The following is a 288,358-nucleotide window of genomic DNA, read 5'->3' as shown; positions in this document are numbered from 1 at the left end:
GACTTTCCCAAACCCCTCTAAACACCTCAAAATAATGACGTGAAACAATTCTTGGAGAACAGAACCAATACAAGGAAGGGATGAAATAATTTTCCAGCCAAAGACCAGTTGGAAGATCAGTGTAACTGTATATCATGACTGAGTGAGAGTGGAGCCCAGTCCAGATCAGCACAGTCCTGGCCCCCGCAAACGAAGAGCAAATCTTGGAAGTCACTGAATTTGCAAAGGCATCTGTGGCTTCCAGAGCTCACAGCCCACAAACAATAAGGGTTTGAACAGTTGGTCAGAAGGAGATTACAGGGGTCTCTTTACTGGCACTAGGAACAAGATTCTGGTGCTTTGCCCATACACATATATGGGTCATAGGTTTGAGTGGTAGTCCCAGGACAAAGAGAAGCCCACTAGAGCAGGGACTTCCTCACAATTCCAGGGCACAAAATAATGCTTGTGGACACTCACAAGCCAGAACACAGACTGGGTGAGTAATAAACACACCTTTCTTTAGATCATACCACCTTGGAAAAACTGAAAATTTACAAGTATCTAGAATTATCTTTGAAAACAGCTATACAAAATCCCTGAAATTTGAGACAGTGTTCCTTCTACCTGAAGGAGAGGTCTATTTTGTTAATAGAGTTAAAAGTAGAGAAATTGACTGGGAAAATGAGCAAATAACTGAAAAAAATCCAGTCAGAGAAAGCTACTATGATGTCAAAAAAAGATCAAAATGCACATTTAGAAAATAACACAATCAAAGCTCCTACTTCCAGAGCTTTCAAGAAAAATATAAATTGGTCTCAGGCCATGCAAGAACTCAAATAGGATTTTAAAAATCAAGTAAGAGAGATAAAGAAATATTGGAAAGAGCAATGAGAGGGATAAAATAAAATCATGAAAAAAGAGTCAACAGTTTGGTAAAGAACACACATATATCTACCTAAAGAAAATAAAAATGGAAAAAGCACAAAAATTCACTGAAGGAAAAAAAATCTACTTAGTGCTAGCTAAGAAACAGAAGGATAGATCAGTAGGAAAAGTTAAGCATACAACACAGAATAGTCAGTGACTAGACTACAATGTTCGATAAATCCAAATACTCCACTTTCTTGGATAAGAGCTCACTATTTGACAAAAACTGCTAGAAAAACTGTAAAATAGAGAGATAGAAACTAGGCATTGGCCAATGTCTATACCAGGATAAGGTCAAAATGGGCACATGATGGAGACATAAACAAATTAGGAGAGCAAGGAATAGTTATAGCTGTCTACTTATGGAGAAGAGAAGAATTTATGACCAAACAGAATATAGAAGACATTGTAAAATACAAAATGGTTAATTTTGATCACATTAAATGTAAAAGTTTTTTTTTTTCATAAAATCAATGAAATCAAGATTCAAAGGGTAGCAAAGGGGTAGGAAAACAACTGTTACAATCAGTGTTTTTGATAAAAGTCTCATTTCTAAAATATATAGAGAACTGACCGAAATTTATAAGAATGCGAGCCCTTCCCCAATTGATAAATGGTCAAAGGAAAAGAACAGGCAGTTTTCAGATGAAGTTAAAGCAATCTCTAGCTATATTTTTAAATGCTCTAAATCACTATTAATTAGAGAAATGCAAATTAAATAACTCTGAGCTACCTTTTCACAAACATCAGATTGGCCAAGGTAACAAAAAAGAATTATGATAAATGTTGGAAAAGATATGGGAAAATTGGAACAATATTGTACTATTGGTGGAGTTATAAACACTGATCCAACCATTCTGGAGAGCAATTTGGAACTATACCCAAAAGGCAAGCAAACCATATGTAGCCTTTGATCCAGCAATATCATTACTAGCTCTATATCCCAAAGAAGTCATAAAAAGGAAGAAGGACCCACATATACAAAAAATGTTTCTAGTAGTTCTTTTCTGTGGTGACAAAAAATTGGAAATTGAAGGGATGACATCAATTGGATAATGGATGAACAAATTGTGAGACATGAATGTAATGGAATAGTATTGTGTTATAAGAAATAATGAGCAGGCACATTTCAGAAAAAGCTGGATACACTTATATGAACTCATGCTGAGTAAGGTGAGCAGAATCAGGACATTGTACAAAGTAATAGCAATATTGTGTGATGATCAGCAATACAATGATCTAATACAGTTCCAAAAGACTCCTCATAAAAATTGCTATCCATATAGAAAGGAAGAACTATAGAATCTGAATGCAGAACAAAAAAACATACCATTTTTACTTTTTGGTTGTTTTTTTCTTTTTTTCCCTTTTGTTCTGATTCTTCTTTCACAAAATGACTAATATATAAATATGTTTAATATAAATGTACATTATTAACCTATATCAGATTGCTTACTATCTTTGGGAGGGAGGAAGTGGAAGAAGAAAGGGAAAATTTTTGGAACTTAAAATCTTATATAAATATGAACGTTGAAGACTATCTTTACATGGAATTGGGAAAAAAATAAAACTATTAAATGAGAAAGAAAAAAGGGGGAAAACTACTTTAAAAGGGGAATTGGCCAAATGGAAAAGAAAATAATTCCTTAAAAATTAGAACTGAGCAAATGGAAACTAAGGACTTTATGAAAAACCAAGAAGCAATAAAACAAACCAAAAGAATTTTTAACAAAATATCTTACTGGAAAAACAACTGATCTGTAAAGTAGATCTAGAAGAGATCATTTAAAAATCATTGGACTATGTGAATATCATGATCAAAAAAGAGCCTATATATCATCTTTCAAAAATTATCAAGGAAAATGTCTCTGATATTTTAGAACCAAAGGGTCAAATGGAAATTGAAAGAATCCACTGATCACCTCCTGAAGGAAATACCAAAATGAAAACTCTCAGGGTTATTACAGCCAAACTTCTAGGTCAAATAGAAAACAGTGCAAGCAATCAGAAAGAAATAATTTAAGTACAGTCAGGATATCACAAGATTTAGCAGCTTTTACATTAAAGGATGGAAGGCGGAGATTCCAGAGGACAAGGGAGTTGGGATTAAAACCAAGAATAACCTCCTCAGTAAAAAGGAAAAATTAATATAATTCTTCGAGGGGAGAGGGAGAAATGAATTGTCAATGAAATAAAGGATTTTCAGGCATTCTCCATGAAAACACCAGAGCTGAACAGGAATTTTGACTTACAAATACTAGACTCAAAAGAAGCATCAAAAGGTAAATAAATATACAAAGGAAATCAAAATGGACAATAAATTTAAACATGGATAGATGATGATTTATGAGTTAAACATTTTCTTATTATTAGGGCAGTTAGTAATAAATAAAGACAAAGGCACAGGTGTGAATTGACTATGAAGAGATGATAGCCCAAAATTTTTTAATTAAATTAAGGAGTAAGAAAGAGGAATGCACTGGGAGGAGTAGACTGGGGTTAATTATCTCACATAAAAGAAGCAAGAAAAAGCTATTACTATGGAGGAAAAGATGAAGGAAGTAAAGACAAGGGAGTGAACTTTAATCCAATCAGAAATGTCTCAAGGAGGGTGTAACATACACACTTAATTGGATATAGATATCTATCTTATCCTATAGAAAAGTAGGAGGGGAAGGAAGGGAAGATTGGGGAAGGTGGTAGTGAGAATTAAAACATTTTTGAGGAGGAAAGGCTGAAACAAGAGTAAGAATAGAGCAAACAATGAATTGGAGTGGAATAAAATAGAGAGAAATATAGTTAGCAATTGTAATTGTGAAAAAAAATTGAAGAGATTTTCTCTGATATGGGACTCATTTCTCAAATACATAAGAGAACCGAGTCAAATTTATAAAACTAGGAGCCATTCCCTAATTGATGGATGATCAAAAGATACGAACAGTTTTCAGATGAAGTAATTAAAGCTAATCATAACCTTAGAGAAGGTGCTTTAAATCATCATTGATTGGAAGAATGCAAATTGAAACAATTGTGAGGTTCTACCTCATAACTACTAGATTGGCTAATAGGGCAGAAAAAGAAAATGACAAATGGTAGAGGGGATATGGAAAAAATTATACATTAATGCACTGCTGGGAGAGATTTGAATTGATTCAGCCATTTTGTAAAGCAATTTGGAGCTATGCCCAGAGGGCTATAGAACTGTGCATACCTTTTGACCTAGCAATGCCATTAACTAGGTCTGTATCCAAAAAGACATAAAAAACACAGGGGCAAAGGCCTTAGATGGTTGGACATATTTACGGCAACTGTTCTGTTGGTAAGGAGTCGAAAATTGGGGGATGCCCATCAATTAGGGAATGACTGAATAAATTGTACTGTGTGTGATGGAACACTATTATGCTATAAGAAATGATGAGCAGGATGTTCTCAGAAAAATCTGCAAAGACTTTCATGAGCTGATGCCAAATAAAATGTATTGTGTACAAAGAAACAGCAATATTGCAAGATAATTAGCGATGACTGATTTAGCTATTCTCAGCCATACAATGATCCAAGACAACTCTGAAGGACGTAGGTTGAAAAATGGTATCCATCCCCAGATACAAAACTGAGAGTATCTTTTTCTTTTTTTTTTTTACATTTTAGTTACTTAATATTTTTCTTCAGTTACATTGAAAACAAACTTTTTTTACATTTTTTTTTTTTTTAATTTTTGAGTTCTAGGTTCTTTCCCTTATCCCTACCCACACTTAAGAAACCACATGTGAAGTTAGGCAAAATATTTCCATAAAAGTCAAGCTGTGAAAGCAAACATAGATCTCCCACACTAATGAAAATAAAAATCCTCAAGAAAAATTAAGTTAGACAAAAAGAGAGAGAAACAGAGAGAGAAAAAAGAGAGAAGTGGAGAAAAGAGAGAGAGGAAAGGAAAGGAAAGGAAAGGAAAGGAGAAGAGAGAAGAGAGAAGAGGAGAGGAGAGGAAGGGAGGGAGGGAGGAAGAGAAGGAAAAAAGAAGAGAAGAGGAGAGAGGGAAAGAGAAAGGAGAGAGGGAGAGAGATAATACTTCAATCTGTATTCAGACACAATTAATTCCTTCTCGGGGTATGGGTAAGATTGATAGTATCTCAATACAGATTGAACCATACTTTTTAAATTTTTTTTTTCTTAAGGGGTTTTCTGGTTCATTTTTTTCTTTCACAACAGGACTAATATGAAAATATGTTTCGCGTGACTATACATGCATAATGTATATGGAATTTCTTGCCTTTTCAATGATGGGAGTGGGGAAGGAGGAAGGGAGAGAATTTGGAACTCAGCATTTTATAAACAAATGCTAAAATTATTTTTACTCATAAAAAATAAAAATCTAAGAATTCAAAAAAAAGAATATTGAAAAAAACAATATATATATAATAACATTATAAAACCAAATAACTGAAAGATTTAAGAATTCTGATGAATGAATTAACAATGCATGATTGTAGAGTACTGATGATGAAGTAGGCTACCTATCTCCTAATAGAGAGGTAATGGATTCAAAATATAGATTGAGAGAAGCATTTTTGGACATGGTTAATGCCCAAGGCAGCAATTTATTTTGATTGACTATGCATTTTTGCTACAAGAGTTTCCTTTTTATTTTTCCATAAGGAGAGAGGTAATGGACAAAAAGTAATGCTAGTTAATTGAAAAGAAAAAAAAAAATCAGGAAACATATCAACTAGGTTCAGGGTATTACTTAAATTACTACATCTTTCCACTATAACTACACATTGGCTATTAATTCAGCAATTCACCAAATAGCTAACTAATAGCAATTCACCAAATAGCTAGAGATTTCTAGAATTAAAAAAAAAAACAACTCTCTATGGCTCCCCCTTTGTTAAACAAATCTTCATTTCTGCACCATGAAACATGTCATTTCTTCAAAGGTGGCATAAAAATTCTAAACTTTTCTTCTATTATAAAGACCAGGTCATCCGTGGATCTTTAAAACGTTGTGAAGAATTTCTCTTTGGTATTTCTGCTGGTAAATCTACATAATGAAAGTGGCAAGATGCTCAAAAAATAATATGCTAACACTGTATAAAAATTTGAAAAGGGACCAAGCAAGTTTTCCCAACAGATTTAGGTTAGAAATTATACTGTTGTGCAAGGCAGTGCAATTATTTCTGATATATTTTCTTGAGAAACAGCAGGCCCCAACAAATCTCTGTACTATCCCTGCTAGAGAACGCAGCATGTTGTTTGAAAGTCTCAGTTTCCTCAAACAGCTGATTTTCTTAGCTGACTGCCTAAATGGGCAGATTATATGCAGGAAGGTTCTGTAGTGACCTTCTTTAATTGATGTTAAGCCACTCTATTATTATCTAACTGCCATGTTACCATTCGTGCAACTGTAATTAAAGTCCCAGGATTCCCATTTCCATCCCCAGGTTTTTAGGGCTTTTGACCTGTTTGTAAATGTCTGCTCCAGGCTGAAACCCATATTACAAGGTTGTATTAATAATAGATTTGGGATATAATTGTGATAGAGGCTTGATGGTCCTACAAAAGGTGGCAGCTTTCCCTTTATAAGATTCAGCTTCCCTCCTAAAGGTAAAGTCTGGGTCTAGATGTTGAATCAAACCATTTGGCTGATGTCATTCAACTTTATGATTGATCCTGGTAAGAATGTAGGAAAGCACTGTCACTCAAGAGAGCCCCAGGAAGATGAAACAATGAAAAATCTGAGATCCTGCCTCAGGATGATCTGAACGATTTGCCCAACTAATCAATATGCATTTATTTACTAAGCACCTACTGTGTGCCAGGTCCACTGTTAAGTATTCTGGGTACAAGACAAAAATGAAGCAGTCCTTGGTTCCAAAAGAGTACATTCTTGCCAATGTGCACTTACATACACAAAATAAATACAAGATAATTTGGGGGAGATTGGTACTAGTAATTGGGAGGGATGCTTTCCTTCAAAGATACACCCTAACACTATCTTCTACAGGAAACACAAAAGACAGATAGTGCAGGCACTCAGTAATTATTGTGGATGGACTGATTAATATTTTCCAAGAATTAAAATGTGATTAAATGCTCAATATTAAAATTATACCCAAAGACATGCAAAATTATCCACATGCACATAGGGTATCCTGGATGAGATGTGAGGAAGGAACAGCTGGGTATCTATAAGCAATATATTATAGTCAACCACATCTTTATATTCACAAAACTGACCAAAAGCTATAAAGCTTTTGTGTTCATGGATTCTTGATTATTTAAGTAAAACAAATAAAAATAGTCAAGCAAAATGCTGGCTTTCCTCCAAGAAGCAGATTCTTTCTATGACAATCATCTAAGAGACTGCCTAAAAGATCTCACAAGAGAAATAATCTGAACATTCTTCTAATGCTTTACGTGAAGAAAGGAAAAACATGCAAAAGACATAGGTTAATGCTTGCTAATGGTATTTATCCCCTTTGTGGAATATAAGAGAATAACATTGTCATAGAAAATGCCCATGACATTTAGGAATATCCTATATATGGTGATATTCTCCATGTTTTCTACTTTTTGAAGATGGCATTGTGTTCATTACATCCAGCCCCAGAAACATGGCAGGCTTATTAAATAACATCTATAATTAATGGATATCCACAAAAGAAAAACATGCAAATGAAGAAAATGCATTGTCCAGAGAATGCATAAAATCATACACACTATTCTTGGAGTCAATCCTTGATCAACTTGAGCATTCACCACAAATAGACAATGAAGTAGGATCAGAGTTGAAAAGAAAGAACAAAGTAGACTAGAATGATTTTTGGAAATTGTGCATTTTTTTAAATGATCCCAAGTATTTCTCGGAAATAAAAATATATATATTTTAAATATTCTCTTAAAAATCTGTTTGCTTTAAGTCATGGAATACCTTAGTCTCTGAAAAACTAAAGCTGATGGCTGCCCAAAGGGCAATGGAAAGGGGCCCAATGGGGGTGAACAGGTTGTAAGAGTACAAATGAAGAATTACACAGCAAGTATGGCATGAAGAAAGTCACTGGAGAGATTTATGATGGAGGTGGGGAGGTAGAAAATATTGGCCAGACACATAGCGAGAGTGAGGGATAACAGATGAACTGCTTATGTGATTCATAGGTATCCATATAAGTTAAGAGATCTAAAGAAAGACCTTCAGCATGCTGAGTTGGATCCCCGGGAAGGATTTATGGGACAACACTAATAAAAGACATACAAGTTCAATAGGCATGAATCCATTGCAATCTGCATTACTAAAAGAAAAGTCTGTATTGATTAAATCACAGATCTATCAAAGTATAGAAATTAATAACAAGAAAACTCTCCTAAATTTACTTGAAGTATCTAGTGACTCAAAAATACTTTAGGATAGGTCTGGAAGCCAATGCCTCAGATTTTATTATATCAACTCTCTCTGTATTTCTTAGTTTGGAGGTACAGTTAAGACGGAGGTCCAATGAAAAGTGTCAAATGCCAGAGAGTTTACTGTACTATATAATTTCCAGATGAAGGCACTGTGATGGACTCTTTCTGTAGTACAACATTATCAAGTAAAATAATATCTCAATAATTACTCTATTCCCTGGTTATCATTAAGTATTTTATTTAATTTGATTAATAAATCATCCACATTTGAAACTTTTGAATATATTTACAATCTAAACTCATTATATTTTGACTCAAAGATTTTATGGGTGTGACCTATATTGTCATTCATAAATGATTGTTTGAAATTAGAAATATAGTTAAAGTTTCCAATGGTGGAAGATTTTACTAATTAAATCCCTCCCTTTAAAAAAAAAAAAGCTCATTGATCAGTTCTTATTCTGAATCATTTACCGACATTCATTAAGATCCCTTAGTTTCCTATTCTTGAGGATATTTCATTCTAAAATAAAACTAGTATTTAGTGAACTACAGACAGACAAATGTTTTAGCGTTATGGATTGTTGCATCTGATGAGATCCAATACATGTCCCAGTGTCTCCCCACCCCCATCACGCTTAAAAATTCTTCTCCAGTAGTATTAATGTTTGTGCATAAGTAACATAATTACATGATGGAACTCTGATGAGAAACAGAATACAAAGCATTTTTGTTTAACAAGAAAAAATTGTGACGGGATATTATTCCTGTTTCAAGAAAGATTCCATTTAGAGAACATTCATCCAGATGGGAAATACTCATTAGTAAAAGACCACATAATAGAAGTGAACAGGATGCCAATCAAGGGAATGACTACCATGATAATGTTAATTAGGAAAGGAAATACTATAGATGAATAGTTAATTGTGAAGTCATGCAGCCAGAACACAGCTTTTCAAGTGAATATAAATGAACGGTAATATTAGACTCTCTGGAAAGGCAGTTTGGCAGAGTGGATGGAGGGCTGCCTTCAAAGTGAAGAAGACCTGCCCCTGAGACATGCTCATTGTATGATAATATAACCAAGTCCCTCATTTTCTCAGGGCCCCAAGAAGCATCTAAAACCAAGATGCAGAATAAGTGCACAAGTGGAGAGGATTTTCTCACTAGGAGTTGCTCATATCAAGGAAATTTTGTACTGATTCCCCAAAATTGAGGGAGTTTGAGGATCGGGAACCTTATTCTACCTTTCTGACTTAAGGATACTAATGATCTTGGAGGAATGGCATCCCCATCCCTGGTACCTTTTACTTTGTACAATATTTTACATCCTTGATAACATGTAGGAATTTACCTCATAGGTGGTCAACATGCCGGAGATTCCAGTTAGCATCATTACATAATTGACACAAATCACTTGAGAAAATAATTGCTAATTTCTGAATACTCATGGGGGAGAAAGGCTTATAAATAAAATTAACACAACTAATATGTATTAGGTAAATCTATTAAATAGATAACATGGATCTATTAAAGAAGAATCGGAATAAAAGTAATTTTTGAATGAAATTTTGAATTTGAATGAAAAAACATTTTAAATAGCATGCTTTAATTTCCATTCAAACTCCATAATTCTTTCTCTGAATGATAGTATTTTCTATCATGAATCTTTTGGAGTTGTCTGGGTTCAATATATTTTTGTATGTCATTGGAGTAGTGTCTTGAACCTGAATGCTAGGTCTGCAATTCCTGACTTCGCAACTGCGAGTGTCATTTAAAGTCTATAAATCTCAGTCTCCTCATCTATAAAACAGAGTTAATAGTATACCATTCACCTCACAGGGTTGTTATTAGGAAAAATAAATTTATAGACATCAAAGTTCCATAGAAATGTAATGTTAATTTTCTAAACAACTTTCCCTGCCCTGCCATTTCATGTTCCATATGATAATCCCCTATTAGATCATAAATTTCTTGAAAATAGAGCCTGTTTTTTGCTTCTTTTTGCAACCACAGGTACTTAATAAAAGTTTTCCTGATTGAGTGATTGAGTACACTCCTGAATCCAACCTTCTTGTCTCTATTGAAGCTGGAAGGAGGGCAGCTACAGCAGATCTGGATCTCAGAGCAGCAGAGAGAGCAGAACCAGATATATCTAGGTTGATATATCTAACGTCAGGATTGGAGAGACACTTTACAAAACTTAGCATTGTCTAAAGTTTGGAGCCATCTTGTTGAAAATCCTGTTTTAAATGATTTATTTTATTCAATGCAGGAGAATGCTAGTGCTGGAGCTCCCTTTACCAAATCAATCACAATCTCTCTATAAATTTAAGAAATATATCCTAGAGAACTATATAAGAAGCAGAGAAAGATTAAATGATGTATCCACAGCTACAAAGATAATGTGTCTGGATTCAGAGATGAGTTTTGATGGGGAAAGCTCTGGATTTGAAAGGAAACCTAAGTTCATATTCTAATTCTATCACTTACTGGCTATATGACCTTGGACTTCACTTCAGTATTTATACATTGAAGGAATTTAACTCAATGAAAGCTAAGAAGCATTCCAGCTCTAAGTAGATAGTCTCTCTCATAAATCTGAGACCCCAACTAAGATCTGATCATCCCATTATCTGAATAACAACCCAATCAGATCGATTGGGTCCAAGGGCACAGCTACACAGCCTAAATATTCACAATAATCACAACTTACAGCAGAACCTATATTCTTTTTTTTAATAGCTTTTTATTTACAGGTTATATGTATGGGTAACTTTACAGCATTAACAATTGCCAAACCTCTTGTTCCAATTTTTCACCTCTTACCCCCCACCCACTCCCCAGATGGCAGGATGACCAGTAGATGTTAAATATATTAAAATATAAATTAGATACACAATAAGTATACATGACCAAACTGTTATTTTGCTGTACAAAAAGAATCAGACTCTAAAATATTGTACAATTAGCCTGTGAAGGAAATCAAAAATGCAGGTGGGCATGAATATAGGGATTGGGAATTCAATGTAATGGTTTTTAGTCATCTCCCAGAGTTATTTCTCTGGGCGTAGCTGGTTCAGTTCATTACTGCTCCATTGGAAATGATTTGGTTGATCTCGTTGCTGAGGATGGCCTGGTCCATCAGAACTGGTCATCATATAGTATTGTTGTTGAAGTATATAATGATCTCCTGGTCCTGCTCGTTTCACTCAGCATCAGTTCGTGTAAGTCTCTCCTGGCCTTTCTGAAATCACCCTGTTGGTCATTTCTTACAAAACAATAATATTCCATAATATTCATATACCACAATTTATTCAGCCATTCTCCAACTGATGGGCATCCACTCAGTTTCCAGTTTCTGGCCACTACTAAGAGGGCTGCCACAAACATTTGTGCACATACAGGTCCCTTTCCCTTTTTTAGTATCTCTTTGGGATATAAGCCCAGTAGTAACACTGCTGGATCAAAGGGTATGCAGTTTGATAACTTTTTGAGCATAGTTCCAAACTACTCTCCAGAATGGTTGGATTCGTTCACAACTTCACCAACAATGCATCAATGTCCCAGTTTTCCCACATCCCCTCCAACAATCATCATTATTTTTTCCTGTCATCTTAGCCAATCTGACAGATGTGTAGTGAGAACCTATATTCTTATCTATTACTTCTATATTATCACAAGCAAATTTTGTTCTAATATTAGTGATTTGGAAGAAGTGATTGCTTCTTCACACACACACACACACACACACACACACACCCCTTCAGTTTAAACAAAAAAAACCTAATTTTTTATATAACAATCAGCACTGACACCCAAGGTAACTCATTCTCTGAATTTTAAATTTTCCCTGCTTTTGGTTTCCCTTGTGGAACAATGCTTCAAAGCCCAGCAGGCTAGAAATAACTGACATATTATTAATAAATTTAAAAAAGGCTGTAAAAATGAGTCACATTTCCATAGCTCTGTAAGCTTTCCCCCCTATTAATATCTTCTGCAATCTTTATCTGAAAAGTAACTCTTCTCATGCTTACAATGGCATTTCTCTAAATGACAATAAGAAAACGTAAGCAGCCAGGTAGAAATGCTCAGAGAAGGCCTTCAAAAAATGTCACACCCATAAAACTGCTGAGCCAATACCTGTTCCCAAAGGTAATAGTTTTGTTGTGTGTGTTGTTTCTTTTTTAAGATGTGGAATTCTTTACTGACACCTTATTGTGAGTACTCAATATATCTGGGGATGAGCCTGCATGCTTGAAGGCCATGCAATGGAACACAAACTTAGAAATACCCTCCCAAACCAGAAAGGCTTTGTGATCAGACCGGGCCATGGACCATTTTTATTTCTGCTCTGGGGCTCCTGCTCTGGCTACTACAGTTCCTCTATAAGATATATCATAAACATATAAGATATATCAAAAGACATGTCTTTTCTCTCTCACAACAATCTTAAATCCTGATCTAATGCCAAATCATTAGATTTGAAGATTTCCATTAGATTAGATAACCAGATTTTTCCCAGTTAGCAATGAAAACGAATCAAAGCAGTGTAAGGAGTTTGCTTCAAAGTCAAGAAAACCTGGATTCAAGTTTTACCTTAAACATAAAAGTTGTAGGACCCCAGGAGAGTTATATAAACTCTCATTGACTTAAGGCAACATTCATCAAAATGCAATCTGGGGCCTGATCTAGCTTGCAATTTGTTTTGGTACTAACATCCAACTATGTATGATTTTTATATTTTTTAAATAATGTTTAAGTAATTTTACTGTATTTTAAAAACTGTAACATCATTCTTAACTCATGACAGCTAAGTAGCACAATGCCTGGAGCCAGGTAGTGACCCTGGGCAAATCACTTAGCCTAGATTGCCCCAGTTTCCTCATCTATAAAATGTTCATATATGTGTGTGTGTGTATACATATGTATGTGTGTGTGTGTGTGTGTGTGTGTATATATATATATATATATGAATTTATAAAATGAGCTGGAGAAGAAAAGGGCAAACCACACCAGTATCTTTGCCAAGAAAACCTTCAATGGGATCACCAAAAGTCAGACACAATTAAGTGGCCCAGTGTGTACAAAAAACAGGAGAGGACTGAATTTTTACCTTCCACAACAGTTTGTGAATCCCTGACCCAAATAATTCTTTAAGACTACACATTTGTGGAGGGGGGAAGAAATAGAAAGAAAAACGTACAAATCTATATCATTAGAATCTATATTATGGATTAGAATCTATATTATAATATTATTATTATTATTAGCTCACTTTATCAGGAGTTTTCTGGACCACAATCTAATCCCTTTCCCTAGTGATAAAAAAAAATTAGTATTTCTTATGCTTCCTTAACTTTAGTAGCTTCCCTCTATCAAACATCCCCAGTTTAGTCTATTTATGTCTTGCATGCACATAGTTGTTTAAATGTTGTTTCTCCCATTAGACTAGGAGTTCCTCGAGAGTAAGAACTGTCTCTTGTTTTTCTTTTTATTCCACAACTGATTAATTTTTCACAGCATTTTTATAGGAGCATTCATAGGAAAACAATAAATTCATATTGTCTCTGAACCAGGCTACATACATTTCCATGGGATCCAAATGTTAGCATTATTTTGCAAGTTTCTTGAACCATTATAAGCATGGAAAGTCCTCAATATAATTAATAAAATTCAAATTCAACCATTTTTAACAGTTTCTCTCATCTGGGCATTCATGCCACTAAAAGGATCAGGGAGAAAAGTATAAATGTCTAGCTACAGGATTTTTAGAGCAGGAATGAATTTCAAAGAGTATTTAGTCACAAACATATTTTACAAAGAAGGAAATTGTGGCCCAGAGAAGCTGTCACTTACCTAAGGTGACAAAGATGCCCAATTAGCAGAGCTAATCATTCAGTTTTATTGGCCTCCATATCAGAAATCTAATTGAGATTATAATTTACTAATATAAACTAGGCTTTTTTATTTTTCAGATGAACTACTATTTAGTCATCCTTCCATCATTTGTGATATGAACTTGATTTGTTGTACTCAAATTTAAAACTTTCTATTTTTTTCCTCCAATAAAATTTATTTTAGATTTAACCTAATATTCTAGCCTAGTGAAAACACTTAAGATTCAGAATCAGTTATTCTTTGTGTTAGCTATACCTCCTGGATTTCATGAAAACTCAGTTAAAGTATCTCTTTGCACTTATTTAACTTATTGATAAAAATGTTAAACAGCACAAAGTCAAAGAGAGACCCTTAGGGTACTTCACAAGAATACTCTTTCCTCTATTTGAGAACTCTTTCTACATTTAGAATTCACAGTTTTTTTTTTTGTTTTTTTTTTTTGTTTTTTTTTTTTTTTGCATTTCTTACCCAAGTCTTTCCATAAGTAGTCCAAAAAGTATCTACCCAATAATATGGAAACCTTATCCTTATTTCTGTATACCAGTACAAAACCTGGACTGGTCTTCTGTCATTTGTTATTCTCTTTTATATGACTAGTCACCTTCCTTTTCTGATTATATAAGTTCTCAATGAGATGCTACTTTTTTATTTTCAATAGTATTTTATATTTCCAAATACAAGTAAAGACAGTTTTCAAAATTCATTTTTATAAGACTGTGTTCCAAATTTTTCTCCCTCCATTACTTCCTCCCTCCCCAATGAATATGTGTAATTCTTTTAAACATATTTATATGTTTGTATACAAGAAAAATCAGACCAAAAGGGGAAAAAACACGAGGAGAAAAAAAACAAAAAAGGTGAAAATACTATTTTTTTGATCCATGTTTAGTCTCCATAGTCTCTCTCTAGATATGGATGGCATTTTCCATCCTAAGTATAATGAAATTTCCTTGAATCACTGCATTGTTGGAAAAATGAAGTCCATCACAATTGATGGAGATGTTTCTTTCTGCACATAAATCATCACTGTCAATCCACAAAACTTTGTCCTTTCCGTGATTTTTTTTGAGACTAGTCACAGTATTTCATCCAAATTGGAATTATAAACTTCATTTCTTATCACTTCTTCATATACTCCACTGGGTAGCAAGATGGAGAAGTTCCATTGTGGTGGTCCAACTACCACTAAAGCTAAGAAAGGATAAATATAGAAACACTGATCAATCTGTTTCTTTTTTGCAACTTTTTGTTCCTCTTCTACTGTTATTGATAAATTATCTTGAGATTATCTGGCTCATGCTAAATTTTCATTTGTGTTTTTTTATATACCTTCTAATGGTTATGATTTGTGTAAAGGCAAATTATAGTATACTTTGGTGTATTTTGTAGATGAGCTTATAGTTGAATTATATATTGCTTTAGATTGCTCTTCTCTCTGCTTTACAAAATTAAAAGTTTGCTAAAATATATATGTATATATGCATGTATATATGCACATATATGTGACTATATTGTGTATAAGTATATAAGATTTGGGGAACTTTTGCTCGCCTATTCGTATTGATTTATATAGATATATACATTCATTATTTTTTTCTAAGAAATATTATTAATCAATAATTTAATATTTCCCACATTTCAGAGTAGGTTCTTTAAATAGGGTTACATAGAAGCTGTTCTAACCTTCTACAACATTTCATCTTTTATCCTTTATTTTTTTCTAATTTTGATTTGGACCTTTGTCCAAAGCAGACAATTATCTGAGTACATTTAGATCTCTGATTCCAAAATAACCACTACTTGGCAAGCATAAGTTTATCTTTCAATATATAATTCCAATATATTTTTGTGTGTATTAATCAGTATACTTCATAAATAACTTTTCCTGGCTTTCTTCTTGAAAAAATTCAATGTTAGAAGAATTGTAGTTTTTAACCTACATCAGATTGTTTGCTGTCTTGGGGAGGGCACTGGAAAGGGGGGGATTGAAAAATTTGGAACACAGGTTTTGCAAAGGTGAGTGTTGAAAATTATCTCTCCATGTATTTGGAAAAATAAAATATTATTAAAAGAAAAAAATTATCCAAATTTTGTATTTTTCTCCCCAGCATGTAAGCACAATATCTGACATATAATTGGCACTTAATAAATGCTTTGGTGAGTGATTAGCATAAAAATTTGAGGTTACTCATGGTCTATGAATTTTTTATTGTTTTTCATCTCATAATCCCCAGAAACATTCTCCTGCATATTTTCTATCACTCTTTCTTTTTTGCTTGAGTATCAAAATGGAGGATTTTACTCATTTTTTCATAGACTGAAATAGAAAAATTTCTAAATGTCCAAGAATGCATGTGATAAACACTCATCAATCATTTCTTTAAAACAAAAACCCAATCCAGGGGAAACATTGATAAAATTTTGACTAGACTGATCTTTTAAAATACTTCTTCCTGATCATTGTGAAGCCCAAAGCAAAGAGATGTGAAAATGTCATCACTGTAGACAGCTGAACTGAGTAATTCAGTATATAAAATATATTCTCGATATAAATTGAGTATTCTGTAACACCCAATTTAATTTGGTTTATAGAAGTCCTATAAAAATAAGTAATTATTTTATTTTTCTGCCTAGCTCTATCTGAGCAAAATGATTAAAGCAAATCATATGAATTAATTACTAGAAATGTCAGTGAGCATAATAGAGGTTGTCTAACCATTTCAGTTAATGAAATATCAGATGAACCTTCCCCAAACAGCAGGGGCATATTAGTTAAGAATGACTTTAATGGGCATGATCAAAAACTCCAACTGAATTAAAATGATTGCAATCAATAGCATAACTGAATATGTTATTAAGCTAATAGTTATATGAATTTTGAGATATATTTTACTACAATACAATAAAATAACTATTTTCCCCTCTGTCAAACAAGAATACTCTAAGAGTCTATAACTAGATATTGAGAGGCTATGGTGATTAATAAAATACAAATTCTTTATACTCAAAAAGAATGGGAAACAATGAACCAGAGCTCAATTTATAATCCTGAGCATTATTCTGAAATATTTTACAAAAGCAAATCAATACATGAAAATCAAAAGATGTCCCTTAGAACCATATACTCAAAGGTCTAGATCTGGAAGTCTTGAAGTTGATGTAGTCCAAAACCATCATTTTATAGAAGTGGAAACTTGGGCTTAGAGATAGTAAGAATTATATGTTTCCCCTGGGCTCCAATGACTTTGGAGGAGAGAATGAGGCTGATGATTGTTTAGTTCTGCCTCATTGAAATCCAGTTCACTCACAAGTCAAGTTGTCACCCTCCTGATGTCACTGGTGCTCTTTGAGAATGAAGAATCAATAATGTGCCCATGGGAGACGGTTAGTTTGTATTATAGTTCATATTTGAACTCAGGGTCTCTGTCTCCAAATGATAAAATTCTATTTCTTGTCATTGAGCATTTATTAAGTATTATGCTATGGTTACTATGGGAATTTATGTTTTTACATATTTTTTTTTCCTTGGAGATCTTGCTTATACCTTGTATCACTGTAGGATGATGTGACCCTTTTATATTTATTGATTTAAAACTGCCATAACTAAGTTGTTGGGATGTTAGAGGAGAACCTTTTATTATAGAACAGAACTCAGCAGGTTCAACAATGGTTTTTAAATATTTTAAAATTTATGGATTTTAAATTATAAATATGATTTGAGTAGAAATTATTTTTAATGTGGTAGCAGGAAATACTTCCTAGATTGTGTTTTCTTTTAATTTCTTTTTTTTTGCAGAGACAATTAGGGTTAAGTGACTTGCCCAGGGTCTCACAGCCAGGAAGTATTAAGTGTCTGAGATCACATTTGAACTCAGGTCCTCCCGACTTCAGGGCTGGTACTCTATCCACTGTACCACCTAGGTGCCACTAGATTGTGTTTTCATTGATTTTCTGAACTTAAGAGAAAACAGATAGTCAATGTAAAGAAACGCAAAGCTACCTTTCCATTCATACTATACATCGTAGGACTTTGTGCACTTCTTGGTCCAGCCAGACTGGCCCTCCATGACAAGTCTCCTCCTATCTCCAGAACTTTTCTCCAGCTGTCCCCCATTCCGGGAATGTACCTTAGAACTTCCAATGGCCTTTAAGGTTCAGCTTGTGTCCCCCTCTGCATGGAGTCTTTCCTGCTCTCCTCCCCCAGATGCTAGTACCTCTTAATACCATCTCCTTTGCTCCCCTCCATCTAAGAAATTATTATTGAATTATATTTAAATTCTAAAATATGACATAAAGATACCTGGCCACTGGGTAACACAAGTTTGAAAAATAATCCTGTGAAAGAAAATTAAAAAAAAAAAATGACCTTCTTAGGTATATAGGGCTGCCCAGTGAAGAAAGCACTATTATATATGGAGATAAGAAACATAACTTTAAATCTGACACTTGCTAGTTGGGTGACCTTGGCAAGGTGCTTACCACTTTAGCCTTAGTAATGCCATTTTTGAATTCATGATGGGATTTATAGCACTTTACCACAATGTGGCTGTAAGGCTCGAATAAGATAAAACATACTATTACAGGATAGCCCAAACCTTAAGGCAGTTTAAAATAGATTGATATCGTGTTAAGATTTTCTGAGATACCCTGTATTCTCTATAAATGGTTGAAGCCAAATTAAATCTTAATTTTTTTGTTGTTCAGTCATGTCTGACTCTGATCCACTCCATTTGGAGGTTTTCTTGGCAGAGATGTTGAAATAATTTGGGATTTCCTTCTCCAACTCACCTTATAGATGAGGAAACTGAGGCAAACAGGATTGTGGGACTTTACCAAGGTCACACAGCTAGTAAGTGTCTGAGGCTGAATTTAAAAATCAGATATTCCTGACTTCAAGCCCAGCACTACATTACTACTGCACCTTAAGGGAAACCTCAAAACCAAGGGTTGCTTAAAGATTCACATTCAATGAAGTACTTTCTAAATTAAAAAGAATTATATGGATAAAAGTCAACTCTTATTACTAAGTGTAAACAAAATTAAGAAAGATGGATTAATCTTCATGGTTCTTCATGATAGTGCATATATGTATGACAATAGAATTAAAAGAAACAGAATTTAAAGGCATCAGTCAGTATTTAGGTTGGAAATTTGGAGAACTTCCTTGATTGTCAAGATTGCGAAAATTCACATCAGGCTCCTAAAAACAGTGATGGAGTACATTGGAGATTTTATGAATCAAATAGAATTTGGCATTTAACAGATAGAAGAAACCTCATCCACAGCAGAGCTTCTTAACCTTGAGTCAGGGATCTTTTCCTTCTCAGAATGTTCTTAAGTGCAGAAAAAGCATAGGAATAAAAAAGAAAACAATCATATTGAAATGTACTTGTTAAAATGTTAGATGCAAGTTCACAGTATCTAGAACAAGAACTGCAGGTCAAGGCCAATTCACTCAAAATAACAGATAAGAATGTTTTAGAAATGTTTAAGTGAAAGAAAAGAAACTAGATGATATCACAGCGCATAAAAGTGAAGGCCTGGAGTCAGGAAGACTCATCTTCCTGGGTTCAAAACTGCCCCTTGACAAGTTACTTAACCCTGTTTGCCTCAGTTTCTTCATCTGTAAAATGAGGAGAAAGGAAAAGAAAATAGCAAACCACTCTAGTAGTGCCAAAAGAGTTGAACACATCAAAAAAAGAAAAAAACTAAATGAAATTTGCCTAGAAATGTTAGCTTATAATTTTATTTTGGGTTTTTTTCATTTCCCTTTGCAAATTTTGGATTGGGAAGGTGAAATTGGAAAGAAGAGGACTGGATTCTGTCATTGAAGAGGAGTTTAGATATCTAACACCTGGAAAAGTAAATTGGATTTCTCAATCCTCCATAAAAATAATTCAGATAATACCAAGGAACCATAGAGCTAAAATCTCTAATCAGATCTATTTCAAAGTAGCCTAAAACAATTGTGATTAGGTTTTCTCTGTTCTTGGAACCCAAAGTCTTCAGTTTATACTATTGCCTACTAGAGAGAATTTTATTCTCCAGGGATTCTTTATAAAATGACCATCAACAAGTAGGGAAAGTTTTGTTTTTTTTTTTAATTAAAGCTTTTTATTTTTCAAAACACATGCATGGACAATTCTTCAACATTAGCCCTTGCAAACCCTGTATCCCAATTTCCCCCCTTTCCCTCATGCCCTCCCCTAGATGGCAAGTAGCCCAATATATATTAAACATGGTAGAAATATGTTAAATCCAATATATTCATACACATTTATACAGTTATGCTACATAAGAAAAAAAGAGAAGCAAAATAAAATGCAAGCAAACAACAAAAAGAGTGAGAATGCTATGTTGTGGTCCACACTCAGTTCCCACAGTCTTCTCTTTGGGTGTTGATGGCTCTCTTCATCACTGAACAATTGGAACTGGTTTGAATCATCTCATTGTTGAACAGAGCCACGTCCATCAGAATTGATCATCATATAATCTTGCTGTTGCCATGTATAATGATCTCCTAGTTCTGCTCATTTCATTTAGCGTCAGTTCATGTAAGCCTCTCCAAGCCTTTTTGTAACATCCTGCTGGTCATTTTTTACAGAACAATAATATTCCATAACAATCATATACCATAACTGTTTCTTAAGTATCCTACATGTTTACCCTTTTTTCTCTCTGTTGCAAATCTTATGTAACATGGTGTCCACTCAAAATGTGGTAAGTTAAAGATGAAATGGGGAAAATCCACACTTAGGGGTAAAATGACTCCATGTATAATGGCTAGGGAAATATGAACGAACAAGAGTTCATTATCTAACTGGGATTTTTTGTACCACATACTCAGAATTTCCAGCATGTTGGAGAAAACACACATATGGACATATATGGTGAAAGATATGAAAACAGAAAATAAGTGTTTAACAATCATTTTTTCCAAATCCGAAGACATTTAATTCTATTTCATTAACCCTTATTCAATTCATTTCCTGAGTCTTGATCATCAAGACAGAAATAAATCAGGCCCCATTTGTAGCCTTTGCTATAATCTTCTGAGCTATCAATACTTACAATGAATATTTTATAATTCAGTAATTCTATTGTGCCCCTGATCAGACCATTGTATATCTGAAAGCAAGAGAGGAAGAGAAAATAATACTTTTTCTCTGTGTTTTCCCCATCCCTTTGACTCAGTTTCTACTAACTAGTGAAAACAAGTGAAGCAAACAATGAGCTTGAATTCTACTAAAATAAAATATTAGGGTTGTGTAAATGACTTTAGAAATCCCACCCCAACTCCTTCACTCTAAAGAGAAGGAACCTGAAGCCTGGTCTTCTTAAATACAAGAACTCTGGAGTTAAGAATCAAAGATCCAAGGTTTGAATTTTAGTTCTAACACATAAAAATGGGTGATGTTGGATGACTCAATTAGTGCTTCCAGAGCTAAGTTCCCTTATGCAAAAATGACCAGATAATATCGAGAAAAACAAAGCAGTAGGCTTACTACTAATAATAATAATACAGAAAGCTCCACTTATATTGAACCTTTTGGTTTGCAAAGCACTTCATAAATATTATCTTATTTAATTCTCACAACTACTCTCAATGGTACCTGCTTTCTTCATCCCCGTTTCACAAATGAGAAAACTGAATCTAAAAGAAGTTAAGTGATTTATCCAAGATCTCAAAGCTAGTAATAATTCAAGCCAAGATTTGAAGTGAGATGTTGCTGATTCTAACTCAAAAGCTTCATCTACCATGTTACTTAACTAATATATTATCAGGCTCTGAATCTAGAGGGATTAACTTCAAATCTTGCTTTATGACACTAATCCTGTGACCATGAGTCATTTAAACTCCATAAGACTATGAGCTTCAAGTTTCTCATCTATAGAATGGGAATATTTTGGTTATTATATGGTTCATAATGAGAATACATCAAAAGTACTCTAAAAATTGTTCTATAAATATCAGCCACATGGAAAGTTGGTGGAAGAGCCAGAAATTGGATCCTTGTCTCCCAAATGCACTTCAAACCTAATATACTGTTTGCTACACCAAGGAATGGGATAATCAAGTCAGTCAATAAATGGGCATTAGATGCCTACTATGTGCCAAGCACTGGTCTAAGCTCTGGGAATACAAAAAGAAATAAAGAAAGACCAGATTCTCAAGCATAGTGATATCTCTGTGATTTCATTGGAATAATGAATTCCCAGGTGAGGAAAATCTCTCCTCCCATACAGGTCAATAGATTCTCTGCTACCCATACTATTAGAGGAGAGCTTCTTAACCTTTTTATATAATGGACCTTTATAGTAGTCTGGTGATATCTATGTACCCCTTCTCAGAGTTATGTTTTTAAAGGTATAAGATAATAATAAATATTACAAAGGAAACCAGTTATATTAAAATATCATCTATTATCTATCTATGAGTGTGTAAGTATATTTGTCTCAGAAAAACAAGGGGGCTAGTTTCACTGGGTTGAAAAGTAATGAAAAAAATTGTAAGAAAACTGAAAATGGGCAGGGGGTAGCTAAGTTATGAAAGATTATGAATACCAAACAGAGAATTTTGTATTTCATCCCGGATTTTTGTTGAGAAAGGGATTGTGTGTGTATGTCACAATCCCTCTCTCAACAAAATAGGTACAAATAATTGTATAAAGATACATGTATGCACACATCTGTGTATACTTGTACATATATGCATCTGAGTGTGCATATATATATATATATATATACACACACAGAGACATATATCAGATAATAATATGGCAAATATATGTATAAACCACAAGCTTAGTTTGCTCATTTTTAAGTGCAAGACTTCTTATTCCATTATCCAAATGTGACCTAACTCTAAAAGAGAATGGCAAATTTCTACCACTTAAGGCAAAATTAATAAGTGAAGTAATAATCACAGCTTCCAGTAGTTGTTTAAAGCAAGACTTAGAGAATATACTGATGCCACAGATACACTGAATAGAAATTCTATAGAAAAATATGTGTATATCTGTGTATATACTTGTATAGAATAAATTTATATATTTATAAATATATATACTTGTGTATAATGAATTTATATATGTTTATGCATGTTTGTGCATACATATGCACATATATTTGTTCTACATAAGTGTGTATTTATATATGTGTATATATTATATATATATATGTATGTGCATCTACATTACACACACACAGATGAATGTGTCTGTATTTTTACATACACATAATTCACAGATCCCAGGTTAGTAACCCTGTCTTGCTCAAGGCTGGCTCCCAATCCCCTGCATCATGCTGCCCTCTGTCTCATAATAACACTGTCACTAAATGGCTTTCCCTTCCCTCTCACCAGTCAGCCCAGGACTCCTTATAACCCTATATAAACCTTATAATCTGGACATAAGAGGAGAAAAGGATGTATTGGGGTACAAAGCTTCAGCAAAGGCATGGGACTGGTGACATCCTTGGCCGTTCACATATGTGGCCAGTCACATCCGTGGCCAGTCACTGCCCCAAGCCTGCAGAGGATTCTAAGAATAAACAAATTCTGCAGAGCAGATAGGAGGGTGAGTTCTGACTTCAGGGGTACATCTCTCCCTTGTAATTTCCATGAACTTCTGTAAAGCTCAGAAAGGAGGAGGAAAAGAGAGTTTCTCCTTCATTTGGGAGGAAACATTTCCTTACTCCCTTCCTTAGGTCTGAAGAGCAAACTGACCTCGGTGGTCCCGATGCTTTTACCCTGAACCCAATCATTAGCCAACTTCAGGATCTTACAGGATGTAGAACAGGTAGAGAAAGCAGTTAATTTTCCACCAAGATTTAGACTGTGCGTCCCCCTATATTTTACAGCTCTCACTAACACAAGAGAACTCCAGTTTTATCTACAGCACGAATACAAAGGCATTGGCATCCAGCACCAGGATATCATCTGCCTACTCAGAAAATGATTAATTTAAGATAAATAGGCGCTGGTTTCAGACACCCTGATTGTATTCCCCATCCTGCTGCCGCAGCAACAGTATTTCCAACATGATGTTATAAAACATATGCAGAAATCATTCTTTCCCACTCACACACCACAATGCATCACAGATTTAATCTAACTCCAGCACTCTATATTGGGACTTAATTTTACTTTGCCATCTCCCTAGTATACAAAACACTTCCTATTTAATTTTAACACATAAGCCATAAACTTAGCTTGCTCTTTTTTTATTGCCCAACTTTATATTTTATTATCCAAACATGGTCTAATTCTAAAAGAGGGTAGCAAAATTCTACCACTTAAGACAAATTAATAAGTGAAACAAAGAATAGCAATCACAGCTTCCAAGAGTTGTTTAAAAAAAAAAACCAGGCATAGAGAACATGATATTGTGATTCTGATGAACAGAAACTACAGAAAATGTTATTTTTCTCCTTGAAGATCAAAATTTTAGCAAGATAAGGGAAGAGGGAAGAATGAATTGATGGCTCTTTTAAGTCTAAAAAGATCATTGATTTTGTGTTTTTAATTCACAAAGAAATTGAGAACCAAAAGAAGCAGACAAGCATGGACTAGAATGGAAATGTTCACTTATATATCTACATCATAAAGCAAAAAAAATTGACCAAGGAGAATTTTTTCCCTCCTTTCACGAGGCATAGAGGATCTTATAAAATATTTATGAATGACCCTGCTCTCAAATAGATCACTAGAGGCAAATTTCTAACAACTAGGAATGAGTCAGGAACAAGTCTTACACCGTTGACCTCTCTCTAGAAATTTCAAAGGTCTTGCCTTCTGAAACACTTCAACTAAGGAACTGAAACTGAGCTCTCAGATTGGTTAAGAAAAAGGGAAGATATGCAATGGATAGAAGCTGACCCCACAGGCAGGAAAATCTGTGTTCAAATTGTGCCCTCAGACAATCGCTGATTAATTAATTAGCTGTTTAATTAATGCTGATTTATTATCTATTTGAGTCACTTCACCTTCATCCATTTCCTAGTCAAATTGGGATAACGATACCTACTTAATTAGAAGGCACTAGAATGAAGAGGTTTTTGGAAGGCTTTGTATAGAGCAAAGTTTCTTAAACTGTAAGTCATGACACCACATGGGATCTTGTAACTGAATATGAAGGAGTGCAAAATTATGATGTATTATTAGTAAATGTTTGATTTGTATATCTATTTTATATACCATAATATCTATATTTTATATATTCAGGGTCATGTAAATGTTTCTCTGGCGAAAAGGAGTCATAAGTGGAAAAAATGTTAAAACCCTGTATAGTAAAAGGGTGAGGGGTGCAGAGACTTGAGGGGAGAAAAATGAGTTCATTTTGGATATGTTGATTTTAAGATGTTTAATAGACATTCAGTGACCTATATGGGCATGTCTTATATTTCTCAGCCAAAACCATATCCTCTCTGAAATTCTGCCCTCTGATCACAATTTCCAGTTCTTTTTTCTTGCTCTCCTCTTTGAATATACCGGAACCTGTTTTTTACATACTGACCTTTGCTGCTTCAGCCTCTCTTTATTCTACCAGTCTTTTTGTTCAGTTATTCAGTTGTATCCGATTCTTTGTGACTGCATGGTCATTTGACCATGAGATTTTTCCTAGGAAAGATACTAAAATGGTTTGCCATTTCCTTTTCCAGTGGATCACCTTTTTATCAAAATGATCCATGAGCCATAGATAAAATGACTTTCCTAGAGTCACACAATTAGGAAGTGTCTGAAGCTGGATTTGAACTCAGGTTCAAATGGTCTATCCATCGTGTTACTTAACTTCCTTTTATAGCTTTATTTATCTCCTTGTGTAGTGTGAATCCATGATCAACTTCTTTAATGATTTAATTGCTGCCACCTTCAAACTCATTAGTTGGAGCCTTCTGTTATATTTGCTCTCAAACCAAATCATTAAATTGATCTGCCCCTGTTGCCAAACTGTTGGAGGAAATCACTAACCATAGCCAATTGGCCCATTACAAAGCTGTACCATGCACCCTCTGTTCTTTCTAGCCCGTTGTATCTAAACCTCCCTGTAATTGATATCCTATTATATTCTACCACACTGGAGATTTCACACATTCTCTTTCCTCAAGCCCCAACACCATAAGTACTCAATAGATGAATCATCATCCTAAATTTCTTTAAAAATAATAATAATAGTTAAAAAATAATAATTTAACTTCTTTGCAATTGAATCTCATATTTCCATCTCTAATTCCCATGACTTTTCTTGGACTCAAGTCTACCTTTCCAACTCTCCATTAGATAGCTAACATCTCTACCTAATTATACTATCACCACTTCAAATGTAAAAGACCTTTCAAACATGAATTCATCTTTCTCTTCAAATCTATTTCATTGATTCCTCTCATTATTTTAAAAGCATCACTATTCTCCCTTGTGCTTGAAAATTCAGGGGTATTAATTTCTTATCAAGCTCCTGTACACATGACATGCTGCTAGCCCCATTGATGTCTCTTTCAAGTGTCCCTTACTGTCTGTCTCTCCTATTTCCATCTAGTCTAAGATTTCCATTTTCTCTTGCCAAAATTCTAGCAATAATTTTTATTTTTGCTTATATTTTTAAAAGAACCTCTGATCCAGGGATTCTTAGGTAGAATCCAACTTAATTCCATTCCCTTCCACCATGGGTGTCTACATTGATTTTATAGGTTCATGAAACTGGGTGTTTAAAAAAACGACAACTTTACTTTCATTAACTTTGAGATGGTATTGCCTTGTTTTACCTATTAGACTGTAAGCACTTTGTGGGCAAGAATTATATTCTGGCTACTTTGTATCTCAATATCTCATTTGCATATAGCAAATATTTATTCAATCAATGACTTTGTTAATTTCTAAACAATAGATGTATTTAGTTTTTTTCTCTCAATATTTCACTATCCATACTCTTAGAAAATTCTCAAAATAGCTAACCTCCAAGACTACTTTGACATTGCCACCTATGTTAAAAGTCCAAGCTGATATGGTTTTATTCATTACTGTTTCCAATACAGTTCCTTCAATCAATGATTCTACTGATAATCATTATATTTATATCATAAAGAAATAAATAAGAAAAACTTTGGTAAGACATGAAAGAAGTTTAAATTTAAGGAGTGCTAAACTGGTATAAATATGAATGAAATAGACCCAATAAAGATTTTCACATGTAGATAATTTGGATTCTCTTGCTAAGATTTTTGGGGAATGGGTCAAAATTAGGAAGTCCCTATGCCTCTTTATTCAAAATTCCATCATAGTAAGAAATGTCAAAATCATTCATTTGTTTTATCTAAAAGAAAGTTTATACTTGAGCAAAATCTGCAGCTTTCATGTGTTTTGGGGAAGAAAGGGCGAGGATCTATTTTTCTGGGTATCTTAATGATTTTCCCATCAAGGATCTGACAGGATAAATGAGGAGAATTCACTTCCAGGAAGAGAAAGTTGTCAATTTTGGGGGGTGGGGGTGAGCAAGGGGTATTTTTTTTATTTTGTAAAAGAGTTTAATAATTTTTAATTTATTTTTATTAAACCTTGTTATTTTCAAAATACATGCATGGATAATTTTTCATCATTAACCCTTGCAAAACCTTGTGTTCCAATTTTCCCCCTTGCCCCCTCCCCCCTCCCCTAGATGGCAAGAAATCCAATATATATTAAACATGATGAAATCATATGTTAAATACAATATATGCATACATATTTATACAATTATTGTACTGCACAAGAAAAATCAGACCAAAAAGGAAAAAATGAGAAAGAAAATAAAATGCAGGGAAACAACAACAAAAAGAGTGAAAATACTATGTTGTGGTGCACATTCAGTTCCCACAGATCTCTCTCTGGGTGCAGATGGTTCTCTTCATCATGTACATTGGAATTGGCCTGAATCATCTCATTGTTGAAGAGAGCCACGTCTATCAGAATTGATCATCAAGTAATCTTGTTGTTGCCATGTATAATGATCTCCTGGTGATTTCTGCTCACTTCACTTAGCATCAGTTCCTGTATCTCCAGGCTTTTCTGAAATCATCCTGCTGGTCATTTCTTACAGAACGATAATATTCCATAACATTCATATACCATAACTTATTCAACCATTCTCCAATGGATGGGCATCCACTCAGTTTCCAGTTTCTAACCATTACAAAAAGGGCTGCCACAAACATTTTTGCAGATGTGGGTCCCTTTCCCTCCTTTAAGATCTCTTTGGGATATAATCCTAGTAGAAATATTGCTGGATCAAAGGGTATGCACAGTTTGACAACTTTTTGGGCATTGTTCCAAGTTGTTCCAGAATAGTTGAATCAGTTCACAATTCCACAATGTACTAGTGTCCCACTTTTCTCATATCCCCTCCAACATTCATCATTATCTTTTCCTGTCATCTTAGCTAATCTGACAGATGTGTATTGGTACCTCAGAGTTGTCTTAATTTGCATTTCTCTGATCAATAGTAATTTAGAGCCCCTTTTCATATGACTAGAAATAGTTTCAATTTCTTCATCTGAAAATTATCTGTTCAGATCCTTTGACCATTTATCAATTCAAGAATGGCTTGAACTATTATAAATTTGAGTCAATTCTCTATATATTTTAGAAATGAGGCTTTTATCAGAACCCTTGAATATAAAAATATTTTTTCTAGTTTATTGCTTCCCTTCTAATGTTGTCTGCTTTAGTTTTGTTTGTACAAAACTTTTTAAGTTAATATAATCAAAATTATCTATTTTGTGTTCAATAATGAACTCCGGCTCTTTTTTACTCACAAATTCCTTCCTTCTCCACACATCTGAGAGGTAAACTATCCTATGTTCTTCTAATTTGCTTATCATATCACTTTTTATGTCTAAATCATGAACTCATCTCTGCTTTATCTTAGTATACTATGTTAGGTGTGAGTCAGTCAATGACTAGGTTTCTGCCATACTAGTTTTCAATTTTCCCAGCAGTTTTTGTAAAAGAGTGAGTTCTTATCCCAAAAGCGAGGGTCTTTGGGTTTGTCAAACACTAGATTATTACAATCACTATTTTGTCCTGTGAACCTAACCTATTTCACTGATCAACTACTCTATTTCTTAGCCAGTACCAAATGGTTTTGAAGACTACTGCTTTGTAATATAGTTTTAGGTCTGGCATAGCTAGCCACCTTAACTTGCATTTTTTTCATTAATTCCCTTGAAATTCTTGATCTTTTGTTCTTCCATATGAAATTTGTTATTTTTTCTAGATCTGTAAAATAATTTCTTGGGAGTTTGATTAGTATGGCATTAAATAAGTAGATTAATTTGGATAGTATTGTCATTTTTATTATATTTGCATGGCCTACCCATGAATACTTGAAATTTTTCCAATTGAATTGATTTTATTTTATTTGTGTGGAAAGTGTTTTGTAGTTGTATTTATATAGTTTCTGACTTTGCCTTGACAGGTAGACTCCCAAATATTTTATATTATTGAATTATTTTAAATAGAATTTCTCTTTTATTTTTTGCTGTTGGATTTTGTTGATAATAATGTAATGATTTCTGTGGATTTATTTTTTAACCTGCAACTTTGCTAAAGTTGTGAATTATTTCTAGTAGTTTTTTAAGTTGATTCTCTAGGGTTCTCTAAGTATGCCATCATATCATCTGCGAAGAGTGATAATTTTATTTCCTCATTACTTACTCTAATTCCTTTCATCTCTTTTTCTTCTCTTATTGCCAAAGTTAGTATTTCTAATATAATATTGAATAGTAATGATCATAGTAGGCAACCTTTTTTCATCCCTGATCTTATTGGGAATGGTTCTACTATGTCCCCATTATATATGATGCTTGCTAATCATTTTAAATAGATGCTACTGGTCATTTTAAAGAAAACTCCATTTCTTTATATACTCTCTAGTGTTTTTAATAGGAATGAGTGTTGGATTTTATCAAATGCTTTTTCTGCATCTATTGAGATAAGCATATGATTTTTGTTAGTTTGGCTACTGATATAGTCAATTATGCTAATAGTTTTCCTAATATTAAACCCAGGGAAGTGTTCTTAGCAGAGTCATGAATTGCATTTCTATCACTGTATAAACTTTATATTGATGTAAAGATATATAGATGAACATACACATATATATGAATAGGCACATATAAGTACATTTTTTCTCAACATCATAGTTTTTCAAGACAACAAGAGTATTAAAATTCGACATAATATAAAGCAGAGGTGTCAAATTAAAATAAAAAAAGAGGGCACTAAACCACACATCAAGATTCTTATAGACCCCTTATTGACTTAGTTTTAAAATGTAATCAGTCCTATTCTACTGTATTTTATTTATTCTGTTAAATATTTCTCAATTCCATTTGAATTTTATTTCTTCTGCATTCAGGGGTATTGTGGAACACATACTTGATAGCTTTAGCATAATGAAAGAGTGTCAGCTTGGAAGTTGAGAAAGTCAAGTCTGCATTTCACCACTGAAACACCCTGCCCATGTGACCATGGATACTTAAGCCCACTTAAATCCTACAAGACCTCCTTATCTGTGGGGAAAAAAAACCAAGAATAAAGAGACTCATATCACAGAGAGGATAACTATAGAGAAGTGATCTTAAATGTTTTAAAGTGCTAAAGAAAGATGAGTTTTATCCAACATTCAGGAATCAATTTGTTAAGTTTATTTATTAGGGGTATGCTTTTAGAGTATTATTATTCAATGCAATAAAGCAATGAGGCTGTATAACTGAACTAGACTGACTTGTCTACTACTGTTAATGTCAGAAAAATGAGCTAATTCTAGAAGTATGGAAAATTTGAGTGATACAAGGAATTGTGGCTCAAAGCATGGCTAAAAATATCTGTGATCATTTAGAGCACAGACTCTTAACCTAGGGACCATGAACTTGATTTTAAAAATAATTTGAGAACTATATTTCTTTATAATTGGTTTCTCCTGGAATCATATTTATTTTATTTTATTCATTTAAAAAAGATTATTCTGAGAAGAGGTCTACGGGTCTCAGACTGCTAAAAAATAACTTCCATGGCACAAGTAAAGGTTAAGAACCTCTTTCTTAAAAGAAGGTTGTTAAGAATACTTTAAAAAATGTACAAGCTTTCCCAACTTAAAAGTTTGCTTATCTTACTCTATTTCCCTCACCAGCTTCTGCCTTATTATTCTCCTTTTCACTGACAATATTTCATGAAAGAGTTTGGAACTAGAATAGAATTTGCCTCCATTTCCTCATGTGATCTTCTTCCTTAATTCTTAAAAGTTCAACTCACACTTTTACTGAAACTATAATTTTAAAAATCATCAAAAAATTTCTCCTTCTTTCAAAAATTCAATGACTCAGGTAGCTAGGTGGTGCAGGATAGAGCACCAGCCCTAAAGTCAGGAGGACCTGAGTTCAAATGTGGTCTCAGACACTTAACACGTCCTGGTTATGTGACTGGGAATGTCACTTAACCCCAATTGCCTCAGGAAAAAAAAAATCCAATAACTTTTTTTCCTCATTCTCATTTCTATTGATATCTTTACTATAATTTAGAATATTCTTGAGCAGATGAGTCAGGCAGGACCAAAAATCTTCCTTTATTTCACCTGGAAATGGATATTGTTGATACTGAAATGTTTCCAATAAGACATTTCTACTTCGATATTTTTCTGTCTCTTTATATCTAAAAGATGTCACCGCTTTGCTTTACAAAACAAGCCTTCCTCAGTTATTTTCAGTCTCTGTGTTAAAAATACCATTCTCAAAAGTTAACAGCTTATAATCATAATTATAAATATTTCTTATGTAACCCTCTCCTTCATTTCAGCCATGGCTCTTTAAGGGCACATGATTTAAACCCAAAAACTATGTTATCAACAACTGGAGAATATGAAGATGATTTGCATCTTACCCTACTCCCATAATAGTCAATCATGGACTTGCACTGAAGAAAACTATTCCCTTTGCTAATTTCTTGACTCCATCCATTTACAGCCCTTGTCTCCTTAGTAATTTAACTACAATCCAGGTAGCTGAAGCAGCTGCAGAGATAAACAGCTCTAAATACAACCATACTAATCCCTTTACTCTTTCCTTCACTCCCTCCATTCACAGCCCTCGGCTCTTTAGTAATCTATAAACTATAATAAAGGTCCCTGAATCAGCTGCAAAATTCCTCACCCTTCTCCCCACATTCTAACTTCTTGACTCCCTTGCCTACATCACCCAGTGGACTCCACAGATGACTTTAGCTAACTACCCTCTAGAATAATTTTAGGTAAGACACTGTCCCACATCTACCACTTTTCTTAGAAGGAATGTAGGTATTAGACATGGTAGATATATAGGTAGATGTTAGGTATGGATGGATTGGGATCTCCATTGTAACTATTCTAACAGTATTCCCCCCCCACAACTAATTCCTCTTCCTAACTTCCCTATTTGTCAAAGTACCACCAATGCTTCCAATTTCTCTAGTTCTCAACCTTTATTTTTAACTCCTCTCCCAAGTGAAATTGCCTTCTTGACAGTTGCCAGTGATCTCCAAATTGTCAAATCTGACGGCCTTTTTTTCAAAGCTCACTCTTCTTATCCTCTTTTCAACAATTACACTATTGTTTATCCTCTCTTCCTGGCTGCTCACCCTATCTCTCAAAATGCTTCATACATTAATCCCTTCTCCAGTTTTGCTGTCACCTGCAGGCCCAGAACCTCATCACCTTATTCCTGAACCAAAGACATTCTTAGCCAGCATTCCGTTCTCCATCCTTTCTCCATTCCAATCCTTTCCATTCTCTCCCAGCAGGATAATTTTCCTGAAATATTATTTTTCTCATGTCATTCACAAATTTTCAAGGGCTCTTCATTGCCAAGAAGATATCTCAACCATTACAAGTGACTGTCTATGACCTCCATTATATACCCTCTTCTAACTCATTTAACCTCATTTCCTAACCCTTTACAACATAATGAGGATCATCTCTTCACTGTCCCTTTGGCAAAAATATTCACTCTCTCCCTTCTGCTTTGATTCATTGATATTCCCCTTCCTATAATATCAGTGTCCTATACCATCTATGCAAAATTTATGTTCCTTTCATGACACGTCAAGTCAAAAAGTAAATAAATAAATAATAGTCACATTTGTATTCAGGGGACCTGAATGTCAAACATGTCTCTGATATTTTTTGTGTAACCTTGGTAAATCACAAGGACTCCCCAGCACTTAATTTCTTCATCTACAAAATTAAAGAATTGAATTAAGTGATCTCCAAGGTTCCGACTATCCTGAGATCTCCACTAAATACTGCCTAATTACTCTAGCCTACATCAATTTTTCTTCTTTAAAGTTTTATTATACTTTCTATAGGAAACACTTAATAAAGAACTTGATTAAATAACAATTTGTATTGTTATTTAGAGCAACTAGGTGACTCAGTGAATTGAGCTCTGGGCCTAAGGGCCTGATTTTAAATCTGGCCTCAGATACATATGACTTTGTGTGTGACTCTGGGCAAGTCATTTAATCCTATTTGTCTCACTTTTCTCATCTATAAAATGAACTGGAGAAGGAAATGGCAAATCACTTTAGTATCTTTGCCAAGAAAACTCCAAATGAAATCACAAATAATCAGAAAAACTCAACAACAACAAAGTATTACTTATATCTGTATTTGATTTATTTAAATCCACATAAATCTTAACTGAAAATGTGTATATATATATATATATATATATTATATATGCCTGTGTATATGTCTAAATATGCAGATATATGTGCATAGTATTGCACACATGTATACACACATGTATATATATATATGTATTTTCAACTCATGTATGTATTTGTATGTGTGCCCATACACAGATATATATATATATATATACACATTTTTATACACACACACACACACATATATATACACATACAAAACTAGAATATATAAAGGACTAAATCTCATAATTTTCCATTTCCCACAGTATTTAACCCAGTGTTTTATTTCACCATAGTAAGCTTTAGGCCACACTAAAATCTGTACATAGAAAATCCAATAGCATTCTATCATGAGGTCAACAAGGGACTGCCATGTACAAAGAAGGAAAAGAGGGACCCAATAACCACAGGGGTTAAAAGGCAAAGAGTCATCACTGAACCACAATTCAAAGCTATCATCAACCAATTAAGAAAAATGAGGGCTCTCTAACCTTAGCCAAGAATCTAAATAGAAGCAATGAGTGTCAAAAGACATTAGCCAAGTGGGATGCGGGCAAATGTCTAGCAATAAACTTTCAGAGGAAAAAAATGTTTGTATGACAAATTTTTAATTTAACCTGAAATGGTAACATTTTCTTCATCACTGTCTTAAATCCAGACCATCAACAAAACAATAATAAATTAAGTCCCAAGTTGTAGCATTTGCCCATTTCTGAGGTCAAAATGCTCATACTGAAAATTTAAATCAATCAAATTCACAAAATTAGAATTAATTCCAACACACTCCTGATTTAGGGCAAATCAAGGTCCATGTGCAAAGTCACAACATATCAACATCATGATGATCGGAGTCGAGGACTGAAGGGTAATGATGATAAAGGATAAGGCACCATATATATTCCCTTTATTTCCAAGGAGAAACAGGGACTTTTTTTTGTCAGTGATAATGGCTGCAAGCTCCTTCCTGCTCAATTTAACAGCTAGCATATGCAAGTGTAGACAGAGTTCTGAGCCCATCCAGAGCAATATTCAATATGTATTTAATTGAATTTCATCTTAATAGAGTGGTGTCTTCCAATTACTTAGTGAACTTATCTCATATGGGAAACAACCTCTTCTAAAATTACCATATGATACATTTTTTTTCTTCAAGTAAATTAAACCTTACAGATATTATAAAAACTAAATTCAAGAATATCATTAATATAACAGTTTGTTGTGATATTTTTAAATTAAAGCAATATACTGGGAATAGGAGGAGGATAATTAAGAGTATCTATATATATGCCATATATGAATTAGCAATTTTCAAAGAGTGAGAAGACAATTTAAAAACTAAAACGGGGCAGCTAGATGGTACAGCAGATAGAGTATCAGCCCTAAAGAAGGAGGACCTGAGTTCCAAAACAGCCTCAGACACTTAATACTTCCTAGCTGTGTGACCCCAACAAGTCACAACACCAATTGCCTCACAAGAAAACAAACAAAAAAAAACCCCTAAAACTACACTGAAAAAAAAAATAGGATTTTTCTTTTGAGGATTCAGAAGGCACTTCAGATTCTGGTATTGCCAAAGTTTGTTTGCTTATTGACTGATTGGATGAAAGAGGAACGAAATGAGAAAAGTTCAAACCTAAGATTTCATTATCACATATCATTCCTAGCCTGGGAACTTCCTACCACTGAGGCAGACCAACAACCCACTTATAACTTAAAGTCTTAAAGATTTGGTTGGAGCACTGAAAGATTAAGTCATTTGCCCATAGTTCTACAACCAGTATACCTCAGAGATAAACCATGAACCTGATTATAGGGCTAGCTATATGTAATGAAAATGCTATTCTGCTCCTCAAAGTTTATATTCATTTTAAATATAAATCATCACTATATAAAAAAATGGATGGGGAGGAAAGTAGTACAAAATATATGTGCTGGGCCTGAAGCCAGGAAATCTCATGCTCAATCAGGCCTTAGATACTTAGTAGTTGCAGGATCTTGGGCAAGTCACTTAACCCTGTTTGTCTCAGTTTCCTCATCTGTAAAATGAGTTGAAGAAGCAAATGGCAAATCATTCATTTTCCTTACCAAGAAAACCCCAAATGGGATCACAAACAATTGGAAACTACTGAAATGATTAAATAATCAATAGTATATGTAGCAAGTTTAAGAAATTAGGGATCTCTCTAAATTTATTTGAAATAAATCTTCAATTATTATCTGAAATATATTTATTATTCAAATGTATCAGTTAAATACTATTCTCTTTTTAGTGAAAAAAAAAGACTGCTGAAAGAAAAACAGTTATTTAAGCATTCTGATTATTTAGATTCTTAGTAACTGGGGATTTACTTTGTAGATTTTCATGATCTGCCTTCTTTTGGAACTATGGGACTATTTAATGCATTATTTAGTAATAGGAACTGCCAAGCTTTCTAGGCACTGTTACTACTGACAACAGGTGACGAATACTAGCTTCCTTCAGGGTTCACAGAAAAAAAGCAGAACATGTTTTCTTGAAGAATAGACAAGTATACAATGACATGAGTGGGTGATTTCTTATCTACAAAACAAGATTGTTGGATGTGAGGCAGGTTGAAGCATGCATCAATGCCCTCATGTAGCTTACAGACAAGAAGGGAATTAAGACACTCCTAAATAGCTATGATATGATAGATGGTAAGTAAACAGGTGAAACACAAACCCAGTTTTATGTAAGGTCTAATGAGGTAAAAGCCTGCTGGTATCGAAAATGGCTTCTTAGAAGAGACAGGATTTGAGGGAATCTTTAAAGGTGGATAGACATCCAATAGAAAAAAATAGATCGAGATGGGGAGGACAGGAATGATCAGAACATCTGAGCCTAAAGGGACAAATGCTGGAGTAACAAAAGGCTTATCTATAGGAAGTGGGGGACATAGAATAATTTGGTTAGGACAGAGAGGATGAAATATAACCATTAAATAATCCACTGATGTATCATTCAAATTTTTTCACCAAATGCTTATTAAGCACTCACTGTCTATGAAGATTAATGAACTAGACATAGAGAGATAAACAAATTTCAGTCACAGAATAGTCCCTTACTTAGAACTTTCAGTTTAAGGTGAGGATTAGATTAAAAAAAAAAAAAACATTCACCTTTAACCCCAGTTTCCTTCAAAGCTTTTGTTTGAAACCTTTCCTAATCCTCCTAACTATGACTTCCTATAACCACCCTCTTCTCACTTTGTTTCATGGATGTACTTTTTTATAATATACACATTGGGGCAGGAAGGGAACACTGAACTAGGAATCAAGATGACTTCTCTTCCTGAGTTCAAATCTAACCTCAGACACTTAATAGCTGGGCGACCCTGGACAAGACATTTAACCCTGCTTATCTTAGTTCCTCCTCTATAAAATGAGCTGGAAAAGGAAATGGCAAACCGCTCTAGTATCTTTGCCAAGAAATCCCAAAATGGCATCAAAAAAGTCGGACATCATTGAAATGATAGAAAAACAACATGGGATACACATTATCTCCCTTGACTAGACTAATCTTCATAAGGGTAGGGATTGTTTTACTTGGTATTCAAATATTTTTTTCCCTCCAGCACTTAGTACAGTACCTGGCACATAGCAGCCATATTATCATGAAGTAAATAGTGAGATACAAAATAAAGCACTATGCCAAAAGCACTAAGTCCTGAAGAGTTGTTCAGTTGGGTTTTGTAGGATGAGCTGGAAATTAAGAGGCAAAGATAAAAATTAGGAAAGCAATTCCAAGGATAGGAAAATATATGAGTAATGTATTTGGGGAGTGAGGGAGGACCGAGGGCATTCTTCTTTGGCTGGAGAATAATATTCATGGAAGAAAATATATATGGATCAAAGTTGGAAAGAAATAGCAGCACAAGCTTATAAGGGACCTTGAATGCCTGGCTAAAAAACTTTATCACTTTGGCAGTAGAAAGCCATTATAAATATTCCATATTCTCTGAATTTTATCTAGAATTCTAGTTCATATAAAGACAATCTCTTTTAGTGACAAGTTTATCCTTATGGAATACAGTTTCTCTAGTTCCCCTTAAAGATTTGGGATTATATGTTGTATTGGAGGACCATATATACTCATCTTTAAGACTTTAAAGTTCTTAGAAACTGAGTGGATGCCCATTAATTGGAGAGTGACTGAATAAGTGACGGTATATGAATGTTATGGAATATTATTGATCTATAAGAAATGATCAGGAGGAGAATTTCAGAAAGACCTGGAGAGACTTTCATGAACTGATGCTGAGTGAAATGAGCAGGATCAGGAGATCATTATACACAGCAACAAGATTATATGATGATCAATTCTGATGGATGTGGCTCTTTTCAACAGTGAGGTGATTTCAGCCCCTTCCAATGATCTTGTGATAAAGAGAGCCATCTGCACACAGAGGAAAGACTGTGGGGACTGAGTGTGGATCCCAATATAGTATTTTCACTATTTTTTGTTATTTTCTCATTTTTTTTTCCTTTTGGATCTGATTTTTCTTGTGCAGCATGGTAAATGTGGAAATATATATGGAATTATTGCTCATGTTTAACATATATTAGATTACTTGCTGTCTAGGGGAAAGAGTGAGTGGGACAGAGGGAGGGAGAAAACTTTAGAAAACAAGGTTTCACAGGGGTAAATGTTGAAAACTTTTTTGCATATGTTTTGAAAATAAAAAGTTATTATTGAAAAAAAATCTTTATGGGAAAAAAGACCTAAAGTTTTTATATGTCCAAGGAGACCCTACTCTTTTTCTTACTAAATTCATTCTCTGAAGTCCCACTTTGGTCAAAAGAAAATTAGGGGCTTTTTCCCTACCTTTATAAACTCAAGAATCTATAATTCCAAAATTCCAATGAGAAAGTTAGAAAAAACAGAACTACTAATGATAATAGTTTGTAGGGCGGATTCTATTTTCCTCCCTTTCTTTTTAGACACAGAAAAACATTGGTGAAGTTTGCTCTCCTTCTAGTTCCTGACATTGATACTTTCTATAACTAAGAATGGAGGCTAGTAAATGTTTTTTAATATATTATAGATCCTTTTGGCAGGTCAGTAGAGCCCTAGGCAGTCCTGGTTTTTTTAATGTATAAAACAAAATACATAAGATTAAAAGGAAAACCAATTATACTGAAATTTAGTTATCAAAAAGTATTTTTTAAAAGTAAGTTCAAATGAGAATTTCCAAAGAAAATCTCATCACAATTTCCCAGGATTCAGAAATGAAGGCACATTACAAACCCCTGAATATAGCCCTTTCATTTTATAGATGACGAAAATAAGACCCAGAGCAGTTAATTGACTTGATGTTCAAATGCAAAAATATATAAAAAATACTTTACAAATCATAAAATATTATATTTCTGTGTAGCCCCAAGTTTAAAAATGATTGTTGATTTATTATCATCATTATCATTACAGGATCATACAGTTAATAAATGTCTGGGGTAGGATTTGAACATATCTTTTTTAATTCCTGATCAAATTCCCTTTCCACAATTCTATATTCCTTTTTATTACCATTAGGCGAAGGAAAATATGCACTTAAATGTCCCCAATTTCTTCTATAATTTGAGGATTTATTTCAAAGCATGAGGTTTGTCCTAAATTTCATAAATTTAGTAAATACCTTCTCTTAATACAATTTTATGTAAGGAGAGAGAAGCTTAAATATTTACACTAAATGTTATGTGGCGTGTAGACATTCCCACATAGTATGTTTATAATCTGAATGTGAAAAGATTGGGATGTAGTTTTCAAGGCCAACAACCTTGAGAGTGTGGCAAAGCTGCACTGTTTCGGCCGTAAAAAAAAAAAAAAATTAAAGGTCATTTAAAAACAATCTGAGAGTCTCTTTCCAGCCACCATCACTGTTTCATGTCTGGACCACAATAACAGGATCCTACCTCACATTCCAAATTCTAGACTCTTTTGCTCAAACATCCAGAGGGACTCTTTCTTTTTTTAAAAACCAGGTCAATAAGCAAGTCAAAAATGTATGATTGCATAAACATAAATTTAGCATTGGATGAGACCATTAAGTTATCCAGGCTAACTGCTTCATTTTTCCAATAGGGATACTGATGCAGAGAGGCACTATAATTTGTCAATGTCACCTAGATATTAAGCAGGATAGCTAAAATGAGAATAATAAAATGGATTTATTTGATGAGAATCAATCCAATGAGAATAAATAAATAACAAAATGAGAATAAATGAGTTAGGTTTTCTAACTCCAAATCCAGTAACTTTTACTTTCTCCCATGCTACCTGCCACTCTTGTGCATGATTTTCTAAGACCTCCCAAAATGGCTTCATTCCTACTGTTTATTTTTATTTTGGTTCACTCCATCTGGAATGTCCTCTTCTCTTTACTGAACCTAACCAAATGTTCTTCATCTTTCAAAGTCTGAATTAAGTCCTAACAGTTCCATGAAAGCTTTCCTAAGACTTTTGGCCCTCACTGATTCATTATATCAAAACCTAGTTTCCAGAGATTCTCAGGGATCTTTGTTTTACCTGTACTCTATACCATTTCAATCAAAAAACATACACAAACATCAAAGAACTTAGCAAGGTTTCGCCTAAATAATAGGAGACTTTCAAAAAAGGGTATGAAGAGATTGAGAACTTTATGCTGATCAATAAAGAACTGCTATATATAAGAGAGTTTAAATTTGTTGTTCTTGCTCCCAATGAGTAGATACTGAAAAAGAAGCAAGTTTAGCCAACTTAGCCAAATAGAAGAAAGACCAAGCTAGAAACTCAAAGATATTCAAATGAGAAATGGGCTACTTTAGTCATAATAAGAAAAAAAGGAAATGGCACACCCTCCAATATCTTTGCCAAGAAAACCCCATGGATACTATGGTCCATGGGATCACAAGGAGTTAGACATAAATTTATGACTGAAGAACACAACAACAAAGTTCTTCCTGCTGGATTTTTCTTTTTCATTATTTGAAAGTTCAAACCTTTGTCATTTAAGGTATAGCAGAAATACTTTCCTAGAATAATTTAGACTAAGTGGTTTCCAATTTGAAATCCTATAAAATATCTGTGATTCTCCCCCTTTATCTTTTTCTGAATCAGTTCAGCATTCATTGTTTGAGCCACATAAGTTAGCCAATAATAATTATATAAGAAATAGAGACTTGAAAGGGACTTCGCAAATCATCTCTAGTTCAACCCCTTTATTTTACATACAAGGAAAAGGCACAACTAAATTGGATAACTTTCTTGAAGTCATGAAGATAATAAATCACAGATTCACATGTCTAGAGTAAAGAATGATACGAGGCCATCTAGTTCAATACTTTTTTACAAATTTAGGAAAGATTAGGGACCATTAAGTTACTTGCCAAAGATCATGCAGGTAGTGAATCATATCCCATGACAAATTCAACTCTTTCCATTATACAATCCTTTTGCTGTTCTTGTTCAGTCTCTGAGACTCCATTTGGGGAGATTTTCTTAACAAAGATAACTGGAGTGGATGGTCATTTCCTTCTCTAATTATACCATTCTACTTCTTCTATAATTATAGAAAATATTGTCATTTATATTTAAAGTTTCTAAGATATTATGAATTTATGTATATGCATGTATATATATATATATACACACACACACACACGTATATACATATATATTATCTTCTTTGCTCCTTCCAGAAATCTCTTATTACTGTGTAATAGGGATTATTCTTATCTTTCTTACTCTAATATAAGCCCCTTGAGGACAGAAAATCCATCTTTTCCAATTAACCTTCCTAGACCTCAGGAGAATGAAAAAAACTATGTTTATTAACTAACTGATTATATTACATAGCATCATAGATATAATCTGGACTATTTACATGCACTAATTGGAATTTTTAGAATAGTACATAATCTTATTTACATAGCAGATTAAGTTTTAGCACTTCGCATTTACAGAGTGTTTTCCCCACACTGACCTTATGAAGAAATTAGGATAAATATTGTTTTTCCTACATTATGGACCAGGAAACTGAGGCCTAGAGTAATGAAACTAATAGTGACATAGAAGATGGATTTTAAAGCTGTCTCAAAATTTAGCAATCTTATCAAGGATTTTTTACATGGTAAAGATATTTTACTGAGCTGATTTGTGTGTATAAGTATGTGAAAGTACTTTCTCTATCAAAGAAAAGGAAAAAAAAAGCCATCCAAAATTAAATTAATGTGTGTGAATGTCACCTGACAGAGCACATGCCAAGTGTGTTAAGAAGTCATATCTCCTTATAGCAATGCCGTCTGTCCAAAAGGCAGAAAATAGACTTGGTAACAAAGTAAAAATAAACATAATTAGGAGCTCAGCAGTTATTTTGTATTTTTCAAAACTCCTTTTATACTTTTGCTGAAGCATTTGAAGTTTGCAAGGGTTTGTTTTTTTTATTTTTTATAGCACACAATGAAAAATTCTAAAACTAGGCTTCAAACCAGCTACCCAGGGGAATCCAAATTCTTGGCAACAAAAGCAATTGAGAAAACAAACAGAAAAACACGATGTGTCTGTGTTCAAGTGGGGAAATTAAGATTCCCTAGCTCAGGCCCCCATCACCTGCTGCCAATTGAGCTTCTGGCTTCCATACTGCCCCCTCTCTCCAATCCTCAGCTCAAGCACTTTAAATGCTCAGGTGGTTCCCAATTTTCACTAGGGTGAAAGATCAGACTTTTCTGCACATTGTGTTTGACTCTAGAACCTTTCATAGTAAGGTCTTGACTCCCCCCAACTCCCTCTAGAAACTGTTTTGCATTATTTTACATAGACTTTGTTTTGACTTGTGTCCATTTTAAAATTAGCAAAGGACATTATACACATTATCTCAATACCCACCTTCAAACCTTATAGATAGGTTTCTTTACTCCCATTTTACAGATAAGGAAAAAAAGAGTATATTAAAGCAAGGGAGACATCTCTAATATATGGAGATATATCCATATTATATAGAGATATTTATCCATATTAATACTGCTTTAGATGTATTTGTATATATGTATATATATATATATATATATATACACACACATATACACACACATAGATATAGATATAGATATGTCTCTATCTCTCTCTTTCTGTGGCTATCTATCTGTTTCTCTGTCTGTCTCTCTCTATCTAGGTCTGGTCTATAGTAACCAGAGATAACCAGATTATTGAGCTTTTAGTTTCTCTTCTTTAAACTGAACTACTCTCTAAATTAAGAGTGACTCAACCTCCTCTTAAGGATGATTGCAAATTTAATTTATAAATCAGTGTTGCTCTTACAGATGAGGCTCCATGCTATTACTGGGTCTGTATCCAAAAGAGATTACTAAAAGAAAGAAAAGAACCCGCATGTACAAAATGTTTATGCCAGGGTTTGATTTTTTGGTTTTGTTTTTGTTTTTTGGTGGCAAGGAATTGAAAACTGAGTGGATGCCCATTAGTTGAGGAATGGCTGAACATGTACAATCATTTTAAACATATTTCCATATTAGTCAAGTTGTGAAAGAAATTTTGTTTTAATAGTATTTTAAACATATTATCTATACAAATACCCTCACACAAGAAATTTAGAGTAAACAGACTCATAAAATATAACTAAATGGTAAAATAAGTTATTATTATTAATAAGCAAAAGAGAGCGGAGAGGGAGGGAAGGGGTAGGAAAAGGTAAAAGGAGAGGGAGAGAGAAAGGGAAGGGGGAAGTAATGCTATCTTATTTGCAGGAAAAACAATGAAGACAATCTGCTTGTCTAGAAGCAATGATTCATGTTTTCCTATAGTTCATCTTGCTGTCTCCAAACATACAAAGGAGCTAAGTGGTGCAATGGGGAGAAAACTAGCTTTGGAGTCAGGAAACTGACTCAGTCACTTATCAAGCTATGTGATTCTGAGCAAGTCACTAATTTCTCTTGGACTCAGTTTTCTTATGTGTAAAATGGATTCAATGGCCTGTCAGGAGAATTTTAGATCTAATTCTATGAATCTATTGAGTAAAGCCTTACTTTGACATGGTAATGATAGATGGTATATTAACCCTCGAAAGCTGGTATAGCTTATCATAACAATATTTACTCTCTCTTTTCACAAAAAGCTGTTGCTTCTAAAGTTGTGTTTAGTCCTGAAGCAAAAGTCTTTCCTTTTAAAAATACCTAGACAGGTGGCTGAACATAAGGCAAGCATAATGACCAAGCTTGCTTAGCAACTTAGAAGAGATGTGAGAATGTACCTTCCTTCCTTCTTTGAAGTTGTGACTATGGAAATGGAGCATAGTCTTAAGTGATGTATTGGCTAATTTTCTTACACAATTTTTCCTTAATTAAGATGATGTAAAAGCAAAAGACATGAATAAAAATCTTTCTAAAATCGACTAGAGAGACAGAGACACAGAGGAAGAGAGGAAAAAGGAGACAGAGACAGAGACAGAGAGAAGAGAGAGAAGAGACAGATAGAGACAGAGAGAGAAGAGAAGAGAAAAGAATCTAAGAGAAGAGAGAGAAGAGAAAGAGAGAGGGGCAGAGAGAGAAGTGAGGTTCTGTTGAGCTGAGAAGAGAATAAAAGAAAACAAGTAGACAATCAACAAGCCAATGAGGAGCTTTGTGTTGTACAAATATTCCCAAATGGACCAATAACATTCAAGAGTATTATCCAAATATAAACAAAGCATATGGGTTTTCCTCCTTTTGGGGCTTCTCTGTCAAATTTCTATGTGTGCCCATTTTTACCCACACATACTAAGTGTATGCATTAGAGAGAGTATAACTCTCTCCCCAAAGTTTTATATATAAATTTTAATACATTTATTATTCCTGAATTTACTTTAACATGGGAGTACTAGTAATGTTACTAGACTCTCAACTTGTTGCTAATTATATGATTATGTTTCAGATCTAAAAGTGTAATCATTATGGATGGTTGGTTTATATAAATGGCAACACGCTGGGTCAGGGGTGGAGATGGTAGCAAATGGGTTGAGTCACAATAGTGAGTAGCAAGAGGTACATATATCTTCTACAACAGAGTTATTCTAAGGACCCTGAGACAATTTGAGTGTACCCTTCTCTATTAATCTAGACTTAGGTGAAAGCATTTGGAGTAGAGAAGTCAGCCCAGAGAGTAAATAGGTAATGTACACATCCAGGTGAGAAACATGAAGAAATATAGTGCGGGCATAGAGACACCATCCATGCGTTAAATTAAGTAGAATTTGAACATAGCATGCTGCCTATAGCACCACCCTCTTCATTTTGCTCTAAAACATACCTTAGATGATTGTGAAAAATAAATATATTTTCTAAAGTCTGTTTCTTTTTCATCATAACTTTAACAAGTCCACCTTTTCTGACAGTCTGTTTAAATCTATAATTTCTTTGTTATTTATCCTTTTGTGCATTTTGTCAAGTTCTAAAAGAGGAATATTAAATTCCCCTCCTATTAATACATTACTGTCTCGGAATATTTTACATTTCCATTAGTCTTTCACATATGTATTTGCTATAATATTTCTTTTACAAATGTATAAAACCAATACTGTTTCAATACTTGTGAGGCTTTTAGAAGAATATGATTTTCCCATTTGCCTTTTTTGATGTGGTTTGAACTTCTATTTTATCCAAAATTATGAATGAACTAATGATTTCTTAGATTCACTTCTAGGTCCTCACTAAGTCTGCATATACCCTTTGTGCATTCCATCTCGCTAGTTATGTTTTCTAATCCATCCCACAACATCCTTTGTTCTTTACAAGATAGTCTCAATTAACATCTGTAGTTATATTAAGCTTTGCTTTCATTCCAACATTATCATTTTGTTTTTGTCAGCATAAGGTATAGTAAAGCTTCTACCAAACTAAATCTAGTCTCATAAATAGATATAATTTTTTTCTCTCTTACTCATATCACACAGCTTCCAGGATTCTGCCTATTGATGATACATTTTCTAAACTTTCCTAGTTTTAACTTAATAGCCGAGAGGAATATGCTCTAGGAACCACCTTATCTCTACTATACCCTAACCCCCACATCACTATTCTTCAGTTGTAGAACCTAAATTCTAAATATGATAATTCTGTCTACCTTCCATCTTTTCTACTTATATGAAATTTTACCTACTTAATGTTTCTTCAATGTCTGTTTTAAAAGGTAGGAAGGACATCAAAAATATTTTCATCCATTGTAGCATACAAAATACTTTGAATCATTATTGATTCCTGAATTTGGTCTTGCTTACCCTGTTATACATCAGATTTGTGGTCAGTTTACAAATCCAGAAGTACAACATTGAGTTTTTTAATATTTTTTTTAATTTTACTTTGGCGGGAAGCTGTTGAATTATATGTTTAAATTCTCCCACCTTTTTCTCATAGAATAATATTTTCAATTTTCTTGGAAAGGCAAATCTGCAGCGATGGCCAATTTTCCTTGATTTTCTTTTTTGGCTTAGTGTTTTTCAGGTCTTCCTTTTATTTCTGGTCATGAATTCATAATCAAGGACAGCTTGAATTAACTCCTTTTGATGTGTAACTTGTATCTTCGCGTCTGCTACTCCCTTTTTCACTGAAGCTCTGGAGATTGTCAACTATATTTTTTCAGGATGTTATAGTAGGGTTTCTCTCTGAAGTCGCCTTGTGGATACTATTGATATCCAAGGTGCCCTCTGAATTCAATATTCCAGGGATATTTATTTTGTGTGATTGCCTGAAATATTGCATTCATTTTATCTGATTTTTCAGCTGAGGCAGCAATAGTCTTCAAATAATTCGGTCTTTGAGATTTCTTCTTTTCCTCTATAGGAAATCTAAGCTTTTCATGTATACTTTTTTTGTCAACTTCATTTTCTTTTGCTATTTGATCTAGCACATTCTGGTTTTCTATTTGGGAGAGTTTCTTCCTTAAAATAACTGATGACTTGTTTAAAAAGACCACTGATCGCGCCAAACTGCCAAGTTTCGTGTTCAACTTTTTCTGCTCTCCTTTTAATGTCTTTACATTCATTCTTATGCATATTAGTTGTTCTTTCATTTCAGCTATTGGACTGAATAGCAAGTCAGAAGCTAACTGATGTGGGCTCAGAATTGATTCAGAGCATCTTTTGGTAAATGGTGTTGGATGAAATTTTACTTCTGGAGACTCATTACTTTCCTTAATAGTAGCATGTTTATAGGATGTATTAAAGCTCTCCCCTTTCTTTAGCTTACTCATTTCTTCTTTTGCTTTCCCCCCCAATTTTCTAAGAAATGATTTTTATCAACTAGGATTTTGCTCCTTTCCTTCTTGTTTCCTTGTTGCTCCCTTGTCTCATATTGCCTTGGTTATGATTTTGAGGTGACAAAAGGGAACTGGGCCGTACATGATCACTCAACAATTTTGTGAGAATTTCCCCTTGCTCTTGGGTTGTTTCTATGGGTACGTCATTCATTATTTTCCAAGGGCTTGGAATAGAGGGAACCTAATAATGAGCCCCACCCCCTATTATGCTTTAGTCATAATAATCAGTCTTGAAAAAGGGAGTAGTTTGAAGTGTGGACTTTCTGTTAAAATGATTGAATCTCCTTGACTCAAACCTGGGGCTTTCCATACAACTGCAATGACCTTCAGATCTGGCACAGAAGTCAAAATTCAGAAGGAAGCGTTTTTTAATTTAGCAGTCAGGAAACTTGAAAATAGCTGACAAAGGTCTCGAAAGAAGGAAAATGATAGGACCTGAAAAGATCTGAAAGAGTGAGAATGGCACACAGAAAGGTTCTCCTGTCTACAGGGATTACTTTATTTTCCTTTCTGTCCTCTATCACTTCTTTTTGGGGTCTTACAATAAATGACCTTCTGTTCCTCTCTTTAACTCTACAGAACACTCTTCCAATCACAAAGGCTCACATCCCCAAGAAATTTGTCATCTCCTCAGTGCTATATTGTTAGTGCTATACAGTGTTAGTGCTTTTGTATGAAGTGCCATATAGACGATCCATTGTCAAATATTGTTAATACCTTCAGATATGTTTCCTTCTCTCCACTAACAGAATTGCCATCTTTGCTAGATCCTCATAATCCTTTATCTGAATTATTGCAACCTCAAGTCTCCTTCCCCATCTCTATTTGGGAAGAATTTCTTCCTTAAAATAATTGATAACTTATTTAGAAAGATCACTGATTGTTCCAAACTCTCAAATGCAAAAGACAAAAGATTTTTCTAAAGTTTAGATTTTCCCATATCATCCCAAAATTCTAGTCTCTCACTATTATCTCCAGGATCAAATATCAAATCACCTGACAGGTAAAAGAAACTCTTCTCTTTATACTCTTTGATACAGCTATAATGGCCTACCTGTTAATCCTTTCACATGGCATTACATGTGCTGAATCTGTACCTTTTTTTCTGTCCCCCACATGTGGAATGTTCAGTTCTGATTCTTGGCTTTGCTGCTTTCAAGACTCAAAACCTACCTTTCTTGCCTTTCTTGATTCTCCTAATTACCTTTCTCTCCCAGATTGTTTTATATATAAAGAGTAGATGGGAAGAAATGTTGTTTTCCCCATTAGAATCTGAGTTTCTAAGGACTATCAAACTGTGCATATCTCTTGATCCAGAAGTGTTACTACTGGTCCTGTATCCCAAAGATATCATAAAAATGGGAAAAGGACCCACATGTGCAAAAATGTTTATAGCAGCCCTTTCTGTGGTGGCAAAGAACTGGAAACTTAGTGGATAACCATCAGTTGGGGAATGGCTGAATAAGTTACAGTATATAAATGTAATGGAATATTATTGTTCTATAAGAAATGATCAGCAGGATGATTTCAGAAAGGCCTGGAGAGACTTACATGAACTGATGTTAGATGAAGTGAGCAGAACCAAGAGAATATTGTATATACCAGCAACAAGAATATGTGATGATCAATTCTGATAGAGATGGATGTTTTCAACAATGAGGTGATTCAGGTCAGTTCATACTCTGTATACAGTGTTGTCTTCCAAATTTGTATCTTCTGCTATTTTGTGATAAGGAAAAGGGCATGGTACAGAATATGAACTCTGAAAGAACTGGTAATCAGATCAATGGACAGTTATAGTCTGACATTCCTGACACAATCTCCCTTTTCTTCTAAAGTTTTAGAGAAAATAAGTAGGCTCCCTAGCCTTTCATCATTACAGAACTCTTAAAAGGAGGAAGCGCCTGCTTCCAGATTAAATGAAATAATATTTGTAAAGTGCTTAATACAATTCTGGCATGCAGTAGTCACTATACAAATGCTTGTCCCCTTCCCTGCCTACCCCTTCTTCTTCAGACATATTTCAGATTGGGATATTTCCCATCCTATCTTAAAAAGTTCCCTTTTTTTAAACCTCATTCACTATTGCTTATCCCCTTCTCTTTTTTTCCTCTTTACTGTACATACACTCCTTCCCTTGGGTCTTCTAGGGAACTTCTCTTCCATTTCTTCACTTCTCCATATGCTTAAACACATGAAAATCTGGATCTCTTAAGAACACACCATCCCAAGCAAAACCTGCTTTGTAATTACTGTCCCTTCCTTCATGTCTCCTACACAATAGATCGGGGAAAAAAATTAGTTAATCTTTGAAGCTTATCTCCATTTCTAGGTTCTTCGACTTCTGCCATGACAGTAGAACAGCTTCTCTTTTAAAATTCATGATAAATATATCACTGTCCTCGGTTTTCATTAAACATATCTACCAGACCTGAGAGAGGACATTCTTAACATTTCTCTTAAGACATTCGGTATTGGTCCTCAGCTCATTACTGGAAGTTAGGATATTAATATAATATGGACTAAATTACTTATCTGTTGACATGTTCTATCTCCTAGTTTAGCATCTTGAGGACAGGGGCTATTTTTCATCTTGTCTTTGTATTTTTAAGATTAGGCACAAAGCCTCGCACAATAGAAGATGATTAATAAATGCTTGTTGTTTAATGTAAATAACCTAGATAGCAGGAATCAAAAAAAATCAAACTAAGGAAATCCAGATATAAAAGAGGAAATTTTGACAATAATTGGGTTAAAGTATTTCATCAGAGTTCATCTAAGGAACAGAAATAAAATAAAAACTAATAATATGAGACATATAAATAACAATTTTAAACAAATGTGTAGTCAGAACAAGAGGAAAAAGAAGAAATGTTTTGGAGTGTCTTTAACAAAGGAAAAGTTATTGTAATCAGGATCTTGGATGAGGCAATAATAAAAAACTGATAATGTCAAAAGATAAATGTGAAATTTACATTATGCTCACAGACAACATAAACAATGAAAATATTAGCTGTACGTACTTAATTTCATAAAACCTAGGTGAATTTTTTTAAAAACTACATAGCTACTAATTCAAAAGATAAGTTGGCAGACTTTAGTAATCCTGTCTAAGAACTGGATAACTCCCTCAAAAAAGAGCTTAAAGAGAAGAAAAATTTGGAATTGAACAAAATGTTGAAAAAAATTATATAGTCTGGATGGGAATCTTATTTTTCAGCATCATATTGTATTGTTGCCAAAGCTGCTTCTGAGACAAAGCATAAAGGCATCAAAAAATATAAAATGACAAATATGGTAAACATTTTTTATAGGCCATAAAATAATATTAACAAAAAAATACGTGAAATATGAGGAAAAGACAATTCTAAATGATGATTAAATGATGATTTCCTGAATGGGTGAGTTGAGGAAAATATCATAGAAACGATAAACAATTATATTAGATTTAATAATAACAATTAAAAAGAAAAGTAGACCAAATTTAGGGGAGCTTAACTAAAGCAGTTTTCAGAAAAAAATGTCTTAGAAAACATAAAATTTCAGAAGCGCATCAGTGAACTGAGAATACAATTTAAAAGTCTAGAAAACAAATTAGTGACCCTAAACATCAGATAGAAAAAAATCTTGAAAATTAGTACAGAAATAGACTATTAAATTAAAAATTAAAACCTATTGAATTTAGAAATAAAATTGTTTTTTAAAGACTTTCAAAATTGATAAACCATCAGCCTATCTGATCATGGGAGAGGAAAGTAAAACTATAGAAATAAAAAATGAATAATATAAATTCACAACAGAGAGGAAATAAAGAGATTCATCAGCAATTACTATTTTCCCAAGAAAAACTGATCATTACAAAGAAATTAATGAATGAAACTTTAAAAAATAATAATACAACTCCCAAACAACCCAATAGATATCTTAAGCTACCTAATCTTAGAAGAAGAATGCAAACCATAAATTAATTCTCAAAGAAAACAACTGTGGAATGCATGGATTTATAAAAGAGTGTCATATGAAACATTTAAAAAATAGTTAACTCCTGTTACAAAAACCATTTGTCAAAACACAAAGTACTCTGCACAAAAACTCTTTGTGAAAAAAATATGCATTTGATACTCAAAAAGGATAAAGAGCACACAAGTAATTTTCAATACTGAATAGTGCAGTAAAATCTTTAAATTCTCACAAAACTAAAAAGAAACATATACAAAAAAATAACACACAATGACAAAATTATAGCCATACTGGAAGTGATAATAACTCAATATTAAGAAAATCATTCATTAGCAGATTAATCATATAAATTATAAGGATTACCAAAAAAAAATCATAGTTTTATTTTTTAATAGGAGCAGTTACCCTAGGAAAAAATACACTACTCATTTATCTTATCCAAATGACAACAACATTTAATGGTTTAAGCACTGAATTATCCTTTGTGTTCTAAAATATTTTGCAATAAAGAGATACCAAAAACTTTCCCAGTACCAGCACAAACGGAGAATATTACAAACTGTATCATGATGTCTAAGCCCTCAAAACTACTTTACATCAAAGAAAAGAAATTCTTGCTTCCCTACCCCAACTGAGCATGAAACTATGTTTGTATATTTGTGTGCACATGTGTACACATTCATGGAAATTCTGATGCTGTCACTTCAGTACTAGCCCTTTAAAACTAACTAGAATTTCTGATCAACTGAAGATCTGTCTATATTTGGAATGGAATCTAAGATCAACCAACAATACTTTGAAATGTTGGCAGTTGGTGGTTAGTGGAAGGGTAAGTTGAATCTAAGAAAAATATATAGAGGAAATGAAGAAGCCTGCCTGAAAGTATATGAGAACAAACACAAGAAATGAAAGTATAAACAAGGGGAAGATGGGAAGTTTTTTTTTTTTCAGAAGAATAAATAAGGATGTAACAAACACCCCTAGGTATTTAGAAGGGGAAAAATAGATGAAATTAATTACTTCAGAAATTACAGGGATAGTGACCAGTAACAAAAGTTAGTGTCTGAATTATTCTATCATTTAGTTTTTAATATTCTAAACTAAAAATTAGACATCAGAGGGCATACTATCATCAGCAAAGATAGGTCTACTGAAAAGCATCTATTTGCAAAAGTAGGCATTCTGTCTCTTTGAGATATAGTCTACAACTCACATTCTTCTTTATTTGATATCAAATTCTGAGAGAATTTTGTAAGTTAACTAGGAAAGATGATTATAGAGGAAAAAGGAAAAAGGTCAAGTTAATATTGCTCTTGATTGTGGCCATGTTTGTAGCTCTTTCATTCTTTCAATAACTTTTCCCTTCAATTTATTCCTGAACTCCTATACAGAGTAGAATAGTTTATCAAACTATTATTCTTTGTATTGATGAACTAGCATGTATTAAGTGCCTACTATGTGCCAGGCACTATGCCAAACACTTAGAACACAAAGAAAGGCAAAGAAGAAAAAGAAAAACTAGGTGCAAGAAAGACATATGCAGGATAAATTGAGAGTTATCACAGAAGGAAGCCATTAAAATTGAAGAGGACTGAGCAAGGCTTTTTACAGAAATCACATCTATTTTAGTTTCCTCTCATTTATCAAGTAATCAATTGTCAGTCATTACAGTTAAAATCCTTACCATGTAACGATTTTGATAAAACATCTGGAGTTCTGTGATTCCTTATTTTTTTTGTCAGACCGTGACAAACTTGAGTTCCTAACTGAGAAGGTAACCTGATGAGATGAGTATTCAAAGGAAAAGCTACTCAAAACCACAGCGTGGATCCCAATGGGAATACAGTGATGCCTTTGGAACACCTCATGACACCCTCCAAGACTTCCGACGACGGTCAACACACCCCCATGCAAAGCATGGAGGACGACAGGATCAGAAAATAGTAGTTCCCCAAGTTCCACGAAAAAGTTACCTACATATTCTGGAAGAGAAACGAAGACTACAATTTAAAAAATTCCTCCTCCACAGATTATTTCTTGTGGGCAAGATATCAGGAGAAGTGGATAAGAAAATGATTACTGAATACTATGAGCAGCTATATCAATGTATACTCAAGGTTCACCTGGGAGAACATGTTACTGGGATCTTCCTTATGTACCCTACCACCATTCTACACATCCTTGAAAGTTCCACTGGGACACTTTACCGAATTCTTCAAGACTATGTTTCTCATGAAGAAAATAAAGAAGAGTTTTTTCTCCAAGATCTTAAAATTATAGTTATCTCTCATAACATTCCAACGAGACTCTTCATGCAATGGTACACCTCTGTGGTCACTGTACCAGTGATGTACCTGGAAGATATCACACAATCACAATCTAAAACAGAGGTGATCACAGAATGCCTCACTCTGGTGCTCAAGCTGGGCATGTACCTTTTAAAGAATGTTAAAGTGGGCACTAAAGGACCAGGAGACAACCTTCACAATCTTGTGCCTGAACTTCTGCTTCCTGAAGAAATCATAAAGTATCTGTGCAAAGATGAAGACTTCTTGACCCCAGCAGAGTTTTTAAGTATGTATAATAAGCCTATTCATGTAACGCTAGATTCAGAAATTGTGTGGCCTGCCCCCGTACCTCTTTAGGATGAAGATGGATTTCTTTAGATCCTTTTACTCACATTGACATAGTAAAGTAATATAACCAGAGCATTTTTAATTATTTGATATAGAATAATAACTTATAACAGTCACTTTGTTTGCTGATATGAGTAAATAAATTCATACAACACAGAAAATTATATTTATTTCCTTTTTACTAACTGTATAATTGCTATGAAAATTTTTTTCAAAATATGTTAAATCAGTAATTTTCCATTTATTCACAGCCTCAGACTTAGACAATAAAGATGAGACAGATTGTTATTGTTCAGTTGTTTTGGTCTCTTGGTGACAGAGATAGTGGAGGTGTTTGCCATTTCCTTTTCCAGATCATTTTACAGAGAAAGAACCTGAGGCAAGCTGGATTAATGAACTTGTCCAAGGTGACATAGCAAGGAAATTTGAGAACAGATTTGAACTCACAAAGATTAATCTTTCTGACTCTAGACCTCATATTCTAACCACTGTATCACTTAAACTGCCCAAGAATTAGATTATGTCAGATTTAATGTTTGTTGAGTAAGGTTGTGGAAGAACAACTATACTTAGCCTATATTATAGGGGGTATTGTAAACTTTTGAAGTTCCTTGGGAGGCAATCTGGCAATACTTTATTGGAAATATGCTCAAATAGTTATGCATACAATGGGTTTTATAGTTTAAATTTACATAATCATCAAAAAATGCCAATAGCCTAAATGCCTAATAAAGATAATTGTTGAGTGAATCCAATAATTTGGAAATGTAATGGGATATTCTAAATTTCAAGGATTGTTAATGAGGAGTCCACAGAGCCAGAAGGGGTCCACAGATAGTTGTTAATAGGTCTCTAGCTATATTTCAACATAATTAATTTTCTTTGTAATCTTACATATTTTATTTTATGCATTTTAAAATATTATTCTGAGAAAGTTATCTTAGGCTTCAACAGCCTGCAAAAGGAATCCATAATACAAAAAGAACCCCTCTTCCAAATCAATTAAAGCCAACAATTATGACTAATGCAAATAGAGTTTAATGAAATAATGTAATAATCAAAATGAAAAACCAGGAAAAAATACATTAACTTGAAGGCAAGTACTCTCTGCCTCCTTTAGTATCCTTAGTATTTTATATAATGTCTGACATACAGTAAAAATTTAAAGATTTTTGTTGTTTTGATTGAAGAGTGAATGAGAAATGAAGGAGCAATGGAATACTCATGAAGACTTAGAACAGATATCATAAAAACCGCTGAGGTGCTTATTGGAAATAATTGAAATATCAACAACAAAAGCTACTAAATTGGTATTATTGATGTTAAATGTTGATATAAAATATAAAAAATAAATCATTGACACTATAACTCAACAAACGCACAACTGATCCAGGATTTTTAGCTTTCAAAATTTAAACATTCTTTTGATGATGCCAGTAGTCTCAGAATCATGAAATAGTACAGCTTTTGAAGAATTAAAGACATGGGAACTGGGAGAATAATTTACACAATATTTTTTAAAAAGAAAATGAAACAAAGATTTCAGAACTGTTATCAATACGGTGACCATTACTTCAGTAGACTGATAGTGAATTTTATCGCCTCTTTGTAGAGAGGGGGGTACACCACAGACGTGGTAAAAGGCATATTTTTCTAGTATAATCAATATGTTCATTTGTCTTACCTTGTTACAATTATTTGTATCAAGGCAAGATTCTTTTTTGTTGTTATTGAGGGAGAGACTATTCAAAAATGATAGTAACAGAAAAAACAAAAAGCAACAAAACATTTTTAAAGTTGTGGGTCACTCAAAGAATAACTGTCAGCACAGTTCATTACATTTCCAAGAAAGAATTGTACAATATAAAAAAAACAGAGACATATACTTGGAAAAGATGTACCCAAAACAGTCATGTAGGAAGAGTAAGGAAGAATGAAATAAAAGCATTAGTGATCTTTTGTCATCTACCTACTGTCAAGAGATCTAGAGTAAGGACCCCAGCACTTTTTAGTATCATCAGCCTAGAAATAAATGATTGTGAAGAAATCCTCCAAAAGCAGGTTACATATTCCTTCATGCTTTGATTAGTTTGAATACCACATACGTAGTTACACTCTGATGACAGGGGTGACATTTTCCCCTTTATTTTATCTCCCACAGAGCCAAGCTAGGATATTAATTTTACCCCTCACTTCCACTCCTCCTCCTTGCAAGGCAGCTGAGCAAAGCTGGAGAAAATATTCTAACTGTGCAGACTGAGGACAATACAATTTTTTAAATATTTAAAATTATTTTTAATGTAATAGGAAAAAAAACTTCATTAAGCTCTTCTACACTTTAAGGTACCATCTTCTATCTCTTCTTTCTTTCTCAACCAAACTACTTGAAGTGTATCTATACTCACTGCCTGAACTTCTTTTCAAGGTTATCAGTGACTTCTTAAATTATAAATTTGACAGTTTTTTCTCAGTCCTAATCTTTTTCAACTTTATGCTGCATCTGACTCTACTGACCATCCTCTCCAGCTAGATACTCTTTCCTTTCTGTGTTTCTGTAACATAGTCTTCCAGTTCATCTTCTACCTTTAAAACTTCTTTAATGAAATAATGTAATTCTACCTTTAAAACCTTTAAAACTAAATCTTTCTTGTTGGATCATCCACATTATATCCCTAACTATGGGTAATCCTTATGGTCCTGTCTTATATTCTTTTTCTCACCTTTCCCTTTACTTTATCTTAACCTCATCAGATTTCATTGGGTTAATTATCATCTCTGTGTAAATGACTCCCTAATTTATATGCCCAATTGAAATATGGTTAGAGACACTGGCAATCTTGTACCACCAAATGCCTACTGGACATTTTGGAGACAACTCAACTTCAAAAATAGTGCTCATCTTTCCCCAAATTCCTTGCCTCTTACATACATATCCTCATTTCTATAGAAATAACACCATCCTTACATCACCCTAAGTGAGTATTTTTGTCATTATCTTGGACTCCTTTCTATGTTCTTCATTTCACATAGACAATCATAGTTGCCAGATCTTGCTATTTTTAACTTTAAGCCACCTCTCTTCAATCACCCCTCTAAGCATACAAATAAAAACATATTTATTCTGGCTTTCATCATTTCTTACCTAGAGAATTGCAATAGCCAGTTGTTTGTCAGATTCATCATCCTGCTTGTTCTACACAATGCTTCCCAAGTACTTTTTCTTAAGCACATATCCAACCATATGAACTCTCCTACAGTGGTTTCCTGTTGCTTCTAGAAAAGAATATAAATTGCTCTATTTAGCTTTCAAAATTATACAGCCTAACCCCAACCTATTCTTCTAATCTCACTAGATACTACTTTCTGAACTCTGTGATCCAGCCATATCTATATCTCACAGAAGAAATCCCAACTCTCATTTCTAAATCTTTGCATCCTGCATGTCTATTATGTACTCCTTCCTTCCTTCCACCTTCCATCTCTCTCTTCCTTAAAATGAAGCCAAAGTACCATTTTCTCCATGTTTACCATCATCCATCTATGTATCTGTGTGTACATATATGCATGTACATACATATATACATTATACATGAGTATGTGACATGTGTGTAATTTTTGTCTCCCTTATCAGAATGTAAGTTCATTGTAAGTATGGATTGTTATTATTAAACTTTTAATAAATACAAATTGATTTATTACACATAGAAGATACTCAATAATTGGTCATTTATGAAAATGATCATTGAAAGGTAGAAGATGATGAAAAACAATCATTGATAGCTAAAATCAGATTAATCAGCAAGATAATGAGAGAACAATTTTCTCTGTCAGCAAAGTCAGTAAGATTCTGTTGTCAAAAGCCTATTTAAAGTAGACATGATATGGTCTAAAGAACCTCTGTATTAACATTTCTAAAGTTATTCACTCTCAAAATCAAATGAACTAAAGACATTTTTATTTAACTGATTAATCACACACAAAATACAACCTATAAAATAAAATACTACCTACATGGTCAGTTATCAATACTACAATTATATAACTCCTCATGTAAGGAAAAATTCATTGTTGGAGCAAAACTGGGCAAATGTGGTTTTTGCTGTCATTTGTTAGGAAAATCTTAAGTGTGAAAGAAAAAACTAGGAAGCCAAGGATAGGAAACCAAGACAAAAATAATTGAGACATGAGAGAAAAAGTACAAGTCTTGTGAAGAAATATACTATGATTAAAGATAATGGATCTTGAAAGGAAAAATAGATAAAATAATGAGTATAACTTTGAAGACAGAATCAAGCTATGTTTTAAATTTTGTTTTGCTTAGTTTGTTAATTAAATCCTAATTTTCCTGGGATGTAAATAAAATAATTGAGAAAATAATTATTTTATTTATCTGATTTTTATAGACTTAATAATGAGTATCTTTTCTCTGCCCTAGTCAAAATATTTCAGAAAATATCTTCTCTTATCTTTTAGGATATGAAGAAGGAAAAGGAAATTTCTCAAATTTTTTTTTGTTCATTGCTTGCTTTTTATTAACTTGAATTAGAAAGAGAAATTAAATTTTTAATGAGTTTTGTTGCCTTCTTGACATTCCCAAAATTGATTCACATAAGTATATTCTGTATTCATCAACCAAAGAGGAGGGAGGGGGAAGCTTGCTTTTATGTACTCATTTCATTTCTATCACAATTCTTCACCAATTTCCATGGAGATTTGAATGTGAAAAATCCATACTAAGTTCCCTGCATTCAGACCACAACCATATAACCTTTGCAAATAAGTCTCAAGACTGCATAAATAAGCATTATTTGGGAATGTTTATCTAGAAATGTAATGAGACAAATGGTTTATTGCAAAACCAAGGGACACAATAGCTCATTGAAAGCTACCAGAAGGTAGGCTGTCAGCTAGTTATTTAGCTTCTTGCTGACGTTATTTCTAACTGGACATAGTCAAATAATATGGAAATTAGTCATTGTTTACCAGCTTCCATTTACTACTTTTTGAAGCAATTAATCAAATATTGGTTCTGCCTGACCACTTTTCAAACCCAAACTATTCTTTAACAAAAGTCGACATTTATTTGCAAATTTTATCATATTTCTCAGATCTGCTTATATAATTTTAATGAAAGCAGCACTTTTGTCAACTTCAATGATTATCTCTAAAAGCACCTGAATAGCTTACTGGATAAAATTAGTTCTTAATGGAAATATATTATTTTTCCTTTGACACTAATTTCTGTAGAAAGGCATCATTGAGCATTATATTTGGGGGTCAGCATACCTAGAGCTTCAAGTCTCCGCATTGATACTCTAAGGTAAATAACCATGGAAAAAAATTTACTGTCTTTGATCTTGTTTCACCATCCTTGAGGATAATATTTTACTACAAATAAATGAAAATTATTTCATACACATCTATATCAGTTAAAATAATTTCTTTGCCCATTAGTTGCTTAATTTACTTCCAAATCTCAGGAAAAGTTACCAGTTTGCATCTAAATTTCTTCACCTGCCCTTAGTTCTCTATTATTCTGTGTTAAAATGACTCCTTTTAATAAAAAAAAAACCTTTTACTTTTCACAACCTACTGTCTTGCGAGTATCTGGGGATCATGCAGAGATTTCTTTCCACCTCTTTTGTGATAACATCAACGAGATAAAGACAGAATATTTCTCAAAGTCCTACAAAAAATGAAGGAGAGGAGTAACAACTCATCTTTTATTTCATCAACATCTTCTTCAATGAAACTCAGAAAGAGTACTGGTACTATTCTTTCATGTTTAGTATTCATTGCACAGAAAGATAGATATACTTATTGATCTTTTGTAACTAAATGAAAATCCTGACATTCAAACTCATCGAGTAGAAAAATACTCAAAGCATGTTTGTGATAACTGCAATAATAGACTCAACAGTGGGGATCAGGTTGATAATTATTACTTGTAGGATGATGGAGATAAGAAAGGAAATGATGAGCAGAAGTCTGGACTTGGGACTTCATCAGGATAGAGATCTCCTGGCCTAGAAACTCCATTGTTACAGAGAAAAAACTTCCTTGGTACGTAATAAGTTTATAAATTTACCTGGGACATTAATTTTAGTAATTTATCCAGAGTCACACTGCTAGTATTTGTCACAGGTAATATTTGAATCCCATTCTTCTTGACCCCAAGGCTTGACCTTATCAACTCTCAATTCAACTGTAGCTCCTATACCATTATGTAACTTATGCAGCATAATACCCATAATTGAGTGGAGGAGAAAAGAGGTTATCCAGGAAAAGGATTTCGACTGGTTGTGCAGGATAACAATTAATACTGGTACCCACAGAAAGTTAAGACATAGAAGTGGGATTCTAGATAATTCATACTGTTATCCAAAGAAAATTAAGACATAGAAATGGGATGCTACATCACTTTGTAGAATTTCTATACAGAATTTATTAGTCAAGGGGGAAAGACAAGTCATACTGGTACCCACAAAGTTAAGATATAGAAATGGGGTTCTAAATAATTCTGTAGACTTTCTATACAGAATTTATGAAGGGGAAAGCACATAGACAATCACATAAGATGAGAATGAATGACAACTAGCATCTGTTTAAAAAAAAACTTTGAGGTTTACAAAGTGTTTTAAAGATATCTTTTTTCCTCATAGCACCCTGGGAAGTTGGCACTATCATATTTCCACTTTACAGATGAAGAAATTGAGACATAAAGAGGTGAAGTGACTAGCTCAGAGACATATAGCTAATACAAGTGTTATGCCAGATTTCATTTGGATGCTGAAAGTAAATTTTTAATCAGTCATATGATTATTTCAGCATAATAGAATAGAAAATATGACATGTCCGAAAACCTTGGTTGAAGTTCTGGTTATCCAATAATCAAAAGTGATGTTAAGAAACACTTACAAGTCCAAACGTGAGATGGGCTATCTCAAAGACAGTGAGTTTCCCTTCCTTGGAGGTCTTTAAGCAGAAGCTTATGCAAACACTATGTTTGGTTATGCTATAGTGAGGATTCCTTTCATATGTGGATTGGACTGTGTAACCACTGAGGTCCTCCCAGCTCTCCAATTCAGGGATTCTGAAACCTTTCTCTGCAATTCACTGCTTGCATGAGTCTTGCTAAGTCTCAACTTTTCTCCATCCCATTTCCCCATTAACAAATTTGAGAGTATTGGTAAGGGTCAGATGAGGAACATGAGAGCTCTTTGTAGAGTCTAAAGAACTATACAAATCCATAATATTATTGGTATTAATGTTAATACTATTGTGTAGCATAACAGAGAGCTTGCTCCCAATTCATCAAGATTTGAGATTCAAGTCCTCCATCTGAAACATATGAAGACAAGTCATTTAATCTCTCAATGTCCCAGGTAATTCCTTAAGAATCTACATTGCAGAGGAGACTCTGACTTAGATTGGTAGAGTTTTCTATAGCTGTGAGGTCATCAATGCCCCTATAATTGTGGCACAGCCAAATGTAAGCTAGGTCTGGAATAAGAAGGAGTTCAAATCTCATTTTTTTTTTTTTTGCTTTGTACTCTGTGACCATGAACAAGCAACTTTTCTTCTATTTGTCTCAGATTGTTTGTACACAAAAGGGTCAGACCACATGATCTCCCATTTCTCTTTCCATTCTATGAGTATGATCCTCATTTAGCATTTCACATGACATAAGAATGAAATACCAAGAAATATTAAAATTCAGAAAGTTTCATGTAAAAATTTTAGAGGAACATTATGTCTCTAAACACTGTTACCAGAACCCAAGTACTAGAGCAAATAATGGTCAAGCCAAAAAAAAAAAAAAACCACCAAAAAACCCAACTTTTTAGCATTATGAACATATATTATTGATATTCATTGTCATCATTAAAAATTGGAATCAAAAAAAATGGAATTCCTACTTAATAAAGTTGATTTTGCTGTTGAAAAACATTTATTTGATTCAAGGAAGGTCAAAGTGATTTGTTTTCATCTCACATTCAGGAAAGTTTTAGAAGTGTTTTAGTTTTTTTCTGTAAATGACATATTAATTTTCTTTGAAAGGGGAAAAGATACCTTGTTGAATCAAAAAATTCTATTGTCTTCACTGGTATGACATCAATATCCTTCCATGAACATGACATAACAGACGTAATTTTTATTTCCATGGAACCACAAGAACTTCCCAACATTTCTACTCAAATAGTTAAGTCTGTTTTCATCAGTAAGATCTGCCTGTCTTCCACAAGGAAAGGGAAATAAAGCAGCATATTACAAAATTCAAACTTACTCATTCCTTTCAGGTTTTACACATGGTATTAAAAGTGTGCATGGAGAATTAGAGTTCTCCCCCTTGTGGTCAATTATGAAAAACTTGCAATTCCCAGCTTCAGGTTCTGACCAAGACAGAAAATTCACGTATTATTAAAATTTTCAACCTCCTCCATTCAGACAATTTTTGGACAATTGCTTCATTAAATGATTGTGTCCCTCATTTATGATTTGTGGACTTGTAGTCCACAATGCATTTTACATGCACATATAGAAACCACCTAGGGAAAGCTGAGATTGGCCTTTTTCTTTTCTCTGTTGCTACAATTTCTTTTGCTCACTAAGATGTCAAGCTGAATGACTGTGGCTATTTAGGTTAATACAGTCTCTAACAGGACAAGGCAAGCTAAAATTCTGTTCTGTATGCCTGCATGAGTAGTACAGAAAGGCACTATACAGTTTAAAAAAAAACCCAAAAACATACCTACTAACTGACCATAAGACAATTTCAACAAAAGACCCTGTTTGGACGGTATTTTCCTATTTAATATCCTCTATTCTCTCTTATTAAACTACTTCCTGAAGAGGGGAGGAAGGTGGGATAAAGGGAAGGAGGGAGGGAAGGAAAAGAAAGGAGGGAAAGGAAGAAAGAGAGGGGAGGGGAGGGAAAGAAGGAAGAAAAGGAAAGGAAGGAAGGGAAGGAAAGGAGAGAAGGGAAGGAGGGAGGGAAGGAGGAAAGGAAAGGAGGGAAGGAAAGGAAGGAGGGAGAGGAGGGAGGAAGAGAAGAGAAAGGAAGGGAGGGAGGGAAGGAGGAGGAAGGAAGGGAAGAAGGAAGGAGAGAAGAAAGGAAGAAGGGGGAAAGAGGGAGGGAACGAAAAGAAAGGAGGGAAGGGAAGGAAGGGAAGGAAGGAAAGGGAAGGAAGAGAGGGAGGGAGGAAAAGAAGGGAGAGAGGGAATGAAGGAAGGGAAGGAGTGAAGGGAAGAGGAAGGAAAAAATAAAAGGAAGAATGACAGGAAGGAGACAGAGGGGGAGGAAAGGGAAAGAGGGAAGAAAAGAGAGACTGTTGAATCCATAATTTCCTCCAAGACACATGTCAAGTACTGTTGGGTATATAAGGCTTTTCTTGTTATACCTAGATTCCACTCCATTCCTTCCTAAAACTACTTTGTATTCATGTTTGAATCTAATTTCAAAAGCATACTTATATGAACAAGCTATCTTCAGAAAAATATGGTTTCCTATAGAATAGGGATTGTTTCATTTTCATATTTTTTTAAATCTTCCATGTTTATGACAGTTCTAGGTATATAGTAAATGTTTACTAAAAGCTTGTCAACTGATGACACAGTGGATAAAGGGATATCCTCAGAGTCAAGTCCTGGCCTAAGCACATACCTGCTGTATAGCAGTAAACCAAGCAAAAAATCCCTCAGTCTTTAATTCCTTAAGCAAAAATTTAAAGCGATTTGGAAGGGGGTTCTATACCAGAAGTTCCCCATACTAGTGAAATCATGGGTCCAGAACAAAGGTCATCTATGTCTAGGGGCATAATAACCCTCTTATGGGAAACTTCTGGTAGAGAAGACCTCTCTATTGGTACAAACTGATCACCTGGGTCAGAGGCAGGAGTGACACATTCTGGCCATGTGTGTATGTGTGTAACTGCAAAGTATAGCATGCAGGGAATACCTGTACTAAAGTCAGAAAGACCCAAGTTTGAAATCTGAGACAGTTTTAAAAATCTCTGCCTGAAACTCTGTGTGATCTAGCCTTGGTATAATGGGGATAATACCACTTACCTCTCATAGCTTTTATAAGGATCAAATGAAACAATTTGTGTATAGATGCATATGTGCATTCATGCATATATATATTGTCTATCTGTGAATGTATATGTGTATACAAATATATATATATCCATGTGTATGTGTACCTGTCCTGTATTGTGTGTATATGTGTGCATACACATGCATATATATATATATATGCATTTGTATATGTGTATACATGCATTTATGTGTGCATATGTGTATACATACAGTGTTTTGCAAACCTTAAAGTACAAGACAAATGCTAGTTTGCCATTATACATACTTATGCCCAGAAGGGTTTATTATTTATTCCTTTTGTATCCCCTTCAACTCTATTTTATAAATATTTTTTCCCTCCTTTTTTAATCAATATAGACACATTTCATTATAGGCAGTGCTTGTATTCCTAAAGTCTGGAAGCATTTCTCTATAAGACATATTTTGCCTTACAATTCCTTAATGTGGGTGCTAGTATATAGAGGCATCTGGATGGCTGCACAGGGCACAGAGTGATGTCCTGGGGATAGGAAGACTCAACTTCCTGAGTTCAAACCCAGTTTTAGACACTTACTAGTTGTGTGACAGTGGGCAAATCATAACTCTGATTGCCTCAATTTCCTCATCTGTAAAATTAATTGGAAAAGGAAATGGTAAATTACTCCAGTATTTTTGCCAACACAATCACCCAAACGGGATTACAAATTGCTGAATGCAGCTGAATTGTCTGGAATGGGATACCTCTGGCATCCACATCTCAGGTGATAAACCAGGTGCACAAAGATTAAACCGGAGGACTGACATTGGGCAAGGAAATTTACCTTTCTGAAACTCAGTTTCCTTATTTATAAAATGAGGAGTTTAGATAAAAAGTTACATAATGTTCCAGATTTAAATCTATCATTATGTAACTAAAAAGCTCAATCAACAGCAAGGCAGTATGTGGGGGAAATGTATATGATCAAAAGAAGAATCAGCCTCTGGCTCCCATCCCCTCCACGAGACCATGAGCAGAAAATTAAATGGGGCCATTTCTTGCTCATTGCACTACTGGAGGCATTCGCCAGCTCCACACAGAAGTGACCACAGGCAGTAGGTTTGGAAGATAGAGCCTATGAACACTCAAACTGTGTATATTCCTAAACTCCTTGTTTGGGGCCATGTCTGTAGACTGATAGGGACTGCCTACATTTATTGGAGAGGAGCTACAGTCAGCCAGTCTGTGTAACGATTGTGTATCTGATTTATTACTTTTGTTTCTGTGGTCACAAATAAAAACTACAGACAGTCCACATTTGTGTGAGTGACTATATGATACAATGTGTCCTATGCTGCTTGATTAGTGTCAATTGAAAAACAGCAAATGAGTGTAGGGTAAGTTTCCCTGTGGGTAGAAACCTTGGTCAGACCAGACTAATTAGACCAATTCACATAGATCATATCCTTAGTATAATGAAGCCAGTATTATCATGGGGAAAGAATAAAGATAAGGGATAGAGGTCATCCCCTCTAGGCTAATCACAGAAGGATGAGGATTTCCCCAGTGCTCTCTGGGATCAGGGGAATGTCCATCAGAGTGAGCATGAGAAATGTTCTAAAATTTATTGCTGAGTGGGATCATTCTAGTAACTAACAGTAGTCCCTGGTGGTTTTTTTATTTAGCATGATTCCCTTCACATTTGAATGTAGCCATATGAAAAGTTGATCATTTTTTAAAAGATTTTTTACTGTGAACTTTTGGTTTTATGTCACTTAAATTTTTCTGTCCCTCTCCTTCACAGAGAACTATTTATTTATTTTTAAGTCAATTAATCAATAAACATTTATTAAGTTTCTACTGTGTCAGGCACTATGCTAAGCCCTGGGGATGCAAAAAGAGATAAAAAACAGTTTTTAAATAAAAAAAGTTTACACTCTAATGGGGGAGACAACATGCAAACAAATATATATATAATATATGTAAAATATATTATATATAAATATATATATATAATATATGTAAAATATATTATATATATATATATATATAACTATTTACAAAGTAAATAGGAAATAACAGAATTAAGAATTCAGAGGAATTGGGAAAGACTTCCTGTAAAAGATCACAGAACTGAGAAGGGAGAATGTTCCAAGTATGAGGGAAAGCCAAAGAAAATGTCATTTAGTATGCTTTAGTCCAGAGATGTCAAAAACATAGCCCAAGGCCAAAAATACTCTGGAGAACATCATTTTAAAAAAGAAAGGAAGAAGAAGAGAAGGAGGAGGAGAATATAGAGGAGGAGAAAGAAGGAAGAAGAGGAGGAGAAGGGAGAAAAGAAGAAATTAGCAAAATCAATCAATACATCAAAAATGGAAATTTAAAAAGAATATCAAACCCATGTAATTAAAATTCTAAAAGTAATATACTCAGAACTAACCATTCTACAACTACTCGGGCCATTTATGTTGTATAATTTTTGTAAATATTATTTATAATACAGCACAGTATAATACAGTAAAAAATCTGTTGCAATAATGTTGTATAAAATAGATTATGAGATATTTCTAGTAAAAAAAAATAGCCTTTTAAGTTAGATAAAAGTCCAAGTTAAATCTTCATGTATTTGTTTATTTCTTCCTTAATCCCATACTCTGGAATTATTCCCATACACAATCAATACTAAAATGTTCCAAGATCACTACCCAGTTTGTGTGAATCTTGTTTGTGTCCTCTGATAAGTTACTAAGGGGATCCACCCATCATCCAGGTACTCCTTTGCTTTCTCTTAGCAGTATGAGAATGAATACTACATGTTCTATCCATTTCTTAGTCCAGGGGTCCTCAAACTTTTTAAATAGGGGGCCAGTTCACTGTCTCTCAGACTGTTGGAGAGCCAGACTATAGTAAAAACAAAAACTTCGTTTTGTGGGCCTTTAAATAAAGAAACTTCATAGCCCTGGATGAGGGGGATGATCATCCTCAACTGCCGCATCTGGACCGCAGACCATAGTTTAAGGACCCCTATTAGACCTTGTTCATGATCAACCATCTTTATCTTTCAAAATCTTTTTTTTTACTCTAATTATTTTTCATAGTTCCTGATCTGTTTTCTGTTGCCACCTATCCATTCCCTCCATTGCCCTCCAAGTGATACTTATTTTAATTTTTTGGAGTCATGTATATTCCATAACTAATTGGTATTCAAAATATGAGCCTTTGTAGGCTCTCTCAGGTAAAGAAAATATGGAGATATTTGCAAGTAAAGATTTATTTTCTGATTCTTAATTATATTTTATCAAAAGGAAAATTCTTAAAAATAAAATAAGCTAAAATAAACCAAAATTAAAGGTGAGTGAAATAAATTAATAAAATGATACAAATTCTCATCTTCATTTTTTCATTCAGTGGAAACTAAAACTCAAGTCAATAGCATCTGGTAGATAGAATAATCCTATACATTTAAGCCAAATTCTCCTTGGCTATAAATTTTTAAATTCCCTCATTATGTCAACTGATTAGCTAATGAGCCAAAATAACCATTCGTCAGCATATTATAACATGCCCTGGAAGTTTAAATGAAAAGGTATCAATCTCTTGGAACCAAAACACACTTGCTCATCCAATGGTTCTCCCAAACAGTAATCGGGAAGATTTCTAGTGTAAGTCATTGTGTCAATCCCTTAATGTGGCCAATTAGTGGTGATACAAGAACATTGAGCAGGATGGGCAGATTTGGAAGTGATTTTTTATAATCATTTATTTAAATGCTATCAAATCCTTAATCATGTGCTCCATTCAGCACAATTCAACATTTATTAGGCTTCTACTCAATTGCAAAGCACATACTGAAAGACATACAAAATTTAGATGAGATGAAGACACTGGCCTAAGGATATAAGGTCACTTAATAAGTCACATGATAAATCAATGATTGAGCCATGAAGAAACCCTAAGTTTTTTGACTCCTAATATATTTCCATTACAATGCTCCCCCAAATATATGGTATTCTTCATTACATAAGGAAGCCCTTTCAAGGCAAGGATTGTGTTTGCTTTTGGTTTTGCATCCCAGCACCTAGCTTTGAGAGGGTTTCAAACATACTAAGGGATCCATAAACACTTTTTCATTCAAGCACTCATTCATAAAACCAAAAATGAGAGTCTGTTGACTTAACAAATGAAGAGCTAGTCTTACCATCAACTCAAACTGAGTTCTGAAGTCTTAGTTCTGGTACATATTGTATGGTGTTGGATCAGTCACTTAAACTGTCCAGACTCCAGGCAATATAACTGTCAGATGTGAGAGAAGAGAAGATTTACATGGCAAGTGAAACCACAGCGAAACCGCAAATGTAGCCCATCCCAACAACACTACCCCTAAGATCCTTTATGACAAGAATTCTATTTTCTATTTGTTTCTATTCTCTATGTCTACTACATTGCTGCAGTTAAATACTCAGAAAATGTGTCTTCATTGTGTTCAGGGTTCAAAAGCTCTTTATTTCATTGTCAAAGTACAAAGACCTCCCCTGAAGTTTTTCTTAAATTTTCACATCATATCACAGTTCCTAGGCAAAGTCAATGCATAAAGCTCCTCTACCATCTAACAGAATTCCAATGCATACCCTTCTAATGCCAATCAAATGATTAACTTTGATTGCTGGAATAAAAATGGACTCTTGAGAAATAATAAGGACCAAGGCTTTCCATGCCTACCAAATAATGAACTATGTTTATCTCACCAATCAAGTGTCTTAATGATTACTGCATAGTGCCATAAGCCCAGTACAATAACACTTTCCAATTTTCTTTTGCCAGGTCAGCCTGTGTGGTTAACATCATGCAATTATGTGTGCAAATTAAAAAGAGAAATCATATGTAGCATAAAACCTTTGTAACCAAAAAAGTGTTGGAAACTGTCATCAAAATTCAACGTAGACAGGAATATGTACTTTTGCTTCACTATTTCCTTCCATTCAAAAACTTCCACATGGGGCTTCTAGGAAGGTCTTTCATCCCATCTTTCCTGCTCTCAAATGTCAATATAGATCTAAAACCAAGCCTGACAATATCAAAGCTTCTTAATTTTACATATAGGAGTAGTCTATGGATAACAGCTCTCTTCTCTCTAAAGGTAACTTGTTCCTTGCCTACATTATTAGCTTGAGGCTGGCAGTTTAACAAAATGAGAAGAGTTTACAAGAAATGCAAACAATAAAGGCACTTCCTCCTACTTCTATATGACCTGAGAAGCATAAGACTATTTCTTTGATTGCCTGAGGACAGCTATCCATGAATTAACATGTTTAAAATGCCCATGTGTAGGACCATAATTGCTTAAGTAGTTATCACTCAACTCACTGCTAGAGAAACCAATTAAGATTCATACGCCTGTCCCCAGTCAAGTGGAATGACAAGGGTTTTAGCTGTCAAGAACATTAAAAAAAAAAAAAAAAAAAAGTTTGTCACATCCCTATTTTTCTTTTACTAACCTTCTTAATATAAGCTGATTAGAATACTTTGAAAGAGAACCATTCAATTAAAAGAAATGTGTGGACAATATTTTTAATGTATCCTGTTCAGAATATCAAAATGTAAACAGTAAAGTGAAAACTTTTAACTTTTTTTTGGCCTAAAACTAACAAGCAAATGACTATACATTATAGATAACTTTCCTTCACACCAGAGATACAACTAAGGATTCTTTCAACTAGGTCAAAAATAATTGGAATATAAAACACAATTTACTTGTTGGCACTGAGAGACATATCAGTTTGGCCCCAAGAGAGCGTGGACTGTACCCCCATAAGGGTTGGGGGAATTAATCATTAAACGTTTAGTAAGCATCTACTATGTAACAGACACCGTACTAAGCATTGGGAATTTTTAAAAAGAGGCAAAAGATAATCCCTACCCTCAAAGATTTTATAGTCAAGTGGGAGAAGAGACATGTTGATTTAGGAGCAACAAGATGACAGGGAGTGATGGCCCATGGATATGAATAATAGAGTCAAAATGATTGTGATATTTAGGGACCAAAGGGAGAAAGTTTACCCCCACCGGATGAAATCTTGTGCCCTTGGATGATGACATTCATCCTTGACAAAGCCTTATTCCTACCATACTATCTCTGCTTAATATATGAGGAATGCCATCAAATACACACATATTAGCCAAAATATAAGCAAACTTTGGTATGACTTTCTGTGAGTCATAAAAATTGTACCTAATCATACTAATTTTCCAGCCCATTATGTCTAAATTATTATCTGGGTATTACCTTCACAACACCAGTTAATATTTCTTTTATTGTCAGATGCTCTTATTTACTAAAGAGTATGAACATAATAAATAATTTGTGAATTTCAGACAAGAAAGAATAATAAGAAAGAAATTTTTGAGATACAAAAGTTTTTTCAGCATCTACTAAGGTCTACATAGAGTAACACCTACCTAATGAAGGAAGCACCCGACTAACAAAATTACAAATCCTCTAAACATTCTAAAATTCAGTCATTTCTGACTCTCTGTAATGCCATGTATGATATTGTCCATGAGGTTTTCTTGGAAAAGACATAAAATGATTAGCCATTTCCTTCTCCAGTGGATTAAGGCAAGCAGAGATTAAGTGACTAGCTCAGGGTCACACAGTAAGCACCTAGCATTAAGCTGATTTGAGCTTAGGTTTTTATATCTCCAGGCTCAGCATTCTATCCACTTTGCCCCCACTTTAGCGTGGCATTTTTCTTCAGGTTCATATGATTAAGGTATACTTTTTTTTTACCAGAATAAAATAGTACAGATAAAAAGTCTACTGTACTTTTAGAATTTGAACTTCTTGATTTTTCTTAACTAAACCAAAAACTCAATTCCTTTCCATGTAGAAGAAGCAAAACAATCACAATGGTAAGGTCAATCTCTTAATCAGCTGAATTAGTAATGAATGTATAATGGCCAATTTGCTATAGATATTTAAAAACTAAACACATTAAAAATACTGGCTCAGGGTTAAATGACCTAAACTAGCATGTTTTAAATAAATGACATATTTAACCTGAGTCTCCTGAAAGATTACCCATACTCTACTAGGGGAGAAAGCAGTGGCAATAGTCAAATGACAAATCAGCAAGCTTTCTACATAGAATAATTGTATCCAATTATGGAAGCCATGGAGGTTCTATCTCACTGAAATTCTATTTAATAACCAGCCCAAATTGAAATCTGTCTAGGTTCTTGGTCAGAATTCATGAAATCTAGTATACTATATACCAAAGGATGGTCATCTCTTTACTTTGAGAGGAAGCCAGATTTAGTAGAAATCTGTGGTATCGGGCAATCAAAAAGTGCTTTTTGCCTCTAACCGTTACTCATTGCATGAGTTTAGATAAATCATTTAATGCCTCTGAACTTCTGTTTCCTCATTTGCAAAAGGAGGCAGCAAGATGTAGAAGCCAGAGCACTAGACCAAATCTAGACTTTAAATCCCAATGTAAACGCTAATGGGACAGTTGGCAGTTACCATAGCACATAGATTGTTGAGCAGGAATCAGGAAGACTCATCTTGCTGAGGTCAAAACTGACATCAGATACTTAATAGCTATGTGACCTTGGACAAATCACTTAACCCTGTTTGCCTCAGTTTCCTCATTTGTAAAATAAGCTGGAGAAGGAAATGGCAACTACTCCAGTATCTTTGCCAATAAAACCCCAAATGGAGTCACAAAATGATTGAACAACAAAATAAACACTAATTAGCCATGTGACTCCAGGATAAATCTGTGCCTCAGTTTCCTCATTTAAAAAGTGGTGGAGTTGAACCTGATGCTCTCCAAGGCCCCCTCCCAGCTCTAAATTCATCATCCTCTCCCTAATATCCAAAATTACCTTAACCTCAAAATTCTATTCTAACCTTAAAATTTAATTAAAAGAAAGAAAAGTTATCAGGTTTGTAAGCCAACTGCATAATCTCAGTTATATTATTTCAGTGTCTGACCAGGGATAAGGGCATGGCAAATCAGGCTAAAAAATAAAGGGGAGAAATTGTGCAAGACTATATAAATGGGACAGATAATCTGTGGCTTCTAATAAATTTTAACCAAGATTGTAAAAGAATTCTTCCATATTATTATGGGATCCCAACACATCATTATTTTTTAATAGATGTTTATAGGAGAAATTAAGAATAGAAGAGTTCCAGTATGTCTATCTTTTATAAAGGGAAAAGAAGTGAATCTAAAATTGCTTTTAGATTTAACTTTTTAAAATTTATATTAACCGAATTTATAAAGCTTTTGAAAAATTCTGGGATCTGGGTACCATTTAGTATGAACCAATGCTGTTAATCATCCTCAAGGGCAGATTGAAGATTTGGATTGGCAAGAAGTAATAGATATTATCCATTTTGACATTTTTCCAAGGTTTTTGATTCAGTCTCCCTTGGCATATTACTCAATAAACAAAGAAAACAGAGTCTAAAGGACAACTTAAGGGCGATACAACCGCTAAAATAAAATGTTTCTCTGTGTCACTTGTTGATATGACAAGCCTAAAGCATAAAAAGTTTCCACAACCTTAGAATTTCTCCTCATCTCAAGAGTGGCAAGTCATACCCAACTTAAATGAAGAAAAAGACCTTGTCATACTGGGACTTTCAATCAAGTAGTCTATGTCCAACATCATTCCCCAAGGCCATGAAATAGAATTGTTGCCATGACAATCTTAAAAGTGAGGCAAATGCCATCTTTGTAACGTAAAATAAAAGAATAAAACGTGCACGCCTGTCATTCATAAACTTCAATGAACTCTTTTTTTAAAAGGCTTACTGTTTTTTCTGCATTTGAATAGTTCTAATTTTAAATTTTTTGTCATCTTCGTCAAGATTCTGGATGAAGTAAAAAGAAAAAAAAATACAGAAGTCCTATACATTTGTGGAAGAATGAACTAAATAACATACTTTGTTTTGTAATTAACTTGTTTTTGAGAGAAATGCAACTGCAACTCACTAATGATTTCATGTTCTGCTATATCGAAACCAAAAAAAAAAATCTACCTTAAAGCACACAGAAACACAGTAAATACATAAAGCAGAAGTTCATTAAAAAGTTAAATCTTGATATAAGAAAAAGTCTTATTCTGTTGATTTTACATTATAAAGATCTGTAGGTTATTTCCACTTTGTGAGAGGTCTTGTGTGACAAAGTAAATAAGCAAAACTAATAATATGCAGGGTAAATGCATTGTTCCATATTTTTGCTATCCCAAATGTCTTTTTTTTTATTAACTTAAATTCTTTTCCTTCCACCTCTCATCCCATGCCTTAGAAAAGAAAAACAAAAATTTATAGGAAACAATGTGCATAGTCAAGCAAAACAAATTCCTCCAATGGCTGTACATGAGAGTTGGGGGATGTGTGTGTGTATGTGTGTGTGTGTGTGTGTGTGTAAATATATATTTACACATATATTGTACACATAGATACAGATGTACACACACATATACATATACATATATATTTTTCATTCTGTATGCTCCAAATCAGTGGTTCTCAAAGTCTGGTCCACAGCATCCTGAAGAATCTCTGAAATCCTTTCAGAGAGTCTACAAATTCATAATTGGTTTTTATTTTTAATGTGATCAATATTTATAACTATAACCCACATAAACAAAAACTCTTTAGACAGATCCTCAATCGTTTTTAGTAAGATAAAGATATTGAGAACAAAAGTTTGAGGACCACTGCTCCAAATTATCACTTCTGAATTGAAAATTTTTTTTTCAAAAAGCATGTTAAGATTTATATAAAGTAATAGAGTAAAGGAAGCAGAAGTATAAAAATTTATCCTACAGCATCAATATAAAAAATAAAACATTTTAAAGGCTTTGGTAAACTAGTGAAAAATGAATGAAGAAATAGACTATGTATATTCATACACATATGTACACAAGCATATGTGTGTATATAGATATACACATGCATATGTATACATTATCATACCTATGTGTGTATATACAAAAATATATAGCATATAGCAATGTATACATACATACATACTGCACACAAACATGCATAGGAAATTTCCCACAACCCTGCCTCCTCTGATCATCATCATCATCATGCTCCAGGACCTTGTTCATTCTGGAATATCACTTCAGCCCTGGAACTCGCACCTTGTCAATACATCTCTGACCTAAAGCCCTTCTCAGATCCTCCATTTAAGGAGCGTGATCAGATTAGTCTTCTGGGCTGTACTCCTCTGAACTTCTCATGTCTCCATCATATCTTCTCCTCCCTCTGCTTCCTTTTGGATATTTTGTTCTCTATTCAAATATAAACTCTTAGGGCAGGAAATACCTTTCCTTTTGCTTGTAATCATATTTCCAGCCTTTAGCATAGGTCCTGGCACATAGTAAATGCTTAATAAATGATCAACTGACACCACCATTATAGAAACAAAAAAAAATATAAATGTAACTAATCAATACAATGACCAATTGTGCTGATGATGTATGAACTTTTTTAAATAATAACTCTTTATTTCTAAAATATATGCAAAGATAGATTCATCCTTGCAAAACCTTGTGTTCCAAATTTTTCTCCAATATATGTTAAACAGGTACAATTCTATTGAACATATTTCCTATTTATCATGCTAGTCAAGAAAAATCAGATCAAAGAGGGAAATAAATGATAAACAAAAAGCAAGCAAACAACAACAAAAAAGGTGAAAACATCATTTGTGATCCACATTCAGTCCCAACAGTCCCCTCTCTGAGGGCAGATGGCTCTGTTCAGCACGAATCATTTGGAATTGGCTGAATCATCTCATTGAAAAGAGCCACATCTATCAGAATTGATCATCTTATGATCTTGTTATTGCTGTGTATAATGTTCTCTTGGTTCTAAACACTTCACTTAGCATCAGTTCATGTAAGTCTGTCCAGACCTTCATGAACTCTTTTAGAACTGATCTCTATTTTCTGCCGATATTCCCCTTGGAATAATAATTTCCATAAGTTTATTATCTGGTTATAAGAAATAATACTTCCTCTTATTTATATTAAAATTAACTTCAGTTTGCAAAAATGTCTTGTCCAAGGTATCTTTTAATAAGGCTTCATTCACCTCACCTTTGAGACTTAATGCAACTTCAGTCATGTCCCTACCTAAATTTCATCTCTTCAGGAGAAAGAATCTTTTTTTTAGCCCATTCACATATGCCTATAAATATTTTGGTAGTCAACTGTGCTAGAGAAATCTAGTTTTATTCAAATATTCAGCATGCAACTATTTCCCCTTCTTATCTCATTCTCCCCAGTTCCTTTCCTTTCTCTCCTTCCCCTCTTTCTCAATTCTTTCTCTCCTCCTTCCCATCTCTCTTCTCTCTTTTCTTCCATATCATTTCTTCCCCTCTTCACTCTATTTTCCTTCTATGTGTAGAAGGAATGTAGGAGCTGGAAAAATAAGTGGAATCATAATGATTCCACTTCACTTTAGAAATACCTGAAAGTAAGGTATGTATGAATCTAATAAACTATTGTTATAAGAAATACTGAATATCAAGAATTTAGAGAAACTTACATGAACTAAAAGAAAAGTCAGCAAAAATGTAAAATTAATGCAATAACATAAAAAAAGAATCAGAACACAAATGTATGCAGTAACCAATTCTATTATCAGATGACTGATGGTCAAAGCTCTCTGCTCCTTCTTGATGAAGAGTTGATATATTAGAGAGATACAGAGAACAAAACAAGTGTCAACAATAGTCAATTTGTTTCGCTTAACTATGTTTTTATATTACAAATGAGGCTTCTAAAATAAGATTTGGGAGAAAAAGGAGAATCATTAGAAATTTATCATGTTGACAAAATTATTTTAAAGGATTAGAGCTAGAAGAAATCACCCTCTGATCCATTCTTTCCTTTTACAAAAGAGGAAACCAATGAGGAAATCTGAAGATTAATGGCAAATTGAGAATAAAAATCCAGATTTTGACTAATGCCTAGCAAGATATCTCTACCATAATAAGTGCTCAATAAATATCTACTTATTGATTTTTATACCCAGTCTTTTCAACTACATTACACTGAACCTCCAAGATAACTTTTGGGCAAAAAAGAAGGAAAGGTATTTATTATATATGTCATTCTAATCAAAATTACAAGTTTAAACATTATGGATATTTTCTTCAACAACCTACAGATTTAAAAAAAAATAAAATAAAATAATGCCCTTTTCCAAAACACTTAATAGGTATTTAATAAGTACATGTTTTAAACCAAGTATTTATTTGTCCACTTGAAACATAGGCTTTAAAAAAACAACAACAAAGTTTTAAATTAGTCAAAACTTAAAATCCTAGGTCTTAAAGGTAGCTGTAGCTCCTTTCTCTTTCTGCTTATAAATTTTTGTTTCAAAGAATCCAAGCTTTTATTTGTGAAGGTGAACTTATCAGCAAAGGAGATAACTCATGAAGCAAACTTTTTTTTATCCTTGTTCTCCCAAAAATCCTCCATAAAGGATCCACTCAATGTGCTGAAGACCTTCCTCTTTATTATACTTTATGGTTACGTGTATAGTACTTTCTATCCATGTACTCATCTCAACACATTACCACTTTTCTGAAAATACCAGATAACATTTTATACTACTTTTGCAATATCATTGTCAGTTACATGCAAGTCTGTTTTTGCTAACTCTATATCTCTCCCTTGCCGTTTAGGTAACCTACAGTTTTGATTCTTTAAAATTTCCATGACTTGCATACATATAGATATCAAGATACTGCTGGTGTTAAAAAAAAAAATGCATTGTTTAGAACCTAGCTTCTTAAATTGTGGAACATGATCCCATAACAAGTCTCATCACTGAATGTGGAAATCACGAAATTATGATTTGTTATCAGTAAGTGTTGGATTTCTACAACTATATTTTGGGCTCATATAAAAAATTTTCAGGTGGAAAGGGGTCATTAGTAGAAAAAGTTTAAAAAGCCCTGGCTTAGAGGAGCAGTTTGGGATGACTGAATGGACCATATAATTTCCCAAGTGTAATCCAAACTACTCTCTTCTCTCTGTTAAGGTTTATATATTATTTCAGTGTCCAGCCTTAGTCTATATTCTTTAAGGATGACTTCAGTGGATAGGCAGTCCATCTATCTACACAGATACACACACAAATTGTGATCACATTATTGAGACTCAATAATGTTCTGAGACTTCAATCAACACAATGCCATTTACAAAAAGAACGATCTCAATTCTGCAGGACAAACTCCATTACAAGGCCAAACACCTCTGACAAAGGTATAAATCCTCATCTAATGCTTCACTTGATTTTTATAATCAGAGCATCACTGAACAAAGTTCTCTATTGAGGAACATCATATGACCTTAAAAAGAAGACATCTTGTAGAAGAAGAGCCCTTAAGGCTATGTTTTGCTCTAGTAAGTCAAATGAATTTTATAATCAAACAACAAACCCAGTGGGATCTTGTATTCTTTTCATCTCTCAATCAACTGTGAAGACTATGAAGATATAGTTCCTGCTATAGAAAATAATTAATATTTTAAAGGTCTAAGAAATAGGTGGAATTGTTTTTGCATCTTCTTGCTCCTTTTGTGTTATTCCAGCACCAACTATCTTTACCTAATTGTTCAATTATCTTTTGACTAAGCTCTTGGCTCCTATAGGTATATCTTAAAAGATGTATCTATGGGTATAATCTTGGCTCATCTAATCTCTCCTTTTTCTCCCACCCTTCCACAGGTATGCTACTGATAACTACAATTTTTGTTTTATAGTATGGAGAGGGAGGAAATTATAAAGCAATCTTGCTTTGGGAGTGTCAACTGTGGCAAATGTAACTAATGCAGGGAGGTGGGAAAAGACAGATTGAGATCAGTAGCTGTAACGGGTCCTCCAGAAAAGCAAGATAATCAAGCAGATGAACATCACCTGCATTTCCCTGGTTAATTAGAATTTCCGAAGACTGGGGCAGTCAGGCATACTTGCTAGAATTACAGCTGAAACTACTGTGTGAAGTATTTTTACCTTTTTTATCTTTATAATAATTAGGGAAAAGGACTACACCTGTGATTTCATGTATACAGGGAACTCCCAGGTGATAAAAATCCTTCCCCCAATGTAGGTTAGTACTTTCTTTTCAAGTCACAGTATGAAGCAAAAGTACTCAGGGTTGGTTGGGGGAAGATTTGAATACAGATCTTCCTATCTCTGATGCTAGCTCTCTTCCCATAGCCCAATTCTCTCAGTCTTATATCAAAGACAAACAATATTTTTAAGTTTAATTCTGAAAATGAAAGGAGAAGAGCAAAGAGAGGGGATAGATGGGGGGGGGGGTGAGAAGGAGAGAATGAATTCTCTTCAGGCTGTATTAGGATCACAAAGGTCCCCAACTCTTTGCTTTCATTGCATAAAGTGAAAAACTGAAGAAAGGAATTGTGCAGGTGGAGAAAATGTAAGTAAATATTTATTGGAACACCAGACATTGTATAAATTTCATTTTAAGTATAAAAAAAAAGTAGCTCTTTTGTTTTTGTCTAGGTTGCTTTAACAAAGGCTCATTCATTAGTAAACATATGCACATATCTCTGAGAGCTTAACAGCTTTTTTTAACTGATTTGTCCTTACCCTAGGTATCATTATTGATCTAATGATGTAACTGTCTTCACTTTTTAGAAATTAGACAATTATTCTCTAGAACCAACATCATTTATCAAAATGAATTTTGTGATCTTTTTCAATAAATGACATGCTATGCAATTTCTCCTAGAAGTCTGTTATTTGTTCTTCATCTGAATGATTTCCAAAAGTAAAAAAAAACAAACAAAAAATGATTCTCCTTAAGTTTTCTATTCATAAGTTCAATCAAATGTGTATACCACCTTCCTTAGATGTTAAGTCTTTTGAGGGCAGGGACTGTTCCGAGTCTCTCCCCCTCACCATCTTTGTATCCCAAGTTCCAAGCACCAAATAAATCGTACCTAATGAATGTGACTATGTGACTTTTCAATACCTAAAAGATGAGTTTAATTTATTATAAACCCTAACATTCAACAATCAAGAGATTTATAGTTATTTTTTCTTACAGGGAAAAAATCAAAAATGAGTACTGTAATTATTGCTCATATAATTGAGATTAATGATAATCTGACTATAGCACTTGTTTAATAGTGACATGCTTATGAATAATTTTCTGGTTTGTGTTTGTATTAGAAAAGTAATGGTTTCATGATTTTTCAATATGATTAACAAAAATTGACTAGGTGAACTTTCATCCTAAGCAAAGAGAAAAACTAGAGGAAGACAAAAACCAAATGTCTAAATATGGAATATTTAGCAAGTGTTTTTTGCTTTTTTCTATGTTTTACTAGACCTATAAGATTATCAGTATAAAAAGCTCCTAGTGAAGAATTATTTGTTCCTATCCAGATTTGTTCCTCTTGAGCTATTTTTAGTCTTAAAGAGTTGCCTGTGGGACTGAGAGGTTAAGTGACTTGTTGGGGATTATCTAGCCAGTATGTCAGAAATGGGAGTTAAATTTAGGGACCTCTTCCCAACTATATGCAACTCGATACTCCATCTCCAATGGACCACCACTAACACAAAAGACTTGTTTTGATGTATAATTGTGACATCTAATAATTAGATGACCTTGGTCCTCTGTTTTATCTACAGATTTGGTCTCTGGTCATTCTGCTGACCGGGGACCAGTCTAGTTAAGGAGAGAAAAACATCACTAAGAAACTGTTTTCTGAGTAATGAATTCTTTGGTCATGGCATCCCATAGAACAGGAAAAAAACTATCCTTATTCCTGTATTGCCATTTCCAATTTCTGCTGTAATAGTGCAAGAATGATCAAGTCTGGAAGATGGCTGGAATCACAGTTTTTAGACATTAAATAAATAATCATTCATCTGTTGGCACCCTCACTAATCTTGAATTCCTCTGTATCTGCTGCCTGTTTCTCAACTCCCTAAAAACAGATTCATGTCCTTTTTTTAAAATTTTTATTTATTTATTTATTTAGCTGAGGCAATTGAGATTAAGTGACTTGCCCAGGGTCACACAGCTGGAAGTGTTAAGTATCTGAGGCCAAATTTGAACTCAGAGCTCCTGACTTCCAGGCTGGTGCTCTATCCACTAAGCCACCTAGCTGCCATGTCTTTCCTTTAAAAAAAAAAAAAAAAAAGTCCCCTTTATGGCCCCCAATGACTATTATTCCATATTTCTCCTCCATTTCAAGAGTAAACTCCTTGAGAAAGCTATCTACCCTAGGTGTTTCTACTTTTCTTTTATTAATTTTTTTTGTCATTTATCAAACATTTCAAGTTAAATCAACATAAATGTGTCAATCATACTCGCCAAATTACATTAACACACACCTTAATTTGTGCATTACTTTGGTGCAAAAGAGGGAACATGGAGGAGAGTAAAAAATTAAACCTCATTCCTACACATCATACTTCTTGAAGTAGAGAATTAAGCGATAAACTTGCTACATCCTGTACTGCTATATGAAAATGAAAATAACTGTCTCAATAATAAGGAAATAATTAGTCACCCACTTTGGACTTATTTCCACATCACCTGCTTCTCTAAGGCAGACCATTGACACACAGAATCAACATCAAAAACACCACCAAATTATGAGGGAAAGGATGTAAAGATACAAAGTGAAACTAAAATAAAGCACAAGTTATTTCTTAAAGTGATTTGCACCAAAAATTATGGAATGTATAAAGGAGTAGACATGGACTTGATCACCAGTTTCTATTTAAATTTAAATGATGTAAGGCAATTGCCACAACAATGAAAGCAAAAGAACCAAGAAATTGCTTCAACCAATAAATATGTGATTTTGCCAAACGGAGGAATGTGACAGCCAAGAGCAATGCCATTAGAATATAAACTATTTAGTAAAAACTGACAGAGGAGAATGACATTAGATTATGGACAGTGTTGCCACATTAAAAATAACGTAAAATAAAACCAGAAGTGTTGCTAGCGCCTCTGCTGAAATACCTCCAGAGAGGGCAAAGCTACAAATTCCTAAGTTAGTATATTCCACTTTTCTAATTCTCTAGTTGTTAAGAATTTTTTTATTATTTCAAAATTAAATTTGCCCCTTCTCCCCTCCACATGACTTTTATCCATTGTTCCTAGCTGAGTTCTCTGAGGGTTAAGCAGAATGATTTATCTTTCTTATAGTCTTTCAATTTTTTTTTTTTTTTTTTGCTGAGGCAATTGGGGTTAAGAGTCTCTCAAATTCTTGACAAGAACAATCAGATTCTCCTTAAATCTTCTCTTTAGAATAAACTTTCCCAATTTCTTCATTTGAGCTAAGAAAAACCTGAAACCATTAACTAACTAGAGTGTTCTCATCTAGATGTTCTTTAGCTTGCCAATCCTATTCCTCAAATCTGAAATATGGTCCTACCAGAAAAAAATTATAGGGCTATCAATCTTCTTAAGTAATTATCACCTGCACACTATTTATTGTAGCCCAAAATTATATCAATTTCTCTGGCTGCCATATCTCCCAACTGACTCACTGAGTTTGCTGTATATTTAAGGCTACATTTATCCTAACAATTTTATATCATAAAATTTGTGTTTTGTTTTGTTTCTTTTAATGAAAGAATGATTAATTTGCAGAAAGCTTGGCTTGAGATCCAGTGAAGCCAGCTCATCCCAAAAGCACACAAAGATGAAACTTGAAGGATGGAAAAATGGAAAATATCTGTGAATATTTCTATAACTAATTTTATTTCTAATCAATGGTAGTGAAGGTCCTGCATTTGGACTGTAACCTTCTAGTTCAAGAGAGTTGAAGAAGTATAAATGACATCAATGGGAGCATGAAGAACAAATGAACCAGATAGAGAAGGTTCATGCAAGAGATGACAGAATTCCAAGGACATTAAGGAATCAATTCTCAAAATGTATGAAAGAGAAAAAGGTAATGAATAATGGGGCCAAATAATTGGTAACAATACTATAAAAAAAAATCCCTGGGACAACAATAATTATTAATTTCCATATCCTTTTTCTTACCTTTACAAAATCTATAACATTTCTCTACAATGGGAATCCATGATAAAATATGAAGAAATAGGCTTGTTTTCACAAAAGATACAATATTCTAAAAAAATTCATCTTTAGAGTCACAAATCTAACTGAAAAGTGCAAAGAATACAAAATTCCACTGAGATTTTTATAGACCAAAAAAATAACTTTTGGCTTGGTTAAGCAAAATTCAGCCTTCAAGTCTCTTCTTCAACAACCTCTGTCCCACACATGACACGAAAACTACATAAGATTTCTTAATGCAATAGTGTTAACTTTATTTAGTATGATTACCAATAATAAATAAAGCCCAAAATAAGAAAAGTATATCTTTGCCAGATGTTCATCACTTCCATGAGTGGTTAATAACCAGTGTAGAGTCCAAATAAAGGAATATTTCCCAGAAAAGAAAAGACCCTTTAAATGATCCTGTTTGCACATGACATCGTGCTAAGTGCATTAAACACAAGAATATTAACTATGAAGACTCCTAAATGATATTTACAAGCACTCAAGATTTCAGTTTAACACGGAAAAATCAAGTTTAAGAATGTCTGCATGCCAGATGGATTTTTGCTTAAATGGAGAGCCCACTGAATTGGTCACCAGCATAGATATGCTGAACAGAAATACAAAATGAATAAGGAGTTTGGCCCAGAATTGAATAAGAAGGGGAAAAAAAACATATTTGAGATACTGTGGAGTGTTTTCTATAATCCTAAACCTCTCTCAAAACAAATTCCCTATTTTTCATGCCAAATCCTATAAGTTATGGTATATGGCAAAAAAATTACATCATTTCACAATCACTGAAAAATCAAAATTGCAGATTACCCAAAGGGGAATAGGTAGAAGTGGTAGGTAAAAATGGGCTGCAAATTATTACTAATGATGTTACAAGTTGTAGAAACAAAAAATATCATCAAATACTCTCAACCACACCTACCCATAAACCATAGATATGTGTGTATAAAAATTTGTGTGTGTGTGTGTGTGTATATATATATGTGTGTGTGTGTATAAAATGTATATATGTGTATATGATGTGTGTATGTGTTTTTATGATTTACATATATATGTGTATGTATACAGATATAGATTTAAATATAGATATATCAGTCAGAAAAGAAGGTAAACTGGAGATAGATATAGAGATCTCAAGAGAAAGAGATAATAGATGGATAGACTGCATGCAGCACTAGTACCCAAGCAACGTTAGGATACCTAGACCAAGGCCTCTAACATGTCAGACAGACTCAATGGAGATTTAGAGAACAGGAACAGGAATTACTTAGCATAAGAAAAAAAAAAATGTATTATTATCTCCACCACCAGAGGGAGAACTAATGAGATCAGAGATCGATTAAAATACATGAAACAGAAAAGAGCTCCCATTCAACTTAAATTCAGCTGCCTTGCACATAGGTATTTATTTTAAAATCAGCATAGCATAGTATGGAGTTATCTTCTCACAGCTAGAGTGGACGGAAAAGGATTAAAAGCAGGAAATGCTTAACAAAATTTAAGTGAAACACATAATATTTTTTCTGTTTAAGTCTTTTGAGATAATTGTTTTTGTGGATTTTAGGGATCTGTTTCTATTTGAATTGAAAGCTAGCCTTGAAGCATGGAGGATCTGAGATATACATATATACATACAGATATATATAGCCTGAACTTGAAAAAATATGTCATTCCAATCTGATCTTAATCTTGATGTATTAATAAAATGTATACACATGCATATATATTTGTGCATGTGTAATATGTATGTGTATGTATATTTACATGTATATGTACACATATGTAAACATGTGGTTTTCCAAGTCAATATTCCTAAGGAAATATGGAACTGCTTACATTTTATCTTTATCAACTTTTCCTTCCTTTTTCTGCTCCCTTTAAAATCCTTCTCTTTTGATTAATTACCCCAAGAAGTCCACTAGCCTAGGCCTATTCTCCAGGGCTGCCCATAAATATAACTGTAAAACAGATAAAATTTGCCTTGGGAGCTCCAATATTCCCCAGTCTTCACCCTTTCCCTATGACTACCACCGTCATCTCCTCCAGACATGAAGTGCCTTCGTGGTCTCTCTTTCCCTTATAAATGCTATCAGATACTTCATTCCCATTTCCTGGGAATTTCCTCCAAAACTGTCAGTCCCTAAGAATAGGGAAGTTGTCTTACTTGCCATTGAATTATCCTGAATTTTGACCTTAGTAATTTTCACAAGCCTTTGGAATTAGAATCCCTCAAGATCTATTCCATGTCCAATAAATAAAATGATGGAAAAAAATTTCAAATGGTACCTCTCTGGACTACCAAGAGCCAACAAATAGATAAAAAAAAATACATAAAGATAATGGCATATCACTATATTATAAACAACAAGTAAAATGATAAATATAGAGAAGGGTGGGAAGAAATAAGAGCTGAAGCAAAGTGAAGTACACACATGTACCAATGACTACAGACATGTAAATGGGAAAAATTAGCCAAAATTAAATACTGCAAAATCATAAACAACCAAGTTTATTCTTGAAGAATATATATGAGGAGGTCCCTCTTTCTAGTTTTGCAGAAGCAGGGAATTATGGGTGTGGAATATTGCAAAATAAAATTAGGCCTCTTTGCATATTGGAAAGTTTTGTGGAACTGATTTTCCTCTATTTAAGAAACTCTCTATTACACATCAACCTTGGTTGCAGTAGCAGGGAAAGAATATATTGGGAAATTGAGATTATATAAAAAGAAAAGATAGGATGGTTAGGTGGAACAGTGGATAATGTTTGGCCTGAAATCAAGAAGATTCATCTTCCTGAGTTCAAATAGGGCCTCAGATACCTACGGGCTGTGTGACTCTGGAAAGTCAATTAATCCTGTTTACCTCAGTTTCTTCAACTATAAAATAAGCTGGAGAGGTAAATGGAAAATCACTGCAGTATCTTTGCTGCAGACAATCACAGAAAGTGTCACTAAGAGTCAGACACAACTGAAATGACTAAACAACAGCAAAAAGAAAACTTTTTTATTTTTCAATTTAAACAAATATAAATATAAATTAAAGGGCTACTACTGCATTTAATACTACCCTCAATAGTATTTGAATTATAACAGGGAAAACTATTTTAATTTGTGTTAAGATAGTTCCATCCCAAAGTTTCACCTACTTTAATCTCCTGCCATCATTCAGTGAGGAATATGAGGGAAATGTGCAGAGAAATAACCACAGAATCTGACTGGGAGATATCTCAGCAACCATTGAGTCCAACTCATAAATGAAAAACAATTCTTTCTGCAAATGTGTCTGAGAAATCCCTCCAACCTTTTTTGAGATCTCAAAGTGAGGGAAAATCCACACATTTGAGAAGAAGCTCAAAAGATTTCGGGACAAATCCTATTATTAAGAGATTTTCTCTTCTGTAAAGCTCAAATTGATTTTTGCAACTTCTACTCATTGCTACTATTTCTGCCATTCCTAGTCAAAGCAAGGAAAGCTGATCTTTTTTCTACACAATAGGTCTTCAGATATTCATAGGTTCAAAAAGCTAGAACTGGAAGGAAAGCAGAAACCCACTTGTCCAAACTCCCTTTTACAAATCAGAAAGTTGAAATGCATGGATATTAATCGCTACACACATCTCTCCCCCCCAAAAAAAAATCATAGAAGTAGTAATCAGCCATTTGAAAATAATTATACATATTCCCTACCTAACTCTTTCTTCTCTAAACTAAACATCATTAGTTCATTTCAAATGGTCCACTTGAACATGACCTTGAGGCTTTCCACCATCTTGGTAGCCCAGCTGTAGAAACCCTTCAAACTTTCCGAATCCTTCCTCAAATGTGACTCATAGAATAGAACTCCTAATGATATCTGGCTAGAGCAGAAGGTATCAGGAATATTACTCCTTTATTCTAATAAGTCATATGTCCCACATACACAATGCTTACTTATAGCTAATGGCTATTATATGGCTTATATAGCCATCACAATGGCTAAATAATTTTTTTTAAAAAAGTTTTGGTTTACTTATAACCAAAACTTTTTTTTATTATTTAGCCATTGTTCAATTGTGTCTGACTCTTTGTGATCCCTTTTGAAGTTTTCTTAGTAAAGATTCTGGACTGGCTTACCATTTCCCTCCAGCTCATTTTACAGATGAAGAAACTGAGGCAAATAGGAATAAGTGTCTTGCCCAGGATCACACAGCTGATAAACATCTAAGGCAGAATTTGAATTTTAGTCTTCCTGCCAGATCCAGAGTTCTATGCACTACGGTTTTACTTGCCTAGTTTTTTAGAACTCTTTCATTATGCATTAATATAAAACTTTTATAATCAAGTTTATATTTTGTTGAAACAAAGTTCACCTTTTGTAAAAAGTCTAAATAACTAGTTTGGTATTGAAACTAGCAGATTATCTGCTCCTAAGTATGGAACTTATTTCTCTTCTTAAGGAAGGAAGATGCAACAGACTCACTCATTACTACATGAGATCTGACTTCTTAATATACATGATTGTTGGATCTCTGAATTTCAACTACATATTAAAAAGAAGATAATGAAATACTCACAGATAGAACCATATATTAACATATATCTACTCATTATCAACTTAGTTGGTATAATATTTTACATATGTTTCAAATGGTTAACAGCATAACTTAGACCAACTGAAGTGAAATAGAAAGTTGAATAATTACCTTTTACAGATGGTCAATTTAGATAGAATCCAGTCCAAAAAATGACCTTAATTCAGAAGACCTCCAGTTAAGAGGCAGATATATGTCTCTAATTCAAAAGCACCATTAAACCTGAATGGGCAGAGATGGTAACAATGGAAATTTATCATGGAACTGAATACAAAACTGGCTGATTGTTCATACTGCTACCACACCTTTAAAAAATACTTCAAGTCCTCTTGCCTGAGGATAATAAAGGAACTAAATCAAAAATAAAATATCTTTCAGTCTAGGTCACATATCTTTTTAAACTACCAAGGGAGTTTGTCTACCCTTTGGGGCATTTGTCTGAACTTCCCCATCTAAGGAGAATTTATGAAAAATGTATATGATATTAAAAGAAGCTGAACTCTAATTGGAATAGGTAGAGATAATGACATAGATCTCCCTCCTCGGAGCAAAGGAAGGTGCAATTTCAGGGGCAGAATTTCCATATGCTGTCAAACAGTCACAGTACTGTTTTTAACAGCTTTTATTTACACTTTTTTTAAAAAAAGTAGTAGGATTGGACAATAGAATACTACAGGTTAGAACAGCAAGGGGTCCCAAGGCTCTGACAAACTGGACAGTGTCCTTTCTCTCCCCTTACCTTCTCCTTCTCCATCACAACTGTTTGGAAGCAGCTTTAGTGCCTTTGCTTTGGGAAGGCCATTGAGGCTTTCCCTTTCTATTTGTGTACAAGGTATCAAGCAGTGATAACCAAAGGATATTTTTTTCTGCCCTCCACGCCAACCAAGACAAGAAAAGGAAGAGCAGATTCAGTAATTCCTAATGTTCATTTCCTGTCTTTGACAGTTATGAAATATGAGCCGGTGGGCAACACAATGGAACTAATCTGTGTGGGGACTTCATCAGCTTATGCACAACACATTTTCATTCTCTTCTGGTGTTTTCCACAAGATGTTCAGAAACAGTGAAATGCAATAAAATACATTGTGGTTTCGATTAGTAAGAGGCATTAAATTATACTCGAAGCAATTCACTAAATGAATCTTTGTAGGTATTAAAGTGAAAAACATAATCATGATGAAAGGACTGTTCCCCCCCATTCCTACCCTAGCTCCCACCCCACCAGACTTCAAGCGGCTGCACAAAATTACCCATGGAAAGTGTTTTCTTCACATACCATAGAAATAGAGCTGCCACAGGGGCAGAATAGAACATATTTGTAACAATCAACAGATGCACAGGAGAAATAGTTTGTCCTATTGAAACTATAGAGTTAATTTCATTAGACATAATGAAATTACCCAAATGGGAATCTAGCCAGAATGGTGAAACTCCCTTTTCCCCTCCCCTATATTCCATTAGGTAGAAAAATATATAGAAAGACAAACAATAGATTCATTGCTTTAGAATTGGAAGAGCCAAAAGGGGTAGCCTCTTGCTTTTTAGATGAGAAAACTGAGGCCCAAAGACATTAGACAGTTTGCTCAAGGTTACAGAGGTAATTAGGGATAAATCCAATTTGAGAGAAAGGAGAGGGTTTTGTAGGTATTAAAGCACTATATACCATCATTACTATTTGTGCTTTAAAAAAATAAACCATCCTCCAAAGAGTGCTCTCTCAGAGAGTTTTCAAAATTACTCTCCTTTTAATTATGCATTTAATGCAAGGGTATTGTAAATTATGGGTAGTATAGTGATAGAAGGTCAGATTTTGAGTTAGGAATATCTATGTTCACATTCAGTCTCAGATGGTTATGAGCTATGTTACTCTGAGCAAGTCATTTAGCTTCTGTTTGCCTCAGTTTCCTCATCTGTAAAGTAAACCCAAGAAGGAAAGGCAAACCATCAAGAAAATCCCAAAAGGGGTTACAAAGATGTGTATGTGACTGGAATGGCTGTATAACAATAGTATATAAATATTATTTAGTATGTAAATAGCATATAAAGTGGATGAATTATTCCTATCCTTCGAGCTATGAGCCCAACACCTTTAGCTAGCATCCATTCCATGAGTAACACTGAGTTAGGCTGAGTTCTGGAATTAAAACCATAGTATCATTAAACTGGAAGGGACCTCATTTATCAGTTCCTTCTTTATAGAGATGGGGCAACTGAAACCCAGGAAAGTTAAATAAATCTGTCATTTTTTAAAATGAAAGTCTCCTTTAATCCAGATGGATAAATAAATAGATGATAGATGTGTATATAAAGCCTTAAAGTTATATTTATATATTATAAATATGTGTGCTTATTATCATTAATTTATTTTTATTATTATCACTATCTTGGGTAGTGAAATGGTTTGAGGGACAGGCCCAGATTTGGTTTCAAATCTAGCCTCAGACATTTGCTAGCTGACTGATTCTGGACAAGTTACTTATACTCTGTTTGCCTCAATTTCTTCAACTGTTAAAATGGGAAAAGATTAACATTGAGTTCCCAGAGTGGCTAAAAGGATCAAATGAGCTAATAATTTTAAAGTACTTAGCACAATATTTGGCATATATTAAAAACTATAAATTATTAAATAGCATTATTGTTATCATTAGTCTTAGAACTTGGGTTAGAAAGGATCTTTGAGATCATATAATCCTACTCTCACTTTACAAATGAGTAAAACAAGACTGAGAAGGTTTAAGTGATTTAGCTAAGCTCATACATGGAATAAGTAGAACTTGAATGTCCACCCAGGTTCTTTGGCCCCAAATGCTCTTTCTGCAGGACGGAGCAAGGGATGGAGCAAGTCTTCCAATTTACCAATTTCAGACCACTAAAGTCAGTTCTGGAAGAGGACTATGGAATGCTATGACATGCAAGTGAATTGGATTTAAGTGAGGAACGACTGGACAAGATCACCTGCCTCACCTTCTCCTCCAGAACCATCTGGGACCAGTGGCCAGACATAGATAAAGATGGCATGAGATGGCCCTGGATGCAGTGGGAGACCTTGGCCTTTTTAAATTAAGGTTTTAGGTCTCAGTTTGACTTGAAGCAAAGTCTAATAATCAGTGATTAAGACAATTGAGACAAAGAATCTCCTTTGTGACAAAGAAATATTGTCATAAACATATGAGTAGCCAATGTTCTGCTATGTGAGGAGTCACACAATCAGTTTCTCTGGGGCTCTGAAACAAAGAATAAAGTCACTTAGGCTTAAGTGTGCAAACATAGAGTCTATACAACAATAGAAGCTATACTTTTTTATTACTTCTTAATCCAAGTACAATGATAACAAACCCTGAACCTTAGAAGGCAAAAAAAAAAAAAAAAAATCTCACTCCCTAATTTGGATGTTCCATAGAAATTTCCTTCTTATGTGGTTCCTTTGATTCACTAGAGTTTGAGCGAAAGGAAGAAACTTTTGGTTAATAAACCAAAGGGGAGGCAACAGAATCATTCATAAGATAGTAAGAAACTGAATAGCATGAGCATGTATATGCATTTCTTGGGGGGCAATTTGAGAGATATTAAGTAATACTTTTGGGAAAAGGAATGAGTACAGCTGTGAAAGAAGCTTTCTATGAATTTGGAAGAAGATTTGTGGGTTTGGAGGGAATTCAGAGAGCATAGCTACAGTAACAGTGGGTCCATAAGTTCGTTGAAGAGGATGTCTTTGGAAAGGGCCATGGATATAACTGTTAGCATTTCATCTACAAATTCATTTGCCTTAAGGGAAATTGGGATAAAGGTACAGAAGGTACAGGAAACAAGAGTGGAGGGATATAACTATTTTAAAAAAAAAGCCTAACAATTGCCATTTATAACTAATGTATCTTTGAATTCCTTCACCCACACAGAAACGAAGTGGAATTTGCCCAAAAGAATTTGCCAATCTTCAAATAAAAATTTTGGCAGCCCTAATTATAACTGAACACAATGAATGTACAGCATAAATCATCTCAATGTTGTCCAGTATACCATTCCAGGTCAATGCCCCCATAGCTAAAGCTTGAATGTAGGTTTCCAAGCAATGAAGGATTTTCAGAGTTGAAAAACTTAGAGGTCATTTGGTCTAATCATTTGCAGAAGCCCCTTTTAAGACATTTCTAACAGAAGGTCATTCTTTCACTACTTAAATGTTTCCAGTAATAGGGAGACTCATCACAGTTATTCTTTTCACATCACCAGGATTAGGGGCATGGAGCCTTCTCAATCTGGAAAATTTCCATAAAATATTTTGGTCTTCCTTTTATACCAGAGAAAAAGTCTGTTTTTTTTCTTTTATGGGATGTTTAAAGCAGCTTATTGTATAATTTGTGTTGATATCATACAATATTATGCATAAAATGTATGTATTTTTGACTTTCTAAGTTTTTATGTCATTTGCTGACTTTTGTGTATCATTTGCAGCATTTATAAAGCTCCCCCCAAATTCCCATTTACTTTCTTATGCCTACCTGTCATATATGGAAACCATGATGAGGATTTGCAGCACCTACAAAACTCTCCTGAAATCCCCATTTATCTTCTTATGCCTACCTGTAATATATGGAAACCATGATGGGGAAAGTAGCAAAGGGGAAGGGATAACTGTACTTCTTAAAGGAGCACATTCCATTTCTGAACAGTTCTAATTGTTAAAGACTCTTCATATGGAGTTAAAATCTATACCCCTGTTATTTCACCATCACTGCCATTTGTCCTAGTTACATTATCTGAACAATAAAGACTAAGTCTAGTATTTCTTACAGATGCTATTCCTTCAGTGATCTGAAGATAATGATATAAACTGTAACACTCTCCCCAAGCATTCTTTTTTTTTTTTTTACTGGCTAAACATTAAAAGTTCCTTTAAACATTGTTCATAAGGCTTGATTTTCAGTGTCATCAACATCCTGGTAACTTTCTTTTAGAGCTATGGAGTTTTCAGTGTCACTCTAAAATGGGATGTCTAGAACAGAATATATTTATCTGACTAGGACTGAACATAGTGTGATTCCTAGTTCCCTTCTTCTAGAATGAAAAGAAATGGTTTAAGATTTCCCTATCAGTGATGCAATTCAGATGGCTCAAAATTGTTAGTGAGCACAGTAGGAATGAAATAAATGAGACTTTTCCATTGGAAAGTTTGACATAGATAATATCATATATATTGAATTTTTCCTTGAAGAGAACAACAAAACAAATGATTTAGTGAACACCCATTTTGCATTACATTATTCTTAAAAGTGCAATAAATCCTACTTTCCAAGATATTCTTAAAAGTGCAATAGACAATAGTATTTTTCTAACTTGAATAAAACCTAAAATAACAATGGTTCACTACTTTTCTATTCCTGCCTTAGTTTATGAAAATATCTGCCAGTTTCAAAAGATTTTCTTCCTAAACCCATCTACAACATCATTTGAGTAAAATTAGTTTAAAATGGAAGGCTAAGTGGTATCTAGTTCAACACGTGTCATTTTGTAACTTTTTTCTACAAAGAAATATGTTTTATTGGAAATCAAAAAAATTAAAGCAAAGGAACATTTTATAACCCAAATCCAAGTCATTTTGTTTAATCTAATACTCGATGAACACACAAATACAAAACAAATTCTACGAAAGAGGCTGCTCTGAATAAAACAGACTCATACTGAATTAAATGTGATAACGTTATTTAAACATTCACTATTCTCCTTGTTCTTGACATAGCCTTAAGCCTACTGGCATTTCCAGCTCTGTTAATACAGAACACACATTATTCATCAAAGACTACATAGTCATTCATGAGGCCATGCTATTTAAGGGTAGGACTGCTTAATGCTACAAATGATCAAATCCAACATTTAATGCTATTCCATATTTAGCATATAAATTAACTCAGCATGTGATTTTGTTAGTTTTATTTTATTTCCAAATTATAAGGGCAGAATCATAGAGCAGAGCACTTATTTTAATTGAGAACCTAAGAGTAACAAACCCAAGCACATTATTGCATCAGATTTCTTTGTCATAAGGAACAACACAGTGTAGTTCATTAAAAATTCACAAATTGCACCACTGAAACATAGTTTTCATTCTTTCTATAGCAAAAACTTCTTTAAACTAGCAGGATGCAAAGTCTGAAAGTCAAGGAAATTCTTCGAGTAGACATTTAAATGCCTATTATGACTTTCCAAAAGTAGAAATCTTTTAAAACCAGGGTTTCATGCCTGGTCTGGGGGGCATGAAGAGGTTTTGCAGTGATGTGGTTGGAAAAAATAAATAGTATAATATTTATCATAAGGCAAAAGAATAGACTTCTAACCAATTGCAACCACGGACACTGCACTGAAAATATAAGCTTATAGAGTTATTTAGAGATCTCAGGAGCCATCTAATCCAGCACATTCATTTTACAAATTAGGAAATAAGAAGAAAAGGAGGTTAAATAATTTTTCCCAGGGTCACAAGGTAATAATGAATGGAGCAGGATTTGATTTAAGTCCTATAACTCTAGAAATAGTGATTATAGCTCTTCTATTGAAAGTATTGGTTGAAGAATACCTTGTTTGTTCCTTTTTGTTGTTATTATTTTTTTTTGGCAATTGGGGTTAAGTAATTCGCCCCAGGACTACAGAGCTAGGAAGTGTTAAGTGTCTGAGATTGGCTTCAAACTAAGATACTCCTGAATTCAGGGCTGGTATTCTACATACTGCACCATATATCTACCCATTATTTATTCCTGTATCCAAATAAAGAAGATGCACTAAAGCAGTTTGGCATAGTGGATAGATCATTATGCTTAGACTCATAAAGAGCTAGAATCAAATCTTGTCTTCAGCACTTACCTACCCTAGTCAAGTCCCTATGCTGCTTCTAAGTTTCAGTTCCCTCTTTGTTCCAATATAAATAGAGAGAATAATAGTGCCCACTTCAGATGATTGTCGTCATTCTCATGAAATAAAGGCAAACTTCTTTGCAAATTTTAAAGTGCCATCTAAGAGTGAGATATTTTTATAATAATGACTGGTGTAGAGAAGTGTCTATCTTTAAAGTTACATTTAGCACATTCAAGTTTGTGTCAATTTGAGAACATTTTGGAAATGTCTTGATAAGATGTTTGTTCACACTAAAGAACATGTCTATAATTCAGACCAGGCATTAGAAACATGGAGAACATTGTCAAAGTCCTGACATGAAGGCATATATGTGAGATGGATGCAACCTCAAGTAATCATAATGTTTTTATTCTATAATTTTACACATATTTGATATTAAACATCTGAATTATTCTGAAACAAGATTTCGCATATTTACAAAACCTAAAGATGTGCAACAATCAAAAGATGCTAAGTTTCTGATTTAAGAGAAAGAATTCCCTTTTAAGTTACAAACTGGAAATCTGAATTTGAAGATTACATTGAGAATCTCTCACATCTGGCTAAGAGAAACCCAAAGTTGACAACAAGAGGTGGAGGCTCCCCACTTGTGATTAGAAGCACATCAGAGCTCCTGAAATATCTTGATTTGTGTAATGATTCAATACAGACACATTTCTTAAGTACTCACTATCTGCAAATACTGTGCTGAGTCCTGGGAATAAAAATAAAGAGTAAAGCCTGTCTTCAAGAAGCTCTCATTCTACGAAGTAAGAGACAGTACATCAGTTGAAAACACTTTCAGTGAAGATGTTCATGTAAGGACATGTGGAAGAGATGGCACTCAGTGTGGGTCATTTAGCACCTCTAAAAGGCGATATTGATGCCCAAATTCCATCAGTCCCAACTAGGAACTTAGGGATGCATGCTCCCAAAAGCCCCCTCTCTCAGTGTTGAGCCATGATGTTGTAGAATTCTTCAAATGAAGATACCCAATTTTACTTCCAAACTTAGAGTTAAAAAGCACAAAAAGATAGAATCAAGTTACAGTGACAATTATATAACAGTTTGTCACATACAGATTTTGTTTCAATAGCATCACTCCTTTTAACTCTTCATGGATCAAGTAAACTAAATCCAACCTCAATCTAGTAAATATAATATTTCACTTGACCTGTGACTTCATAGATTTAGAGAATTTCTCTCCTGTAACAATGCAATTCATCATCTACTTAGCAATTTATAATATTAATGAATTACCTGGGAATATTGACATTAGCCCAACATCTCTTAATCCTCCAAACCATTGCCTCTTGTTGATCATTAATTTGAAAATAAAGTTGGTTTTTTTCACATCAAAAGATTACCATTACAAATTAGCTGAAATAATGCATTTTTCTCTCTAAATTTCCTAAGGTGGAGAAAAGTGTTTGGTTTTCTGAATCCTGACATATTAGGGAGGGAGTTTTCTTGGTCTGCAATGGTAGGTTTTATCTCAGAATGGATTATTTTCCTTAGAAATTATCTTTTGCTGCCTTTCTAAAACTAAGAGGAGGACGCATTCTTAGTATATATAATGCTAAACAAATGATTTCCCCATACATATCTTTTGACAATTTTTAATAATAATACAACAAATGTATGTTTTGTTTCTTTTTAGGGTGTGTGAGTGGACATAATTTTAAAGGTTGATAACAATTCTTGAGAATTTGTGGGAGTTGTTTTTCTCTTACTTGTTGATTCTTCTAAGACAGTTATTTTTTCAGGTTTATTGGCAATCAGAAATAAGAAATATATGTGAGCTAGTTGTTACTATGGTTGAGAGGATGGAATTAGGCATCTACAAAGGAAGAAGGGAAGAGAGAATTCCAGTTTTCTCTCAAAACAATGAAAAAATTTCATAGATAGTATCCCCTAACTTCTTTCTTTTCCTTCTCTTTATACTATGGCAGAATTTCAAGCAACATGTTTATATTAGAAATAAACAGAATATGCCGTACTTTCTACACATACTTCCCAACAAGTAGTAAAGTTCAACCTTCAAAGAATATCTTTGCAGTTATACCCTTGGATGAGAAGAGCCATCTTTTACTTTAACTTTGGGAATATAGCTTGATAACTTCCAAATATTTTATTATCCCTGCAATTCTCACTAAAAATACAAAGTAAATGTCCTCTGAAGTAAATACTCTGAAATAAACAGCATAGAAAGAAAAAAATGCTGCGCACAGTAGTTTTGACTATAATAACCCACACCAGCAAACACTAGGGGCAAATGGAAAACTGTGAAAGTACATTTTTAAGAGAGTGACATTTTATACCTGGAGCATTTCCAGATATTTCTTTTTAAAATAACCATCCAAGAAACACATTTTTATGTCCACATTTGATTGTGGCTCTGTTATTCTCTCTGGTAAAGTAAGTTGGTATATATTTTAGTTCTGAGATTCTATTATAGGGGATTTTATAGGTATTTCCCTTTTTTATATCATCTCTAATTTTCAGGGAAACAAAGTTATGAATTTGAATAGGAATGGAAAGCACAAGTAGGATAGAGTGAGAAGCCAGCTGTGGCCATATAACTAGACTCTGTTGAACAGCCATGAAAAGAGGTTAATATTTACTGAGGTTAAAAGGTATACCTGCCATTCCTGAGAATTTACTGAAGGTTAGGAAAGTACTTCAATTTGGAAAAAATAAGAGCAGTACAGTGTTCATATTTTTTTGAAGAGAAAAAGGATGACATGGCAATTCCAAATCTGAAAATTTAATATCTATATCAAGAAAAACACTAGGGGGAGGAAAGGGGGAAAGGCTTAAAGGAGGGGGGGTTCATTAAATCAATATGAAAATACCTTTAAAAATGAGACACAGAAAAACAAAGTTTGACTTGAGGAAAACTTCTAATTCCATCTCTCACAATGAACTTACTAACAAACTAGAAAAAACAATCTAGATCACAAAACAATTGCACAAGGAGAACAAGGGGAGCTAGAAGACCAGTTTCAAAGTAAGGATACACACCATTATGTGATGATCTGTACGGGTCAATGCTGGACCACATGCTACATAATTTTTCAGTGAATGACTTGAACCATAAAATGCATAATATACCCTTTACAACATTTTCAGATATCATCCAGTTGAGGAGCAAATGTCCTGAACCTCCCAAGATCTGTTCAAATTAACAGCAACATTGACAAATTGGAGTGGTGATCTATAGTAAGCAGAATAGAATTCATTGTCATTAACTGAAGGATTGTGGTCTGGGGAGTAAAAGTAAACTAAAAATAAGTTTAGGAAAGACTAATTTATACAGCTGGGACAAAGAGGTCATAGCATGATAGTCAATAGGATTGTTAAACTAGCATTTTCAGTTTAAAAACAAGCCAATAATGGATAAAACTATAATTCTTTATATGGGATAATGCTATTTGGCCGCCCATCATCAGTAGAGTTTCTATTTTGATGAGACATTACCTTAATACTCTTGCATCCTCCTGCCCAAGATTCCCCTTACTCAAAGATATGCATTTGAGAAATAACTAGAGAAGGTTCAGAATCCAATCTGTGGCCAAAGACCAGGATCCCCCCCCACACACACACACACACACAGTGGTCCAGACTCCAGGAACCCATAACTAACAGCATGCACCAACCCTCTGAGGGAACCCACTCAAGCTGAAACAGGATGTACCAGTGAGGTATCCCTGCCTCCATACAAAGAACCACTCAAGGCTTTATTGGAATTACATGTCCAGCTCAAGGTTCCCCCAATTAAAAGCAATGTTTGGAAGAGAACCATTAGAATGGCTGAAGACTGGGAAAATCCCACAAATGGTCTTCATTTACAATATGACAGACTGGAGTTTAATACAAGAATGATTTTGCTGACACTGGAAATAGTTAAACATGTAAGCAGCTTACTAAGGAAGCTTCTGGGATCTCTAATTCTCAAAGACTTTAAAAATGAGAGGAAGTCAAAGAGTTTGAAAATAAAAACTCAAGTACCAAAAGCATCATCCAACCTTAAGCTCCTGTGACTCAAAGCTTTGATTCATATCATGATATCCTATATCTAACTTCTCTTGTTCAAATGAATGAGGAGGTTTGCAAAATTAAACTTTTTATAGTGGATAAGCACCTTATAAGGCAAAACTTTCCTTTATAACTTACATTTCTGTTCTTTTTTTGCACAAATATATTTTAAGTTTCATGAGTATAGTCTATATCCAACATAATCACAGCTTTCTCAATATAACTTTACTAAAAATTAATTCACCCACACGAAGCATTAAAGTTCATACTGGAAATTGCATACAAAGAAAAATGAGACTAATGTGGAAAACTAGTTCTCTCTGTTTCATTGTATATTAACTTGGCTTTCTCTACCCTGAACCCAAAGTGTATTGTTACTCGAGTTCATTTACTTCCTAAGAATGCAGGTATAATATTTCTGCATGATTCATACTTACATTTTCTTGGAATATATTTGCAGCCTAAAATATCATTAGGGTATAGCATCTTCCAAGGATATAATTAGCATTTAAATCAGAGCCCCCAAGCAAGCTCTGTTTCAACTTAACCAGAAGTATAGTTTCTTAAATGTTCATTCCACTTAGAAATTATTAAATCTCTATCATGGCAAGCTAAAAACATCAAACAAATGCATGTTTATTTTTCCACCCTTTAATGCTACCTCATGGTAAAACACTAGGTGAAATCATGTTACAAGTCTAGCACCTTTCACTGCCTGAGACCTGATGCATCCATACTCTTTCCAAAGCACCTTTTCTTTTTTTTTTTTTTTTTCCTTCCCCATAGAGTAAATCTTCCCAAGGCACAACATGAAGTGTCACCCAAACTTTCCGAACTGGTCCAAACTGGCAGAATCCAAATCTGAGGCTCCATTTAGAATGAATCCTAAGCAAACCTATACCTCCGGGTTCCTGCAGCAAACTGCATTCCGTTATTATTTACACATTGAGAAATCAAGCTCCTGGCAACCATATGGTGCGAGTACAAATGTAAACAGTCGCATGCCCCTATCTGTGCGTGGCAGATTTCTAAACTCCATAAACAGACAGTATGGACTATTGTTAAGAGATGCTGTAGGTGCTCATCCCCCGAGTCCCATGTTTGTATACACAGCCACCCACATTACACTCTTCCCCCTCTGTTTATTTTGACGGTGGCTACGAGTGTGTGCGTGTTAGGGGGTTCGGGGGAGAGTTACCGGTGAGGGAGAGCCATTCTTGCACAGGGGTCCCCGGAAGACTCCTTTAATACCACGGTAATGGCCATTCCTGAGGTGTCTGGAACTGATGACCAGGTAACAAGCCATGTGTGTCCGAGCGTCCTGGAGGGAGGCGCAGAGGCTCAACTCCTTACTAGACTACGGGCTGGGGGAATGAATGCGGGCCGGCTCCAGAGGTAGCAGCATCAGTAGCAGACGGAGAAGGAGGAGGAGGAGGAGCAGCGGCGGCGGCGGCGGCGGCGACTGCTCCCCCCCCACCCAGAAGACACCATATAGCCGAGAAGGCGGCAGCGGTAGTCCGTCCCCTCTCTCCAGCCAGTGCCCGGGAGACGGCTGCCGACAGCAGGCTATACGGAAGGCGGCGGCGGCGGTGGTGGCGGACGCAGGAGCAGCAGCGGACGCAGCTGCAAACACAGAGCATTGAAGAAACAGGGGAAGCCAGTCCACATGCTGTTCTGACTGTGTTTCTGCTCACCAGCCTCTCCGCTATTCCACCCCCACCTCCCCCCACCCCTTAAAGGACAACTTCCTGCAGCTGGGAGGAATTTGGTAATCCCCCCCTCCACCCCTCTTTCCTCCAACCTTCCCACCGAGTGCCAACCCCAGGAGCTAAAGACAAGGATGCTCCGAGATCAGCGCAGGGTCCCCGGGACCAGGACGTTCGGGAAGGGTCGTCCCCTGCCCTTCGCTGCCTCTCTGGTGCTGAGCTGGGCTGGGGGGCAGTGGCGCCCGGGAATCCAGCTGTGCTGGCAGCGGCAGCTGCCTGAGATGTGAGTAGTCAGGAGTCCTTGAGAGAGCTTTTTTTTTTTTGGTCACATCCTGCAGACGGTCCCTGTCACCTTAGCTAATTTCAGGACTAGGGAGGAGGAGGGTTAGGGTGCAGGGAGGCGGCGGTTGGAAAGCAGTCAGAAGAGGAAGAAGGTGGAAGGGGAGAGCAGAATTAGGGCGGAGGGATAAAGACTCCAGTTGGGGTCGGGTACTACTCCCCAACTGGTTTGGTAAGTTCACGTCGTAGCTGAATCCTACTCGGCTGGAGCCCTGCGCGGGGCTCAGACTTGCCCACTGGACACGCCCGGGGGGGGGAGTAGTTGGGGTGCTGGGGGGAGGCAGGAAAGGGAGGGATCGGCTGCTGGCAAGACAGCGATTGCCCGAACGTATCCCGACTGCCAAAAGTCTGGCTTTCGGGTCCTGGAAGCGGATGCGCGCTTCCCGGGAACCATCCTACCCTTCTGCCCTTCATTCTGGCCAACTTTTCACCCTTTTGTAACTGGGGGGGCGGAGCGGGTGAAAGAGGGAAGACTGAGAGGAGGAGGAGTTTCCCCTTAACTCTGTCTCTTTCCTCTAGCATCGCTTAGATGCATCAGCCAGAGGAAGCAACAGCTCCCCAGCTGGCTGCAAAAGTGAGCTATACAGTCCTAAATAGGGCAGATAGATGTGGTATATGGGTAGCCTGTGTGTGTGTGTGTGTGTGTACACAGAGCTAAGTAATTTTATTTGTTGTTTTATAAGAGAGTTTCCCAGAGGATAGAGAATACACCTGTGTACTATATTCCATATCTCTGTAGATATAGATCGCTAGATCGCTATGTCCCCAAATATTTATAAAAAGCTGCAAAATGTTATCTGTCCGCATTTGCATACATCCTTCAGGTTGAATGTGTGCATTCATTCACACACAGATATTTCTTCGCAGACAGCCTTAGCTTCTCTCTGCAATGGGCCCACAGTTAAGTGGCATTTAAGTGAGATTATCTCATTTACTGGAAAGAAAACCACTAGGGAGCAGACTGAGCTGAGAAAAGACTCTGAGAATAGATCTTCCCAGACAGGCGAGGAAAAGCTTTCCCTAGAGTTGTTGTCCTGCTCCCCAACACCTCCTGTAGCCCAAGGCTGATTGGAGAGTGGAGGTACCTGTTCCACTTGACCCTGATTGTGCTGCTGGGAAAAAAGATGGAGGAACCCTATTATTTCTCCTCCTGCCCTCAGCTCGAGGACTAATAGAAAAGAAATTCTTTTTAAGGTTCCCATTCCTCTTTTCCTGTCCTTTCCCTGATTCTTCCCTTTCTTTCCCTTCCTTTTCCTTCTCTCCCCTCCCCCCTTTTCATTGCTGCGTGAAAATCCTAGTTAAATTTCGGGCATGAAAATTGTCCCTCTTTATAATGCGCCCTGGTCCTTTAAACCGTGTCTAAGAGAAAAAAAATCAGGTGTAAATAAAATGACTTGCACGTTGAACCAAAAGCAAACAACAATGAAAAACAGGTGACAATTTAGACCCTCTAGCGCTTCAGAACTTACATGATTACACTCCGCCTCCTCTCCCTCCCCGCCATCGATTTCATTTGTCAGTTACTGTGACTTCTTCAGTAATACTGTAAATACCATGTCTATTCCATTTTATACTTTTAACCGTTTTCCCCAAAAGTGGTATCATAGATATTAACTGGATGCTTCTAGTTCAAACAACATTAGCAATTTACACTCTTTCTTACAAGCCGTAGGAGTCATTTCACAGCACATAAACACCCAACAGACTGTCTGAACTCTAATAAATGAAAATTACTCAAACCTGAAACATTAATTGTAGGACTTTTAAATATTGTGAATCAGATATTTCAGCCCCAAAACATTTTTAAAAGAAAAAATAGAATGGGGATTTATTTGAAAAATACTCTCTGATCTCTATTGAAATGTGGGGTTTTTTTTTTTTAATGCTGTTTCTATAGAGCTTGGAAATAAGAACTAACTCATATAGGTACATTATTTACTAGAGACAGTTCTTAGGGTCTGTAACTTAAAAATGAATTGTCCAACAGGATTGGGAATATCCATACCGAGGATAATGCACAAAAAATGAGATCACAATTCTTGAAAACCACACACACATCAACGTGAATGAATGTGTTATAGGTTAAGGGCTACAAGAGAACTTAGAAGTCATCAGTCCCAGTGTCTCATTTTGCAGAAAAAGAAAATGAGATCCTGAGACTTGGGATTTGTCCTCAGTCACTTACACAGCAAATTCAGAATTTGAATCTAGAACCTTTGGATCCAAATCCAAAGTGCTGTTTTCCCTCCCATATTAAGATATTAAAAATCATTAAAACCAAGGATTTGTTAAATACTTATACAATCCCTAAGGCTTAAGAAACAATGTAAAATTATAGGTGGGGGAGGGAAGAGAGGGTGAAATATGTGTGTGTAGTAAGATTTAAAGACATATAGCCTTGGGCTTTACTTGATTAACCATTATTCTGCCCTTTGGGGAACCAAGGGAAGAGAGAACATTGTTCCTGGGTGTGTTTTACAGGCATAAACTACAGGCAATGACCAGAGTCTAAAATTAAACAGTCCTCAACTCAAACAATTAGGAATATTAATTATATCATAACTTCTAATAGCATGTCAAGGATACAGTTCCTTTCCATTAATCAAAAATATCCAAATTAGGAAACTGAATTATTTTTAAAGATTACTTCTATTGTCCCTAAAACGTGTTGGATTAGAATGATCAAAAGCTTCTTTAAAATATTCAAATATACAATCTTAGTGTTCTGTATTTGGTCCCCAAAACCTGAAGATTTTGAAAGCTTCCACAGAATTCATGTTCTTTTGTTCAATTAAACTCGTATCTAGTACATTTAGATTTTCCACCATGGACAGTCATTTACCTTAAAATCCTTCTAGAGATGAAAAGAGTTATTAAGTCATTCCTTGATCACTTTTCTTGATAACTCAATAGCCTTTACTACTTTAACCTATTTTTGTACCATCTGTCATTGTTAATCCTGTCAGGGATTTCTCATTTCCCAACTTTATCTGAAAATACTTCTTTCTTTTTATAGATCTCATATTTTATTCAATTTGGATATTCCCTGTTAGTGGGATCAACAAATCAGCAACCATTGACTAAACTCCTATTCTATGTCTGGCACTTTTAGGTGCTAGGTATACAAATATAAAGAATTAGAGCTGTTTATATTATGATGGGGATACAAGTATATATATTTTTATATGCACAATACATATCAGAATAATAAATCCAAGGTAGATCTATAAAAGATATTTAGGGAAAGAGAGCCCCAGTAAATGAGAGGATAGTTTAAGAAAGGTCTAGTCTAGAAAATGTTTTTCTCCAGCTGTCTTGAAGGAAGTGACTTCATGAAGTGAAAATCAGGAGACAGTATTTGAAGCATGGGGCACAGCCAATATATTTTAGTATATCTTAGATCTTCAATCGGACTATAAGCTTGTTAAGAGCAGCAAACTATTATTCCCCTTTCTATCCCCATGATCCAGCACAATGTCTCATGCTGTCTCTCGTTTTATGTTATGACAAATAAAAAGTCCAAGAGACATAATTTCTGGTTAATTAATAATTATATTATTACTTATGGCTAGCAAATAATTAATAATGAAGTCAGTAGCATTCTTAGAAGCCAAAAACAAATCTTGAGTCCTCTGGATCTTTAAATACTGTTGGAAAAATAGGTGTTCCTGACAGAAATCACGTCTGATTAATTAACAATTAATGAGAGGATGAATATTATAATAAGAAGTAAGCATATTCTAATGAGGAGCTGGAGAATGACTTTTGACTGAAAGAGACTCACCTCAACCCAGAACACTCCTATCTCAGGCTAGAAAAAAAGGAGCTATTTCCCCCCCAGTCTTAGCTAAGTAGAAAAATAGTAGCATTACTAAGAACTTTCCCCAGATTTAATCAGAACTAAGTTTTCCCAGTTGTGCGGGAAAGATTGCACCCAATTTTATCATCAGTCCAGTCCTTCAAATGTTGTCTTGACCCAGTAGTTAAAAGAAGAAATAGAAAGAGTGGAAAGACCTGGATCCCCCATGTTAGTAATTGGTTATTAATAATTATTTCTCTCAATGTATTTGTTGAAGATGGCTAATGACAACTCATATTCCTAGAGCATTTTACAGTTTATAAAACAGCGTCCTCTTAGAACTCCTTTGAGTAAATAAATCTAACTTTCATTGTTTCATTTTCATAGTCAAAGAAATTTGCCCATAATTGACCAACTATTGTTAGAGGCAAAATTCAAACTCAAGGCTTTACTAGCTTTAACTCTAGAGCTTCCTCCTCCTTTCACCAACTACACAATGCTACATCACCAATGATCATACTTTTTAAGTGCCTACTATGTGTGAGGCACTGAGCTACAGTTACTACTGATGGTCTCCATGTGAATTCCTTAATATGCATCTTACAAATTCACCTTATTGAATACTCTTGCTGAGTCTCCTTCAGCCTTAATCTTTTTATTCATAAAATGTCTAATATCAGCTCTGACTATGTAAATGTGCTTTAGAAAGTTGTATCATGTGACACATATAAAATATTTTTATTATATTCAAAAGACTCTAAAGTATTTCTGTGAAACCTTTGAATATGACCTACTGAATCATCCTAATGCACAAAATTGTCATAAACTCATCTTGGCCAACAATTTGGCCAACATTTAAGTATTTTTCCTCTTTTTGCCAGGTTCTATTTCAGTCTGAAACTGTCATAATGATGATTCTATGTGGTTCAGAACCAGCTGCTTTAGGATATGTGTACAATTGTGCACTAAAATCTGGGTTATCTGATACAAAGAGGTCTGGCATCCAAGCTGTGGCTTTTCGTGTCATTGAAATGTATTCACAGAATTAGAGTTGGATGAGATTCGGTTATGTGCCACAATTGAAATGCCAGAAGGAAAATGTGAGCCAGACAGTCCCTCATCCCCAAGGCTGAGGTACTATCCCATTTCCTATTTGTATGAGTTGATGCTGCTCCCTCTAAGGCTGTCCATTTGCATCTGGGTATAGGAAGCCACCATCTTATCAATATTCTTGGGAGAATAAAGATTCTTTGGAATAGAATCAACCTAATTGTCTGTATGGATACAACAACAACAATAGTAGTGGGGATACTAGTAATACTAGTAGTAATAATAAGAGCAATAGTAGTAGTTGTAGTTGTTAGTAAAAAGAAAGGGGAGGAAGTGGAGGAGAAGGAAAAGTAGTATCAGTGATATCAATCAGGAATTATTTATTAAGTTCCTACCATGTGCCTGGCACTGTTAGGTGCTAAGTGTATAAATATAAAGAAGTAGTAGTAGTAATACTTGTGGTTGCTTTACTAGTAGCAGTTTTTGTAATATTAGTAGTAATTGTAATAATAGTAGTACTAGTAATAGATTAGTAATAATAGCAGTAGCAGCTGTAGTAGTAGTAGTAGTAGTAGTAGTAGTAAAAGAAAAAGCAATACTAATAGTAGAAGTAGTATCAGTCCTATCAGTCAATCAAAAATCATTTATTAAGTTCCTACCATATACCTGGCACTATGTTAGGTTCTAGGTATAAAAATATAAAGAATTAAAATGATCCTCTGATCTCAGAATGTTTACATTATGATAGTTGTAATAGTAGTAGTAGTCTTAGTGGTAGTATTACTAGTATTAGTTCATTCTTACAAATTCAGGACTGTACTAGAACCAGTTCATACCTGGTTATTAAGAAATTATTAAATTTTCAATGCTGGAACCAGTTCATATCTGGCTATTAAGAAATTATTAAATTTTCAGTGTGGACATTTATACCTCAAAAATAGTCAGATGTTACAAGTCAGGGTTTGATCATTTTGTTGATTGTCTAAACTTAAAGTGATAGAGAAAATATTAATAATATAAATTAACTTGAACATGTATTTGGAATACATTCCTTCCTGCCCTCCAGAGCCAGATATAAACATTTACCTGAAGGTACTAAAATTCCTGAATACAGCAGAAATCTTTTAAAATTCATAGAGGGAAAACTAACCCCTCATGGCTTCTTTTTCTGATGGTTCCATTTGTCCTGAAACCCCCATTTTTAGGAAAGTGTCCTGAGAACATGTTCCTTCTTGTTCCTTTCTAGGATTCTCTCTGGACTTCTCCAATAGGGAGGGAAGGCATCTTCCCTGGTACTTTTTCATCTCCTCCTCCTCCTCACATTCAGGCCTTTAGTGGCTCTCTTTTAGGTGTGTCTTCCCACATTGGTATGGAAGTACTTGAAGGGGAGGAACTGTCTTTCTTTTTTGCTTGTGAATTGTATTTTCAGCCCTTAACACACTACCTGGCACATTGTAAGTGGGTGAAAGCTTTTTTATGTGACCTGAAGGATCCTGAGAAGACATCACATCTATTACAGATGAGGACATTGAGACCAAGATAATGGAAGTGACTTGTTTACTAAAGATCACACACATCTTAACTGCCAAAGATAGACTTTGAAGTCACCTTCCCTCCCTCTCGAGTTTATGCTATTTCTACCAATCTGTATTGCCTACATGTTGGAGCATCTCGGAATAAATAAAAAGATAACAATGTAAAAATTCCATTTATATCTTTGGTTATTTAAAAAAAGTCCATGGTTTAAAAGTTCTCTATTAATATCCTAAGAAGCAAAACAACAACAACAATAAAAAACAAACAAAAAAACCAACACCAGCCAGGTCTCAGTTTACCATCTGTAAAATGAAAAGCTTAGATAAAGATGACCTTTACTTCCAGTATTAAATCTGTGATCTTGTGATATAATCATGTTGTCCTGTGAAATTAATGCAAGTGATATTCAGAGTGTGTTGAAACTGACCTAAAGGTTGAAGTGACAACTGATGCTGAAATAATAGGATGCTTTGAATGCCACTGAAGTCAAAGGGACTACTAAAGACAATGCTGATAAGGGTATTTTTAAGGGCAAGAAAAGTTAGGAAAAGCCTTTTTGAACATTGCCTCAATAATTAATTTTGCAAAGAGGCATCTAAGGTCATGCTGCTGCACATTCTGTACTCCACTCTTATGAGAAAGAGATAAATAACAAAAATAAAACGTTTATTGGGGATTTATTGGAGAAATCGGTGCAGAGGTCAGTGCAGATTCAGCCCAATGTCCCAAATTGCCTACATCTTCCTCTCAGTAAAACCACTGGGGTTTTAAATTATGACCCTGAATCATCGTGAAAGGATTGAATTATGTTCCAAATGCTGTTTAAATCAAGCACAATGATTCACACAAAACCCAAGAGCCCCCAGGAAATGATAGAACCCATAGCTTTGCCGTGACACCACCCTGCCTCCCACTCTGCCGTGCTCCCTTTCCCAGAATCACAAACTCTTAAAGTTGGAAGAGGTCTCAGAGGCCTTATAATTCGACCTGTAATTAACTAAGAATCCCCTTTAAAATATCTATAACTAGTGGTCATCTAGCCTTAGCCAGAAGAGCTCTCATGAGGTCTCTCTAGAGGGAGCCCATTTCACTCTTAGAGAGCTCTCGTTGTTGGAAAATCCATCTCCACATGGATCCAAAAGCTGCCTCTCTTCAATTTCCACTTATGGCTTTAGTTCTTAAATTAATTAATTCACTTCTTAGTTGGCTGAGGTTTCCATTGAGGAGGTAAGCACCAATAAATGTCTATTATGAAGCTGTGCTCTCATCAGCACTTATTCTAACCTAAAATTCAGGCTCAGTTCCTTACAAATGGAAAGTTGCCATCCTTATCCCTAACCTATTTCCTCCCTATTATCATGGAAGGGACTCCCATAGAACCAATTAGCTAGCTTTATAACCTGGGAATCATATTTGGCGCTTCCCTCTTTCTCCTCTCCTGCCTTCGATCGGTCGCCAAGTCTTGTTGGTTCCACATACTTGGCATTTCTGACATTCGTCACCTACTCCACCATCCTTCTAATTTGTTCTTTCATTCCTTCTTGCTTGTTTGATTGTAACAGCTTCCTTGGATGCTCTCCTTCCAGGATCTTATCAATCCTCTATGTAACTGCTAGAATGATCTTTCCAAGGCACAGGTTAGAACACATTTCTCTGACCAAAAACTTCCAGTGGCTTTCTATAACAATAGGAAAATATCTATATCTATACAATCTATCTATATCTATATAATATCTATATATAATACATAAAATATCTATAACAATCGTGGATAAGATTTGAACTATTTAGTCTACTATTCAAAGCATATAGTTGTTCAGTCATTTTCAGTCATGTCCAATTCTTTGCAGTGCTATTTTCTTGACAAAGATCCTGTAGTGACCTACCATTTCCTTCTTCAGCTCATTTTACAGATGAGGAAACTGAGACAAACAGGGTTAAGTGACTTGTCCAGGATCACACAGCTAATATGTGTCTGAAGCTGAATTTGAACTCAAGAAATGAGTCTTCTTGACTCCAGGTCTGGCCGTTTTATACACTGCACCATCTACCTGCACATATATACATATATATGTATGTATATGTGTGCATGTATACAACACATGCATATATATGTATATGTACCCACAGATATACATGTACATACATATATTCATATATATGTATATAAATATATATTCATATATACATATATATATACACCCATGTACATATTGGTGTACCTAGTAAAATATATGCTCCCTGAAGACAGAAATTGCTTCATTTTTATATTTGTATCCACAGAAATCAGGGGTATACTTGATCTGGCTTTATTTAATTGAACTCAATGATAAGAGGCTCTTCATAAAATTGTTAAGGATCCTTTAAGTAAGTACTCAACATATGGTCATTGAAGTTCATTCATTTACCCAAAGTCACATAGATCAAGTGCTAAATTTAAAATCTGATTCTTTGACTTGATGTTCTTTTCAGTGTATCATGTTTTCAGCAAAATAATTTATATATATACCACTAATCCTAGTACTTTACAATTTGCAAAAAAAACTGTATAGAGATGTATATAGATATATATCTCATTTGATCCTCATAACAACCTTGTGAAGTAAGAGTAATTATCCCCATTATACAGATGAGGAAACAAGAGTTAAAAGTTTTGGCTCTTCTGCTTTCTAGATCCCCTCTTTTCTTGCCATATTGGATAATCAAGAAACCACCATGGGCAAAATTAGAGAATCAATGAGCCTTAAATGTTTTCAACTCTAAAAGTAAACACTACCTTAGAATGGAAACCAACTTAAATAGCTACAGTCATTTCAACGTTGTTCCCCAGTCATAAAGCCCAAGAAACTCCCCAGCTGATATCTGAGGTTTTATTCAGTTGTCTATGACTAATAAATCCATATGGGGAAGGGGGAATGCTGCTCTCAGCTCTCATTCAACGGCATCTTTCTCCTTGTCCTCATTTGGAGAGACTTTGCATGAGCAGAATTTGTTCAAGAGCTGTCTTGTTAATGTGAATTTTTGGAATGACCATTCCAAAGTCCGGATGCTAAAATTTAATGGAAAAACAAAAAACAAAAACCATACACAGCAAGGATCTGAAAATGGAGTTGTCAGTGTCACTAGCAAAAGTATAGCATCCAGTGAATCTCATAGCCCATCAGAGCTAGCATACCCTAATCTTTTCATTTCAGCTCTTCTTAGAGCACTGCATTGGTATGTTGGAGGGCAGGTACTGCTCTCACCTCACGAACAGGTCACTGCAGAACATTCTATGTCTCTTCTTCCACCTCCTCCACTCAATTTCTTTTAATCTGGATGGGTTTGATTCCTCCCATAACACTGGGGAAGGCACTGGCCCCGTGAATGAAATGAAATATTGCTATTTCCCTAGTTTCAAAGTCTTTCTACCCCACCTTAAGCGCCAACATGCATGATGGACAAACTATCAGGGAATAGTATTTGAGCACCCCCTTATGTTCAAGGTCCTGGGAGAGGTGTCAGGTATCGTCTTCTCAACCAAAGTTGCTTATGAGCTAATTAGGAAAATAATCGTAATAATAATAATAACAACAATAATAACTAGCATTTGTATAGATCCTTAAGGTTTACAAAGCATTCAATATATATCTAATTATCTTTATAATATACCTGTATGAGAGATATAATTATTATCCCCATTTTATAATTGAGGCAAGTGAAGCAAACTGAAATTAAGCGACGTGCCCATGTTCATACAGTTAATAAGTGACTGAGGAAGAATTCAAATCCAGTACTTCTGATTCCAAGTCAGATGTGTCTAATCTGCCACCTGACTAATAAGGAAAAAGAAGAGAGGCATTTGAATTTTTTAGAAAGATCATTCTTAATAGCAGGCAATGCTGTTTGTAGTAGGTAGCTTCTGTGCTGCTTCCATGGCATTTTAACAGCATTTTTTTTTCTAAAAACTATTTCAGAAGCAATATAGAACACAGATAGGTAGGGAGAACAAGGCCCCATGAGGTGCCTGTATCCTGGAACATAATCCATTACACAGAGAGGGAGAGGGAGAGGGAGAGGAGAGAGAGGGAGAGGGAGGGGGAGAGGAGGAGGGGAAGGGAGAAAGGGAAAGGGGGAGGGGGAGAGGGAGAGAGTGAGGGAGAGGGGAAGGGAGGGAGAGAGAGAGGGAGGGAGGGAGAGAGGGAGGGAGAAGGAGAAGGAGAAGGAGAAGGAGGGAGGAAGGGACGGAGAGAGAGAGGGAGGAAGGGACGGAGAGAGAGAGGGAGGGAGGGAGGTCTCCTTTTAGACCCTTCATTCAGTCTGGGGCCCTCAAATAGGGGAGAAGAAATATGGCCTCCCAGCTGTGTTAACAGAGAGATTTTCCTGCTTTGGGCTGAGAGCAGACAGATTTCTTTTGCTGAAGTGAGGGAAGAATCAATTGAACTATTAAATTTACTAATATAGTTCCTTTTTTATAGTCTGGCAGGATCATTTTGAATTACTACTGGAGACACTTTCAACTGCCTATTCCTTATGTTTCCATGCCATATACAAATTGATATTTCAATTATATTTATTACATGATCAGATCAGGTCATATTTTATTCTACATGCAAAACATACGAAGGTCAATCAGTCACTGAAATGTAATTTGTGCATGTGGTATAAACTGGAAAGATTAACAAATTTATCCTCGTGTGCTATGCACATTCAGGTACAATTTCTGTTAGGCTGTCTTGTCATACTAAAATTATGTTTAACCAGCCCTAGGTACAGGTAGATAAATGAATGATTTTTAGATAGGGATACCATGACTGGATTCAGAATATGATTTCCTGTTGAAGGCATTTGGATAGCCTTCTCCCTGCTCCCCTCTGTCCCCTTTTTTCCCATGTATCCATAAGATTCTTTCTTTACCAGCCTGTCATGTTGGGAAGCTATCCATCTTGCCATGAAATAGTGGTATTTCCCTAGGGACATATTTCAAGTTTATGGAAGGGAGGGAGGAAGGGAAGGAGGGAGGAGGAAGGGAGGGAGGAAAGGAAGAAGAGAGGGAGAGAGGGAGGGAGAAAGGAAGGAAGAAAAGATGGAAGGAGGAAAGGAGGGAAGGGAGGGAGGGAGGGGAAAGAGGAAGGAAGGAAGGATAGATGAATGAATAACAAATATTGGATGAAAAAGCATTCAGTGTTTAGTATGTGTCAAGAACTGTGCTAAGCACTGAGAAAGGAAGGAAATAAGAATAAATAGAGAAGGTAGAAAAGTGGCATTTATTAAAATCCTACAACGTGTCAGGTACTTTTGGATCCTTACAAGGATTCTGGGAAGTAGATTCTATTATTAGTCCTAGTTTAGAATTGAGGAAATTGAAGTAAACAGAGATCAAATTATTTGCCCAGGATTACTCGGTCTGAGGGCAGATTTGAATTCAGGTCTCTCTGACTCCAAATCCAATACCTCTTTCCAAGAAATCTCTCTAATTGAGTGAGACAACACATAGAAGAAAATTCAGCTGTTGAATATATAGAAAAACCTAGAATTCCTAAGAACTAAGCAAAGGTGACTAGGGTTTCTTAAGTTATATAATTAGATCTGAGAGAAAGTCAGGGGTTATCTGACTGTAGAGAAAATGCATATGGTTAATGCTTAGGTGACCTTAGGAGGCAATGGCAAGGAAAATGTTAAGTTGTGATGGTTCTGTATCTCACCAGAAGAAATAAAGATGGTGAATCCCACCCAATTCAAACCATATGAGCAATCTGGATGATTTCAGGGTAATAATAGAAAAAGGGAAAGGCAAGTTGAGAGAGAAGCTTCTGGAGGTGATGGATTTTTCCTACCATGTGCTCTCTAGTATAGATCTCTGGGACACCCCAGAGAAGGGAGTAAAAGTAAAAGAAAAGGGAGATCACTCAGGCTTCTCTCCATTTAGTGAAGACTAGCTCTAAAGTATTTGCTGCATTACTAAATTTTATATTTAGCTTATGTTCCCAAATTTAAAGACCAAAGCTCTTTTAAAATGTAGAAGTTGTTTGTATATTTTAGCGTAGGATCATTTTTTATATCCTTCTAGCTGTAGGCCTCGTTCTTTAGTAACCATTCATTAATCATGCATGGGAAAATGGCCAGGAAAATATTCCTAATAAAAATAATAATAATTACTTGTTTAAAAAATGTTTGTAATACAGTAACTCACCTTGGGTAAAAGGCATAATATCAAATGAAGTCTTAGGAATGTATAAAGTTGTAGGGATATATGTGTATAGGGAAGTGGTGGGGATTATTGCATTTTCTCTTCTCAAAACATCCAAAACTTTAATACCCATTTCTTTCAAACAAGAAAATGCTGAACATCAAACCAATTAAATTATAAGAGTCAAGGATGTAAGTTTGATTTTACCCAGTGTTCTAGGAGAAGTAATGCTATGTAAGGAACAGACACAAGCTTCCAATTCCAAGAACCCATGTTCACCCGACACATAGGTGTGAAATCCAGGACAAATCACTTCAACCCCAGTCCAGTCTATTGCCCATTGTTGACATTTTATCTTCACAATATGTCTCCTGACCTCTTCTCTCCACTCGTATAGCCACCACTTTAGTACATCCCTTTTTTTATTTCCAAATTGGATGACTTCCATAGCCTTCTATGATCTTATGATATCTTTTATGATCTTTCTAAGATCAAAATCTTCCTACCACAATTCTCTTTCCATTCCACTCCATCTTCCTTACTCCTGCCATGATAATTTTTTAAGCAAAGATTCCTTCATGCATTGTACCCTTCAAACCAATGAATCCCAAATATTTCCCTAATATCTTCAGGTTCCCATATAAGGAGAATCATTTAAAGCTCTTCACAACATGATCCCTTTTTACCCTCCCAATCTTTTTACATTCCCTCCCCTCCTCCCTCTACAATCCAGCTACACAGGCCTCTCACATGACACTTTATCTCTGCTGGGTCTCCCCCAGGCCTAAAGTACTATGCCCCCTCATTTTTTCCTCTTGATTTCCTTTTATGACCCAGCTCAAACCTTACCTTCTAAAGGAATCCTTTTGTAATCCCCCATTTCTAGTCCCTTCCCCTCTCTGATTACTTCCCAATTATTTTGTATGTATCTTTCCTGTACCTAGTTATTTCATGGTTTTCTCCTCTACTAGAATGTGAATTCCTTGAATTTGCCTTTCTTTGTATCCCCAGCATTTAGGCCAATCCCTGGCACATTGTAAATGCTTAAATAAATGCTTATTCATTGACTAACTGTAACTAAGACAGCAATTCTAAAACTGGCATCCATGAACTATTTTTGTACTCAAAACATTTGGTTTCCTTTGTAATCATATGTACCTTATTTTATTTTGTTCACCTTAAAACATTATGCTGAGAAGTAATTTATGACACAAAAATCATTAAAAACCCTGGCTGAAAGACTCTAAATTGCAGAGAGGGTGCTAACCTGCATCAGGAGAGGGGATTTCCCCCTCAAGAAGTTTCTTATATCAATAAAAGCAAGACTTAGCTCCTATACCTTTCCAAATGTCCTAAACTCCACACTTAGACTCCTCAAAGTCAAGGGTCATAATTTTTTGGTTTTTCATTCCTAATCAAAGTAAGTGCTTAATTCTTATTTGTTTAATTAAATTGCTTGGTTCAAAAATAAGACAAAATGATTTGATATGAAGGATTTAGAAGACAAAAACAAAAAAAAAGATAACAAGGGAAACAAAAAAAATATGGAAAGAAAGGGTATTTCAAAAATCATCCCCTCAGTAAAATGTAGGGCCCCTAAGGGCAGAGATTTTTTCATTTCTTTTTGTCCCTAGGTTCTAGCTCAGTTTCTAATATATAGTAAGTTCTTAATAATTACTGGGTGAATAGAACTTTTGAATCTACCTCAATTCCCTAATCCTATACAAACAAAATAAAAAACAAACCAGAAACTGAACTCAAGAAAGTACTTGGTTTTTAAAATTGTAGTACTCTGGAGATTCTTTTAAGCAAAAACAAAAACATTCAAAAAGAGCCAAAGATTGTTTTTGGTTTTAGTTTGATTTCTAGCAGCTCTATTTTGTCCAGAGTAAGATTCCAAGTTTTTTTTTTTTACACTTAAGTTTCCTGAAATGGACTTGTGATGTAGAGAGCCATCTCCTTTCAGAAAGAAGCCTATAGGGACTGAATGTGGATCACAACAGAGTATTTGCACCTTGTTTGTTGTTGTTTGCTTGCTTTTTTTCTTTCTCCTTTTTTCCCCTTTTGGACCTGTTTTTCTTGTGCAGCATGATAAATGTGGAAATAGGTTTAGAAGAATTGCATATATTTAATATATATTGGATTACTTGCTTTCTAGAAAATGGGTCGGGGGAAGGGAGGGAGAAAAACTCGGAATGCAGAGTTTTGCCAGGGCGAATGTTGCATGTATTTTGAAAATTAAAAACTATTATTAAAAATAAAGTTGGAAAGTAAAAAACAAGACTATGGTGCATCTCATTTTCCTCAGGTAAATTTAAATGGGTTGAAATGATACAAAAGGTAGAAAGGCAAGGAAAATAAAGAAAAAAGTTTAAACTTTACATTTATATAGCATAGATACTTGCTTATCACCTTCCTTGAAAAGTAAGTAGAAAGGCCATTAGTCTCACTGTACAGAAAAGGAAACTGAGTTACATAGAAAGTAAGTGATTTACTTACAGTGACAAATCCAAGTCTTATAACTACTGAGTTTACTGTTCTTTTTTAGCCCTGTATGTCTCAAATCTTTAAGAGGAAAGAGCGAAAGGAGGGGATGTCAAGGGATGAAACAGAAGGAAAACAAGAAAGAAAATAAGAGAAAACAAAAGTACCGTGGAAGCCAATCCTACATCATACTCAGGTGGTCCCTGGGTCATTGGCTCCCACCTATAAAAGCCCATTGATTGGGTAGCTTGAGTCCTTATTCCTACAGAAAGAGAGCATGTCATTGTATCAAGTATCATTTAAGGAAGTGCAAAATCTGAATTGCCCATGGATTGCACTCTCTTTGAGTTATGAGACCACCTGGCTTAATTATTTAATCTCTCCAATCAATAAGTGAAATAACCTTATCTTAAGAAGCTGCAGGATCACTATTAACCAGAAGAGGGCATTAAGCCTAAAAATGTCTAGAGTTATGGAGATATCGCCAGTGATACTAAATAGCTTCAATAATCCTTTCATTAGCCAAGCCTGAAATTCAGCTAGGAAATGAAACAATGTTACTCAAATTTTAAAGTATTAAATCTACTTTTAGCTCATGAGCCCCCCGGCCTATCTGAGTTTCTCTCTCAGTTTACTACCCAGTAATGGTACACATCCCAAGATTTAGCAAGATACAATTGCAGTTTATTGTGAGTAGAAGAAAGTAAAAAGGGAAAGATCTCAACTATTCCTATGTGGAGAAATTCAGCTTAGCTCATGAGCCCCCGGCCTATCTGAGTTTCTCTCTCAGTTTACTACCCAGTAATGGTACAGATCCCAACATTTAGCAAGATACAATTGCAGTTTATTGTGAGTAGAAGAAAGTAAAAAGGGAAAGATCTCAACTATTCCTATGTGGAGAAATTCAGCTCTAACCATCTCTTGGAACGCTTCCTGATTTCCTTTACAAATTCCAGGTATAGCTTCAAGGAATTCTAACCACAGCCCCTTTAGGCTCCTGGGCAAACACAGAGGGAAGTAAAAATGGGAATGATTGAGTGAGGAAACTCAACTCTCTTCTAGCTTACCATTCCAAGGGGAATTCACAAAAGATGGCAGCCTTTGAAACTCTAAGTCTTTGCTTCACATGGCTTCTAGGTCCTATTTCTACCCCAGGATAATATCCTTTCTTTCTTTCTTTCTTTCTTTTTAATAGCTTTTTATTTACAAGTTATATGCATGGGTAATTTTACAGCATTAACAATTGCCAAACCTTTTGTTCCAATTTTTCTCCTCCTTCCCCCCATTCCTTCCCCCCAATGGCAGGTTGACCAATACATGTTAAATATGTTAAAGTATAAATTAGATACACAATAAGTATACATGACCAAACAGTTATTTTGCTGTACAAAAAGAATCAGACTTTGAAATAGTGTACAATTAGCCTGTGAAGGAAATCAAAAATGCAGGCAGACAAAAATATAGGGATTGGGAATTCTATGTAATGGTTTATAGTCATTTCCCAGAGTTCTTTCGCTGGGTGTAGCTGGTTCAGTTCATTATTGCTCTATTGGAACTGATTTGGTTTATCTCATTGTTGAAAAGATCCTTTCTTATCATTTTGTTTTTCTTTCCTGTCTCAGAAGTACTGGATTCTAGCCACTTCATTCTCCTGATGCTGTATCTTCTGACCAGAAGTAGTCACATAAGCACATTTCTCCAGGAGCTCTAACCTCAGGCCATTCCCCTACTTTTGCTAGAAGTCAAAATGGATAGGTCAACTAATATAATGTAATCTATAAATTCTAAGACAGTGTAGTCCTACCCTATCTGTGACTTCTGATTCCAGATTATGTTTAAGGCAAACTAATTTCTGATTCAGGGGATTTTTGTCCCCAACTTTTACAGATAAAGGAACTAAGGTTCAAAGAAGTCACATATATTCCACATCAAAACTGATTTATTTCTAGGAAGTAACCTTTCTTTCTAATAGGAAGGATCTGGATTAATATTTATTTTGCATAGAATATTTTGGAGAGAGGCCAAATTACTCTGTTTTTATTTTTGACAAATTATCTGTGTTTTCCATCACCATTAATTTTGTTTGTGTGAATTAAGAAAACCTACAAATATCTCTCCTTCTAATATGGGAGAAATTAGAGAGTGTGACTTTGTAAACCTTATAGCCATCCATTCTATTTTTAAGAAGAAGGATTTTTGTGTGTTTTTTTCTGGATGATGAGATGTGAAGGTGATGAATATGTAATAATGTTTTCATACACTTGCCAATTTAATGTGTTTGCATAAATATTTAATACATCAATCTTTTCATGAAGAAAAAAAACATGATCTGCATTTTAATTTTTAAGCACGTGTGCCTCTTGCTATATTCCCCTGAGGACACTGTACTACTTGATGCCTGATGGAAAGACAGGTAATCCAGGTGCCCTAATTTGAATCTTTAAAGATGTGGTGAGAGGCCTCTTACCAGAGTGAAGAAATAGATGACCTTGGAATCAGTAAATCTTTGTTCAAGAGCTTTTTCTGCCACATACTAGTAAAGTACAAGTCACACAATTTTTCAGGACTCTAAAATTCAAACAACACAGAAGAGTGGCTTGTAGGCATCTGGAGAAGGACTTTCCAGACTAGGAGTCCCCTACATTGATGATATCATAGATCTACATTCTTTCTCCCCTTCTATCAACAAAGTGAGAGAGACAGCGAAATATAATCTTCAATTGAATGGTATCATACATTTGTTCTGTATTCATCATCTATAACACTAACATAAGAATCATGTTGTTTGTTAATGCCCAAGTAAAAGAATAACTTTATCCAACTTCTAAATACAGGATGGGAAAACCCAATATAGACACAAGAAAACCGGAGGTAAAGATAAGTCAAATCTACGACTTCACCTCAACCATCACCTCCATTCAGACTCTGAGAAGGTTACTCATGGTCATCATTCCAAGAGCCTTGGAGTGTTCCATATGCCACTGGTTCTGCTTCCAATCCAGCCCTACTCCCCATATATTTTGCTGTTTCTTGCTATAATTATTTGTGAACATACCATTCTCACTAGACTTTAAGCTTCATGAGGATATGAATCATACCTAATTGATAATTTTTTAAAATCCCTCAGGACATACCCATTACGTTGTCCATAGCCACCATTCAAAAATGTTTGTTACTATTTTCACTCTTTCTGCTAATTGTTTACTTACATTTTTGTTTTCCTTCTCAAGTTTTTTTCTTTCTAGATCTGATATTTCTTGTGCAGCAAGATAACTATAAATATGTATACATATATTAAATTTAACATATACTTTAACATATTTAACATGTATTGGGCTATCTGCCATCTAGGGGAGGGGATGGGGGGAAGGAGGAGAAAATTTGGAACAGAAGATTTTGCAAGGGTCAATGTTGGAAAAATTATCCATACATGTATTTTGTAAATAAAAAGCTATAATAATAATAATGTTGGCTACTATGAGCAGAAAAGAAATACTGCTTGTTAATTTTGCCACCATGTCTTAAACTAGGTGGAAAACTAGCAGACAAAGCACACAAACTTTTATTGAGATATTCTAAATACCAAAAGACTCATGATGGAAAATGCTATCTATCTTTAGTGGAAGAACTGATAGAGTCTGAATGCAGATCAAAGCATATTATATTCAGTTTTTTATAGGTTTTTTCCCTTTCATTTTGCCTCTTCTTTCACAACATGATTAATATGGAACTATATTTTATGGTTATACATATATAATCTATATAAAATCACTTACTGTCCTAGAGAGGAAGGAGGGAGGGAGAAAAATTTAAAACTCAAAATCCTATTTAAAAAGTTTAAAATTAATTAATTGGTTAATTAATTTTTTAAAAAAGAAATTCTATAGTCTAGCCATAATTTGAAGTTCTGATCAGCTTAACAACATTCCCCCTTGAGCTGCTTCATTTTAAACCTAATTCAAATTCAATAACTATTCCACTGCTCAGAATGCCCCCTGACTAATCACAAGTCTGCACACTCCATTCATGCCAGCATCCCATCAGCACCATGTACACAGCTCCTTATAGAATTCACAAAAACACTGAACCACAGAATTTTAGAGTTTGAAGATATCTCGGTGACTGTTGAGTTCAACACATACTCCCTCAAAAAATCCACACTATATATAGAATAATTAACAAGTCATCATTCAGAATTCACTTAAAAACTTCCAGTAAAGAAGAACTTGCTAATTCACTGGAAATTGCTGATAATTCTTTGAGATGATCCTTTTGATCTTTTTCTCAGGGATGATTTGGCCAGTCTCACATTCAATTGCAAGCTTTTTCCTTTGGCATGTTAATGTAATAATTTGGCATAATGATGTAAATGACATAAAAGATACAAATCACTTTATGTACATAATCTCATTGACTGTCACAGGTTTATTTAGTAATAAAGTTAATAATAACTAATGCATATTTATACTAATGATATTTATATTTACATATACTTATAAAAATTAGTATTTATATTGCTCTTTAAGGTTTACAAAGCATTTTTATGTACATTATTTCTTTTGATCCTCAGAACAACCCTATGGTGTTGGCCATCACCACTTTACAGATGAAGAAACTGAGATATAAAGATGTTAAGAAACTGGTAGCCCTATTGACTAAATGTCAGAATTTCTACCTTGATTCCTTCAGAAGTTTGATACAGCTTCCTCCCCATTACATCAGACCCCTTTTTAACATTTTGTAATTCCTCTTATAAGTCACTACTTGCTATATATACTCAAGCAATCCCATTGATTATTGGATTCATGGATCCAATCTAGGAAGTTAGACAATGCAATGGATAAAATGGTAAAGTTGGAATTGAGAAGACCTGAATTCAAATCTTGCCTCAATTACTGGACAGATCACAATTTTTTTGATGGTCCTCTGTCCTCATCTGTAAAAAGAAAAAAAATGGGTTTTTATAAAGGTACAATCAAAATAATTTTTATATCAATAGAGGAATAACTAAAGAAACAGAGAGATATTCCAAGTTTATAGATGGCCATACCAACATAATAAAAATGGCATTGCTACATAAATTAATATGCACTCTTTTACTATGATAATAAAATTAATGATAGTGTTTTATTTTAAAATTATAAAACATATTTTTAATTCTAGAATTGCTTCTATAAGAAAGAAGCAATAAGGAATACTAGATAGAGAGTTTGAAGTCAAGAAAACCTGGGTTCGGTTCCTACCTTCTGACCCATACTGAATCAATGACCCTGGAGAAAATTGCCCCCAGACAACTCTCCAAGGTGATGTCTTGGAGAAAATATACTGATTTGTGTTGATGGCAGGAGTTTCTTCACAGGGCATTCCCTTTGCCAGTGAAATAATAAGTTCAGTTTCTCACCTTTCCTCTTTCCACTGCTCTCCCAAGATAGATGTCCAAAAGGTCAAGAAGAGAAAGGAACCTATTTTTTTAAAGGAATAAAAAGGAGCTTAGTAAATCTCAAATTACATTACAAAGAAAGAATTGTCACATTTGGTACTAAATTTTAAGATAAATCATTAGATCAGTGAAGTAGATTACAAAAGCAAGACTTAGAAACAAATGGGTAGAGTGGTTTAGCATTCAATAAAATCAAGAATGCAATTCATTAGGGGAGGAATTCTTTCTTAAACAAGAATAGCTAAAAACAGTGGGAAATGGTTCAGTAGAAAACATGTTTTCTTAACACCATGTACTGCAAAAAAATCCCAAGTTGACAAATGAGCTAAATATAAAAGTCACACTATAGGTAAAGGGACATATATATATATATATATATGCACATATATATGTACATATCATACATAAATACATATATACGTACAAATATATGTGTTTCTATATTTATATCTATATTATATATTGATATATAGATATTATGAATGGAAAATAATTTCACGGCTATGGATATATGGGAAATTGATAAGCAGATACTTTTTTTAAAGATCATTAAAAAACAAAATAGACAATATAGATTATTTTTTAAAAATAGTTTTTACTTTAAAAAAAGTTTCACACAAAATCAGTGCATATTGATTTAAAAGAAAAAAATACAGATTACATAAGCATAGCATATTATTTTATGGTCCAAATGAAACAGAACAAACTTGTGGAATTTTTCTTGATCATATGATCATATTTGAATGAGAAATTCTTTGTCAATTAGAGATCTCTAAGAATACATCTACTTCTTAGTTACTTTTTTTGGTATAATATTCATGGTGGGAAATCTTGCATTTGCTACTGTATTCAGTTAAAACTGTAACTATGAATATGTGACCCCTTCATAGAAAATCATTTAAGAAAATCTGGTTAATTCCTTCTTATTTTTTGAATATTCTCTCCATTCTCTCCCCCTTTCTCTCTTTCTCTCACACACATATACATATATAGGTTGCATGTATGTATGTGTGTATGTGTAGACTATATTGTGTGTATATATATATATAGATTGTACATGTTATATATATACATACATGCTTTACATGTGTCCGTTGTATCTATGTATATACAGATTATTTACTTGTTGGACTAGATGATGTCTGAAGTCCTTTGCAGCTCTAAATTTTTTTTAGTAAAAGCCTGGAAAGATAGCTGTTAAGTGATTGACATCCACAACCACTGTCCTCGCTCTCTTCTCTTAATTCTTAACTTTACTTTCCCACATATTTTCTACCCTTATCTGAACCCACTTTTGCCTCTAGTCATCAACTCTCAATGCATATGGTTTACTCGTTTTTGAGGATCTTGTTGGATTCTTGGTCACACATCCCCATACAGACCTTAAGAGAGAGAAGCAAGAATAATGACTATCTCAGGACATTTTCAGCTCTTTTGTTAGAAAGATCTTACCATAATATACTCTGTGTTGCCCTAGGACAATCTCAGGAGAGTAACAACTCTACCAACTATCCTGGGGGAGAAAAAGCTCCTACAAAATCACATGACTTTTCTTGCAGATGGCCGCATCAGGGACCATACCAAGGGATCTGTAATAATTAGAGCTGAAAATCAAAGGAAAACAGCTATTTCCTGAGTGACAGATCCATAAAAGATAGTTCAAGCCATAATATTATTTAACATTCTAGAGAGCATTAGTTGGTTTGGGGGAATGTTACCTTCTATACCAGCATGGGAGTCCTTAGGAGATTATACACCTTCATGTATTAGGGAAAGAACAATACTATTGCTTGGCTTTCTCTGTTTACTTTTCTATTTTGCCTCAATTAAATGCTTTGCTGTTGGACTTATAGATCTTATTTGGTAGAGAATGCACTAAATGGGGTTAGAAACATAATACCTAAAGCAACTCACAGAAAACCCGAGACAGTAAGGGTGTACTGATTCCCATGGGACCCATGGTATATATGTCATGGATTAAGGGGAAAGAGATAAGAAAGAGTAGATCTGTGATTCCACTGGTATATTAAATAAGATTTAATGGGCACACTTTCTTTTCCAATGCAAATAACTAAGTCTTCACCAATGCATAATCTCAGTAAATTGCCTAGACCATTGAGTGATATTTTGCCCAAGATCATACAATACAGAACAGAGGCACAATTTGAACTCAAGTCCCTCAAGCTAAAATTGGCTTTCTATCCATTAAATTACCCTGCTTCCTAAGGCCCACATTCTACATATAAATTATTTCCTTTAACCTCACAACAACCCTCCAGTATACATATGGAAAGTAATATTAGCCCCATTTTTCACAGGAGAAATTGAGGTTCAAAATGACTTATTCATTAGCACATAGATAAAAAAATTGGCAGACTCAAGTCTTCTAATTACATGTGTAGTACTCTTTTTACAGTGACATCCTGCCTCCCCAAAACCACTCCCTATCACTCCCCTACCATCCTTGATCAGCTCTTTATTAAACAGAGCAAGAAACAGACCTTCTATTTTGAAGCACTAAAAAGTCTGCCTTGACAAAAATCTCTCTCCTTCTGGTCGCATCAACTTGTCATTTAAAACAAAAAGATATTTTAGTTTCATTAATACTTTGGGTCCTAGGCTAAAAGTCCTATTCCCTTATCTCATCATGTCTTCTTGAAAGTGATACCTATAAAACATACACATTGGCAGGTTTTTCTAGACTGAAAAGACTCCCAGACTATCTAAGTAAAGACTTTTTCTATTAACTGGGGTCTGTCCTAAGTTCAAAGTTCATTACCCAAAGCTGACTACAATAAAATGATTTATTTCTGCCACAGGAAATCCTGAAGACAATAAACTAAGGCACAGGAGGACTGCAATCTGCAAAGGATGATGAACTTTTGTGTTAACTAATAGAATTCTATTTTAACTTAAATATAAACTTATTTAATCTTCTGATTTAACTTACTTTCTCTTCTAGCAAAATAAAAGGGCACTGGAGGAATTAAACTCAGGACAGGTAAGTTAGATATCTAGGAAGGAAGGGGAGAGTTGTGTTGCCCATTGAAAAGATGGGGTTGGGGAGGACAGGATGAGGCAGGGCAGTACACTTGACATCCTGGGCAAGCAGGACACAACATGAAGCCCTGAGACCCTTCTTAGGTGGTAGAAGTATTAGAGGACTTAAACAAGCCAGTAGGTCCACCAAAAGGAAGAATGCTGAAGATACAATGATAAATTTTACTAATTCTGATTCAGGAATGGGAATATTGAGGGATGGAAACTATTCTGGAGGCTTGGCCCCCTCCCAAGCTTTTTTTATATTGGATAGTTGAATAGAATAATATCCAAGGGCAGGAGACCAAATGAAGCATATAATCTTTCATTCATGTGTAAAAATGGTAGAATCAGAGGTTATTTCTTATCTTGTTCTGGGTACCACTTCTGCATACACATTGATATCAACCAAGCATCACTGAAAAATGTTTGAAAGGGTCTGTACAATTGTTTTGGCAATAAATCATATAGTGCCTCATGGCATTTCTTCCATTCTCACAGTCAGCTCTTATTTAAATCTTTTATTGTTAGTTAATTCATCATATTTCGTGTCTCTTATCCCCAGGGTACTTGTGGTAAGGACTGTATTACTTATTTGTATCCCATGCAAGACCAGCACAGCAAAGAATCTTGAATTTTTCAGGCATTCAATAAATATTACATAAGGATAGAGAAGTTGGGGCTGGATAACTGAATCTGAGAATCTTCTACCTAGTGAGAGCTATTATATGTGAGAGCTGATGGAATTATCTTGGAGGATAGAAGAGGGACAAGAATGAGAACACCTCTGTTTAATGAGCAGCATTTGGATGAATATCCAGCAATGACTGAAAAGTGGTCCTAAAGCAAAGAAGAGGATCAGGAGAGAATAATATCAAGAAAATCTAGAAGGAAGAGCATAAGATGGAGAAGAGAGTAACAAATAATAACGAAGTTTGTAAAGAGGTTTGTTCCAAGGACATTGTTAGGATGTACATGGAAAACCCAAATAGTCTGAACTTTGGAAGTTCACAAGGATGCTTTCTGGTTAAGGACTTAGGGGAAGGGCAGATTAAGGGAGAAGTTTGCCCTGCCCTGTCCTCCCCTCCACTCAGTGATTTCCTTTTGTAGCTAGATTTGAACCCAGAAAGATGAGTCTCCCTGATTCCAAGCCCATATGCCACCTAGTTGCCTCCCTTCTTGTACTTTGTTTAATGGCTTTGATTAATTCAATAAAGTTGTTCTCATCTCATAAAAAGCATCAGAGTATAGAAAAGTTCTGTTAGTTATTTTAATAGGGTGAAATGATTTATTTATAGACATGAATCCCATATCCTTCTCTCTGTCTTTCCCCTATCTCCTATATGTGTATATATACACACAATAGTTACACATACATACATATGTATGTATTCTGAATATATAATTCCATTGTAGTGCAAAATTCATGGAAACACTCTCCATTGATACATTTTCCAACTCATAGATACTATAGCCTAAGAGAGTACTCTGGGCCACTTATAGGTTGTTGGTCTTTTGTTTTTGCTGAGGCACTTGGGGTTGTGACTTGCCCAGGGTCACACAGCTAGGAAGTGTCTGAGACCAGATTTGAACTCAGGTTCTCCTGAATTCAGGGCTGGTGCTCTATCCACTGTGCTACCTAGTTGCCCCCCCCCCCACACACACACACACATACATTTATAGGTTAATGACCTTTGCCAATGGTCATACAAAAAATGAGTATGAGGGGGACTTGAACTCGGGTCTTCCTAACTCCAAAACTGGCTCTCTATCCCTTACACTACAAGATGTCATATGAATATATAAAAAGCAGAAAGTAGTGATACAAAGAAAGAGCCTCTAATACCAGATCAAATGTCTGACATGAAAATTCTGGCTTTCAAATTCAAGGAAAGTGTGACCTTGGGAAAATCATTTAATAATGTCTCTGAGCCCCAGTTTTTGTAAATCAGGCGGCTGGACCAAATGACCTCTCAGATTCCTCCCAGATCTAGATCTATGAATCTATAAATTTATACTTTTTCCTTCTATAACTCTATGACTCTCTATATATGAATGGGGTTCTGGGTACTTTGTATAAATAATAAATAAATAATACATTGTAACTATAAAATGATCAGAGGATGAAACTTCTGTTGCTCAAGTGGAACATTTTTTCTATGCTCAACTTCCTGAAGATGACAGGAAACTAGGGCTATTTTTGATTATGTAAAGGTTTTGAAAATATATGCTTTCATGAGCCACTACAGTGAAATCACAAGGCTTGCTATATTATGCCCATCAAAATTTTATTCAGAGACTATAAATTTCCTGCAAACTACACCCCATATTCAAATATGGAACTGTACTTCAAAATTAAATTTTGATATACACATGGCCATTACATCACATGTGCGTGAGCTAATATAATATTCTGTCTTCTACCTAGATACTGATTTGTTTGAATTCAGCCTTTATGTCATTATAGAAAGTGTGTTAAGGAGTCTATAAATTAACAGAATTTCTGACAGCTTATATCATTTGAAATTCTAATATAAATTGTATGTGGAAGCTATTGTACTACGCTACATTTTCTTTCCTAAAACAATAGTTCCCAAAGCCAAATTTAAAATAATTTGGTTTTTTTAAGTCTTATTGGTGCCTTTTCATATACTATATTTATTTTCTAATTCTAGGCCACACCATATAACAACAAGTTAAGCAAAAATGGCACACAAGACGACTAGATTTGCATATACAACATTCTGTCCTTCTGGTTCTCCCAAATCTCTTATCAACCAACTTCTACATAAAGGGCAGGGAGAACAGCCAGGGATAAGGGGGGAGGAGGGCAGGGGAGGAGGAGCAGCAGATACCCTAAGCAGGGGTCCTCAAACTACACGGGCCAGATGTAGCAGCTGAGGACGATTATCCCCCTCACCCAGGGCTATGAAGTTTCTTTATTTAAAGGCCCACAAAACAAAGTTTTTGTTTTTACTATAGTCCGACCCTCCCACAGTCTGAAGGACAGTGAACTGGCCCCCTATTTAAAAAGTTTGAGGACCCCTGCAAGGGAAGGGTATGAGGCAGCTTGTGCCAGGCAAGTCTAATTACCATCACTATTTTGATCATTATCTTTTCTCAGATCCTGAACCCAATAGCCTTGGGAAGAGTCACATCTTCAACCATCATTCTAGGAAACCTTCCCCTCTGGAGGCAGCCTGACAACTGCTCCTACAGGTGCAAAAGCCCCAATTCCTGAAGATCCAGAAAGGAAAGTTCTAGTCACCAAACTCAACACTGTTAAGCAATTCAACATCAGAAAGTGATATGATCAGAAATATGATATGATATGATTACCACCTGCTTTGCCATTGCCTACTAAGGATCAGGAAAGTTTTCCAATCAATTTGCATCTGAAAATGTCCTTATTTGCTTTCTCCCTCATGAGACTATGAGCTCCTTAAGAGTAGGGACTGTCTTACATTTCTATTTATAATACATGCAATTAGCACAATTTTTTTGCACAAAGTAAATACTTAGTAAAAATAAATGCCACTGAATCATGATTAATGCACATTCAAATGATGCAGAATTTCATTTAGTGTAAATAATAAAATAATACCAGATCACATTAAATTTGAAAAAAAATTCAACAAATGCTTCATGCACCAGCCAGTCAAAGGTGTTATCATGTCATTAGGTCTTAAATCTATACTTGCCTAATTCTTGTATTTGGATGTGATGTGCTACCATGTAACATATTATCAACAGTTGTATTGTTTTTTAAAGAGTCCTTAACAAGACTGACAAAAGGAAAAAAAAATACTTCAATAGAAATATTGCCAAAGAAAGAAGAAGAGAAAGAGAAAGAGGAGGTAGAAGGGAGATAGAAGGGGACAGAAGAGGGATAAGGAAGGAGAAAGAGGAGGAAGAAAAGGAGGAGGGAGGGAGTTTGAAAGGCAGAAAAGAGATAAGGAAGAAAAAAAGATAAGGAGAAGGAGGTGGAAAAGGAGGGGAAGGAGAGGAAGAAGAAAGAAGAAGAAAAAGGGAAGAAGAAAGAAGCAGCAGCTTATCACTAAAACAAAAATTTTATGTAATTGAAATAGCCTGAACAGTGGTCATAGTAAGTCAAAAATAAGATATGATATTGGTCTACCTAAGTCTAAGTTATAAAACTCACAGAGCAATGATATAAACAGATTTTTTTAAGCTGTATGGCTTTGAACATATTTCTAGTAATCCCTTCAGACTTAGGAGTTACTTTCTTTCATTCCCCATATCCAGACTGTTACCAAAGACCTGCTGAATTCACCTTTGCAATATTCTCCAAATCCTCCCCCTTTTTCTCTTTCATGACTACCCTCTCCCCACCTGGATAGGTCTCATTACTGCACACCTGGATTGTTACAATAGCTGCTGATGGGTCTTTCTGCTTCATCTCTCCCCACTCCAAGTCATCTTCCAATTAGCCACTAAAATGATTTTCCTAAAGTGCAGGTCACACCATTTCACATACATATGCCCGCTCAATAATCTCCAGTGACTCCTTATCATGTCCAGAATAAAATACAAAATCCTCTGTACGGTATGCAAAGCCCTCCCTAACCTAGCCTTCCTTTCCAGTCTTCTTATATCTTACTCCCTCCATAACTGCTTTGAGCACTTTTTCTGACTGTCCCAGTTCTGGGAAAGCTCTTCTTGTTCACCTCCACTTCTGGGTTTTTCTATCTTTCTTCAAGTCTCAACTAAAATCTTACTTTCTACAAGAAACCTTTCTTAAGTCTTCTTAATTCCAGTGCCTTCTTTTGGTTAATTATCTCCTATTCATCCTGCATATAGCTTATGTATACATATTGTTAGTTGGTGTCTCTTCCATTAGATGGTGACCTCCTCATATTCAGACAGTGTCTTTTGCCTCTTTTTGTATCCTCAACACTTATCACAGTGCCTGGCACATAGTAGTCACTTACTAAAAAATGTTTATTGACTGGCCGACTGTGTTTAGAAAATCCATTCCTCTTAGCAGAGTGGCCATGGGGACAAAATCCCCAAACTTATTTAAAGTAGTGAAAAAAGATGGAAATGAAATATAGAGTGAAGATACTCTTACTGCCAACAGAGAGGAAGTCAGTTCAGAAGACTATGCGTGGGACAATTAAATATATCGACGCTTTAAAGAAAATAAAAGAAGAAAAAGGATTAGGTTTATACACTGATCAAAACAAATTTTAACATAGATGAAATAGACTTAGTCTAGAAAAGGAGGCCTTCTCAAACTCCCAAATATGAGGAAGAAAAGCCTCAACTTGGATGTAAAATGTTTAAAGATCATTTAATATATTTATAGGAATGTAATGCAGAAGGTGCCTCAAGGGCAGGTAGGTGGAGCCTCAAGTCAGGAAAACTCCCGGGTTCAAATCTGATTTCAGATTCTTACTAGCTCTGTGATCTTGGGCAAGTCAGTAAATCCTGTTTGCCTCACTTTCCTCATCTGTAAAGTGAATTGAAGAAGGAAATAGTAAACCACTCCCATGTCTCTTCCAAGAAAATCCCAAATGTAGTTATAAAGAGTCAGACAAAACTGAATGCAACTGAACAAACAACAATGCAAAAGAGAATTTTAAATAAAAACAAATGCTTATTTATCAGTTTCAAAATTTGTTCTGAGAAACTACAACCATTCAGTTTTTAGTTCTTTGGTTGTCAAATAAGAAAGTGTCTGAAGACCAAGTTTTAAATTATTTTAGTCCAATTGTTGAAAAATATTGTAAGAGTGTTTCTACTGGGCTTATATCCCAAAGAGATATTAAAGGAGGGAAAAGGACCCACATGTGCAAAAATGTTTGTAAGCCCTTTGTGTAGGGGAAAGGAACTAGAAATTGAGTGGATGCCCATGGTTGGAGAACGGCTGAATAAATATGGTATATGAAGGTTATGGAATACTATTGTTCTATAAGAAATGATCAGCAGGATGTTTTCAGAGAGTCCTGGAGTGACTTAAATGAACTCATGCTTAGTGAAATGAGCAGGACCAGGAGATCACTGTACACAACCACTATAAGATTATGCAATGGTCAATTCTGATGGACATGGCCTAATAATAAGATATTAAGGCCATTTCCAATCATTTTCACTCTTTTTGTTGTTGTTTGCTAGCATTTTATTTTCTTTTTCATTTTTTCCCTTTTTGATCTGACTTTTTTGTGCAGCAAGATTATTGTATAAATATGTATACATATATTGGATTTAGCATATATTTTAACATATTTAACATATATTGGATTAGTTGTCATCTGTGGGAGGGAGTGGGGGGAAGGAGGGGAAAATTTGGAACATAAGGTTTTGTAAGGGTCAATGTTGAAAAATTATCCATGCTTATAATTTGAAAATAAAAAGCTTTAATAAAAATATTGCAAGAACAACAATATCACATTAACAGCCTTACTGGTTTTTTTTTTATGTGTCTTAAGTCATCTAACTACAACTAGGTCATCACATAAGAATGTAAAAGTCTTATTTTTGCCACCAAATGGCACAACATTATTATTGTCCATAGGCCAAGGAACCATTGCAACCTTTAAGACTCTCTATCAAAGAAAAACTTTTGAACAGTCATTTTCTAAAACTACAGGACATGATACAATTTCCTTAAGTGATTTTTGGAAAAAAATTACAACTTTTAAGATTCAATCATAAATACCCAATATGCTTCACAATAGCTAACTACAAGCAACACATATGTGACATAGAAGCATAGTTTGCCATATTGTGCAAATAGTAATTTTCAAAGTTTGACCTCTCAAAAGCAAATGGTCAAAAGCAGAAGGAGAATAAGAAACCTTGTGGAAAAGCTTGGTTTTCATGACCTATAATAACATCCAGGGTTTTCTCAATTCTCACTCCAAAAAAATAAATAATAATGAGCCTTTTCATTTAAATCAACACTATAATGCATGTTTGAAGAAATCAACAATGATACCAAAGAGGCAATAATGTACAGACATAAAGAACTTCAGTTTCAAAAGATGTGAAGATATCATTTGAGGTATGGAAGACATGAAGCAAAAAATTATGGCTGCTGAGCCTAAAACCTAATCTTTGCAAAGTTCATAAGATGTAGATAAAGCTCTCTATACCTATCCTCATATTTATGTAAGATTTAAAGAAAAACAGTACAGGTTAATCTAACTACTAAAGTATTTTAAGCAGTAGTAACAATGTTTTTATGATATCATCATTGTAGGCTTACAGAAAGAATATTCAGTAATTTTTACCTTCTAAAACTACTTTGTAATATAATCAGGAAAACATTTTTTCTATTATGTTTCATTAAGAAACAGATAAAACTTGTTTTTATTTTTTCCATTTTTCATTTCCATTGGTTTGGAATCAATTACCATATTTTACAATGGTGGGGGCAGAGTTGGGGAAGGGTTAGCTGCTTCATGTAAATATTAAATTGTCTAATAAAATGTTTCATGAAGAATATTTGTTACTACCTATTATAACTTCTTGCCAAACTGCTTAATTAAGGTCTAATCAAAATAGTCCAAATTATGAATAAAAATAGAATATATTTACATAGCAGTCTATAGTTTAATAAAGTTATTGTCAAAAATAACCTTGAGGGTATTTAAGGATAGCAATATGGCACAGTAGGTAGAGTCCTCAGCCTGGAATCAAGAACCTGAATTCAAATCCAGTCTCAGACTCTTACTGCCTATGTAATCCTGGGAAAATCATTTCATCATTTTCTGCCTCAGTTTCCTCCTCTGTAAAATGAGGATAATAATAGTACTTCCCTTCCAGACTTCTTGTGAAGATCAAATGAGATAATAATTGTTAAGTACTTAGCACAATACTTTGCATATAGTAAGCACTATATAAATGCTCCCTAGTAACTATAATTAATATTATCACTACCACTTTAGAGATAAAGGCCCCCAAATCTTAAGTGTTTGTAGGGATAATAAGTACAGGCTCTGGGATTCAAATATGGGTCTCCTGAAATCTCATTTTGTTTTTTCCTACTATATTCTGCTTTCTCTAATAGTCACTGTTATTGGTGTGAACAGTTATGATGACTAAATCATGACAGATGTAGGGAGGATGAATTGTATTATACTGAGTATACTGAGAAGCATGGACAGAACCCGAGAGTCCGGTTTCAGTAGAAAATACCAATAATGAGATCCAGCCTCTGATGTTTCTAGTTGGGACTATGACCATAAGAAAGACAGCTGAAGGTATGATAACTATGGTTGACGGTCCACATTCTTCTGCAAAGAAAATACCCCCAAACTATCTTTTCGTGAAAGTGGGACATCTTTAGGTGTTAAACACTACACATGTTTTCATTGTTATAAATCAATTGTGCTGATACCTTTCTCTCTCAAAATCCTGTGTCCTATAGGATGACTCTTTGAATAGGATAGGGGAAGGGATGAAATAAGAATTTGGATTCACTGTAAATATATCATATCATACATAGTCTCTGGATTATTTGGTTGTAGGTTATTGTAGAACCTATAAGTGATGTATAAGGCCAAATCTCCTATTCATAAATCCTTAAAAAAAGGGGGGGGGCACATTGTGTATATAGGTATGTACATTTGTTATATATATATATATATATATATATATATGGCAAATTGTATCACTGAGGAAAACAAAAAAAATTATCTCCCCACACTAATTATTTGTTCATTTTTTATCTCTTGCCGCCCCTTTTTTGTTTTTGTTTTTGTTTTGTTTTTTTTTTTTGTTTTTTTTTTGCTGTGTAGACAAGTGAGAATAAAGGAGCTCCCAATTATTTGAAAAAGAAATAGAAAAAGAGAGTAGAATATTTGAGCCTTCTGCAAATTGACAAAAAATTACCCAAAATGGCAATAGTCAGTGCCAGAGAGGTTGTGGAATGATAGGCATATTAATATATTGTTTGTGGAGCTGTGAAATGGTACAACTATTTTGGGAAGCAATTTGGAATTGTGCAAATAAAGCTTACTAAAATGTCCATATTATTTGAGCCAGAGACTTCATTACTGGTCTTATACCAAAAGAAAGCCATCAAAAAGAAGAAAGTTCCCAGAAATAGAAAGAGAGATAGAGACAGACAGGGGGAGAGAGAGGAAGAGAGAGACAGAGATAGAGATAGAAAGAGGCACAGAGGCAGAGACAGCCAAAGAGACACACAGAGAGAGACAAAGAGAGAGAGAGAGACACCCACACAAAGAAAGATTAATATGTTTTGTGCTCACTAAGAACTGGAAGGAAAGTAGATGTCCCCCAACTGGTGAATGGCTAAACAAGTTGTATTACATGAATATAATGGCATATTAGTGAAAAGCAAGGAAAGAACTACCTGAACTAATGCAGAATGAAGTAAGCAGACACAAACAATCTACATAATATCTCTAAAAATGAAAATGGAATAAACACTTGCACACCAAAAAATAAAAAATATAATAAAATTATAGAGATCAAACAGTACTCAAATGAAGAAATATGAGAAAATACCTACTTTGGTATGGAATTGGGAAGTCCTTGGGTGTTAAACACTGCACATGTTTTCACTGTTATAAATCAGTTGTGCTGATACCGTTCTCTCTAAAAATCCTGTTATCATATGGGATGGTTCTCTGAATAAGATAGGAGAAGGGATGAAATGAGAAACCAAAGATATTAATAAGAACATTTTAAAAGAAAAAATTGAATATCAACTATACATGTTTTTACACACTTTCCATATAGAAAAATGATCTTATATTTTGAAGGTGTCCACATTTGATATCAATTTTATTCACATTTCTTTATCATTCTGTAGCACTGGATGTTTCAGAAGAAAGGGATCATTTTTACAAAGACATAAACTTTTTTCAAAAGGGGCCATTTAAGTCTAAAATATGAACAGCAGTGAGATTCAAGTATGCCATTGAGTAGCAGCAAACTGCTTTGTGGTTCGGATGTTATAGCAGTCATTTTTTATGAGCAGAAATAAAATATATGTTAGAATATAAATTCTGCCTGGCTTTCTGCAGTCATTGTGGGGTCTAATTATAACAATCTAATTTATAAACAACACATGAGAAGGTTCTGACAGTGAAATTCTGATGAAACCCAGGGTACAGATTTTAATTACCTACAGTTCTAATACAGTGAACACTACAGCATTTCTGTCATCTTTGAAATGGTAACAAAATGAGGAAGAAAGTTTTTTGAAATATGAGCATGAAGGTAATGAGATCAATAAATGTCAACTAGAAAAAGTAATCACAACTCCTGAGACTCACTGACCTTTCCACAAATTCCAGAAATAATAGAGTAGCTTGGGATGAGGAATTCTTTAACAATGAGAAACTGATACAATTATAAGAGAAAAAAAGGTGGGAGGGGAATAAAAATTACCCCGTGACATCCAAAACATTGCCTTTCCAGGTAATTTTGACAAAATAATTTATTCCCTTGATTTTCCTTCGAAGGTCACTATCAATGGAGATTACAAATCTTCCAATACAGACAAAATTCCCATTGAAGTCTTTTGAGTATTGGGAGGCCTAAGCCACACACTTTAATCCACATCTGTGCTTTTTCAACATCCTAATAAGTTTTAATCACAAAGATGGAGAATTTAGATGTCAAAAGTGAAAAATGTGCTACATTTGCTCTTAAATCACTGAGTTTTTATGCAGTCACTCTACTGGAACCTGTGTATAATTTAAGCAAATTCAGCATTTGAAAGGGAATGGAATACAAACTTGAAAGTTGATACCATGTTTTACAGGCCTATGGAAAGATTTTGTGATTACCAAATATTTAATATGCAGAGCCTATAATTAAATTACATTATAATGGTCAGAGAAGCATCAAGGCATAATAGATAGATTAGATTGTGAAGTCAGGGAAACCAGGATGGAAGTTTCATTTCAGAATGGAGACATAACTCTGGTCAAATAACACATATATTTCTGTGTGAGTTGAGAGAGAGAGAGAAACAGAGACAGAGACAGAGACACAGAGACACAGAGACACAGAGACAGAGACAGAGAAACAGAGACAGAGACAGAGACCGAAATAGAGAGACAGATAGAGACAAAGAATCAGAGAGACAGACAAAGAGAGGAAGAAAGAGACACAGAGAAATTAATATCTTTATGATGTCTACTACTAATAATATTACTTCTACTACTATTAATACTGCTGCTGTACTACAGCTGTTGCTGCTGCTGCTGTTACTATTGCTAATGCTGCTAGTGCTGCTGTTGATAGTGCTGCTCCTGCTGCTGCTTCTGCTGCTGCTCCTGCTCCTGCTTGCTGCTCCTGCTCCTGCTGCTGCTCCTTTTGCTGCTACTATTACTGTTGCTGCTGCTCCTGCTCCTGCTTGCTGCTCCTGCTCCTGCTGCTGCTCCTATTGCTGCTACTATTACTGTTGTTGCTGCTCCTGCTCCTGCTGCTGCTGCTCCTGCTCCTGCTGCTGCTGCTCCTGTTGCTGCTCCTCCTGCTGCTGCTGCTGCTGCTCCTGCTCCTGCTTGCTGCTCCTGCTCCTGCTGCTGCTCCTATTGCTGCTACTATTACTGTTGCTGCTGCTCCTGCTCCTGTTGCTGCTGCTGCTACTGCTGCTGCTCCTGTTGGTGCTGCTGCTGCTCCTGCTCCTGCTCCTGCACCTGCTCCTGCTGCTGCTGCTGCTGCTACTGCTGCTGCTGCTACTTCTGCTGCTCTTGCTGCTACTTCTACTAGTAGTACAACTACTATCATATATATAACAAACACCAAGTTCCAGTCACTATACTAATCACTTTACAAATATTATTTCATTTTATTCTGACAATAACCTATAAGGTAGTTGCAATTTTTATCCTTATTCTACAGATCAGAAAATTGAAGAAAATAGAGATTAAGTGATTTTCCAGGGGCTAGTAAGTTTTAGGCTAGATTTGAAATCGTCTTCCTGAGTTCATTGTCTTACCTAACTAGTCGAATCTAATGTTAAAAACCCACCTTTGGACCCAGGAAGGCTGTGATAATCTCTCTCTACCTTTATACTCATGTATATCTGGTCCTAGAATATAGTGCCAGAATTAAGTGTATATTTAATCAGATAATTAATAATAATTAAAGAAATTTTCACTTGTCTATCACTCCATGCTCTCCTCAAAGCAGCTCTGTAAAGTAGACAGTGTGAAGATTATCTTTAATTTTCACATAAGGAAACTGAGTCTCATAGAGATTAGATGACTTGTTAAGATCATATATCTATTAATTGTTATTTGCAAGCTTAAAATCCCAATATTCTGCTTCAAATAGGTCTCATAGTGCTATGGCGCACTGCCTCTTTAGCAGAGCTTCATTCAGTGGTGGCAGAAGCCATGTAGCCAAACACCTTCATTTTATAAATGAGAAAACTGAGACCCAAAGAAATTGTCACTTACCCAAGTCATGTGGCTACTTCCCGATTCTAAGTCCAATATGCCAGGCTACTCCTTCACCAAGATATCATTGTGGAATGGTACTAGATAAATACTATGAGAAGAGAATTATTCTCTTTTGAGGATCTGGCTATATATCTTCTCCACTAAAATCCTGCTATATTGTCTTATCTTGGTGTGGAGATTTATGAAAGTTATTCTAGGAGAATAAAACAACTATTGGGCCAAACTAAGGCATAGTGGCTTTGTGTAGGCCAAGAATAAGCCTAGCTAAATTCACGAAAGGAAGGAAGGAAGGAAGGAAGGAAGGAAGGAAGGAAGGAAGGAAGGAAGGGAGGGAGGGAGGAAGGACAACATCCAGGTATCTCAAAAAATTAAGGATATAAATGATAAATGATCTGTACTGATAAAAGACTCATTCACACTAAGAATTTTTCTACTGTTAGGAAATTATATCATCCTCCTTCCTTTCTTCCCCTTCCCCCCAAAATCCATTTTGATGAAAGATCCCATTTCTTCTATCACTAATTGTGTACAAACTAAGTAACATGAAATAAATTTTGTTTGTTTTGGGTTTTGTCCTAGAAAAGTTATCACTTAATAACAATTTTTTTATTCGAAATCTATTTCTGAGTTTTCACCAATGATGAAAATAAGTTATCTTTCACAGTAATGATAGAATATCAAGGCTTGCATGTGTGCCAAGTTTGCCTGGGAATTCTGGTCATTTAAAATCCTACTTTGCTAAGTAGGGATAATTGCCTGACACACATACAACCTCTAAAGGACCTCTGGAAAGAACCACATACATCAATCTGTCACACTTTGGTTTCTTGATAGGTCAAACTTCACTCCCAATGGCTGGGGAAGTGCTGAGCATATCACCACCTGCTCTCTAAGTGTAAAATAATATTAACATTGATAATAATCCAGCCTCTGTCCTTCACTTGGAGAGATTTCATGGTAAATCACAACTCTTTTTTATCTGTCTTGGTTTGTCCTTCTCCAAAGTGGTGACAGTGACTTATTTCCTATAATATCCATAATTAACAAAGGTTTAGAGATGACTTCAAATTGACAAGCAATTGTGCCAAGAATGACCCAGCGCTATGCTTTGTCCTTCCCTTGTGACCTCCACATGTTGAATATCCTAAAATATCCTGGAGTTATGTTTAGTGAATTTCCATCTACACTTATATCCCAGATTGTACTGGACTCCGTTCTTACAGGCTCCAGAGAGTTAATTGTTAAATTGTCAGAGTGATTATACTATGGAAACAGGTAAAAACTTTATACAAATCAAAGCTTGATCTATTATTCTATTGGTTGTCTAAATTTAAAGTGATGAAGTAAATGTTATTAATGAAAAATATTAATTAAAAGTATCTTATGGGGCAGCCACCATCCCTGAAGTCAGGAGGACCTGAGTTCAAATCTGCCCTCAGACATCTAACACTTACTAGCTGTGTGACCCTGGGCAAGTTATTTAACCCCAGTTGCCTCAACAGCAAAAAAAGAAAAAAAATTATGTTGGACTCATAGATAATTATACATATATATATATATATACATAATATATATATATATATGTATATATGTAGAAAGAGAAACAGATAAAAATAGATATTAAAAGCCAGTTGTTAAATATCTACTAAAATAAGGATTTAAAATTGCAAGTCATCTTCTTTTGGAGGTAAAATGTGTAGGGCAGAATTCAACATATGATTATATTACTGACAGATTAGTGAATAAAGTAGATCCACCAAAAATATCATGGATTCATGGAATGATTATACTACTCAGTGGAGATTAATAAATGTTTAGAGTCACAGTCACTAAACATATATTAAGTTTCTACTATGTGGCCAGCTCTGTGCTAAGCTCTGAGAATATAAAGAAAAGCACAAAAAAATCCCTATCTTTGAGGAGCTCACAATCTAATAGAAGCTAATAGGTAAAGGAAACTAAAAAGTGCAAGGGGAAGAGATTATGAAGATGATGAATCCTACATCCAGACCAGATCATGAGATCTCAATGACTTACTTAAATGTAGCAATGCTAGACCATAATAGTGCTCCATCATTAGAAATAGTAAGGCACAAACATGATAATTATGGAAATATGTATAGAAGAATTGTATATGTTTAACATATATTGGATTACCTGACGTGTAGGGGAGAGTGAAGCAAGAGAGAGAAAAAATTTGGAATACAAGGTTTTATAAGAGTGAATGTTGAAAATTACCTATGCATATGTTTTGAAAATAAAAAGCTTTAATAATACTAAAGAAATAGTAAGGCCCAGTGGACCTGTGAAACCAAGAAACAAACATGTATTGATGACAGCCATTAATTATAAGCATCTGCTAACTTGAGGGGGAGAAGAAGCAAAGAGGAGAGGGGTTGACCATAAATAATATGCCAGGTAATTTAGCCATACCTAACAGTTTATAACATCATCAAAATTGGTATTTTCAAATACAAATGACAAGTTTTAAACACACACACACACACACACACACACACACACACACCCCTAGAGCTGGAAGAGATCATAGAAATCACCCCTTCATTTTGTAGATGAAGAATTGATTCCTAGAAAGGTTGTTACCAATCCAAGATCACACAGCTCTTAACCCCTAACAGCAAGATTTTAACAAACTAAAATGAGGCTCCCTGGTCATACTAGTTTGTCTCTGTTTCAGATCATCAAAATGACTAAAATATTTTTATGATCTTTTTTAAGAAAAATGTAAAAAAAATACATTATGTCTAATAATGTATGTATGTACATGTATACATAAATATGTATGTGTAAATAATCAGACATATGTGCAGATTGTATATAAATATATACATAATATATTATTCAGTATATTTCTATTTTTACATAGAATAAGATAGCATAAAGAAATTAAGAGGCTTATCTAGTTAACAAAGCAAGACAGTCACGTAGTTGAAACTGAAACTTATAAGACAAGGAATATATGGCTTTCTTATAACTGAAATATGTCTGATACACTGTATAATAATAATTTCATGCTGAGCTACCATTTTATTCTCATTGTGGGACAGTAAAAAATTCACATGCATTACAGCTTTAAGATTTTCTCAAGTTTAGAACCATTGAAAATTTACACTAGGAAAGTTAATATGATACTTTACCCATTGTTTACCTTGCTTTAAAAAAAAGCCTGATTCTTTCGAATAGAAATGATCCCATAAATGATAGAAAATTCATATTTTAATACCTTAATTCAAATGGCAGATAGTATATAATTATTCCAAATATACTGGGTGTTAGGAAGGAGGGAATTTAAATACTATACTCTCTTATGAATATTTGCCTAAAAGATTTAAAAAGCCTGGAAGATCAAAATATATAAAAGCATTTTGTATTATAAAGCTTTTTATTTAGTTTTCAAGTGCTCAATTTTTTATAATACTGAATAAACCATGGCTGCCTCTTCCGTGTTATTATTAGACTTCTGTCTTAATTTATTTCTATAATATGAGAGACAATCTGGCACAGTATATAGGAGCCAATTTTGAAGTCAGGAAGAACTGGTTTCAAATTTTGCTTTGGATATGATACACATTGTGTGTGATCTTGGCCAAGTCACTTAACTCTTCATACCTCAGGCTCTCTAACACTTCAAGTTATAGAACAATTGCTAGTCCTCATGAACAGAGGGAATTTCTTCATTGGAAGATCCTTTCACCAGTGAAAATCATAGATCTAGATCTAAGACAAAACACAGAACTAGAGCTGCAAGAGATCTCAGAAGTCACTTAGTCCAACTCCTTAATTTTACAGATGAGGAAACTGAGTCCCTGAGAGGTTGTGACTGGCCCAAGATTACACAGCTCTTAACTCCCAATAGCAAAATTTTAACAAACAAAAAAGGGGCTCTCTAGTCATACTAGTTTGTCCCTGTTTCATGTCATCAAAATGGCTACAATATTTTCAATTATCCTTTTTAAGAAAAAATATTTTTAAAATGCTATTCCTTAAAAATACCTCCATTGTTCACACAAAAATTAGTATTTGAAATGACAGATTAGCTCAATAATAGATCTGGCACAACTCAGTCTTTCTGCCCCATCCCCTAAAAACACTGAAGAAATAATGATTTTCCATGACTCCCTCACCTTCTTCTACCCTTCAGATTTGTATGTGGAATAAAAGAGAAAGAGCACTGGGGAAATTGGAGCATGAAAAAGCCAGGGAGCTTGCTTTGGCCATTCTTGACTTACTCTCCATCCATACAACTGTGATCCCCATACCAGGACACAAAGATCTGAGCAATCCAGAGGAGGGAGAAAGGAGAGGGGGGCGGGAAACAAGGGGAAGAAAGGGGAGGGGAAAGAGGAGGTGTTAAAGAGGGGAGGAAGAGGAGGGAAGAGAGGAAGAGGAAGGGAGTAAGAGGATGAAGAGGAGGGAAAAAAAGGAGGAGGAGGGGGAAGAATGGGGAAGAGGAAGAAGAATGAGGAAGACAGGAAAGAGTCGGGGGAAAGAGAAGTAGGGGAAAAAAGGAAGAGAAAGAAGGGGGGAAGAAGAAGAGGAAGAGGAGAAGAAATGAAGGGGAAAGACTAAGCATCCTCAACAAAACCAAAAGCATTTACAAAGCGTTTTAAGACTTTCTAAGTTTTTTATAAATGTTAACTTATTTGATCCTTACTATGAGAAAGAGGACTGTATAAAAAACTGTGAACTTCTGTTATATAAATATAAAACTCCCCAAGATTTTAACTGTATGACTTTATTTGCTTGTATCTCCTGAATTGTTTTTTTCTGTGTCTCTTTCATAAAATATTTCATTGATGTTCTTTTTTGTATATCTATCATGGCCCACTCATGCAATTCATCCCCATAGAAGTCTAACTGTGAAACAGGTATCTGTTCTATCTTTTCTCCAAAGCTATTTTATGAAACATGAAAGGGAGTGTGTATTGTCAGAAAGAACCCCAGATTTTGGTTCAAAAGACTAAGTTTTGAACTCTATACTCCCCCCCATCTCCGACCCATGTTACTTTGAACAAATCATTTAACATAGCTGGACCTCAATTTCTTTACCTACAAAATAAATGAGTCAGGACTGGACCAGAAAGTTTCTGAGATCCCTTTCCATCTTTAAAACAATGAGCCTATAAAAAACAGCATGGTATCTTTGGGTGTGTAGACAATGTCACATACACCTTACTAAGTATATATTTCCCACAGTGATATAAAACCTTCATCACTAATGCCCTCGTGCTCCAAGGTCCCTTCCAGCTAGAAAATTCTATTAGCCTGTAATTCTGTGACATTTTTGCATTGTAGAGCCTCTATCACTAGTTTACCAGAGATGTGTGGGAGACAGACTGAAGTCGTATTAGGTCTAATGACTCATAGGTAACTTCCCCACTAGGTGACAGTATAGCAATACACTCAATTATACTTATTCCTGTGAAAAAGGATCTTTGGAGTACTTCCCAGGCATGTACATTTCTGAATGAATTGTTTTTATTTGTATTTTTTATTTTTATTTTATAATATAAACAACTTATTTTAAATAACATATGTATAACACATAATATAAATATTCATTTAAAATAATATATAATATAAATGATTAATTTTAAATAATATATAATATAAATAATTTATTTTATGATATGTAGGACAAAGAGTTCTAGATTTGGAGGACCAGAAATCCAATCCTGATTCTCTTACTTTCTGTGAGACTTGAATAAGTCACTTCATCTTTGTATTTTTTTTTTCTAATTTTTTCTTTTGTAAAATGAGGGGATTGAACTGAATGGTCTCTAAGCTGACCAACTGGTAATTATGGCTCTAGATAGTAAATGGCAGAGTCATGTATAATTTGGACTAGCTCTAATCCCAACTCTAATATTAAATCCAAAGGTCTCTGAATCTCAGAACTCCATTAACAATAAAATATTGATTAGAATTATGAAGACTTTCCATGTTGTTTTTTCTTTATGTGATTTTGGTCATTATGCAAATTGCTTTCCTTGTTCTGATTACTTAGTTCTGCCTAAGTTCATATGAGCCTTTCTAAGTTTCTTTGAATTCTTGTTATTTGTCATTTCTTACTGTGCAATAACATTATTCTTTACAGAGCACTCTCATAAGCATTACCTCTTTTGATGTTCATAACAACCCAGGAGGTAAGTAGGGCAGCATTATTATTTGCATTTTATAGATGAAGAAACAGAGTTAGGAGGGATTTGCCAACCATGTACAACCAATTAATGATCGTCACAGAATCCCAGACTCTCAAGAGTGGGAAGAGCACTGAGTGGCCATCTATTCCAGCCCAAATAAATGCCCGCTCCAACATGCATGACAAGTGGTCATTCTGCCTCTGTTTGAAGACCTCCAAGGAAGAGAATCTCATCATCTTAAGCAGTTAATTCCACTAGATTGTAAGGAAGATTTTCCTGGTATAAAGCTCATCTGGATCCTTTCTTTGCCACTCTTGGCTCCTACTACTGACTTCTGATGTCAAAGGGGAAAAGTCTAAAATCTCCCCTGTATGACAACATTCACATGTATTTGAACACAGTGATCCATATCCTTAAATTTTTTTTGCGAGCAAAAAAAGCCTCTAGTACCTTCAGTGCATCCAACTAATGCACTTAAGACCTGGCCTTTCACCATGCTAGCGGTCCTCTGGACACCAGTGTCCTTAAAGAATGGCATCCAGGACTGAGCAGGATATTCCAGATGAATTCTGACAGGAGCAAAATAGAGTGCAACTAACACCTCTTTGTTTCCAGAAGCCAGGCCTTTCATAATACTGTCTAAAGTCCCATTAAGGTTTTTTGATTGCCACATAACATTGCTGAGTCATTTGAACTTGCAATCCATTTATACCCTTAGAACTTATTCAGACAATTTGCTTCCTTGCACGCCTCCCCCATCTTGTACCTGTGAAGTCAGTATTTTTTTAACTCTACTGAAAGACTTTATATTTATTTTGATAGATATCATATTTCTTGCTTCCTCAATGCCTAGAAGATGGGGGTGGAGAAAGAGAATCTGAAATTGAAAACAAAAATTAAACAATATATATATACATATATATGTTTGTATGTATTTGTGTGTATGTATATGTCTTTTTTGAAATTCATCTCATTAAGTTCAGCCAAGTACTCAAAAATGCTGTTTTTTTAGATCCTAACATATCATCCAATATATTAATTCTCTCTCACCTTTATTTCATCTACAAATTTGATGACTGTGCTAGTTATCCTTTTAAACAAGTGACAAATACAAATAAATGTAAAATGGTACAGGGACAAGGGAAGAAGATTTCTAGATACTCAAATAGAGGTCTATAATTTTGACATAGGACTACTAATGACTGATTCCAGCCATTCAACTAGTTCTGAACCCATCAAAACTGTTTTATTAGATCCATCTTCTGAACAAGAATAGTATAAAATACTTCATCAAGAGATTTGCTAATTCAATAGATTTGGGATGGAAGATGCTATCTGCAACCCAGAAAGACAACTATGGAGAATGAATTTGTATCAAAGCACAGTATTTTTATCTCTTTTTTGTTCTTGTTTGTTTGCTTGTGTTTTTTTTTTTCTTTCTCATGGTTTTTATCTTTTTGATCGGACTTTTGTTGCATAACATGCCAAAAATGGGAATATGTTTAAAAGAATTGCTCATATTTAACCCATATTGATTGCTTGCTGTCTTGGAGAAGGGAGAGATAAGAGGAGGGAGAAAAATTTGAAACACCAAAAATGAATGTTGAAAACTGTCTTTACATACACCTGGAAAAATAAATACTATTGCAAAAAAAGATATTAAAATTTAAAAAAAAAAAGGGATTTGTTAGCATCCTGGCAGATTTATCTATAATTCACCATTTATTTACCAGTTTAAAATCCTGTTCAAAGAGAAAAAGGAAATAGCTTAATTTGGTATGTTTCATTCTCTTTCTGGATGTTTATCAACCATATTTTAAATCATTTATTCCAGAATGTTTCTCAGGTATCAAAGTCAAGCTCAATGGCTTCTAATTTGCCCAGTCTGTACTTTTTTGAAAAGTAAGACATTTTCCTTCTTCCCTCTCAAAGTTCCTCTTTCATTTTTCATGACTTTCCAAATATCATTTACAACAGCACAGCAATAACAGCAACCAGTTCTTCCAGTAACAAAGTATAAAAGTTCATTTGTACCAACTGGCTCTAATTCACCATGGGCTAACTAGCTGCTCTCTTATAATCTCTTTCCTTTTTTCAAGATAATAACTCTCTTTCAGCTACTTTTGTTCTTTCATTTTCAATGCAAAGGCTATTCTCCTTCATAGAGAAAACAAAGCAGATGTAATAGCAGCAAATACAAGTAGCATTCAATAAGTTATTACTCTGTGCAAGGTACTGTGCTAAGCACTAGGAATACAAATACAAGTAGAAATACAGCCTTTCTCCCCCTCCCCCCAAGAAGCTTACAGTCTAAGAAGGACAACACATAAAAAGAAGCTGAAAAGGTAAAAGTTGGACAGATTTACCTTCAGTTCTCTGCCATTTATTATTATTCCAATCAGGACAAAGATCCTACCCCTCTTTGAGCTTCTATTTTCTCTCAATATAGCTTAAAAACAAACTCATTTTGTTGTACTTAGATTCCTTCACAAGCCTCAATTCATAGTGAGATTTAGCCACCTTTATAGGATTTTTTACAAGACTGAGCTACACTCATATTCAATTTCTTTTGGGATTAGGTAGGTGGGCTGACTCTTAGTTCAATGCTTCTTCTAATACTGAATTGATCTTACTTAAATCTGGCATGAAAACCGAAATGCAATCAATAATTGTACTTTTAATAAGGTAATTATCATAAAAGTGCCAAGGATGGAAGAAAGAGAGAATAATGATGATAAAAATGAGTAAAACAGCTTTATGTGAATTTAAATGAATGTAAAGTATTATACATATATATTTATTTTCAGTGTATATATACATATATATATATGACTTTTCAACATATACCTTCCCCCCCTTTCAAGCAGTGCTCATTTGAGAGAGAAGTCTATTCAAAAGAGTGCCATATCAAAAATACAGCACATGGGAGTTCTTGGAGCAAAGCCCTACCAAAAAATTCCCTCCTGAGAATAGAGCCGGAGTAAAGATTGGATAGAAAAGTCTGAGTCAGTAAGTACTGCAGGCAGGTTTACCCCTCAGGACACATACGTGCACAGATGATGTGGGGGAGTATGGAGGCTGGGGAGAATGGGTCACCACTGCGGGTGAAAACAGCTGCTTTCTATATCCTAGCAATGATGATAATAATACCATATTTGTATAGCGCTTTTAGGTTTATAATACACTTTTCTCACAGTAATCCTGTGAGGCTTGTGATATAATATAGTTATCTCTTATACAGATGAGGAAAATGATGATGATGAGGGTTTAAATGATTTCTCTAAGATCATTGAGCAAGTATGTTTGGGAGACAAGACTCAACCTCACTGGACTATAAATCCAGTGTGAGTTTCTTTTCCCCAGAAAACGAAGTGAAGTGACAAGAGCAGGGATAATCAATGATAGGCTGGGCACAATGAAAAGAAGGGTCTAACTAGAGCAGAAAGGTATGTGTTGGGAAGTAGTGGGGAATGAGCTCAGGTCAGTATTTGGGCCAGAATGGGGCTGAGGTCCTGAAAAGCATGGAAAAATTCAGACTTGATGGTCTGAAGCAGAAAATCACTGAAGGCTTCCGGGTTGAGGAGAGACATGATTATAGATATATATTCAGAAGATTAGTTTGGAAATAGGATGCATGTTGGCTTGATTGAGGAGAAACTGGCTTCACAGTGGCCAATAGAAACAATTACCGTGGTCCAAGCAAGAGTTGATAAAGACCTGGAATGAAGTGGTGACAGCAGGAAAAGAGATGCAGGGATAGAATGAGTGACATTTCAAAAGTAAAATCAAGAGAACCTGGTGACTGTCCCCACCCACTTCTGCTATCTTTGCCCAGAAAGGATTACTCATCTGTGACAGAAATGGCTTGGCAAATTATGCCTGATTCATCTGGGTAAAATATGTATGAGTAAAAGTATCCTACTTCACATAAATCCACCAGTGTTTTCCAGTTCACAGAATCCAGGTAGAAGCTATAATCAATAAGAGTGGTTTCATTTTGTTTCATTTATGGAAAAAAAATTAAAGTTGTGGTCCTTATCATCAGAACCCTAAAATTTTCCTCAGTAGGAACTCCTGCAAACCATGATTGAAATAGGAACTTATACATTTTTGGAGATTCACTCTAGCTGGTTATGAATCTGGAGGTAAGAATATCTGAGTTCTAATCCTGGATCAGTCACTATCCCTATGATTTTGGATGAAATATTTATTCCCACTAGAGAATCTAGAAAATCATCTAGAAAATGATACATAGTTTGTGCAGTAGAGTCAGGAAAACAAAAGTTCATGTATGACCTCTGAAAGATGATCACTGTAAAACTCTAGACAAGGCACTTAAGTTTCAGGTTCCTCAAGAAAATGACTAAAACTATAAGCTTCAGAATGGTATCGTGTGCACTGATATAGGGAGATTTCTTACTGGGGGATTTCCTACAAGGAATTCATATATCTGATCCTTTCAAAAATCAGAGTTAGATTCATTGACCTCTAAGGTCCCTTTCTTCTCTAATTCCATCATAATATGAACTGTCTGGCTGATATAGTATTTTCCACAATCTTCCTACCACACTGCTGGTAGAGCTATGGTAGACCTATTCATGAAAGGAATTCAGGGAATATTTACATACATGAGTTTCTCTTTAGCACAGAAAGGTGTTGAAGTTTGTTTTTTCCCTTTGTAGTTTCAAAACTTGATGAAAATCAATTGTAGCCACAGTTACACACAGTTATAGAAGTCTATAGTAGGGATGAAAAGATTTTGTATTGTGATTATTAATAGTAATTATTATTATTATCAATATTAATATGCCTGAGTACTTTGAAAATCATAGGGAAGCATTATCAATTTTCATCTTAATATTTAAGAGCTATTTCCCCCTTAATTTTCAAAATCTTCCATTTCCAAAGAAAATAGGAGCCTTGTGATTGTGATTCTATTACTTGTAACAATCTATTTTAAACTCAAATAAATGTCCCATAGCCATTTCATATAGATCTTGGAGGTGGTGAGCTGTAGATGGTGAGAGGTGAAATAAGGTAGCAGGGGATATTCTGATAGAACTTGAATATTTAATGCCAGTTGAGAGGTAACTCTCAAAGCCAGGTCAATGAGGTAACATCTTGGGAATGAGAGGGAGGATGAGATAGAACTTAGTATAATCCAGGGGTTTATCTTCTGTTTGAATATTAACCAGTGAGTGAAAAATATTATTGGTAGCAACTGCAATGATATTAATCTCCAAACCTGATCAAATCTTTTTCTCTTACTTTCATGTTCAATGGTAACATAGCTACAAACTATCCGACACGCTGGTCTCACAACCTGATACCCCATCATTAATAATTGAGTTCCAATTTGTCTGGTGAATATAGAACCAGGTACTCTTGACACGAAGGTGACAGATGTGTGACTGTGATGATAGTCAACATCAGATGCTAATAAGACAGTAGCTGGTGCCCCCAGCCCATTCTAACTTACCTAGGTTGTCAATAGTAGTTGACAATAGTAATAGTAGTGTAGAATAATAGAATAATAATAGTAGTGTAGAAATTGGCAATATCATGGCAAACTCTTACTAAAACCCTAGAATAGTTGTAGTGGACATCAGACAATCAAACTCCCCAAGAACCCAAGCCACAAGCATGCACTGTGATAAGGGGAAGGTTGAGTGGTCAGCAAATTCTGATGGCAACACAGCCTGGTCTTCAAAAAACTCCAATTATCCTCTTTGCAGATTATATTCCCACTCTTTCTGGTCCCACTTTTGTTGATCTGTCTGGTTACTTTAGCACTACTTTGACTTTAGTCCCACCCAATACATGGAGCTGGTAGAATAGAACAAAATCAACCAAGTAAGAAAGGAGCTGTACTGTAATGAGGGGACTTTAATTATCCTGACTCCTATTCTATTGAAATGCACTATGAAAGGATATAGTTCTAAAATCTCTATTGTAATAAAAAAAAATTAAATAATATTAGAATGAAATACTGGTCCATGAGGGTCGGTAATATTCTTTCTTATTGTTCACAGTCATGTGTAACTCTTCCTCATCCCATGTGAGGTTTCCTTGGGAAAGATGCCATTTCCTTCTCCAGCTAATTTTACAGATGAGGAAAATGAGATAATGGGATTAAGTGACTTGCCTAAGATTACACAGCTAATAAGCATCTGAGACTGGATTTGAACTCAGGAACTTGAGTCAGTGACTTCAGGCCCAGTACTCTATCCACTCAGCTACCTGGTTGCTTCATAATATTCTTTGCTTTGTTTCAACTCAGCATTTGGAGACTTGATGAAGTTGTTTAAAGCATGAGTAAAGAAAGGGCCTTTTACCTGAATTTCAGAGCATAGGTAGGTAGCTTCTGGTTGTTTCCTTTCTGGGAATAACTGCTGAATCAGGACTGAATGTACATAACCAATCGTTTGTTGATAATCCCTCATTCTCTCACCTGGCATTTTTTTTTTTTTAATTGGGAGGATTGTTGAGAGCTTGTAGATAAGGGGAGTAACCAGATCGCCCTACCAGACTACCTTGACTCCCTCAGCTTGTAGTGTTTGGTTTTTGTGTGTGTGTTAATTCTTTCTTGACATAAGTGAAGCAAAGGACCAGGTTATGATTCTGAAATTCTCTATAAATTGGAGGAGCCATTGGAACTCCACTCAATAAAAGCAAGTAAGTTAAGTCCAGTAAAGAGTCATCCCTAGGATGTGAACTATTTGGTCCAGCCAGAAATAGGACTGGCTGGACAGCTGAACTATTATTTCCTCCTTACCCTATAAAATAGGTCCTATTATCATTAAATTTTACAATTGAAGAAAGGGAGACTGGGGGAGATTAACTGGTTTGTCCACAATTCCACAGCTACTAAACTCTAAGGTTGAATTTGAATTCAGTCCTTTCTTTTGATCTCCCTTCTCCCCTTTCCAGTCCTGCCTGCTTTCTAGATGTCTAGCTCATTCTGTCTCATCCTGGAACTTCTTTCAGCATCTGAAGTCTCCCCAAGTCATCCCCCAGAGTCTTCTCAATTTGAAGCATCCTTCTATAAAACCTATCCCCTTCTCCCATTGGTGAGTTCCTTCTGGAGCCTCCTCCCTTTTGCGGAGGGTCCCACAGCAGACTTCATTCCCCTCTTCACCTTCTTCCTGGTTTGGACTTCAGAATCTGCTGTCAGAACAATTACTTCCCCCAGCATCTGCCTTTTTATCTCTTTTTTCTGTAGTCTCTTCCCCCTTAAAACAAAATCTGTTTAAAGGCAGGAACTATTTTCTTTTTGCTTGTATTTGTATATCCAGCATCTATCACACAGTGGCTGGCACCTAAGTGCTTCATAAATGCTTGTTTCCTTCCTCTGTCCTGACTCCAAGTCTAATTCCATCAGCTGTTCCACTTAACTGTCTCTAAAACATCAAACATGTGACCTAAACAATCTCCAGACCATGCTGCCTGCTCTCCAGCCCATCTCTGTCTCACATTGGAATTCAGATATTTACCTGCCCCTGGAACGTTTGGCTCTTCTGAGATAAGAGCATGCACCTTATCCTGCCCAGAGCAAACCACCATGCTACCTTCTAGTCATCTTTAAACCTTGCTGGACAATCCTCCTCCCAATTTGCCTTCGCCTAGTCAAATACAAGTTCTGTAAGGTCAAGGACTTATCTTGCTTTTCTATTTGTATCCCCAGCACTTAGCACAGTTCTGGACTCATAGTAAACACTTAGTAAATGCTTTTTCATTCATTTATTCATCCCAGGATGACAAATTAAGGAAGCTTTTTAAAATGCCCAGAGACAGACAGAATTAGAAGTTAATTATATCCTGCCTTTAAGGAGAATAATCTCTGTGGTGCATCTCCTATTTTTAAAAATAGAGAAAGAAAATGCTCATCTAAATTCCTCCTATAATTTTAACATGATACTAATTCTAAAGCCAGGTAAGGATAAGTCAGAGAAATAGAAAGGCAGGCAAATATGTTTGGAGGCAACATTAAATAAGTATTGATAAAGGGATTACAACCAAAAAGAGAAAATATATTCCTTATGATCAAGTTGGATGGAAGAAAGATTTCATATTAGAAACATTATTGGCAAAATAAATCATCACAATAATTATAATTATAATTAGAAATAATGAAACAAATGATCATATAGATACAGAAAAAAAAAACCTTTGATAAGATATAACACTCATTTATGTATAAAAGAAAAACTAAAAAATAGGAGTGAAACTATCTTCCATTAATATGTTCAAAAATAGTTATCTAAATTAAGAGCTAGTGCAGCTTAAAATGGAGAAATCCTAGAAACTTTCCCACTAAAATCAGGACTGAAGCAAGGCTTCAGTTAACTATTATGATTCGAAAGAGTGGTGTAGGTGTAGGGGTGTAGATATCTATCCAATTTACATGCACAATTACAAAGACTGTAAAAAAAAAACCGACATGCTTCGTTCCTGAATCACCCAAGACAAAATGTGAGTCAAGAAGGCTTCAATTTTTGCTTGTTTCCCATCTGGAAAAAAAAAAAGAAAGAAAGAAAGAAAGAAAGAAAGAAAGAAAGAAAGCACTCCTCCTGGTTACCAGTCCACTAGGGAAAAATAGAAGAATGAAAAAAAGAATGACTTTAGAAATTCTGTGTCTTTAAACTGTCTACTGACTCATGATCCTAGTGGGTTTTTTTTTTTCCTTCATAAGATCTAGCCCTACTCAACTTTACCCTTTTGAGGAGTGGAGGAAAGAGTATACCTTCTACTTTTCCACTTGATAGAGCAAAAGGTCACTGGAAAAGCATCTTTTCTAAAGAAGGAGTCAGTTTTGAATCAAAAACATTTTGCCCTTTTTACAACAGAAATTTGCTTCTTTACCTTCTGCAAATGGATGTTGACCAATTAAACTGGTAGAAATGGTCAGAGAGGGAGGTGGATAAGGCCTTATACTTTGTACTCAAAACAGGTAAGAAACAATTGATGTCATTTGAAAACTACTCCTTAATCAAGGATAATGAAGCAAAAATTTTTTTTAACTCTGGAAAGCTCCTGATGTATGATTGATATGATGACCTTGAAAATGCAGCAGGCTCCAAGTTGTTTTGTCTTAGGAATGATATATTTCTTTCTACCTTTAGATTATCTCGTCCTAGTTTACATTTTATGGACAGGCTCCAAAAAAATATTGGTTCTCCCTATCTTGTCTTAATTTACATTTTATGGCCTGGAGTGAGATGCCTAACGTAACCACTTCCCAACTCTACCTCTAAGATCAATGAAATCCCTAGTTTTCTATCACTCCTTTCCTATAAAAATATCTTCTACTTTTTCATTAGTTCCATTTTGGAACTTAGCCCCACCACAATAGCATTATAATAATAAAATCTTTACCTCCTGATTTGGAGATGGACTGAGCCTAAAAATTCTTTTGAGACACCCATGACATCAGTCCAGAATCCCAATATTTTAAGGGTTCAATCCCTGAATCCCAACATGGTAACCATACTTATTACTAATACTTTCCTCAAGCCTGACACAAAATACCATTAACTCCATCCCTATTATCTCCAATTGCCACTTTAAGTGTAAACTCTTTCCTTTTTTTTTTTCTGTTTCCCATTCCTATGCCTAATCAGATCAACTTGAATCCTTTTAAAGTTCACACTTCTCTAAATTGTTCCTCCAATAGCTCTTGTAGCTATGTGCTCTGATGCTCTACAATCCACATTCCTACATACTCCATTCTTTTCACAAGTATTTGTTCTAATTCCTTGACTTGACTGAATGCTACCTTTTCCCTGACCATGCCATTCCTTTAAAAAAAAAAAATACCTTTTTCAAAGGTGGTCAGGACTTGTCCAACATTTCTCCTCATTTTCTATTGATATATCAAGACCATTTTCGATAACTATCTCTTCAAAAGGTTTCTTCTTTTGACCTTTCAGACATCCCTTCATATCACTGGATAAATTCCAGTTTTATTTTTCATGCTATCCCAGTTTCTAATGGTCAAAACTAACCCTTACAAGAGTCTGTGTTCACAGTTCCTTTACATTGACTCCCAAAGCCTTCTTTGAAGACAAAAGCATTGCAATACCTACTCCCATATCCACTATCAAAGGCTCTAAATCAAAAATAACAAACTCTGAAATTTCCCTCTTTGAACATGATCTGTTTTCCTCTCACCTAATTCTCTTTATCATTCTTACTAATGCTTTTCTTTCTCATCACTGAAATCACGACCAATTAGGTATACCTTTTGCTCTCTTGCTCTATCTCTGGCTTCACTTGCTTTCCCACATCCCATAGTCAACCATTTCAAATCTGCTCTGTAAAATCTCTTATCCTTTTTCTTTCCAATGTATCTGCTTTACCATTGCCTAACCCTGGATATATCCTCCTTCCTGTTTTCTGTTCTCTTGCTCCTAATCTGCAGTTTTGTTGGAGAAAAATCATGAAACAAGGCCAACTGGCTCCATGGCAAATCCATGCAATCTAACCTCAGCTGGTCTCTCAGAATTGTTTAGCAATTCTTTTATTCATCACAGGTTGACTCCCTATTCCAGTCCTCATAGCATCTGTTCTAAACTTTTTTTTCCACCCTCTTCAAATTCCTCACCAACATCACTGCCCACACTCTCAACAAAAGACTTTGATTCCTATTTTATTGGAGGGAGGGAACAAGGGAGGGAGGGAAAGAGAGAGAGGGAGGGAGAGAGAGAGAGAGAGAGAGAGAGAGAGAGAGAGAGAGAGAGAGAGAGAGATTCTCCAACATGAGTTTCTTTTCTATTTAAATTTTTCTGTCTTCAGTCATCCTCTCTTCTTCCCTCCTGTCTCACTGACTTATGGCTTCCAAAAGAGGAGGCACATATAAACTACTGGATTCCTAAGTATCATTCTTTCCTACTTGTTTAAATATCATATTCTTTCAATTTCCCTTGTATTTTTCAGAATCTGTAATTCATTCTTCTCCACTAAATCTCTCCTCTCTGAATTACAAATGAGCAAAAGTTCACTAATATAAAAAGTAAAATCTTGATCCTGTTTTCTCCTTAAGAAGCTAAACTATCATATTCCTTTTTTTCACTATTAAACTTCTTAAAAAGTATCTACACTCCCTACCTCAACTTTCTCAAAACTTTTCAAATTGGAATCCCTTATATTCTATTAAAACTGTTCCCCCAAAGTCTATCAATTGTATCCTATTTGACCTCTTCTATCCAATGACCTTTTCTAAGTGCTCATTCACCTTCATAATTAGGTTTCCTTTGGTATCATTGAATCCCCATTACTTCTTGAAATGTCTCACATGATTTTTCATAGTAATGTTATCTTATGGTTCTTCTTTACATCTTTAACTATTTCTTTTGTCATCATTTTTATTGATTTTCTCTTTTCTTCCTATCTACTAAATTTGACCCTCCTCTTCTGTCTCTACACTTTTTCCCTTAAGGATTTAGATAAAATCTTCATCCCTGACCTCTGACTCACACATCTTTACCTTCAGCATAAATCTTTTTTTCTAAAAATTGGATTTATACTTATAATTATCTGCTAGACTTTTCCCCTTAGACTGTCCCGCAAGAACTTCAAATACAGCCAAAAAATAACATCAGAAAAAATAAGAGAAATACATTTCTGGTAAAGTGGAAAGAATATCAAGTTTGGAGGTGAGAGCTGGGTTTAAATTCTGGCTTTATTCCCATTATCTGTGTCACACTTTGAGGAGGATTGCTTAAGGATCTGTGTAGGAGGACAAGGAAGCAAGTAATATCACTCAGTTGAAAAGAGTTTAGGAATCTAGATCAATATTCAGAGCCTGACTCTCCCACTTCCGAACTGTGTGAACTCCAACAAGTCACTCAAACTTTTCTGGATCTCATTTTCTTCACCAAAAAAAATGAAGGGGTTAAACTAGATAACCTCTAAAATTCCACCCAAATCTAAATCTATGTTCCTATGATTTATCACAATAAAAGTATTGTCCCAACTTAAAAGACTGAATTTACTTTCCTCAGAAGGAAATTACCCTACCCCACACATATCTGTTTTTGGGTTTTCTACATATGTTTATGGATTCTATGTATCCTTTGGGTACCTTTTATATTTCTGTAACTATTGATGGGCTTTTATGAATCTTTTGCATCTTTTGAAATTTCTGTGAGATAAATTTCTATACTCAGTGTTCAATACATAATATATACCTCCCATACTAAATATGCAATGTATACCATAGGTGCTTGTATGAAATATGAACCCCTTTGTGAAAATTTGTGGAATTATATATAATATACATAATACTTGTGTGTATATATATATATATATATTTACAGAGAGAGACAGAGAGAGACAGAGAGAGAGAGAGAGAGACAGAGAGAGACAGAGAGAGACAGAGAGAGAGAGACAGAGAGAGAGAGAGAGAGAGCGCGCTTTTTAAGAGCAACTTTTAGCAAATATATGATGATCCAAAAAGTATCTGATCATTTGGGGCTAATCAACCCAATCCAAAGCCTGGGAATGTCCTGAGCCATGGGTTACATTTATTTTTGTTTTTAAAATGCACACAAACATAAATGTCAGATTGCTATATTTGTAACTGGCATTTGATGAATATCTACTACTACACATTGGCATATAACCATGGTTCATTCACCCACACTCTGCCCCTCTCCTACTTCTGTTACTATTTACTGCATGGAAGGCAGCCAAGAGTGTCATCCATTACTGTTTGAAAAAGCAGCTATCAGCAAGAAAGTTGACTACAAATTACTAAAATCAGATGTTAAAGAGAAGATATAAGAAGGCTGGTTATCAAAGAACTTCAAGAAATAGCTCTATTAGATGTCTTTAGTTAAATAGCAAAATGCTTCTTCCTCACCCCCTTTTTCCATTTCCCAGCTCTGACAGCCATAGAATCATTAAGCATTAGAGGTGAGAAGAACTCAGAGATCACAGCAGCTACATCCTTCTTCATTTCTTCTACTTTACCTATGCAGATACTGATGCTCAGAGAATCATCAATTAACCAGGATCACACAGTTATTCAGTGGCACTTCCAGGGCTTTAGGGGTTGAACTCAAGTCTCTTGACTCCTATGTCAATGGTCTTTACATTGCACCATATTTGCTTTCCCCTATATTCCCTGTGGACATGTTGTCTTCTCTCAGATTAGCATCATGTTTCCCCCAGTAGCATTGTGGCTTCTTCAAGTGATGAGGAGTCCCACAGACTATTTCTGTAACTCCCAGCAGAAGCTGTGGTGATGTGGGGACCTACTGCCAAAGATAATTTCTTGGAGAAACTTCTCAGCCCTATACCAGATTTTTGTGCCAGCTCACTGGCATTTTGTCCCAACTTCATCTGTGTGGATTGCCTCCTGGGATTCATTTTCAAGGAGGGCAGATGGAAGGGTGGTTATCTTGATAGGAAAGCACAAGGGATTTTTGAAAGTGAAGAGGGGGAGAGCTAGAAAATGAGAGTCAGTCAAATGGTGCCCTCTAGCTGTTTATCCATGTTAAAATTTTAATAGCAAAGACATACTAACTTTGGGACATGAACCTGTGTCATAAGCAAAGTGTATAGTAATCCAAGGCAGAAATAAAATGGACTCAGGAGTTGTGTCACAAAAGTGGAACTCAGTCTGACACAAGGAGAGATGGACCAGAGGCAGCGGCAGTCACACAGATTCCTGCTCCATCCACCTATCCCTATACATGGTCTAATTGGTTGGCATGAGAGCTGAGAAAGGGAAAAAACGTAGTTAAGACTTGGGAGAATGACTTGATTCCCTTCACGGGAAACAGTATTTGCATAATAAGGGAAGCTATTTTGCTTTGTGGGAAGGATTTAAGGCAGGTGGATTAATGAGCAGACTTCTGGATTAATTGGCAGGTCATTGAAATAGTCCAGGTGAGTGGTGATGAGAACCTGGTAGTAACTGTATGAGTAGAAATTAGGGGTCAGATGGGAGAGATGTTGTAAAGATAGAAATAGCTAGATTTGCAATTAACTGGATATGTAGGATGAGGGAGAGTGAAAAGTCAATTATGGCATTTAGATTAAGAATGTAAGAAACAGGAAAAATGTTTCAGAAATGACAGTCTGGAAGAGAACTGGGATCCAGGAGAAAAATAAGTTCTGTTTTGGATAAACTAAATTTGAAATTTCCAATAGATACAGATACTGTGGAAAAACTGGAGCTGCATAGATATGTCTGATAGGGATAAATATGTCTGGATAGAGATTGTAATTAAATCAGTGGGAGCTAATGAAGTCACCAAGAAAGAAAACATGCAGGGGAAAAAAAAAAATGAAGGACTAAAACAGAGCTTAGGAAAACTTCTACTCCATGAGGGTTCAATTCAAAAAACAATAGCTGTTCTTAAGGAATTTACAATTCCAGATATCTACATGGATGGAATTACTGAATAAAAGATATGATGTATTCAAGGATGAGCTGAAACCACTAGAAACTGATTGTGAAAATTTCACTGTGAATAGTTATATCTCAGAAATCATCAAAAGCTATAAAAGTTATAGAGAAAATAATAATATGGATCAAATCTGCAAGGGTCCCATGCATGCATTTTTTTTTTCAAAGAACCATTTGTAAAACATCTACACCCCTGGCTATAATTAATAGTTGGAATCAAAAGTTAGGAGAGATTAATGCAGTTAAGAAGACTTTTTAATAGTGCTCTATACCATTCATTGCTATCCCTGATTTGGGAAGATTAGAGGAAATGTCTTGAATGATCCCAATTTTCTTGTGTTTGCTGCTCCCATTTTGTTGCGAATTCCATAGCTGTCCAAAAGAAAATGGACTTTTTGTTCTCACCATATAAAGGGACATCTAAAGAATATATAGAAAGGAAGAGATGTTTCAAAGACCAACAGGTGTACCTGTTCTATCTTTTTTTTCCTTGTCCTCTGACTGCTCAACAGTTCTCTCTCACCTCTTACCTCCTTAACTCAAAACTGATCCACCTACAAAACTCTGAACAGTGTAGAAGATATGAATGGGTAGCTAGGGCTATGGAAATGTATAAGTTGGAAAAGCTCATAAGCTGTCTGGATCTAAAATTGAGTCTGACTTAAAGCCCCAGGCATAATAAATGTGGAAGGTGACAGACATGGGGCTGATAACAAAAAAGGTATCCCAAAGGAATTGGGAACTGCCGCACTTGGGAGAAAATGAAAGGGATCATTTTAATAGAATCATTTCATCTTGATGAAGAAATAGTGGCAGTGACAGATATACTGTAGGGAAAAGAAATAAAGGTTGAAAAATCCTGTTAAAATGTAGGGATTATTCAGTTATGAGATATTAATTTCTATTTTCTTATGACAGAAGACTTCTATTTTAGAGAGAGGAAAAGTTATAAGTCCTAAGGCTTTTAAATCCATTGTATTTGAAATTCAATCTCTCTGAAACTCCTTCTTATCAAGATGCTCAATTCAGAATCAGAGAACCTAACCTCTTGTCCCATCTGCATTATTTAGTAAATGTGTATGGTCAAATCAATTAACCTGTTTACTTGGATTGGATTATCTCGAAAATTTTTCTTTGCTCTAACTCCAATGACTTGATGATAAAGAGAAAAACTTTCCAGTCTAGGAAAAGAAAAACAAGTAATAAATTAAGAAGTATGAATGGTGCATGGTTCAGAACAGGGTTTGAGCCTAAAATGAGCATAAGCCACAGAGAAAGTCTGACTCACACCTGTCTTCATGTTCCATCCTTGATTGACACTCTTTGGGCTAATCCAAGCTATCTATCACATCCCTCGTGCCCTTCTGTCTTTCACTTTTACTGAAGGTTTTAGGAGTCCTACGAGTATTGACAGTGAAAAAGTTTTTAATTGTACAAAATCAGTATGCTTTCATGGTACTACCTAGCTAACCATAAATTTCAGGTGACAGCTGGCACCAGCTTTCTTTACAAACCTTCAAGTTGGAGGAGAAACAAATGGAATTTGGTTTAAACACCATATTTTATTTTTAAAGATGCTGTACAGTAATGTGTTGGGTTCCTGCTGTTTCTATTTTGTTAAGTGACTCTCTTCTAAAAAACTATCTGCCATGCTGACTGGATTCCAAGATATTATTTTAAAAGTAGGGAATTCAGAATTACAGAATCATGATTTTTAGAACTTGGAAAGGATTTTAAATGGTCATCTCATTTCATCTGTACCTAAAAGAACTCCACTATAATTTATCTCACTTCCACTTGAAGACCTTGAAAGACAGACTAAATACTACCTGCCAAGGCAATCCATTCTTCTATCAAGCAGGTTTAATTTTTTTTCCCCAGTGTTTTATGGATACCTTATGTTTTATATATTTTCTGAAACTTACAGATTCCCTCCATTCTGTGAGAAGTGTCTTGTAACAAATTAAAACTATTAGGTAGGTGATTTGTTGCTGTTTGTGGTTCAATCATTTCAGTTGTGTCCAATTCTTCATGATCCCATTTGGGGTTTTCTTGGAGAAAATATATGTGTACTTAGCTATTTTCTTCTCCAGCTCCTTTTTTATAGATAAGTAAACTGAGACAGAGTTCCATGACTTGCCTTGTGTCATCAGTTAATAAGTGTCTGAGTGAGGGCAGATTTGAGATCAAAAAGATGAGTCTTCTAGATTCTAATTTCAGCATTTTATCCATTATTTTATCCATTAAATAAGTTAAGAAATACTAATAGTGACAGCTAACATTTATATAGTGCTGTAAGATTTATAAAGCACTTCACAAACATTATCTCATTTGATCCTCACAACAACCCAAGGATATAAGAGCTATAATTATCCCAATTTTACAGATGAGGAAACTAAGGCAAACAAAAATTAAGTGATTTATTCAGAGTCAGATAATAATAATATAAATGACCTTTTTCTTTGATTACTTTGGGATATAGACCTAGCAGTGGTATAGTTCAATAAAAATATTTGCACTGTTTTGTATATAATTATAAAACACTTTCCAAAACAGTCCTACCTATTTACAAATCTATCAAGAGTATATCAATGCGCCAATTTCCTCAAAGGCTCTCAAAAATTCATGATTTCCCTCTTTTTCATTTCTGCTAATTGATAATATGATGTCAAGTCTTAAAAGTGTTTTAATTTTAATTTCTCAAATTAGTACTTATTTGGAGAATTTTTACCTATAGCTACATATAGTCTCAGTTTCTTCCATTGAGAACTGCCCATTCAAATCCTTAGACCATTTTTTCAGTTCTTCTAATCAGCTCACTATATATCTTTGAAATAGGCTTTTATCAAAGAAACTTGCTGGAAAGATTTTTCTCCAGTTGTTTCCCTTTCGATCATAGCATTCTTGGATTTTTTGTGCAAAATTTTGAAATTTTATGCAATAAAATTATCTATTTTATTTTCTGTGATCATCTCTGTGCCCTGTTTGATCATGAACTTTTCTCCTATACAAAGACCTAAGAGGTAATTTTTGTTTGTGTTTCTCTAATTGGTTATGATGTGACCTTTTACATCTAAGTTACATATCCAATTGTAGCTTATTTTGGAATAAGGTATGAAGTAATTTCTTTCATCATGCTGTCCAACCTTTTCCAACAAATTAAGTACAACACAAATTTTTCATCTATATGTTGTGTAGCTAATCTGTTCCACTGAGTGATTTCTCTATTTTTAAACTGTTGTCAAATTATTTTGAAAATTACTGTTTTATGGAATTGCCTGAGATCTGGCAACATTTGTTGCCACTTCTTTTCATTTTCTTCCTTGAGATTCTTATATATTTTTCTCTTAATATAATTTAGGGTATAACTATATATAACTAAAATATATATAAACTATATATTACATTTATATTATAATTATTTTTAACATAATTGATATATTAATATAAAATAATTATTTTAGTTCTATAAGATAATCTCTTGATAGTTTCATATGGCATTTAATAAATTAATTTATGAAGTAGTAATATATTTCTTATATTGCCTTATCCTACCCATAAGCAATTAGTATGTTCCCAATTATTTAACTCTTCCTATAAAAAGTTGTTTGTATTTGTTATAATATAATTCTTATCTGTGTGTTGGAAGATCAAATTTACAAGTATTTTATATATTCTGTATTAATTTTAGATGGAATTTTTTTCTATTTCTTTTTCTGGGTTTTATTGGTAATAAATAGAAATGTTGATGATATATATGTGGATTTATTTTATATGCTACAAGTTTGCTGAAGTTATTTCAATTAATTTTAGTTAAATTTTAAGGGTCATTTAATAGGTCATTATGTCATATACTAAAAGTGATAATTTTGTTCCTTCTCTACTTATGCTTATTCCCTCAATTTCTTTAGTTTGTCCTATTACTATAGCCAGCATTTCTGATGCAAATTAAAATGGTGACAATAGGCATTCTTGTTTCACTTCTAATTTTTTGGAAAGATTCTAGTTTATCTCTATCACACACACACACACACACATAAAATAGATGTTCTTGGTTTTAAGTATGCTATTTACCATTTTAAAGAAAATTCCATTTATCCTTTCTTTTTAGTTTCTTAATAGAGATATATTTTGTTAAAGCATTTTTTCTACATTTATCAACATAATATTTTGATTTTTGTTGAAATGTGGTAGTTTAAGTTCTGTATTTCTTATTCTGTTAAATTTATATTTTTGCAAATACCCCCTTTATTGCATTTCATTTCATTAATGTCTTTTTATTGTCATATAGCCATATAGTTATGTGAATTGGCTGTGTGATACAGTTGAACAAATTATTTTTAACAATATCCTATATTTTGTCTTGTTGAAGATCCTTATTTTTCACCTTTTATATTGACTACAATTTTATTTTGTTGGGTTTTTAAAAATAACTCAGTTTTATTTATTAAGTTAATAAGGTTTTATTTTTGATTTTCTTATTCTTTTTATTTTTAGAATTTTTATTTTGTTTTTAACTGAAACTTTTTAATTTAGGGGTTTTCTATATTTTAGTTTTGTCCTCTATTCAGTGATCTACTCTTTCTCTTTTGATTAATTAAAAGTATTAAGAGATACATATGTTTCCCTTAGCATTGCTTTGTGTGAATCAAAAAAAAAAATTATATGCTGCTTCATTGATGTCCTTATTCTTAATAAAATTAATTATTTTTTTCTATTATTTGTTTTCAACCCTCCTCATAATTCCTTAAAATTAATTATAATTTTAGGGGAGCTCTTAATATTTTATTGTATCTATTTCATTATGACAAGCAAGGACATGTGTGTACTTTCTTTTATTTCTACTCAATAATCACCAGAAGTATGGCACAAATAAATTGTTTTTATTTAGTCACGTCCTTACCTTTTAAATTTTTTAAAGGTCCTCTAAAAGGAAGAGTGCAATGTAACTTTAGAGAAATCTTGATAGCATAATCCAACATATCAGATGAGATAATATGACTTGTATGTATTGTTTTTAGTCATCTGACTAAATTGTTAATGGGAAACACAAAAGAGATTTAAGAGCTATATTGATAACAGGGAATAGCTATCCACTAGGGCTTCCCCTTAGAACTTTTAGAGTAGTGAGTTGTAGCAACTGTCCTTGGGAAATCTTGACCTGCCAGATTAGATACAAGTTGAGGGGGGAAGGATGAGAGAAAGAGAGAGAGACAGAGAGACAGAGACAGAAACACAGAGACACAGACACAGAAGAAGGTAGAGAGGGAGGGAAGGATTGAGGGAGGGAGGGAAAGGGAAGGAAGGAGAGAGGGAGATAGGCAGGGAAGATTGGATGGAGGATGGGAGGAAGAGAGAGGGAAAGAGAGAAAGGGAGGGAAGAAAGAAGGGAAAGAAAGAGGGAGGGGTAGAGAGAAAGGGAGATATAGAGTGCCAGAACTCTGGAGAAGCATACCTGAAACAAGGTGTTAGCTCAGTGGAATTGATAAGACAATGATTCTCTAGTTTACATGTACTTAATACTTAGTTCTTAATATAGTTGTACAAGATTGACACCATGATGATATAATTATAATAAAGTATATAAAAGCCAACAAAGGACTGGAGGAGAACCATTCCATCTTTGATCAGGCTCCTGGTGGCTCTCCTTCATTTCTCCACTGAAACCAAGTCCTGTCTGAAGACCCTCCAGAAAACTAGCCAGTCAAGGAGGCAGACTGTGAAGGAAACAATAAAGAATTTGGATTTTTATCTCTGGCTATTCTCATGGTGATTACTCTGCTGGAACAAAAGCTGGTTCCAAGACCTCCAGAAAACTAACCAGAACATTTCAGGGAGGGAAAAAAGGACAGAGATAGACAGACAGAAACAGAGACAGAGAGGAGGGAAATAGTAATGTTTCTTACCTAACAAGTTGTATGTACAGCAACATTATTGATAAATAAATGGCATTGTCTCAAATTATCACTAAGATCTTGGGAGATGTTGATTTTTATCCATACATACGAGATGAATTCCCATCATACAAACTCCCTCAACTAATGTGGACCAGCAAATGACCTGTAACTTCTAATCTTAAAGAACATCCTAGGACCCTAATAGGGTCTGATAAGTAAATTTCTAGATGTTATATGAAACAACCAGGCTTTGAAGCCAGGCCTTTTTTCCTTGAAAGCCAGAACTCTCTGCACAATGCCATACTGACTTTTTGGTATTATTATAAATGATTTATCCCAAATTCCAGATCTAGGGGATGGAATTAACTTCACAAACTAGAGACAATGCACAGATCACCATATTTGTGTCAGTTTTTAATTTGACAATTACAAAGAAAACTTTAGACATCTCCCTAAGTGTTGTAGATTTTAGAGCAAGATTCATTTAACTCATTTCAGGATGCTTAAGTATAAAACTCCTAACCCCAAGAGAATATTTTTAGATTCTGAATAGACATTTTGACCCCTGAGAGGTCTAGGTCAGTAGTCAAAGTTCAACAGGATGGATGTCCAGTAGTGATTAAGTTGTTGTTATTGTGTTTTAATCAATACCTATATAAGTTTCCAATAAAGTCCCAACTCTTAGATCAGTCCAGTGGCTCATAGGAAGATCAGTAGTAAGAATCTCAGCTAATTTTTAGTTCATCTCCCACGTGTTGCAGACTGATCTGGTCTTGGGCTTATATAGAATAAGTAGGTGGTGTGATTTCATGGGTGCTAACAAGACCTTCCTCCCACTCTAACCTCCCACCCCCATCTGCCTAACATTCCATCAAAATGGGACACTTGTCATTCTGCAAGTAGAGACTCTGTCCATAAAGCAAAGATGCTTGTGTTTGAGATAATACACATTCCACCAGGGTCTACATGACAATAATAAGCATCTTGCAAGTAAGTTTTGGAAGCAGGGAAATGGAGCCAAGAAAATAGAAGGGAAGATCTAAAGATAGGAAAGGGAAAAAAGTCTACCTGCAAAGAAGAAAAGGTTTTTTTTTAATTGGGGAGAAGCATCAGAACACTTGTTCTTCCTGTATAATTGCCTCCAGGGTCAACCTTGATCAGAAACTCTACCAGAAAATACATAAGGAACTGATAATTTACTAATTATCACTTAATACCTTTAGATATACCTTTATGTCTCAAAAGATAGGATGGATGGATAGGCTGGATTTGAGGACTATTAAATTAGCTATATAAAATCATCTTGCTGTCACAAACAAAATGTTGGAACCAAATTGGAGGCAAGAAGACCAGAGTCCAAAATCAGGTTCTGACACTTTGTGTGACTGAGGAAATCAGTGAAGTTTTCAGGTATTTGAAAATGACAGAAAAATTTGGGACTATAAAGGTATTGCCTCATTCCACCTAGATGTGGTGTGAAAGTGATCCTGGCCTCCCAAAGACCACACAAGTGGAATACAAGGTCTGGCAAATACTACTAGGCTAAAATGGGTCATTGCATGTGTTAACTGAGAATGAATTTAAGATTAGATTAATTTAATTAAGTTTGGACAGCTTGGTAGTGCAGTGGATAGAGTGCTAGGCCTGAAGTCAGAAAGATTCATTTTTCCCAAGTTCAAATATGGCCTCAGACACATTCTAGATGTGTGATCCTGGGCAAGTCACTTACCCCTGTTTGACTCCGTTTCCTCATCTGTAAAAGGATCTAGAAAAGGAAATAGCAAACTATTCCAGTATCTTTGCCGTGAAAATCCCAAATGGAGTCACAAATTGTCAGACAGAACTTAAACAAATAAACAATAAAGTTTGGAGAGGCTTATCACCAAAAGGCGAGCCAACAACTGTGGAGTTTTGTTGTTGTTTTGCTTCATTTTTTTTTTTTATCACAATGATTCACCCATCTATGAGAGCATGGAGACTTCATGGTCTGCTCATATGGAAAGAGTACTCTTCTCAATGAAATCACAACTCCTCAAATTATTGAAAATACTTTCCCACCTATTCACATTAATTGAAGACATCTAACATATATGTGGTTATTTAAAGTATTTTCCAAAGTGTCCAAATAAGGACTGCCAGTTAACAAAAAACATGCACACATACACATACATAAATGGCTTCTGTCACTGATCAAGAGAAGGACAGGAGTAGGATATTTTTGAAGTTCCTTCTGCTCAAGGTAGAGAAAAGAAAGAATAAATTTTGAACTATTGATGAAATCTTCCTACAAATAATGTTACATCCCATCCAAAGTTTAAAAAATATATAGAATCATAAATTTAGGACTAGAAACAACTTTTGAGAAATATTTCCTATCTGGTTAGATTGTTCTATATTCCAAGTTTTAAGACAGAATACGTAGCAAAGTTGTTTTTTGTTGTTGTTTGTTTCGACTTTTGGGGGTTAGATATTTTTGTTTATATTTCAATCACTTTATGGTCTTCTGCTACACATTTCAGTACACTATCCCAAACTATTAATCTATGAGGACAATGTCAAAATATTATTATTTCCCACCTTGAAGGCTTTCTGATTACTTCTAATTAAATGGAAGCAATTCTGAGGTCATATAATTTTTGGTTACAGTTTTCTAATATGCCCCACAAAGATGACCCCATTTAATTCTCATTTCTCTTTTTAAAAAAGTGCTGACGTGTGTTCATTATTAATCAATAGTGCTATGGCAACCAAAGAGTTAAATTGGATAAATGGCCAAAGAGAGGGGTAGGCTTGAACTAGAATGGGGGCAGAGCTGATATAGCACAACTGGTGGATTAGGATATGAAGGCTGTTCATCTCTCCCTTCACTAACCTTTGTTTAGTAGGAATTGTATTCACATTGTAAGGTTTTATTTGTACTTACATGGCAACACTGCAGGCTAGACTTGAGAAGGAAGGATAAGAGCGCCTGAGAAAACAATGGTAAGAAAGAAAAAATATTGAAACTGTATATTGAGAAATTATGAGCAAGTTGGACTGCAGAGGAGAGATATGAGAAGGCACCTTCTCTACTTATTTAGAGAGAGATGAGAAACTATAGAGAGAGGTAGAGAACAGAATAGAATGTCAGGTTCTTTTGCCGTGTTCATTTTGTTGAACAGATTTTTGTCCTCTTTTTTATCCCTTGTTATAAAAGATAGGTCTCTGAGATGAGTAAGGGAATTGATACATTAGGTCGAGTGGGTAGTATAAAAACAAAAGAACAACAAAAATTTATCTTAAAAAAGACAAATTATAACTACCGGTGAAAGAGAGAAAGAGGACATGGAGAAAGAAATTTTTTAAAATGAGAGAGAGGAGTGGAGAGGGAGAGAAAGAAAGAGAGAGAGAGAGAAGAGAGAGACAGAGACAGAGAGATCTTCAGTCTCAGACACACTAGCTGTGTGACCTTGCTATTTGCCTCCATTTCCCCACCTGTAAAATGGGGATAATAAATGCACCTGAGACCCTGTGTTGTTGTGAGGATCAAATGATATAATCATTGTAAAGTACTAAACACAGTGTCTGGCACATAGTAGGTACTTAATAAATATTTGTTCCCCCACTCAAAGGTAGTAGAGAGTTTAGGTATTATCTCATCCAACCTGTTCATTTTTTTAAAAAAACTATATTACAGAGAGGAGAAATGACTTATCTGAGGTCAAACAGCTCTTTCAAGGTTGAGGGTTCAGCTCTTCTTCCCTTCAGTCTGTTTTTCCCCTTTGCTAAGTTTCCTGTGTGTGTATGTAGGTAGTATTGTGTGTTTCAAAGAATCTTACATTCTTTACTAGATTGGAAGCTCCCTGAAGGCAAGATCACCTATTTATACCAAATATCACGATGCCTTAATATACAGTAATAGCCATATACCATACCTAGGTGGTTCCATAGATCACTGACCCTACAGCCAAGAAGATCTGAGTTCAAATGTAACCTCAGAAACTTCCTAGCTGTGTGATTCTGAGCAAGTCACTTAACCTCTCTCAGATTCAATTTCCTCATCTGTAAAATGGTTATAATTATAATAATAATATCTGTTTACCAGAGTTGTGAGAACAAAATGAGATATCTGCAAACAACTTTTGCAAACTTTAAAGCAACCTATATATACTAACATATAATAAATACTTGTTGCATAATTGAAAAATAATCACCATAAATAAAAAAGATGACCTCATCATCTTAACCTGAAATTCACACAATAGCTAAAATTTGTGAGTTTCAATTAATATGGCTAATTACAATATTTTAATTTCCCCCTTAGCTCTACCTTTACTTATAAATTCTTCATTTATTACAGAAGCGTGGCATTGAAGTCAAATGTTAGCTCTTTTGATTATTTCTTCAAATAACCAAAGTAGATCTGTGTTATACTATCCTTCGTTGAGTATCTTTCAGTTACTACATAAAATTTTTCCAGAATTCAACCCTCGCTTTTGCATTTTTCTGTTCAAAAATTAGATAGTATGAAATTGACTTTTGCTTGTCTAGTCTTTTGGGGTTTCACTTAACAGTTTTCAAATCCAATATAATTCGAACCAGTTTTATTAGACTTAGTAAAATACTATATCAAATGTTTTACTAAAATCATAAACATAATGTAAATTTCCTTTTTATGGATTAAATTAAAATCATCTGTAAGAACTTTTTTGTTCTTCTTATACTTTTAAACCTTGAACAATTAGCCGATTTATGAAGGAGTCTCTCATAATATATTCATTGTTTGGCAGCCAATTATTTTCAAGAGTGGAAAATGTATGGGGCGGGGTAATACTTCAATGGACCCATGACCCACAAAGTGGTAGAAAATATAGGCTGTAGTTTTTTTTCAAAATGTGGCACATATAAAATCTGAGGACAACCTATAATTGGTATTATTTTTCAGTGTAAAACTATACATATTTGGACTAAGAAGGTAGATATTTTTCTGACAGCAAAGCAAATAATCTCCAATTTCCTGAAGCGTATAAGACATCACCCTCTAACTGTTTTCTCAGGCAAGACTAGTAAAGTTTTATTCTATTTTAAATTTCAAAGAAATTTTCTAGACCAAATGAAATGCAATCTAACTAGATTTACAAATTTATTTTTCTCTTCTTTCTTTTATTAACTCTTCCTTTCCTTCCTCCCCCTCTTCCTCCTCCTCCTCCTCCTCCGCTTCTTCCTCCTTCTCTTCCTCTTCCTCCTCCTCCTCCGTCTCCTCCTCCTCCTCCTTCTTCCTCTTCTTCTTCTCCTCCGCCTCCTCTCTGTCTCTCTCCGTGTCTCTCGCTTTCTCTGTCTCTGTCTGTCTCTCTCTGTCTCTCTGTCTCTGCCTCTCTCTGTCTCTCTGTCTCTGTCTCTCTCTGTCTTTCTGTCTCTGTCTCTGTTTGTCTCTGTCTCTGTCTGTCTCTGTCTCTCTGTGTCTCTCTCTGTCTCTGTGTGTGTCTCTCTCTGTCTCTCTCTCTCTCTTTCTGTCTCTATGTCTCTGTTTCTGTCTCTGTCTCTGTCTGTCTGTCTGTCTGTCTGTTTCTCTTTCCCCATCCCTATCTCTCCTTTTTCTGTCTGTCTGTCTTTCTCTCTCCCAATGTTCTCTTCCCTTCTCTCTTCTCTCTCTTTCTGACTGAATCTTATCTTATTCAGGATAAAAGTGGTACAGCCACCCACAGACTACTCCTTGCTAACACACAAAAGTTTTCTGTCTTATTTCCAGTCTGTGTCTATTTTCCCCTCCTCAGGCATCCCGCTAACCCCCACCCTACCCCCTACTCTACATTCAAGGGATCATGTTAAGTACTTCTGATACAAAATCAAAACTTTGAGTCCTGCCCTCAGGGAGTTTATACTATAATTATAGGATAAATTTAATATCTGTAATTTAACCCAATTTCAATTCTACTGAAATGGGGTTCAGATTCTCTTTTATTTCTAAATAAACAAGTAATTCATCTATGTTGTCAATAAATTCCCTCCTTTCTACTCTCATTGCAACCAGCATAAAGCCATCACTACTTTTAGCCTATACTTTTATAATTTTTCATCATTATTTTTAGCCTCCTCTCAGTCTTCCTGTTCATTCGTCATTCTGCTTTTGTCTAAAAATCTTTCCCGTTGTCAACATTCTGCACTAAAATATCACCAGGGGCTCACTCTTACCTATCAAAATAATGTATAAACTGGAGCAGCTAGGTGGTCCAGTCAATAGAGCCCCAGCCCTGAAATCAGAAGGATTTGAGTTCAAATCTGACCTGAGAGACTTAATACTTCCTAGCTGTATGACCCTGGACAAGTCACTTAATCCCAATCGCCTCTGCAAAATAAGATAATAATAATAATAACATATAAACTTATACTCATGGTAGCCAAAACCTTATACAATCTGCCTCCATGTCACCTTTCCAGATTTATCTCCTACTTTTGAATATTCTGTCTCAGCCTACTGGATTATTGCCAGCTTTTTCCTATTTCCATTCTCCCATCTTATTTCTTAATCCTTTTGTTCTAAAATGGCACGTTCTCAAATTCATTTCTGATGGCTAAAGTCAATCCCTTCCTTTACAAACCACTTTACTGCATTTGGTGGGCCTAGGGCCTGGGACTTTAGTCAAGAGATTCTGAGTTCAAATCTCACATCAGACACTAACTGTCTGTTTTATTGGGGTTTTCTTGGCAAAATAATAGAGTGGTTTGCTATTTCCTTCTACAGATCTTTTTACAGATGAGTAAACTGAGGCCAAAAGGCCCAAGTCATATAACTCTTATTTGTCTCAGTTTTCTTGTCTGTAGTATGAAAAGGAAATGACAAATCAATCCAGTTATCTCCGCCAAGAAAACCACATATAACACACAGAATGAGACAAAATTAAGAAAGACTAGACAACAAAAAAGCCAAAGAGTTTTCATCTCTAGCACCAAGAAAAAAAATGCAATTTGTAAACTGTTTGTCATTTGTCTCAGCACAGAAGGGTGGAAGGGGAGGGTGTGAGCTTTATTTTCCTGGCAAAAGAGTTGGAAATTCAGTTTAAATGTTCTACCTTCAAAGTGAACACAGCAACATCGACTCACAAAGTGCTGAGACTCTAGGTGGTGAACCCTACAATAGCACTGATAATATATTAGCAGGTTGTCAACTCCTCCTCCTCCCTAGGTCACCCTTTATTCACAACTACCTAGTCTGGGAAATTCAAGAGCACGCCTATAAACCTCTTTCTCCAAGGGAGAGAGACATCTACATTCTCCTGTATTAACCACTCCATATTGTGTCCCCATAAAGAATTAAACATTGCAATTTTTAGTGAATGAAATATATCCATCCGTATTTCTTATTTCCATTTGTAATAGCACATTTTTTGCTAAGTCAAGACAGATAAGGAAAGTAATTATGTCAGCCTGAACTGATAAAGGACATTTCCTTACTGGGAGTTTCCTAGATCAATGGAATTAGAGGTCTCAATAAAAAATGATGGTGTCAAAATATGAAGGTTGACATTATCACATTGTGGTTTTGAGTTACATTGTTTAATTTTGTAAAAATAACTTCAGAAAGGTTTTTAAGAGAAAATGGGCTACTAATTCATTTGATTATGTTACAAACACTGCTGAATTACCCAGTTTGTAATAATTTGCTATATAGACATATTGCTGAGAAATGGAGTCCAAAAACTTTTATAATCTTTAGAATATAAAATATGAAGAGTCTCTCAGATATTTTAATTATTCAAAATGCAGGACTTTTTAGATTTTACTAAGACAAGAGACTTTAAGGACAACTGCAGTGATTTTGGTTAAAGGTTGGGGTGGATGAGGTGAGGAAGTCTACCTCATTTAGAATATCCTGTCTTTGAAATGGCAAATATCCTGTTAAGATCAAAATGTATTAATAGATCCTTAGACCTTTTTCATTTGTGGCCCAGGAAAGAGCTATGAAGATAACTATAATCCACCAAGAGCCCTGTACAAGGTTAAGAAGAAAAATGCAGAAAAAAGATAAAACCTTTGTGTCACTAAGTTATATAGCTGATAGCAGCTAGAAAAATACAGCGCAGACCTTCCAGAACTGGCATCTCCAGGACCCTTTGTATATGACTAACTGCCTTGATAAATGGCAATTACATTTCCAGTGAAAGGTCCTGGGAGGCAAGGTATTGACCCATCGAAATGAAAAATCCCAAAGTATTCTCTGAAGGCCATTTGTTGCTGTACTTATATAATTTCAGCATGAGCCTAGTGCCTTTAACTGCATAGTGGTTGTATTCATCTCACAAGCAACAGGCATGACTTTAGCATTATACTACTTAGCTAGAGGTTAATGGCTATTTGGGAATAAAAAGTGCTTGAAGTGTTACACAGTACATTTATCACATCAGGGATATGAAGTAGACAGACAATTCTACTGATGCATATATGCATCATTATACCCTTTTTACAGATTTGAACACTGAGACTCAGAAAGATGAAGAGATTTCCCCATTTTTGTACAGTTTGTAGGAGCCACAAACAGGATTCAAATACCAATCTCCTGAGCCTGGAGTTTTGTTCACAATACTGAGTTGTCTTAACTTCAGTAAAATTAATCAGTTTTTAGAAGTCTTTTATTTGTATATTTTTAAGGCAAAGACGATTGATTCATGTAAAATTAATAAACTGTTCTTATTGTTGTTTCTCACAAATGAAACTCCATCTTCCATCTGGGCCCTTAGGGCTGCTCTAAGTAAACTAAAGAGGAAATATCCCTTCCTCGATTTCACCTCACAAAATCTCTAATTTCTTGCAAAGCTCAGCTCAAACAATCCCCCTCCCCTACATAATTCTGTTCCTCCTCCCCTGAATTGCTAGCACCTATTCTCTAAATTACTGACTCTTTATTTTGGGTATATTTGTATGTGTACATGATATTTTCCCCTAGAGAATGTATAAACTCTGTGAGGGTAGTGACTTTTTAATATTTGTCATATATACCTTGTACTTAATCCAGTCCCTACCACATTGTTCAGTCAAATCCAACTTTCATGAACATGTTTGGGGTTTTCTTGGCAAAATAGAGTGGTTTGCTATTTCCTTTTATGGATCTTTTTACAGATAAATAAACTGAGGCCAACAGGGTGAACTTGCCCAAGATCACACAGAGTGTCTGAGGCCATATTTGAACTCAGAAAGATGAATCTTCCTGACTTCAGGATCTATCCATTGCACCACCTACCTACCCACCTAGCACATGGTAGGTACAAAATAAATGCTTGTTAATCACCTAATTGATAGAAACACTTCACTTTTCTTCATCTGTAAATGAAGCCTCATTTATAAGTGAACTCCCTAAATCACTACAGTTTATTCCTTGGACATTTAACCATTAAGCATTAAATATTATTGATGGAAACTTTTCTAACCTTGATTTTTCTTTTAAACAGAGCATACTTAAAATCATTTCATCTTCTGAAATTCATCATGACTCAGAGTCATTAAGGATATCAATTGCTGTACTAGGCTATTATAAACTGATGCCCTCAGGAGTTTTTGACTGTGCAAATTTATTCACTTTCACACTAAGTGACCCCAAACACTTGTTCTTTTATAACTGATATAACCGCTTTTCGGTTTTTCGGTATTGTTGCTTCATTGTCAGTTTTCATACGGAATATCCTCGCTGCTGTCTCCAATCAGTTCATGTCATACGTGTGTCTAGGTGTAAAATAAGATGCTCAAGAAAGTTTTCTCCCTACCCTCTCCTAAGGAATAAAATGCATGATCTTTATGACCATCATGTCTATTAAAATTCAGGAGTGTCTAGTTTGCTGTTATTGATGTCGAAGTTTATTCCCTGGGTTCCAGATAGTTGAAATTGGTGTAAATTTCACTTTCAAATAACTGGGGTAGGGAAGACAGAATTTCCTACTATTTTTCAAATCCATAAAAACAATCTATACTTCATGAAAAATATATTTTTGATTCAATTTTTAGGGTCTGATTTGCAAACCAGTCTGCTGGATGAGATTTGCATAAACTTGTGGAAGGAATCACAACTAGAATGTTAGAGCTTTTTAGAAATGAGGAACAGAAGCAAAGGCATTGAAGGAGAAATGAGCCGGGGAAGACATTAAGGAGTCCACACTCCCTGAGACAAAATTTTAGTTTGTAGGAATGTAATGACTATGGTCAAGTCTGAATCACTTTCACTTATGTCAAACTCTTATCGATCCCATTTGGAGTTTTCTTGACAAATATTCTGGAATGATTTGCCATTACCTTCTCCAGCTCATTTTATAGATGAGGAAACTAAGGCAAACAGTTAAGTGACTTGATCAGGGTTACACATTTGTAAGGGTCTGAGGCTAAATTTGAATTTAGGGAGATGAATTTTCCAGCACTCTAAACACTATGCCCAAGTTTAATATGAAGAGAGCATATTATAGTGGGAAGAGTGATTCTAATTTATGTTTTCTGATTCTACAGCCAAAAGTTTCTCCATTGTCACCTAGATTTATAAACACAAGAAAAAAAATAAAAAGAAGAAAATGTGTAAAGCCATTGAGTGATAGGTAACTTTAAGATTAAGAAATCAACCATTTCATATATCCCCTGAGTAGGGAAAGGAAGGAAGAGGCATATCAAGGCATATTTACTGGGACTCCAACTATTATTTGTACAGGGATTCTTCCCTATAAGAGCTAGTTCAGGTCCTGGGGGAAGAAAGAATATTTCAAGATGAAGTAGAGAGGAACTACTGAGAGGTCAACTAGAAATCCTCCCCTGAGCAAAGTCCTACTTTCTACCTTGCTATCTCACTTCAGAAGAACTTAACACTCCACTGTCCTTCTGACAACCTCTTGTTGAAAATGATTGAAGGATTATCCTCCCCTTCAACTAAGTCTGAATCTGGCTAATTAAACAAATGCAGATAGGAACACAAGCCCAAGTCTTGGAGTCTGCATTTTTAAATATAGGACTTTTATAAATCCATGATTTGAACATCAGAGACCATCTGGCACAAACCTCTCAATTTTCACTAAAGAATCAAGGGAAATTATATGGATTACCAAAGGTCTGTCCAGTATTGAGAGTCAGAGGAGGGATGGTAATCCAGGACACCCCAAGTTGGAACTCTTTTTCCATCATACCAAACTAACTTTCCAAAGTAACAGAGGAAAAGATAGACATTTCACACTGAAGCCTCAAAGATGGCATTCCCCTGAATCTAAAAGGGGGAATTTGAGCAGCATTAGTTAGTTAATCAAAGGACAGAACTACATGAGCATGATTATCTTCCTGCCAAAATGTAGCTAAGTCTCTTAAGGTAACAAGTTTAGTCAAATAAAAAGGATTTTAAGTAAAACAGATGAATTTAACTTAGGGATCAACTTGTGAGCACCATTTGCAGGGTTTGTTGTAAGAAAAAACACTTGTGTAATCCTAGTAACCACACACAGCATCCATAATCATACAAAAGCCTTTTTTCCCATCAGCCTATTCCAAACCAGCCAGCCAATAAATCTCATGATGAACAGTACAATTAGATGTATCTCAGAGGCAGCAAAATAACCGAAGGCTCCTAATTATGCTTCTATCCATTTGGGTTTGGTTTTTATGGTGGTTTTGAAAAGTTGTCTTATTAACTCAAGACAGAAAAGTTTCATTTCTAAAGGCGATGTGCAGTACATCTTGACCACAAACTCAATTTCCTTAAACTTTGAGCCACTAAAGGTATTTTAACCACCATGTCCTGGACTTAGCCCATTAGCAGCATAGTTCACCTTGTCTAAGTTCTTTGGCTATGAGGATCTTTTTCATTAGTCTGTCAATAAACATTTAATAAGGACCTACTATGTGCCAGGATCTATGCAAAAATTACCTTAATTATCTTCTATGTATTTAGCATATGCAGCACCAACTACATATATTATCTACTATATACATATAGATGAACATGTCTCCCCTAAAGAATGAAGGTTCTTTGAAGGCAGGATTGTTTCTTTTTTTATTTCTGAATACCCAGCCTCTGACAGAGTGCTTTATATATAATAAGTACTTAGTAATCTGATTAATTGATTAGTGCCTAATATAGAGATAAATAGATTGATGGAGAAATGAATACAATTAGCTGCTATATAGAATTCCCATGGTCTGTTGAGCAAATGAATGAAGAAATGAATAAATACATGAAAAAACATTTATTAGTACTTACTATGCAGGTTCAAGAGACAATACATAAAGGACATTCTAGCTGGGAGTTAAATTGAAAGCTACTATGATCCTTTCAGTGTAGTACTAAAGCATGTCATTTCCACTGATGAAAACCATATCTATTTCTAAAGGGGGAACCATTTGATACTATCAAATGTAATTGTGGAGATGAAATTACTTCAATTTTTCAGCAGTGCCAAATTTATTAAGTGCTTTAGAACATTGTTGTATAGATGTAACCTGATTTGTTAAATGTTTAATTATTAATAGTACTGAAGAATAATTCTATCTAGTTCTAATCACTCAAGAATCAATCCAACCATTCCTTTATCTTTCCTTCTGTATTATATTTTTCCCTCTGTGCTATTAAGTATCAATTTCATGGACTGAATATCCATATAATGTCAAGCATTTAGAGAGAGGATTCTAGTTTCTTTGAGAAGAACTATTTTAGATAATTTATAGGAAAATGTGGGGAAAATACACAAAAGATGGCAGACATATATGGTTTGCAGTCTGAAGCATTGGAAAAAAGATCTACATAATGGATTTATTCATGGATCTATTAAAGAACTGATCTATAATTGGTTATATTTATATTTATCAAATAATTGCAGTATTTATAGCCATATGCCTGTACCTGGCTTTCCTTCTATCTAGATCTTTGAGAACTGGAGCCATATATTACTCCCAGTACAATTCCTTGCATACAAAGGGTACATTTGTTTTTACCAGAAGAATCTTAAATGTGCCAGTATTAGCAGAGTATTCACAGGGCAGCCCACATGCCAAAAAAAATGATATTTTTCTTCCCATAAGCAAGAACTGATTACCAAAGGAGTGATTTACTTTTCCAATTCACGATAGTATTATGCCCCATGGGAATATACACTAAAAAACTTAAGTTATGAGAATGATTTTTCCTATGAAAATATATACTTAGATGGCATCCCTCAAATTTTGACATCTCTCAAATTCAACATAATATGTTCGTGTTCTTTTTCACAATAATATACTTAGAAAAATAAGTCAAAATTTCCTCATCCTTGTATAATGCTATTTATGTCAAGAGAAGGCTTACTAATTCCCTTAATGATTCATTCCATGCCCAACTTCATAGACAGCAAGAGTTGAATAGAAGGTATCATTCTGTAATAAATGTCAAAAGCATGTTTTATCTAAATAGCTCAACATACAAGACTGACAAAATTTAGTTACGGATAATTTATACCCTTCAGTGGCCAAAATAATCTATGGCTTTTCTCAAATTGCTTTTGTCTATAAAATAAACTCAATTTGCTTTAGCACATGAAGCACAAGTTTAAAGCAATATTTCATAAATCTCTGTCACTGAAGATTAAAGTAATCTTTAATTTACAAATACAGCTACCGACCTATCAGACTTACATTGCTGCACTTTGAAAATTGAGTTAGACAAAATGAAGCTGATTTTCTACCTTACCTGTAACGGAAGGCAAAGTTTCTAATAAAATAAGATCACATAATTCATTATAAAGTGTCCTTGAAGTTCTCATATGTATACTAATGTGGTTCTTGTCCCTTCTAAAAAGTACAGAATTCTTTAAGGAGATCAGAAAATGAGTTACTCAAGTTATGGCTTTAGTCACTTGAACACTTGCTAAATACAAAGAAGCAGTGTGACATAATGACCAGAAGACTGACCTTATAGTCACGTGCTATTTGACAGCTAACCACTCTGCAATTACAGCTAAGAGACCATGTTAGTTCACCAACCATACTACTAACTGTGAGTTTATGAACTGCAAGCACATTAAACTCAGCTTGTCCAAAATGGAACTCATTATCTATACTTCCCAAACCCAACTCTTTTCCTCGCTTTCCTATTTCTGTCAAGGCTTTTACAATCCTGTAGTTTATAACCCAGTCATTCTTAATCATTTCCCCTCTTCTTCTCCCTGTCTGACATGTTAAATCAGTTGCAAGTTTTATCATTTCTACTGCCATCATATTTCTTTCATTCATCCCCTTCTCTCCACATAAATAGTGACAATCCTGATTCAGATCCTCATCAGTTCTTCCATGGATTAATGCAATAGCCTTCTACTTAGTCTCCCTGTCTCAAATCTCTTTCCTCCACATAGTTGCCAAATCGATGTACTCAAAGCACAAGGCTGACCCATGTCTCATCTCCAGAAGTTTCATTGCCTCCTTCTTATAGATAGGATAAAATATAAACTCTTTTCTTTAAAATTTAAAATTCTTCAAAATCTGGCTTCAAACTAACTTTTCAAATTTATTTCACATCGATTCCCTATCACACATTCTAAATTCCTGTTAAACTGAACTTTCTTTCTAGATGATATTCCATTTACCACCTTTGTGCCTTTGAAGAAGCTGCCTCCCTTACCTGGAATCTGTTTTCAAGTTCCAATTCAAGTGCTATTTTCTACACAAGACCTTTTGATGGTCCCCTGAACTGTTAATGCCTTCCCGATAATTTATTTTAGTTTGTAGATCATTTAGATTTATTTATCTGTGGATTTGGTTGTGTTCTTGCTAGTAGAATACATACTTCTTAAGGACAATTTCTGGCTTTTTTTCTCTTGATATCCCAAGCACCTAGTATGATGCCTGACACAAAACAGATGTCATAAATATTAGGTGGACTGAATTAAACTGGCAATTTTCTTTCAAGATTCAGTGATGGATCCGGTGATAAACTTGGACTTTGTATGATATCTGTTGAGAGTCAGACTAGCTAAGTGTATTCTTTGTCAATCACATCAACCAGATTACAGTTCCATTGACATATTAATATTGAATAGAATGGATTCCCCCCCATAGGTATTATTTCTGTTGGTGACTACTAACAGGAAAAACTAATAAATTCAATTTTCAACTTTAATAATGGATGTGAAAATATTAACAGATCATCAGACTTCGATGATGCATATTTTATAAGTGCATTTTAATCATCATTGTAAATATCAGGAGACAGATAGTTTAAAAAATGAATGCAAATATCATGTAACAGTTTCCACTTTACTGCATTAAACATTTAGACAGTGTCTTTTTAGATTAATTACAAAGTGATTCTCACAGAGTACAAAACCCTTTTCATTAATATACCTTTTCAATAATTTATTCATGAAAAAGCTGTCATGGATGAAATGACTGATGTCTTCATAGCTAAGGAACTTTAATACATTTTCTCATGCACCACCATCTGTGGTCCCAAGGTTACAAAATGTATATATTGGTACCAGGGAGACACACTGGGTAGTATCCTTTATAGGACCTCTCTTGTCTTGCTACATTCCATAGATTGATGGAGGCCATATTGTCACAGAATATCTCAGAAAGGTTATTAGTCCATTCTCTAGAAAAAGTAAAGGAGGTTTTTCCAGTGAAACTTCTAGCTTGCCTTGCCACCGTCTACATAATTTGAATCAGATGATTAAGTAAATCATTCATCTTACTCAAATAGCATTTTAGACATTGGAATCGAATATGGGGAACTGTACTATCTAAATATTAAGACTAGATTCAAATTTGAGTTTACTCAGCAACTTACTTTTTTCCATTTCTTCTCTTCTACAATATCACCACCCACTTTGTTCCCAGTGCAACCTATATGTCATCAATTATCTTACTATCCAATACCTTTATTCCTTCCTTCAACTTCAGAAATTATTAATGTCTGCACCAGAGGAAAGAAAAAGCATTATTTTCCCTACTAGTCTCTCCCTTTAGGAATGATTGGATGATATGCAAACCAACATGATATAACATAAAGATCAGGGAACCTGGGTTTGAGTCCAAGTTCTGCCACTAATTACCAGGACGATTCTGAGAAAGATGGTTATTTATTGCTTCAATTTCTTCTTTAGATGAGGACATTGGATGATCTAACTAATTTCTAGACTTCCATCCAGCTCTCATATCTCATTAAATATATGAGTAAATGAATGAGTTTTCTGTGCAAATCTAGACACATATATTTGGATGTGATGGTTAGTAAACATTTGGATGTTTAGAAATTCATTGTTGGTACATAGATGCCACTGATCTTGACTTATTGGAAATCACCTCTCTTCTTATGAGTTACATTCTCTTCAAAAAGAGATGCATAGAATTTTAGAGAGATAATCCCTTTTGCCTTAGTCTGGCAGATAAGGCCTAGCTGTAGAAGGAATTTGGATCAAATAGTATATTAAAAATATATATAGAGAGAGAGAGACACACACACACACACACACACGCATATGTATGTGTAAATCTCTATTCCATATGATCTAACATTTGAATAAAACATGATCTTCAGGAACAAGGTTATCTCTATCATGTATAGATCTGTATTTCAGAACTTAAAATTGTGGTACCATTTCACTGATTCCCAAATCAATTATTCCAAAGAGTAATTAATAATTTGCATGTAAGAAAATTATTTTCCAAAGGAAGATCTTTTAAACTGTAATGTAGATTTATTATATCTTTTCTGAGCAAATGTATAAAATCAGCATAAGAAAAAATGTAGTGAATATCCGCTAATCATTCTTTTGATAGTTATTACCACTCTATTGATGTCTCAAGAAAAAATGTCTATGACTAGTACAAATGTTACAAAAAAAAATCTTTAAAATATAACATATGATTTTTGTTTTTTTCTGAGGCAATTGGTGTTAAGTTTCAGGGCTGGTGCTCTAGCCACTGCACCACCTAGCTGCCCCCAAATGATTTTTTAATATATTACTTATTTATTACTTTATTTTTTTTAGTTACATGTAAAAAACAGTTTTAACATTTGTTTTTAAAACTTTGAGTTCCAAATTCTCTCCTTTCCTCCTTACTCACCCATTCTACTCACATTGAGAAGGCAAATAATTCAATATAGTTATACATGTGTAATCATGTAAAACATTTCAATAATAATCGTTATAAAAAAAAACTTAGACCAAAACACGCCTCAAGAAAAAAAATAAACATAGTATGTTTCAGTCTGTATTCAGATATCATTGGTTCTTTCTCTGAAGATGAATAGCATATTTTTATCGTAAGTCTTATACAGTTGTCATAGATTATTTTATGTCTGAGAAGAGTTGTTGTCAGTTGATTATCTTATAGTATTGCTGTTACTTTGTGGACAGTACATTTCACTTTGTATCAGCTCACACAAGTCTTTCCAGGTTTTTCTGAGAACATCCTATTCATTTCTTATGGCACAATAGTATTCCATCATAATTTCATACCACAATTTGTTCAGCCATTCCCCATTTGAAAGGCATTTTTGCCCTGAAAAGAGAGCTGCTCTGAATACTTTTTCTGTACATATAGGTCATTTTCTATATGTTTTTTTTTCTGAATCTCTTTTGATATTCATGCCTAGTAGTGCTGTGGTTAGGTCAAAGGAAATGCATGAATTTTTGTCCTTTAGGCACAGATCATGTCTATTGATCATTTGTCAATTGAGACATGGTTCTTTTTTTTTTTATTTTATAAATTTGACTCAGTTCCCACTGTATAAGAAATAAGAACTTATCAGAAAAATTTGCTTCAAATTTTTTTACAATTATTATTGTAACTGTATTACCCCCTCATTTATTCTCTCTTTCCTTTCACTCTGTCCCTCCTCAAAAGTGTTTTGGTACTGACCACTCCCTCCCCCAATATATTCTCTCTTTTATTACCCTTCCATCCCATATTCCATTCTTCTATTTTCCTGCAGAGTAAGATAGATTTCTGTTGAGTATATCCTCTCTAAGTCAATTCTGATGAGAATAAAGTTCATTTACACACCTTTACCCTTACTTTGACCCTCATCCTTCCCTTCCTCTGTAAAAGCTTTTTCTTGCCTCTTTTTTATGACATAATTTATACCATGCCACTTCTCCCTTTCTCTTTCTTCTAGGGCATTTTTCTCTCACCCCTTAATTTCATCATTTTTCAAAAAGCTATTATTTCTTCATATTCAACTCACACCTGGACTTTCTGTCTACATATACTCCTTCTAACCACCATAATAATGAGAAAATTTTAATGAGTTACAAATATCTTTGGATATAGAAATGTATACAGATAAACCTTATTAAGTACCTTATGATATCACTTTCCTGAATAGCTCCTTATGATTTTCCTGAGTTGTATATTTGAAAAACATATTTTCCATTCAGCTCTGGTCTTTTCATCCTGAATGCTTGAAAATCCTCCATTTCATTGATTGACCACCTTGGATTATACTCACTTTTGCTGAGTAAGTGATTCTTGGTTGTAATCCTAACTCCATTGCTCTCCAGAATTTTATATTCCAAACCCTCCAGTCCTTTAATGTAGAAGCTGCTAAATCTTGTGTTATCCTGCCTGTGGTCCACTATGTTTGAATTGTTTCTTTCCAGATGCTTGCAGTATTTTCTCCTTAATGTGGGAGTTCCAGAATTTAGCTATAATATTCTTGAGAGTTTTCATTTTGGGATCTTTTTTCAGGAGGTGATTGGCATATTCTTTCCATCTCTATTTTGTCCCCTGGTTCTAGAATATTAGAACACTTTTCCTGGATAATTTTTTGAAAGATGATGTTGGGGTCTTTTTTTGATCATGACTTTCAGGTGGACCAATAATTTTTAAGTTTTCTCTCCTAGCTCCATTTTCCAGATCAGTTGTTTTTCCAGTGTGATAGTTCACATTTTTTTCTATTTTTTCATTTTTTGTTTTGCTTTATTGTATCCTAATTTCTCATAAAATCATTAAATTCCATTTGCTCGATTCTATTTTTTAAAGAAATATTTTCCTCAGTGACCTTTCCTATCTCCTTTCCCAATTGGCCAGTTTTGGTTTTTAAGGCATTCTTCTCTTCATTAGTTTTTTGTATTTCCTTTTATTTTTCTTGGAGGCTTTGGATGTAGGAGCTTTGACTTTGTTATCATCTTCTGAGTGTGTGCTTTGATATTTCTTGTCACCATAATAATTTTCAATCGTCAAAAACTTTTTCTGTTGTCTGTTCATTTTTCTAGCCTGTTACTCAGTGTTTAGCTTTTTACTAAAGCAGGACTCTCAGTCCAGGGTAGAGGGTGCACTCTCCCAAACTTCAGGAGTTTTGGGCACAAAATGTCCTCATTGGTGAATCTGGGCTGAGAAGACTGGAAGCTACCAGTAGTGCTGTTGATTCAGAGGTCTGTCTGGAGCCAAATTTGAGTCCTGATCTGGGACTGTGCTGATGAGGTTTACACTTAGGATCCAACTCTCATCCTAGTATCACAGACCTTTTTTGCTGACCTAAATTGCCTTTGACTGGAAAATTTTCTACTCCATCTTTTGGGGTGTTTTGATGCTCTAAAATTTGTTGAGATCATTATTTAAAGGAATTTGGAGTGGTTTGGGGGAGAGATTGGGCAGGTCCCTGCCTTTATTCCACCATCTAGGCTCCAGATGAATTGTTTTAATTTCTATTTTACCCTATGGTTCTAGAATATCAGGACAGGTTTCTTTTACAATCTCTTGAAAAATGATATTCAGGCTCTTTTTTATTATAGCTTTCAAATTATCCAATAATTTTGAAATTCTCTCTCCTGGATCTATTTTTTTCAGGTCAATTATTTTTCTAACATTTCGCATTGTCTTCTTTTTTTTTCAATATTGTGGTTTTGTATTATTGCTTCTTGATTTCTTATAAAGTCATTAGCTTCCATTTGCTCAATTCTAAGTTTTAAGGAATTATTTTCTTTAGTGAGCTTTTGTCCCACCTTTTCCATTTGGCTAATTCTACTTTTTAAGTTGTTTTTGGATGCTTTGGGTGCAATAGCTTTGACTGCAAGCTGTGGTATGCTAGTGCACCTCTTTGCCCTGGGGTTGCCAACCAGGACTGTGACCCAGATCTGAATATGGTCAAAGCAACAGTCATACCTCAGTGAGAGCAAAGAAACCCTCATAATTTTTTTCTTCTCACCATTTGTTCTGCCCTTTACTATTTGTGAGCTGAGAGCTCCAGAAGCACAGCTGCTGTTTCTGATGCAATGACTCCTGAGATCTGCTTCTGGTTTACTAGGACTGAGGCTGTACTCTGTTCTCACACAAGTGTGACAAACATTTCCTATTTACCTTCTAAGTTATTGTTATCTGGAAAATTATTTTGCCCCATCCTTTTGTGGGTTCTGATGCTTCTCAGATTGTTTTATACATTATTTAAGGTGTTTGGAGGGGTTTGAGAGAAAGCTCAGGTGAATAGTTGCCTTTTTCCTGCTGTCTAACTCTGCTCCACCCCTCACAAATGATTTTCATCTGTCATAAAAGTATTAGTTAAAAAACTAACTTCTGTTTTTTTTAGTTTCTTTGCAGTGTTATTTGGAAATTAAGAAGCATATCTAAATAACTATTTGGGGGAGTCAAATCTTTGGTTTGAAAACAATATCATTCATAAATTGATTTTGATTTTCATACAAATATTTGTCATGAACTCAATAGAAACTGTTCAAAAAAATTTAAAGAACACATTGAGAATTCCAAAAGATGTGAATTTCCTAGCATAGCAAATTTTAAAAAATAGATTTCAGAAAAGTATTTGGAAAAGTTGATGCAACACACTATGCCAAAACATCAAAAACCTGTGATTTCATCCCAGTGCAAACATACCGTGGAAATTCCCTCCTCAGAATAGATGTAACACAAATGTAACTAAATTTCAGCTTGAAAAATAATCTTGAGATTCTTGGAGGACAGATTCAATTTAGCATCATATTAGTCTATGACCACCATACACATACATAAGCACACATATCCACATACACACCATATAAAAATAGTGTTCCTATAATATGTTGCCATGGGGACTTGTCCTTTGGGTTATTCTGCTAAATAGTTTTTATCAGATGTTAGATAAAGCCTTATCAAATTTTCAGACAATACAAAATGAGGAGAGACAGCTAATCCATTGAACAAAAGACTCCAGATACAAAAAGAAAACAACAGTCTGGAATGATTGGCTGGAAATAATCAGATACAATTTAGTAAGGATAAAAAAAACCTGCTTGGTAGTTTAAAAAATCAACTACAGATTTACAGGCCTAGTGAAGGCACAGCTAAGCATAAAAGGATGGAAATTATCCAGAAGTTTTAGTGGACTTCCAGTCCACTTAAATCAACAGGGTAGAATGGCAGTCACCCATATGAATTTAAACTACATTCAGAAAGGCACAGCGTACAGAACATGGGAGATAACAGCCAATCATAATAAATCTAAAATATAGAAAAAAACTAATATATCAATGATGAAGAGCCAGAGAAAAATAAAACTTGTGGGGATACAATAGTTATCTTTAAGTACTTGAAGGGCTGTCAAGTGAAGGAGAGAGCAGATTTGTTTTGGTTGGTTCTAGAATGGAGAGGAGAAGAAACAATGCTTAAAAGTTTCAGTGAGATGGGTTCTAGCTAAACATGAGGGAAGAAAAAAATGTTATAACAATTAAAGTTATTCAAAAATAGATTGGGTTTTTTGGTATTAAACTTGAATCTTTAAAAATGTGGAAGGATTGGGAAGGCACAGACTATACTAGTAAGATAGTATATTCTTATCAGTGAAAGTCTTCAAGCGTGGAGAAGATGTCTTGTCAGAAATAATTGGACTAATCAACTTCTGAAGTCCCTTACAATTATGAGATTCTTTTATAGTCATATGTTTAATTTGGAGATATTTATTTATTGTTTATCTAAGAGTTCAGATAAAAGTATTTGAAGCAAAGCAATTCCTTTGATACTCTCTGATTTGAATAATTAGAAGACAGAAATTAGACCGGATTACAACTTATTCAAGGAAGAGAAGCCAATTTGGAAAGATAGGATGAAGACACAACCACAAAACTTTTCCAGGACAAATGATTTTTTCCAATAAAAAATACCCTTTATGCACGCTGTATTTTTGCCAAATCGGACTATCCACCATTTCCCATACATTTTCTACGTTCTCCTACCTCCATATTTTTTAATCAGTGTTCCATATATCTAAAAAATATTGTTCCCAGACTCTGAAACACCAACTAAAACATCATCTTTCTAACAGGTTTCCCCGATTTTGCCAGTGAATAATGTTAGTACAATTCTCAAAAAACCTCCTATAAAGCTGAGCATCTCTTGTGTTCTTTTATAATCTCATTCAGAACCGATATTTTTTTGTTTGCTTATATATTCTATTAATATACTAGAATATAAATTCCATCAAGTTAGGAGATATGTCTTACCTAAATGTGATACTGACATAATATCTCATGAAATACTCTATAAATGATAACTCGTAATAAATTCTTGTTGAATCAAATTATTAGTATCCATCCCTTGAACTGAATATTTCCAATGCCAAGAAACTCAGTTCTTCCTAAAATAATCCCATTCTGTTCTTGCATATTCAAAAGCTTAAATAGATCTATTTTTTCAACTATATCAGGGTTCATTACTGTTTGGGCGATTATGGATTTTCATGGGCAATCTGATGAAGCCTAAGGACCCTTTGATGGAATAATGTTTTTAAATGCATAAAATAAAATACACAGGATTACAAAGAAAACCAGTTGCACAAAAATGTTTTCAATTTTTAAAAAAATTCATATATTTCAGGTCAAAGAATCTCTGGGGCCAGCTAGGCAGCTCAGAGGATAGAGCATGGTGCTTAGAGTCAGGAAAACCTGAGTTCAAATCCAGTCTAAGACACTTAATAGCTATGAGATTTTGAACAAATCACTTAATCTCTGATTGCCTCAGTTTCTTCATCCATAAAATGGGGGTGAAAATAATAGCATCTATCTCCTTGAGTTATTATGAAGATCAAATGGGGTCAGAGCTGTAAAGCATTCTGTATAAGGCTTAGCCCTTGTGTGACTGCTGTCCATGTCCTCCCTTTAGTTCTCTACAATGGGAAGAGGAGAGGGGTTGTAGTCACTCTATTAGAAAGTCTTCCCATCCATGGGCAGATGAGTTTACTCTCAAACTCTATAGAAGATCTCTTTCACTCGCAAAGGCTCAGCCAAAATAATCAGGAAGCATCTGTATTCTATTCAGTAGTAGATTAAGAGAAAGAAAGGTGACATCAAGACAATCCCAAAACTTTGTTTGGGTCTAACTGGGATAATCCATCTAGTCCTATCCAGTTCACAGTGGCTATATAGACACTCTGTTTACTTTCCCTGTACTTCACACATCAAAAGAGTAACATCAGCCCTCAGAAGGTTGTGGTGAACATCAAATTAAATGTTGTCTGACATCTCTGAAAGGTAAGTCCTGTAAAAAAAACAAGGCAGCCAATATTATCAGTGTTCTATCTTCATAAGCATCTTGAATGCATCAGGCTGGGTTTTCAGAGAATCAAAAGCTAGGACCTTGAGTGACTCTATGAGGAACCCATCATAATTAAAATATGTCTATTTTGATGATAAAAATAACATTCCAAAATAATTTACATAATGGAAGGGCTTCAAACAGAGGAAAACAAATGACAGACTGAGAGTCTGAAGCTTCCTTCAGGCAATAGTACCTACTGTAGTTCTTTGATGCTAAGATAAGACAAAATTACTCATAAAGCTCCATATAAAAACTCAGATGCACTTTCTGAAATGACTTATTATGACTATAATATTAGGCATCAATATAGCCAAGCTTGCTTTGTCATAATTTACATCCATCATTTTCATTATTCTCTTTATGTCTCCAGCAGAATTCTTTGTCCATTCCTTCTAGCCAATCAATAAGTATTTATTAAAGGGAAGGGGGAGGGAATAAGTATTTATTAAGCTCATTTACTATGTGCTTTACTAAATGCTTTACAAACATTATCTCATTTGATCTTCACAACAATCATGAGAGGTAGGTGTTACAATTGAGGAAATTAAGGCAGATAGAGCTTAAGTGACTTACTTGGTCATAGAGCTAAATAAGTGTCTAAGATTATATCTGAATTCAGGTCTTCCTAATTCTCTGCCCCATGCTCTAACTACTTCATCACCTAACTGCCAATTTATTAAGCACCTACTATGTGTTACTAATCATGTTAAGTACTGGGGATGAAAAGAATGGCAAAAGAGAGCCCTTGCCTTCAAAAAGATCATGATCTAATCCATTCACTTTTCTTCCTGTACAGGATAGCTTACTATCCATAGACCACAGTGATCTATAGACAGATTTCAGGTAGTTCATGAATTTCGATTGCAAAAAAAAAAATAACATTTTATTTTCACTAAGGGGGTGATAGAGCACCTGGCCTGTAGTCAAGAAGACTCATCTTCTTGAGTTCAAATCCATCCTCAGACACTTATTAGCTGTGTGACCATGGGCAAGTCACTTAACACTCTTTATCTCAGTTTCCTCAACTGAAAAGGAACTAGAAAAAGAAATAGCAAACCATTCCAATATATTTGCCAAGAAAATCCCAAATAGGATTATAAAAAGGTGGTCACAACTGAATAGCAACAATAAGAAGCTGTGGTTCACCTAAAAGAATTGCTTTAAAAAAAAAAAGGCAATGTCTCTAGGAAACTAAAAATAAGTCCAGTTACTTCTCTCCTATAAAAAGAGTAGAAGAGTAGGAAGAAAGTGAAGCTGATCAGAAGAAAGCATAGATTTTTGTAAGAGTCCATTTCCCCAGTGATTAAGTGCTAATCTATGGAAACAGTGCTTTTGTGAGTAGAGGGGACATCTTTCTTATCACTTATGCTCTGATTCATTAATTCAATCAATCAATTAACATTTATTAGGGACCTACTTTGTGCTAGGCATTATAGTGTTCAGGAGAGAGACTAGGCTGATCTATGTAAACCTGGGGATTATTTTGGTGGGTTGTTATTAAGGTGATTTTTTTGAGGGGTTGTTATTTAATCATTTTTAAGTTTGTCAAACTCTTTTCTTGGTAAAGATATTATGAGTGCTTTGTCATTTTCATTGAGATGATAACTGTACCAAGTTTGTCCTGACTCCAAAGCCTCTCTTCAACTTAAATTGTAATAAGAGAATTTCTGACTTAATTTTCTTACTGCTATATACTTATGATGAAAAAGCCTTATAAGTAGATAGAACCTATGAAATGAAGCTGGGATATTAAACTATCTCCCTTGTATTAAATGGTTAATGTACCAATCCCAGCTTGAGAAATCAACTACAAATCCAATTAGTATCCTATTTTTCCTGATACACCTTTTACCTTTTCTACAATCTGGTCTTTGATGTGCAAATCATTACCGTCTTCTGCTTTTTATAAGACTCCCTTGTGCAGATCCTGCCTATGTAACCAAAACCTATACAAGATGCTCAGGGCCTACTGAATTTTGTATACAGTGAGGTTATGCTCTGAGCATAATAAACTAGTTTTTAATCATCTCTCTGCATCATTGATAATAAAATAGGTATCAACAATTCCTCAGATAATTTTTTCACAATACAAGGAATTACTAAAGTAAATATGCTTGATTTTATTAAATTTATAAATATAAACAAAATTTCCAGAAAATTACCAATCTAAGACAAAAATCTGTGGTAAATATGCAGATCAAAACTATGTATCTGACATGTAAGGAAATGTTTAAAATTTACAAAGGCAGTTAAAGATATAATTTTAGAAATTTTCTTCGAGAAAGTAAGAGAAAAAGATTATTTCATAATTTCTGATGTTATCTACTGTACATTCTTCTTCTTGAAATGATCCAAGCCAAGAGAAAGCCATAACTTCAAGTAAAGAGACAAGAACTAACAATGTGACCAATTATTCAGAACAAGTAATGAAATGGTGTCACATCTATGATACTTCACCCTTTCTTCAATTTCAGTAGAGGGTCATAGAACTATAGAAACAAATTTCAAGTTTAGCCTTGGGCTTCTCAAATTTCTTTTGTGGATGTAATTATCACCATAATAACTCTGATTGGAATCAATAGGAGGAAATGAAATATTGCTGGCACTTTAGCCTTTGGTCACAGAATTCTAAATATATATCCTTGGAGACCACTCAGTAATAATAATTGCCCACATTGATGTATTGCTTTACACTAAAACCTCAGCTAAAATTCACCCTCTTAAAGAGAATTTAGTTACTGTTAATATACTTTTATGAAATATTATGAAACAAATATTGAGGAATTTCATCTATAATTCTTCCTTTCTTTCTTGCCCCTCTACATTATCAGGTGAGCTCCTTGTGAGCTGGGATTATTTTTTCATTCCATTTCCCAGTGTCAAAACAGCAGTTTTGGAACATAGTAGATGCTTAAGAAATACTTATTGATTAATTGTTTGGTTGATTGTGAATGAATAATAGTTAATCTACCATCTTTGAAAGAGGTTCTTTGAAAGAATCTGTGAGAGGAACAGAGAGAAGATCAAGAGAAGGTCTTTCCTGAGGAGACATAATAATTTAACTGCCACTGATACATGAGAAAACTCATGAAAAGAGTTATCATTAATCCTTCTAAGATGACTGAATGTAACCCTTATCCCATGGAGAAGACTTATTGAAAAAACTCCTCAGACCCTGATTGCAGTCTTAATGGAACTGAATTGTTGGCTCCACTATTTTTTGAAGGAATAAGCAGCTGCACTTCATTGTTTAAAAGCCACTGGTGGTGATCTTTCTCACAACCAATTACATTATTTGTTACTGTTACTAAAGTAGGTAACCAGTGACAGTGGTCTTTGTGTAAGCCTATAAGACCAGTTTTGAGACTGAAAGGAGAGAGAATGCTAATGGATAAAGATATTCTCTAAGTTTTATAAATGGGGATGGGGACTTGAAGATAATTAATGAGAAAAATGCTACGATAGATCAGAGCATATTCTTAAAATTGCCTTTGAAGCCAGGGTGAGAGATTTGATAATGTCATTTGATAATGTAGTGCCAGGGACTATGTTAAGGATACAAAGAAAGGGAAAAAAAAAAACAGTCACAGACTTTAAAAAGCACCCAATAATAAGTGAAGTAGCAAGCTGAGGCATAGGGCTTTGATTTGATTTGTTCCTGAGAACACCTGAAAATGATTACTCTCACCTTGTAACATACCAACAAACCTATCCATGACTGCTACATTAAATTAATCTACAATACTATTACAAAATGTATCCTGGCAACAGTCCTATGAGATAGGCAATATAATTATGATTATCTCCATTTTCAAATTGAGAAACTGAGGTTCACTGAGTTTGAAGGACTTACCATTCAAAAGAGAGTGAACAGCCAGATTAGCACTTCAGCTTGTCTTTGGACTTCAAAATCCCTGTATTTTTCAGTCATTTGAGTCCTTATCCTTAACTGATGGCATGTCTAACACTGAGTCTCCTAATTTATCCACAATTAAATAAATAAGTTTAGATAAAAACATTAGTATTATTGCTTGGCATTGACAAAAAAAAAGATTAGAAGGAAAACTATAATAAATAAAATATAATAATTTAATTTAATATCAAAACACAATACAAATGAAAGCTATGCCCTGGAAACCAGAAATAAGAGCATGAACCACACAGTCCAGTTCAGGAAACTAGGCAAAGTCAAGACAGGAAAGCATTTGTTCAATTACATTTTTTTAAAATTAAGCGTTCTCAGATAATGCTTTAATACTAAGTTGCAGCTGAGTTGGAAATTTGCATTAGTGGAGGGACTTTCCACACTGGGATTTCTCTGCATGGATTAGATCACAGATCCATACTCTGCCACTACTCCCTTCCCCCATCCCACCCAAAAAGACTTTAAAATCAAGAGCTTATGACTGAGTCATTATCATTTTAAATAAAACTCAATTATGAAATACCAGACCGGTACTGTACTTTTCCAGGTTGCCAATGTTCTCTGGCAGATGTATGATCAGATACATAATGGCTGTGATTGTCAAGGAAAAATGTCACCATCTGGTAAAAATAAAATAAAATAAAAAGTGGTGGGCTGGTTGACTTATTCCAAAATTTTGGCAAGGCTGTCTTTGATAAGCAGACTGAGAGAAAGAGATCTAAATAGAACATGATCCTGTCTTCTCATTTGAGTAATTCTAAGAATGGGATAGGAGGTGAGGGTTGGAGAAGAAGGAATTTTTTAAAAAAATAATTATTGTCTTACTCCCTTTTTAGTATTTCTATTGATTATATTTATTAATTATATTGTGTTTATTGACTTTTTTTTGCCTTTCTTTGTACCTTTAGTCTAGTGCCTGGCACAAGGTAGGTACTAAATGCTTATTGACTGATTACTTTTTGCATTATCAAATCTCTCACATTGGGTTCAAAGGCAATCTAAGAGTATGCTCTGATAGAGCATTTTTCTCCTTAATTAGCTTCAAGCCCTCACCTCCATTTATAAAACTTGGAGAAATATCTTTCTTTACCTATCAGTTTTCTCTCCATTCTCAGTCTCAAACCTATTCTGATAGGTTTAGACAAACATCACTATCATTGACTATCTAGTTTACTAACCACAACAAACAATGTAATTGGTTGTTAGAAAGATCACCACCAAGGACCTTTAAAAAGTGACTGCAACTGCTGACTCTCAAAAATAGTGAAAGCTACCATAATGGGAAGACACCTTCTGGAACACTCAACTCAAAGCCACAGTTTATACTAACCAATCCATAATTTTTCTTTTACCAGGCAAACTGGAAGACATTGTAGTTCACTACCAAAGACATGGAATTAACTAGCCCATCAAAATAAATAACATAAGTTCCTTTCTTGCATACAGGTATATGATGCACAGAACCAGTGGGAGAAGCTAAGGAATTTCTATGCAAAAGGGACACTACAATACACATAAGAACAAGAACAATCATCATAAATGTATAACTAAGCATCTCAGATTTTTAGGTTTTCAGGACAACTAGAACACCTACTTCACTTTCATTCTGTTTCTTACTTTTCCATAGAAACACTAATATCATCCAGTGATATCATGGGCTTTCATTTATATATTATTTGCTGTCCTCCATCAGTCTGTTCTCTTGGTTACACTGACAATCACTATTGCCTGGGCTGAGCAACTCTCTGCTGATTCCCCTCTGCTGTCTTCTCACTGAACATATGGCCTTTCCCCAGAGGGAATAAGATGCTATTACTTCCTTTATTCCATAGTCTCAGCTTGTATTTTCAGTTCTTTTGTGAGTCATATTCACAGCAAAAACCAGCCAGCCACCCAACCCTATTTCAATTCAGAAAGAATTGAATAGGGCAAGGAATGAAGACTAGATTGTTTGGGGGCATTTATTCATTTAACCTAAGAGTCTTCCTGAAAAACAAACAAAGAAAAAGATATTTTGACACCAATGGTTTCTAATGATATTATAAGGCTATGAGGCTTTAAATGCAATAATTTTTGAGGAATCAATATTGGATATTATTTACATGGCAATGAAGAGAAAATGGGGAAGAAGTAGGAATGGGTTGGAGCCTGTTACCAATAAGAAATTTCATGCAAAATGACCTGTAAAAGATACCATCAAAAGAATGAATAAATAAAAAAGTGAGTAATTAAATCAAACAATGAGTGTAAGGCAAAAGTGGAGGACCCACATGCTAAATTGGTGTCCATATAATACCAAGAGAACTCTAGCATACTTATTGAATTCTCTGAACAGGATTTTTGAAGGAAAGGGACAAAATTCACTCAGAATCAGAAATTGTTGTTGGATTACATTGTGTATCAATGGAAAAAGTACTGACATCTATGAAATCACATTGCATCCAAGTTTGGTCATGTACATATTCCAGATTACCTTTCGTGGGAAGTATTTAACGAATGTTAGTTGAATTGTATTATTGAGCCAAAGGCGAGTTTCTATATGTAGGGCTTTGTATGTGTTACCATAATTTGAAAGCAATTCCTCTTCAATCTTATTGAACGTTTGTTCATTTAAAAGTATTCTTTCCACTTGCTCTCATAATATTACATCTCCAAGAAATTTTAATTATTCCAAGTAAAAATTTTAATGGTAGCTTTCTTTTAAATTTTGCATATATGTGCCTTTTCTCTCTTTTTGAAATCTACATTACACATATACTATGTTTATATATAATATATACATATATTTTTAGATTAAATTCCACAGTATAACATTCCAGTTCTAAATATTGGCATTTCATCTTGGTGGAAACCATTTCACTTTTTCTACTCTGCATTCATCATGTTTAACTGGTGGAGATAATCATATTTTGAAGTTAAATCATTAGAGGTGATTAATATCTATCATTACAGAATTGTGACTGAATTAAAATCAATAGCCTTTTTATTTGCTGTAGATATCTACTGTTATTTAATTGGTGATTTAGTAGTTAATTAAGGAAATCCTTGTTAATGATCTGATGAGGTTCTGGAGGATTGCTAATGATGTTAGGGTTCTTCTCCAGCTGAAACATATTTCCAAATCACATATTTGCCTTTTCAAGTGAAATTTTGTTATAGAGAGTGATTGTTATGTAATAAGATTACTTAGGTAGTTATTAACAAAAGTCTCTTTTACCTTAATATGCTATTCAAATTAATAAATTCTTAATAAGTGCCTACTATTTGCCAGGCACTATTATAATTGCAAAAAACAAAACAAACAAACAAACAAAAAAAACTCCTTTCTCTCAAGTTTATATCCAGCTGGTAGAATAGAGCATGTGCACTAGTAAATTAATAAAATGCAAATAAATGCAAGTTGGGGCAGGTGACACAATGGTTAGAGCTCTGGTGCCTGGACTCAGGAATGCCTGAGTTCAAATATGACCTTAGACAATTTCTAGTGATTCTGGGCAAGTCACTTCACCTTGTTTGTCTCAGTTTCCTCATCTGTAAAAAAAGTTGAAGAAGGAAATGTCAAACCCACTTCAGTATTCTTGCCAAGAAAACCCCAAATGAAGTCACAGAGAATTGGTTATAACTGAAACAACCCAACAATAATACATGCAAGGTAATACAAAGTAATTTGTAAAAGGAGGAAGAGTGTTGGGATTCAAGAAATGCCTTCTGTGGGCAGTATCACATGGGATGTGCTCTGAAGGAAGCCAAAGTCAAGGTGAGAAAAGAGTACATCCTAGATTCATCTGACTTAGACAAATGCACGGAGGTGGGAAATGGAATGTCCTATACAGGAAACAGCTTGCAATAGTGGGTAAATTTCCTCCTCCTACCCGCCTCCCCAACACTTTTTTTAAAAGAAATATTTATTTTTAGGACAAAGCAGGAAGAAAAAATTTCCCTGGAACAACTCTTGGAGGAGCATATGGAATATATCTTAGAAGAAGATATCTTTTCCAAACCCATCTGTCTCCTCCTTAGTTTTGCTTTTCTTTTTTGCTTCTAAATGCTTATATTGCTGCTGGAATCATTGCTTCTGGTGAGGAGACTGTTAATAGTTCTGGCAACATAAATCTCCAGAATAAAACAGCTGATCTCATCTGTCTCAAACCCCTTTTACTAATTTGAGAATCATTGCCCTTCACAGCCTTTGGAGAAGGGTTTGTCATTTTTAATGTGTGTTATTTGCAATGGCAATATCATCAATTGCTATTTTCTACAAGCTCCAATTTCAGAGGACAAGTTAGAATAAAAATCTTACGAAAAATGGTCCAAAGCATCAGTCAGTTTCCCAGTAGTCAAACTGGCAGGAGTCAAAAGAATTGCATACCAGAGGATTCCATATCCTTCTTTTCTATAAAGAAGGGTCCAGGGCAATAGCTGTAGCCTGGAAGGTGAGTACATCTGATGAAACTTGGAAAATCTAAGAATCCTTCTCTTGTTATTCTTCACTCCTATCTGACTTTTTATGACCCTACTTGGGGTTTTCTTGGCAAAGATATTCGAGTAGTTTGTCATTTTCTTCTCCCAATTATTTTATAGATAAGGAAATTGAGGCAAAGAGAACTAAGTGACTTGCCCAGGATCACACAATTAGCAAGTTTATCAGTCGTTATTGACTCCAAGCCTATTGCTCTATCCATTTTGCCACCTTCCTGCCCAGGAATCCTTCTAGTCACATCAACTAATTGTATTGCTTCAATTAAAAATAAACATGATTAGATCATATTTTTGACACCAAAACTCAGTCTGTCCCAAATAATACTTATCTTCTCATCAAAATCTGTTTTTGCCTTTACCATTTCAGCAAACAACCTTATCATTTCATGCAATTCATCATTTTTGAGCACATGCTGCTTTGGTGTTGGGAACATGAAGACAAAAAACAATGTGAAGCAGCCCCTTTGTTCAAACAGCTTACTTTTCTACTGGAGGAAAACAACAGAGAAGCCAATATACTCTCTTAATTTGTATATATGTGTTTATGTAGATTACAAAGTAATTGCAATAAGTGCATACTACCATACTACCAGTGAGGTAGATCGGAAAGCCTTCCTTTAGTGGAGGCACTTGAGTGAATCTTGAAGGCAGCCAGGAAGTTTTATAGATTGAGATTGAGAAAGAGCCAATTTTAGGGACTTGGGACATTCTGTACAAGGGTAGGTAGGTGAGAAAATGGAATGCTATGCATTGTGACCCACAAATAGATCAGAGTGTCTAGGACAAATTATGAATGAGAGATGGGAACATGAAATCACTCCCTAAAGACAAGTTGAAATATAATAGGGAAGATCTTTAAATACTAAACAGAGGGAGTTTTATTTTAGTCTAAAAGTATTAGGAAGTCATTAAAACTAGAAAACCTCAGTATTGTCATTGATTATTCCCTCTGGCTGATCAATTCTCCATATAATAATTCCAAATGTAAAATTATGACAGAATAATTATTAAAAATATTTGATACTTTTTTAATGTCAGTGGAACTGACTAGATAAGGTGTACAGGAAAGGAACAAGCATTAATATAACAGCTTCTATATGCCAGGTACTGTGCTAAGTACTTTCCATTAAAAAAAATTAAATTAAAAAAGCCAGAAAAAAGAACAACGTAAAAACCCCCAATAGAATACTAAATTAGAAATTCTGAAAATCAAAGAAGATATTAATAAATTGAGACTAAGAAAACTATTGAACTGATTATTTAAACTAAGAGTTGCTTTCTGTTATTGTCTGCTTGCATTTTTGTTTTCCTTCTCAGGTTATTTTTACCTTCTTCCTAAATCCAATTTTTCTTGTGCAGCAAGATAACTGTATAAATATGTATGCATACATTGTATTTAACATATACTTTAACATATTTAATATGTATTTGACTATCTGCCATCTGGGGAGGGAGTGGGGGGAAGAAGGGGCAAAAGTTGGAACAGAAGGTTTTGCAAGGGTCAATGTAGAAAAATTACCCATGCATATGTTTTGTAAATAAAAAGCTATAATAAAAAAAAAACTAAGAGTTGGTTTTATGAAAAAACAACCGCAAAATAGATAGAACTTGGGTTTATTTGATTAGAAAAAGGAAAGAAAAAATAAATTACCGGCATCAAAAATGAAAAGGGTAAACTTACCATCAATAAAAAATAAATTAAAGGAATAAATGGGAGCTATTTTTTCCCAACTGTATGCCAGCAAGTATGACAATCCAATCAAAATGGATGAATATTTACAATAATATAAATTGCCTAGATTAACAGAAGAAGAAATAGTCCCATTTTAGAAAAAGAAATTGAACAAGTCATTAATGAACTCCCTAAGAAAAATTCTCCAGGGCCAGATTGTTTTGTAGAGGACCACAGTGGGTGGGCAACCTGGGTGAGCTATAAGACCCTTTAGTCCAGTAAAAGAAACCCTCTCTATCTCCTGTCAGCATCTCGGCTTTCCTGAGAAGGCAATGGGCATGGCAATCTGTGTTGTAATTAAAGCAGTTATACTAAAGTGGCAAGGAAATATTGGCACACAATAGCAAGTTGCTCATGTGGTCCCATATGGGTAGTATCCTATAGTTAGCGGATGCACAGTGTGCTATAGTTATGTAAGTGTATTAGGATATATAAGGCTGAGAAAATTTTGAATAAATGGCCTCCTGCCTGACCATCTTTATGAGTTCTGCTCCTTCACTCCTTACCCATGATCAGAATTAGGGCTACTATCAAAATCCTTTAGAGAGCAGGTCCGGACAGATTTACAAATAAATTCTACCAAACACTGAAAGAACAATTAAGGGAAATACTGTATAAATTATTTGGAAAAATAAACCTATAGAGAGTCCTGCCAAATTCCTTCTGTGTCACAAATATGGTACTCATACCTAAACCTGAAAGAGCCAAAACAGAGAAAGAAAATTATTGCTCAATATCTCTAATGAATATTGACACAAAAGTTTTAAATAAAATATTACCAAAGACATTACAACAACATATCAGCAGGATAATACACTAAGACCAAGTGGGATTTATATCAGGAAAGTAGGGTTGCTTCATTATTAGGAAAACTATTGCCATAATTGACCTTATCAATAACAAAATGAACAGAAATCATATGATAATGTCAATGGATGCAGAAAAAGCTTTTGACAAAATACAGCACCAATTCTTATTAAAAACACTAGAGTATATAGGAATGAAAGGAGTTTTCCTTAAAATAATAAACTTTATATATCAAAAACCCACAGCAAGCATTATTTATGATGGAGAAAAGCTGGATACATCCCCAATAAAATCAGGGATGAAACAAAGATGCTCATTATCGCTACTATTGTTCAACATTGTATTAGAAATACTGGTTTTAGCAAAAAGAAAAGAAAAAAATTAAAGGAATTAGACTAGGCAATGAGGAGATAAATTCTTTGCAGATGATATGTTGAAATACTGAGAATCCTAGAAAATCATCCAAAAACCTACTTGAAGCAATTAACAATTAATTTAGCAAAGCTGCTTATAAATTGCAAAACTATTTATAAAATAAACTCATACAAATCATCACAAATTTGATGATTTCTATATATTACTGACCAAGCCAATCAGAAAGAGATAGAAAGAGAAATTTCATTTAAAATAACTGTACACAAAATGAAATATCTGGGTCTACCTGCCAAGAAAAACTCAGGAACTATATGAACACAATTACAAAATACTTCTCACACAAATAAGGTCAGATCTCAACAAATGGAAAAATTCAATTATTCATGAACAGACCAAGTTAATACAATAAAAATGATAATTCTACCTAAATTGGTTCACTTGTCAATGCTATACCAATTAAACTGCCAAAAAATTATTTTACAAAGCTAGAAAAAATAATAACAAAATTGATCTGGAAGAATAAAAGGGCAAGAATATCAAGGGAATTGATGGGAAAAAATACAAAGGATTGTGTCCTAGCCGTACCACATCTAAAACTCAATTATAAAGCAGCAGTCATCAAAACCATTTGGCACTGGCTAAAAAATAGATGGTACATCACTGAAATAAATTAGATACAAATGACACAATAATCAAAGACTTTTTATGTGCTAAATAATCTTATTACATATCTTTTCCTTCATAAAATCAATTTTCCACTAAAAATAATATTTCATATGATCCTCACAGCAATCTCCAGTGCCAGATACTAATATCATCCCCATTTTACAGTTAGTTAAACTGAGGCAAACAGAAGTTAAATGACTTGGTCTAAGCCACACAGCTGGTAAGTATCTGAGGTTGGATCCAACTTTGGGTCTTCCTTACTCTTGACTCTATGTTTGCTGCACCATGAGATTCTGATTCCATTTGTGTATGTCTTCCTTTCTTCTGATGCTCATTCCTCTACCACTAGATTGTAAGTTAATCAAAGTCAATGCCTCATTGGACATTCAATAAATGTTAAATAAATACTTTCTTTTGTTTAAATTTTTATTGATGTGTAAATTTAAGTTTTTATGTGTTTTGTCAATAAATTTTAATACTTAATATTATAATGTTATACTTATATATTGTTTAACATTAAATATTACTTAATATTATAATATATAAATATATATAACATTATATAATATATATAATAATGAAAACATTATAACTAAAAGAGTCAGAACAGAAAGAGCCTCAAAGATCAGGGTATCCACTATTTTAAAGATAAGAAGATTGAGGATCACTGAGGATAAAAGTCACACAGGTAGGAAGCAGCTGAGCCAAAGTCGTTCATCCTAACTTTAGTGTTCAAAGGATTGAAAACACCAGCACCAAAGAGAGGACAGCTTCTGGAAATAATAGACCAGTGGAAGTTTCTTTTGTTCCTATAATTTCTAATGTTTAAGTACTCCAAGGGGAGCTTCCCTCTTGTTTTCCATTTACTATATTTTGTTCTTTGTTGTTTTCAAAATTTTCTTAATTTTAAGGTTAAAGCTTTTCCTCTTAATCTCATCTGATTATGCTAGTTAAACTTCTTTGTTGCTTTCTAAAGTCATACCAGAAAAAGAGGCAATGTAGGGATGCATTGTTGAGTTAGTGAATGAATGTTTAAAACTATTATATCCTTAAAGAGATTAGAGGGGGGCCAAATACAATGAGCATGCACTTTATTAGTATTATTGTGACAAGTATAATCATAAAAATTGCAATTCTAGGCCCAAATCACACTGATTGATTGTGTCTAAACACCTGTGAGTCAGGCACTCCAGCTAGCAATTTTGAAAGGTGCTTTCAAGAAAATTTGCCTTTTCATAAACATTCCAACCAGATATCTTGTTCTTTTCATTTTACCTGTAGGCCCCCATGTATCTTGGCCCACTACACAAAACGGCCAACACATTATTGGACATGATTCAAGTTCCCAGAGGGACAGAGCTAGAGGTATTGGAGGAAACATGAACAATAACTTGGATGTAAAAATAGTACATTTTAAAATTAAACCTCGTGCATTTTAACAAAAGCAGGCAAGGCTTTTTGCCAAAGTGACATTAATTACAGTTTAAATAAATCCTTTCCCCCTCCAAAAGAAAAAAAAAAAGACTCATAGAAAAAAGTTAAACACCTAATAAATGAACCAATGAGAAAGTTCTATGTGAAGTCTTTTGTCTAAGCCTTCGGCAGATGTCAGGGAAAGGAACTAGACTGAGGATGCTGCCATGCCAAAAAAGGAATGGATCCTTGAGGTGGTGACTATTTCAAATCGAGGCAAACTACATGTGAGACTCTTGTAGTAGAACTTCTTAACATGCTGCCAAATTCAAATGTATGCAGTACCTATTGGCATTCGACTTGCTTTATATTTTTGAAAAAATGTAGTTTTTGGAAGAGTAATGACAACTAAATTCAATGGTAGCTGTGAAGATATATCCTAAAATGCCATTCACACCCTGAGAGAACTATGGAGACTGAATGTGGATTGAAGTTTAGTAATTTTCACCATTTTTTGTTTATTTTAGTTTCTCCTGAGATTTTCCCTTTTAGTCTGATTTTCCTTGCACACTATGACTATAGAAATAAATTTAAAAGAATTGCACATACTTAACCTATATCAGATTGTTTGCTGTCTTAGGGAGAGTGGAGATAAGGAAGGAAGGGAGAAAAATATGGAACACAAAGTCTTACAAAAATGAAGTTGAAAACTACCTTTACATATATTTGGAAAAATAAATTACTATTGAAAATTTTATATATATGCACATAATTTATTATATATATAACCTAGCTCTTTCCCATGCCAATCCCGCTTTTCCTAGACATTCCTGCTGACTATCCATTCCTTAAATGCTCTTTAATAAATTATCTGGCAATTTCATAAAAACATCTAAAGGAAATTAGAAATGATTTAATTACAATATAGTTTTTTGTGTATATTGTCATTTTAAAATTTTTGATTTTCCTATATTCCAGCCACTTTGTCCCCAAACAATGCTCCTCCAAAGGTGAGTCAGGGGAGTAAGTGTCATTTGGTGAAAAGTCCTTTGATTAGAAGGAGTCAAGAACTCTAGATAGGTTCCATTTCCCATTATGTTATCAATTTGATCCATGTCCTTGAGCAATTAACTGCCTCTCTGTTCCTAGATGTACTAATTTGCAAAGTACCCCTGCACAGAGGAAGTTTGATACATTGAAAAGAAGTTTTAGAGTCAGGATCTGAGTTCAAATTTTGTCTGTGCTAATTACTACCTGTGTTACTTTGGACACGTTATTTAACCCTTCTGGGTCTCAGTTTCTTCATCTGTAAAATGAGAAGCTTTGGATTAAATGTCCTTTAAAGTACCCTGATAGCTGGTCAGGTTCAGCTTTACCCAAAGTAGAATACCTTAGGACCACAGGACCATTTTTTAGATGTCTAATCACCCATTTTATAGATGAGGAAATGAATATAAGGGAGATTAAATGGTTTGCTCAAGAACACATAACTAGTAAGTATCTGAACTTGGATTTAAATTCAGGTCTTCCTGACTCCAAGCCCAGTTCTCTTATCTACTACATATAGACTTCCTTCTCATTTCACAAACATTTGTGAAATATTGACTATGTCTTAGGCACTGAGAATAATACAAAGAAAAAACCAAAGTAATATGTAGAGATTGTGTTAACTTGGGGTGGTGAGGAGAGGGGAGCAGCTCTCACCAATGGGGGGAAATAAAGCTCAATGGGGGTGGATCAGTGGGTAACTGAAAACAAACGTGTCTTACTTTATGTTTTCTCTTGCGCCAGCCCTGCTCATAACTTTCTTATAAGGACCAAAGAAAAAGAATTCTTGAATCTTAGAGTAGAAAATAGCCTTAGGACTAGAGACTCTCTGGGGTCCCTCTAAATTCTGTCTCTGTGATTCTATGATCTAGTTCCATCCCTTCATTTTACAGATGAGCAAAAAGGTAGATGTGTGACTTCTTCCAAGTCACACAAACAGTTTTTGACTGAGCTGGTGACATCCAATTCTCACTATTACAATGTACATGACTATGAAAAGACTTTGAAGCAAGAGTAAATGTTAACATTTAACTCCTAGCCTGATTGTGTACTCCCATAGGAGCATAGGAAAGCACCCACATTATCCCATTGTCAATTCCCATGCTCTTCATTGAAATCAACCCAAGAAAAGGAAAAAGGAATACCCAGAGTTCCGGCTTCCCGAGAAACTGTGCTAAGTTGGGAAAATATATTGACTGTTTTTATACTGGTAAAATCAATCTATAATTAACAAATACTCCAAATATCATTTTCTGCTTTCCATAAAAACATGATGAATTATTTGGGAAAGTATTTGAAGATTATTTTGACATTTTGTCTAGTAGCTACCACACCTGTGTTGAAAAATAGACAAGTTGCTGAAATTTAAGTAAACGAGAGACTCCACCTTGCCAGAATAGAATCTAATTCTGGGGTGCTTCTTTTTGGCTGTCTCTATGGTAGGCTTTTGTAATTTTTCTTTAGGGAGAAACAGATGGCCTCACTTTCTGATGGATTCCAGCTAACACTAGGATTACAGGGCTGTTCCAAAATGTCTGAGTTCTTTTGGTCTTATGTCATATTGACTATCTGCAGGTATGTAATCAAGCCCAAATGAAGCTATTGCTGATAAATTACTTAACATTTTTCATTATTCTTTAATGGATTTAGATTTTAGGGCTATTAAATGCAGCTCAATAAGCAAGTCAGTCCCCAAAACTCCTCTGAGTAGATTGCTCTATCTAAACTTAATTACCCTTTCAAAATAGGTACTTACTATGGTGGTACAAAACATCCCTCACAATTACATATAGAATTCAGGGGAAAATATGGTCAAGTTTAAAGACCACATGTGGCAATGAGGTAATTCCAAGTTTCTTATTACATGATGTCCTTTTCTACCATTTCCTAGAAACTCAGGAAATTCCTTTCAGAATGATGTAGCTCTTCTGCTAGGCTCCTTGTAACTGCTTTTACTTATCACATCCAATCTGTTTTTGGCTCTCAATGAAGACACTACTGGTGCTGCAGGGATAATGTTAAGATGCTTATGGAAAGCTGGGAAGTCCAAATTCTTCCAGACCCACAAAAGCTCAAAATAAATCCTCACCCAGCTAGAAAAAATCAAAGCTACAACTCAGAGTCTCTTCCCCTATCCCCACTTTAAGAGACACCTTTTCAGGGGCTTGGCTAGAATGTCTCTCTCTTGGCTTACCACTTGAATCTTGCTTTCTGAATTTGTCCATTTTTTAATACAAAACCCACAGCACTTGTCTAAATACCTCAACTAACCTGAACAGATTTCATGGTTTTTCAAGGACTTTTTATTCATTATCTAAAATATTTGATTGATTAGTGTATGTTCTCACTTGATTAAGGTTTCAGGGCATAGTATATAATCACTTATTTTAAAAGAAGTAGGATAAATTGATTGATCAGTTCAATGACCATCTTCTTCTGTACTCCATCCTTAGAATTTCTTGCAAATGCCTTTCATAATTGATTAAAATGATTAAAATGTCCCAACTGTAGGGACACTGAAAAAAACTTCTTCCTTTTAAAAAAAATTGGCATCTTCTGTTTTTCTATCAGCTATTTTTCCCACAGTATCTGTCACTAACACTGATCTCTCAGAATGTAATCCTTTATGATTAAAAAAATTAAAAAGGAAAAAATTGGCAATAATGAAACATCCATATGGTACTGTATGCAGCATTCTATACTCATGATACTCCACCTCTGCAAAGATATAAGGGAGATGTCTTCTTTTAGCTCATCTTTGGGGCCAGATTTGATCATTAAAATATTGTATCATTCAGTTCCAGATGTAATTCTCCATTTTCCCTCAGCATCTCAGATTGGTTTTGATGCCACAGAATATTATCCCTTTTTTATGATAATCCAATCGGATGAAATCCCATCACTTTGCATTTTGATTCAGTTTTTGACACCCAACACCTCTCTCTCCTTTGATTAAGGGCTGAAGGTTGGAACAGTCAATTCTCCCAAGCTTTCCTTTATAGAGGGCTATGAAACTTCAGAACTTTCTAGGCAATTTTCCATTTTCTTTCAGAAGCTCAGCTTTGTTTTGACTTCGTGGGACATCATGCCCCATGCGAGGTCTATCCCTCACTGACTTTTCAGCTTCCTTTTATCTATTGTCTTCCCTAATTAGATTGTAAACTCCTCAAAAAAAGGACTATTTTTTTTAAATTTGTAATTAAAGTAATTTAAGGCATAGTGCCTGAAATATATTTAGTCAAGTCCAAGTCATCATGGCCCAAAGAACAACAGCACACCAGGCCTTTCTATACTCCACTATCTCTCAAATTCCATCCAGCTTTATGTTCTTCCTTTCCATGATACAATCTATCCAATCCAATCCTCTGCCCTTCTCTTTTTCTTTTGCCTTCAACCTTTTCCAACCTCAGTATTTTTCCCATAAGTTAGGTCTTCTCATTTATAGTAGGTTCTTAATAAATGTTTTTTTTAATTGCTGTTGTAGTGGTTTTCACTTTTCTTGTAGGAGATATGTGTGTGTGTAATTTTCCTACATTCTGCTTATTTCACTTTGCATCAACATATGAATGAAGGAATGAGGCAGTTATTAAGTGTTTTACTAAGTGTGCAGCTATGTGCTACAATGAATAGAGTATGCAGTGAACTTGGAATTAGAAAGACTCATCTTCATAAGTTCAAATCCAGCTTCAAAATTAGCTTTTTGACCCTGGGAAATTTATTTAATATCGTTTACCTCAGTTTCTTATCTAAAAATGAGCTGAAGAATAATATTTCTGCCAAGAAAACCCCAAATGAAGTCACAGAGAATCAGTTCCGAATGAAAAACAGCTTAACAAAAAGTGTGAAACACTATGCTAAGTGCTGAAGTTACAAATTAAAAATCAAGACATCCTACTCTCAAAAAGCCCACATTTTAATGGGGAGAAAATCTACTTTTTAATGTCATTCCCACTGATAAAATAACATCAGTTTCTAATATTGATCAAGTTGACACTGTCAAAGTCAGTGGAGGCAAGATTTTTCCTTTCTAAGTCTGAGAAAGCAGTTCCCAGGCTGCATCTCCCCAAGAGTTGATTCCCAAGATGATGAGTGAGGGAACTGGGTTGAAAACAATAATTTCCAAGACTTGAGTTCGGGATCCTGGACTGTCTCCATTAAGATAGTAGAAAAAAGGTGGTAATGGTAGTTTGACTTACTTGGTGCATTCTACCTCCTCTCACCCTCAGAAGTTTTGCTGCTTCAGCTAGGTAGGTTTCTCAAGTCTGTGTGTGTGTGTGTGTGTGTGTGTGTGTGTGTGTGAGAGTGTGTGTGTGTGAGAGAGAGAGAGAGAGAGAGAGAGAGAGAGGAAGGGGGGAGGGAGGAAGGGAGACAGAGACAGAGAGGGTTGGTGGGAAAAATTGGCCTCTTCTCAACAGGAGATGTCCCTGAAATAAACTGTGAGATATGGGTTAGAAGCGAGGTTGTTTACCTGTATGGAGGATGCTTTAATTTTCAGGGTTCCTGTGTTAAATATCTATTGGTGGCATTAGTCAGCAGTTGTTGCTAGTGGTGATAGAAAATTGGGTTCCCTCTCTCCAATGATTTCTCTCTTCAATAATGGTTATGGATTCTGAGTGGAAAACAAGTATAGTGGTTTGGAGGCACTATTCCCAAAGCTCTTGGACTCAGGATCCTGAGATGTCTCCTAAAGTTCTGAGAGGAGATAGTGATCAATGTAAAGATGGTGGTTTAACTTACCTAGCATATACTATTTCCCTCATATAAACATCCCCAGGCTTTATTTATCTAGTACAACAATATTTCATTACATTCATTTTCATAACTTATTTAGCCAATTGCCAGTGGATGGATAATTTTGTTTCTTTTTTAACTGAAAAATGCACTGGAATAAATGTTTTGGTGTATATGAGACTTTTCTTTTTGTCAGTGACTTCTAGGTCAAAACGTAGGGACATTTTAGTCACATTTTTATATAATTCAAAACTGCATTACAAAATGGTTGAACCAATTTAAATCTCCATCAACCCTAGGTCAATCGAAGAAAGACCTTTATGATTCAATTCAGTAAATACATTCCAAGGAACACTTTTACTAACAATTCACTCATATACATTGATAATAACTCTTCTTTCATTTTTCATATGTCAATTTAAAAGATCAATCTCATGAATGTACTACACGAGACAGAACTATTTTACTTGAAAAGCAGAAAAGATTCAACTTTCTTACCTCTCCATCATGAAATAAAGCCAGATTATGAATGCAGGGTCATATATCCAATTAAATCTGTCTGCATTTGGGGGAAAAGAGAAAGCTCCTATTCAGAACCACTAGAATACTAGTATTCCCTTCCTTCCAAAAGAGCACTGTGCTTTTTGTTTTTGTTTTTCAAATAGATTTTGTCAGATAAAAATCTGAATATAAATTGGGAAAATAAGTATTTGGGAACAAACCTAATGAAAGGCTTTATAGAGCCTGGATATAAATTTAAAGCATATTGGTTTAAATTCTACATTTGACCTTTAATATCTAGGCAAGTCATTGCCCTTCTCTATTCTCACTTTTCTTATTTGAAAAATTAGGTTATTTATATATTAGATTACTTGCCACCTAGGGGAGGGAATAGGGGAAAAGGTGGGAAATTGGAACACAAGGTTTTGCAAGGGTTAATGTTGAAAAATTATCCATGCAGATGTTTTGAAAATAAAAAGCTTTAATTAAAAGAAGAAAAATGAGGTTATTAAACTACTTGATCTCTAAGATCCCTTACCATTCTAAATCTATGACACTATGAATAGATTGTTGGGGTTTTTTTGGTAGTATACACACACACATTCACACACATACACACAAAGAGACACACACAAACATTACTTTCCTAACATGCCTTTAAAAATATCAAGTAAAAGATAGAGCATATCTCAATACTTAGCTATTTCTTGCACACAGGTAATAGGTGATAAAGAAAAATGCGAGTCTATGCTTTAGATTTGTCATAATTTCCTGTGGTTTTTTTAAATACTCACAAAAACTGGGCTTTAGCTTACCTTTGCAATTTCTCCATAAGCACCCATTAGGCAATTAGTAAGTATGGTGCCTGGGCCATTCATCATTATACTATGCAGATACTAAAGTCCAAATAGGTTACAAGGACTTGCCCAAGATCACAGGAAAAAATATCTTAAAGCATTTTTAAAATAAAATGAAAAGTGGTTTTTTTTATTAAAGCTTTTTTTATTTTCAAAATATATACATAATTTTCAACATTCACTCTTGCAAAATCTTGTGTTGCAAAATTTTCCTTTCTTTTTTCCTACCTCCTCCTCTAGATTCCAAGCAATCCAATATATGTTAAATATGGACAATTCTTTTATTCATATTTCCATAATGATCATGATGCACAAGAAAAATCAGATCAAAAAGGGAAAAAAATGAGAAAGAAAACAAAATGCAAACAAAGAACAACAAAAAATGAAAATACTATGCTCTGATCCATACTTACTCCCCACAGTCCTCTCTTTGAGGGCAGATGGATCTCTCCATTACAAGACTTGGAACTGACCTGAATCACCTCACTGCTGAAAAGAGTCATGTTCATCAGAATTGATCATCAAATAATGTCTTGTTGCCATGTACAATGTTCTCCTGGTTTTATTCACTTCACATCATCAGTTCATGTAAGTTTCTCCAGGGCCTTCTGAAATAATCCTGCTCATCATTTTTTATAGAACAATAATATTCCATAGCATTCATGTACCATAACTTATTCAACCATTCCCCAACTGATGGGCATTCACCCAGTTTCCAGTCACTTGCCACTACAAAGTTCTGCCACAAACATTTATTCACATGTGGGTCTCTTTCCCTCCTTTAGATCTCTTTGGGATACAAACCCAGGAGAAATACTGCTGGATCAAAGGGTGCACACAGTTTTATAGTCTTTTATGCATAGTTCCAAATTGTTCTTCATAATGGTTGGATCAGTTCACAACTGCATTGACAATTTATTAGTGTCCCCATTTCTACCCCCCCCTTCCCCTCCAACAGTCATCATTATCTTTTCCTGTCATCTTAGCCAATCTGAGAGGTGTGTGGTAGTATCTCAGAGTTGTCTTAACTTGCATTTCTCTGATCAATAGTGATTTAGAGCACCTATATGACTAGAAATGGTTTTAATTTCTTCATCTGAAAATTGTCTGCTTATATCCTTTAACCATTTATCAATTGGAGAATTGCATGCTCCTTGTAAATTTGAGTCAATTTTCTATATATCTTAGAAATGAGGCCTTTATCAGAACCCTTGGATGTAAATATTTTCCCCAGTTTCCCCAGTATTGCTTCCCTTCTAATCTTGTCTGCATTGGTTTTGTTTGTACAAAAAAAAATTAACTTAATATAATCAAAATTATCCATTTTGCCTTGCATAATATCCTCTAGTTCTTCTTTGGCCACAAATTCCTTCCTTCTGCACAGATCTGAGAGTTAGACTATCTTTTGAATTTTTTTTTCTAATTTGCTTATGGTATTACTTTTTATGTCTAAATCATGAACCATTTTGCCTTTATCTGGTATAGGGTGTTAGGTGTGGGTCATTGTTTAATTTCTGCCATACTAGTTTTCAATTTTTCCAAAAACTTTTGTCAAATAGTGAGTTCTTATCCTAGAAACTGGGGCCTTTGGGTTTATCAAACACTAGTTCACTATAGTCGTTGTGTCTTGTGAACCTAACCTATTCACTGATTGACTACTCTATTTCTTAGCCAGTACCAAATGGTTGTAATGACCCTGTTTTATAGTATAGTTTTAGGTCTGGTACAACTAGGCCACTTTCACTTGCATTTTTTTCATTAATTCCCTTGAAATTCTTGATCTTTTGTTCTCCCAGGTGAACTTTATTATTTTTTTCTAGCTCTATAAAATAATTTTTGGGAGTTTGATTGGTATGTCACTAAGTAGATTACTTTAGATAGTATTGCCATTTTATTATATTCATTTGGTCTACCCATGAGCACTTAATATTTTTCCAATTGATAAGATCTGACTCTATTTATGTGAAATGTGTTCATCTAGTTCCTGATTTTGCCTTGACAGGTATCCTCCCAAATATTTTATATTAGTGACAGTTATTTTAAATGAAATTTCTCTTTGTATCTCTTGTTGCTGGATTTTGTTGGTAACATATAGACATACGATGATTTATGTGTATTTATTTTTGTATCCTGCAACTTTGCCAAAGCTGTGAATTGTTTCTGGTAGTTTTTTAGATGATTTTCTAGGATTCTCTAAGTATACCATCAAATCATTTGCAAAGAGTAATGTTAGGGTCAAGGATGATTCTAAAGTTAACTGAGTAATAATTTGATTTCCTCATTACCTACTCTAATTCCTTTAATCTCTTTCTCTTTTCTTATTGCCAAAGTTAACATTTCTAATACAATACTGAGTAGTAATGGTGATAGTGGGCAACCTTGCTTCACTCCTGATCTTATTGGGAATGATTCTAGTTTATCCCCAATACATATGTTGCTTGCTAATGGTTTTAAAATAGATGTTACTGATCATTTTAAGGAAAACTCCATATATTCCTATACTTTCTAGTGTTTTTCATAGGAAAGGGTGTTGGATTTTGTCAAATGCTTTTTCTGCATCTATTGAGATAAGCATAAGATTTTTGTTAATTTGGTTATTGATATTGTCAATTATGCTAATAATTTTCCTAATATGAAAGCAGCCCTACACTTCTGGTATGAATTCTGCTTAGTCATAGTTGTGAATAACTTGTAATTTCTTTGTTATATTTTATTTAAGATCTTTGCATCAATATTCATTAGGGAAATTGGTTTTTTTGTTGTTTTGACCCTGCCTGATTTAGGTATCAGCACCAAATCTGTGCCATAAAAAAGAATTTAGTAGGACTCCTTCTTTCCCTATTTTTCTAAATAGTTTGCATAGTATTAGCATTAATTGTTCTTTAAATGTTTGGTAAAATTCATATTTAAATCCATGTGGCCCTGGAGATTTTTTCTTAGGGAATTGATTAATAGCTTGTTCAATTCCTTTTCATATAATGGGATTAAGTGATTTATTTCCTTCTCTGTTAATCTAAGCAATCTATATTTTTTGTAAGTTTATTGGCATACAATTGGGCAAAATAGCTCCTAATTATTGCTCTAATTTCCTCTTCATTGATAAAATGAAGTTAACCCTTTTCATTTTTTTATATTAACAATTTGATTTTCTTCTTTCCTTTTTCTAATCAAATTAACTAGAGCCTTATCTATTTTGTTGGTTTTTCATAAAATCCACTCTTAGTTTTGTTTATTAGTTCAATAGTTTTCTTACTTTCAGTTTTATTAATCTTCCCTTTTATTTTCAGAATGTCAAACTCGGTATTTAATTAGGGGATTTAAATTTGTTCTTTTTTCTAGCTTTTGTAGTTGCATGCCCAATTCATTGATCTTCTCTTTCTCTCTTTTATGCAAGTAAGCATCTAGAGATATAAAATTTCCCCTTATTATCTCTTTGGCTACATCCCATAAATTTTGATATGTTATCTCATTATTGTCATTCCCTTGTATGAAATTATCGATCGTGTCTATGATTTGATGGTTTACCCACTCATTCTTTAGGATTAGATTATTTAGTTTCCAATTAATTTTTGGCCTGCTTTTCCCTGGCTTTTTATTACATGTAATTTTTATTCCATCATGATCTGGAAAAGATGCATTTACTATTTCTGCCTTTCTGCATGATTATGAGATTTTTATTTCTCAATACATGGTCAGTTTTTGTGTAGGCTTCATATATCGCCAAGAATTTCCTTTCTGTATCTATTTGATCGTTTGCAAGGTCCTATCTTACCTACCTTTTCTAAAATTCTATTTACCTCTTTAACATCTTTCTTATTTATTTTTGTGGTTCCATTAATTTAGCTCTGGGAGAGCAAAGTTGAGACTCCCACTCCCCCCCCCCCCAGGATAGCTTTGCCATCTAGTTCTTTTTGCAGCTCTCTTAACTTCTCCTCTAGGGATATAGATGCTATACCGCTTGATGCATATATATTTAATATTGATATTGCTTCATTATCCATGGTATCCTTTAGTATAGTATAGTTTCTTTCCTTATCTCTTTTAATTAGGTGTATTTTTGCTTTTATTTGAGCTGAGATCAGGATTACTACCTCTGCTTTTCTTTACTTCAGTTGAAACATAATAGATTCTGCTTTAGCCTTTTACCTTTATTCTATATGTATCACTATGCATAGATGTGTTTCTTGTAAACAATGTATTGTAGGATTCCGATTTTTAATCCATTCTGCTATCCACTTCTGTTTTATGTGAGAATTTATCCCATTCACATTCACAGTTAAAATTAATAACTGTATTTCCTACCATATTTTTTTCTCGTTATACTTTTCTCTTTCCTTTTCCTCTTTTCCCCCTCCCCAGTGTTTTGCTTCTGATCACCACCTCCCTCAAACAGCCCTCCCCTTTATTACAACACCTACCCCTTTCTTCTCCTTTCCTCCTCCTATTTCTATTCTTTCTTTTACTAGCCTTGCTCTTTCCTTTTCCCTTTCATCTCCTATTTCCTTATAGGGTGAAACAAATTTCTCTATGAAGCTAAATATGTCTAATATTCTCTCTTTGAGCCAAATCCAATGAAACTAAGGTTCACACAATGCTCACCCCCCTGGCTTCTTTCCCTCAATTGTAATAGGTATTTTTGCCTCTTCATGCGATATAATTTATACCATTTTAACTCCATTATCCTCTTTTTCCAGTTCAGTCCCCTTTCCATCTCTAGATTCTTTTTTATAACATCACAATAAAATCAAATTGTACCTACACCCTCAAAGTATATCTATAACAAAGATACAATTCTCAAGAATTACACATATCATCTTCTCATATAGGGTTGTAAACTTTTTAACTTTTGAAAGAAATAGCTTTTTCCTTTCCTTTTTTACCTTTTTATGCTTCTCTTGAGTTCTGTATTTGAAGATCAAATTTTTTCTTTCATTATGGTCTTTTCATCATAAATAAATTAAATTCACCTGTTTCATTGAATCTTTTCCCCTGAAATAGAATGCTTAATTTTGCTAGATAGTTGACTCCTATTTGCAATCCAAGTTCCTTTCTCCTTCAGAATATCATATTCAGAAGGTAACAAGTGAATTCTTTCAATGGCTATTTTACTTTCTGGTTTTCCTTGATTATTTCCTGAAAGACATTTTTCTAGATTCTTTTTTTCAGCATGGTTTTCAGGAGGTCAAATACTTTTAGATTATTTATCCTGGATCTATTTTCCAGGTCAGATAGTTTACATTTTCTTCTATTTTTTCATTTTGTTTTGTCTTGTTTGACTGTTTCTCGATGTCTCGATGAGTCATTCATTTCCATTTGTTCAAGTCTAATTTTTAGTGAATTATTTTCTTCAGTTAGCTTTTTTATTTCCTTTTGCATTTGGCCAATTGAACTTTTAAATGAGTTGTTTTGTTCACTGGGGTTTTTCCCATTTCCCAAATTCTGTTTTTCAAATAGTTGTTTTCTTTTTCCATTTTGTCAAATCTATTTTGTTAGGAGTTATATGTTTTTCCATTTTTCTAAATCTATTTTAAGGCATTTTCTTCAGCTAATTTCTGTTTTCCTTTTCCAAACTCTCTTGCAAAGTTCTCATTTCCTTTCATCATTTTTCTTTTAACTTTCTTTTAAGATCCTTTTTGAATTTACTATTTGCCTTTCATAGTTGCTTTGGATGTCTGACAACTAGTCTGCTGATCCACTGGCTTCTGAACCAGGACAGAGCAGCCAACACTGCTGTATTTTGGCTTAGAGCCTCCTGGTAGAATACTCCAGTGGGCAGACACTACATGGCCTTGAGTCCCTGCACTGTGTCTGTGCTTGGCTGACTCCCCTCCTTCCTCCTGTTGCCTGATTGAAACAAATCTTTTCTAAAGTTCTTCCAAAATATCTTTTGCTGGAAATTTGTCACACTTCAAATATTTGTGTGTTTTGTCACTCCAAAACCAGTTCAGAGGCTTGATCTGGTGTTGCTCTGAGGGAAACCAGGAAGAGCTCAAAAACCTGTCTACTCTCTCCCATCTTGGCTCTGCCCTTTCCAAAAGTGTTACATAAATACTTAATCCTGGTTGTCTTTTTCCTCATCTCTGCCTCTTACTATTTCTAGCTCCCTTCAAAGGCTTAGGTCAAGTGACATCTCCTACAAGACACAAGTTGAAAACATCATCCCCTTATTGTTTTGTTGTTCAATTATTTATGTCATGTCCAACTCTTCATGACATCATTTGAGATTTTCTTATCAAAGATACAAGAGTGGTTTGCCATTTCCTTCTCCCAGATAATTTTACAGTTGAGGAAACTGAGGCAAATAGGATTAAGTGACAAGGTCACACAGATAGTAAGTATCTGAGGCCTTATTTGAACTCATGAAGATGAATCTTCCTGATTCCAAGCCCAGGGCTCTATCAGACTGTCCCTGAGCATTATCCCTTTCTACTCCACAAATTATTTTGCATGACTTAATATTTTCAGTGTATATCTTGTTCTATTATAACAAAATTTAACAGGAAAGATTTTTTAATTTTTATCTTTATATTCCAAGCACCCAGCTTGTTTTAAGTACTTAGTAAATGTTTGTTGACTGAACAAACAATAATACTAACAGAGGCTTAAAATTAGAAGGGAATCCATTTGTCAAACTAATCAGTGTTGTTGCAAATTCCTATTTTCATCTTTTCATCTTGGTGTTTGTTTATTTGAGTGTTTTCCTTGCTGGCCTATTCATCCCTTGTTATAAATACTGTATCTTATTTCTCTTTATATAATGAATACTCAAAGGAAGAATGAGCAACATGTAAATTCAAAGCAGTCTAAAACTCTTGTTACCTAGAAGCCATTGTCCAAATCAATAGGAAGAGTTTTTGTAAATTAACCCAGGGGCTCATTCTACTGCTATATTGCAGCAATAAACAATGTGAATGATCTGATGAACCATTCATCAAATGTTACTGAATAAATTGCTAGGCAAACCAAACAGGCCAGAGTGAACATGCGCTTGGGAAATGGGAATATCAGTGCTATAGAAAGAAAACATTTTAAGAGCAAATATACATATTGATGCCCGTGGACATGGAACTATGCCCATGGAAGACATTATAGGTTATCTGTTAATGACTAATATTGAAAATTTATTCTAATAAACCATGGGCCTGACTTTTCCTTTGAAGTGATATTTTGTCATTCTCAACCAAATGAACTAGACAGATCAATAAAAAGCAAAGAATGGAAAGAATTCGATCAAATACAAATATAGAAAACAACATGTATTAAAATTCAGTTATCTTGGAATTTATATATCATCAACTGTGAAATAAGGCTCTTTGTTTTCCATAAATAATCTGCTGCTTTCTGCTTGTAATGTCAGGTCCTGTATTCCTAAAAAAGCTAAAATTAAATCTCTTCATGTATCCTGGGAAAAACAATCATAGAGCTTAGAACCATTTTTCACCTGCCAGAGGACAGCAGAAATCTTCCCCCTGAGTGGTGGGCTCAGCTGCTTTTGAAGAGAGAAGTATGACTTGTCTGACAGATCAGAAGAAGAACTTCTAATATTATCTCTTCCATTTATTATCCTAAGGTAATTTAGATAAAGATGCATTTATGTCTGACTTAATTTCAATTTCAAGAAATATTAAACACTTTTAAATGTAATATTAATATTTATGCAAGGATATACATAAGGTGGAGATACAAGGACAAAATCTTTCACAGGTGTACTTGCTTTCAAGGATCTTATATCCTACTTGAGAAACAACATATGCCACTTGAGAAACAGCACAATATATATACACATATAAGTAACAACTGAGAGAAGTTGGAATCATATAAAGACTCAATAACTGAAATCAGATAATAAAATTATTCAGACAATTTTCTTACATGCATGAGGACTACAGGTTGTCTGGGAAACCAGGATGCATCTTCATGATTCCTTTCATTCTGGACCAATCAGCAGAGTCCTTGTTCCCTCAAAAATCATCCCTCCCTCTTCTCCCACACCAATTCAGATAAGAACCCAGTAAGAATTTGCATAAGGGCCATGTCTTAGGGGCATAAATTTCCAACGTCATTGTAACACAATTTATTATTACATAATTTGGTTAATTTGGGTCAAAAGATGTTCCCAGAACATGACAGATATAGTCAGCAAAAAACAGATAGATACTAATGCTCTCCTCAATATCAATATTTCAAAAGCATTGCATGGTAATAACCAGCACAGGTATTTCCTTCATATTACAAAATTAAAAAGCAGAGTTTCATCAGATAATAAATATAATAAAAATTCCAAAATATGCTTTTAAAAGAATTGAGAGTTCTCTATTTAAAGGATTCTTATTTTGAAAAGCAAATAATTACTAATCCATCTGTAGCAAAGCAGGGTCTAGGAGCACACAGTAGGCTCATCAGACCTGTTTGTTCAGTTAAATTGAATTGTTTGCTTTTTAAAGGTTATAAAAGCTGAGACTGTGTGTTATATTTCTATAACTTCTCCACCATGGAAAATGCTCCCAAAATATCTGTTAAACTAAACTCAATTGAATTAAAAAAAAAATTCAGAGGTATCCCTCTTCATCCTCCCAGTTTGCTACAGTGTAATAATAATAGTTGACATGTATATGACTATAAATTACTTCATTTATGTTTTTTCATGAATCTTCATTACATCCTTGCAAGGCTAAGATCCCAGTATTATTGCCTCTATTTTATGGAAATGGAGCCTCTTTGAGGTTAAAAGACATTATGGTCCCACAATTAGTGACTGAGAGAGGTGGGATTTGAAAGCAAATCTTCCTGGCATTAAAACTTCTACCATGATGCTTCCTAAATAAGTTATAAACAAAAGTATTTCTACTTATGCCCAAAAGTATGTATCAAGCCTGGAGAAGGTCATGATATTCCATAACATGATGACAAAAAAACAACTCAGCTGCTTAAGCAAGTTTCATTTTAATACCTTGGGTATAAGAAAAGGCAAGTTTTAAGGGAGAAAGATAGAAACTGGGATTACATAGCAAAATCCCCTTTAACCAAATAACCCAATGAATTATCAGCAAGAAACAGGAAATAATTCTCAAATTCAAGGATATTTTTCAATGTGATAATACTAAAACTTTGGGTTGAATTTGAATTGTTTACTTTTGGGGTTGGGGAAACTACAGCTAATTCTCAAAGTTTTACAATATCTCTCCCATGATGGTGACATCTCTATAATTGTCCTTCCTTTATTATCTGGCCCTGGGCTATCACCATTCACAGAGGTCTTATAATTAGTAGGTTTTTCTCTCTTCTATCACCTTACCTGACTGTAGGTTATCTGCATAATACTACGAAGCCCAAATACTCTCTTTTGGGCACAAAAGTCAGTAGATGAATCATTGAGGATGGTAGCCCATACTATCCTTCCTAGCCACAGGGGTTTGAGTAGGGGGGAAGCTTTGGGGGTAAGGGGTGGGATTAGTCTTCACTCTTCACTATTAAATTTGTCTTCAGTGCCAAAACTCCTATTTGCCCCAAATCCCAGATCCTCTGATATCTCCATAAATTTCATGTGACACAGTTATGTTTCTCTCAATAATTTTTATTTATGGTCATTATTTTTTATCTCAGACCTTTGCTTTGAATATCCATAATCAGGGCTACTTCATATCACTCTAACTTTTCTTGGTCTAGGGTGCCAAAGAACATTTTTTGTATGCAAAACCAGAGATACTTTCAGAAGACATTTTATTAAATTAAGAAAGAAAGGTCTTGTTGATCATTCAAAAAGTCAGTAATTTATATTGTGTTCTCTTTAGTAGCACTTTGGCTTCCAATAGTAAAATTTAAATGGGCAAAAGACATATAGCTTTTATCAATAATATGGATATATGGATTACTTAACTAGAAGCCTATGCATGAGAAAATTTGGCAAATGATTTTAGAAGGGTTTCTATTTTCACTCTAGACATTGATATAATTGAAACTGTATACCCAGAAACTTATCTAGCAGCAGACTACAGTAATAATAGCAACTCACATTTATATTGCACATACCTCACAGGTCTGTGAGGTTTTTATAGAGGAAAAAACTCATGCTCAGGATGATTTAATGACTCACTCCTCATCACAAAACTAATGTGTTAGAGGTGGCACCTAAACCTAGATCTCCTGACTCATCTAGCATTCTTTTTACTGTCATATTATGTCTTAGTAAATCTATGGGAAAGAAAGAATCAAATGAAAAATAATTCCGATTGGTCAATGAGTAAAGAAAGCATTAAGATTGTCTTGAAGTGGAAAATACACATTTTGATTGATTTCTATACATGGCTGGTAACCAACCCATTTAGTTCTCCCTTCCTTCCTTTCTTCCTTCCATCCTTCCTTTCTTCCTCCCTTCCTTACTTTCTTTCTTCCTCCCTTCCTTCCTTCCTTTCTTCTTCTCTTCCTTCCTTCTTTCCTTCCTTCCTTCTTTCTTTCCTTTTCTTTTTTGGATGCAAACACAATTAAATGACTTGCTTAGAGTCACACAGATATTAATTGTCTGAGTCTGGACTTGAACTCGGGTCCTCCCAATTCCAAGGCTGATATTATATCTTCCTAGCTGCTCCATCCTATAAACCTTCAATTTATACTGACAAGAAAGAGGTTGCAGCCAGATGGGGATGATACAGCAATCAGGCTTCCATTATGCTCATTTTAGTTGTTTTGCCCAACAAAGAAATGTGCAGAGTTGTGTAATGGCATTAGAGAGGAAATAATGAGTAGACCCTAATAAGAGTCCATGAGACACCTTGAAAAGAAAGGTGTATGCACAAATCATAGAGATCACATGAATATAGAGCAATATTCCTCTTCAAACCTACTTGTTCTAAATTGCCCTTGATTCCAAAGCCTCCCACCTTTCTCATTACTTATCCTTCTTCCCTATCCCCATCCTTCCTGGCTGCTTTCCATATTCTTATAAACAGGCTTAGGATAAAAACCTCTTCCCTCTGCCTAAAGTTCCACCTCTCTTCTCCCTTGCACTAACAAACTTCACTGAACAGTATTCTAAAACCAGCTAGGTATTGCATTGGATAAAACTCTGGACCTGGAGTCAGGAAAACTCATCATCCTGACTTCAAATTTTAACCTCAGACCCTCACTAGCTCTGTGTCCCTGGGAAAGGAACTTAACATGTTTTCCTCAGTTTCCTCATCAGTGAAAATAAGCTGAAGAGGGAAATAACAAACCACTCCATTAACTTTGCCAAGATAACCCCAAAAGAATTTGGATATAACTGAAACAACTAAACAATGACAAAATTAACATCTAGTATCATCATTTCCTCACCAGAGATTTATTTCTTAAATGAATTGTTCCCAACATTTTATCACAGTTTCTTTCTCAAAAGTCATCTATGAACTCATCACCAAATCTAAATGCCTTTCTTAGTTTATCTCTTTATTTACTCTGCATTTATACACTATTATTACCTTCTTCCTTACTGGTAGATATACCTTCCCCTATAGGTTTTGGAATCAATGCAATTTCCTGTTTTCCCTCCTTATTAATCATCACTTCTTGCCTGTCTTCATTGTCTCCTTTTAATACAACTTCTTACTGTTGATGCTCTCTAAGTTTTCATTTTGAGATCTTTTTTTTCTCTACAGTCTCTTGCTTGGTGATTTAATTCAATCCTATAACTTTGATTATCATTTTAAATGTCGTAGACTTCCACATCCCTGAATTTTCCAAAGTGGATGATAAAATAGCCTATCCAGATGACTAACCAGCATCTCCCATCCAAACCCAAATGCTTTATCTTTCTTCCAAATCAAAATTTCTCCCTTTGCCTTCTTTATGTCCTTTAATAATCATTATCTGAGGTTGCATGTTTGAAACCCTAGAATAATCTTAAATACTTTTCTTTTCCTTATCCCCACATCCACCAAAATTTAGTGTTCAATCCCTGTAAGATGTTTTTCATTTGTCCCTTCTCTTCAATTCCTATAGTCTTCAATCTACACTCAGTTTTTATTTTTGCTCATCTAAATAATTGTAATGGATTCCTGACACGTCATATCTACTCCATTCTCTCATCCTGCAAGCCATCTTCCATATGGTTGGCAAATTAATCTTTCTTATTCATATGCATCCCATTACATCATAGTCTGTTCAAAACTTTTTAATGACTTCTCTATCATCTATCAAATAAATTCTAACTCCTTAGGATGGCATCATTTGACTCCTTCCTACCTTTCTCACACCAGGTTTCTTCATCTTCAATAACTACAACAAAACTGTATTACTTAGTACATCCTGTACATACTTTTTCTTTGTGCTTTTGCTCATGATGAACTTACCTTGCCACTTCTTAAAATGCTACAGTTCCTTTAAGACCAATCAGAAATGCCATCTCCTCCATGAAGCCGTCCCAAACACTTCATACTTTATATTTCCCTTAGCATTTGGTGTACTGCTCTTTTAAGCCTTGTCCTAACTCATCATGTATAAATTTTGTTTTATTTTTATACAAAAAAAGCAACAGCACACTTCTCTACTAGAAATTAACTCCTTGAATATAGCCACGATCTATTATTTAATTTTTGTACCTTTCTCAGAACTAAGTACATTATATGATAAATAAGTAATATTAGTAAATTACTTTGCAAACCATAAACTGCTATCTAACTATATACATCTATAGAATATACTCATGTATATGTGTATGTGTATATGTGATATGTATATCTATATATAATGTATGTATATATGATATGTAAACATATTTATGTGTATATATCTATATATTTATGTTATTATTTGTTGTTATTATTATGAATATAACAGGCCTTTCTCAGGCTTTCTTAAAGTCAAAATATAAAGCATGATATTCACAAATGACAGTGGCAAGTTCAGAAATCCAAATAAAACCAATGAGAAATAAAGTAACGATTAGGTTATTACCTTTTCTCTTGCACCAAAATTGATTTTAATGGATTTTTTTTTAATATCAAGAAAGGAAAACTGAAATGATACCCACAACATCAGACAATTATAGAAAAAACTGACTTTTAAGAGATGCTGTGATTCTTCTCTCATTTTTTCAACTACAATAAGCCCATCTTGATGCTATTTTATTCTTTCAGTCTTTGTAAAAAAAAAAACTTGCTGTTTCTGGAACAAGATGAGAAAATTGAAGGAGACAGAGATTAAGTGACTTGTCCAAGTTCACACATTTATAACTGTCTGAATACAAATTTGAACTTAGGTCTTCCTGATTCTAAAGTCTAGCACTTGACTTATACCACCTGAGGCACTGTTTCTAAGGTGCCACTTTGCTAAATTGTAGATAGTTTTATGTCCATAATCCTCACTGAGAGCTTGGATGATGTTATTTCTTTTCCTTTCTTTGTATCCCCAGCACTCGGCATAGTGTCTGGCTCACAGTTGGCACTTAAATTCTTGTTGATTGATTGATTGATTGGTTGATTGAATGAATAATTAATTGGCTTACTGAATAGGGATTGGTTGTGCAAGATCACAAACAGCTTATTTTCAATATGAAAAGTGGAGGGGAAATAGTTGCTTTTCACTTCAGCTGATTGTAAACACACAGCAACAAATCCAAATGATAAATTGGAGAATGTGTTGTATCATAGGTACAATCAAGTTAATTATCACTTCACATTGAAAATAAGAATGTTAGCAGCTTCATAGGATCCTCATTAAAAAGCACCTTGTCTGACTCCTGTGTGTGGTAACCACAATAGGAGAGTATTTCTTCAAGTTTCAGTTAAGGGTTGTATAGGCTTAAATTAACAAAACTCAGTGGTATACCTGTATGTTTTAATCATGCTGTCAGGAATTTATAAGGAATTAAATGAAGTGTGATAATGGATTTTAAATTAATTTGATATGCACCAATGAGGAGTAATATTAATGACACAAGTCAACATTTATTGAATATCTTCTGTGTGTTAAAGATAGGGGAAGAGGGAGAACATGAAAGAGGGAGGAGATGAAAGAAGGAAGGAAGGAAGGAAGGAAGGAAGGAAGGAAGGAAGGAAGGAAGGAAGGAAGGAAGGAAGGAAGGAAGGAAGGAAGGAAGGAAGGAAGGAAGGAAGGAAAGGAGGGAGGGAGAGAGGGAGAGAAGGAAGGAGGAAAGTTAGTTCTGGTCATTCTCATGGCAACAAAAAGGGAAGACTTGCACAAGCAGAAAGACTATTTTGCTTCTCCTTACTTATTAAGTGGTCATTTAAGCCCTGCCTGAAGAACTCTTATAAAGGAAACTCATTACCTCCTAAGGCAGCTAATTCCACTTTGGATAACTCTAATTAGTGCTCCCTTATATCAAGACTAAATTTGTTCCTACAACAAAAGAAAACCAAACCTTTCAGATGAAAACCTTTCAAAGACTTGAAGACATTTATCACTCCCCACTCCTGACAAATATAAACACACACAAATACACACACACAAACACACACACACAAACACACACGCACATAGGCTTGTGCAAACTATCTCTTCAGGTTAACTACTGCCAGTTTCTTCAACTGACACTAATAAAGCAATATTAATTTAAAACTCTTTATCAATTTGATTATCTTTTTCTGGGTACTTTCCAATTTATTAATGGCCTTCCTAAAGTGTCATATCCTGAACTGAATTTAATATTTCAAACATTGGATTCAGAGCCTTACAAGACCATCACTCCCTGGCCACATATGTTTTCTTGACTGCCACTTCTCATGATTGACTCATGTTTGACATCTAGAAGCACTAAAGCTCGGAGAAACTAACCCACCTTTTCTAGAATCATGATTTTATGATTCCATGAAAATGTCTCCCCATGAAAATAATTGTTGCATAAAAATGCAACAATAGTTGCATTGTTAAACACATCTGAAAAAGAAAGGTAAAATATTGTGCATGAATATTTGATAAATTAACTTTACCCCTGAAAAGAATCTCCTAATAATGAATATTGTCTTTGATGGAACAATCATTGAGACTCAAGGCCACTAAAAAATAAGTAACTTGATGGATGAGAGGGAAGGAATATGTTGCCCTTTTTTATTACCTAGATTTTAACAGAAAAAAATTGCTGAATGAAACATTTGCTGCTCTAGTGGGGAAAAAAATCTCACTAATTTCTAACAACACTGACCTGTCAGAGTATAAGTTAGAAGTAATTTTGTAAATTTGCATTTTGCCAGATAGAGTCAACATAGCAAAAGAGCATTCTCTTGAACTATCCAACAATTATTTCATAATGTGTTTTGTCAGACTACTGAATTTGCCTCTGACATTCAGGGGCATGGTGCCATTTTGTGGAGGCAATGGTCTGTAGAGGGAGAGCAAGGGTCTTCTGAAACATTACAGGGGGAGGAGAAGGAGGAGGGAAGGAAGGAAAAAAGGGACCAAAAAAAGTAGGGCTTACTGTGTGCCAGGTACAAATCCTGGGATATGACACAATCCTGGAAGAAAGTAACTATTATTATCACCATTTTATAGATGGGACTGTATAGACTGATAGGCTTCCCTAGGAACATATAGCTAGCAAACTAGCTTAACTTATTCTCACAGTTTATTTAAGATCCAGGATTTGAATAGAGATCTTCCTAATTTTAAGCCCTGAATATTCTTACCCATTATACCATCTAGCAACTACCTCCCAGAGTTGTGAGGATCAAAGAAAATAATATTTGTAAAATGCTTTACAAAACTTAAAAGTCCTATACACATTCTGGTTATCCCCATACCCAGAGCACTCCCAACTTAAAGAATACATTCACAATATTCAATTGTGCATATTTCCCACCACTTTTTTTCTGTCCTTACCTGTAGCCAAATTTGTAATCTAATTACAGAGTATCACAACTCCTGCTGGTTAAGTCTTGAGGAACTTGTCTGGTTCTTACAAGAATTCCTCTCTACTTTTTTATTTTCTCCAATGGATGCTGGACCATGAGCAGCAATCATCAACATGGAAGAAGTTTTGGCAATGGCAAATTAAGGATGACATTATCTCTCTAGTTGCCTTTGGATGCCCAATAAAATCTACCTGTACCAATTCTTTTATTTGCCTCTCTGAGCTCTACTTCCATATCGATATATCTGCTTTAACTCTTCTGCTTTTATTTAAAATGAAAATTCTTATGTAACCATTGAGTAAATAAAGCTTTCTATACTGTATCATCTGTGCACAGGTGCCCTCTCAATTTAAACTGTATATTTCTCATGGCAAGTGCTATGTTTTCTATTTCATCTGAAGGATGCAGAGTACATAGCACAATGCTGGGCACAGAACAAGAGAGTGATGAGTATCTGTTGAATCTAAACACACAACCAAAGAGGAGAAATCCAGGAGCAATCACTTTGATTTTCTAAATAACTTTCCTGTGCCTTCACACACACACACACACACACACACACACCCCAAAGATCCACATGTTTTCACCTAGGGAAAAAAACAAATCAGAAACTCTAGTAGCCCCCAGCTTTTCAATTATAAGAAAATAACTCAGTGGAAGATCATGGAGATGATTTTTTGATCACTTCTAAAAATGTCATTTATTATAACTACTGTCCAGGACTTTCTCTTGGGGAGGGTGAGTTAGGATTAAGTGCTGGGACTCTGAAATTTGAGCAGAATATTGATTGTTCTTTTGATAATATTAACACCAGCTAGTAGGGCTGGTAATGTTATTATAAATAGTGAAAAGACTGGGAAGATGATTGTGGGCTGTATTTGAAAGCCAAAGTGTGGCATATTGAAAAATCACCCAGATGTGCAATACCTTCAGCCCAATTTTCCCAACTTCATTTTGAAGGACAGGCTTTTACAAATTCATAAGTTACAGCACTTCATGGACACACAGAAGGGACAAGGAGGAGGCAGGGAGATTTTTCTAAAGGACTGCTCTATTGTCATTTATCCCCACAAGGTGTTAAGTACCATGGGGGCAACTCACAGGAGTAAATAACATTTTAAATTTCTCATTAAGGAGTTTTCTAAATATTTGCTGGCTGGTTTCAGTTCTGGGTATTTTTCCTGCCAGCAGTGCCATGATGTTGTTATATATTCCATAAAAGTATTCTTATTTTTTAGAATGAGATTCATAAAGGTGACTAATTCACCAACTAGAGTTTGGAATAAATCAATCTACAGTCATTCTAGGAATTAATTTGATTCAATTTAACAAGCAGTTATTTATTGGATTTCTTATAACTACAATATTTATTTAGAAGCAATTTTTCTTTTTCAAAGACTGTGTATATATCCTACATATACTTATCGCTCCTGAAAGAGTGGAAGTTTCTTAAGGCCAGAGGATCTTTCATCTTTGACTTTGTCTCCACATTCCTGCTACATAGTAGGTACTTAAAATACTTGTTGATTGATTGATTGATTGACTGACTGACTAAAAAATGCTCTGGCTACAAAAACAAAACAAGAACCATTCCCTGCCTTCAAGATGTTTATATTCTACTCTACTATAGCCACCATCATGTTCATCTTTCAAGTCCACTTCTCCTTTGCCCATTGTTAGGTATTGTAAAAGCCCACAATATGATTCTCTATTTGGGAAGCATGGTTTCAGACTAGAGATGAGGGATCTTCAAAATGATTTATTTAACCACTGCTGAAATTACTGTAGAAATCTCTGTAGCATACAAGTAAGGAACTTGAAAAGTACCAAATAACCAAGATCACAAAAGGAATAGCATCATTAAATTGCACTAACAATGTATAGTCTCATTTTAGACTCATAATCATCCTATGAGAAAATTACTATAGTAATTATTATCCCAATTTTACAAGTGACATAACTAAGGTATAGGGAAAGTAATCACTTTAAAGGAATCCATAGTCACTTGTAAATGTCAGAAATAGAATTCAAAACCAGAGATACTTTAGTCTACTGTCCTATTCACTGTAAACACTTGGCCTGTCAGGACATAGAGGAAAATCTGTAACTTCTGGTTGCAAGAAAATATGTAAACTCTCTAGGAAGCCTAATGTGAATTCTCATGAAGAAAAGCCTTGGAGTCTTAGTTGCTACACAAGTCAAATGAAGAACTAGCTCATCCACACCTTCAGAGCATCATTATTTCCTGGAGACATCCAGCACCATCAACAAGAGGAAGGTACTATCAACTGTTCGCTTGTTAGATGCCATCAACTCAGTTCAGCCATTGTGAGGCCATTTGGTTAAATTCACATTTTAGAAATCACTTCTATGTTTTCTTAAATGGCATCTTAGTGTACCAAATGAGTCAACAGGCTCCCAGCAAGTGAACAGCTTTCTTCCCTTCAGATCAGTGGAATAAACCACAATGTGACATCCAGGGAAAACAATGCACGCCACTTCTGGATATATGTAATGAATTCGATTATGCTAACATCAAATTAAGCCCATTTTCATTTTTATATTATAAAAAGCAGCAGGAGCCTTGATAAGATAACTTAGTTTTATTTTATTAAATTCTTTATGTTACAGCTGGTTGGATTCAGTCCTCCCTAGGAATACATTAAGCACATTTGAGCCATGTCTTTACATGCAAAACAATGGGTCTCTAATTTGAGGAGAAAGGGGGAGATTACTGGTTTATTTCACTCTGGTCCAAAACTTTTCTGCCAAAGAAAAGGGGAAAGGCCATTCAGCTTATTTTCTTCCTTTGTCTTATGGTTGTTCCCTTATCCTCCCAAAGTAGAACCAACAGCAATACAATTCATTAGCAATAGGTACCAAAGGCCTTTAAACATCACCCATTCTGGGCCATTCCCTCACTCAAAAAGCACTTATTAAACACCTACTGATTTATACAGCCGAATGATATTATTAGCCAGCATTTCATAAGTCTCTAAAACAAAACATTTTCCATTATCTTATTTCAGTATCATAACAATTCCTACAAGATATTAACATCACCAATTTACAGGTGAGGAAATTGAGGTTGAAAAAAAAATCAAAATGACTTGCCATCACCAAGGAGCTAATAAGTATGAAATATAGGCATCCAATCAAGGTCTGCATCTAAGACTTTTCTATTCACTCTGCTACACCATGTCTCCCATTTGGAAACTGTCCAAAAAGCAGATTCCAACTATTTCAGCTACCAAGAATTTTGTCAGTAATCCTAGCTATTCTCTAGCTCAGAGGTTCTAAATCTGGGGTCCACTGATAGATTTAAGGAGCTGTGTAAACATGGAAAGGGGAAAATTACATTTTTCTCCATCCTTCAATTATTTAAAAATACTGTTCTAAGAAGGGCTCTAAGGCATTTCACCAGAAGAGACTGTTAAACAAATAAAGTTAAGAATCCCCTTTCTAAGACTACCAGTCCAAATCCAGTTGCCAATCTGGACTGGTAGAAGGAGTTCCCTCATTGAAAGTTCCCCTAAAACAACTTGTCATAGTTTACAGTTAGAGGCAGAGCCAGAATTCCAGTTTATGTTATTTATCTCTCCATCCAGTGACCTAAGTCCACATTTCATCCCTTGGACAGAAGTCACCTGATTTCCCATTTCTCAGACTCTAATTGTCTATGCAGATCTAAAACTGGAAATCAAATATTGTTGTTGTTTATGTTGTCATCTGGGATACTGAGAGATACCTGCCAGGGACACATGCTGCATCAAATTACAATTTTTACTCTGCCTGTTTGTTTCCAAATCTGCCATCAAATTAATGGCATCATTCATAAATATTAAGAAACAGAAAACTCAAGCAAAGTGGGAAAACTTCGACTAAAATTACAGCCCCTATGAGAGACCAGCTTTGTTATCCCAACTCCTGCACAGCCTCGGGTCATAAAGAAAAGCACCAGGGAGTTGATTAACTAGGGCCATAGTGGCATGAAGCTTGGAAATACGTTTGCTCTTCAAAAGGAGAACTTTTGATAGCTCTGTGTGATACAGTGCCATACCATTTGCTTCATGGACACCAATTTAAATCCAGGCAGGGTCAGTTGTCAGAGCAGAAGTCATTGGTCCTCAATAGTTATTTATCAGCCCACACCGAAGGTTTTGATGTGCTAAGTCTAGCTCTAAGGGGAATAAATGGCCTCCTTACAAAGAACACCACCTGCCTCGCTCTTGCCTGGCTCACAGAGTGAACATCCTGGCTAGGTCATCCCCAGAGAGCAGGGTGGGAAAGAAAAGGCAAGAGCAAAATTCTTTTTTTTTCTGGGCTCAATGTCACAGCTCAGTTCTCAAGGGAGAGAAAGGCACATCACCAGTCGGATAATTATGACAGAGTTGAATTCCCCACATATATTCCCCTCTCTAAAAAAATATACTATGCACACATAAAAGTATGAAGCTCTTTTGGGGGTAATATTTTGTAGAAGCTGAATCCACACTAAATAAAATGTCTGACTCAGTGCTAATGTGAAGATGTGTTCTGACAAGAAATTATGTAGTTAAGGACAGAAACAGGATCATTCTCTCCCTCTCTTTCTCACACACACACACACACACACACACACACACACCAATAAAAAGAAAGACTTTAATTTTCATTCCTAGGTTTCACTGCTTTTAAGAACATTTTAGTCATTTCAGAATTGACAATCTTTCACTCCCAAAGTGGCTAAACTCTATAAGGAGATATGTTACAATAAAAGCTAAAATAAAAAAAATATCTAGCATGAGATCAAGATTTGTGGAGGAGGGATAGATATGTTTCCAGATGTTTTCATCCTTCTCCTTCTGTGTCCAATGAATTGTGAGTCCAAAAAAAATCCTCTAGGTTTTTGAGGATATCTCTGAGACCCTAAAGATTCACTTATGTACCAGTTATTTTTGTTCTGAACATGCCTGCCTTTTCTAGTAAACCCTATGCACTGTGCTTGTTCACCTTATTTGATTTGACAGCTGTCAGACAACTAACAACTCATTGCTTGTAGCATCAGAGGTAGGAAGACAACCAAACATTGAGTGCGAACTGGTTCTTCCTCGTCAAACCCCATGGTCCTTTCTTGCCTCAGTGAGTTTCCTTAAGGAAACAAAGAACCCAGAAGTGTTTCATATATAAGACATTTACAAGCTGTGTGACTTTTAACAAGTCATTTAAACTTTGTGCCTCAGTTTACCTGTTAAATGAAGGAGATGAGCTAGATGTCTCTAGGGCAGCCAAATGACACCATAGTACATAGAACACCAGTCCTAGAATCAGGGAGACTAATCTTTATGAGTTCAAATCTGATCTTAGATACTTACTAGTTATGTGACTGGATTGGTCATTTAACCCGATTTGCCTCAGTATTCTTATCTATAAAAATAAGCTAGAGAAGGAAATGGCAAATCATTCCAGTATTTTTGTGAAGAATATCCCAATGGGGTCTTGAGGAGTCAAGCATGATTGAAAAACAAGTGGCCAACAATAACAATGCCCTCTAGGGCCATTCCCAGCTCAAAATCTATAATAAAGACATGAGCTAGGAAAAAAGGTATAGGTTCTGAATAATTATGATGTGGCAAGTTCAAAGGTGGTTCTTCTGAAAGGTATTGAGGCTCTTCCTGTTGTGATCTGCAAACCATCAGACCCAATACTCTCGCAACCTCCACGGTTCTATTTTTGAACAGGTTGTAAAAGAGATCCTGATTTCTTCCCAAAGCTGATCCCTCTACCTGTGTACCCTTGTTTCCATTTCTTCCCACCTCCTTCCAGACATTGTTCTTTAAATGACCAGATTTATCTCTACTTTTCACAACTTAAAACTCCTTTTTTCTCTCAGTTTTGTCCTTGTTCCCTATAATTATACTCAGGTATCCTTTAATTATCCTAAAATAACTTTCTCTTGACACCAGTGTCTTTCTGAATGCCAGTATCCTCTCTTCTCTTTCTTTAACAAATTCTATAACAAACTTTTTAATTGAGCAGTTAACACACACTGTCTCCAGTTTCTCACCACCCACTCTCTCCACAGCCCCTGGCAATCTATCTCCCCCATACTCTGCTCCACTGGAAGCGCCCTCTCAAAGATCACTCATTGACAAATGGAGTGGCCTTTTCTCAGCCTTCATCCTCATTGACCTCACTGGAACTGTCTCATTCTATTTATTACTTTTTCCTTTTTTGAGAACTCCATGAGCTTCACATAGCATTTTCATGGCTCTTTTTTCCACCCCCCTGACGGCTACTCCTGTGTCTCTCTCATTGCTTCCTCTTCCTCCTCCAACACTCTAAAAGTCCCTTGTTGGCCCTCTCTGCTCTCTCTACAGTGACTTCCTTGATGAGTTCACCCATTTCCATAGCTTCAGCTGTCACATTAGAAGATAATTCTTAAATCTCTCTGTCCATCTATTTCTCTGTCTCTCTTTCTCTCTCTCACTCCCTCTGCCTCTCTGTCTGCCTTTCTCTCTGTCGCTGCCTTTCTGCATTTCTCCCTCTGCCTCTCTGTCTCTGTATCTGTCTGTCCATCTCTTTTTTTCTTTCTCTGTCTCACTTTATCCCTCTGCCTGTCTCATTCTCTGTCTCTCTCATTTGTCTTTATCTCCTTTTCTTTGTCGCTCTGTCCCTCTCTCTGTGACTCTCTGTCTCTGTGTCTCTATCTCATTCTCTTTTGTTTCTCTGTGTCTCTCCTTTTCTCACTTTCTCTCACTTTTCCCTTCTTCTCCTTTTCCTTTTCCTTTCCCCATCTGTCTCTGTCTCTTTCTATTTCTGTCTCTCTCTCCCTCTCACCTTTCTCTCACTTTCTCCCTCTCCTTCTTTCTCTTCCTTCCTTTACCACCTCCCTTCCAGCCTTCTCCCAACCTTTTATCACCCTACTTTCCCTGGCATTTCTATGCATCATTCCCTCAAGAGACACTAGTCATCAGTCCTTTAATTTTTCCTCTTCGATGCAATTCACTTACTAAAGTCTAGAATAGCTTCTTCATTGGCACCCTCATTTGTGGGAATCTCTATCCTTCAAGGCCCAGCTCACCTGTCACCTGCATGAAATCCTTCCAGAACTTCTCTGTAATGTCCGGGCTAGCTCTCTGGAGGATCTTTGGACGGGCCTCGGTCTTAGCAGGAGAGTCACCACAAGGATGGTCAGGGATAGAGTCTGGAGTCTGTGAGTCTGAGATGGAGCTGGAGCACACACCCACTCACTTATTTTTCTAATATTATTTTTTCTTACATACTTAACAAATTCTACTTCTTATATTTTTCTACATAATTTTTTCAAAAGCAGAGAAATTTTTTTTGTTGCTAAATACCTGGAATTCAACACACAAAACTGTATACCATATATAACACTTATTCAATAAACATTTGCATGAATCAATGTATATATCAGGACAATCTATAATTATTTAAAAGGCCATTTAACTTTTATTTCCATCTCTTTTTTTTGGTGGGTAGAGCAAGACAATGACTTGCCCAGGGTCACACAGTAAGTGTTGAGTGAATGAGACCACATTTGAACTCAGATTCTCCTGACTCCAGGACTGGCACTCTATCCCCTGCACCCCCTAGCAGCCACCCATGCTGCATCCTTATTAAATACCAATACTCTTCATAAATTCTACAGTATAAATAATTTAGTTACAATTTCTCACATGTGGCACTCTACTTCCTGTCAGGTGATTATGCAATGTCTATGTATCTAGAGGATACAGGTTGGGGAAGGGGCTAGAGTCAGAAAGACCCGAGTTCAAATCTAAACTAACTAAATATTAACTATTGTGTGGACTTTAGCAAGTTATTTAACTTCTGTCTGCCTCAGTTTTCTCAAGTGTAAAATGGGAATAATCATAACATCTTCCTCCCAGGGTTGTTAGGAGAATCAAATAAGATATAATATTTGTAAGCCACTTAGCACAGTACCTGGCACAGAGTAAGTGCTTAATAAAAGCTTATTTCCTTCCTTCTTTCCTTCCTCCCTCTCCACCTTCTACCAGAATCTCTCTAATGCTCACTTTCTTCAACTCCACTCTTAGGATCCCTAGATTCCCTCAGGAATTAGTTCAATTACCTTTTCAGCAAGAAACCTTTCCTCATAACTCTAGCTGCCAGTGCTTCCCATCAATTTTCATCTTTTTATATTGATATAAATGTTTTCCAAAGAATAATCTTTTTGTGAGTAGAGAGTGTTTATTTATTTATTTTTTGTATAGTCAGTGCCTACCACAATGTCTGGCATATATTAGGAACTTAATAAATGATGATTGATTTTCCTCTTCTCTTTATTGGTTATTTTCTTCCCAGTGTCACCATTTTCTAAGAGACCCAAGTTACTCTCTTCATCTCATTCACATACCCTTATAGGTTGTGTTTCTCCATTAGAGACTAAACTTGTTGACAGGAATTGTCTTGCTTTCTTGTAGCATTTAGTAGACATAATAAATACTTTATTAATTCTATTGTTATACTAGTGATTTCCATAAAGACTCCAAATCTCTCCAGGAGACACTGTATATTTCTTTACCTATATATATATCAAACCCTTTGAATGTCATGGCATCACCTCCCTGATAATTGTGTTTCTCTTTGAGAATAAAGACAAACAACCACCTCTGTGAATAGGAATAGGAGCTGACCCACCAGAGACCCAACTGGAACTGCCCAGTTGAACAACAGCTCTCTTCTTTTCCTCTTCCTTTTTCTTTTTTTCCCTTTCCTTTTCCTTTTCTCTTTCCCTTTCCCTTTCCCTTTTCCCTTTTCCCTTCTCTTTTCTTTACTTTTTTCCCATTTCTTCCTTAGGTCCAGACAGAGTATCATACTTTTATCTGTGGGTTCCATGTCCAAAGAAAGGTAAGTTTTGATTCCTGAAATCTTGCAAGATATCTTACCAGTGTGCCTTAAACCCAAATCACCCTGACTTTTATTGAATGGACAATAGGTCCCAGGCCAAGTCCCCACTCTTTTCATTGTTTGGACCCTGATTAGCTCAGAGTGAATCTAAATAACAATTATTTCTGTTTTAGCCTAGGACCTGAGAGTCTTCCCCATTCAGATTGAAAGATACATAGGTGAACAGATAGATAGACAGATAGATGGGTGGGTAGGTAGAGAGGAAGATAGATAGATAGATAGATAGATAGATAGATAGATAGATGGATGGATGATAGAGATAGTAAGTAGGAAGGGGGATGGGTAAGTAGGTGGGTAGATAGATAGGTAAAGAGGGAGATATGGAGAAAAAGAGGAAGGGAGGGAGGAAGAGAAGGAGGGAGATAGATAAATACATACATATATACATAGATGGATGAATGGATGGATGGATGGATGGATAGATGGGTAGGGAGATTGATAGATAGGCAGACAGATAGAGACCTATCCTTAATCACTGATTAGGCCTTTCCTCAGCTAAGCTGAGACCTATTAAAGACCTTAACCTTAAGAAGACTAACAATTCCCAGAGCATCTGGGGCATCTCCAATTATCCTGATCTATATCTGGCCACTATACCCAGGTGACTCCAGAGGAGAAAGTGAAGCTGATGACTTTATCCAGCTCTCTCTCACACTTATCCAATTCACTTACCTGCTCTAGCAGATGTCCTGTTGTGACCTGATATCATGGTTTTTTTTCAAGAACAAAGAACAAACAGTAATAAAATGTTATATGCTTCTCCAAAGAATCTAAGTTCCTTAAGGGCAGGGACTATGTTTTTCTTGACGTTTTCTTTATAGTTCAAGTTTTAGGAACATACCTTCCACACACATGTTTAATAAATAATTGGTTATTGAATGGGTGTTCAGGGAAGACTAGTATCACTGGTATAAGGACTTAGAGTCCTTTTCAGGGCTCCATTTTTGGTGTCCACTTCTAGTGTCCACTTTTTATCCAACTTTCCCCTGTGGTTCCAAGAAGCTGTAGCACATGCAGTGGCCAGATGGGTAAATGATGTTGGGGGTAATTGATAGAATGTCCTAAATTCTTTGGTGAGTTAGAGGGATGCTTATCTAGATATGTGAAGACTTCCCAGGCAGAATTGGCAGATGAGAAAGATTTATTCCAACAGTCACAAAGGTGATTGAAGCAGGTGATATAGAGCTTGGAAATATCAAACATGATAAGATGATCAAAGATCTCTCTGGCCATCTCCAGTTCTCAAGACTTTTGTCTTGCCACTGAACTTCAAGGACTAGAGAAGACTGATGGCAGTCCAGCTGTGTTTCCCTTAAACCTAATTTATACAGAACTTAAGACTTCCCTCTGTGATGCCATTGGCCCTTTTCTAAAGAAGGACAGTGACTGAAGTGAAAGCATCACCTTGGTGGGGGGGGACTGGCTCACAGAGCTCAATGCTGCTAGAACATATTTTCCCACCTCCTCCAAGGAAACTCCACATCTATTTCCATTCACTTCCAACTTTGTCTCCCCTCATAGAAAACATTTTACCTTGGTACCCTATACCCTATGAGTGAACCATCACAATATGGAAAAGAGTCCCTGCAGGCAGGCAGGTAAAACTTTTCTTTATGGGTTGATTTTTGTAATGACTGCTATTATCCTCTATTCCCCAAGAAATTTGTCTCCCTCTCTTTTTCTTTTCCTCTCTCCTCTCAAGGGAAAAAGTACAAGGTAGAAAAAAATAAAAAGAGGCAATTGAGAGAGTATTTTTAACCATGTGCCAACATCAGAATATAATCTAGGGAGTTGCATACAGACTCAAGAGGCTAAGTTTATTCCCAGGTCTCCTATCACTAAAATCACATGCTTTTATAAAAGCTGTTTAAACACCCAGTGCTCTGATTTCTGAATTTTCAAAATGGGGATGATAACACTGACTTCACAGGACTGTTGGGAAGCTTAATTAATGGTTATAAATGATTTTGAGATCCTTGGTTGGGGTGGGGAGGAGGTATAAAATACTCTTTACTCTTCATTGAACTCTGAAGATAAAAGTTAAAATAAGGAGGCTCAGTCTAGCAAAAACCAACTTTCCATGAGGATTTTCTCAGCCAAGCAGCAATATATTATTGATTTTTCTGCACAGAGAATTTCTAGAATATCTTTATATTTGTCAACCATTTTAAAATATTTTCTTCTCATTTTTCTGGCTACATTTGTTGTAGATAGAGACAAAGAAGGGCGATAAAGTTTAAATAAAGTTTTAAAACTTCTCCTCTAAGTCAGTTTATATCCCAAAACAAATTAGAAATTTGAACACTGGACTCAACTCAAGGCTCAGTGGGAGTGTTGACCAAATAGCCTGTACTCGGACATGTGAAGTCAGAGAATAAATTACATTGGTCTCATTCTCTTAGAAAATGGAGCCATCTTTAAAAAAAAAATTATAAAATGTCTAATACCAGTTCTTAAATTTTTCTTTTAATACAACAGGGTTCAAAACCAGGATGATGTGAATTTAGATTCCATCTCTCAAAAATACTTGGGCTATGGACAAATCAATTAACTTTGAAGTGACCCAGGCAACTTTCTAAGAAAGATTCTTTACCTGGGTTCCATTGACAAATGAGTCTGTGGATAGATTCCATGAGATCTGTTAACGTAGAAGGGAAAAAGATTACATCTTTATTTCACTGACCTCTAGCTGAGTATGATTCTGAGAAAGGCTCTACAGACTTCACCAAATTTTTAGAGTGATCCTTGATACAAAGTTAAGGAAATCCTGTTCTAAGACTGTACATTGAAGATCAATAGTCAATTCAAATCCTCAGAAGGTGTTTCTTCATTAAAAGTTTGCCTAATCCTATAAAATCACAAGCCTAATTTACTTAAAATATGATATGTCTATTAAAGAAAGTCAAAACTCTATATAGCATCTTCAAAATTCCTTTCTTCCTATTTCCCTTCTTGTCTTCCTACTTTTTGTGTCTTTCCAGTCTCAGCTAGTGTAACATTATTTGTATTTTAATAATTATAATAATAATAGTGACTAAAATGATAGTAAAAATAATAAATTTAAAACAAAAAATTTAAAATTTATAAAATACTTTAAGGTTTACAAAGCATGCTATATATAGTTATAATATGTGCATATGTGTATATATATCCTTATATATGTGTATATCTATGTATATATATACTTATATGATATTTGTATATATATAAATATATAAATACATATATACACACATACACCATCTCAGTTGATCCTCACAACAATCATTAAGGCATTATTTATTTTTCCTCTTTTGGAGATAAAAAAACCGAGGCTGAGATTATCCTTAAAGATTCAGTGACAGACTCAAGTCCACACAGATAATAAGTAGATGAAGCAGGATTTTAACTTGTGCCTTCCTGATTCTAAGTCTAGTGCTCTGGTAAAGTAAATCTGTCTTCTCAGGAAATCTTGAGCCCTTTGCTTTTGTCCTGCTGTATTCTCTCTTTAAAAGGAGCACATACAGTTTCAGTTACTACCTATACACAAATAACTTACAAATGTATTATTCTTTGTTGTTTCCCTGGCCAAAGCATACTTGCCCTGAAATGGTCATTCAACTTTTAAAGAAGTGCTTGAAAAATGAGACAAATTGTCCTTTGTAATCCATTGTAGTTTCTACTCTATCAGATTACCATGAGGTATCAATAGACTCTTGCTATCTTTCTTTATTAATTATTCAGAAATATTCAGGAATTATACAGTTTATTTTACAGAACCCCATTTTCTTTCTGTTTGTTTGTGTATCTGATTTGTTATGTTATTATTTTTTTTGCCTAATTGTTACAACTTCCACAGTTCTCTAAGAAAATTTTTTTAAATACATTCAATCAAGTTTGTTGATCTAGGCAACATAAACTATAAACCACTCACATTTTGTCTTCTGCTTTTCCATCTGCTGTATTGCTCACACTCCTTTAATGATTTTTTGGGGGGAGAATATTTGTTTATTTGTTTAGGAGAATATTGCTTTCTCCTCCATTGGAAAAATGCCTCTGTTTTGTTGAGAAGATCATAAATGTATTCGTAAAAGTTCATTGTGTCAGGAGTTTTGATTAACTGGATTCTGGGTGTCTTATTACTTATTAACAAAATAGTCTATAATGATAGCTCTTCCTTATATAGTTCTTCAAAGCAGTAGACATACATTATTTTGCTAATCTCTATATAAAGGCCATCATATAAATTTTCCCCCTTGGTATATTTACAAAAACTTGTTTCTTCCTTGTATCACTTTCATGAAGCATATATTTTGTTCTTTTTTGTGTGTATGTGTAATGTGTGTGTGTATGTATGTATGTAGGTAGGTAGGTATTTATGTGTGTATATACATATATACAAATATAAATTTTCATGTATATATATGTGTGTGTGTGTGTGTGTGTGTGTGTGTATGCCTACAGATGTGACTATAGATAAACAGACAGACCGATTTTCTTCAAACTTTCCATGGCTTGTTTATATTTAAATATGCTTAATCATGTCTGCTTTGGATAGGAAGAAAAGGAAATAGATTGTATAACTCCTAAAATAGTAAGATAGCTTTCAATTTTATTTTTCTATCATTGCCAGACACTAAAAATCCTTTTGTTCTTAAAAAATTTTTTTTTCTAAGAGGCTTATTCATATCTCTTCATTGTATTGCTCATAGTCTAACCTAAAATTCTTCATTTTAAGCAAGTCTGTTCAAGATACTTGGTCATTGAAAATGGGCAAGGCTCAGTAGAGAATTGAAAATTGCCTATAATTTCCAAATATCACATATACAAGTTCTGTATTGTGTTGGTCAAAAGCAGACCTTACGATACTAAACTGCTGAAACTTTTCTCTATTTCCTGATGAGCCCTCACAACCACTAGAAATCAGTCAGTGTTAGTCAAGTATCATTATTGATAAGTCACAGCACTGAGCACTGCAGGAAATGTGAAGCCAAATTTCTATCAGTTTTACCTTCACAGCATCTCTAGTATCTATCTCCTTCATATCACTGATATGAGCACACTAGTTCATGCTCCTATTATTGCTGGTCTTTCCTATTATCATAGATTCCTAAATGAACTCCCAGATTTTTATTTCTCTTCTTTCCTTTCTCATTCTTTCTACAGCTTCCAAAATCATCTTCCTAAAATATATGCCAGACAAATTTGTAAAGCCATTTATAATATAACTTCAATCTACCTTTCCAGCTTTATTTCACATTCCTCTCTTTGAATACTGCGCTCCAACCAAACTGACCTACTTTCCTTTTTCTGGATTCTAGCTAGACGTACTAAGCTCTGTGTCATTAAACAACTTATCTCCCACACCATCAATGCAATTCATTCTTGCCTCCATCTCTTCAAATCTCTAACTTATTTCAAGATGGCTCATTTTCCATATCCTACAATATTTATTCTTGATCCCCATCAATTTTAGTGGGTTTTTTGATAATTCTTATATGATCATATGTACATCTAGGTCTTCATTAGTACAAATGATGAATCACACTGAACTTCTCAAATTTAAACTATATTTTCCAGTGAGCTGGAGCCAATGATCATATTTTATATAATTATAGCTTGGAATAGTACAAAGTCTAATAGAAAGAACTGCTTCAGTTAGTTACCCAAAAAGGAATGTAGCTGTACACTTATTTCTATTTCTGTTCTACCAAAAGATGACTTTTTTTTGCATTCTGAGCCCATACCATAGTACTTCTCATGTTAGATTAGATTGGGAAGGAAAGCACAAGAAACCATCAATGCTCCCAAGGAGCTAGCAGAGAGTAGGAGCTAGTGGGAGATAATGGGACACTCAAACACACAAAATTCATTAGTAAAAAACAAAACAAACAAAAAAATCAGAAACATACAAAGAAATTTCTAACCAAGAAGATAGAAATATTTGGAAAATATATGTTATTTCTTTCATTAGGCAAAGGCTTGCGTTTTGTTGAGTGCATTATAAATCTATATTATATAATATTCTCATTGTCCTTATAGAGATACAAACCAGAACAAAAATGAGAAAATACAGCAATGAGTTTAGACTGAAATCAGAAAAAGAAGTCTTCATGGCCCTTGCCCTCAAAAAAAATCCTTATCTCTGTGAAAAACATCATCTTCCCAGTCACCCAGGCTTGAAACTTAAATTCATTTTTTTAAATAAAATTATATATATATGTATATATGTTTATACATGTGCTTGCATATATATGTGTATGTATATATATGAATAAAGTAAAAAGAGCATAGGAGAGAATAAAAGAAAATATACAAAGAAGCAAAGATGGACAGCTCTGAACATAATATGTAGTATTTATTATATAGGCTTTCTAGAAAGGTATATTTATTGCTTTATATTTTAAATCCTTTCTCGTGTTCTATATGTACATGGGAATTTTTTTCTTTTTCTATTTTGTATATAAGTTTAAATAATGGAAAAAATCTGAATAGGCTAAAACTTTGGATTGAATCAAAAGAGAAACTCACTTCACAAAATCAAGACTGGGGAAGCATGGGTAAATAGCAATTGTGTGAAATGTCTACAAGTCTCAGTGGACTTAACTGCTGTAATTCGTTAGTAAAAGTTAGAAAAATCTATCACATAGACAATATTCCACCTATTCACATCAGAGCAGGAGTTCTTAAACTGGTACCCCTGACTATTTTTTAATTAAATAATTATATTTAGTTCTATTGTTTTATACATTTAAAAATATTATTCTGCAATGATGGCCCATAGGACTTCCAAGAAAGTCTAACACACACACACACACACTTCAGAATAATCTGCAATTGACTGATATAGGCTAAACCCAAGAAATTCTCTGGCTTGATGTACATTCAAGATGTTTTTTCATTTGTCAACTAGTTAGTCCATTAATATTTATTAAATAGCTACTATGTTAGCCAAAAAAAAAATCTTATCCATATTTTATTTTCTTATTCACCCAAGAAAATGTATTGGGTGCTTACTGTGTATAAAGCATTGTTCTTAGGGCTGAAGCAGAAATCTCTTTGGGGACTGCAGTTAGTCAGAGGATATGGAATAAAATCTTCAAGGTCTCTTACGATAACGGACTTAATGAATGTTTGCTGAATGAACAAAAGTGACTTTCTGATCCACTAGTGAGTAGTATAAAGGCCTGAGCTTACCTGCTAATTCCTCCTAATTTGTATATGCACTATGTAATCACGACACATTGTTGTTAGGCTATGATGCATATGTTAATTACCAGAGTTAGTCCATAGAGTCCAGACCCAGTACAGCATCTAACTCCAGAGAAAATCATGTATTGTACATCAGGCCTTTGTTTTTTCTATAGTCAGACTGGCCTTGGAACAAATAAAATTACAGATAAATGCAGCCCTGAGTTTTATTTCCCCTACAGGTTCTCAATAATTTGGCTCTAACTCTTTGGGGATGACGTTCATGAAAAACCCTATAATCTGCCTTATTGTATTTCTCAGCTGCAGGTATTCCAAAGCTGTGATTTATCTAAATTGTATTTTTGTCAAAAGGTTATAAAAGGTATAATGTGGGAAGTCGAATGAGATGTTGTTAGGGAATTTATCAAATTACTTTGGGTTTCCAGTTAGACTAAATGATTCCCTCATGGATCCTGGGCTCTTGGATTTTGGCAGGGTGGGGACTGAAGGAATTAAAGCTGATCAGAAAAATGAAGATTTGGTGTTTACTTGGATAAGGTCATCTAACAGGAACTCTCAGGGAGAGCCAAGAGTATACAAAAAGGATCGACCCTCCACCTCTCACCAAAAAAAAATTGAATCTACAAAATACAGGCAGATGTCTCTCAAGTTCACTCATTGTCCCTAAACTTCATGTTCTCATCAGGAGTTTTATACACTCTTCAAATAAAAGGATCACTCTGTAGTTTGTGACAAACCACATGGAATACATTCCGGCAACTGGAATCAGATGATCCAGATGTTGCATAAGCAATATGATGATGATGATGATAACTAGAATTTATCTAGTGCTTTAAAGTTTCCAAGATGCTCTCCAAATGTCATCACATGGTATTGTCACAACAATCTAGGAGGGTAATCTATCCCTCTTTTACAAATGAAGAAACTGAAACAGACAGAAGTTAGATGATTTAAGAGCCATCACTAATAAATGTCTAAACCTGAATTTAAGCTCAGATTCTCCTGAGTTAGCATTCTATCCACCAATTCATTTAAGTTCACTTTAGGGACTCTGTATTCATTAATACCATAGTCATTTTCTGCCTCAGGAATGGCTACAAGATTCTATTCTGCTTTGGGGACAGTTAATGGTACAGTATATACAGTACCAGGCATGGAGTAAGAAAGACTCATATCCCTGGGTTCAGATTTGGACTAAGACACTTAGTAACTATGTGATCCTGGGTGAGGAGAAGGAAGAGAAGGAAAAAGAGAAAGAAGAGAAGAAGGAGAAAAAGGAGAGAAAGAAGAGAAAGAAAAAGAGAAAGAGGAGGAGGAGGAGGAGGAGGAGGAAGAAAAGGAGAAAGAAGGAGAAGGAGAAAGAGAAAGAGGAGGAGGAGGAGAACAAGAACAAGAACAGGTAGTACTAATAATGATTTTAATAATAGTAGTATAACATATATTTTAACATATTTAATGTATTGGATTACCTGCCCTCTAGGGGAGAGGGTGGGGGAGAAGGAGAGGAAAATTTGGAAAACAAGGTTTTGCAAAAGTCGATGTTGAAAAATTACCCATGCATATGTTTTGTAAATAAAAAGCATTAGTAAAAAAATAATAGTAGTAGCAGTATTAGGAATGTTGGTAATAGTAGTATTAATACAAGTAATAATAATTGCTTAGCTAACAGCAAGAAAAACAAAGGAAGTATTCTTTTGACTGCTTTCTAGTTCTTCATCACCACAGTCTGGGGAAATTTCATTTAGGGGCAAATAACCTTTTGCATCTCTGAGAACAAGTTAATTAACACATATTACATTAACTTGAATCCTGCCTCAAGTGCCAACAAACTAAAGTCCTACTTTATGCTCTGACAACGGTTCCAAGTTCATATTTCATCAGCCTAAGTAGGAATGACCGAATGGTCATAAAATCCAGTTTTGCTGTCATTGTGGCAGGATTCAAGTTAATGCAATAGGCATTTATTAAGCACTGACAGTGTATGCCCACAAACTGTGCCGTGATAAAAAGAACCACTGGAAAGAGCTCCCTGGATTTTCCTAAAGACCTAAGATTATTATACAACTGTCTTCATAATGTACCAGTTGACAAAGTACCAATGATAGATTCTAGAGTTACAATCAGTAGCATCCCATAAACAAACATTATTAAGTCCACAGACAAAAAATGGCATAAGATCATGGCATTCTTGGCACTTCTAAAGCTACTTAAGGGTCATGAGTCATCAAACTCATCCCATAAATGGATGGGAGTTAACCTTAACTTTTGTGCAAATTATTTATGTTCAACTAATTGGCTGTGTGTTTTATGGAAAAGACTTCTCAATAATGAATGGATAAAGTATAGTTACTTTTGGTTTTGGGCTTACACCTGTGATTTCATTCATACTGGGAGTTCCCCTAAGGAAATACTTACTTATCTACAAACTTAAGAGAACCCTCTAGTGACTTGCCCAGAGCTATAGAGAGGCAAGACCTAATCCAAGTTTATTTCTAGGCGGCTGTCTCTTCACAGGCCAAACTGCCTATAAATGACAGTTATCATAATGGATTTCCCTAATGTTTTTACACTTCATGCATCATTAAAATTTAGTGGATTACAGTCTTCCTACCATGTGGTTTAAGAGTTATGACTGATCACTGTAGGAAATTATTGATTCTCATAACATTTGTGGATTTCTATTTTAGGATACAATATTTATGAAGAATGATACTAGGTATTTGGCATAAAATATTTTAAACCTTATCAGTAGTAATAAGTTTGAATGTTAGGCTCATACTTCAGAATCACAGAGATATTGATGGTACTACAGATGCCCTTTGTTCTTCCCTCTTCAATATCTTCTGGAGATTTCATCTGCTCTCCTAGCTCCAACAACAAAAAATATAAAATTCTCTCTCCAGCTCTTACCCTTCATAACTTGATTCCTTCCTATCTTTCCAGTCTTTTTATACTTTATTCTACTTTGACACCTATATTCCACAACCCAGTGACACTGGCTTTTTTATTGTTCCTCAAACAATGACACTACATTTCCTGACTCCAAACATTTTCTTTTTTTTAAAGAAATCTATTTTATTTTTAATTTATGGGATTAAAAACAAGCATTTCCAAAACAGAATAAAAGAGATTGCATGTGAAACTGCAAATCTATTATGTACAACTTGCTATTCCTTTTAAATATATAATAAAGTTAACATGGTAAATGCCTTTTTTTCTTCTCTAACCCCCACCCTAGAGATGGCTACCATTAATCACAAGTGTGTGTATGTATACACACAATATGCGTATGCATATACACATATATGTCTCAGCCTACATTCCACCTTCTTCAAGAAGCTTTTTCCAGTAGTTAACATTAGCACCTTTCCTCTGAAATTCTATCCATTTTTGTCCTTTATTTAGCTTGTTTTTGTACAGTTGTTTGCATTTTCTCTCTCCCATTGGACTGCAAGCTCCTTGAGGGCAGATTGTTTTTTGGCTTTTCTTTATATCCCCAGCACTTAGCATACCTAGCAGTTTATTTAATAAATGTTTGTTAATTGACTAAAAACTTGCTCTAAACATCACTTCTATGGAGATTATTATTAAATATCTAACTTTGATCTCTCCCTCCTTTTCTCCTTCTCTCCCTTCCTCTCTCTCTCCTTTTGTTCCTCCTTCCCTCCCTTCCCCACCCCTCCACCCCCTCTCTTTCTCTCTTTCTGTATGTGTGTGTCTCTCTCTGGGTGTCTCTCTCTCTTTCTGTCTCTCTGTCTCTCTCTCTCTGTCTCTGTCTCTATCTGTGTCTCTGTCTCTCTGTCTCTCTCTCTCTCTCTCTCTCTCTCTCTCTCTCTCTGTCTGTCTCTATCTATGTCTCTGTCTCTCTGTCTTTCTGTCTCTCTCTCTCTCTCTCTCACACACACACACACACACACAGAGAGACACACACACACATACACACACACATACACACATACTTCTGTTCCATATATCTAGTCACTGGCTAAACAGATCAGTTGTGATCACTTCAAAATCAATATATTGTTAAAAATTTTATGTTGACTCAATTATTATTCCCTTCTTACCAACCAAGGTAGGGGGAGAGTCTGGTGATACAAGAGATACCAAGTTAACAGTTTTTACATTACCTTCTCATGTACCCCTACCTGCAAATTATCCAGTTCTTGATACCTTGTGGAAGAAGTGAGATGCAAGGGCCAAATCTCTTTTGCTGAGATAGAGTCTTAAAGTTACCTACAAAAGCTATCCTCATATTGAAGCCATTGCTGATTGTCAGTGATAAGTGCATCAACATTTTGCTATCTTGACATATTTGTAACAATGTCCTTTTCATTCTCTTTGTCTGAGTTTTCCCTCATTAATCTGGGTTGAAAACTCAAATGAATATTTTTATTATATTTTATTATATTTCAATAATGTGTCTAAACTTTCCGGATCTCCCTACCACTGATTTGAAGGTAAGATTGTAATAGATCTGAATTGTATGGCTGATTTTCTTTTTTATTCCATGGGTAAATAATTTTTGAAATAAGATTTGGATATCTATGTTTATTTATTTTATTGCAACAAAGAATTTCTAACTTTTTAAATTCTGCTGGTTTATCATGTATTATGGATACTTCAGTTTCTGATTTGTAAATTTTTTATTCAAAATGGTTTAGTTTTTATATATAAAGATTCAGATATTACTAAAGATGTAGATATTTATCAACAGAGATGAATAGATGTGTATGAAGATGTAAGTTTGTATAGAAATGATTTGATGTGGAAAAGGGGGAAATATGAGTAGATATAGGAAGGAAAAAAGGGGGAGAAGGTGAAAGAATATGGGTGTAACCTGAAATGGTAAGTATGGCTATGCATGTAGATGTAGGTACAGAATAAGTGTAGGTAGATGTATGAATGTCTAGATGGATACAGAGATAATGGTATAAATATGGATGTAGATAAGGGTACAGCTAGAGATTTGTTCAATAAGCTTTTATTCACAGCCTACTGATTTATAAGATTCCATTGGTTATTCAGAGATAATTTTTTTTTGTTTTTCAAGGGAAATGTCCTTCAGAAATCCAAAATTCACTTGAATTAGTTTATTTTCAGCATCCTATTTCCACTAACTTTGGTTTAGGATTATTGAGTTATAATATCTTAGCAGTCTTAAGCTTTAATAACTTAAAGTTTCACTAAGAATTTTGTGACATCTTGAATTACATAAACCAGGGTATAGAATCTCTAGCTCTCAATCTCATGATCTTGCATTTTACTTTTGGTCCTCTGCCCCCAAAACTCTGTCTTCATAAAACCATCCTCCAATCAATACATTGTTCCATTCCCATTTTGACAGAAGAACCTAATGGAAATTATGTATATTTAACAGTATGTGTGTATATAGATAGATAGATAGATGTGTGTGCTTAAATACATAGCTGCATGTAAATGTGTGCATACATGTCATGCATGTGTTCTTATGCACAGCATTTATAAAGCATGTGTGTGGTGTATGTATACATGTATGTATATGTGATTTATATATGTGCATGTATGAATGTGTTATGTGTATAGATAGGGGAGAAAGAGACAAGACCTAGGATTTTTGTAATTATAGGGAATTACTATAACTCCCTTTACTAATGCAAGTCAACATCCTCTGCAACCTAAAGCAAGGCATTAAGAGGTTAAATGACATACCAATAAACATATAACCAGTAAGTCAGAAGTGATCCTTGAATTCAGGTTTTCCTGATTTTGAGGGAAGCTTTCTATCTACCAATTATTCTGCTTCATTTATGAGGAATTCACTATTCAAAATTATTCAGCTCTATATAAAGTTTCAGATATTACTAAATATATAAAATATAGATATGAATGTGATTTGAGATGGAGAGATGTGGTTAAAGATTTAAGTTTGGGTATAACTATAAAATGGTTTGACATGGACAAAAATTAATGTGAGTAGATACTGGTAGCAAGAAAGGAGAAGGGAGAAAGAACATGAGTGTAATGTGAGAGCATGGATGTGGATGTTCTTGTAGCTATAGATATAGAAATAAGTGGAGGTAGATGAAGTGGAAGCTAATGTTACCACACAATGGATTCTAGAAATCTGTCCTGCAGGCCTCCCTGCTGCTAATTCTAGTTGAACAATATCTGTGACTAAAGCATCTCAGGATTTCAGAAGTGCCATGGGCCAGGATGAGCTCCCAGAACCTCTTCTGTTCCCTGCGATTTATGTGTATTTGATAAAGCTTCAAGTCTACTCACCTGGGGCCCCTTTGGCTGCAGTGCCTTTGGGGAATGGGGGTAAGGAAAGAAAGCCCACCTGTGAAACTATTCCTCTGATTTCTGCAGTCTCTCCTTCCCTGCTGGGTCTCAGAAGGGATCTAGCCCAAAACTTTGCTTTCTGAGAGCAAAGTCAACATGTTTCCATTGTACTTTCAGGTCTGTGAAATAGGATGTCTGTGTTGCTCTCGCCAACAAAAAATAAATAATCCTGGTCTCATTTGCCTCTCTTTCAAGAGCCTGAAATCTCCAACATTCCTTCCTGTTGGAACTGACTTTGTTTCTTCATTTTTTTCCTTAGTTCTTTGCATAACTGTGCACCTAATTGCTGCTCCACTCAAAATAGACATTACAAAAGCTCCTTCTTTCCCAGCCAACACTACAATGTTTCTCTGTCATCTATGGTCAATGCTGTTGGGAGGGTATTGACCTCTGAGTCAAGGCTTGCTGTGCATACTTTAATTATTTTTTAATGGGTGCGTGCCTTAATATGTATATTTCTTTTTTCTCATGATTTCTTTTTTTTTTTTTTTTTGATAAGTACATTTCTGACAAGCCCCCAAGTCAGCTTAAAAAGAGGCCCTTTTTGGAGTTGCCCCATTTCAGCAAGTCTGCTAACTTCTGTGATGGTAGTTGACCTCCCATTGGTCGGCACCCCCCTTCCTGTATCTTCCTCAGCCATTTTTCTCTTTTATTCCCTACCTCTGGGTAGTTTTGGTCTAAGCCTTTTCACTTCCTTGACATTCCATTCCACAAATGGCTGCAATTTAATGAGTTCCTGATAAAAAATATTACTGTCCCTGCTAAGGCTCATTAAGCACTTGGAGGCTGGAAGAGATCCACCCATTATTATTTTGCCGAAGAAAGCAGCTTGATAATGCCTGTTATTTATGAAATGTTTATGATGTCACCCATATATCACCACATCTCAGTCTTACACAACTACTCTGAACCTGCCAGATATTTCCCCACTCAGCTATTTAGCTTACAGATAACTCACGTTTTCATCATTTCCTTCTCTAACCTCCACTGATCCTTGTTGCCCCCCCCTCCCATTCATTCATCGATCTTCAAAGCACAATCCTATTACATCACTGGTCAAATACAGTACCAAATGTACAGCGAGAGACTGCTTTACAGAATCAGGTATCTGGAAAATAAGCAGGTTCTCTTGGTCAGCAAGAATCATGCTGGAATCAATGCTTTAGACTCTGAGAACAAAAGTGAAAGAGTTTAACTGAAGTTGTCTTTGAACTGGTCACTTTGGATCTGTTTGAACATTCCTGGTACAAAGCCAGGTCTTTGCTAGACCAGAGATGAGATAGCTCTTCCTTGGAAGTCATTTCCAAGGGATGTCCTTGATGAGCGCCTTTCAAGAATGATAAAGGGCTGGCACTGTTTCAGACAATGCTCTTGGAGAGAGCTCCAGGTCTTCTTTTGTGATTTAAGGTCAGCCCGGAGATGTTGTATACAGACTTAGATATGAAACTAAGTCCACTAAGGAAGAGCTCAGTAGGTAGTCTCTCAGCTCTGGTGCTCAGACTGATACAGTAGAAGATTTGGGAGGGTATATGTGTGTATGGCATATGTATGTGTGTATATATTGTGGATGGATTGGAGTCAGGGATAAAGAATAAAGGAAAAAAAGCAGAATGGTGCTCTAGGAAAATTATGTGCTTTTTAAATTAAATGACTAGCTTATAAGTGATATTTAAAAAACAAAAATGTGAATTTATTATACCAAGAACCCAAAGGTGGATATGTGTGTGCATGTGGTATATGTATAAGTATGTATGTATTTGTATGTGTGTGTATATTTTGGTTGGATTGGAGTCAAGGATAAAGAATAAAAGAAAAAAGGAAAATGAAGCTCAAGGATAATTATGTGCTTTTAAAATTAAATGACTAGCTTATAACTGCTATTCAAAAAACACAAAAATGTGAATTTATTAGATCAAAAAGAACTCAAACAGTGTATTGTATGTGAATGTATTATATCAAAAACTCAATGGGTGTATGTGTGTGTGTGTGCATTTGGTACATGTATAAGTATGTATGTATTTGTATGTGTATGTTTAGATATTTTGGATGGGTTAGAGTCGGGGATAAAGAATAAAGGAAAAAAGCAGGAGAATGAAATTCAAGGATGATTATGTGCTTTTTAAATTAAATGACTAGCAAGATTAAACAATTGGAAAAATATTAAGTGTTCTTGGATAGGCCAAGCAAATATAATAAAGATGACAATACTCCCTAAACCAATCTATTTATTTAGGCTATACCAATCATACTCCCAAGAAATTATTTTAATAACCTAGAAAAAATAACAACAAAATTCATATGTAACAACGAAAGGTCAAGAATTTCAAGGGAACTAATGAAAAAAAAAAATCAAATGAAGGCAGCCCAGCTGTACCAGATCTAAAACTATATTATAAAGCAGCAGTCACCAAAACCATTTGGTGATGGCTAAGAAATAGACTAGTTGATCAGTGAAATAGGTTAGGTTCAGAGGACAAAATAGTTAATAACTATAATAATCTAGTGTTGGACAAACCCAAAGATCCAAACTTTTGGGATAAAAATTCACTATTTGACAAAAACTGCTGGGAAAATTGAAAATTAGTATGGAAAAAACTAGATATGGACCCACACTTAACATCATACACCAAGATAAGATCAAAATGGATTCATGATTTAGGCATAAAGAACAAGAATATAAATAAATTAGAAGAATTAGAGGATAGTTTACCTCTCAGACTTGTGGACGAGGAAGGAATTTGTGACCAAAGAAGAACTAGAGATCATCATTGATCACAAAATGGAAAATTTTGATTACATCAAATTAAAAAGTCTTTGTACAAACAAAACTAATGCAGACAAGATTAGAAGGGAAGCAATAAACTGAGAAAACATTTTTACACTCAAAATTCTGATAAAGGTCTCATTTCCAAAATATAGAGAGAATTGGCGCTAATTTATAAGAAATCATGCTATTCTCCAATTGATAAATGGTCAAAGGATATGAACAGAAAATTCTCAAAGAAACTGAAACTATTTCTAGCCATATGAAAAGATGCTGAAGTCATTACTAATCAGAGAAATGCAAATTAAAACAACTCTGAGCTACCACTACACACCTGTCAGACTGACTAGAATGACAGGGAAAGATAATGCGGAATATTGGAGGGGATGTGGGAAAAGTGGGACACTGATACATTGTTGGTGGAATTGTGAATACTGGGCTTATATCCCAAAGAGATACTAAAGAAGGGAAAGGGACCTGAATGTGCCAAAATGTTTGTGGCAGCCCTGTTTGTAGTGGCTAGAAACTGGAAAATAAATGGATGCCCATCAATTGGAGAATGGTTGAGTAAATTGTGGTACATGAATGTTATGGAATATTATTGTTCTGTAAGAAATGACCAGCAGGATGAATACAGATAGGCTTGGAGAGACTTATATGAACTGATGAACTTATATATAACTGATGAAATGAGCAGAACTAGGAGATGATTATACACTTCAACAATGATACTGTATGAGGATGCATTCTGATGGAAGTGGATTTCTTTGACAAAGAGAAGATCCAATTCAATTCCAATTGATCAATGATGGACAGAAGCATCTACACCCAGAGAAGAAACATTGGGAAATGAATGTGGACTACTTGCATTTTTATTTTCTTCCCAGGTTATTTTTACCTTCTGAATCCTATTTTTCTTGTGCAACAAGAGAACTGTATGGTTCTGCACATATATATTGTATCTAAGATATACTCTAACATATTTAACATGTATGAGACTGCCTGCCATCTAGGGGAAGGGAAAAGTTGGAACAGAAGTGAGTGCAAGGGACAATGTTGTAAAAAATTACCCATGCATATGTTCTGTCAATAAAAAGCTTTAATTAAAAAAATAATAGTAATAATAACAAATACAGTAAGTCAAAAGCTACTATATATAAATGTATATTATATATATATATATATATATATATATATATATATATATATTCCTTACAGGAACACTATGAAATAATTTGTTATTAACTCCAGAGTACAAATGAGGAAACTGAGACTCAAATAAATTAAATGCTTCACCTGTTTTTACTGAAAAAAAAATTAAATGACTAGCTTATAACTGATTTTCAAAAAGACAAAAAGACCAAGAACTCAAAGGGTATATGTATGTATGCATTGCATGTATGTATGTATGTATGTATTTGTATGTGTGTATATATTTTGGTTGGATTGGAGTTGAGGATAAAGAACAATGAAAAAAGGATAATGAAGCTTGAAGATAATTATGTGCTTTTTAAATTAAATGACTACCATATAACTGCTATTTAAAAACACAAAAATGTGAACTTATTAGATCAAGAAGAACTCAGGGTATTGTATGTGTGTGTGTTTTAAGGTGGGATTGTCTTCCTGAGTAAATTAACTTTAGGTCTTATAAGCATGCCTGGTCATGGAGTAGGAGAGAAAGGTTCCAGATCATATTCATCATTTTTAGCTATGTGGCCTTGGACAAGTCATTTAATTCCATTAACCCTATAGATGAATTCCCTCATCTATATATGGGAATAATAATACTGATGCTATCAATCTCACTAAGTCAAATATATAAAAGGTACTTTATGAAGTATATCACTGCCTATAATTGGTATTATTTTTATTTTTAATAATGACATTAATTATCATATAACTCAGGAATCCAGCCTATTTGCATAAGATTCTCCTCATTTATAGACAATGATTGCTTTGTGCCTGTCACTTCTCCCAGTTTCACTTGTATTTACCAGGATTAATTTAGGGTTTTTGTTTTGTTGCTCTATGTTCATTGTTTGCTAGGAATAGAGAGAATGATGATATAGAAATATTTTGTGTATGTTTAACCTCTTTCAAGAATCTAGAAGTTTCCAGATATGGAAAGAATTGTCCAGATGGAGCCTATTATCATTAAAACAAGTGTTATTAGCTCAGTGGCAAAATCAAGAAACTTTGCTTTAACCACTCATTTGTTTAGAAACCAAGGAATTGGGTTTTTTTTTCCGTAAATTTCTATCTACTTTAGAAAATCAAAACTCCCAGGTAGAATTTATGGAACCAATTACCTCGCTTATCTTCTTTCAAAATGTATATTTTGATAAGTCTGTTCTTTTCAGATGTAGACACAAGCATGAACTGGTGTTTCTTGTCCAAGGACCAACTCAGCCCATTTTGTAAAAAAATCATTGCCAGAGTCTGGCCAACCTTGGCTCAAGTTTTGTTTCATTTGTTTTATTTTTAATCCACCATTGCAACTTATAAAGATCACCTTTAAATCATGGAGAGAGTTAGATTACATAATGATGAAATATGCAATGCTTAAAGCAATAAAGTAAGACTTAGAATTCGAGGAGGGAAGAAAGTAACATCTCAATCATAATGCTTGTATTCTTCTGAATCCTCCACGTCAAATCTGAAAGCATAGTAAATTTATTCTGGCATGGAAGTGAGATGTTCTTTTGAATTTATAGCTTCTTAGTGGGATGTACCTGTAAGGGTGGAGTTGATTGATTTATTCCATCAAATTATCCCACCCCACTTAGGGGATAAGATGTCCAAATAATCTATATCAATCATGGGCTGATATGTCACTAAATATGAAAAGTCCTTGGAACTAGAGTGACTTTTACAGTTCAGGAAACCTGGTTATGCCTCAGAGGGCATCTATAAATTATTGAGTCAGTTAGAAATAAAATCATTAAGGAAGCAGAAGCAAATACAGAATTGCAATAACCCTAACCCCTAGAAGCAATGTCTTCATGGGGGAAGGAGAATCTTCAGTCCCAGCCTTGGCATAGATCCCTTAATATCTCCCCCATGCTTTTTTAGCTAGAGGTTGGTTTTTGTGAGCCTTAAAAGGTCCAAAGGATTTGGAATTTCCCATCTACCTGACAATGGCCCAGCACTGTCACCCTAAGACAGCAGGGACTGCTGGTTGTATTTGCATTGAGAACCAGTGATTGACTGGATACAGATACATCAAGATTAAGGGGAACTTTTTGAACTCCAGGAATGAAAGGAAATGACTTATGATACTTAGATCTGAGAGTTAGCTTTTTGCCATATAATTTTCTCTCAGTTTGAGCTTGCTTTCATTTGGACTTTATGGAGTGGGGTCAAACTGATGTGTGATAGGATTTCAACCAACTGTTCCTAGTAAATATCTCTTTTTGAAAGTTAGCAAATCGATTCCCAACAGGTTATATTAGCTAGGGGAAAACCACTGGTGGGAAGTTTGAACTGATGGCACAACACCCCAAATCCTCAGAGTTATGTCTTAGAATGCTGATAGTGAAGTGTATCCCTGCTCTGGGACCCAAGACTTGTCTAAGACTATGAAAAGTTAAAATAAGGATCCTCAGAACTTGTAAACTCTACACGTCACAAGAGGAATACTTGAATAAACTACATGTGGTACACTGGAAAGTATATGAGACCTGGAATCAAATTCACCTCTGAAACTTACTGTGTGACCACAGGCAAGTGGCTGAACTTGTCTGTGCTCAGTTTCTTTATCTATAAAATAAGAGATTCATATTTGATAGTCTCCAAAATCACAAATAGGATACTAGTCATTTTGCCAAGGAGAATCATTTATTAGATTAAGAAAGGACTCATTCATAGGATTATTTATTTTGAGCAGAGAGAATCTTCTGATATTTCTAGTCCAAACCTCTCATTTTACAGATAGGGAAATGAAAGCACTAGAAAGTGTGTTGGACCAGTAGTCAGGAAGATTTTGGTTTAAATCCAGCCTCACACATTTACTAGCTGTATGGATAAGTCACTTAACCACTGTTTGCCTCAGCTTCCCCATCTGTAAAATGGGGATAATAATAATACCCACCTCCCACTACTATTATAAGGATCAAGTGAGATAATTTTTGTAAAGCCCTTTGCAACCCTTAAAGTGTTATATAAATGCTAGCTATTATGGTTGTTATTGCTGTTATTATTAATTATTATTATTTACCCAAAGTCTAACAGATGCAAGTATCTAAATTAATATTTGAACTCGGGTTGCCTGATTCAAAGTCCAGTGCTTCTTCAATAATACCACGCTGCCTGAACTGCCCCTTCTGTGAAAATATGAATGAACAACCATAAAAAATGTAAAATGGTTCACTCAGCTCATCTATACTTATGAAATCCCAATTGACTTTTGCTTCTTGAGACAGAAAGGGCTGTAATAAACTGAAGAGAATTCAGTTTAGACAAACAAAAAAATACTTTAGTTGATGATAGAAATATAAATATGACCCCAATTAATGAATCTGTCAATGTGCCCTGTTTCTGGAATTAGCCCTGAAAGGGCTAATTTATGTTGTTCAAAAAAGAGCTCAGAAGGAGAAGTTTTGGGGGGTGATAATGGCAGAGTGAGAAGAGATTATATTTTCTGTTTTAATGACTCATCATTAACTTTAGAATTTTTACTTTATTTTTCTTGTTATATTCATCTTCAATTCCGTTTTCCTATGAAAATTTACCCTCCACTTCTTTCTGAACCAAGACTTTGGGCCTTTACTGTCTCCAATCCTGTACCTACAGTGTTATAGCACCAGTAATTGGTTGCTTATCTCATTTTTCCACCCCTGTCATAGATTTTTCCTACCCATGAGTGTCAATTGCAGAATGTGACCTTTGTGCAGCTTTCTTTTATTGGAGGTTTTTTTATTTTTCCCCAGTTTGGTTTAAAATTAAAATAGGAAAATTCTCATAATCATCAGAATAGATTCTAGCTACCAACAGCATCAGTCTAATGACAAAAACAGCTAGGCAGTTCTGCCTGGGTTCATTCCTTTTTCCAACATTTGTGTCCCTACAGCTGACGGGAATTGATAAGCATATTCAAATCCTGTAAGGGAGTGAAGGAAAGAGAGGGTACAATTAAAGCCAGGAATATTCAACCCCAGCAAAGTTGTCAAACATCAACCCTCTGTACTGCTGGAAATTTTCCCACATTCACTCCCAAATTACCATGTGATTTGCTAATCCAGAATCCATCCCTCCAACCCCATTCTGATTACCACTGTATGCAAATTCATATATAAATTAAATATACAAATATATATATACACATATATTATTATTATTATTATTATTATTATTATTATTATTATTAAAGATATCCTGCAGGAGATGGTCACTGAGCTGAGTCTTAATGAAAGGCAGGGAACATTCTAGACATGAAAAGTAGCCAGTTCAAGGAGTGGTGATGGGAGAGGGAATTTTATGTAAGAGAAACAACAAATGGACCATTGTGATTAAATTGTAGAGTGGTTGGTGGGGAGCAGAATATAAGAACAATAGAAAGTCAAAAGGGGGTCAAGTTATGAAGAAATTTCAAAGGGTTTTATATTTGATTCTGTTTATTGAGTAGGGAAATTATATTGTCAGATTTATGCTTTAGGAAAATCACTCTGACAGCTGAATGGGTGGTATAGTGGAATAGAGATAGACCTGAGTCAGAGAAATCCATTTTAAGGCTATTTTAATAATATAGGTGAGAGATTATAGGGACTTGAACAAGACTGTGGTTTTGTGAATAGAGAGAAGAGAATATATATGAGACATGTTGTAGAGAAATACATTACAAGTGCTGGCAATCGATTGGATATAATTGGGTAAGTGAGAATGAAAAATAGAATATAACATCGAGGTTGTGAGTCTGGGTAACTAGAAAGATAGTGGTAGCCTTATTAACAATAGAAAAGTTAGGGAGAAGGGAGAATTTGGGGCAAAAGAGAATGAGTTCTTTCATGTTTGAGCTGTCCATTGTACATACAATTTGAAATGTTTAATAGGCAATTGTCAATTGGGGACTAGAGCTCAGCAAAGAGACTAGGGCTTGAGTAATAGATCTGGGCATATCGACATGATAATAGAACCCATGGAAGATGATGAGATCACTAAGAGAACGAATATATAAAGAAAAGAGAGCATGAGCTATAGCTGTGGGGGACATTCACAGCTAGTTGGCATTCCACTAATGAAGATGCAGAAAAGGAAACAGGTCTAAGTAGTCTAGGAAGAAAAATGAGAAAGCGGAGATGGGAAAACCTCAAGAGAGAAAATTCAGGAAGAGAGAGTGGTCAACAGTGTTAGATGCTGCATTGATCATAAAATCTTGGATCTTTAAAGATAACCTTTTTACTATAATTATAGAGGCAGTATCCTAGTCCTGAATCCAGAAACAAATCTCTGTGATTTAATCATTTGCTCAATGCTTTGTGGACATATTATTGACATATTTTTGGTGTAGTTTATAACTGTCACCTATGGAAAACCTTGTGAATCCATTCTTGGATATAATCCACTTTATAAGCTCCATACATAGGTAAACAGTTGCTTTTGGTTAAATTCAACAAAGAGATACTACAAACTCCAAAGACAAACAATTCCATTGAGCTTAAACAAAATCATGACCACAAGTCAAGAACATTCATTATCCTTTGACACATTATCCAAAAGTTCATGTCCATCCAATTTGGGGAAAGAACTACTTCTACCTAGCTTAGACTCCTACTTCCTTCGTCATTCTGTGTTATTCTTTCTTCCTCTAAAATTCTACATTTCTCTAGTTCTATGGAAATAGGGAGATGGGAGATGGAAAGGGCATGAAGTATGGGAGCAGCTGAAAAGGAGGAAGTTGCTGAGTAAGGTGCTAGGGGTATTTTATAAACTGCTCAGAAATTGTGGACTTCAGCTTGAATCATCATCATCATTTTATCATTATTAATATTACATATTAGTATTGTTAGTATTACTATATTATTAGTATTATGGAAGAAATATTCTGGAGAAAGAGAAACAATTAGTGATCAGTTTTTTACAACTTCATTGATCAGATGATTTTCTTGGGCAAACATCAAAGATTCTGCTCACAGTGTCTCCTCCTTGTAATCTGATCCCTTCCTGCAAGAAGGATCCCTCTCTTCTTCAAACTCTTGCGGTACTTGTCCAAATGCTTCTCTTGTACACTTTCAAATCTTGCTCCATATTTGTTTAATTTATAAACTATATAGATATAGTTTATTTAATTTAATCATATACTGTTAGAGCTAGAAAGGGCCTTCTTCCTACTATTGCAGGTATCATTCTATATTCTTCTCTTTTCTTCCGTCCTCAGAGGGAAAATAATTAGATTGCTAATTCCTTGAAAATTGAGATGATGAGATAATACTTATAAAACACTTTGCCAACTTTAAAGCACTGCATAAATATCAATTACTAATTTTTTTCAGATCAGCCATGTGGTTTCATTCATAAAGGGCACTCTCAGTAAGGAAATTCTTTCTGCCCATGGAGACTGATCCCTCATTTTAGTACATTTTAGTTTTAGAGAGATGCCTAGAGATGTTCATTTATTATGTTTGTTGAATTGTATTGAGTGTGAACTAACTTAGAAGAGGGTCATCCATATTGTTCTATAAGAAATGATAAGCAGGTTGATTTCAGAAAAGGTTGGAGAGACTTTCATGAACTAATGTTAAATGAAGTGAGCAGAACCAAGAGAAGAACATTGTACACAGTAACAACAAGATTATGAGAAGATCAACTATGATGGATATGGCTTTTTATAACAATATATTCCAATAGACTTGGGATGGAAAGAGGCATCTGCACCCAGAGAGAGAACTATGGAGACTGAACGTTAATCAAAGTCTGGTATTTTCTTTTTCTTTTTCTTTTTTTCTTTTTTTTTTTTTTTTGGTTGTTGTTTGCTTATTTTTTTCTCTAGCCTTTTTCCCCTTTTCATCTGACTTTTCTTGAGCAGCATGATAAATAGGGAAATAGGTTTAGGAAAATTGCACATATTTAGCCTATGTTGAATTGACTGCTGTCTTGGGGAGGGGGATAAATTTGGAACCCATGGTTTTGCAAAGGTGAATGTTGAAAACTATATTTTCATGTATTTTGGAAAAAATAAAATGCTACTAGAATGTAAAAAAATTTAAAAGAAGAACGGGGTTATCTTGGCATTTGGGATAATCAAGAGAGAGACCACTGAGGAGATGCTAACACTTTGGGAACACAGGTTTCAAAAAAGCTCAGAGGAATGATGGGTAGGATCAGACAGCAACTAAAAGAGAACAAATGGGCTGATCAAAGAAATATTAGCCACAAATGCAGCTTGCCAGGGGGAGAACCTCTAAACCTGGGCTCAAGTACAATAAAATTGGACCTGAAGCAATCTGAACAGCTGTCATTTCAGGGGCACACCAGGGATCCTGTAGATAACTGATTGACTTATTTCTTTTCATAAATCAATTCCAACTGGTTAACTATGTAAGGGAGAATCTCTAGGTCTCATACTGGTCTTTAAAAAAAAAAGCATGCTGTTAGACTTTTAAAGAGGTTTGCTGCAGTATCCAGGCAGTGTGCCCAAAGTCTCAGGTAATAATTCTCCATTGACAATATTTATATGATTTAAATAAACATCTATCTCACGTAAGGAATGTATCTTCATTAATGCTTATGATTGGAAAATAAATACTATTTAAATAATAAAAGCCATCAACTGGGGTCTTAAAACACCACCACACACACACACACACACTTTGCCTATTATTTATGTCCTTCCTTTTCCAATAAACCTTGCTGTTGAGGTGAAAGAGGCTAACCTTTACAGTGGCTGGACAACATATCAAAGTTGACTGAGATACTCTATCTGTTGTTTAGTTGTTTTACAACTCTTTGTAGCCCCATTGGGGTTTTCTTGGCAAAGATATTGGAGTTATTTGCCATTTTCCTTCTCCAATTCATTTTACAGAAACTGAAGCAAACATGGTGACTTGCCTGAGGTCACACAGCTAGCAAGTTTCTACAGTCAGATTTGAACTCAGCTCTTCCTGACTTCAGGTTTGGCACTCTATCTACTATACCAACTAGCTGCCCAAATGATACCTCTACATTATACAACTTCCCCAAAACATGCTTTTGATGGCTGAGAACTAATATTCTCAAGGTGAGCCAGTAAATATTTAACAAGTGGCTCTCAAAGAAAGGCAGGGTAGAGTACAAAGAGGACACTTTTAAGTTTAATTTGTATTAAAATCATTTATTTCATTATTATATAATGAACAAAATATTAAATCAAGTCATGATTTGCAGCATAAGTTATAAATGCTCACATGGGAAATTGAGCATTAGCTTCCATAAATGAGCTAATACAAGCTGACTTCAGCACACTCCTGAATTTCTCATTTAGTTAGGCATTGAAGAGGCTCACAAAGAGCATCTTACTCATATATTCCTTCTTCCAAGATCAATGAGTAGATCTTAAGAAGAAAAATGAGTGCTAAGTACAAAGCCAATAGGCACTATGACTATACCCATACTAGAAACAATGTCAATGTTTTCTTTAAATTCTATAATGGTGCAAGTCAACATCAAATCACTTACATTAACATTCACTCATAGACGCTACATCTCCAGGATTTTGGAATGTTTGCTTACCAAAGATGACAAATCACAAAAAAGATTTTATTTCAACTAGAGAAAAAAATTCTTGAGTTATATTCATCATGATTCCCATGGTATGTCCTAGTACCTTAAGATCTTTGAAAGCTTATATAAATTATTAGGCCTAATTAATGCACCTTCACACAGTCATGATCAAGTCCATTTAGCTAGCATATGTTGTCCTTGCTTGATTTCATGGTGAGTGAAATATAAAATTAACTAGAGTGAATATCCCACTTTCCTATGGCAGCAGGGCCAATTTTCCTAAATCTCCACATAGGACTCCCTCTTTAACTTGATGGAGAATTGGATATTTAGCCTTCCTCCTGTTTATATTGCTCTTTTACAATATTTCCCCCTGAATGCTCCAGCTAAAATTATGTTTTTTACCTAATTTTTGAAATAAAAATGTCTTATTATAAACTTTTGTACAGTTTTGTACAAAAGCCAACCTATTAAGTCATTGTTGATTGCATTCATCCTCTTAAGAGTAGAGACTATCTTTTGACTTATTCTATATCCACAGCACTTGACACATTGCCAAGTACACATAAAAAGTGCACAATAAAATGTCTGTTGACTGACTGATCTATGACTTCTCCCACTGTTCTGTCCACAAGCTTTCTTTTCCATTGTGCCAAGGGAATTATTACTAACTCAACTCTGCACTAATAGAGGGAATTTCATCAAGGAATTCCTTCTCTGTATAAATGAAATCACAGCTGCAGCTACTCTTCCCTATGTACAAAACACTGTGCCAAGTACTGGAGAGATAAGAGAGAGACAAATAAGGCAGTTCTTGCTCTCAAGAAATTAACATTCTAAAGGAAGAAGTGAACACATGAAGATTTCAGCTACAAATCAAATAGAAAGTCCTAATGATCCTTAGAGGTCAGTGGCAAACAAGATAATAATATGGCTTTAGTTATTTCCATGAATAAAATGGTATCAGTTTCTAATATTGAACTGTGATGGGATCAAGGACTTCAACAAATAGAATTTTCTTTTCTGAGTTTTTAGTACCTTTGACTATATAATGATGATGATTGAGGATAATAACAATGGAGGTGAAGTGGACAGAATGCTACCTGGAAAGGATTTGAGTGCAAATCGGACTTTAGACTTTACTACCTGTGTTTTAGTTAGGCTAAACAAGTCACTTAACAATGTTTTCTTTTATCTCCAAGAAAACCCAAATGTAGTCAAGAAAAGTCAAAGATGAGTGAATTGATTGAATGGGACAACAAAAATAACAACAATAAGGTCTGGCTTTTTTATAAGGTTTATAAAGCATATTATATATGTTATCTCAAAACAATCCTGTAAGAGAAGTACTATTATTATTCCCATTTTACAGATGAGTAAACTAAAGCTGAGAAAAGTTAAGTGATTTGCTCAATTTGCCTCCCATGGTTAGTAAGTGTCTGAATGAGGTTTTGAACTTAGTTTTCCCTTTAGGTGACCATCAGTTTCACATCTTCAGAATTTGTAGTGGGTTTTTTTTTCACTCGTTTCACATTACCCAAGAGAAAAAGCATAATATTTAAGAGATATCTTCCCTTCAAAAAGTAGGTTGAGGTAGAGATGTGCTGAGAGTCTATCATTTAGATTTCAATATTGCATTAACAACTTGGGAATCAGCAAGTGCTAAAAATCAGGGCTTTATTTATTGTTCCTTTTTAATTGTCTGGACTTTTAAACAAGATAGAGAAAATGATAACAATGAAAAGTAAGCTTTAAAATGTCTTGTGTGTCTATTTTCCCCCAGAAAGCCCATTGTCAAACATTTCCCAGCATCTCTTCCCATCAAACTTAAGAGGAAAGGTCATTAAAAACTTTGTAGCTTCCCTAAAACATATCAAAATCCTGCTCTCTTTTATTTATTCAAATTAAGAAATAGGTACTGATGAAGCAACTCTATAGATTTTCCTTCCATATTTTACTTTGGGCAGGAGGTGTCCTCATCCATTTTGTTTTTCCCATGATCCAAAACTCTTCTGAGTAAATCTCATTCTGAGGGATTTTATGGTACTCTATGAACTGATGAAATAAGAACTCAACTATCCATGATTAAGAGTATCTGGAAGATATGAATTCCTTCTCAAATTGACTCTGCTAGATCTCCTCCATGACAGTGGTAAATGTCTTAGGCACATGGATAGATGCCTATTGTTTGCTTCAGTCGGTATCTGTGTTGTTACATCTTTAGAAGAATCTTTGGAAGTGTGCATGGGAGTCACTTTATTGGGAAAGATCCTCTAAAGCCATGTTTTATTCTATTCAATAAATTGTTTGCTATTAATCATCAATAAACAGTGAGTGCAATGTATCTTATAATCCCTACATCAATCATCACTTTATAATGGTACAAATGTAATATATTGTGGAACATAACTTACAGAATCCCCTGCCTCTTTCCTATCAATATCCATGTCCAAGATGACCCAATGCTTATGTAAATGACACTCCTAAAATTTGGTATTAATGAGAAAGTAGGAATATGAGTTACTTATTTGTGATTCTTGGTGATAATAAACTCTAAGATTTTTTCTGCACATTTCATAACCTTCTATCCCTCAGATAATTTGAAAAAATTCAGTGAATTCCAGAATTGAGTTCCCTCATCCAGTTGCTTTTTTCCCCTTTTTGTTTTCTTCACAATTATTCATACTTCTTACAAAAAAAAAAGTATCATCCAAGACATTTAAAATCCAGCTCTCTTGCCTTTGTTCAAGAGTTCATTTTGAAAGTGTCTGCATATTTCTTCTATTTTCCATCTGTTTCTTGATCTTTCAATTTCAACTGCTCTTGGAATGACTTTGCTTAGTTAGGTCTGTCAACACACTTTCTTTAAACTCCTTTTCCTCTTTCTGGTTTTGCTGTCTGCTGTTTTATTATAAGATCATGTCCTAAATCTTTTGCCTCTTTTTTCCATAAAATTTTGCAAGGAACTTTATATTCTAACCTGGTGTTACCCTTGACTGACATGCTTTCTGATTTGAAGATAGTTCAAATGTATGCTGATTAAGTCACTTAGAAAACTCTTCTAGTCTCCTTATTATTGGAATTGATTTATTCAGTTAAACTTCTGTACAAAATCATTACAGCTGATGTCCATGTCCTTTACTCCATCCATTTCCTATTTTTAGTGTTAACTTAAATAGGTCAGGTTTGGGCCTTATTTTGTTAGCATAATTTGTTTCCATTTTATCCTTTCCTCTAATTTTATATTAATTTGGTCATTATTGTTCTAACACCAGTGGTCCTGTATGAAGACATGAATGAACCATCCATGGATCAAATTAATCATTTCCTAACTGCAAATATATTGTAATATTCTCTTCTCTAAATTATAATGTTCTCTGGGTGCAGATTTCTTGGGGGGCTTCTGGAAGCAGCCTTCATTTCAACTTCAGTAATCGCCCCAAATGCAGCCAGGAGTTAAAGTCCAAATCCTTTATTTTCTCCTTCAAAATAGCCAGTTAGCTTTCTTATAGGCCTATCTCTCCCCTTGGTTCCCAGAGCTCTTGCCGCTATTCCTTTGTCTCTGCCAGTTTCAGCCTCTCTTCCTCCGAATCTCCAGCCAGCACAAAGGTGGTAATTGGAATGAATCTGACTTTGCCTCTGAAAGTGGGCTTGTGGGTTAGTGGGCTTCCCGATTGCATCCTGGTTGAGGCTCCTAGCTTATATATGCTCTCTTAAAGGTGTGAATATTGTGGAACTCTTAATAAATACTAAGTACATTGAGAGAACTGTTAAGCACCCTGCTGAACAACCATTGTCTCTATCAATTCCACTGACTTAGCACCTTGTAAAAATCATAACAGTTTTTCATTTTAATGTTATTTGTTATTTACCATGTTTGCCACCTTTTGATTATTTTCTCAAATAGAATATTCTTGATATATAAGTGTGACACCTCATTGCAAAGTCACAAGATCATCAGCTTAGGACTAGAAAGGGCCTTGAAAGTCACTGATTTAATATGAAGTTTCCTGATTGAGTTTGTCCTACAATCTTATAGAATTCTTCATCTGTGGCAATCTATGTTGTCCTATGAGCTGCAAATATTTTCCTGGTTGTCCTTTTTGGAAAATATTTATCATGATCTCCATAAGAGAGGATTCAAGGAAATGTTTCTTACTGTCTTTGAATGTACAACAAAACCAATGCCAGGAAGTACTTAATGCCACTCTCAAGGAGAATCTAGAAACCATCCTAAGTCCCAATTTTCAATATTAGTAGTTTTCAAATGTATGAACAAACATTACCTAAAATTGACTTGTTCCTCTTTGCCATTCTACTCCCTCAGACTGCAAAAACATACCATCTTCACCAATGCTGTGAGATTGTTGGGAACATGGGACTTGGGGGAAATTTTCTTATAAAACATTGTCCCAATCTCATCTCTATGAATTGATGTTTTCCTTCTTCTTCCTTCTCTCTCTTCTTCCCTCTCTCCCTGTCCCTTCTTCTTTTCCTCCTTCTCTCTTTCTTCTCCCTCTCCCCCTCTCTCTCATCATTATGCAATAAATTAACCTCACACTCAGAGGACTGAGAATGATAATTGTTTAGGTGATTATGATTACATTCTTCATTAATACTAGGAACTTGTCAGCCCTTCTATAATTCCAAGGATCCTAGCTATGAAGAGAATATTTTCGTACTAAATGTTTAGGATTGTAATTGACAATTTTACATCTATTTACATGATGAGTTGTTATTGTTTTTAACCATAGTGATGATAAACCATTAAGTAATATGCAAAAAGAATTAGATGTATTTGACTGCCTATGACTCTAAGAATCAGGATAAATTTCATAGAAAGGATAACTCCAGAAAAGCATAAGTATTCATTGCAAAGCATCCCCATAAAAATTCCCACAAGTATATTTCTTCAACTCAGTTCTATTACTTTTTTATTTGGGCCAGACATAATATGAGAATTAATATTCATACCTTGTTGCTGCCCAGCAAGGCAGAGGGATTTCATTCAATCTATGATCTTTTTCAGCAGTTCAGCAGTTCTTATGTTTCAGTGAAGATAAAGAAGCAGAAGTCAGATCACTGTCTTTCCTAAAAATGGCATAATTAATGGAGGTTGTCCTTTGTTATCCTTTTACCTTTCATTCTGGGTTGGACAATATCTATCTCCTTCTTCAAGTCATTGGGCATCATGAGTGCTCTCCAAGTTTTTCACATTCATCTGACTTCTTCTGCCTCTAATTCTGCAGGAGGTCATAGATCCAACTAACAGAAAACTGTACATAAAACATATATGCAGGGTTTGTTTATAAACAGTGTTTAAAATACAGAATTGTACAACTTTTATCATAACTACAAAGCATACCCGAAAATGGTTGAGGGAATGAAGAAAAACATAGCATGACTGTGTAATACCAGGATTATGTAAGAACCAGGATTTGTAATCCACACAATGGACAATTTTTAGCAGAATGTTATTCTTACCCTTAAAGAGTGAAATTGATTCAAAATATTAAAAAGAAATGTTCATATGCTATTAATTTAATGCATTTTAAATCTGTGGCTCAAGGATAAACCTGCCTATCTAATTTTTAAGATTTTTTTTCATCAACCTATTTATGGATAAACAAGTACTTGTTAAACACTTCCTATTTACTATATTATATACTATATACTTTATACTACATATACTATACTATATATATAATATATTCTATATACTTTACTATAGAGGAGAGAAGGGAGGCAGGTACAAAAACAAGAATAAAGTAGCTTTTCTTCAAGTAGCTATTATCCCAAGAGAAAAAAAAATACATATATTATATATATATATATATATATATATGTCTATACAAAAGAGATGTAAGGTTACATTAATGAAGAGAAGACATTGGTAGCTGGGATCAGGAAAGGCTTCATGTGAAAGGTACCATTGGAATTTAATTTTGAAGAAAGCTAAGAGTACTAAAAGATGGAGGTGAAGAAAAAATGTATAACTAGTGAAAAAAGAAAGGAAATGGATCCTTTTTATTTCTTGAAAATAGTAGGAAAGTCCATTTGATTGGATATTAGGACATGTGAAGGCATGATAGTCCTTAAAAGATATGCTGGGGCCAAGTTATGAAGTGACTTAAATTTAAGAGAAGTTTGTGCTTGCTCCTGAATATGCTAGGGAACCATTGGAGTTATGTGAGTAGGAAAGAATTATAATCAGACCTGCATTTTTTGAAATTGGCTTTGGCAGCATTGTGGAGGATAAAGTGGAAATGAGGAGGGACTTGAGAGTTAAGAAGAATAACAACGTGATTTTTGGAACAGTCTCATCAGTCATTGATAACAGTGAGAACTATGGTGGTAGCAATGTTAGTTGGGAATTTTGTAGAGGTAAAAATGACAAAATCTGGCACTTGATTAGATAAGAGAGAAAAAGAAGTGAAGGATGACACCAAGGTTGTAGAGCTGAGTTATTAGACCTGCGATTTCATCAAGTCTCAGATTTGATATTTTCATTAGAATAGACAAATCCACACCAATGCTCTTCAGCATCTTGTCTCACCCAGAACTCTTAGAGGGTTCATTTGGGCACTGAAAGGTTATGTGTGATTCTGTATGTGTCAGAAGAAGGATTTGAAATCATGTCCTTGTGACTTCTGTCCACTGTGTCATAGTCACTTTAATATTGATCATTCCTTTAAATACTATTCCTTTGTAACACAAAAGTCCTGTGAGTACAGTATCTAAAGTACTGTATTGATGTCTCAACATACTCTAATTATTATCAGATCTCAAAATTCAATGTCTTAATATATGCCTTGGCAAAAATTTAAGTTCCTAAACCAACAAATAAAAGCAAATAAAAAAGCAGTATACTCTATAAGTAACATCTTTCTACCATATCAGTACATCTTTTTTTCTTATAAAACCATGTTTTAAATTCTGGAAAGACTTACATGAACTGATGCTAGGTGAAGTAAACAAAACCAAGAGAACATTGTACACAGTAACAAGATTATGTGATAATCAACTATGATGCACTTGGCTCTTCTCAACAATGCGTAATTCAAGATAATTCCCAATAGATTTGGGGTGTAAAATGAATGCTATCTGCATCCAGAGAAATAACTATGGAGACTGAATGTGGATCAAAGCATAGTATTTTCATTTTTTTTTGTTTGTTTGTTCATTTTCTTTCTCATGATTTTTTCCTCTTCTGGTCTGATTTTTCTTGTGGAGAATGATGAACATGGAAATGTTTAAAAGAATTACACATATTTGACCTATATTGGATTGGGAAGGAGGGGGGAAGAGAGGGAGAAAATTTTAGAACATCAAGTTTTGCAAAGGTGGATATTTAAAACTTTGCATATATTTGGAAAAATAAAATACCATTTTTAAAAAATCACATACTTTGCTTTAAAAAAAAAAAAAAAAAAAGGAAACTCAAGGTACCTTCTTCGCTGGAGAAGGAAGTAGCAAATCACTCTAGTATCTTTGCCAAGAAAAACCCAAAAGGTGTCACAAAGAATTGGACATGACTAAAATGTCTAAACAATATCAAAATATTCTTCCCAGGAAATTTCCTTTGCTCATCTACACTCATGCTTCAAATTTTTCCTCAATGTTTTTCAAAAACTCATGACTTATCATATCCATTTCCTCTCATGATTACCAAAATTGAATTTATCTCTCTGAATTGGTATTAATTATTGTGGGTTTTGCACTGGATTGTAAGATTCTTGGTTAGAAGAGATGTCTGATTATAAGTTTGTAACTCAAGAAACAGTTTTGTGGAACAGAGACTATCATCTCTCAAGACAGTCATCTGGAAGACTGATGATCTACATTAGAACTCGAGTCCTTATTAGAGATGATATTTTGGATAAATCATATTATGCAGTTTCCTCAACTGAAAAATGGGGACAAAAATGCTTGTCCTAATTCCATTCTTAAAAACTTATTGGAAGGAAAGAGTTTTGCAAACTTTAAGGTGCTATATAACTGTAAGTTGTTATTTTTAATTCAAGTGTCTAATATTATGATGACATTGAAATATGACAACAGTGTCTATAAGGTTAGAACTGATTTGTCACTCCAGCACTTAAAATACATAATAATCCTATAATGAGGTGAAACAAGTCCCTATCAATGAATCTATCAAATACTTTAGAGGATATATTAAATGTCCTTTGAATGTACTAAAGTGATGTTGACAAGAACTGTGTTCTGATAAGTTAAAGAAAGTTAATCACATTCTACTGGACATCTCTAAAATTGAAGACCAGCTCAGGACCTAAGTTTTGGGAACTTCTGGCAGAGATAAGAGTCTAGCAAGTGGTGAATAAGAATCAAGTATTTCATTTATCTCCTTCCCTGAATAACTCCCTTGGGAAGAATAGGATGCTCTTTGGATTTGATTTCCTTCTCTACTCCAGATCCTATAATTCACTAGATTAGGACATTATAAATATCAGAAGATTTAGAGTATATCCCATCTTCATCACTGTGAGTAGCATTTGGGATAGTAGTTTCAGAGTACTGCTAGATTATTATATAAAACTATTTATTATGCAAGTTAGAAAAATAAGCATAACATTATGTTCAGTATGTTATTATTATTAAATTATTTCAATTATGTTCACTTCTTCATGGCCTCATGTTTTCTCACCAAAAATACTGGAGTAGTTTGCTATTTCTTCAGTATTTGCCTCAATATAGCAAATGTGCTAAAACAGCAGTATGAGAAGCTAAGAATTTTCTGGATCCAACAGGATTCTAGAAAGCAAACTATATTGTGCCCAAGAGAAACTTCTTGGGTACTCTACAAATGGAACTATTCTTTTGCTCCTTTTATTCTCTACACTTGAGCCAATTTTCTCACACACTCATTATGTACCTTTGATAAATGAGGAGAGTTCCAGGGAATATTTTCTATTTAATGTTGCTACTATTCAACTATAATAAATACTAATTTCCAAAAGCTACAGCTTTTGGATATAATGATTTGCAATGACAATATGGTGGGACACACTAGTGGGATTCATGTATAACTTAATAAAAGATGCCTCTAAATCCCATAGAGGTATTCCTAGAGTGAAGGTACAACATATTAGCCACATATGAGGCTCTACTCATCAGTCTGAGTGGGAGTACAGTTATATACAATATTACTATACATTTATATTTATGATCAAAGTTAGAGAAATAACCAACCCATATGTTCCTATTATTGTTGTTCATTTCAATCATGCCTAACTTTTTATAACCCCAGTTAGGGGTTTCTTGGTACAAAAATACTAAAGTGTTTGCCATTTCCTTCTCTAACCTCAATATACCTTAAAAGTATTACCAAAAATAAAGAAACTATCTGTTAAAATGTTTTCATTAATGTATCACATATTATTACAAAAAATAGGAATAATGTAGTGTCTTACTATAATAGAAAGTCATATTGCAATTAAGACTAACATCTATAAGAAATAAAGAATACACTTGTAGAAATAATAGAGGCAGGGATAGGGACTAGATTTCTTGACATAAGGAACTCATATACAAGGAGGCTCTCCCCACTCAGACTGCTTTTAGTCTTGGAAAGCTAAGTCAAAGGGTTTAAAGAACTTACCCAGAATCACATAATCAATAAGGGTCAGAGGTAGGTGGACATCCAGATCATCTATTGTTGAAGCCAGCTCTATTTCCTTTGCCATTACTTATGGAAATGTTGCAGAGCAAAAAATAGCAAAACCATAAAAGTACATGCTAATACAATAATATGAGGGGAAATGGGAATGAATGGGAATGGGAATGAAGTCAAAAAGAATTCTAATGGGATCTTGGAAGGAGAGACTGAATAGTATAGTTATACTTTTTGTTGTTGTTTTAGTCAATTAGTCAAGTCTGACTCTTGGTGACCCCCCTTTGGGGTTTTCTTGGCAAAGATATTAGAATAGTTTGCCATTTCTTTCTTCATCTCATTTTACTATTGTGGAACTGAGGCAAACAGAGTTAAAAATAATTTGCCAAGGGTTACACAACTACTAAGTATCTGAGGCCAGACACTTAGAGATGAGTCTTTTTTTAAATCAGTTTATTGCTTTGTTTATTTTATGAATCATGTTTGGAGAGAAAAATCAGAGAAAAGGGGAAAAATCATGGGAGAGAGAAAAAAAAACAAAAAAAAGAAGTGAACATATCATGGTTTGATTTACATTCAATCTCCTTAGATCTTTTTCTGGATACAGATGGTATTTTTTGTCCCAAGTCTATTGGATTACTTTGACTCACTGAACTACTGAGAAGAATCAAGTTTTTCACAGTTGATGGGATCACACATTCTTGCTGTTATTGTGTACAATGTATTTCTGGTTCTACTTGTTTCACTCAGCATCAGCTTATGTAAATCTTTCCAGGCTTTTCTAAAATCAGCTTGTTCATCATTTTTTATAGAACAATAATATTCCATTATCTTCATATATCACAACTTGTTAAGCCATTTCCCAATTGATAGGCATCTACTCATTTTCCAATTCTTTGTTACCACAAAAAGAGTTGCTACAAACATTTTTGCATGTGTGGGTCCTTTTCCCTCCTTTGTGATTTCCCTGAGATACAGACCCAATAATGACTGACATTGCTGGGTCAAAGGATATGCACAGTTTTATATCCCTTTGGATACCGTTCCAAGTAGTTCTCCAGAACAGTTGGATCATTTCACCACTCCACCAACAATGTATTAGGGTTCCAGTTTTCCCACATTCCCTTCAACATTTATTATCTTTTCTGGTCATCTTAGCCAATCTGAGATGTGTGAGGTGGCAAGATGAATCTTCTTGACTCCAAAGCTGGTACGCTACCTACTACATCTTATGCATTGAAATTAACTAATGCAAATGAAACTTTTTTGCTAAGCAAGCTAAGTTACCTGCATTTATATTAAATGTATAATAAAACATCAAGCATATTTATTATGGAGGTATCTTTTTATATACTGTCATTCATATATGGATATTTAATTAAATGTTCTCAATTCTGTTTTTACTTTTATTCTTTTGTTGTTGTTGTTGTTGTTGTTGTTGTTCTACCAAAAAAGAACATAACTATAGGCAACAAATAAGTTTTGTATAAATCAGATTTGAGTGGGAAAAGGGGAACATGTAGCCTATATAGCAATTATTATGGTAAATACCCTCTGAACAAATACTATGAGGCATCCAGCAATTGTGTTTTGTTTTGTTGCTTTTTTTCAAACAAGATTGTTTCTGTGGAATCCATAGACCTTGCTATCTCTTCCTTTGCACAATGCTGTCTCTCACAAAATACCCTTTTAGCAAGGTGAATGACGTATTATAAGTTGAGTGTTTAGAAGAAAACAGGATGACATATTACCAGGAAAGCAATACAATTGTCAAAAAGTCTGAGGTCCAAACTTATTTCTCACTTTCTTCCTACATATGTATGTATAAATAAATATTTTAACATTTTTATCATAATTAGATGAAATAATAGTCTGCTTAGTTCAAAATGAAGAGAAATCCATTTTTAACTAAGGGTTCATCCAATCTAACAAGAAATACAAAAGGAATCTCCATCATAATATATACTGCTTTATGAGAATTTATGAGAGATGACTCTAGATAAAGGGCCAACCTATTGGTCTACAGAATCAAGATCCACAAAATTCTTAAAAGATAAGATTTATGAAATCTAAAAGAGATGAAATTTAATGGGGATAAATGTAAAATCTCACTCTTAGAGCTCAAAAAAATCAATTTCACAAACATAGAATGGGAGATGTAGCTAGACAGCTGAAAAATATTTTACTGGACATGTCATGAGGCTCAACACTGTGTTGATAAGTCAAGAAGCCATGAAAAGGCAAAATGTCTAGGACTAGATATTTACAGTATTGCTAGATGTTACCTTGGTTAAAAATTACTATGGTTATAAAGTTCACATCTGGGTTTCACATTTTATTTCATTTTTGATTAGTAGACTAGAGCAGTTTCCAAGGAAAGCATCTAGAATAATGAGATTGGTGGAGACCATGCCATACATATATTGGTAAAATAAGAATGTTTAGTCTGGAAAGGAAAAGAAGATTTGGGGAGAACATGTCTGCCAGTATTTTTCCAGTAGTTGAAGAATTATAACCCTAAAAAAAGGATTGATCTAGTTCTTGAGCATCAGGGATTTAGGAGATAGAGAATTGAACTTGGAGTTAGGAAAAACTGAGTTCAAATCCTGCCTCAGAGAGTTATTGACTATGTGATCCTGCACAAGTTATTTTAATCTCTTTCTGCCTCAGTTTCCTCACTTATAAAATGAGGATAACAATAATGCTTATCTCAGACCCTGTGAATTAGGTAACCAATGTAAAACACTTTGCAATCCATAAATCTCTATATCAATCATTACCTTTCCTCTTCCTCCTTCACTCTCACCCCACAGAGAACAGAAATGGAGTAGCAGTAGTTAGAGTTCGAAAAAAAGGTCAAATTTATGTACTCTAACAATTAAAAAACTCTTGAAAAGTAGCATGGAACTGTGGGGGAGATAGAAGACATTTTCACTCACATAAAGGTAGAAAAATCACTCCTTTAATAGTTGGAGGATAGGATGGAGACAAAGAGGACAGGAATGGAGAACAGGATGGAGACAGGATTCCCTAACTTGGGAATTCCAGGATTGTAATCTAGTTTCTCCTCCTATTCCCCCCCCCCCCCAAAGAGCAAGAGCATATGAGAACCTAAAAGAAGTAGAAGGGAAATTAGGGGCAGAGTATGTTACATTTCATTTGGCTTCACTGACAGATTGTTACTAGGCTTGTCATCCTATTCTTTATAAGCACTGGGCATGAGGACAGCAGCTTAGTCTCATGGCTAGATTAGCCTGTCACAGATTCCATCTCCTGGGACACGCATGAAGGCAGGCATTTGTATAAATCTATATGGACATTTGATTACAGCCAGGCTCCCTTTCCTGTCCTCTGGAATCTGCTTTATGAGACAATGAAGAAAAATGAGAACGGGAGCCTGCATGTGTGATTATTAATCAACATTGATTCTGTAAGGCTCCTCGCATATTATTCATTTCACAGTTTTCTGGCTGAGATAGGAACACTTTCAGAAGATAAGCTGTGTTCTAAAATTTTACTGTTAGGTTCCCAAGAAATCTTAAGAAATGACTATTTAAATTTTACAAGAAATGTGTCTCATAATACTTTCAGAGGCTTCTGAGTTGAACAAAATCTCAGAGGGAATAGACCCTAGATTTCTAGCTGAAGGTGATATTAGGGTTATAAAATTTAACTCCTCTATTTTACATAAAAGCAAGTTGAGGTCCAATAAGATTAAGCCACAGGTAGCAAATAGCAGAAATAGGAGTTGAATCTAGATGCTCAGATACCAAATCCATGGGATTTTTCAACAACAAAACTCTAGGAAGTCCATTGTTCACACTGTTTAACTCAGCAATTTCACCCCTGGACATAGACTCCAAAGACTGAAATACGGTTCCCATGTAAACCAAAATATTAAGAGTACCCTCTTCATGGTAGTTAAAAAAACAGAAACAAATTGAATACACATTGATTGAAGAATTCCTGAACATACTGTGGTCTGTGACTATAATAGGTTATTACTGTGCAGCAAGAAATTATGAACATGAAGAATTCAGAGAAATATCAGAAGACCTATATGTTCTGATGTAGAGTGATGTAAATAGAAAAATGAGTAAAAGGTACACAATGACTACAATAATGAACATGACAAGAACACTAAAAAGGAAGCAAGCTCTGAGTGATTGAGATACATGATCTTAGCCTTAGAAAATGGATAAGAAAATGTGTCTTCCTCCCTTAAATTGAAATGAAGAGATTATGGGAATGAATTGAGAAATACGGAAAGATAAAATCTACTGGTGATTTTGCTTGACTGCCATTCCTACGTCCATGAAAGGAACATCAAACAACCAAATAGAACAAGCAAATTTAACTCCTCGAATTTACATTTTTATGTACATACACATGTACACATACATGAAGGGATAGAGAGCCTACTAAGTGAAAATAAAGCATAAAGGTCTTAGTGGCCATTCAATCCAGGTTTTATACAAAAAAGAATCTGCACCATAACATATACAGGAAGGGGTTGTCTAAGGTTGTCTAAAAGAGGAGGAAGGCTTGTAGAAAGCAGCTATATCTGAAAATGGCTCTGATGTAAAAACAAAAGGCATTAATTAAACTTATTTTTAAAAGAAAACATTGCCTAAATTTTATCCTAGCCATGACCCAAATACCAAGAATATCTAATCTTTGTTTAAATGAGGCTTCTTAATCAATAGATGAATGACTAATGTGGACATGAATCATTCTTATATAAACACTGAATTTTAACAAAAAAGCAGCATGGCATAGTGGATAACTTGCTAGAATTGAAGTCAAGAAAACTTGAGTTCAAATCTTGCCTTAGATACTTACTAGCTGTATTACCCTGGCAAGTTATTCAACAGCTGTTTGCCTCAGTTTCCTCATTTGTAAAATAGGGATAATAATTGACCTTCCCCTTTGGGGTGGTTATAAGGATCAAATGAGATATGCAAAGATTGTTGTAAAAGTGTTATGTTAGCTACTATTGCTGCTGCTGCTGCTACTACTACTACAAATTATTATTATTAAAACCCATTTTCTTGGATAGTATCAGAGGAGCAAGGGCTATTTTGATAGACTATAGACAAGACAAGTAAACTAAAAGAGTCCAGTTAAGAATAACCATCTTGTCAGATTTGAGATCACCATGTCAAAGATCTAACCTTCTTTAATAGTCTTCTCTTTCTAATCCATCTTCAACCTGGTGACCAAAGTCTTCTTCTTGAAGCAAAAGTATTTCACACCCCTGCTCATGAGCCTTCAGTAAATCCCTATTGCCTCTATAAGACAAGAATTTACATGGATTTCAGAAAAAAGTCATACAAGGATATTCTCAAGGTCTCTCTGAAGAATTTTGGAATGGACTGTGAGAAATGGGAGATACTGTCACAGGACTGCCCAACATGGCGTATCCATAACAAAAAGGTCACTGTGTTCTATGAATGAATCAGAATTTCAGTAGCTCAAAAGATGTGCAAAATTTAGAGACATTTCCACTCTAAACATTCATGTGGATTATTTACATCCCACCTATGATAGAACCTTGCAAGTTCATTGATCTAATCAGCCACAGTTGGTACAATGGGCATTGATCCTGGCATAGTAATATCATTTTGCTCCTCTGTGAACATGAAGGACAACATTTGATTGCCTCAAAGATCGGCCCTTCATATTCTTGACAGTATGAATACATTCAAAGCTAATTTCACTTTACTCACATACATTTGCTCTATTCTAGCTGAAATGACCACTCGCCATTCCCAGAACTCAACATTTCATCCCTTTTCCTAAGCTCTCCCTCACTACTGAAATATCTTCTTTTATCACTTCAACTTCTTATAATTCATAACTTAAAGGATCAGCTCATGAGCCAACTTATATTTAAAGTCTTTCCTAGTCCTCCTAAGCATGAATATTCTTTCTCCTTAATATGTGTGTGTATATGAGTGTGTATGTATATATATATGTGTATATATATATATATATATATATATAGAGAGAGAGAGAGAGAGAGAGAGAGAGAGAGAGAGAGATTTTGTTCTAGCATTCAGTCACTTTGCACATCTAGTTTTTAACAATGTTTATTGAATTAGATGGGATGGAATTGATGGATATCCCATCTGACTAGTCAGAAGACAAGCATTTTAAGATACTAAAGTTGGCCAATTCAGATCCAAGTGGAGGAATGTGCAAGACTTGAATAGAAAATTTCCCCTCAAATCAAAATTATGTACAATATTTCTGAAATTCAAAGCTTTCCACCTCTACATCTGCCTCTATTTACTTCAATTTCCTAATCTGTAAAATGGGGATAATAATGTCACCTACCTCCTAAGGTTGTTGTAAAGATCAAGTGAGATAATAATTGTAAAGTACTTAGCACAGTGTCTAGTACATACATGATAAGCACTATATACATGTTAGCTATAATGATAATGATAATGATGATAATCCCATAAATTCCTAAAGAATATTATAAAATTCTAAAGAATTAACCATTTCAAATCTAAAAACATAATGATTTTCAAAGGGTAGATGAACTTTCCCTGGTAGTAAAGAGAAAATATAAAGAAAGCTCCTTTGGGTTCTTTTTGTTGTTCAATTATTTCAGTCATTTCTGACTCTTTGTGACCCCAATTGGAGTTTTCTTGGCAAAAAATAATGGAGTGGTTTGCCATTTCTTTGCCCAGCTCAATTTTACAGATGAGGAATTGAGGCAAATAGGATTAAGGAATTTGCCCAGGGTTGCAAAGCTATTAAGTGTCTAAGGCCAGGTGTGAACCCAGAAAAATGAATTTGGGTTTAATCTTGTCTAAATTTCTGTGCCTCAGTTTTCTCATTTGCAAAATGGAGAGAAGAGTTAGACCGAATGGCCTCTAAGGTTCTTTTATGATCTGATGAAGTAGGCAAAATTGCATGTGGACTAACTTAATCCCATCCATATAATTATCATTTGTCCCAGAAGAAACTCTAATAAAATTAAGCCAATGGGCATTTGGTCTGGCACTGCTGATTTCATTAGCAGGAGGAATTGTCTATCAGTAATCTAGCTCTTTCCAAGTTATTGCTTTTTATACCCCACAGGTTTCTTCAGGTTAAAAAAGTCACACCTAAAAAACACCTCCTCCTGATGAATTCCAACAAAAAACTCAAGGCAGGTATGTGATTTCAAGATAGTTAAAGAAACCAGCAGAATAAATATTAACTTAATGAATCAATTATACTGTATGGTGGCAAGGGGAAGTGGTGGAAAGGAAAATCTTTGCTAAAAAGAGAGAGAATACTAGTTATTAAAACCTACACTTAGATTTCTTACTTTCTAATTTCTTAATCTTCTAATTGTTAGTAGTAAACAGAGTGCTTTGGAGGCAAGTTAGTTACTTTCCATGCATTATCATGGGGTCTGTCAGATATGCAGGTGTAAGGAAAGCATATGCACTATTCAGGGGTCATCTGACAGTAATTACACCTCTGGGGAGAGAAAAACAGTGATAGGCAATTACCAACAACATATAAAAAGGCAGTGTTAGCAGACCAGTATCACTATGACTTGTAAACCAGATGTGTTCATTCTGCTGGGCCCCATGAGGATATCACCCCAACCAAGTGCTTTTAGGAACAACACCTCAGCAGCTAAATATGGGATATGGATTTGCAACTACAGTACAAGATAGTGTCAGGTTGTGTACCTTCAGTACAAGTCTGTATGACTTGTATGACTCAATTGTGGGATCTGTCTATAAGACTGAATACTCAGGGGAGTATTGTACCTGTGTGTATCTCTGTAGTTCCATAGGCACCCCAATTCAATTGCTTCCATCCATCTTATAGAAAGAGAATAGATGAGTTCCTTTTAATCTCAACAAAAATAATCATCTTCTTCATCCCAGTAGAATGGAACTTTCTTGAGTACAAAGGACATTCCTAGTGCTAATCCTTGCCCCTTTTTTAATAGACTTATGTTGGATTAGATTGGAACCTCCTTTTCACAATCTAATCCAACAAGGATGAAGTAGAAAGAGCCTGCTGATGAAATGTAGACTATAGAGGGAAATAGGAACGAAATACTTTGTAGAATATTCAGAATTAAAATGAATCACCAAGGCTTTTCAGACCATGTCTGACAGCATGTGCCTCATTCCACCCCTGTAGTTTACCACCTCTCTACTGAAAAGAGAGAGGTATGTTTCTGCTATCCTTTAGTGTTGTTTTCCTTACTATTCATGTTGTTATATGTTAATTGTTCTCTTGATTTTATTTACCTTCCAGCAACTCCTCTAGTGGCAAAAAAAATATCTTTTTTGAGCAGTTTGGATTAAAACTTCATTTTTTATATAGGCATTTTCAGTCATATTTAACTCTTCATGATCCCATTTGGCAAAAAAAAATAATAATAACAATAATGGAGTGGTTTGCCCATTCCTTTTCCTGATTATTTTATAGATGAGGAACCTGAAGCAAACATTAAGAGACTTGTCTAGGGTCACCTAGCTAGTGACTGTCTAAGAACAGATTTGAATTCAAGATGTCTTCTTAACTTCAAGCTCAATTCTCTAAACACTGTACCACCTAGCTGCCAAAAACTATAAGATTGATTTAATGGAGGTCCAATAATATGCCAAGCACCACACAGAGAACTATCCAACTATATATATTGGACATAATGTTTGTACTTCATTATCGAAGTAAACCATGACATCAGGAAAGTGATCCATGACATGAATGAAAAGGAGCCATGTTGGTCCAGTGGCAAGATATAGATCAAAATGGCTAGAGATGGTCCTGGATGCAATGAGAGACCTTGGCCTTTTTAAGCTAAAGTCTTTAAGAGATCCCAATTTGACTGAGGCAATCCCAATCAATGACTAAGAATTTAAAATGAAGCAGAGAATGATCTCTATTACCTAGTCAAAAAAAAAAAAAAAAAACTAGGAGGGAAAGACTCTAAGGGTTTCAAGTCAAAACAGAAATAATTCTATTTACATTCACTCTGAGTCAATCTGAATCCAAACAAAACCCAATGGGACTTGGCCTGGGATCTACTGTTGGCCAATCAAGAAGAGCTAGAATGATTTGGGTTTAAGGTATAAGCCTAACCTATAAACCCTAAGGTATCTTGGGAGATTCAGTGATCAAAATTTACATTCTTTTGGCCAGATTACCTGCAAGTAACTTAAGGTATCTTCATTTAGAGAAAAGAGAAAAGAATAAATAGCAAAGTCCTAAGTTGTGAACTTAGGACCTTATGTCCATGATTTGCTATATAACATTTTTAATTCCTGATAGACAACCAGCACTTTGCAAACAATAAAGTCTCTGAAGCAAAACAGGAGAGAGATGGGATCCTAAGCGGGATGACTGTGTTCACACTGTTACTCTACATGTATTAAGCACTTCTTTGCCAAATTACATAGAGGAAGAGATATATAATAGCAATTACCAAGACTGAACTCAAGCTCCATTTAACCATCACCATTGTGACAGATGAACAAGGCAAAAAGCTGTAAAAAGGGAAGGTTAGGAGGAGGCATTCTTCTGTTTTCTAGTTAACTGACAAGAATTATGCCATTCATAAGACAATGAAAAAGAGATGAGGACCCTTATTTAAAGTACTAGACGCTTAAAGAATCTTGGAGGTCAGACAGCTGATATCAGCCCGCTAGGTTACTAAAGACATGTTCTAAACAATGAGAAAAATTTCCCCAGATGAAGCTCTTAACTGACTCAGATGCTTCATGCTCACAAGATACAGGTATCTATATTAACACCACTAAATAACAGACATACATGGAGAAAACAGATCTTAATTTTCTAGGTGACATCTTGATGGTATTAAAAAAAATCACCATCTTCCCCTTGGCAAGTGGAAAAAGCAAGAGACACAACAAGGTACTCAAACAATTTATTATCAAAGGAAATATTACTTTTCTAATGTACTAGTCTTGTTTTCCTGTTGATGCTTTCCAAATTCAGGTTCCTTTGTAATAATAGTGGTGATTTTTATATCATGTTTCATAGAGGACTTACCTCAAAACAATTCAGTGAACTAAGTAAAAAAAATTATCCCCTTTTATGGATGTCAGGATAGAAGAGAACAGAGATTAAATAGCTTGTCCAACAATTATACATAACTGGCAAGAGATAGGTCTCACCATCAAATTCAGGTTGTCTCGTTGTCTTTCTGAAGGTTATGGGAACAGAAGAATTGAAGAAAGGTAATTCAACTTGAGTTGTAAAAGCAAGCAAGAAAGGTAAAGTTGATTTAGAGGAACTTGGAATCATGAACTTCAGGGACTTGAATTTGAGTTATATTCTGGCTGTAACATTTTCGGAAGAATATTGACAAGGTAGAGAGTTTCTAGAACCCAAGAGGTAACTATAATGATCAAAGCTCTTCAGTTCAAACCCTGAGACACAGGGATTTTTAGCCTAGGAAAGAGAAAAGTACTTGATAGCTCTTTCAAGAATTAGAAGAATCATAGTGTCATAGATATATGAAGGGTCTCTATGTCTTTGAACTGGATGTCACCCATATTTGGAATGCTCTCCTTTCTAAAGTATATCATTTAGAATCTTCAATTTCCTTTAAAACTCTGATCACTTGCTATCTCCTGGGGACTTTTTTTAACCCCCCTAACTGCTACTAACTTCTCTTTTAAGACTACTTTCCAGATACCTTGTATTTATCATGTATGTACTGATTTACATAGGATCATATATTTATCTTGCTCTCCCAATTTAAATGTAACAATCTTGATTGTATATTTAGCTTTCTTTGGAACCCTAGCACTTAGTATAATTTCTAGAACATGATAAACACTAAAAATGCTTCTTGGGGGATTTATTTAAGATTGAATCTTTTCAGAAGAAAAAAGTGAAACCCAGAGAGATAAATGACTTGCCCATACCAAGTATCTGAAGAAGGGCCAGAGTATATAGAAGGGAAATTGTACTTGTTCTTCTAGATCCCTGAAGGTAAAACCAGAGGAAAGGGAGGGAAAGGAAAACTTGGGTTTCATATAAGGAATACCTTTCAAAAGATGGGTGCTAAAAAAAACTTGGAATAAGTGACATAGAAAGTAGTAGGTTCAGACAAGCACATGTACACATGTGCACCCATACATACAATATATTTAAGAACTGTAGGGGCAGCTAGGTGGCACAGTGGATAGAGCACCAGTCTTGAAGTCAGGAGGACCTGAGTTCAAATGTAGTCTCAGGCCCTTAACCCTTCCTAGCTGTAGGACCCTGGGCAAGTCACTTAACCCCAAGCCTCAGGAAAATAAAAAAAAGGACCTTAAGAAAAAGTCAGAAGACTACTTATTAGGGATGCTCTAGAAGGAATTCTAATTTTTGATATAGGTTGAATGCTATACCACTGAAGCCATCTTCTAAGAAACATTCTACCATTCTAAGAAATCCCATTTTCCTTCTGCTTTCTTACTTTGTCTTAAGGTATCTTAAGATATATGAGGCCAGAGGAGTTAAACCTTTTTTAAACATTCTGATTCATAGAACAATTATTTGGAGAACCACTAAGGGTCAGATCCGATTTTTCCAAAGTCAAGTAGAGAAAAGTACCACTGGCAGAAAGAAGTTGGCAAGGAAAAAAAAAAGAGGAGGAGGAGGAGGAGGAAGAAGAGGAGAAAGAGGAGGAGGAGGAGGAGGAGGAGAAAAAAAAGAGAAGAAGAAAAAGAAAGAAAAAATATTTGTCTGTTCCACAACTTCTTAACTTGTCATCCACAAATTTCACTTTAAAAAATGTTTAAACAGCATCATGCCAAAATACTTTGTTTACCTTGGGATTTTATACATTTTTATTTATGTTTTTAAAAACATTATTTTGAGAAGGTGTCTATCGACTTTACCCAACTAGACTATCAGAGCAATCAATATTACACAATAAAGGTTAAGAACACATCTAATCTGGCTGTTTATATCTTATAAAACAGAATATTGTGACAATATTTTGATTTCTGCTTCTAATTAGATGGTTACCATTAACAGTTTCAGATAAGTTACTTTAATTATGTTCTAAAGATAAGTGAGCTCTCCTTGGTACTGAAAGTGGTGGCCGCTACTGTGATCCTAACCAAGATTCATTAGGACCACAAGAGTATAGGATTCATAATTAGAAGCTACAGAGGCTTCCACTAGATTGGTGCTTGGTGCTTTAATCTACAACCAGAAACTTTGTTTCCCACTGGTTTATTTCTCCTATATAATTCTCCCTTTTGATTATCTCTCTCTTTTTTCACTTCACCAGTAGCAAGAGTCCGGAGACGACCACCAAAGGAAGTATACCTCATTCCCTGACTTTAATCTGGCATCCTCCAACTCCAGAAAAGCAGAGAAACAGTGTCTTTCCAAAAGAAATGATATAACAGTACCAATCTTGAATCTGTTCCATCTTAGTTATAATCTTCTTTGTTCTCAAGAAATCAGACATGCTCAGGCTCTGTAAAGACAAGCAGGACCACAGTGTGTGTATATGTGTGTGTGCCTGTGAATCACATATTACATTCAAACACATATATCTCTGTGTGTATTTTATAGAAAGGAGCAAGGAAGATTACCCACTTTCCCTAGATTAATATGGTAGTTGTTCCAATTAATTATTGTAATAGATGATGAAGGCAGATTATTTCTGGATTTTTAATGCTATTTTTTGTTTTTATATCACTTATGTGATGTGTTTGAATCACCTTTTGCTCTCCCAGAAATCTATTCTTTATAAAATAGAAAATGGAAAAGGCGATTGAATAAAACTAAGCAACATATTTTAATCTGACAATTCACACCAAAATATTCATATGCAACAAGCCTCTATTAATTGCCTACTATGTATTAGTAAATGTATTGGGTGCTGAGCACCCTACTCTCAAGAAGCTCACAGTCTAAAAGAGAAGATCACCTACCAACAACTGTGTGCACACAAGACATATACAGGATAAATCAAAGGCCATCCAAAGAGAAAAAGTGCTAAAATTAAAGGATATTATGAGAGGCTTCTTGCAGAAGGTTACATTTTAGCTGGTATTTAAAGGACACTAGAGAATTCAGAAAGCAGAACCAAGTATAAAGAACATTTCAAAAATAGGAAACAAGTGAAAATGCACAAAATAGGAAAATATAGTATCATATTTGAGAAGCAGCAGGGAAGGCAATGAATTGTAGACTATATGGGACCATGGAGAAAGGTAAGAAGACTAGAAAGTTAAGAAATGGATTAAAAACCATAGGATTTTCTATTTCATCTTGGAGGCAATAAAGAGTTTACTGGAATTTTTTTTTAATAGGGTACATAGTGGAAGAACTGGTAGAAAGAATGTGATAGGGTGACACATATCCTTTAGTAAGATGCTAATAACTGAGTAGAAGATGGGTTACATTGAAGAGAAATTCGAGACAGGAAAATCAACCAGAATGTTATTGTACTAGTTCAGATGGAAGGTGATAAGGGTCCACTCCAGTTGTGGCAGTGTCAGAAGAGAGAAGTTAAATAGATAGAATCAACAGAACTTGGCAACAGATTGAATGTAAAGGTGGTGAAAGAATAAGTAAATGGGATCTAGTTTTCAAAGCTAAATGACTGAAGCATAGTAGTACCCTTAATCACCCCACCCAGCTTAAGATGATAAAAAGAGGGGAGGGTTTGAGAGGAAAGCTAATGAATTCAGTTTTGATCATACTGATTTTAAGGTATCAATTAGACAATCTGTAGAAAAGGAGAGAAATTTATGGCTGGATAAGTAGATTTAAGAGTCATCAGCATAGAAATGATCATTTAATTCCATGGTACATGATGAAAACACCAAATGAAATAGTAGAGGGAGGAAAGAAAAGAAATTTCAGAATAGAGCCTTGTAAGACATTTACCATTAATAGATATAAACTGATAAAAAAAATCTCACATAGTAGACTGAAAAGATAAAAAGATATAGTTGGATAAAACCAGAATAGAGTAGTATCACAAAAACCTAAAGAGAAGAGATTATCAAGAAGGAAGCATGATCAATAGTATTTAAGGCTAGAGAATCAAGGAGAATGAGGAGTAAGAGTAGAGATTATCTTTTGTATGTATTTGCATTTCAAGAGCTTAGAAACATGACATTATATTCTCTTAATTATGCATTTTCACTGGCTGATACCCAAGTCTAAAACGGTCTCCTTCCTCATCTATGTCTTGACTACACAATGTCAAATGCTTTATCAAGTCTAATTTTTATCTTTAAGATGAAAAATGATTAGAATAACTTAAATTTCAATGACAAAATATAAAGAACTCCAAAACAATTAAAAGTGAATGTTGTGAAATTGCAAAGAATAAGCATGGCCCTAAAGTAAAACTATAAGAAGATACTTCCCTCCCCTTCTCCTTTACAAAGAAGGGACAGAGTTTAGCAGTCTTGAACATTTCATGTATGTTCATACTTTTAAAATGTAATTATTGGTTTTGCTGGGGGGAGGGACAGAATTCCTATTCATTCAATGTTTCTTTTTCTTTAAAAAAAAAAAAGTTATGTGGTATATTTTAACATATTTAATGATTGGACTACTTGCCCTCAAGGGGAGGGGGTGGAGGAAAGAAGGGAAAAATTTGGAACAGAAGGTTTTGAAAGGGTCATTGTTGAAAAATTACCCATGCATATGTTTTGTAAATAAAAAGCTTTGGTTAAAAGAAAGTTATGTGGGGTGGTTTTCTGGAAGGGAAAAAGTAAGATTACAAGGAGAAATTTAGATGATAATAAATAAATCATTAAAATTTATTTGTAAAAAATAAAACAAAGTAAGATATTATATGCAGTGTTTCACACTCATAATCCTCCCTCCCCCCAATCCCTCCTTTACAAAAAAGGAGAGTAGGTATCAGCAAATGTGTAATGCCTGTCTTTTTTCTTCCAGCACCTAGGACAGCACCTGGTACAAAGCAGACATTTAACAAATGCTTGTTAAATTAAATTGAATTCCAAGTGACCTTTATACTGGCCCATTCAATAAATTCTTCTCCATGCCTTCTTTCATGCCACCCTACCCTCAATTTTACAGGGTAGGGAGGCTCAGATTCATTAAGTGCTATGATGCCCTGAAAGTTCCAGTAAAATATATCATTATAAATTCATTTGCCAAGTTCTAAGTATAATTCACATCTACAGATGTCCTAGCTTTGCCCTGATCCACAGTTTTCCCAGAATGGTGGCTAAGTGGTTGGTAAATAGAATATTTCTATTCTGTTCATGTCACAATTTTTAACATTTTGAGATTTGGTGGGAATGTAAGTGAAGCCACAATAACCTGTCTTTATAACCTTGGCAGCAATCAGAGATGTTTACTCAGTGCACAGGCTTCCTCTAAAAGCATATATGGTCTCTACAGAAATAGGAACATCCCTCTGAAGTCATCTGAAACATCGTCTGAACTTTTCACATACCCCTGTGGATCTGGATTTGCCAGTGCAGCCACTGACCACATTTTTCTTTATGTTACTTAAGGGAAGGATGGGGGGAAATGTTTCTATTTACTAAGGTGAGTAGTAGAAGCCTACTTCCCCATTCCTTGGACAGATAAGGTACCTGAAAGTATATTTCAGGAAAGTTACCCAAAATTCATTCTTTGTGGCATAAACTTAAAATGAATCCATTTACATGTAACTATGCAGAAAATTTATTGTCCAGAAAAAAAGCAATTGAGGCTATACTGTCCATTTGTGATGGGAGCATTAATGGTAAGTGAAAAGGTTGCTATGGATATGTACAAGTGTACGTGCTATGAAGTTCTATGTACAAAAAGGGTAGATGGTGCCTTTGGGATGGGCTCTGGATGGAGCTGCTACTCCCAGAACAATCACTTTTTACTGTTGTTCCTGTCTGCCTCCTGGACCCCTAAGAAAGGACAATTCTGTCATTTTTACTGGCATGGTCTATTTATTTTTGCTGATTCAGAAATAGCAGTGGTGACACTCCTGCAAATAGACTAATGTAAAAGTCAAAAGGGTGGTTCCAGGCAGAACTTAGCCTAGGAATTATATCACCTTGAACAATAATTGGGCAAGACCCAGAGATGATGGTCACTAAGGAGAGGAAGTGGGGCAGCCTCAAAATGTGAGCACTTCAGACAAAACTCCATTCCCTCCAGGCCAGTTAAACCTCAGGCCATGGGCTCCTGGGTTCCTCCCAAAGTTCCATTTTATATCACATATCATATGCAAAGGGCCTCTGAAATGCAATTGATTTTGTTCAGGTTTTCTGTCCACCACTACAAAGCCAATATCCTCTTTTTCATCTTGTATCCCAGGCTACATAGAAAATTTGCCCAAAACAATAGAAGTGTTTTCTACAATTTTTTTCCCGTTACCTAGGTATCACTTAAGCTCTCTATCTCACATTCTTGTGACTGGCTCACTCCGACCATACACAGGATCAGAGGACTAAGAGCTGTAAGTTACCATAGAAACCATCTAGGACAGCTCCTATCATTTTACAGATGAAGAAATTGAGGCTCAGAAGGATTAGATTTCTTTTTCAAAGTCCAAGCAACAAATAGATTGAAGAGAGAAGTCAGGATCCTCTGACTTTATGTCCTTGATAACAACTCTTACATTCTTGCATGTGAGATCATGGCATTATGAAATGGGACCCATAAAATAATTATCAATAGAATAATTAGATCTGAGCTGTTCAGGTATACTCATGGCTTGGCTAGTACAAAAAAGTGAAGCTTTAATGAATGTGACTGTAGAATATATACATACATATATATATATATATATATATATATATAACCTTCTAGGTTCAATTTCTGGTGAAATTTTTCTTTTATTTTTGCTTTAAAAAAATATTAAGTCTATCTCCAAGCTACTGTAATTAGTTCTATAGATAAATGTAACATCTAAAACAGGGACATGTATCCTCATTACCAGGCAGACTGAGTTATATCTTTGTCAATCAGCCAATAAGCAGTTATTAAGTGTATTAATTAAGTACCAGTGACTGTGCTGTGTTGATACAGCTAAAAGCAGAAGACAGTTTCTCCTATCAAATAGCTCATACTCTAATGGGGGAGCTCATACTCTATAAGAAAACATGTATATATAAACAAGATATAGATGAGATAAGTTGGAAAAAATTAATAGATAAAAGACAATAGCACTAAAGGGTCCATAAAAAGTTTCTCATTGAAGATGGGATACTTATTAGCTGGGCTTAAAGGAAACTTCAAGCTAGCAAACCAGAGAACCAAAATGAAGAGAGAGAAAATTCTAGACATGGGAGACAGCCAATGAAAAGGCTCAGATTGTGTTTTTTTAAAGAAACAGCAAGGAAGATGATGTTGCTGAACTGCAGTATGTGGAGGGCAGTACATGAAAGACTTTGAATGTCACACAAGATTTTATATTTTATGTTAAAGGTCATAGGGAGCCATTAGAGTTTACTGAATGTTGGGGGGGGAGGGAGGAGTTGGCATAGTCAAATATGCACTTTAAGAAGATTAATTTAACAATTAAGTGGGGGATGGACAAGAATAGAGAAAGATGTAAGTCAGAGAATCTCTTTAACAAGGTATTGCCATACTCCAGTTATGAAGTGATGAGGGTCTGTATCAAGGTGATTACAGTATCCAAAGAGAGAAGGAGGCATATACAAGAACTGTTATAAAGATAAATTCTAAAATTTTAACCTGGCCTAGAACCAGTATAACTTTCCAAGACCTGCTTTTTTTTGTTGTTTTATCATTTTTCAGTCATGTCTGATTCTTCTTGACCCTTTTTGAAGTTTCCTTTGCAAAGATACTGGAATGATTTGCCATTTCTTTTTCCAGCTCATTTTACATACAAGGAGATTGAGGCAAACTGGATTAAATAACTCAAACAGTGTCTGAGGCTGGATTTGAACTCAGGAAGAGGAGTCTTTCTGACTCCTTACCACACATCCATTGCACCATCTAAGTGCCCACTCATTGCCTATGTATATGTGTGTATATATACACAGGGAAATGTAAAGATTGGAAAAAGGGGAGAAATACATGGAAAAGTAAGATTTCGGAGAAAGAAACGAGAAAGACTAAAGACTTCCATATTATCATTTTTCTTGATTTAAAAAAATTTCAAAAGTTGTATCTTACTGCTCCAATTATCCACAGCCCCACTGAATAAAAGAAAAAAAGGAAAGTAAATCTCACTAATCATCTTCCTATGCATAGCCAAGCATAACAAATTTCAAGATTATCCATGTTCAAAAAATATATACCTTATTCTGTATTTTAAGTCCATCATTTCTCTAGTAGACAATAGTGCTTCATTTTAGGTGTTCTAGAATCATAGTATATCATTACATTCCTTGATAAGAGTTCTAAATGGTTTTTCTCTATAATGTCTTCAATATAAAAATTATTCTTCTAGTTCTGCTTATATCACTCTGGAGAAATTCTTAGAAGTCTTCCTATTTTCCTCTGAAACTCTCCATTTCATCATTCCTTATATCATAATTTATTTAGCCAGAAATCACTAGATTAGTAAGTTAGTTACCATAGTAAGTAAGAACTATCATAAATTTTTTTGTATATATGTTTCCCTCTCCTAAGATTTCTTTGGAGTATAGGTCTAGTAAGAATATGGTTAGTTGGCATGGCAAAGTTGTCCTTTGGGTTTAAAGATATTCTGAATCAAAAAGTATAGACTATTTAGTGAATCTTTAGTCATGGTTCTAAACTGTTTTCCAGAATGGCTAGAACCATTCAGAGCGCCACCAACTATCCATTACTAACTCTGTATTGTTGTTGTTTGTTGTGCTGCTGCTGTTGTTGTTTTTATGTATGTGTTTTCCCATAGTCCCTCTATCACTGTCATTTCCCCATTTGTCATCTTTGTTAATCTGATGAGTAAGAAATAGAATCTCAGAGTTATTTAATTTGCATTTCTTCTTATTAGCTATTTCAAGCTTTCTTCATATAGTCCTTGACAACTTTGGTATTCTATTGATTCTACAAGCACCTCATATTTCCATATCATGTATACTTACTTCAACAAAAGAATTAGCAAATTCTGGACACAGTAAGCACCAAATGCTTTATAAGCACCAAACAACATTATAAAGAAAGCTATTAACCATATTTTAATAGCAAGTTATTCATTACGATCACAGTATCCCTGAGTCAGCCTGTGTTTGTTGTGAGACTTTCAATAAAAATTTCTAACAAACAAGGAGGGTGATAAAACATTTTAATATACAATTAATAAGATTTAACTAAAAATTACATAAACAAATTATTGAAATAATTTAAAATAAGAAATGGACAAGAGAAATGACATTGGAATGGACCATAATAGTTCCAACCCAAATTAAGCTAATTTTATGAGAATTACTACAAAGATACTAAAAGCCCCAGAAAGTACCTTAGTTAGCAAATATTTGAGTTACTTCACAAATGAAAAGTGTCATAGGAAATTCTTATTTCTTTCTTTTTATTTGAGACTTAAGCCATTCCTTCTGTAAATTTTGATTAATATTAACCTCATGTAACCCAAATCTGTTCAATGGGATATAAAAATGTACTTAACTGTTGCTTAGATAAGAAGCCAGAAGGAGAATCAAAAATCTCAACATTCCCTGAAACCTTCATGACATGTAAATCATCTTCCTCAAACAGCTTAATTGTGAATCCTCTAAATGTAATTTAATATGTAACCTGTTAGTTTGCCTACTGTTTGACAAAGTTTATTTCCTCTGGAGAAGTATGAGATCTAAATTAAGTTTGTCCAACTTTTATGACATTGAAGAAAGCATAGATTATGAATCCATTTTTTCTCTTAACTTTTATGGCCTAAGAGCAATATACAAGATTGCAATATGTAAATGAACCATTTCTCTGTCATTCTGATGCAATTTTTTCTATAAGAAGTCTTGTCAGAATCCTCATGATTGTTCAGATTTTCTATGAGACTTGAACCTTTATTTAAGCATAATAATAAAATCTAAGCTTTTACCTCCATAATTTCTGACTTGTGATAAGTAGATATTTGACAGCAGTTACCTGTCATATGAAATCAGAGAAGAGATATTTCTCCCATAACAAGAATGATGGATGCCAAAGGCAACACTGGATTACAATAACAACTCAAATGGAAAATTATAAAAGAAAGATACTAGATAATTATAAGCAGTGTTGTCTCATAAAGCTGAGAGGAGTAGTGGATGATAAAAGATATCCAAATAAAAGTTAGCAGCACTCTTTTAAAAAAAAAACACTAAATTTATGCATAATGGTACAGTGAATTTTAAGCATTTTGAAAACTATGAGTCCATAATATGCTTAATCCCAGTGAAACAGAAAACATTTTTGGAAAATGATTTTTTTGTTGTTTTTAGAAAAGGAAAATAAAACAAAACAGAACAGAACATGCTGGCCATGTGGCCAGCATCATATCAGGAAGGATTTTTTAAAATTAACAATAAATTTCCAGTTCAAGAAATGATATATAAAATAGAAGAAATTATATTCATGACTGTCCATCTTTTCTTTGCTCTCTTATAGGTTGTTCTTTTGTTCTCTGCTGCACAAATACTGTACTTTACTCTTTTTTTCTCTTTTCATCCCCATCAGGTTGTTTAATCAGGATATAGTTAAACATAAATATATTTAATGGCTACACACACACACACACACACATACACAAACAACACACATACACGAACATATGCATACATATACATACTCACCTTCACACATTCACATCCATCCATAGACCCACACACATATACATATATCTATACACACATACATAGAACAATATGCATACTATCCACATGTAATCAGACATACACACATGCATTTACCCATATGGAAACATGCATATAAAATAATATTAGTATAGCTGACAAAATGTAGATTTCTCTTTTGATTGAATCTTTAAATCTGACTTTGTCTAAGATCAATGATTACATCATACTTTTTTTCCCCTAATAACTTCAACTCCTGATTAGGACTGTTTGTGTATTTTTCTTAACTCCTTTATTTTTATTTTGTTCCTTAACTTGCCTTCCAATTACTTACTTTGCCCCACATATAAATCCCTCCCTTATCTTCTTTTCCCATCCTTTGATTCTCCCTCCACCCATGAATTCCCATTTCTTTACAGATTTTGGAGGATGCTCATGATGGATGTATAGTGTTGCCTAATTAACGCATTTCTGATGTGAATAGATTTTCAGAACTATGAGCACCTCCCTCCTCTAATGCCTCTATGTTTATTCTTCCTCTGAACCTCATTTGTATAAATCTCTCTTTAGAGCTACCTAATTACTGATGTCAATCTTAAACATATGGTATACATTCCATGTAAAAAACATGAACAATTTAAAATTAATCTTAGATATTGGTTTTAAAATGTTAAAAATTTCTATTGAGTTCGAGTTTGATTGGTAGAAAGTCCTAAAAACCTTCAAGTTCACTTTTTTATTGATTATGGATGATTTTGCTAGATATGGTATTTGTGGTCACAGGCTCAGCTCTTTGGATGGCTAATATAAATGATTCCAGGACCTGTGGTCTTTTATTGTGACTGCTGATGAGTCCTATACAATTCTAATTTTAGTTCCAGAATATTTGAATTTTTTTTCCTGTTTCTTACAAAATTTTCTCCTTGATCTGGGGCTTTGAAATTTGGTAAAAAATGTTCTTATGTGTTCTCCACAAAGGATCTCTTTGAGGTGGTGGTTGGTGGATTTTTTTTTTCCATTTTTACTTTCTCCTCATGTTTTATGACTATTTTCTCAGATTATTTCTTGCATTATTGTTTCAAGGTACTTTTTTGGGTCAGTTTTCAAGCAATTCAATTATTCTTATATTTTCTCTTCTTAAAATATTCTCCAAATCTGTTTTTCTCGTAAGATATTTCACATTATGTTCTATTTTTTCTTTTTTTTATATTATGTTTTGTTATTTCTTGGTCTCATAGTGTAACCAGCTTCCCCTTGCCTAATTCTAATTTTCAAAGAATTATTTTCATCTTTAA

The 288,358-nt window shown here is 34.7% G+C and overlaps 1 protein-coding gene across 1 annotated transcript; it reads left to right on the top strand.

Annotated features, from left to right (window-relative positions):
- The first annotated feature begins 51,933 nt into the window (after window positions 1–51,933).
- Window positions 51,934–53,999, top strand: TEX47 (testis expressed 47). Its single transcript, XM_012551275.3, has 2 exons — window positions 51,934–52,011; window positions 52,925–53,999. Exon 2 carries the CDS (start codon window positions 52,970–52,972, stop codon window positions 53,825–53,827), a length of 858 nt encoding a protein of 285 aa, XP_012406729.1. The 5' UTR covers window positions 51,934–52,011; window positions 52,925–52,969; the 3' UTR covers window positions 53,828–53,999.
- Window positions 54,000–288,358: the final 234,359 nt, after the last annotated feature.

This window comes from Sarcophilus harrisii, chromosome 5, assembly GCF_902635505.1.
Source record: "Sarcophilus harrisii chromosome 5, mSarHar1.11, whole genome shotgun sequence".
Lineage (NCBI taxonomy): Eukaryota > Metazoa > Chordata > Mammalia > Dasyuromorphia > Dasyuridae > Sarcophilus > Sarcophilus harrisii.
The sequence above is the reverse complement of the archived record's forward strand: the minus strand, read 5'-3'. Positions and strand labels throughout refer to the sequence as shown.

Bases quoted from the DNA above. Each gene is read 5' to 3' on its own strand.
- TEX47 (XM_012551275.3), top strand. From the start codon at position 52,970: ATGAGTATTCAAAGGAAAAGCTACTCAAAACCACAGCGTGGATCCCAA.